This window comes from Parambassis ranga, chromosome 13 (assembly GCF_900634625.1).
Source record: "Parambassis ranga chromosome 13, fParRan2.1, whole genome shotgun sequence".
Taxonomy (NCBI): domain Eukaryota; kingdom Metazoa; phylum Chordata; class Actinopteri; family Ambassidae; genus Parambassis; species Parambassis ranga.
The window spans coordinates 21592371-21877553 of record NC_041033.1 but is presented as its reverse complement, the minus strand read 5'-3'; the positions used below and the strand labels follow the sequence as shown (position 1 = coordinate 21877553).

Below are 285183 nucleotides of genomic sequence, written 5' to 3'. Positions count from 1 at the left end.
TTGTCTCACGTGGTCTGGTCGTTGGTGAACTCCAGCTCTCCCCGGGCGTCCTCGTAGTCCTCTCCGGCCTTGGCGGTGCCGGACTCGGTGTGGTACGGCAGGATGACCGTGCCGCGGGCGCCTGAGTTTCGCACCACCGTCACCTCCATGGTTCCCACGCTCTCGCTCACCCTCACCAAGCGTTCGCTGAACGTGAAGATGCCAGCGTGGTCGTCATCCAGGATGGTCACCGTGGCAACCAGGGGCTCCACCAAACGACACTTGGGGGTGGCGCCCACTTCGTCGCTCTCGAACATCCCCTCGGCGTCGCCGACACGTAGGTTCAGCAGACGCACAAAGAAGTGCTCATCTTCCTCAAATATGTCGTCATCGATGATACCGACCTGGAGACAGAAAGAGAGTCTTTAGACGCGAGGGCAACTTCTGAAGATGGTTCTCCAGAAAGATGACCACACAGTGGAGGCCACAGTGACCATGACCTTTGACCTTTAGCCACTAAATTCTGATCAGATTATCCATAAGTCCAGGTGAACATCAGATCATCACCAGGCTGAAGCGACTCAGACCTGATTCTTTCAGGTCCAGATGGACACAAATCTGATCATCATGCACGTGCAGAGTGTCGTCATTATTGATGTGTGACGTAAAAGAAACACAGCCGTGTCAATAACTGCCTCAAAGACCAGCAGCAGACCGACGGTCTGGGTTCTTGTTTTATACACAAACGGCTCCAGAGTCGACAACTTTCACTTCATTCTGCTGAGAAACCTTTTAATGTTTTAACAGTGTGACACGTGAAAACACCAGAGAGGAAGTGAGTGGGAGAGGTGGTGAGGGGGTCAGTGCTGGATTCAGTGTCACTCCTCTGTGATTATTCATTATTCAAATGGTGCCATGGTTTATTATGTAGGATCCTTTTAGAAGCTCTGGAGGTGGAATATTTATTCACTGAATGTCTTCTCTGCCATAAGACGCTCTGCAGGAGGAGAAAAGATGCCATTATCAAGCAGGCTGCTGTTTCACTGTATACGTGCTGAATTTAAAGGGAATCAGAATGCAGCCCGGGTCTGGCTGAGCTGGATTCAGAGTGCCCCCCCCCCTCAGCACCAACAGAAGCTTCAGTTACCGAAGTCTGCAGTGTCAGATCGTTATCGTGGCAACTGAGAGAGGAGAACGCTCCTAAATCAGATCAGATGAGGATTTTTAATTCAATAAACCAGACCGCACGCTGTCATGTGATCAGATTATAAACAACACATTCTGGGTGCGTCATAAAGAGGCGAAGGTGGGCGACGAGGGGAAGACGATTCCTCCCTGCTGAAATAAACGACAGGTTTTAAAAGTCAAAGATGTTATAAATACATTTACTGACACTTTTTAGAGTTTTTAAAATGTCTTGTTGAGCAGCAGTGTTCATCTAAAAAGGCGAAGAGCTGTACAAAGATGGAAATAAATGAATATTTATCCTCTGTCGCTCTGCTGGAAAAAGAGCAATGATCCACTACACCCCAGTCTGTAAGGCCCCGTTCACACTGGAGAAAGTCATTCCAGCTAGAGAAGGATTGAGCCCAGACAGCCTTTAAGCTGGATACGTTCAGACCTATTTTCAAATCTGGCTAGCATACAGTTGTGTCCGCACTCAATCCGGCTTCATCCAGCGTGTTTGCTGTTCTCCAAACCACAAGGTGGCGCCTCGTAATATGGCTAATAATGTGGCTAGCTGGATTCGCTAGCCACATTTGCGTTCACACCTGAGCCACATTTGAGCCAATCCTGCTAGATCCACCTCTCGAGGGTGGATCTAGCCGGCTTGAAATCAAACTGGATTCAGCCGGATTGGAGGTGTTCACACTCGGAAAAAAACACATCTGGATTTATCTGGATGCGGCCAAATCCTGCTTAAGCCACATTTTTTTCCCCAGTGTGAACGGGGCCATATAGTCTGAAGGCTTTTGGAGCCTTTTTGTTTGTTTTATCGCAGCACTGCTGAAGGAAAAACCACCGAGGCCATGTATATGTAAAATAACTGTGAGCAGGAACTCTCCCGTCACTCTTTATTACCGGAGCAGTGTTTTTATAATTGACTGTCTCGTCGGCGTCACTGATGGAGCTCGTCTGCCTGCTTAGGATGCAGCGCTGATCTTCATTCAATCAGCCGAGTTAATTGAACTTTCATGCACTCATTTTCAAACAAAGCGCTCATCACACTTCATGCTGAGCACTCTTATGTCCTGTTACATAAAAACACTTCATAAAAAGCATCGAGAGATGACATGAGACAATCTGATAACGACTCTGGTCTCTTTTATTCGTCTCTTTCTGTGTGATGTCACCGCGCTGTGACGGCCACGCTGTGATCGATGAAATCTGACATTGACCTTTGTAATATTCTCAGCATCTCTCCGTCCATTCGCTGGCAGCAGATAGACCCATTTATCCTGCCTGTGATTGTAATGTGCACGCTCCTTTCATGCCTCTCCGCTCATCCAGCTCCCGCTCTGCTTTTGATCTTTCAGCAGGCTTTGGATCTGAGCAGAGATCACCACCCTCTCACCTCCCACATGCCTTAAATTCACACTGCATAGAGCGCTTTAAAAAATAAAATAAATACTCTTTCATGGTATGAAATCTTTACTATGTGGTTAAAGTTCAGAGAACTGAAGAACTTCCATCCATCCATCTACAAACCCCGGGGCCAGCTGAGCAGAGACAGAGACCCACACTGGAGACTTCTTCCCTTCCCGAGGCGTTCCCAGACCAGCCGACAGACACCACATCCTGGGTCTCCTCCAGGGTCTCCTCTCAGTGGGACATGCCCAAAAACACCTCCCCAGGGAAGAGTCCAGGGGGCATTGACCACAGTGACCGGAACAGTGACCACATTACTGCAGAAGCTGCATCAAGCCGCCGACCAATCTCCTGTTCAATCCATCCATCACACATGAACGAGACCCTAACACACACAAACTCCTCCACCTGGGGCAGGAGATCTCCTCCAACCCGGAGAGAAGAAGCCATCTTTTTCCAGTGGAGACCCACGGCCTCAGACTTGGAGGTGCTGATTCTCAGCCCCAGTGCACACTGAAGGCCCCGGGTCAATGACGCCAACAGGACATCATCATCTGCAAAGAGCAGAGCCAATGACTCATTTATTCATTAAAAAGAATCCAGATATCCTGTGTGGTCCATGTTAGTTGGTCAGAGCCGTTCCTTTCTTCTTGATCTCTTTCTTTGAGATGTGCCTGCTGATCTTCGGGGAACACCGCTGTGAGCTCTAACAGGAGCTGCTCTTGATTTAATGAACTCCTCCTCTGCAGCGATGGGAGCTCCTGGTCATTTTTTTTCCACACAGTCAAAGGAAGAACTGCCGGGATCCGAAGGTTTTCAATAAACTCCTGTTATAAAGCAAACTTCATCCATTCGTAACAAGTTTTCTCCTCACAGTCGCAGCCACAGGGGGGCCACAGAGCTACGCAAACGCCTGCTATTTAAGCACAGACAACTTATAAACAGCCTTCATTCCATCATTGTATGAAACTATAAACTGTAAACACACACAGTCATTACCAGGAGGAGTTTCTGAGCCTGTCCTCTTTCCTGTCCTCTCCTTGAATCTGAACATGTGCTGCTCCTCAGCCTCGCTCTGCCTCCCCTGCTGGGACTCTCTTTATGTATCTCATCATCGCTCTCCCGCCTCACTTTGATCTCCTCTGATATGCTTCTACACACTGTGCAGGTTGTGGAGCAGCCTGCAGTGTGTTTGTGCACCTCCGTGAAGGGAAGCTCCCGCAGCAGATACACTGATGACAAAGCTGGAGTTTACGGTGTGTAAATCTTTGAGCTTTCAGACTCGTCTGTTTCATAATGCATTCTGTCATTGAGCAGTTATACAGATTTCCTGCAGGAGCCATTAAAGTTTCATCCCCCCAAAAAAAATCTGATTTAATTTTTTAAAAGCCTGTTCCTTCCTGTCAAAGCTGACGTTATGAGGCAGTAAGTGGAGCTGCCATCTTTGTTTTTTCCACATACTGAAGCCAGTAAAGTCATAAAGGATGTTTTTTAATGTCTTATTATTTTCTGGTAATGACAATATCTTTATTAATATTCATCTACCATATAAAACAAAGCATTGTTATAATTAGAAACAGTCCTTCTGTCTCCTAATGAGGGCTGGTTTTTGGTACCACATTGTTGTCTATTTGTGTAGCTCTACAGAGCCCTCCACTACAACACAACAACTCTGCACCAGGCTCAGAGTACAGGGTAACAGAGTCTATTGTTTCTGCACGCCAACATCCACAAATTCCATGAAATGATAACAAGTTAGAAGTGCCACTTCCTCTTTTCCACTTACAGCTGGGGCATAAAAACAGGGTTAAAGTGTTTTTGTCTGTATTTTAGAAAATTGTTTCTGCAAAAGTAGAAAAAAAGAAAAATACACAAAACATGGCTGCTAACCGGACAGGTCCATCCCAGAGAGCAAAACTGGTGTGGCCCAAATCTGGCTCACTTCACCGCTCATATCTAGCCCGGTTGTGGCATGACGGCGCTCGAGTGATCCACATCTGAGCAGGCCAGACCGTAGACACATCTCCACCAAAAATGAACCAAATAAACCACAACTGGCCGAAAGCTGGGCCACGGACTCACCCTGAGTGATACCCAGCAGATTCTTGGTCCACTGTGCCACCTTCTTACCAAATGTGGCCCACATATGTGACGTTTGGACCACAGTCCTTGTTTATCACGTAGTCCACATACAGAGTTCACATGAACACACAGAACCCCTCCTTTCTCCTCTGACCTCTCACCTTGATCTCTCTGCGAGTCTCTCCGGGTTTGAACACCAGCGTTCCTTCACTGTAGTCGTAATCTGACCCCGCGTTGGCTGAACCGTCCTCCGTCCTGTAGTCCACATAGAAGGTGTTCTCTCCCAGACCCCCTGAGCAGCAGGAGAACACCACACATGTCTCACTGTTTAGAGATGATATCTGATAACATAAAAACCTGTTTCCCCACCTCGACAGACCACAGCCAGGGTCAGAACGCCGCAGTTCTCCATGCACTGACTGTGGGCGCTCTCAAAGGAGATGTGGCTGCAGATCGCCAGGTCGTCTTCTTCTTCTGGTGCCTCCTCATCAGTGACGACTGCACGGCGTGCGTGGTCGGCTGCGTGCTTCTTCAGGACGTTACCAGCTCCGATCATCATACGAGTGGCCTGGAAGGACCAACGTCAGAAACACTGCAGTCACACATTTAACTTCTCATAATGGATCATCTGGAGTCGGATTCTGGGACGCCCTTGGACTACTTTCTGTCTCTTTGTAGGTCTAAACAACCTTGCTGTGTTCACCTCGGGGACGGTTTATGAATTACGTGTGTGTGTACCTGTATGCGGTAGAAGGCTCTGCTCTTCTGTTGGTGCAGCAGGGCGTAGTAGTTGGCCAGCTCCACCAGCTGGTCCAGCTCTTTGTCGGGATATTTCTGCTTCAGTTCCTTCAGGATACGAATCACCTGGTGCAGAGAGGAGAGGACACAAACAGCACAAATTATAAAGTCATCAACAACAGAAGACTTTTTTTTTTTTTTACAATAAAATGAATGATAGGTCCTCAAAGAACCCCATAGAGCTTCACATGTGTGTTAGTTAGCTGATCATGTCAGTTCATGGTGGATAAATGTAAGTCAACGAGCCGTCGGTGAGAGGAAGTGAAGCCCACAGACTGCTCCAAACCCAGCTTCTGCCTACACACTCTCCCCCGAACAGCACAAAGCAGAGGTGGAGTGCACTCCACACACTTCTGATGGCATCAACGAAGAGTGAACTCAGAGAAAACTCAGAGAAAAGTCAGTCTGTCACGTTAGTATGAGCAGAATGGACGTTTCCCTCTGAGGTCTTGGCTGCTGATTTCACCTAAACCGAGGCCTCTCTGAGCATAATGTGGACTATCATACAACGTGAGTCCTGCTGAAAAGAAGGTGAAAAGAAGCATCATGTGCAAAATTTCCATCCTTTTCGTTCACTCTCAGTATGTTAACGTTTTCCTCGTCTCTGACCCTCATTATCATACTTCCAGCTTTGTCCATGAAACCGTCCACATTTCTCTGTCTTGTCTCTTTTCTCCTCCTCATTGTTACGGCTCCTTATAACAGCTCCTTCTCCTGAACAGTTAGAGCTCCTCCTGTGCAGCAGCCCTTACCATGACACTGTCTCTGTGGATAACATGTTCATAAAAATCTATTTTATAACATAACACACAGTGTGTAAAATCTCTTTATTTGTGTTTTTTGGAGTCTGGAGTTGTGAATGTTTAGTGAAATCTGTTGAGTTTGATGTTTGGCACCAGCAGCTGGCTCTGATGTTTTCTGAGGTGAATGACTCATCCTGCACTTGGGGGCGTGCACTGTTTACGTCAGATGAAACACCAGCAGTGAACACCGTATTTCCACATGATAAAATAAAGCTGACTTTAACTCTCACCTCTTTGCGGCTCTCGTCCAGCTCCTTGCTGCTCTCCATGTTGACCATAGTGCTGTTAGAGTTGGGCAGGTTGGCCACGGCTGCGGCTCCCGCTGCTGCACCGACATTATTGGTGGCGGCGTCCTGAGTGCCGCCAACGCAGTTTTCAGCAGGGACCACGGTGCCCCTGTGCGGTGGGAACTTGCCATCTGTGATCATCTCCATCCCGCCTTTGTTAGGTGTCAAGTCCCCCTCGGTCTCCACGACGATGCCGTGGCGCTTGTCGGCACGGTAACGCTTGCCCATGTACTTGTAGAAAAGCAGGCGGCGGTCGGCGATCCAAGCCAGGATGACACACACGGGGAAGTACAGCAGGGTGACCAAGGCCTCCCACACCTGACACACACAAACACACACATCAGAAACACAAACAGTGACCGGTGAACAGTCCCACACCTTTAACCCTCACCTCCACCACGCCCGGCGTCATGACAGACAGGATGAGGTAGAGCCAGATGTAGGCGAAGATGCTCCAGAATGCGGTGATGAAGAACACCCTGAGGTGTTTGATCTTGCGTGTCTCGCCGTTGGGAATCGTCCACACGCAGATCCCGATGATCACAAACATGTTGAAGGCGGCGCTGCCCACGATGGTTCCTGGGCCCAGCTCACCCGCTTCAAATCCATGACCACACACCTGCAGAGAGCGTGTGTGAGAAGCCAAGTGATCACTGAACTCTCAACAATAATGTGTGTGTGTGTGTGTGTACCTCTATGACAGACAGCAGAATCTCTGGAGCGCTGGAGCCCAGAGCCATGAGCGTCAGATTGGACACGGTTTCGTTCCAGATTCGAACCGTGGCCACTGATGTCTCCCCGTTCGGCATGGTGATGGTGACCTCCTTCTCCTGTTGGGCCACACACACACAGACATAATGGCAGTAATGTTCCTGAGACCATTTAACAACCGAAAGCTCTTTAATCCAACAGAGCTGATACACTTTACCAGAGTCAAAGGGGGGACGTTAAACAGATATAATGTGGCCTCAAATGTGTTGTTTAGGGGTCAGGACCTGTCACCACGGTAACATAAGCCACAATCTTTAAGTAAACTCATACAGTGAAAATATAGGAAACAAAGCAGACAGAGCCTCCTTCACTGCTCCTTTCAGTAGCATTTACTGTGTTTGAAATGCAGGAACCTTCTCTGTTGGCTCTAGATAAACGTACACCATCTATTCAAACCTTTGTTTCATTAATTAATTTTAATGAATTACTGTCAGACCTCTGAGCCTTTGATGAGGAGAAAGAAGCAGCATCTATAAACAGCTTAACTTCCACATTAACACACTTTTAATATCACATTAGACAAGAATGTGTCGAGAATAAGTGTCTTCATCAAGGACGCTGTAATGAAGAGGTGGTCTGAGACTCACTACTGTGTGTGTTCTCTATGAATATGAGAGAACACAGGAAGTGGAATAAGGAACACACACACACACATGCAGGCCACAGCCACAGTGATGGATTGTGGGATATACAGACGTGTATTTACACTGACCTTGAACAGGATGGCTGAACAGCCTCTTTCCTCCATTAACCCTTTCATCTTTGCTTCCTCTGCCTTCTGCTGCCCTGTCTATTATTATGCTGTCCTTCCCTGTGTGTGTGTGTGTGAGGTGAAGAGAGGCTCCACTAACAATAATTCACCTGGACTAAATATAAAAATATAAACCAGCTGCCACTGGGATAACTCTGCAGAGCTGCACAGGGCAGTCTCACAGCATCACATACTAACAGTAATATAAACATTGCAGTGTTTCAGCACCTTCGAACAATCAGACCTCAGACTGCTCAACTGTTTTTTGGGGGATTTCTTTCCTCCGGTCACATGTTCTGTGAGCGCCTGCTCCTCCACGAGTAGAGAGAACTCAAACATGACTTTGTGCACAGAACTCCTAAATCCTTCTGCTGAATGTTGTGTTACCACCTGTCCACAAGGAATGATGTGCTATCATGTAAGATAAATGAATAAAAAATAAAATGGCATCATGCTGAAGTTCATTATGTTGTCCCCTATGTGTCTGACCTTCATGTCTCCTCGTCCTCCTCTGTCTCACTGAACTCATTCAAACCTCAGAGGACTCCTCCTCCTCCTCCTCCTCCTCTTCCTCTCTTTATCTGTGATTGTATAACCTCAGCACCTGAACCACGTCCCAGCGGGTATAACACATACTCAGAGCTGCAAAAACATCACACTGACCCAGGCAAATAGAACAGCTCTATTTCTGTCTGTGTCATTTACTTCACAGGACAAGTGGATGTCATCCCATCAATGAAAATCTGGATTTGATTACCAGACCTGATTATTAACCTTCAGTGAATCGCGCTGAGGTCTATTGTTGGCTGTTTGTTCAGCAGTAAGATGTGAATCATCCTTGTACAAAAGGAGCGTCAGCTGAGCCAGAACTTTGAGTTAAACTTTGAGTCGTGTTGAAGGTCACATAAAGACATCGGAGCAAGACATGGTGGATCCTTTCTAATGACCAAAAATACACATGTTTGCAACAGGTTATTACAGAACTCTCCTGTTTAGACTGTGCCCCCTCAGCTTAGAACATGAAGAACCTCTGGGAGGAAGAGGAGGACTGCTCCTCGCTGTCCTTTTCTCCTTGTATCCTCGTCTAATCGTGGTATTTTATTTTGAAAATCAAGCAGATTCTCTCTGCTGTTTTAGTGTCTGACTTCCTGCCTACTTGATCCGTGTGCTGCAGATTGTCGTGGCAACCGAGCACCAAGACAGACCTGTGTGTAGCTTGCGTGGAGGAGAGTAAACGATGGCCTCTGTGATGCTTCTGAAATGTGCCGCAATGCGTCTGATTGAACCACACGTATTGACTAAATTGGCAGCGATCGACAGCAGGTGTCGAGGCTGCAAAGCATTGCAAACACGCCTGGTGGAACTCTTCATGGAGGTCAGACACCTGGACAGACATTAACGCTCCAGAGGGTTTGATACATGGAACTATACAGGGAAATGTTGGGAAAGGACCTGAGCTTTTAAAGAATAATGAATTGCCAGCAAGCTGATGAGGACATTTATATTCTATCAACAGACAGCTTGACTGCTCAGAACAGGAAGTAAAGGGATACCTGTGAGGTGATGACCTCTATGGACGCCATGAAGCGGTCTGCGATGATGGACACTCCCAGGAACATGTACATGAGTGACACAAAGTAGATCACAGCTCTGGCCACCTGGTATCCGACCCCGGGATGGTCGGGCTTCCAGACGGGCAGCAGGATGCCGGGCCTGCACTGCGTCACCTCGTCACACTTATCTTTACCGCCGGGCAGGGAGCTGTTACTGTAAGACACGGAGGGCTGGAAGGAGGAGGAGGAGGGGAACATGGAGGGAAAGGCCGTTTGTGGGACGGGGTCGACGTCAGGCTCGCCGCGCTCAGACTCTGGCTGGCATGGAGGCAGTGGGTGGAGGAAGAAGAGGAAGAGGAGGAGGAAGGCGGCGGGGGAGGTAAAGAGAGACATGGCGGTGTTTGGATCCCACAGGACGCAGGACGAGGCAGAGGATGGTGGGGTCAGGCTGAGGAAGAGGGAGGCGCTGGAAAGAGCAGAGGGTGGTGCGACTAGGTCACCTACAAGAGAGAGAGAGAGAGAGAGTTAGACATCTGAACAGGAGGTGACACAGAGCAGAGCAGCTTCCCTCTTCAGTGTTTGTGTTTTAGGAAATCCGATGTCAGAAAGTCAGGACAAACAAAAAAGACATAACACAGACTCATCAAGAGTCCACCTGAGCAGGAAGTGTTCTACACAACTGGACCGTGTCCTGATGCAGTTTGACACCTTTTTAATAACACTCTGAGGCATGAGAGAGAGAAACCTTTAAAGCCCCATACGCCCATTTTCCAATGAAATAAAAACAATAAGTCAGACAGGCAGAGCTCTGCAGGAATCAGGTAAAGTACAGTCGTTTCTGTGCCCCCTTCAGGTTCGAGTGTGAGAAAACATTTTGGCTTCTGTCTAATCTAAGCAGTGAGTCAGTTTCCCTGGTTTTGTTTTATTCGTTGTGCCTCACTGACGTTTTGTTGAGTACTTTTTGTTGTCTGCATTTGGTCCATCAACCTTCTTTTGATGTACAAATACAACAAGCAGCTGTCTGTGCCAGAGCGAGTGCTGCTGATGCAGAAACAGGACTGTACAACCCACCAGAAGTCCAGTGAACTAGAAGAATTTACACACACAAGGACGTCCATCTACTGTTTAAATCCATTTCTTTGGGCTCCATTGATGAGATGATGCAGCTCCAACAAGGTAAACTCAGAAAACTCAGACAAAGAAGAAACAGGTGAAACGTGTGAGTCAGAGCAGATGACGTGATCATGGACCCTGGTGAGCTTTATTCACGGTGTGAGTCACAGAGGAGACAGAAAAGGAATAAAGAACGTTAAAAGGAATTTAGTGCATTTGGATAAAATAAGAAGAACGGAGAAAAAAACCAACATGCACAAAGACAGCAGAGCGGCGGTGACATTTAAAGGAAGCAGAGAAGAAGAAGAGAGCAAAGGAGGAACTGGCAGAAAAGGTAGAAAGAAGCAGCGGCCGCCATGACGTCCTCCAGACATCACAAGGTTCATGTTTGTTTGTTTGACTCATGCAAACGTGAATATTCTCCAAATGTCACTCAGTCAGAACACACACACACACAGACACACACACAGACACACACACACACAGATCAAGGCTGAAAGGTGTGAGGTAAGCTCCTATTTTGTGTGTGTGTGTGTGTGTGTGAGCATGTCTGCCAACTGGTGAGATTTAAACCTCAGTGTGAAACCAAAGGATGGACAGATGGACAGAACAGAGTTACAGTATGTGCATCAGCCCTTCATCTTCCTCCTCTTCCTCCTCCTCTTCCTCCTGAGGAGGAGAGCACCTGCTCACACCGTCTGTTTTCAAATGTTACACACTGCGGCTAATCTCACTTTATCATCCACTTCATCCAGAAGAAACATCACTTTTATGTTTTTCAGATGATTCCTCTGCTGCCGGGATCCCGAAGAACGAAACCAGCAGCTGTAACGAAGCGGCGACGTCCCGACGCCAAATCCAATTTACATAATAAACTGATGGCAGCCTTTCCGAGTGTCACTTTGATAAACCTGGCCGCTGTTTTGACATGACAAACATCACTGTGTTGATTTCCTGTGCGGCTTGTGTGGTGTTTGTGTTTGCTCTCCCTCCTGTGTATCCGCTGTGGCCTGAACCCAGAACAACTCACACACACTGCCAACACACACACAACAGGAGTCAAAGCATGTTGGGTAACACTGTCAAAGGTCTGTTTGTCCTCAAAAAGAGAAAAAAGGAAACATCAGATGAGATGATCCCAGCTCATATTCAAACAAAGTCAAACACAGACGGATGCTGACCGGCTCTGATGGCACGATAAACACACACACACACACACACACACACTGTTCACATGCTGCAGAGGGCACGGCACATGGAGCTGTGCCCTGCTTAGACCTCCAGGTCAATAAGCAGGCTGATCAGGAAGAGGGAACCGTTCCTCGCCGCCTCCTGTAGATTTCACAGCAAGCGACGCGTGTTGAGTCTGAAATTCAGCCCGACTTCAGAAGAGTTGTGCATCTTAAACTCTCACAGCCTTGCTGCACAGCTGTGAGGTTTATAACAACTATCTTCAACACACCAAGTCATGACCTCGTGGCTTTAACTCATTCATATTTTGTTCTGATGACCTGGCTGTGGGGGTGGGAGTGAAGACTTTGTCCCCCCTCTGTGATGATTCTGTTCTTCATATCCTCCACCTTAAAGGTGGAACTTCTAACCACCGCCTCAAACCTCTTTGTTCAGTCAGTGATGTTTGAACAGGCAGACAGCTCCTGGAACGTCGCTCCACTGGGAGATAACAATCTCTCCACTTACTCTGAGTCTGAGTCTGACCTCAGGGTCTCTCCCCAGCTGTCTGTGCCTGATAACAGCCCATCGGAGGCTCAGAAAATGTCAGAAGCCATTGTGTTGTGTTGTTGTTAGGTTTGCTTTGTGACTGAAAGAAAACACATTCTCTCATCACACTCGCCACATATGGACGCTCGGTCAGGGGTTTTTTTTTTTTAACAAACAAACACATGAAGTTATCATGTAAATCCTCATTAAGTGACAACAATGAATCAATGAATGGAACATTTACCACCTACATTAACACCTTTACAACTGAAAACAGACCAGCACATGGTGTCCACTTACTTTTGGTCACATAGTGTATACACTCATGCAGTCAGTCATGTAAGAATCAAAGTGAAGGTCGATTATCTGTGTACTTGACACAGAAATCGACGTTTTCTGGTCGAACTCCACCTGAGGAAGAGGAGCTTCTCTAACCCACGACTCACGTTACAGACGACGGGGCTAAAAATCAGCTTACTGCTGTGATGACCCCGGGCTGTTTGACACTACCTGACTATCTGTTAAAGCAGGAAACATTTCCTTTTTTTTGGTGGGAGAAGAGCAGAAGGTCTGAGTGATTATGTGGAGTGTGTGAGCTCACACAACTTCACTCTGTTACTGCAGAGGGGTTCGCTGCAGTCTGCTTGGTTTGGTTTCTTGGTCAGATATTCTCCATCTCTCGCTGCCATTTTTGGTTCCCGTGGTGACGAGCGCTGATCCATAGAACACATTGCCACACACCGTATAATACTACAGGAGGACGGGCTGTAAAAATACAAACTAAAGTGGTTATTAATGTAATCGCTGCGTCAGAGAAGACGTCTGATGATTCAAAAGAAGACTTTATATGTCCACAAAACTGTGGAGAAAGGAGCTGTATGCGGGAACAGAGGGTGTGCGGTGATTTAAAGGCAGAGCTGTGCTAGTTAAAAAGGAGGTGGATAAAAAGGAGTGATGGGAGGCGCAGATGAGGAGCGGCAGCGAGATGGATTAGACATAAAAAGGCCATGAGGTGAGAAAAGGAGGAGTCCATAAAGAAGTAAGGAATGAGAGCAGGGATTCATCATTTACTTTGTAAAATGTAAACATTAACCCGTCTGTCGCCGACTATAACTTCTGCTTTGACAGTCAAACCACTTCGATGCTGCAGTGAAACTCTGATGCGAAACGATCAAAGTGGAGGAAGGAGGATGACAAGTTGGAGGGCTAATGAAAAAGTAATGATGATGAGGACAAGGGGAGAGGACGTAGGCCGGGATCCTACACCCCGTACAGGGTCGTCATTAAGAGTGTGCAGCCTGAGTTGCCATGGCGACCAGGAGAGCGAGAGAGATTTGGTGAGCAATCGATCACCAGGGGTGTGTTAAGGTGAGAGAGGCCTCATTCATCACCAGCAGAGAGAGAGGCCAGGGCGGCCCGAGACCACGGGCACACACACACACACCTTCTGCTGCTTGAAACTCTCTAAAGGGCAGTTCAACCTCAAAAACTGAACAGCAACATTTATTTCCCGAAGCACTCGGTGAGCTCTGTCAGCAGTTTGCACGGCGTGCAGCAGTCACAGGATGGCACGCTGGTTCTGATTGGACAACGCAAAACAGCTGATCCTACATGAAAACAACAAACAACAAACAACCCTCTAAACATGGCTGCAGGTTGTGTTTTATCAGTGTACACACACACACACACACTCTGTGTGTATCTGGTCCCTCGTCTCCCATCGTGCAGGTTACAGCAAGTGCCTTCATTAGCCTCTGACTGAATCCTCCTCTCATCAAAGGCCCATTTAAACCATCGTTCACAGTGATTGCTGATGCTGACAGGTCCGTGCTGTTTAACTCCAGGAAAACATGTTTGTTTTTAGCTTATTCCTGTAATATGTAGTGTGGCCCTGAGTGTGTGTGCGTGCAGCCGGGCTGAATGTATTACAGGGGCAGAACGTCGCAGTGTGTCAGAGGAGCTTCCACACACACCGTATGGACTTGATCAATTTTACCAAGTAAACACAGCAGCAGCTGCTCAGATCAGATGCAGTGAATCACAGAGTGAATCACAGCTGAACCTGATGATGCACTCATGCACTGTGGTGCATTAGACTCAGAAAAAAAAACACCAGTAACACCAAACAACCTGCAGAATGCTCTGCACATCTACACACATGAAGCTGTGACACCATGGATGGTTTTCTTATTATATAACATCTGCCTGGAGTTCTACAGTGGCTCAGTATACACAGGATGGATCCTAGAATCCAGGCTGGGTCAACGGAGGTCAAGACAGGTCAAACCACCTGCACACTTATGCTTTTTGAAGCAATGGTGGAGAGGAGGACACTAAACAAACCCTGGAGTACACCTAATGCAGCTTCAGTGAGTAAATAAAACATATTTACATGCCACATGTTAAGCAAAATGTTTCCCTACAATCCAGGTGCAGGTCGGTAAGACAGACCAGCAACAAACAGCAGAATGCAAGCGTATAGTGAAGGATTACAAGCAGGAATTTAGACCCACAGAAACTCAGCAGTTTCTCAAACTCAATGTTTGCTGGTTCCAAAGTGAGTTTAAGGCAGGGATAAACCTGTTTACAGCCGGGTGCAAAAACAATTCGAGGCTCTACAGACTAGATTAACCAAAATATTGAGAAAACCAAGCAGTGTGCTCTACAAAGAGACAATTGTATGTTCTCTTGTTTGACTGAATATAGCAACAAACTAATGATCACAGGCCGCAAAAAAAACAATAAAAATATCTGCACTTCTGTGAGACTGACGTGTTTTCTCTCTGCACTGGTTCCTTTTGAAGCTAGTGTGTAGCTGCTCTGACACAGACTCAGTAATTATCCTTTAGAATCGACGGAGGGATCCGGCTGCTGCGTCCGTCATCAGAACACTTCACGCTGGTTTAACCGTTTTCTGCTGCAGGGAGACGACTGCGGCTCCGAGTGCACCAAGTGTCAGGCCTCCTGTTCCACGTTGTTAATAATGTCTTCATGGTGCATTCAGGAACTGTGCCGAGTGTAGGTCATTGCCATTTTACAGCAGTCAGGCATGAAACACAAGCAGCAGCACCTATAAACAAAGTATTGATCACATCTGTCCAGTCAGTTTTCACCTGAGCTGAAGCTCAGATACTCTGTGGTGACTCCTCTCACACTGATTCACACACCTTTGAAGTTTCAGAGCCGCTCGGTCACGGTCCTCCCTCCTCCCTCCCTCTCTCAGCATAGCTTCACTCTCCGCTGAGCAAATCACACGCTAAATGACAAATCAATGTCTAATATCAATAAGTCATTTGTGTTGAAACCAACGGGGCAGGCTGAGGATATTATTACAGGTTTCACACAACATCAAGCGCTCAGACTGCAGGAGAATATTTACCTCCACCACATGAGGAGGCTCCACTGAGGAGCCGGAGAGGAGGTGAGACCGTTTAAGACAACAGAAATGTTTCAGTCAAAGGTTTGAACACACCTTCTTTAAATTATTTTCTATGTTTCAGATTAGCACTGGAGACATATTATATACAGATATATCATATTTTTCTCTTGTTTTAAATGTGAAGAATCTCCTAGACCTAGCAGCCTCGGAGCTGTTTGATGATGATTACACCGGTCATCAGCCCTGAGTTTGGTCTACAGGCTGCAGTCACCCTGTACAACCTAAAAGAGGCTAAACCCAGGCCAGTCACACACCGTCGTCCTCCGGCAGGCTGGTTCTCCCTGTGCCTGTTATCTCCAGTGGAACTCACACCACTGCACTCACACACCTCAGAACGTTCTGCTCTGGTCGCACTTTGGCACCTTCATGTGAACCCTCTGTGATCTGAGAACAAAGTACACACAACTACAGCATGAAAGGCTTCCTCCAGATTTTACTTTTTTGAATTCCTTCTGATTTATCATGCATCGATAAGCATTTACTTACTTAAATCACTAACATATTATAATATAAGTGAAGTGTATTACAGTCTTTGTGATACTGTAGGATCCTTTACTGGCTGAAATACTGCCGCTCGTTCACACAGTGAAATCACAGCAGTGCGCCTCCTGAGGATGTTAAATGAATGGTGGAATCCCTTGTTTTAAAATTCTTGGAAGGAGACGCTGCTCTGTTGGTTTAATTCTACAAGGACTGCACTGCAGTGTGTGTGTGTGTGTGTGTGTGTCAGTACTTAATTAACCTTCATGAATCGGAGGAAGCTGTGGTTCTGTAAACTGTGCTGGTTTCTACACAAAGACAAAAGTTCAGGTGACATTCAAACATGCCGGCGGCGTCTCATCACGCTCTTCTGATACCAGAGGGGTTAATTATCTGTGTGTGTGTGTGTGTGTGTGTCACCGCCCACATGAGGGCAGGTCAGAGATAAGGCTGGCTCTCTGTGGCCGTCAGGGATTTGGTGGATGCTGCAGTGGAGGTTTGAATGAGGTCCAGCTGGACATGCTAACAAGCTGCTCAGATTATTGATCCTATTGAACTTGAGCCCATTCCCCGTTCATTCATTCATTGGATGCTGCTGTGGACCAGTCTTTCCCTCATTTTGTTGACATCCTCAACAGATTTCCAGTGTTTGGTGTAGCAGGTCCTCCTCCCTGGTGATGTCGTGAGGGACGGTGATGATCACACTTGAAGTGCTTCTTTTCTTTTGAGGAACTTGTCTCCTTAAAGGTCGGGTGGGAGATTTCATTCTGATGCACTTTTTGTTAAATTAGTGTAACTTCTCTTTACAATCCGATAGCAACCGATTAGTTCGGCAGTTTCACATTAAAACAAAGAATATGAATCATCTGTGGAAGCTATAAAACACTAAAAACATCAGCCAATCCTCCGGGTGGACCCTGTGCAGAGTATTGGCTGGTTGTCACTCTCTTCCTGCTCTGCGCGCACCAGAGAGGTACGTGCATGATGGCCGAAGTCACAGACCGCAGCTCGTCTTCAGGTGATGCGCGTCCATGTGATTGGGAGGCGTGGCTTCGGGGTGAGCTCCGAGAGAAAGGGGCGTGTGTTTACTTTCCAAATCTCTCTCTCACTGAGTTTTCAGAACCTCCTACTCTACCTTTAAATGTTGTGTTTGAGCTTTAAATCATCCGCTGCAGCACGTTTGTTTCCGTGTTACTCTCAGCACATTGTCTGAACTTGTGTCAGTGCTGAGTGAAGAACAGATGCTGTTGAGGCTCTGCAGGGTTAAAGCAGGGCTACAAGCCGAAAGCTGCGAAGCCTTTGGCAAAGCCTAAAAGAGCAGTGTGTGAGTGACAGCTGCTGCGGAGAGGGTCCTTACAGTCAGCAGTCTGACACACTCGTCTTTTTATCTGCAGACTGTATTAGCTGTGGCAGTTATCCACTCAGGAGGACGAGGAGGAGGAGGAGAGAGGCTTCTCTGTCCCTGCTGCTTTTCCACGTCTATTTCTGTCGCCTCTCTCACTCTGAAGGTGAAGTTTGTGCGACTCGAACACAACTCAAAATTGTCCTTTAGAGGGCCGGAGAAAGAAGAGCTCGAACCTCAAACTCAGACAGATTAAACAGCTATTTAATTAGAAGTAGAAGCTTACTCCTTGTGTGGAGCATCTTTCAGTGAGAAGGACTACTTCGATCCCTTCAATCTGCCAAAACATCAGGTGGTTTAGATTAAAAGGCTGCAGATCAGGGGCAGGACAGCACTCTGACTGATGAGGTTAAGACGACTTCATGCTGTGGTTTCTGTGGGAACATAAAGGTTCTGTTTGCCACAGACTTTTTCCAATCTCCATCATTTGTCTGAGAGCCAGGCTGACTCTCAAGGTGGCAAACTTGTCCAATTCTGTCCCACCTGTGGAGGTCAGCGTTTGAACTTAGTCTCTCTGTGATTAGTGGAAAATCTGCTTAACCAGGATGGAATCAAAGCAGCCTGAAAACCATTGATGCTTCCAGGTCTTGGAAGGGGCTGGTAGAAAAACATCTGGTCGTAGCTTGACCCCCTCTATTGGTTGTGTTGGGGGTCTCACGGTGATCACAGTGTCTGGTGGAGCAGCTTGATCTTTCAGTGATTAAACTCCAACAGCTGAAGAGGCGGCGTTGTGTCCGACTGCTTCAGAGTTGTTGGAGTTTACCTTCGGTTGTAATGGAAGCAGCATCCATTCCCTCTGGTTTCGCCTGCCGCATCCTCCTCCTGCCCCACTTTCTCATCTCGTTACAGATGAGCGGGGATGTAAAGAGTGATGGCCGTCAGCAGACTCCTCCGTAACATCAGCCTGAGCCAGCTGGCCGCGGCTTGGTGGAAGCCTTTCACTGCCGTAAATTCTGATGACACTAATTTTTAGGAAGTGATTATAAAGTCTTTCTCAAGGGGACATCCACAGTGATGGCTAATGATTCAGCCTTTGTGTATGGAAGGCAACACCCAGCGTGAGTGTGTGTGTGAGAGAGAGAGAGAGAGACGTTCACACCATCTGCTGTTGACTTGACAGGAGGGAAGCATCAGAGGAGGCTCTCTGATGCTTCCAGTACAGCAGACACCCTCCCATTCTTCTCTATTAGCTGCTGGATTAAAGGTTCAGTCGACCTAGATTTCAAGCAGCATCTTCCAGGGTTGTATAAATACAGAATTCATGGAGCTAACATGATGCTGACACCACAGAAGCTGGGCCCATAGTTATATACTGTCAGTGGTGTGATTGTGAAGGAAGTGATTCTACAGTTTGAAATCCGAGTTTGGAGCAGGAATCAGTGAGTCCGTGTAGTGAGGGGGAAAAGGAGAGTGTGTGTCTGTCACACACCTCTAATCACACTGAACCTGTTTAACGACGACACAGACATATAAAGAGGAGGATGTTTTTGTGGATATAGAACATCGAGCCTTTTCTGTGGTGACATGAGCTTATTAAAGTGGGTCATTAACCCTTTAAAGAACAACCAGCAGCATTTCTGTTACTGCTCTGTTTTATTCACTTAACGCTGTAAAGACATCGCTTTGTGTCTGCTGGGGCTCAGTGAGCAGCCAGTATTTAACTTTAGGGCTTACTGATGATAGCTGTGTCTCACTGACGGTGTTGTGCATCTCGGTTTGTGAGAATTGTGTCCAAAATTACTGACATTCATCTTTGTATTTTGAGATCCAGACGATGACACAATGGATTCTACTTAGAAACAACCCAAGTGTGAATGCCAATGGGTAGAATCAATACATTAGTAATGTCAAAGTATAATTATCATAACATCTATGTTTCATATAACAAAGATTTTGTTGCATCTTTCACCTAAAGAATCCATGAAGTTAGAATAACTGAATTTTTCCAGATATACCTTTTTGTTCAGTGTGTGTGTGTGTGTGTGTGTGTGTGTTTGGGTATGGGTGTGGTATCCTTTTTGGAAGTGATGTCACCGATAACTGGCAAAAATACAAAGAAAAGCATCTGTGGGACCAGCAGGACCCCGAAACACACACACGCACACATAAATCAAGACACACAGGTCTAAGCATCACCTCTTCAGTTCTTTTCACTGTTCCGTTTACATGAGATATGTGACGGCAGATATTTCATAAAATAAAAACGTGTTTGTATATAAATCAAAGCAGAATGAAATACAAAATGTCAGCTGCACACACCTTCACATTATAGGCCCCATTCATTATGAGTCAGTTATTAATACACACACACACAGTCTGTCCCATCGATCATGTTAGCTCCATGAATTGTGTATTTATCCACACTGTTCCTGGAAGAGCAGCGTGAGCACAACCAGGCAGCCAGTTAGTGTGATTAATGACCTGATTTTAGGAGGCTGTTACATGTGTACACACACACACACACACACACACACACACACACATTAAATGTATTTCTTTATCTGCTGCTATCTTTCACCCTGCGTGTGTGTCTTATCTGTGATGAGGCTGCAGTGCTACATCTCCCTTAAAACACTCAGCTGATTGTGTGTGTGTGTGTGTGTGTGTGTGTCTGTCTAATTCCCCCCAACCTTTAAAACTCTCTTTCTCTCATGAAAATTTAGTGAGTTCAAGACAAACATTGTTTAGAAACAACAAGTTGCTGCTTAGCAACATTCAGCAAACACACACACACACACACACACTCAGTGCATTAGCCAGAGAAGCTTTCATGATTTCAGTGTTAATGAGGAGAGCGTGCGCTGCAGCACTCACTGAAACACGAACTTTTATTTCAGTCATCCAGCAGAAAGCCTTAAACTTCCATTAAGCGACCAATAAACAAAAACCAACCACGCTGTCCTGCGTTTCATCCAGTCAGTGAGGAAGTGGAGAGAACAGCCACTCCTGAACACGGAGAGCTGTTTCCACCGCTGTGAATTATTTATTAAAGCAAAGACGGAGAGCCGGGAAAAACCAGAGCAGCATCTTTGTAAAAGCTGACGAAACTATATTAACTGATTAATCTGCAGCATAAACTGTCTATGGATGAGCCATTCTGAGTCCCTGTGGGAGGCCCGTCGCCATGTTGGCGACTCAATGAGCCCATGTGGGTGAGTAGTCATGGAAGCAGGAAGCTGGTGATGTGAGATCATACAAAATTTGAATTAAAATGAGTGAGTTATATAAAAATTGTTCTACATGCAGATCATTTTATCAACAGAGGCCAAAACTGTTTACCATGTTTATTTCTACTGTAAAGTTAACATGGAGGTCTGTGAGGATCGATTCTGTTTTGGAGCCCCCTGCAGGCCACAGTGGGAACTGCAGTTTTTGGTACTGGATGGAAGCACTTTGTAATTGATTGGATCATCATCTATCACTACTCCAACCAATCAGATTAAAGAGGAAACACAACAAGACACACACACATAACTGTCATACTTCTTGCTGATTGGTTGGAGCAGCGTGAGGTCACTGCTTGGAGCCGGGATGACAGGTTCGCTGTAGAGCTCTAGTTTGATTGGATTTGTTACGTCTTTTCTCTCAGTGTCAGGCGTTTGCTGACACCTGCATCATCATCATTCATCTTTGTCTCTCATCCTGCTAACTGACACACTGTGTGAGGTATTCGTTTAACAGTGTCATTTATTGTTAATTATGCTGCACTCAAAGGAGGAGGAGGAGCATTTTGGGGAAACCGCTCAGGGCTGTTATCGAATTTTACTAAATGAGGCAGTTTGTTTCGAGCTGAACAGCTTCCATGTGTGTTTTTTTTTTAATTCTGTAAATTGGATTGTAATTTAAACCATGTTTTTCTGTTTAGGCTTCAATAAAAGTCACTGAAGCATGAAGGTTTGTGTTTAATTTACATTTTTAATGAACTCAAACACACCTTCAGACTCTCATTCAAAATATAATCAAACCTCTCCTCACACAGCAGCTGATTACATGCTGATAACAGCTCTGTAGTTTTTCCTCATTATTAACTTTGATATCAGGAACAGCTGACTACACCACAGTGCTTCCATCTGTTTTATTTATTCTATTTTATTTTATTAAAACAGTTTATTTGCCTTTCCTCAGACATCCCGACTGTTTTTGTGCCATTATTATAATTTCGGACACTGTTATTATGGAAGTCTGTGAGAATTGACTCACTTTTGGAGCCAGCCCTCAGGTGGTCACTCGAGGAACTGCACTGCCTCATTTTTCAGGCTACATTCAAACAGCCTCTAGAGGGCACTAGCCTCATATTTAAACAACTAATAAAATTTGACCACTGTCACTGTTGGGTGAGCGGGTCAAAATACTACAATACCCATGAGCCTCGGGTGTGCCAGCAGAAAAATCGTTCCCTCTGCTCACCATTAATGTTTTTGTAAGGGAGCCAGATGTCATAAAAAATTCATTTAGTTTCTGAATGTGAGTGGGGAGTTCACTTCTGTCTGTTTAAGAGAAGCAGACTGCAGCAGCTGTTTGTGCCGATGAGTGGATTTGATGTTTCACACTGATGGGAGCGTAGAAAAATGTTCTCTGTGGAAGCCAATGAATGCGACTCTTTGGGGGCTTCCTGTTGCCATAAATCCAGACTGCACAGTGAAGCACAAAAAAAAAGGCAGTCGATAACACACACACACACTCTCTCTCTCTCTCATTAGGATGAATTGAGGCTAAATCAGGGAGCAAATTGGTCTCTCAACAATCATTTTCTTTATGCCTGCCGAGCCTCGTTCTTTTCAAGGAGACAATCAGCGAGAGCCAGCAGTGCAGAGCAGCGCAGGGAGGCAAAGGGAACACTGTTCAAATCCATCGACCCGAAAAGACAAGACTTCAAAATCAGTGGCCCCAAAACTGTGACGGCATGAGTGTGTGACCTGAAACCACAGCGAAGAAACGTCCGACTGAGAGCAGCTGAGCGACGCTGCAGCTCCGTGTTTTATTGATGCTTCACGTTTCTCAGTGTGGCAGCAAAATATGATGATTATATCTATTAACAGATGGATTTCTTATTCAGATCTTTGGTCCACGTCTGTGTCTCTGCTGTGCTCGGTTTAGAAGCCGAAGGACAGTTTGAGTCCCATGTGACACCGACCACACGGTTCCTGCTGTTAAATTTTCATTCACTGTTTCAGATCACACTGCATTGGTGTATGAAGGCACATTTTTGGATTAAAGATTACATTTTGGGTCCTGGTTACCATGGTTACAACACCCACCCTTTCTACGTGGACGTGATTTGCTGCATAAACAAGGATTAACTAAAGTCATGGCATCGATCTCCACCACACAAGGACGTCCAGTGACGTCTACAGAACACATTTCTGAATGAAAAATAAAAATGAAGCCAAAGTACTAAAATCTGTGAGTCAGATCCACCAGATGTATTCTGGCAGCGTTTCAATGCAGGATAAGAGGTGCTGCACTCACTTTCAGAAAATTCACAACTTGGGTTGCTTCATGTGAATCTGTAGTGTCTGGCACGACTTCAAAACAAGCAAAGAACTTCAGCCAACAACAGGTTAGAAATGGACGTGATGGATTAAAGATGCAGGCAGAGTCATAAACTGTGCTGTTTACTGTTAATATTTTTAAACACTGAGCAAGAGCTCGTCCAATTAGACGCAGCCAGGAAGAGTGTGTGCTGCTGAAATCAATCGTTCTCTCTTCAGTGTGTGTTTCTGTGTAGATCACTGCACGTGTGGAACCACAGAAGAAGAAAGGCCTGATGATGAACTGCACCCACTGCTTTTCAGATCCCTCCTCTCTGACTGCGCCATGCATGCATGTCAGCAGGTCTGATTCATGAATGGAAGCTTATGGTGCGGCTTCTTTTACCGTATAAAGAGTGGCTCTGAATAAGAGCATCGGCTGAATGACTGCAATTTAAAGGCCGATGTGAAATCTGTGTATTAACTGAGGTTAAACTTGGCGTGAAAGGAGCATGTCACGAGGAGGAGGAGAAGACTGCAGCAGGGCCCGCTCTGCATCCTGAGTGTTTTCCTTTGTACTCTGGTCTAAAGACAGCTTGAGTCTTGAGGCTGCAGCCAGACAGCTCCTCATTCAGGGACTTACAGCTGAGTGTGTGTTTGTGGGTCTGTTTGTGTATCTGTGGGGCAGAAGCTGACTCCCTCCAACACGTTCTCCTCTGTTTTTAGCTTCTTTTCTTTCTCTTATTTGTGCATTCCATCTAAATCAGGGAGCAGGTTTTATAAGTGGATTCCTGACATGACATCCTGTCAGAGAGCTCACTGGAGGCAGGCAGGCGGTACAAGCCTCCTCCAGCTCAGCTGAGCTGAGTTCTGCTTATAATCCCGCTCTGAACGGTCACTGTACAGAGAGTCTGCTGCAGCCGGGTAACAATGGAGACCTGTGAGCCACAGTGGATACAAACACAAGGCGACTTTTTCTCTGTTACTGTCCCAGATTAGGTTCTACTGTGTGGATTGGACTCTCACAATGAGAGAGGAGGAGGAGGAGGAGATGAAGCTTTGTTGGCATGAGTGGAGCTACTCCCCTGCAGAGGGAACATGACTGGGTGAAAATATTCTGCCTACAGTGGAAACACTAACACTAAAATGTCTTCATGAGACAGAACGATGCAACAATACAACCAGAGGATTTATACATCTCATCTTTTATCAGCCTGACCAGTCTCACTTTGTAAAAGTTCTCTCTGTAAACTGGGTCAGGAGTTCCTCCTCTCCTTCACAGCAAGTTTCACTATCATACCAATACTAACCAATAATCTGTGGGAGGGGTTTAATCTGATGACTTGGCTCCAATCCCCATAGACCTCCATGTTACAGCACAAATAAACTAAATAATAAAATGTTTACAGCCCGGTTCAAAACAGGATTCTGGTCTCTGTTGGTAAGTTTCCTTCTAGTGTCAGCTGTACAGGGCTGAATTTTATTAAGGTACGATACGATACGATACGATAAACTGATGAAGGATTTCATCTCTGCTTTTTGCAGATGATTTTGTCCTGTTGGCTTCATCGAGCCGGGACCTCCAGTGTGCACTGGGACGGTTTTCAGCTGAGTGTGAAGCGGCTGGGATGAGAATCAGCACCTCCAAGTCTGAGGCCATGGTTCTCGACCGGAAAAAGGTAGTTTGTCCTCTCTGGGTGCCCCAAGTGGAGGAGTTTGTGCATCTCAGGGTCTCGTTCACGAGTGAGGGAAAAATGGAGCGAGAGATTGACAGACGGATCGGTGCAGCTTCCGCAGTAATGCGGTCGCTGTACCGGTCTGTTGTGGTGAATAAGGAGCTGAGCCGGAAGGCGAAGCTCTCGATTTACCGGTCAATCTACGTTCCTACCCTCACCTATGGTCATGAGCTCTGGGTAGTGACCGAAAGAATGAGATCGCGAATACAGGCGGCCGAAATGAGTTTCCTTCGAAGGGTGGCTGGGCGCTCCCTTAGAGATAGGGTGAGAAGCTCAGTCACCCGAGAGGAGCTCGGAGTAGAGCCGCTGCTCCTCCACATCAAGAGGAGCCAGCTGAGGTGGCTCGGGCATCTGGTTCGGATGCCTCCTGGACGCCTCCCTGGGGAGGTGTTCCAGGCATGTCCCACTGGGAGGAGGCCCCAGGGAAGACCCAGGACGCGGTGGAGAGACTATGTCTCTCGGCTGGCCTGGGAACGCCTCGGGAGGAGCTGGAGGAAGTGTCTGGTGAGAGGGAAGCCTGGGTGTCCCTGCCAGACTACTGCCCCCGCGACCCGGCCCCGGATAAGCGGTGGAAGATGGATGGATATTATGACTTAAAATTACGCATAATTACAGGCGGGACCACTTTGAGTGACAATCACAAAAGCTTCGTCCATAGTTTCTGACTGTGAACGTTTGTCGCTCTGCCTTCATCACATTAATTAATTTAATAAATAAAATAGTATAAATTAAATAGTTAATTTCTCTGATTGGTTCTATGTCCACATGTGTCCAGAGGCAGATTATTCTGTAATCTGCTGTTTCTAGAAAAAAGGCAAACTTTTGTTCTTTGTATAAAACAGAAGAAGACTTGGGATGGCTGGCCAGGCGCACGCTGTGTGTAGTTTAATGGGGGAAAAGTGTGCTGCACATGTTCAGCCTTTAAAGTTGATAAAGTGCTCAGACGCGTCCTCTACAACACCTTCACTCTTCCTCATTTTAATCCAGGGGAGGCCTTCGAAACAACACGGCTGCTCTGCAGTCAGAGTCTGTTAATGCGTTCTGCAGCATCCCCGAAGAGACACTTTGCTTTGAGTATTAACACCTGTACAGGCACACACAGAGGCGCGGAGCGACATGAATAATTTAAAACAAAAGTTCCTCTGGATGGATTCTGTGTTTAATCCCATCTTAATCAGACCTGTGTTGACAGGCGGCAATAATGATGTTAGCAGAATTTAAACGTGCTGAGTTTGGAGTTAAAGTGTTTATTGTGAACACAGGCAGCATCGTTCTAACTACCGAGAACCTGAAGCAGATACAGCTGCTGAACCGACTCCGAGGAACAGTTTAACCCCGCGTACAGGGTCACCAGCCTGAACACTCCAGCACATTCCCCTCTGACATTCTTTCACAGCGCAGCAGGGTAAAAGTGAAGCAAAGCGCTGCATGAAAAAGATCCTCTCCTCTCCTGAGCCTCGTGCAGCTACAGGTACATCAGTCTCACCTAATACTCTTATCCCATTCGTCTCACTGTGAGCTGTGAGTTCAGCGTAATGGTCCCTGAACTCTTTTTTCTCCTACAAAACTCAAATGACACAAAGTAAAACTGATTCCAGGAAAAAAAAGCCAAGTCTCTGGAAAATCAACCAATTCCCTCAGCTCTGAACACCAACGATGGGTGGTGCATAAGGACACACATCTGCATCCATGTACATCCTGGTAAACTGCTGGTGGAACAGGTGACCAATCAGAGAGTAGACATAGAAGACGGACGAGAAGTGAGAGGAAGAGGAGCAGCCTCATCTTCACTTTGTCAATAGCTCTTTATCTCCTGAAAGGGGCCGACTGGTCACAGACCGACAAAGAGACGACCTTCAGGTCAGCAAGGGCGACTCACCTGCCCTAATGATATGATATCTGTGGAGGTGAGAAGGCGACTCTGGGTGAAGCGCCTGCTTCAAAACTGACACCACATAAAGGAGGAAGAACGAGACTGGAGTGTAAGAAAAGGATGGAGAGAAATTGCAGATATAACAGGAGTGTCATGGCTGAAGTGGAGGGAGGGTGTGTGTGTGTGTGTGTGTGTGTGTGTCTGACACAAAGTCAGAGCTTCATCAGCAATCTCAGGGTGAGAAGACCCAGAACACACACATTCACACACACGCACTCACAAGATGAACTCAAACATTAATTACCACTATATATACAACCATAAAGTGTGAAATTTACAGTTATTTTACCCTCACACACACACAGACAATAAATACATGACTACTGCAAAGACACACACATATATATGTACTACAATAATGACCTCCCAACAGCACCCATTCATCACTTGGCTGGGTTGCCGTGGGATACGACTAATGAGCCATTACAGTTGCAGTTACCCAGAATGCACTGCATTATCCCTTCAAGCCCTCAACACACCCTTGGTCACTGGTTTAGGAGAATGTACTTCTGTGTGTGTGAGCGCCTCGGGGCACTTGGCTTTTTCTGAATCAATCAGCAGCATCGTTATTGCAGTCTTTAGTAAATAAAGTCAGAAAACTTGGAAGGCTGAATGATAAAATCACAAACAGACATTTGTCTGTACGTGTGGAGTCGCTGAACATTTGTCTCCATCATTATGAGAAACGTACATTAACATGTAATTACCTCCTGCAGCACACTAATGATTACTAATGATTTAAACAGCTGACGACACAGTTCCCCCCTCTCTCTCACACACACACACACCTTCTTCACCTGTTTGTGTCTGATGAGTCTAAACAACAACAGGTATTTTTCCACTGCTGGATCTAACTGCAGGAACTCCAGGAAAGGAGGAGGTCTGATGCTAAGGAACTCCTATTAAAGTCCACTTCTCACAACAAAGTGCTACCTTCAGCTTCATATATGACTCTGACTGCATTTGTGTGTGACGCAGCCTGAATGAGACTCAGCATCTAGAAACCAGCAAAGAACAGCAGCAGAAGAAGAAGAAGAAGAGGTGATTTCATGTCACTTCGTAAACACAGTTGCTGACTAATTAAAGGAACAAACACACCACGAGTTCCTGCACCCCATGACGCACCTGCCCCGAACCAATCAGAGTCCTTTAGGTGAAGGTTGAAGTTGGTGAAGCTGCTCAGCACAGACAACACAAGGACCAACAACAGCACAAACACACACAAGTGTAGCCTGTTCCTGGTTGTTAAATATATCTCTGATCATGTGACTGCAATGCACAAAATAACTCTAACAGGAAGTTCTGTGACAGCTGAGCTCAGCACTATATGGGTTAGTGTAATGTTAGCTATTTGCCTCTAATTTGCAGTAGTGTGGATTCTTATTGCAGAAACAGGAGCCTGGGAATGCTTCCACACCCACAGTGACCTCTGTGGCTGGTCTGGTCCTGCATGCTGCAGACTTTTGACAGTGCACCTGTCTCTCCCCTCCATGACAATGTCTGGCCCAATTACTGTAATTCCCAACAGGAGGAGAGAGAGAGAGAGAGAGAAAAAAAAGTGGGACTCACCACCAGTCTCAGGTGCTCCTTCTTCAACTCCTGATCCACATAGAGCTGCTACTCACTGGCAGGCTGCAGACACACACAGGAGGAGAGAGCCTGTCACTTCTGATGCTGTTTTAACATTTTGCAGCAAACACAGAGGCAACAATGCCTGAAAGCATCTTCAAAACTCGGCAGCAGCCTCCCACAGGCTCGAAAACAAAAACAAAACCAAGCATGAATATGGAGCATCACGTCTCATCGCAGAGCGACGGAGCGGGACCCACAGATGGAGAGGAAAGTAAGAAGAATGTTTGTGAGGGAGAGATGTAGGTCAGTGATCAGGTCTCATTTATATGGATGACAGATAATTAGGTGCGCCATCATCCCCAGAGACGGGTCATGGTTAATGAGCACAAACATTAATACACACATGTTTCAGCATGTGTGTGGTATTTTCCCACCAGTGAGTCGCATGATAAGAGAAGGTAGAAGAGCTGATGAGAAGAAGCAGGTGGCACAGATGTTTCTGTGTGCTGGTGTTAGGAGACGACGGTCCAAAACTACAGCCACAGAAAAAAGGTCAATAAAAACTGACCGCTGCAGACAGCGACTCCGCCCGCCGGCCCTGCCCGGAACCAGACAGCCAGCTGGCAGAGGGTGATTTCAGCTGTGGGAGCCTCTTCCAAGGCCCCGTTCACACTGGAGAAAGTTAATCCAGCTAGAGTAGGATTGTATCTGGACAGACTTAGCTGGATACATTCAAACCTATTTTCAAATCTGGCTATCACAGGCGCGTCCGCACTCAATTTGGCTTAATCCGGCTTGTTTGCGGTCCTCCAAACCGCTAGGTGGCGCTTCATAATATACAGAGTCCATTCAGGCCGCGGTAGGACCTCGTGCGTTGTTTTTTGTCCTGTGTTGCTGTGTGATTTTTTTTCGGTTTAAAAAGCAGTTTATTCCTTTGTAGCTTTGTGGAAAATAAACTCAGGGCAAAGCTGTCGTAGTTCAAAGGTTGTTTACACACGGCTTTTGTATGCGACCCGGACACTGTCCCTGTGAACTGGAAGTATGGCGTCGCTAACCGGAAGTATCACATTGCTAGCCGGATTCGCTAGCTGCATTTGCGTTCAGACCTGAGCCACATTTGAGCCAATCCGGCTAGATCCACCATTGAGAGGTGGATTGAAATCAAGCTGGATATAGCCGGATTCGCGGTGTTCACACTCAGAAAAAAAGGATCAGGATAGATCCAGATACGGCCCGAATCCCACTCTAGCCGGATTGAAGGAAATCTAGTGTCTATGCCTAATTCTTCTGCACTGTCTATAAGGAAGCCCTAAAAGTCCAACAATAATCTATGAAGCGTTTAAAAAAACAAAAAAGTTTATAAGAAATAAATAGCATATTTTTAGAATTAACTGGAATTAACTAAATTTTGATTTTTGTTTCCATTATTATTTCCATTTATGAGAAAAAAAATGAATATATACAAGTATTTGAACATTTAGAAGAAGAAGAAATATGAAAAATGTACAAACACACGCTGTTTTTCACAGACAGAGCAGCTCCAACAGTGAAGTTAGAAATGGATGCAGCTGGTGTGGAGGCATTGAAATGTTCCCTGATGAGGTTTTCACCTGAATGCTACCACCTGGTAAATATGATGTGCTCATATATTTTCCAACTTAACACTTCATTAAGCGCTGATAATAAACGTGTCTGATTTGAGTTACAGAACTCATTCCCAGGCTGTGTTTGATGAATCCTGTTGTAAACATCAGATCATCTATCACACTGAGAGCCCTCCATCCCTCCTCACAAGGTCTCAACCTCTATTAGGAGGCAGGCGCCGCCTCGTCTTCACTTTGTCATTAGCTCTTTATCTGCCGAGAGGGACGAGCGGCCACGGGCCGACGGAGAGACGACCTTCGGGTCAGCAAGGTCGACTCATCTGCCTTAATGATATGATCTCTGTGGAGGTGAGAAGGCGACAATGTGTGAAGCGCCTGCTTGAAAATTGACACCTTGAGGAGCCCATAAATTCATCTGTGAACGTGTCATAGGAGGAGATGTAACCCTGACTGTGACTCCTCTCCTCCTCCTCATAAAGGTCTCAGCCAAAGGTTGACGCCAACAAGTCTGTAAAGGAGGCATTCATCAGGAGCAAAGACGCTAAAGTTCAGCGCTGCCAAAAATTCTACGAGCAGAGATCGCTCCTCCTGCACCACTCTGCATCAGATCATCTCTCCTGTTTTGTTCTCACTCTGCCTCCTCATCTCTGTCTTCCTCTGACAGTATTTCTAAAGGTTGAGTCAAACATCATGTTGATTTTATTAAGACCACCAGAACTCATCTTCTACATGAGCAGAAGCCCTGTGTGTGCTCAAACAGCCTCATATTATACATGTTTAAGGATCAAATAGACTCAACAGGTTAGTTTCCACAGCTCCTAGAAGGCTGTTCAATAACCTCTGTGCAGCACACATTTAAATGCACGATGTGAAGCAGAAGCCTGAGAAAAAGTTTCTGAGAAACTCAGAACGAGCAGCACATGAAGGAAAATGTTAAATATTAAGAATAGATGGGAGAAGGGAGGAATCGGTAATAAAACCTATCCACCAGCAGCTCACAGAGGAGGGAAGGAAGAAGTCACAATGAAGAAACTGTGTTTTATTAAAGAGTCGCAGATTTGTCCGCGGTTACCATGGTAACAGCTCCCGGGGCGTGGCTCCCGCTGATGTGCCTTAGCTCTGCTCTCAAATGACCCCTCTGGACTTTGGTAACGAGACTTTCTAGCAATGAACTAAAGCTGGATCCATACTCCGCGAGACAAAGACATTTTTCCCCCCTGCAGACGTTACGCCCACAAAATGACGTCATTTTTTGTCTCTGACCGCCCGCTGATCCGCACTCCTGTGCACAGGGTCCGGGCCGAACTTTGTCTTTCAAGGCTGTGCGGCAACCATGCTGTGATTGGTCGGAATTTATTGTGGGCGTGATGAAAGTGGAGAAGCGCAAGAGCCTCTCCAGGTATATAGGTAGGTGTATAAACAGCGCTGATTCAACAGATTTAGATAAGACCATACTGGTTTGCATGATGAGCAATAAAAGAAAGAAAGAAAGGCAAGTCAGGGTGATTTGTCACCAATAACTCCAGACAGCCATTCACACATACCAGATGGTGACTGTTATTACCATTCTATATACTCCTACATACCCGGGCATAACAGGCTCGTTAACAATGTCTGTATATCTTTGCTATTGTTACTTTTAATGTCGCATCTTCACAGCTCATCACCGGACAGTTTGAAGTATCGCAGGCACATTGGAACACAGTAGATGTGCAAATGTGGTCATAAAGGCACAAACACTGAATCTTTGCTATTGTTACTTTTAATGTCGCATTTTCACAACTCATCGCCGGACATCTCACGCTGTTGCAGGCACCCTCTCTGTATAATGCCCTCTTGCCATGGCACAAGTCCTTGTGTGGTGTGTTAAAAAACTCAGTAAAGTCTTTCCTTATAGTTTAGTGGGCGGGCCGTATGAGGAGTTCTGCACACACGCGTCTCGCGGAGTATGGTACCTCAGTGCGGAAAAGACATTTTTTTTGTATCTCTTACCACCCGTGGAGCGCGTTCTCCGCTCTTTGTCTCGCGGAGTATGGATCCAGCTTAACGGTGAGAGCTGATCTCCCTCCACCAGCCACCATTTACCTCCATCCACCCCTCAGCAAGGACTGTATACGACCCCCTCCTGACAGCTGTTCCCGGACTCATCTTGCTGTTATTAAACTCTTTAAACCGTTTCCTCTCTCTGCGGTCTGCTTCTGGCTGTTGGATCAGTGTTTAGTTCCTTGTTTTCCTCCTCTGTTCTGGAGGTGTGTGGCTCTCCCTGTGGCAGCACACCTGTTTCTGTGCTCCGTATCCACCCTGGACCCAGTTCCCATTTAAAGGCAGCTTGTACTTAACTGTGGTAACTGGTTCTCAGCCAGGTAGGTCTGCTTTTACTTCCTTTTGGCAGTGATATGATCTGATCTCCTTGGTCTCCCTCAGATTCTGTTTCCCATCTCATCCTGCACTCCAGCCTCTCACACTCTCTTGGACCATCGCCTTTGTGGACTGAGTCTGCTTTTGGGTCTTTACACTGGGTCCAGTTCAAAGTAAATCACAACACTGCCTGCTTCATACAGTATACACGTGCTTTCAGACTGACCATCAGAGGCCCAACCAGTGTCCACCACTACAATCCGACACCAACAAACATGTCTTACTGTTCCTACTTTTTTGAGTCTTAAATGCAGCGACTGTGTGCGAGTGAGTGGAATCAGGCAGGGCCCCTTAGAGAGGTCTTCTACGGTCATTTCAAACTGTACATTGAAAGTTTGTCAGCCCTCAGGGACCCATGACTGATGTGGAGCTCTAAGCACTTTGCTGCTTCGCCTGCTGGGAAGCAGCACCTGTGCTGACCACGCATTCATACAGTGCATCACCGGGGGCAGAGAACGTCCTGCAAAGGTCCCTGTCTGCTCTCTGAAGATGAAATATCTGCTGCATGCATCAGTGAATGGCTCAAACATCCTGGGCTGTCTGAACCTTTTTCAATTGTACGTTTATTTGTGAGTCATTTGTTAAAGCAGAAAAACTGTTTTTATCACCTACTTAAATTCCTGCCCACCACTGTGAGGTTTTTACTGCCTCCTGCTGAAAAGCAATACATAAAATGAAAAAAGTAATCAAATTAAATCCCCCGGGTGAAAGAGTAATACTCTTCTGCAGGGCGCCACATTAAAGGTCGGTCATTTCCTGATTAGAAATACATGCAGCCGCTGCAGTTCTGAGCAGAAGTGCAGTCCGGTCACTTCTCAGCACTTTGGCTGGCGTCCTGCTGCTTCTACATCTCTGGCCGGTGAACAAAGGGCACTGAGGCAGGCCAATCATGCATTGGCATCATCATCATCAATAAGTAAATCAGCTGATCAGTCACACACTGAGATGAGAAATTCACTAATCAAATGGAAAGGAAAAGGAAAATCAATGAGAAGTCGAGACTCTGTGACAGCGATTAATACTGCAGCAGTAATCGTTCTGCGATCAGCTCCGTCTCTAAAACCGACTGAGAGAACCTGGAAAACCTGCAGCGATCGATGTGTCCATGTTATTGAACATATAACACATCTGAAAGGCTGCTTTCATTTAAATGCAAATCCCTGCTGGCAACATGTAGATGGCTCTATAATGGCGTGGTGTAAACTGGAAGCGGGGTGTCCAGTGGTGGAAGTCTACAAAGACAGGGTCGTCTATACACACATGCATATATGTATGATCATAAAGTGTCACTCTGAAACCTCCACAGAGCTGTGGACTGTATTTATTAAGGAGATGTGAGGCTGCAGGGCGGAGCGCCGCATCCTTCAGAGGGATTTTTCTGACAACTCAATCGGCTCTTTATGAATCGGCTCACTCTGCTGCATTCACTGTGACCCCGCCTCGACCCATAGGTGGTAAATGTCAACAGCGCTGACATCAAGTGATGGAGAGAAGCTCGCAGAGTAAAGCCTGCAGAGTTTAATGGAAAAGCGCTTCAACACATCAGACAAAACTCCACTGAAACACAGGAACACAGGGAGTCGGTGCACAGCTGAGTGACAGCAGCTCATTCACAGAGCAGACACTTCGCTGCCGTCTGGTGGATCAATCTGGCAGATTCCTGCTCATCCCTGCAACAGTTAGCGAAGCTAAAAAGGCCAGATGGACATGAATTAAACAACAAAGTCTGACACAACTTGTTCCACTGAAAAGACTTTTTATGCAAATATCTCTGCAGAGTTAGGCTGGCTACACTCTACACAGGTTTTTGGACCAGTTTGCTACCAACAAATCTGGCTCAACACAAGCCATGATCTGTCCAAACGACCAAGTGTGTGGTGTCTGAACACTTGTTTAACTGCTCCCTGATCTTGCTCCCTGATCTTGAGCCCACCTGATCCTGAATCAAGCCTCCTCAGATGAAACACCCCCCGGTTCTCACACCGGGCAGCATCACCAAACAGATGTGTACTTATTTCACAGCAACCAGAACCAGATGGACAGCAGAAAAAGAGGAGCAGCTCATAGAACTATGGCAACAACACCAGAGCCAGGAGGAGGAGGAGGAGGCACGGGCAGCGCTAACTAATGCTAACAAATCATTAGCATCAACTATTACACGTGGCAACCTCCAGGGCTGAGTGATGCAGTGACAGGCACAGTGACACCTCAGCTTCACTCTTAGTTTAAGCAGACTCAGGCGCCGCCAACATGGCGACAGTCCCCAACATGGCGACAGCAGTAACCATGAGGAAACTGCTGAGGTTGAACCGAGGCGTCCACATCTTTTAGAAGAAACTCTGATTCTCCGTTACTGATGTGACAAAGTGCTTCTGATGGTTGTTTGTGGAAGAAAAACCGCCCTCCCCCTCCTGCTGCTGCCTCCAGGCTGTCGCCTTATTTTACGCTGTGAAGGGCCGTCTGTGAGGACATGATCAGATGTGACACAAACTTCAGTTTTCATTACATTTCTTGATTTTTTTTTTGCACACAGCAGTAAAACGCTTTGTTCAGAGTGCAAGTTGTGACCCAACGTGTCGTTTAAAATGATTCTGTGCTCAGACATATTTTAAATTTAACAGCCCGCTAAATGTGAATCTTGATCCTCCTGGTCCGCTCCACTCATACCTCACCTCTCTGCCTGTGTTTGGATTAAGTGTAAACAGACTTTAGCGCTGCCGACATGGCGGCGGTTGGAGCCTCGTACTCAGATTTGGTTCACACACATAAGCGTCTCCCCTCAACATCCACATGCAGCCCATCACATGACCACAGGAGGGCGCACGGCTAACAACTCAGTTGCTTTATATAATTTGAACAATGTGGAAAAGAGAAAAACTACATTGTGATAACTGTAGTCACCATCACACTCGCGCCTCCTCCCTGAACATCTCCTCCCTGAACATCTCCTCCTCGTCCTCCTTCCCTTCCTCCTCCAGGACTGACTGTAAACCTCCAGTTAGTCATGATGCCGAGAAGTGAGGAGCTGGAGGCTAACGCCACGCTACAATGAGTTCATTCCAAGCGGGATGACGGCGTAAACCACATCAGGGCCTCGTTCTTATTCTCTGCAGTAAACCGGGAACAGACTCATTTCTTCTATTTCAGATTACTGCATCCAAACTCTCTCCCATTCTCTCTCTCTCTCTCTGCTTCCTTCTAATTGTGCTCAGCTTCAATCAGCTCCTTTCATTTCCTCACCCTCTCCTAATTGTGTGGTGTTTATGTATGCATGGGAAATCCCCCCCGTGTCTCCACATCACTGTTATATGATGGAAGACAATCACCTTCTATTTCTCACTCCTCATCACACTGGTTGTGTTTTATTTGCATGGCCCTTGTCTCTCTCTCTCTCTCTCTCTCTCTCTCTCTCGCTGACCTCGTTCCTCCTCTCCCTCCGTTCGGCTCTGTGCTGACTCTTCGGCCTCTTGTCCCTTCCAATCTATTTTCCTGTCAATCTATCTGCAGTCACCGCATCCACCTCCTTATTTTCCAATCGGCCCCTCTTCACTGTTGACACTGATCTCATTTCACAGTGAATGTGTGTGTGTGTGTGTTGGATTCTGGCTCTACACTGGTCATTTCCTGCTACATAAAGGCCGAGACCCCCTGTTTATTTCCATCATGTTATTCATTAGTGCTTTTCTGATTAATCCTTTATTAATAAATAGTAAAACATCTTCAACATCTTCCAGCTGCTTCAACCTTCTGACTCTTCATCAACATTTTTAACCAGTAGTTTTAGATTTTTATATCGATTTCTTCTGCATTCATTTTAACGTCTAAATGAGGCTTACTGACCTCCGTCCTGACAATCAATCTTACATTTGTTCACTTTTAAGTCTTCATTAGTCTACATGTTAAACTGGCAGTTTTGTCGATGAGGTATTTTACTGTAAATATTTCCTTCTTGTTTCTGTGTTTATCAATACTTCCCCAGCAGCAATGAAGGAGGAAGAGGAGGACAGAGGAAGAACATAGACAAACCAGCTCATCGTTGATACGCATGTCCTTTTGTTGGAGGCGGGGCTCATCACCATGATGGTGATGGAAGGGAAACATATTTAAATGTAATGTTAGAGAGGGCTGATGATTGATTATTGGCTGATAGGTGTGTAGATCAATGTATGGATGGAAGTATTACACACTTGGACTGAGAGGAGGGAGTCAAGATTCCAAACATCCTGCACAGTAAGCGCCATGTTTTCTTCTGCACACACACACACACACACACACACCTTAATAATTTACACCTACTACTTCCTTTCTCAAACTAATCCGTCACCTCCTCTGTGGCCTGCATCTACATGCTGAGTGTGTGTGTGTGTGTGAGCAGCCTCTGTCTCTCACAGTGAGCCCACTGCAGGGTTCTGCATTCTGAGACTCTGGTGTTGTTTGATGAATGGACTAATCTCGTCGGTGCCACAGTATCGCAGCCCGCTCGTCTTCCTGCCTCCCACCAGCTTCGCTCGGCCTCCGGCCTTCACCTGCTCTCACCCTACATCCGCTCACTCAAACCCTTCAACGATTTTTTGGTATGCAAGACAGCATGTTGTACTTTCTCTTTGAAGATGCTTTACAGAGGAACTGCAGCACATTTCTCAGTCAGTTTTAGAACAAAGAAACATGAACCTGAACCTTTTAACAATGACATTCAAATGATGGGAGTGTCATGGCCACTTCTGTGCACCGAGCATTGACCATCTTCAGGGGATGTATGTGGGCTGAACTGTTAAAAAAAGTATTAGCTTCCGTCATTGTCCAAACATCAAGCAAGGGTCTGGAAAGAGCAGATCACACAAGCAGGAACCCTCAACTGGCCACTTGAGGGCTGCAAGGGTGAAAGAAGAAAGTTTAGATCTGAGAAAAGGTCTGGTCTCCAGCTGTTCCAGATGAGGACATGAAGAGAAAGCAAGCCGAGAGATCTTCTCATTGTTCATTTTCAGCAGCGCTGACCAATTTTCCTGCTTGACAGCGAAGCCAAGTAAATGAAAGCATGTTAACAGGATTACTCTGAACAAACAGTCTGCTCAGTGTTCCTCTCTTCACACTGTATAGGTGTAGGACAGACATTTGAAATGCAAACCGTCCTCTCAGCTGCACTGCTGCTTTCTATGAAGTGACTGACGGTGAAAACAGTTGTGGGACACACTGTGTGAAGACCTGTCAGTGCTGAAACAGTTAACCCCTCACGGTGAATGAGCAGCTCAGATGTCACATTGAAGATTTGACTGACACAACTCGGAGGCTGAAGGCGTAACGTCGGCTCCTCACAGAGTATCTGTCAGAGGGACAGTTTGACCTGCACAGCTCAAAGGACCGACCACACACACACACACACACACACACACACAGGTGTGTGTTCTCAACTCTGCAAGAACAACCTCAGAGACCACAGAAGCTGGGAGTGACATCACGGCTGACAGCGGGGCTCAGCTGAGCAGCATAATGTGATGCACTGATGTGAAGGTGAGAACACACAGCTCAGCATGTGTGCAGCCTGCAGGGAGCGCATCCTCCTGCTTCCTCCTGCCTCCTGGAGGAGGTGTTGTGACAGGAAGTGAGTGTGTTCTGTCCTTATTTATTGGTGAAAGTTTGATTTGTCAAACTGTGCTGATGGTTGATCTAACACACAGGAAGGAGTGTGGAGAGTGAGAGGTTAAGGCAGGTCAACAGATGCTCACTGTAAACTTAAACTACGTAAACTACCTCACTGCTCATGCTCTACCCCTTTGCCTGTATTTGCATTAACCAGGAGTTCAGGAGGACTGAGGTGTTACCAACACGCCGGATCCTCACACACAGACTCCCAACAGTTCTTCAAACACCTGTTAGTGTTCACCCATACTGACGTACCTGGGCATTGACTCACTTTTAGACCCTGCCCTCATGTGGCCACTAGAGAAACTGCACTTAATTACTGTACTGGCATCATTTTCCAGCCCTGGAAGTCTCTGTTTTTTGTTTGTTTGTTTGTATGTTGGGGGCTGTGTGAGCAGTGGATCCTCCTGGGGTCACCTCTAATGTTCTAAACTTGAAGTGTTTTAGCTGCTTGAAAGCAACTTTGTTGAGAATATAGTAACAACATGCAGAAAACAAGGAGAGATGTGATTTAACTCATCAATGTGTTTATATTCAGCCTGAGGAGATACAAGGAGATGAACGATGCTGAGGAGGAGGAGGAGGAGGAAGAGGAGGAGGAGAGATCAGGACCGGTATGGGACTGGGTTGATTGACAGATTGATGACATCAGCACTGTGAAGACGAGAGCTCCTCTTCACATTAACAGATGTGAGAAAACATGACAGGAGGAAGACGAGTGCTGAAGATTCATCCATCATCCATTCTTCATCCAAGAAAAACACCATGAGTGTCATATATACTAGCATTATTATCCTTTATAAAAGAACACAAAGGAGATAGAAACGTATGTTTTGATTGTTTGTGAGGCTTCGACAGAGGAAACAAACACCCGCAGATTATCTTCTGTAGAAAAAAGGAATCATGTAGAAATAAGGAACCTCAGAGTGGAGCAGAGCCGGATGAGTGCTGCACTACAAGCACTTTGGATTATAGAAAAACAAAAAGCTCTCTGAGTTCTGATCCTGTAATCTTCTCACTTCTCCACAGAAATGTGTGAAGTCAGCTGATTTATGCAAATGTAAACAGCGTCTTCGGGCTGGTGTTTAGGAGAGTGCAGTGGGTGGGCCTGTGTGGATCAGAGACGCTTATTAAAATGTGACTCTCTTGTCTGCGTTTGTCGCTTTGAGTGGTAACGGGGCTGCAGCAGCTCGTGCTGATGTCAGACCATGATGTCAGACCACGATAAGGTGACGCAGTGAATTGTTTTGTCTATTTGCATGAAGTATCAGAAAGTTCCGCGGCGCTGTGAGCTCCAGCATTCAGCTGCACGCCGGCTAATGAGTTAGCACAGAAAGGTCAGCAAAGCAATTATACAGTCTGTCAGCCAGAGAGACCACTTTCAACCTGGAACATGCTGGATATGTCAGAACAGGTTGTAACTCCAGACTGACCTAGAAGACTGGGATCAGGAGCTTTCAGAGGCACAGAGGACCAATAACACCTTCATGACATTCAGTGTGCAGTAACTATAGATTTTAAAACATCCTTGATGCTGTGTCGCCTCCAGTAACTTGGATTTAATGCTACTCGTATTATTTCATGCCAAAACAAAACACTGCTGACATACTGGCCGATCACCCAACACGTCATCCCATCATGGAACAATAAAGCAACAGATTTATACAGAAGGAACGCGGGGGCAGGCAGGATGGTGGTGGTCACATGATGCTCACACACCCCCAACATAGGGGCTACAACGGTGGCCTGAAATGACCCTCGACCACTACAAGTTACATGTTATTCATATATCCTGTTTGTTGATGCCAGGCTGAGAGGACCCGTTTGGATCAAGTAGCATCTTCTGGGGCTGAAAATGAAACTGCAGCTCCACATACGGCCTCTAGAGGCAGCTTCAGACGTGAGGTATTCTCCACGGACCTCCATGTGAAACCTTTACAGCAGCATTAAACACGTTGACAGCCTGTTAAAAGGAGTAATTAAACCGCACTGTGACATCCAGCCGCCGGAGCTGATGGTGCGCAAACCATGGTCACTGATGGCAGCTGACACATCAGCAAAACATAAGAGATGCTGTACCTCACTTCTTATATACTGTTTACACATCCTTACAGTGTCTGTTTGGATAATAATCATCTGTGGATGTGACACCTGTTAAAGGTGCTGACACACCCGGCTTCAGGCTCGGCCTGCAGCGGCAGTCAGCATCACGCCCTGAAGACGAGTGTCATTACTGACATTTAAAAGACGTACGAGCTGCAGCACGTTCCAACGCCCGCAGCACTAAATAATCAATGCTAATTGAAATCACCGTACATGCGACTTATGGGACAGCATGTAAAAAAAAACATGATTTATAACACGTGGCAGCGGCTGCGGGCTGAGTGGATGGAATCAATCCTTTTTGCACAACTCTGATGACAAGAGGTGATTTATAGGGTTTGTCAGGCCGCGGTGATTTAGTTCTTTTTGCTACAAACACCTTCATTGATTGTCTTCCATTGTAACCCATAACAACAGTTAATGTGCAGTGGAGAGGAAGGTCCAGGCCCCGGAACAATGGGTGTACTGCTTCCTTAATGTTATGTTTGAAGAATATAATGTTGCTGTGGCTGTTCTGGTCCAATCAGCTACAGATGTGCAGTATGTGTGATTTTACAGAGTTATTTACTGAGTTATTTAGCTCCTACTTAAATGGTTAATTGGTGCTGTAGTTTTTATAACGAGTGACCAGGACTGGGGAAGAGGAGGGATTCTGGACAGGTACGAGATCCACACAGAAACATGTCGGAGACTGAACTTTCACATTTTCATCTTTCTCACTTTAAAGAAACAGATCCAGATTTGTGAGTTAAAAACAAACTCTGCTTTTTCTGCAACACATCCTCACGAATAAACAACACACGATCCATGATCGCCTACGTCAGACCTGACACAGAGTCACAGTGAAGTCCCAACAAAACCACAATGACCACAAAAAGGCCTGTTTGACTTGAAACGATAAAAGATGGAGCTACTTTACACTTCATGTTCTTATCTATTCAGCTGTGAGTCTGTGCAATCAGTAAATAACACACACAGACATGAAAAATCAGCTTCAAGAATCCTTCGGGATAAATAAAGATAAAGTTTTATCTTATCTATCTTATCTTATCTTCTTAATCTGTAACCTCTGTGTAAAACCTCTGTTATACCTGTGTTACCTGTGTTATAAAGATTCACCATGGCTTCATGCTGTATGTAGGAGGAAGGAGAATGCATCATAAAACAGGCTCTAATCCTCACATGCTTGTTAATAAATAGCTGCGTGCGCTGTGAGGAACATGGATTATGATGCCATGGCTGAGTGGAAACCATTTACTCAACATTCAGCTGTAATCTGCAGACGTGACGCTCGGACGACCTCACAGGAAGGCAGCGTGGATGGAGTGGAAACGCAGCGATGGAGGGGTAAAAACAATTTGTTGTCAACATACTGGGCTGTATCCGTTTTATATAAAGACGCTGCATTAAGGTGGGATTAAGAAGCCGTGCTGGCTGCAGCGGTGCAGCAGAACAGGAGGTGTAATAACAAGTGGCGGTAAATCCCTCTGCGGCTCAGCTAGGCTGCTCATATCTCGATAATATCTGTCATCAGAAGAGACGTCTCTCTGCATCGTAAGCAGGGATGATTGTCAACAATGAGCCTGGGGCATGCTGGGAAATTTTAGAGAACAATCTGAATCAGGCCTTCATGGTTATAATCAGCATTTTCAGTGTATCCGCATGCTGTGCAGGGGAGTCTCTTCCTGTCACTTCACAGCAGGTCTGAAGGACCGGATGCATCTGAGTAAAACTGATCCGGACTCAGATCTGCAACAAGCTTCTCCTCCTTTTTATATTTTCACCACACAACTGAGAGGAGGTGCAGAACAACTGTACACAAAAGCAGACAAAGGGGTCCTCATACCAGTGAGGACACGGTGTGCACGGCCTATAATTCAAACAACAAATTTAAAACACATCCCAGCAGTCTGCTGACCAAGACGAAGCTCTGCTCAGTTAATGGAACAGCCCATTACATACTTTAAGCTGGATCCATACTCCGCGAGACAAAGAGCGGAGAACGCGCTCCACGGGTGGTAAGAGATACAAAAAAAATGTCTTTTCCGCACTGAGGTACCATACTCCGCGAGACGCGTGTGTGCAGAACTCCTCATACGGCCCGCCCACTAAACTATAAGGAAAGACTTTACTGAGTTTTTTAACACACCACAAGGACTTGTGCCATGGCAAGAGGGCATTATACAGAGAGGGTGCCTGCAACAGCGTGAGATGTCCGGCGATGAGTTGTGAAAATGCGACATTAAAAGTAACAATAGCAAAGATTCAGTGTTTGTGCCTTTATGACCACATTTGCACATCTACTGTGTTCCAATGTGCCTGCGATACTTCAAACTGTCCGGTGATGAGCTGTGAAGATGCGACATTAAAAGTAACAATAGCAAAGATATACAGACATTGTTAACGAGCCTGTTATGCCCGGGTATGTAGGAGTATATAGAATGGTAACAGTCACCATCTGGTATGTGTGAATGGCAGTCTGGAGTTATTGGTGACAAATCACCCTGACTTGCCTTTCTTTCTTTCTTTTATTGCTCATCATGCAAACCAGTATGGTCTTATCTAAATCTGATGAATCAGTGCTGTTTATACACCTACCTATATACCTGGAGAGGCTCTTGCGCTTCTCCACTTTCATCACGCCCACAATAAATTCCGACCAATCACAGCATGGTTGCCGCACAGCCTTGAAAGACAAAGTTCGGCCCGGACCCTGTGCACAGGAGTGCGGATCAGCGGGCGGTCAGAGACAAAAAATGACGTCATTTTGTGGGCGTAACGTCTGCAGGGGGGAAAAATGTCTTTGTCTCGCGGAGTATGGATCCAGCTTTACACATCATTACAGATCGTCCATCTGCAGAAGTCGCCGCAGTACAGAAGCTATATGTGGTAATATGATGGGACATTTTATCTTCCCCCTCCACTGGCCACATGTACACTGAGACCTGGAACAGGAGGAGACAGCAGAGGATCCTGCTCCGGTTCTTCTTTTAGTCTCTTTGCAGTTGTTTTGTGTTAATTGTGTTTATCCTGTTGTTGCTTTGTGTATCTTTGCGGTGGGTTTTGTTTCTGTTTGTGTATCTGAGGCTTCTCTGTGGCTGTGTTGCCTCTGTGGTTACTTTGTGCATCATTGTGGCTGTATTGTGTTTCCTGTGATTGTTTTGTGTCTCAGTGGTTGTTTGGTGTCGTTTTGTGACCACCAGAATAACACAAAGCTGTCCACTGAGATCCAGACACATCAATAATATTCTAATCAGTAGCATCAGAACCTCTGTTAAAACCTGGACTGAACTTAAACTTTCTGCCTCAGGATGTTCTGAACTTCCTGCTGCTCTCCTCCTTAACTCCTCCTCCTCCTCATCTTCCTCTCTTCATTAATCCAGACAGTGTGTGTTTGTGTTAAGAGTGTTTCCACTTTTCTTTCATTTCACCACTGAAATAACTGTATACAGGCTCTAGTTTTGACGTGGCTGAATCATCATATCCTAACCAGCGACCTGCCTGTGTGTGTGTGTGTGTGTGTGTGTGTGTGTGTGCAGAGAGGCTTTACATGCATCATGTGACGGTTGGAATGTGTGAGGCCATGTGAAGTGTAGCTGTTGTGATGTCAAGTTAAAGGATGTGCAGAGCGGCAGATTCCCAGAAGAACAACTGACGATGGTTCTCTCTGGTTTTAGACTCTGCAGCTCTGCATGAATGCACAGTGTACATTAATCTGTCACTCTCTGGGCATTACAGTAAGCAGCAGTGTGATAAAGCCTCCCTCACACACACACACACACACACTGGTTACTGAGCTCCTCTCTCTTTCATCCATCTCTTCGTTCTTCCATTGCTGCATCTCCGAGCAAAGTTCACTCAGTGTGTCTGTGTGTGACTGAGAGCCATCCATCTCCCACCCCCGGCCGCCCTCTATAATTACAAAGGGTCCTTCCTTCCATCCATGCCGGCTCATACCGCCCTCATTACTGTGTGTGTGCTCTCCAAATACCCAAACAGCAGCACCTCCGCTCCCCGGTAATCAGGCTCTACATCAGCTGTCACCTTTGTGAGCTGAGGCCGGGGGCGCTCACACGCTTTCTGTTGGTTAGCATGGTTAATAATGTACAAGCTCATTTAATGTCTAGTATGACGGTGTGTGTGTGTGTGTGTGTGTGTCCAATCCTTAATTTTCTGATTACAAGTTAATCCGATACATCAGATAACACTTAACACCCTCACACACACCACCGCTAGATGTGTGTGTCTGAGCTTTCAGTTTCATTGAATCAGTTTAAATTAAATTTCTTACAGATATTTTCATTAGTGAATAAACAGATTTATTCTTCAGCTAACTGATGAGCTGTTGGATTTGAGTCTTTGCACACTGTACAAACACCGGTCTGGTCTCTGGTCAAGAGAGAGCTGAGCCAAAAAACCAGTCTCTCAATTTACAGGTCGATCTATGTCCACACTCTCGGCTAAGGCCACGAGCTGTGAGTAGAGACTGAAAGAATGAGATCACGGATAGAAGCGGTTCTCAGGGTGAGGAGCTCGGCGAGGAGCTGCCGTCCCTAGTGAGGTGCTCTGGGCTCTGGGAGGTGACAAAGGACATCCGGGGAACACCTCAGTATGCCCCAGAGGAGCAGGAGGAGGTGGCCAGGAAGAGAGAGCGAGAGAGAGAGAGAGAGAGAGAGAGAGAGAGAGAGAGAGAGGTTGCGACCCGACCCCAGAGGGGTGGAAGACAATGGATGGTGGCAGCACCACCGGACACAGAACACATATGGACACACACACACAACCAATCAGAGAAACCAAACACCAGACAGCATGTTAGTGCTGCTGGCTGCTGACTGTTGCTATGGAAACCGTTCTTACACCTGAGGAGGATCAACAAAAACATTTTGCACTAAATTATTGATTTCTTTTGGTAGCAGCTGTTTAATAACAGTGACCAGTTATCAGACAACGACCTGCATCGCCCTGTCAGCATTAACCCAGGGACATCAGATCAATCAAACAAAAAAAATCACACACACACACACACACTGTGTGAGTTCAGAACAACATGGACAACATTGATTATTTCCTCACTGCCAGCAGCTCTCCTGAGGATTAACCACACCTCCTGTGACCAAGAAGACCTCAAGAGGGACATTGTTGCTGTTGAGTAAAGTCCCGAGTGTCTTTACCGTCTGGCTCCCATGTGTCTTCACTAGTGGCTCTACACATGTTTAATGTCAACTTGGGATTTTCTCCTCCTGGGAAGAAGCTCTCAACCTCTGTTGGTCTTTTTCAGCATTATCAAACATCCAGTGCTCACCAGTTTGGGAGGGGTTCATGTACCCTGTGTGTGTGTGTGTGTGTGTGTGTGTGTGTTCTTGGAGAGGTTATAAGGCTAAGTGGTGATAAAGATAAACATATCCTTCCATCTGTGCTCTTTCCTGACCTTATTAGGATGTGTTAGCTGAGTGGAAGCCACATACACACACACACACATTCATCAGAGGAAATATAAAGTGTGTGTGTGTGTGGGGGCGAGTGAGAGAGAGAGAGAGAGAGAGAGAGACTTCAAGTCCTCTTTAAGTTATCACCAATTATGTCCTCGTTATAGATCACTGTGTCTTCACACATACACACACACACAGACAGACACTGGTTTGAGAAAGCCAATTACAACGCACCACCCTCCACCCACACACACACACACACACACACACACTACTCTTCATCTTTCCCACCCTGGACTGCGATCCTTCCACCCACCACTGTATCCAGGCAGCCACACACATAACGTAACCTTTCTGGGACTCAAGACTCTTCACATCACAGACACTCAGCATGGCACAGCACAGCACACTTTTCACTCTGTAACCCAAAGCTATCGGTGTGCATCAGTCTGTTTAGTTAAAGTCAGAGGAAGGGGTCAGATTGTAGGTTAATAACATTATGGAAAAACAGAGTTGCAGGTTCAAATCGGGCAAAGTTCACCAATATGTGTGCCACAATCAGACAGATGGAAGCAAAGGGAAATGGGAAAGTCTCCAGTGTGAGCAGAGGCGTCAAGGGCAGCTGTGGTGAGGAACACAGCCCTAATGGGGCCACAGAGAACGTGACGAAAATATAAAAATTCAAGGACAAGACGATTAAATGTTGTCAGGATAAACTACATCTTAACTCTAAAATGTCATTAGAGTCATTTCACCTAGAGGGTGCTGTGAGATCAACCATCACGAAGCAAAGAGGACAGAACTAAATCAATCCTCGTTGCCCGTATTTGGATGAATCAGGAGTTTAGGTGGAGTCAGACACTCTCAACGTGGTGAAGGTCGGAGCTCTATTCAATAAACCGCCAGATGTGTCTGTCAGGATCAATATTCTGATGAAGTCAAAGGGACGCCATGTGAGATACGTTGTCCATAAAGACATAAAGCACCATAAGACCATGAAGCACTGGCTCTTAAAGTGTCACCGCATATAAAAACATCGATAAAGTAAATAAAATGTTTAAGATATGTGACAGAAAACACTCATCAGACCAGACAAAGGCATTTTTTCAGTTTTATGGCGCCTCTGATTTGATTCTACCTTTATGAGTTGGATGAAATGGCGATCAGAGGAATTTAATTTTCCATGACTCACAAACACACACCTCTCTCACGCACACACACACACACACTCGGTGTGCGCAGATGTGGCTCAGTGTAATAAAGTGTAATACGATAGGAGTAATAATGTGTTAATGAAGAGGTGGATGGTTTTTAATCACCAGCTCATCCCACTCACATCATTACAGGTCAGTCATCCAATCCCAAACATGACAGCACACAATTACTGTCACCATTAAACATCAGAGATGGAGGAGGACAGAGGACAGAGGAGTCAGAGGTTCACCTGGCTCCATGAGCCGGATTCAGGAGAAGAAACACGAGAACAGGGAGGCAGCGAGAGGAAGAGGTGAAGAGAAGGACCAGCAAACTCAAAGAGTATATTCAAATGATGCGTCAAATAAAGAGAGTGAGGTACAGAGGACACAAACTGACTGCAAGTATGCAACTGCCTTGTGTAAAATTGAAATTAAAAAATGAAACACAAAAAGTTTTTGTAACAACAAAACAGAAAAAGAACCAGCCGGAGACAAACGCTGCAAACACGGAGGTTATACAGCAACAAGTCCCTGCTCTCCTGTTACATGAAGGCCAGAGGGACACACACACACACACACACCTGCTCATACATGCTCAGTCTGTCCATCAGAAAGACACCTTCATATCTCACTTCACCGTCTCTTATCTTATGCAAGTACATAAAATTATGTCAACAATTGTTCAAAATTCACTCAGACACACACACACACACACACACACACACACACACACACACACACACACACACACACACACACACACACACACACACACACACACACAGCAGGGAGGTGTTTAGTATTCAGAGAGACCAGAGAGCTGGCCTCAGACACAATGCAGCCTCTTCGTGACTCTCTCACTCTGACTGTGTGTGTGTGTGTGTGTGTCTCCATGAAACATTTGTTCATGCATAAACCAAGTGATCACAACAACCTTTGTGTACAGTGTGTGTGTGTGTGTGTGATGAACAAAGGAAGTTGACTTACCCAAACCAAACTAATGGGGTCTTCTGGGTTCAGCTGCCCTGAAACAGTAAAGGAAGTGTAATTACTGGATGCCCTGAATACAGTCAATTAAAGTGTAAATTACATTATAATTTTAATCATAAAAAAACATTAACAACTTTAAGAATCCACGCTTCAGCCTTGAAGACACATTTTCAGTGTTTTTCCTCCAGTGGAGATTAAACCCTACAAACATCAGCGTTGCATTGATTATTGACGCCGTTCCTCCTGACATCTTGGTAAATAAACTTTGAGGGCCTTGTCAGGTGAATAAAATGTTAAAGCAGAGCCTATCCAGTGTTAGACTGAGGGCGAATTTCAGTGTCTTGGCATGAAGCTCATTCCCGTCTGTCTCCTCTCTCACTGTGACGTGTCTGAGACGGGTGAATGAGTGCTGCTCTCCTGGCCGTGTAGATTGGAATATTGATCAGCGCAGACAAAAGAAACAGAAGAGGAAGTGTGCGTGAGAGAGATGAGAGGGAGGAAATACAACATTACAGGACTGCTGCAGTGTCGACGAAGGCCAGCTGTGGTGTCAGCAACATGTGAGCATCACATTTTCACCTGCTGCAGAGGACGTGTTGTTGAAGGACACTTCAGTTTTTTTAAACAAAGATTCTGGGTTGGCTTAAGGCTCTTTTGCAGCAACTTTACCAAGGAATTTTTTCATTTTTACTACAACAAGCCCCGCCCCAAACACCTGTAAACTGTAACTGTAAATCCACTGCAGTTCCTCCAGTGACCACTAGTGGCTCCAAAAGTGATTCAATCCACTAGACCTCTATGTTAAAATGGAAGCAGGAAATAAACATGTTTACAGGATGATACAAAAACTGTTTGTCTCTCACTTTGAGCCCCAGGTGGTGCTGATGTGGAGCTGCCTGACTACACCTCAGCTCCTCTCATGCTCCGCCTCTTTGCCTGTATTTGGATTAAATAGTTAGCTTCAAAACAGCTGCTAGTTTGTCCATATGTATTTACAGTTGAGGGACAAATCGCTAAAACTACACACACAGATACTCACTAATAGGCTGACACCGCTACTCCACCTGTCAGCTCGGAGAGCAGCAAACACTCGGAGCTGAAGCAGCAGCTGACAGATGGAAAAACATGAGGACAGACACGAGTGTTTCATCACACACTCTCGAGTCTGTAACAGATTTGATCAAAAAAAGTCATCCGTCATTACATTTGTGAGCTTAAAGTGCTGAGGTGAGAGGGTGGCTGTCATCACACGGAGCGACAGTCTGAGGTGGACAAAACACAGCAGAACACATTCTGATGCTGAGCGTCCCCGTCTCCAAAACACGCTGGACTCAGTGAGGACACCAGGACCAGAAATAACCCCTCTCATGCTGCTGGTGGCCTCCTGCAAGTGACGGCTGCATCTGAGTTTAAAAAATAAAACTCTCCACCCGGTTAATGTGGCGCACTGGAGGGAAACGTGGGTGCAGGAGTCACATATTCCATAATGGCGTCTAAAGTCCTCTGGTTTGTTGACAGTGAGCATAATGAACTGAAAGCATGTGGCTGTCGCTGCCGCTGGGTGTTTGTTCTCAGCCCATGTTCGTCTGACCGGAGTCATGCTCCTGGCTAACAGCTGTCATGTATCTCTGCATGTTTCCTCTGATTGTGTTAATTAGCTTTTTCTCTTCGTTATCGTTGCTCCCTGCAGAAGCTGCGGCACAATTAACAAGTTCACATTCTGTCCGGTCACATGGCGCGGCGGTGGGGAAGACCTAATTAGTCGTCATAAAACACACCGGAAGACATTTTTATTCTAACATTAAAGGAGGAGTGGAACAGTGAGTGCAGTATCTTAGTTCAATGAGAATGTGTAGGTGCTGCTGTGAATTAAAGGACCCACCAGCAGAGGGATGCTGATTGGTCACAGCTTGGATCGGGGTAATAAAGACTGGCTGGTTAACTGTCCCTAAAGAGACTCTGATGTGTTGATGTCCTGATGATGATGACAGAGTCGCATGTTTCAATGTGCAAACGGTCCAACAGCTAAACTGCTTAGCTTGCAGCTACAGTTAACCCTTTTTGAATGATGAGCACAGACTGCTGCCCCCTGCTGGTGCGGAGAGTTACTTCCTCTCCTGCAAGTGCAGAGCATACTGTATGTGCTCTGCTGGTTGTATTCACCAACAAAGATGGCCGTCATCTGCCAGTTTTGTGAGATGTCCTGATATTAAAAAAAAAAATCACCTGCCAGCCAATCCGATCGCAACACAATCCGAGAATCAAAACACAAACAAACACAATGAAACGTACACAGAGGGAACAAACTGTGTGGGCGACAAAACAGAAATGAGCAAAACTGAGGCACAGCAACTGATCATGTTGTGTTTGTGTGATTTTACTGTGTGTGTGTGTGTGTGTGTGTGTGACACCAACAAAAGAGGAGAACATGAAATTGAGGTCAAGAAGGGCGAACAAGAGAGAGAAAGAAGAGAGAGAGATCTGATCTGTTTTTATTTGTCATCCACATTCTGTCTGTCTTGTTATTATACTGCCAACACACACACACACACACTTTCTCCAGACCAATATTGTTTCAGTATTAGACAAGAGCAGCAGGTAGGAGCCTACATGACGACACAAAACACACACATCCCGTCACAGGGCAGATAAAATTGCTGGAGCTCAAGAGTAAACAAGACACTGTAGCCTTCCAGGCAATAACACACACACACACACACACACAGACACACACCCACACACACTAAAGAGCAAATTCAATAAAGTGAAACACGGCTCACACCTGCACTAAAATGCGATGTGGGTCCACAGGCCAGAGCAGGCTGCACATCTGACTCTATTGATTTTTCTCTGCCGCTTTCCAAACAAACAACAACAAACCTGTTCACTCAAAAGCCCAAAAATCTAAAATAACAGGATAATTAAAACTAAATAAGAGAGGAGAGAGCGTGAGTCTGAGGAGGGGGCTGCAGAGTCCACAAACAGCTGCCATGCTTAATCAGATACCACAGAAGAAAATGGAGAAATGAGCAGGATGAGCAGTGATGTCACAGAAATCTGACATCAGGCGGGAAACATGGGAAACATGATGTCACCTTTACACTGCGGGTCACATTCATTATGGTGTCTGTGTTATGAGGCAGCATAACACAGACAACACAGAGGCTGCAAACACACAGAGAATGGACCCAAATTCAAAATGACAAGTAATCCCTTTAGCAGCATGCGTCCATCAGTGGGAGGCGGAGAGGTGTGGAGCACGGCTCACAGGCCACAGCGGGCCGCTGCCAGGTGAGAGATCCTGAGATACGGGAGGGAGATGGATGGAGGAGGATTCTCACTGCTTCTCACACAGGCAGAGACGCAGTTCTGAAATTAATGTGCAGCCATTAAAAGGCTTTAAAGAAGGACACCCTGGTGACAAGCAGCAGCAGAGGAAGCTCCATCCTTTAAATCCACCTCTGCACACAAAGGCCCCGTTCACACTGGAGAAAGTCAATCCAGCTAGACTAGGATTGAATCCAGATCGCCTTTAAGCTTTATTTTCAAACACACGCATGTCTGCGTTCAATCCGGCTTAACCCAGCTTGTCTGTTGTCCTCCAAACCACTAGGTGGCGCCTCGTAATATACAGAGTCTCTTCAGGCTGCGCTAGGACTGCGTGTGCATGCATTGTACGTTTTTTTTGTCCCATGTCGCTCGTTCTTTTGTTTTCTTTCGGTTTCAAAAAGCAGTTTATTCCTTTTTAGCCCTGTTGAAAATAAACTCAAAGCTGTCATAGTTCGACGGTTGTTTACATACGGCACTGTCCCTGTGAACCAGAAGTATCATGTCACTAGCGGGATTCGCTAGCTGCATATGCGTTCAGACCTGGGCCACATTTGAGCCAATCCGGCTAGATCCACCTTCCAGAGGTGGATCAATCCGGATATATCTGGATTTGCGTTGTTCCGGATATATCCAGATACAAATCCCGCTCTAGCCGGATTGATTTCCCCAGTGTGAACGGGGTCTAAAGGTGAACTGATAACACAACATGCACCAGCGAAGAAGTGCAACATCCCACCTTCCACATTCACTCTGCACTACTTCAGCTTTTGATATGCAAAAAGTTCCGATCAATAGATCACAGTAGCTCTCAATCTGCTCTCACACGGACTCATCGTTAGTTTCAGGCAAACAGAGGAGCCTCAGCAGTGGCCTGAAGAAAGATTGATTAGAGGGAACGTCTAACGAAGAGGTTTGGTGACAAGCATCAAGTTAATGGTTCATAAAAAGCAGACAGCTTATAGGCTCCTATTTAGTCACACGAAACATCATCAACCTTAAAAATTGTCTTGGTGAATTTCAGTCACTGCCAGCCAGCACCACCCTGATCCATCACCTCCGTTTGAGTGTTCACAGTGATCAATCTATCTGTGCACATCCGGCCTCATTACTCAGAGTGTCGGGGTAAGGGCCAGACCTTAGCCCTCAGCGGACGGCACCTTTTAGCTCCTGAACCAGATGAGCTTAGTTAGCAGATTTATTAAAGGAGCACACAATGGCTGCATAATTCAGCTCCACAGATGATGGTTCTCATTCAGCGAGGCTCGTCCTCACAGACGGAGGGATTTATGATCTGCACTAAAAGCACGTCATTTCTCAAACAGAGCTGATGGGGAATCAGACCTGCTTCAGTATTCTTAGCCAATGCTGCTGTCGTCGTTTTTAACACCAGACCAGAGCAGTCAATTACCAGCTCACCGCAGGGAGCACACGGAGCAGAAAAACAGGCCGGCTTTTTATCCTTTCAGCGGTTAGAAGTCCATTTTCAAAACCTGCTGCACGTCCATTACAAGAGTTTCATTTCCAGCATCCACAGCCACAAACAGTGCACTTTACCAGAGGCCCACCTTCAGCCCTGTGAGCCCGACGAGGGCTCACAGGGCTGAGGGAAACTCATTACGGCAGGGAATTCTGACGGTTCTGCTGTCAGGAACTCCGACGACTGCCGCTCCAAAAACACTGGAGACAGAGAAGGAAGAAGGCGAAGAAGAGTCTACGCTTCAAAATATGTGCTGCTGACTGTAGGCTGTGAAAATCAATCATGTCATTTTTCTGCTTGGTTGGTGTGATTAATTTAACTTATTGATACACTGAATGTAAATAAATCAGAACGTGTGTGCATTCACTTCATTATGAGGCTGGAAAGTACATTAATCACACTGATAGCAGCACTTCATCACACAGCGAGGTACATTTAACACCTCACTCAGGAACATCTCGACCCTTAAAGTGAAGGTGCCTCCACAACTTGTCATGGACTCACTAATTATTCTCACATCAGGTGGAATAAAGGGGTTTGTTCAGGGGGGAGAAAAAAGTCACAGTATGCATTAACAAGCCACATGGTATGGGGCACAGACTGCTCCATCTGTCTGTCCGTCTCCACCTTAGTCCTGTGGGATTATATAAGGTTAACTACACACTGACATGATACAGAGCACATATTTACTCGTATGCATCCTGGCTCACAGGGAAGAAAGGGAGGTTTTCACACTCTTTCACACACAAACATCCTTACTTTTAGGGAGTTCGGGTGGATGTTCGTCATATCCCTTTGATGCGGTGAGGGCCGAAAAATAGGGAGGCATCGGACGCAAGATAAATCATCCAACATAGGAAGGATGCAGAGTGTTTCACAGAGATATGTTAAACCAATTATTATAATTTGTAGGTGGGAATAAAAGGGCAACATTTCCCAATATGGTAATACCAACGAAGGTCTTGAAAAACTGTTTATCTATTATGCAAATGTACCTCCACTTTTCAATAAAACGAGCCTGTGTCCAGGGAGGGGCAGAACACTTATGGACGGGAGTGAAGCAGACTGAAAGGCCTGTGTTCACTGAGTGTTCTCCCATTTGCAAAAGGCGAAACTATAAACCAAGTGTATTGTCTTTCACTCAATGTTCTGATTACAGAAGACGGAGTCTGACAATCCGGGGTGACCAGGGAAGGTCACAACAGTCCTGCTTCAGTACTGTGGACAGCGCCGTACACACACCCAACAATAACAACGATAACGCCCACATGCTTACACAGCAATCCTACACCACACACTGGCGATGTATGTATCAGAAATCATCACCACATAAATAATCATCCACAGACTGACCAAAAATAACCATAAAAGTGCGACCAGCAGCTTTTATTAAAAAATATTCTTGTCCTGCCTGTTTTACCTTCTGCAACGTCACTCTGACCTTATTCAAAACACAAAAACTTTATAAATAATAATCTTTAAGGTGACATCTGTGACATATGGGCAAAGAGGCGGAGCTGAGGTGTGTAAGCAGTCTCACGGCCACCTGTCTCTTTAAGCTTTCACTCTTTAAATAAAAGCACCACAGTGCAGCTGTGTCCACATTCTTCAGAAGCCTTTGATTCTTAGTGATAAACGAAATCCTTTAATTTTCTCCTGCTGCAGAACGAGCCGGATTATCCTCCCTGTGCTGTCGCTGCTAATTGTCACAAACAAGGAAACTAATGTAATAAGGCTTTAACTTTGTAACGTTAGCATAAAGCTGTGTGTGTCTAATGATGGAGAGCGTGCAGAAGCATGCAGGTCACGTATTGACATGATGAATTAACTTTGATTTTATGATGTTCAGGCTGAGGCGAGCAGTAAGGAGGGCCTGTTAGTAATATTAGCATTATAATTAGTAAAGGACGATTTAGCATGAATTTAATATAAATGCACAGAAAAAGCTGGTCTCTATGAAGATAATGTCATTGTGAATGTGGCCTAATAATAAGGATGATAATCCAATTACAAGATAAATCAGCCTGAAATAATGAGATGAGATCATCTGCCTGTTTAAAAAGGTCACAGCATCGATAGCTGATTTTTAATTTAAACCCCGTTTCCCATCATGCATCAGTATAAATAATCCCTATGAATCCATTCAGATCCAGCATCAGTCGAAGTGCAACCGATGTGACCTAAACACATTGTGGCCTCTGGGCTGATGATTTCACATGAAGACGCACGACACTAGGAGGAGGCTTAACCTCCAACAGAGAGGAAGGGATTGAGTGCAGATAGGTAGGCTCCAGTCTGGTATCACCATCACAAGTCATTTCACATGTTTTTTTATAACACATTTTTAGCCTTAGTGTGCGATATCTCACCACTTTAGTTTCCACTGTTACGCACTGAAAGCAACAAAGGTACGGTCTTCCTGAATGTGTGTGGAAAAAAAGACAATTTAACCCCTAAAACCCTGTTTACACATACACAGGTATTTTGAAAAGACTTCTCCCTTCGTTTGTGCCTTTGATTTACACATAAACTGAGTTTTGGCATCTTTCTCCGGCAAAAGTGGAGATTTTGGAAAACGCTGTATTCACGTTTCAATGTGAACTGACAAAAACGGAGAAAAACTGAGTTTGTGGCAGTCTGCCGTCAGTTGTTGCGACCTTTTTGTGTAGTTCGGCTGCCAGAACAGCTGTAGTCTAGTAATGGAAGCATTCCGGGTAGAGTTTGCATTTCTGTTGGTGTCAGCACTTTTTACATGTTTGCATTTTAAACACAGCTCCTCTTACTGTGTAGAGGAGCGGAGACATGTTGGGTCTCCAGGTTCAGCAACTTCTGACTCAAAGAGCCAGACTGCGTCAATGAGGCTTCTGATTGGCTTGCTTGGCTTTCTCCTTCTTCCTACACTGCCACCCACAGGCCTGGTGTAGTCATGACGGCTCTTGGGAGCGTGTTAATGTAAATGGAAACTTTTTTGAAAACGATGTGTGCACGATGTTATTTTGGAAAAAGGAGGGAAGGAAATATTTGTTTTTCAAAATACCCGGCTATGTGTAAATGGGGTTCTTAGTCTGAATTTCAATGCCTAACCTTAACCAGTAGTCTTCAATGACTAACACTAACTACAAGCAAAAACCTGAGTGAAAATAAAACAGTTAGCGATGTTGTTGAGGGGACACGAAACCCAGACCTTTGAGCAAAAACACACCACATTATTCAACCACCACCATGCCCTGTCTGCCTCCTTATGTGGACCTTTGTTGCTTCATCATTCTATCATCAAGTGCCAATATGTCACCAATGTATCGTCTGGCCCAGAAAAGGCCTGAAACAATACATGACAGGCAGATGGCTTCAAACGTGCAGCTACTGCACAGCGATCCACAGAGCATCGCCATGCAGGCCAGATCATCCGATGCCGACACACACACTGTACACCAGCCTGGCAGCCATTTTAGTGGCCACGTTCCTCCGTCCAGGCGTATTGCACTTCAGGGCTGATCAATATCTGATTAATATGGAAACCGCTGCAGTTTGCAGATGGACAGACCGCACTCCAACCAGGACCGGACTGTGGACAGCACCTACACTACCTGCCTGCCTGCCTTTGGATTAGATGTCGGCTTATCTGTGACCCCCCCCCTGCAGGCTGTCATCTGTCACCGGGCAGATTTTTAATAATGACTGGAGTAGGTGAAACAGTTCACTGACCGACCGCGGCCTGCTTTCTTTGAGGGAATCCATTATTTAGACCCTTCATGCCAAGGCAGATGGCAGCCACGAGATCAAAAGGCTGGAGCAGAGAAAAAGGAGTGAAAGGCTCGTCAGGCATCAGGAGGCCTGCAGAAAAAAAAATAATGCAGCAAAGTCAGAGAAAAGCTGACAGGCGAACGTGGCCGGATAAGTAATTGTAAAGATACGGTGATGGGCAGATCGACAGAGGGAGAGCCGGGAAGTGGTTAAAAGAACAAATAGCAGTAATAAATCTTTCAACGTGTAACTCCGACACCAGCAGAAGCAATCTGGGGAAATGGCGTGTAACATTACAAGACGGGCGAGGAGGAGAGCGAGAGAGAGAGGAAAAATGAAACGAAATGTAGACAGAAAAATAAGGACAGCAACACAATATAGATGAGAACAGACTGCAGAGAATGAGATTCATATCGAGAGGAGGCACCGGGGACGCTGCAGACAAAAGAAGCATCCACTGAAACAATAATGTAAACTGTAGCAGTCTCCATCATTTTTTAATACAACACGGATGTGTCTGCTCTGCTGCTGCTCTGATGCCGCCTGCTCATCACTACTGATGTAACATCACAGACCATTCAAAGCCACAGATCTCAGTTTTACCTCCATGACTTAAACTGAAGCATAAATGCTGTAACCCCGTCTTCCAGATCCAGCTGGACTCTGGTCAGGAGGGAGGAACCAGCTCCTGAACTGTCCTCCAGGCAGCTGACGGACCTCTTCTCTCCTTCATGTCATCAACTCTTCTTCCTCCTCACACAGTGCAGCTCGCGCTCGCCGCCGGGTTTCTCTCTCTAATGTAATTTTATGCAATATAAATAATATTTTGTGGTTTGATGAGATATGAACAACTGTTCCTGCATCGACCTGCTGCATCCTGCCTGCAGGAGGCGCTGAGACGGGCTCATTTTACAGACACATTACTCTTCTTCTTCTGTGGTACTGCATGTTCCTTGACTTTTTGTTGTGTTGATGTTTGTGTTTTGGTGGCATAGTGGTTCAAAGGCAGCAGTGTTTTTTTTTCCCAGGTGTTCTGGCGTCCTCGAAAACACCAAAGATGTGCATGTTAAGTTAACTGGAGGTTCTGAATTTGCATCAGATGTTTCCCCACCTCTCACTACTGACAGCTGTAATGGATGGATGGATGGATGGATGGTCGATGGATGGATGGATGGATGGATGGATGGATGGATGGATGGATGGATGGTGGATGGATGATGGATGGATGGTGGATGGATGATGGATGGATGGTGGATGGTGGATGGATGATGGATGGATGGATGGATGGATGGATGGTGGATGGATGGATGGATGGATGGTGGAGGGTGAATGGATGGATGGATGGATGGATGGATGGATGATGGATGGATGGATGATGGATGGATGATGGATGGATGGATGGATGGATGATGGATGGTGGATGGTGGATGGTGGATGGATGATGGATGGATGGATGGATGGATGGATGGATGATGGATGGATGGATGAATGGATGAATGGATGGATGAATGGATGAATGGATGAATTGATGGATGGATGTATGGATGGATGAATGGATGAATTGATGGATGGATGGATGGATGGATGATGGATGGATGGTGGATGGTGGATGGTGGATGGATGATGGATGGATGGATGGATGATGGATGGATGGATGAATGGATGGATGGATGGATGAATGGATGAATGGATGAATTGATGGATGGATGGATGGATGGATGGATGGATGAATGGATGAATTGATGGATGGATGGATGGATGGATGAATGGATGAATTGATGGATGGATGGATGGATGGATGGATATTTCATGGAAATAATACAGTGAAAAATCACACCCTAACCAGCCTAAAATCTGCAGTCTAGTCTCCAAAGACAGTGAGAGAAACCTTCACACTTCTCCACAGTTCATGGTGAGAAGGTGTTTTTTTACCAGTTGCACCATTAAACACATCAAACTGCCGGTCGCCCACGAAAAGAAGAAAAACACAATCAGCACATCTTTTACTGCTGGACACCTTCCACCATCTGTCCGGCTTCACTTTAATCCTCCACCTGAAACAAACCCTCAGTGTGTGTGTGTGTGTGTGTGTGTGTGTGTGTGCATGCGCTGTGACCTGTAAGTATGAGGGTGAGTGGTTCATGGAGGTAAAACATCCTGATGAACACGGCACCAGCTGAGAAACCACCTGGATTACAGAAACCTGACCTGACCCTTCACACACTCGCACCCACCCACACACAAACACAAACACACACTTACAGCAGAACACACTCCCACACATTTCTGTCAGGAAACACAGAGAAAGTCGTGCCTCAGCAGATTTTCTCATGCAGCCAAACTCCTTTCATCTAATCAGCATTTTTGCCTCAAACTGTTTCATATTAGACGGAATATTTCTGTATGTAACTAGAAGAATTTGAATATTTTAGGTTGATTAAAAAGAGAAGAATCAATATCGACAAACAGGAACAACACTTAGGAGCTCACCTGCTCCTCTTCAGAGACAGAACTAAATGATATGTTTCTTCTTCCGGGTTAATAAATGATAAGCACATGCTATTTTATTTGGCTGTATGAATAATAAGCTTGTATTTTTCTACACTGCACACACGTGCAGCAGAGGCCTGCAGGCTAACAGCTTCCATAGGAGGAAGCAGTCTGGAGGTCCCGTCGGGCCTATGGCATGTGTGCATTTGTGTGTGCAGCCGTTTGTGGAGCTGTGCAACATCTAATGCATATGTTCAATGGGACCTGAAAGTTATCATTCTAGCAATCAATTGCAGTTGTGCACTCATTAGAATTGCTCATGTGCCCCTGAGCAAGAAAACATAATGATAGAAGCAGAAACGGCTGCACAGGAAGCGTCCCGGGAGCTCGGATGAGAATGGAATAAAAAATCCTGGCTGGATGGTGATGGGAGTGGAAAATGGAAAAATAAAGATGCATGAGTGGACATGCACATGGTTCCAGGGGCCTCAGCTTTATACAAATGGCACTGATATGGATTTCAATCTGCGTGACATGTCAGCAGAAGGTGGTTAAATCTGAGCTTTAATATTTTATAACTCGATACAGTTGAGAATTCAGACTTTTCTTCAGCCTCTGAGAAGAAAAGGAGCTCGGGCTTCCTGTCAGAGGTGCAATAAGATAAAAGATGCTCAATACTTGAACATCAGTGATTCTTGGCAGTAATAAGGTGTTTTTGCTCTGCTGGACTTCATGGACCGATAATGGACCAGTGGTCTGCAAGAGGCATGAGGCAGAGGCTTGAAATGAAATGACAATAATCAAAAGATAAGAATCTCAGCTTTCCATTGATACGTCACATTTGTATGTGGTGCAGACAGCACGCAGATCCAGCTTCACCCAAAGAGGCAGGTTTTTCTTAAGAAGGAAAATAAAAGAGGCGGATGTGTTTTCATTGTGTGAATAAAGCAGGTCAGCTCTTAACACCTCCTCTGCACACACAACTCATATTTCCGTTTCTGCTAAGGACACCTATGGATGTATTTTCAGACCTACTATGTTCTATTACATCTAATTATGAGTCCAAGTGTCCTACTTTGGAGGAAAGTGGGGGGTGGGGTCTGGCTGAATGGCCAGAGGACCAGACCCAGGTCACCCAGGAGCACAGGGATCATCAGCCCCTAAGGTCCCCGCTCATCCATAAGCATAATTTCCATACGCTTCACTTTTAGGTTTCATTTTCATGCAGCTTTAAAATACTGACCTCATACGACGTTTTTCTGGAAAGGACCAACCTGTAAACTTCAGTAAAAAGCAGAAAAAGCAAAGTACAGTCTTCACACAGCCGTGTACTTTTGGGAATCACTGGCCATCGACCTGTTGTGTTGTTTATGTGTTGTTTTAAGACAAGTGTTCCCCTGGAGTCTGGATTTTCAGGGGTCAGCCTGCCAGACTGATGCATCGACGGGTCTGCAAATTCACTTAAGGCATACAGTGTGCGATTTTTTCAATCACGTCATTCAGCTGCTGCACAAACTGTACGAGTGAATCGCAGGGGTTAAAGGTCAGGATTCAGGTTCTCTCGCTATGTACTCACACAACCATACGGTTGCTGATCTGGATCGTCGACCCCATGTGTACTACACGATGCAGAGATTCAGCAGAAACTCGGGCCGACCCCCAAAATAGTCGCACAAATCGTCTCAAAACAGGCCACAAATCACAGTGTAAGCCGGCCTTTAGTGTGTGTCTTATCTTCTGCATCACTGATATACAAGCGGCGGCCGTGGGGATGGTCGCTTCCTCAGCCTGAGTGGCATCAGTGAAGCAGTTCTGCATATCGCCACTGCACCAGCACTGGAGAGGATGCCGCATGATGCAACACATGTTCCAGTGTGACGCAGGCTGAGCCCACAAACACAGTGTGGCCATCCTGTTGTGTTTACATCCAGTCGGACGTAAGAAGTGAGAAATAAAGAGCAGACGAAAAAAAACCGGAGCCGGCTGCAAGAAATAAACATTAAAATTCCACAGAGTGAGTGTGATACTGAGGCACTTGAACTTGTGATTGAAACCTTTAATTAGGCCAATCGGCCTACGCAGAGCAGCCCACGGTGGACTTCATCAAAGCAGCACAGAGCAATGACTCAGTGTAATAACACAGAGAAGCGTGTCTGTGAACAACGCCTGCTATAAAAAGGTATTTTTTCAAATGATGTCTGAGCACAGGCAGAAAAATTAGAGCCAGAGCCGAGCATGTAAAGAGACGCTCAGCCTTCCAGAGGAGGTCGTTTTCATTGATGCTGTGATCACTGACTGAACGAACACTACAGCTGTAGTAGGTCCCCTCATGTCACTGTTCAGTCCATGCACCATCACTACTCACTGCAACATAAAGACCCGCAGCTCGACGGAAACAGCACAATCATGGCTACAAGCAGAGAACTCTAACTTCACACGGCTGTAGGAAGCCGGAGGATCAGCCAAAAACTCACTGAAGATTCACAGGTCATCCATGATGCGTTCAAGAACCCTCAGAAAGCTGAAAGTCCAACAATCCTTTCCGTTTCTGGCAGAGTTGGAAAAAATGAGCACACATTCAACACATGAGACGCAGAGATGATAATTAGTGTTGTCTTAGTTAGCTACAAAACCACCACTGACACACACACACACACACACACACACCAGTGCTCCCTCTTCAGCAGCTCCCAAATTAAAACAATAAAAATCGAATAAACTCCCAGCCAAAAACCGAACGCCCCCTGCCAGACAGATGGCTGCTGCTCTGATGTTTTAGTCAGATTCAATTTTTAATCCCAGGCAGACACAAACTGCGTCCCTCGTCAGCGCGCCGCTTGATAATCACAGACAGAACAATTAACATGGGTCATTTATCGGGCCTTTACATTCTGTGCTGGTAAGTCTTTAATACTGCTGCCTGATGGCTGGGAGTGTGTGTGTGTGTGTGAGTGTGAGAGAGAGAGACTCAAGAGTGTAGAACCAAGTACACATATTTTTCATGCACACAGTTTGAATAGTTCTGTACTGTGTCCTTGAAACTAAAATACAATTTGTAAGGACTGTGTGTGTGTGTGTGAGTCATGTCGTGGGATCATGAATGCGATTACACACAACTTTAGAGGTAAAAAGCTCGAAGCCATTAAAAGATCAAGACTAAAACATGAGTGGAAGCTGTGTTTACTGCTGGATTATCATGCAGTAAGTCTCTGGAAAATGAACAAAACAACAGGTAACAGGTTTCCAGCTGCTCTCTCTCTCTCTCTCTCTCTCTCTCTCTCTCTCACACACACACACATGCCTTATGCAGTTCAATTAAAAGTGTACAGTAAAGTCATGTCAGACAGGAAAAAAGGGGACAGGGGATCCCAGCTATCACTGGCTCCCTTTAGCCAATCAGATCATGAAAGCAGAGACGCTGCTGAGGATCTTTGAAAGTTAGCAAGTAGCACTTAGCATGTTCTTTGATTTAAAGTTCATCAGAAGGCAATGATGACAGGTTACAGGTGAACATGGATCTGACTGGAGCTGAAATTGTCCAGTTGAGGCTTGAAAATGACCCAAAACTGCTGCAGACCAACACATATAGAACCCCCCCACCCACCCCCCTCGTACAGTACAAGCTCCCCGCTGACCCCCTCTCTCCACAGTCAAGGTCTTCCAGATGGCCCACGGCTGATAAAGGATAAATGTTACGGCAGAGCTGCATACGAGCCAACAGACTTGGCCGCAGTCAGCGCGAAAGAATAGGAATAAATGAAGTAATGAAATTACCAGCCGGGCCTTGGATGCATGGATGGATGGATAACCACTTCAGAATAAAGTGATAAGTGCAGAATAAGCAGAGCAGAGAAAGAATCACAGGCGCTGTGATGGGCCGGGCCACAGGTCTGATCCCTGCAGCAATCTTATCTCACTTCGCCACACTTGTGCTGGAAAAGTTAACGTTTGTCACCCTCCATCACCCCCGCTGACAGCTGCAGTCCAAGCTCTCTGACTAATGGCTCTTTTTTATCCACCGTGCGTCCCTTAATAAATAAACTGCCCGTATCTGGCCGAGGGGAAAATGAATCCAGCCATCATCCTCTCACTCAGCAAAAAAAAAAAGAGAGTCGACAGTTTCTTTTTTTTATTGAACTCAGAGCCAAAGGTTAAAAGGAGCGCAGACAGAAGAGTGAATGGATGAAGACAGAGTGGATGGATGTATGGACAGACTGACAGGCAGAGTGCGAGCGATAGATTAACCTGGATTAGACGAAAGAAGGGAGGACGAGGAGAGGCTTTCATTTCATTTCAATTAACAGCAGTTACACGGTAAATGCTGAAGGTTTAATTATCTGGATCTGTATGAGACATTAAAGCAGCGCTGCTCCCACTATAAAAACAAACAAATCACATAATGTAAGAAATGATAGCACATGTGAAGCACCGAAGGCAATTACAGAATTTAAATTGGATTACTGCACATGCGGAGCTTTCATTTTAAGACACAGCACAACACAACTATAAATAGTATAAACACTAAAATGTGACAGTGGTGTGTGCTGATGGAAAGACCTGCAGCGTGCGCAGACACAAAAGATGGGGCTAATTAAAAATAATGAGCTTCACGGGGCGACCTGCCAGCCACCTCAACCTCAGGTCTTTACCTAGTAAACAATCACTACATCACTTTTAAAGGAGGAAACATGTGCAAAACAATCTTACACCAGATGGTTCTGTATGCACTGTATCTGTATCTTGACTTTATCCAGAGCAAACGATACAAACTTCAACACCCAGAATGCACTGGGCTGCTGCAAAGAGCCGATCAGAGGCGTTAAATTGAGGATAAACTCTAATAACAGCAGCAAACAGGCAGAATATAAAGGTGGTCATGGGTTCTTAAATTAGCAGCAGAGGGTGCAGAGGGATCAGACATCAGTATGAGGAAGAGGAGCCGCTGTGCACGGTCAGCCGGCAAGCAGAGCGGTGCTGAGCCGCCTGGTACCGGGCAGGGACAGGGTACCGGGCAGGGACAGAGTCAGCAGTGTCCACACACCAACATTTGACAGGAAAGATTTGGTCCACACATGGACAGAGGAGAGCTGGAAACTAAATCTTTACATTAAAATGGTAAATTTACAACTTCAATTCGTACTTCGAGCAGTTGATTTACGTGTGATGGCAGATTTTCCTGCATGGAGGGAGGAGACACTGTTCACCTTCACTACACTCACATTCAAGTTTCCCTTTAAGCACATGCCTGAAAAAAGAGAGGGCAAAAAAGAGAGTTTGCTTCTCCTCAGACATGCAAATCAGAGGTATTGCTAATGTACTCATGAGGTTACAGAACACAGAAACACTGACCTGCTGCACACAGAGGGAGTAATGAGCCTGCAGGGGCCACTTACTCCAAAAACCAACATCACACACACACATAAAAACAACCAACCCACGACCGACCCACCAGAACCTCAACATCAGCACTGTTATTATCTCCAGCTAAGAAGCCTGCAGTCTCACCGGGAGAGTCCGACACACACAGGCACACACACATACACACACACAGCCACACACACACACAGACACACAGGCAGACACGCACACACAGGCACACACACACACAGGCACACACACAGCCTTTATTAAAGTAATGAGACTGAGGCAGAGGTTGTCCCCGCTCTGGTAAAGACCGAGATGATCCATCATTACAGTGAATGGGCTAATGACAGGATTAACACCAATGGATTTAACATCACTAAACTCTTGTTAGAGCAAAAGTGAAAGAGTAAACACGGCAAAGCTCTGAGTGCGGCGACAACACAACAATGTGATGAAAGGAGGGCTCAAGGATGCTGGGAAGTTATTCAGGGACGCAGCAAGGGGAAAAGATAAGACTGAAGTCCAAGATCCTCTCCTAAAACAAACAGGTTTAAACTATCCGGATTAACGCCTGCTTCACTGTGGAGAACAGAAAGCATCGCCCACACCAGTCACCACTCAGAAGGACTTACTTGTCTACAACTTTTACTGTCATAAAAAATGCAGAAGACGTGACGGATACAGGAGCACGGTGACGGGTCAGCAGAGGACATGAGAGGGAAGCATGTGGAGCCGGACGGAGTTTCTCTGCAGTGTGGAGGTGGACAGTTTGAACACTGTTCTCTGAAGCAGCCTCACAAACACACAAATCGACAATATGTTCGAGGCCCCGGCAAACAGTTTAATTACACACTGGATGAAGCAAAGCCTCCGTGTTTAATTACTTGTCACAGAAAAATAACAAAGCGAATCTATAAATGTACAACCTGCAGCTGTTTTTGACTGAACTGCTCACTTCAACGCAGATCTGAATCCAGCCCTTCATCACCAGGAGCCCAACACCGAAGCACACAAACCTCCATGAGATAAACCTGGTGACAGCAGTCACAGTCTTCTGTGGTCCAGTTAGAGAATCATCACCATGGTAACCATAAGAATGAGACCACCGCTCTTTGTTGATGCTGTGGGACATTCAGGATGAGTCATGATGTGAACAGGATCTGAAAAGGAAGACCGGGGCAGCATCATCTTCTACGGCAAAAACACTCCGCTGCCTTCGGTTTCATGTGACCCTTTCAGACCACGTGTCCTCGTGTGACACAGTGGGAGTGGGAACACTCTGATGAAGCTTATCCACCGCGCAGCCCTTCTCTTTGGCTTGTGGTGGGTGGAAATCCATCCACAGTTTTGTGTTAAGAAGGCAGAAGCAGAGAAGATGGCGACGGGGCGAACAACATATCTCCACACTGAACCTTTAGAATGAGTCGTGTGTTGCAGCCTGCTGCTGTAAAAGCATTTTATTAATTAAGGCTTGCGGCGCCTCTCTCCCTCCTGACCTCCTGCTTCTGTTGGACCTGTCAGTGCCACCAGCTTTTTATCCGAGCAGCTCCATTAACAGAACTACTGCACCACGGCTGACCCTGTATGAATGCGGTGCATATTAATGGGAGCATTGTGGCAGCTCAGTGCTTCATAGAAACACATTCATGCAGATCTGTAAAGAAGTTAATTAAGTGGAAAATTGGCTGATACGTTTCTGTCTTACATGGAACTGCATGTCTCACAACACATTGCAGAGCGTCTTTGGTTCACACACGCTAAGATAAAGCCTTCAAGTTTTTTACGAACTTTTCACACACAGAACTGAGGCCAGCTCCTCACGGGGAGCCTGTGTGACGGAGGACATTCACGTTCTGCGTCTCACGTCCCAGGTGAGTAAAAAATACATAAATAAAAGTTCGGCTGAGTCTCTGCTCCCCCCGGCTGTCAATCTGAGGCTGTGAGAGAAAACTGCAGGTTCTCTGGTGATTTCCTGCCTCTCGCCTCATGCATATCTTAGCAATGTTTCTTTCTCTTAACTAACCATATGATACACTCTTTGCGTGCACACACACCCAAATACACAAACACTCGACCTGCATGTCGCTCTGCAATAAACTGGCTTCTTTGTTTAATCTAGCTGTGTGTGTGTGTGTGTGTGTGTGTGTGTGTTGTGAGTTTAATCTAAGTTCCACTGCTGTCAAAGTTGGACTGCACATCTCCCGATGACTGAAGGAATCACTCCAAATATACCAAAAAATATATTTTCACCTCCCTCGAGCAAAAATAATGGGATCTCACGTCTACACAGCATCTATAAAAAGCAGCATATTATCTCAGTTGCTGGTGTCCACACTGTCTCTCTCACACACACACACACTCCATGAAGGAGGCAGAAAATGCAGTCGGTGTGTGGATAACCTTCCTGAACACTGTTGTAGGACTGACATCCTCTTATTGACTCTAACTAATGTAATTTTGCACTGTAAATAAAATGCTGCTCAAGCGTACTTTCTGTGCTTTCATGAACGTGTGTGTGTGTGTGTGTCACACATGCAGTGGTCTCTGGACTCACAGCCGCAGCAGGTGATGCTCTGATGGATTCACTGTGTGTGTTTTATCTGCCTCCCTGTATCGCCTCCCCTCACCAGGAGCCGACAGCCTCCTGCAGACTGGGGGTTTAAGACCGAGTAAAAAACAGAGGAACTTCCTGTTGCCTCATCCTGAAGCAGGTTCTTTGATTGGGTTTTGGGTTAAAATAAGTTCTGTAGCTAACACAAGACTTCCATGTGAAAGTCTTAGTGTAAACTATGGTGAAAGTTATTCTGCTGAACAAATCCTGTAAGTATGGTGGCCCAGAAGCACCAAATGCAAAACTCACAACATAAACGCAAGAAGCCACAACTCAAATGTAAAACAAACAACACAAAGCTAGCATCATGCTAGCATCATGTTAAGGAAACGGGTGTACTCCTCAGTCTTCCCCCCAGTCGTTGGGCTGCTATAATGCTAACTCTGTAGCAACATTAGCATTAGCAAATGTAGGCTAAGTATGGAAACAAAGTAAAGTGGAGTATATTGTGGAATCCTCCAGGTGCTCAAACAGCCACAACGACCGAACACCTGGTGTCAGGATTTGGAAAGTTAGCAGGGCGTGAGGACAGCCTGGCCCCCGTCTCACAGAGAAGGTCCCTGGGCTGAATCAATGTGTGCGTCTGGAAGCATCAGTCTGACTTTTTGCTCGAGTGTAAACATGTAAAGGCTTCATAATGAGCGGGTCTGCTGTGCAGCATTAGAGTGCACTCTGTGTGTGAGTGAGTCCCAGGTGCAGGCTGAGTTTAGCCCAGGACATCATAAATCCTTAAAGCACATTCGTCCTCTGCAAACAACTGAGAGCCTCACTTTGATCCATATAAAACATTTTAAATGCAGTGTGTGTTAGTGAGAGAGAGAGAGAGAGAGAGAGAGAGGCTGAGTGCCATTCAGTGTCAGGCTGCAGCGCTCTAAAACAAAGCCTTTAGAGTTGTGCGTGACCGACTGAAAGGAAGCGAGGGATGATGGCATGAACGCGTGACAGAGAAAACAAGTGAGAGAGAGATGGAGAGGGCCACAGGGAGCAGACAGAAATGAAAGAGAGAGCGGCCACGTAACGAGAGGGGGACACTGAGTCGACAAACCCACAAATACAAACACACACAGAACAAGTGGACCGTCAAGCACTCAGAGCTGCAGGGACTTCAAAAGATTGAAAATGGCGACAGAGCAGCAAAAATGGAGAAGAAGAAGTTTGTGAAAGAGGAAAGAGAAGCTGAGCTCAGACTGACAGAGGCCTCCACAGGCCAGCAGGCACAGCTGGGGTCCTGCTGCAGAGTCTGGGCATAGAGGAAAAAAATAAAGTCGATATTTGTGTGAACGCTTTCTGGCAGTTTGCAACATAAACACCACAATAGACCATTTAACTCTACACGATCTGACATATTCACAAACAGGGGTGGGTGCTAGTTAAAACGTAGATCCAACGTGCACACAGGAGGCAATTTATGATTTATCTAATACCCTTTCCTGCACAGTTTACACATCAAAATGTAACTGTGGGTGAAAGCAAAACAGCTCGTGGTGTCAGGGGACTCAAACCCTGGTCCCACCCACCTCCTCCTCACTCAGACTTCTGCAGCTTTCTTGTCCAGGTGATGTGCTATTCTGTAAACGTAACATAACGTCATATGTTGGGCAAAACATCCATATGTTCCGTCAGCAGAATCATCATCGCTACAGAACCAGAAAAAGAAACAGGAGAGACTCAGAAATGATCAAATCTGTCTCTTTCTCCTCCCTCGGTCCTCCTTCTGTCTCTTTGCTCTGCAGACCTGACTGAAGGTGTTGCTGCTGTGTCACATCTGCTGAACTCTCACACACACACACACAGTACCTGTAGACTGAACCCCCTGTATGTTTTACGGTCGGCTCAGTCACAGATGGACGACATCAGGGAGAACAACTGAAAGATTTCTTTAGTCAAACTGTGAGTGTTCATCATGATTTACAGTCCCTGACCCTGCGCCCCTCCTCACTGTGCTCAGTGTTCCTATAGTGACCTTTACATGGCAGCTGATGGACTGTTTCATTTACTGAACCTGCTGCTTTCACTTCAGGTGCTTCAAGGAAAAGAAAAGCTGCTGACCTTTAACATTATTGCAGAGTGATAGGCTTTGGTTATTGGAAAAAATGAAATGAGATTCAAACCATGTGTGTGACCCAAGTCCTGGCCCCACAAAAACCAAGCAGGTTCCAGTGTGAGGGGGGGGACTCTAGACCACTGAGTGAAGGCCCATTTACTTTATTAATCCCTGTAGGGGAATTAAGTATTATTTAACGTCATCTCGTAATGATGAAATATCAATAAAAAGAGCCATAAAGGTGTGTTGGATGAATATTATAGCCGCAGAAGAAATGAAACAATACTAGTCAGCTGTTAACAGGTAATGGCTCTTTACGTGTGTGTGTGTGTGTGTGTGTGTGTGCGCGCTCACACACCAGGTGACCCTGTGTTAATGGCTGTGAGATAGAGCTGTCTGTCTGCAGCTCCTCACCGCGGCCTCCAGGCAGCGAGGACACACACTTTAAAGTCTCCTCATGTAATTCAGCTGACAGGTCTCTTGTCATGCTGCACACTGTACACTGCTGTATGTTCCTGTGAAACCTTCTTATTCCTCTCCTCCACCCACCCCCACCTGCATCCAGAACATTCTCACTGCAGAGCCTAAATCACACTGTGGAGCCGTGTTCGTCTAATCGACGTCACGCAGTGCGTTTTTAGCTGAACTGAATGTAGGGTTGGGCAGGGTGCACCATATTTTGGCTCCTAGTTTTCTATTTCTGCTTCAGTGTGATCACATGAGCACATCCTGTTTGGTTTCTCACGTCCACCCAACAAATAACGAGCTACATAGCTCAGTCTTGTAGTTAGCTGCCAGCTAACTACACTTTCAAGTTGCCATAGTGACGTATGCCATAAAGCAGGTCGGGTCAGAGTTACACAGAGCACCAAGCAGGCAGTGGAGGAAAGACAATTCACACTGTTAAGAGCTGATATGCCATCAAAATTGATCATATTTGACTCACTAAGCAGCGTTGGTGATGATGTCACAGGTACCAGAACTTCCCACCCATTGGTTTAACATGGCTGCACAGGCTTAGTTTGGTTTTCTGGTATGTGGGCAGCTGGCGTCATTGCAGACAACCAGTGGTGGAGGAAGTACTGAAGCCTGGTACTTAAGTAAATACCCAGCAAAATATATACTCAAGTAAAAGTAGAGGTGCTACATCAGCAATCCTACTTAAGTAAAAGTCTTAAGTACTTTTAAAGGTACTTAAAGTATTAAAAGTAAAAGTACTCACGCACTGAATATATATGATTGATTTCCATTGCAAAGGATCTGAACAGGTTAAAATAACCAAAGAAATCATCTTAAATTTAAATGGACCATGTGTAGTTAATGTACATGTTCAGTCCAGAAGCAGCTGTGGACAGGTCTGTGTGTCATGAGGCAGGCTGTGGGCATCAAGTGAACAGAGAGGCTGCTGATAACAAACAGGCATTCAGCATGTTTACTGTGTCAGTGTTCCTGCTGTAGATTCATGTTATGATTCATGTTCATCAGACATTAATGGATGGACCTGTGTTAGCAGGCAGCAGCTAACTAGTTAGCTAACTGAGCCAGAGCACCGGCATCATGACTGAGGCTCATTATAGAAACACAGCTGGCAGCGTGACACCACCTCCATGCAGAGTCTGACCTCACATCAGTCCAGCACAGCTGTATGAACACAACTGTATTCATAAAAGTACTTGTAACTACAGACACTGTAAAAATTTGTAGTGCGTAAAAAGTACAGATAACAGCTGCAAAATGTAATGGAGTAAAAGTATAAAGTATGCACTATTATTTTTAATTAAGTACAGTAGAAATACATAAAAAATTACTTAAGTACAGTAACGAAGTACAAATACCTAGTTACATTCCACCACTGCAGACAACACTGGTGGGTGAGTGGACGTCCATTAACAAAGACTACAACAACGATTGTTTACAAAAAATTATCTTCTGTGAAAAAAAAATGAGGAAACATAAATAACTACAATAATCTTTTACAGTGCATTCACACATTGAACACTCACTCACCAACATGGAAACCTAGCTTCACACCTTCTTAACTAATCAATTTAATTGGCTGAGACATCTTCCGATTCATTTGTGACTCTAAACGGGCTGTCAGCTCTGCAGCTGGGAGGCGAGCAGATAAATCGAAGGACCCTTCAGTCAAAATCCACATTTTTATCCTGCACAGGTACAAATTAGCAGGACTGCAGGCTCTGGTGGTCAGTCTGTGACATTTTATAACTGACTGTAAAAATGTCACCTCAGACTTGTAATAAAAATACACACTGGAAATGTCACAGCGAATGAAACAGCAGCAGCAACAAGCGGTGTAGTTAGGTTTATTATTTACTTACGAGTCGACATCATAAGACTGTGACAGTGCTGCACAGTTCAAGGGTAAGGCTTAGTTCAACACAACCATCTCCCATTCAGCTCTGACCTGAGCACCAGCAGGGTCACTGACTGTACGTATACACGCGCACACATCCAGTCAGGAAAGGACGACAACCCCCAGCAGTGTTATCAGGGCGTGCGGCCAGATAACAGAGGCCAACCCTGAACACAATACTCCCAGCAGAACCCAACAATGGCTCCGCTGACACGCAGATGGAGAACCCCGCAGCGCCGGACTGTGTCGGTGTAAGAGGAAGTATTTGATGTGCCTGTGTGGGTGTCGTCTTTTTTTATTATTATTATTATTAACACTTTGTTTGAATGATGAAGCCACCAGGAAATCTGAGCCTGTTGTGTCTGATGTGTGTGTGGACTGAGCCTCAGTGCTGAATACCAGCAGCAGCAGTAGTAGTGGTAACAATGAGTGGCGCCCCCGACAGCCACAACCGCTGACCCCTGCTCTGACCCCCGCCGCCAGCCAAAAAAAAAAAAAAAAACACACACACACGCACAACTGTCTGCCAACACAGAGGAACCACGCGGCCAAAGTATGACACATCAGTCAGCCACATCATGGCTCACAGTACAAATGTGCTCATTTAGGACACTTCATTAATTATTGACAGCAGATAGAAAGAATCTGCTCGCTCACTCAGTTTATTGTGCTGCTCCCTCAGGTCACACTCACTGATTCATTTCCTGGAGAAGACAAGATGAAAATGAGCTAAACAAACCCTGTGGAGGGTTTTTCTGTAAACAAACTGTTTTGTTTACATTCACCTTTTTTCATTCTATCTCTGCACTGCATACAAACTGAGGCTTCACACTTGTAGATGAAGATTCTCAGTCATCCGGGTCATTTTCATTCGAAGGGTTGAAGCGAGGCAACTGGACTTGTCGAATCCTGCAGCACAGAGCACAAACTGTACCCACCAGCTCAGAGGGGAGGAAGAAAAATGAGCAACATCACATCAGGAAGGCTCTGCTAGCATGTGGCTATCACAACTGGGCACTCATCAAAGCCACAAAAAACAAGACCCTCAAACAACAGGAAGAAGGACAACAACCGGCGGAGAAAGAACATCCCTAACATGTCACAGAAGTTCTGCAGAATCTAACAACCATGACATCCTGGTCCATTACAAACCCATGACAACACTAAAAAACTGGTCCACCTGAAGGACAAAACCCCCAGGGAGAAACACAGGGACGTCATATATGCAGTCCAGTGCAGTGAGGAATGCTCTGATCTGTACATTGGAGAAACTGAACAACCACTCCACAGAAGAATGGCTCAGCACAGGAGAGCCACCTCCTCAGGACAAGACTCAGCTGTTCACCTCCACCTCAAAGACAAAGGACACTCTTTTGAGGACAACAATGTCCACATTTTAGACAGAGAGGAAAGGTGGTCTGAAAGAGGAGTCAAGGAAGCATCTATGTGAAGCTGGAAGAACCACAGACAATGAAGCTTCCATCCATCCCAGGAAGCTTCACTCCAAGAACAATGGGCTGTCCACCTGTCCCCCCACCACAGCCCCTTGTAGTCTCATAGTGGTTAGACACACGAGACACAGACCCACCCACTGAGGTCCACCACCACATATAAACCATGTTTCCCCACCAACAGGTAGAACTGATGAAGCTGCAGAGAAACATCTTCAAGAAAAATCCACAAGTCACCACAAGAAGCAGCAGCATCTGGGTCTTATTTAAATATACTGTATATGTTGTAATGCTAAAAAACAAACAGCTCACAGGGCAGCAGCGTATCACAGAGGAATCCCTCAGATTATGGCTGTACAGCAGCACTGCACACTGAGCCTTTCAGGTAGCTGTTAAATATTTCATCATAGCATCCACTGAGAGCGGCATTACAAAAACAAACTGAATGGACTGTGTCTCTGCACAGAACACACCGTCTGTACGTTTTAGAAATGCACAGGACTGTGCGTCCACTGTGAGTCCAGCAGGGCTGAGCCGGTAAAAGCGGAACCAAACACTTCCACCACAGAGCCGGGTCTTCTATACAAGCAGAGGTCAGAGGTCACGTCAGGATAAATGTTTACATCATAACGCACTAATCGCTGTGATGCACTGATGACCGTATGGCCACACACACACACACACACCACAGAGACAACATAATAATACAATAGATCAGTTCACAGTGCCCACACAGCTGGAACATCAGGATACACACTCCATCAGGGTGTTTAACACACAGCTCAGCTGCTGAATCATTAGCAAAAATAAACTCATTTTGCTTCATCTAAATTAAATAAACTTTAATATCAGAGAATATATGAATATACATTCTGTGGTTTTTCTTGTGTATGTAGAGAAAATAAGGAATATTTAATCAATATGAGAGTGAATCACGTAACACCTGGTCTGGCCGGGTGTTTGGCTGATTTTTGTTCCAGATTGTGCTCAGCATCAGAAAACCTTGTTAAAGCTCAATTTGCAGCATCCTGAAGGAGCCGATGTTCTGACTCCTCAAATAATTAAAACAACTGCAGCAGCTGCTGAGGGCAGAATGAGGGGAAACACCAGGGTTCAGCCAAACCACACACATACACAAAGAACATGCACACATTCATTACTGCTTTAAAGAGGTCATTGACGGGATTTGATGTGGTCACACTGCAGTGTGTGTGTGTGTGTGTGTGATGAGTCACAATGTGGAGGCGTGTGGAGTAGGGAGGACTTCAGAAAGCAATAAGCAACTTGTAATGATTTGATGAGACCGTGGCCAAAATCGACTTGAGTCTAATTACAATGACCTGAGCAAACACACGGAATACTGAGGAGCTGCTGCTGACAGGCAGATCCAACCATTTGTGATATTTTGCTGTTGCCAGATCTGCCTATCAGCAGTTTTCTGGATCAATCACAACTTCAGTGTTTGTAATTTGTAATATTTTGGACGAGCCGCTGGGATGTCAGATCAAAAACACTGAGATCTAAAAGGAAAGAGAGATCTTCAGTCTGTCTTGTTGAAGGTCTTTGCGTGTGTTTTCAGATTATGTTCGATGTTTAATCGCCGCTCTGAGCTCAAGTCCCAGGATGTAGATGTAACAGAGAGATCAAATAATCACACACACACCTCCTACATCAGGACGACGGCCAATATGGGGACAGTTGGCGGCACAGTTCCTGGCCTCAGACTGTATGTTGGCGGACCTGTGTGTGTGTGAGGCCAGCCTCAGCAGGTGCTGTGTCTTCCATGTGTAAAAACTGAGCGCAGCAATCTGTTGAACGCAGACAGTGTGTGTTCGTATGTGTTGATGAAAAACGCATGCACGTCATGCAGGCTGAAATAAATTCATGAGTCCACCTTCGAAACATGAGATCGATTCACCTGCGGGTTTAAACAGCTTGTTGTTCACTTTAAATTCAGCACGTCAGCGTTTCGGTGTGTACATGCATATGTATGTCTAAGAACTTCTGTCTTTGCCCTTCACAACCAGCTCACACACACACACGTATGTATCCGAATCGGCTTCAGCACTGTGTGCTTAATATTCAGCTCGATGCCGCACTTGAAGCAAGTTTTAATATTGAATAAGGCAGCATGAATATCTACATATTTCAAGCTTATGGTATATTGCAGCTTCAACGTCCCCACCAGGGAAACATGAGGTCGATATATTTCAGTCCTTGAACATATTCAGCAGGTTGGAGCGAGGCATCTGGACGTGTAGTTTTCTTGAAGATGTTTCCCTGCTCATCCAAGCAGCTTCATCAGTTCTGATGAAGATGATTTTAAGCCAGATGCCTCGCCTCAACCTTCTGAATGAAAATGACCTGGATGACTGAGAAGCTTCATCAACATGTGCTTGAAAAAGTTGGAGCAGGGACTCATCTGCATGCTAGCTGGAACTGGCAACTGTGGAAGGGCATGGAGGTCCTTGTATCAACATGTGGGTGAAAACAAAACAGCTCACAGTGTCAGGGGGACTTCTCCTCCTGACACAGGTTTATTGCAGCCATATTGGTCCCATAATTGGATGATGACAGCAATTATATGTCCTGTTGGCATAAATATAAATCAGGGGGATGTATTATTAACCAAAGGAGAATCAGTACATGTTGATACAACTGTACCGTGCTTTGGTATGAATGATGAAATGAGTCCTGCATTGGTCCACCTTTGTCAGCCTCACATGAAAGTGTCGTAACAGGTCGAGCAAAGATGGTGCACACACGAAAGTTGTTCCTACGCCGCTGGAGGGATGTGGTTGTATTTTAGCACTGAGGTTTCACTCACTCTTTCCTCCCACTTTTTCACACCTTGTACATTCACTTCCTGTTTAATCGAGTTTAGGCAACGTATGCAATGGTTGGGGGACGACTTAGTTTGGGTCTCAGTTACCATGGTTACAGCTGTTTTACCACATGATTCGCTGCCTGAAAAGGACTCTCGGTCAAAACGCTAACCTCTGCTTCACGTTCAGACCCCGACCACGCATCCATATGCGACATGATGGGAATGAGGACACCCTGGTTTGCACTGGACTTCAATGGATGTGCTTATTATGATTATGAGTAACAGTCATTCCTTTTCAGGATTCAAGTCCCAGATGGAGCAGTGTTTGTGCCTAAACCTCATCAAATAGTCCAAAATAACAACAACAACAGCTCCTTCATTACATCCTGGTCGGGTAACTTCATAATTTAATGATGATCTAAGATTTCTGGAACAGCTGCAGGATGAACATCAGGCTGTATGGTGCCATGTGACATCACTAACCGCTAATAACGCTCTTTCTCCTGATCCCTCAGGATGCAGAACCAATGCATGAGTGGACGCTTTCACTTCCTGTCAATCACACACAGAGGTGAAGTGAGGGGGGGGGGTTAAGAACAGAGTGGCTCGAGGGTTAATCAAGTGTGAAGGACAAAGGAGGAGGGGGAGGAGTAAAGAATGACTGGACAGATATTAAATCTGTCCATCACAGAGGGAGGAAGACGAGCGGGAGGACATTACGTAACGTGTTTGTCTCAAGATGATATTTACATCTTAGATGACAGACGGAGTGTGAAACACACTTCAGCCTTTTTGATGTAACAAAAATCTCCTTGAAAACTAAAACAGGAGGTGGAGCCATGGTTTTATATCTCTGCGTTTTTGTTTCACCATCTTTCAGAGTGTGCGAGGGAGGACCATTCACTGCAAAAACCCAAACAACCACAGACTGAGGAGTGAAGTGCTCTGATCGATCTGTAGAAAGGTGCTTCTAAAACAAGCGAATGTTGCAGGAAATCGCCTAAACTTTGTATTAAAGCAGACTCTGTTGTCGCCAATCCACTCAGCATGTGTGGAACTTTGCTTTTAAACACAACAGAAACACAAACATGCCTGTGCACTTGCAACGTATACATCTTCATCTGCATCATGATGCAGCCTGTCCTCCTCCTGTTTAACACAAAGTAATATCACCAAACCTCAGCACAAACCAAACAAAAGTGACAAAAGTCACCCGCCAATAAATTGGGTTGATGGCTGTCTGAGTCAACCTAAACTAAAATACTGGCAAAGAGGTGGAGAATGAGTGGAGCTGAGGTGATCCGGGTCATCCATCAGGCCAGTTGGAGGCCTACATTAGGCCAAACTTTAAACCTTTATACAACTAGGTGTTAAAACCTGCAGTGGCTGAACCCCAAGTGCGTCAATCCATATAGACCTCCATGTTAACGCAGAAAAAAACAAGCTGGACATGCTGAAACTGATGATGTCAGTTTAGCGTTTGATGACCGACTTATTTATATGCAACTTGTAACTGTAAAGTAACACTCCAATCAGTGATTCTCTGTATTGTCTCCATTAGTAAAGCATGTTATTAAGCTCCACTGATTGTCAGGGCGGCTCCGAAGAGTGGACCAAATATGCAGAGCGTGGTGTCAGGCAAAAACATAGATTCCTGGGTCTAGTTGGGACAAAGGGGGGAAATCAGTCCAGCAAAGATAAAAGTACAGATAGAGCTTGACCGGAGCTTTGTCGTAGTCAAAAAAGAGTTCAGTAATGAGTGGCTGTCCTGTCCAGGGAATTGGCTTAATCTCTAGTCTGTGTTCCAGGCAAGGTCCGTTAACAGAGAGCAGTCCTCCAGGTGACGGTGTCTACAGGGAACAGGCTAACTCGGCAGTCAGATTGAGATACAAAGTCCAAATTGCGGGCCACAGTACAGGTGGGGCAGAGGAATCAAAACCAAAAACAGACACGATCATACACGGGAATAAACTCGCTGGAACGCTTGGAAGGTACATCAAGATGATCCTGGCGCTGAGCTCCAGGAAGCCAGAGTCTCAAATACAGAAAGACAGCGAAGGGACCCAGGGAGCAGGAGGTGGGTGATCACAGACCACCAGGTAGGTGCCACACAATAAAACAGGAAGTCCAAAGTCCTTCACACACAAAAAAACAGGCTTGGTGTGTGTGGACCTGACACTGATTGCAGAAAAGCATCCAAATCTCCTGCAGTAATTTTGTTCCTAAACATCCCACAGTGCTCTTCGCCTGCCTCCTGCGCCCTCGTCTGAGAGCATGAGCATGTTTGTGTTGCTGTAAAGTGTGTGTGTACCATTTGTTTTGTCACTGCTGCTTATTAAAAGCTCAGAGGTCTGGCATCAGGGGTCCAGAGGGAGCGCTGGAGGGGAGAAACTGCTGCAGGGCACTTTTATGACCGCTCCTTCCATTTCTCCTGTTTCTTCTCTGCTCGTTTTTTTCCATCATCCAGCACTCATTCTGTCATTTTTATTCTGTAATCTCTTGTCCATCATCGGCGGTATTAATCATCACACACTCTCCTCTCGCTGCTTTCCACCTCTGCTCCTCATTGCTTTTCTCTCTGGCCTACACCTCTGTCCCATCAGCCAAATGACTTTTCTCCTCTTTTAAAAAACTCATTTGTCATCCTGTCTTCTCCTCAATCCACCCGCTCCCATCTTCACTTTTTTCTCCTCCTTCTGCTCCTCCTTTCTCTCCTCCCACTCTTTCTTTATACACCACATTTTTTTAATCTCAATTCATGATTTATTTTTACATACATCACCCCCTCCTTTCTTTTTCCCTCCTCATCCGTTACTCTGCTTCTTTTCCCCCCTCTGCTATGGTTTAATCTCTTCTCCGCACACTCGACTCCTCTGCCTGTTAGCCGTCATCTGTGGCTGTAATGAGAAGTGGTGGTGCAGTGTGGAGGACGGTGTAGTGCCCTTATGTGGGCAGGTGGAGGTTGAAGTGGTCCAGAGAGGAGCAGGGATTTGGTGTCTCTCTGTTTTTTAATGACAAACCTGAGATGAAAGGTGAACGCTCCAACTCAGTTTAATGGCCACAGATAGGACTCGAAGTGTCAACAGCAGGTAGGTAGAGTCTGTGAAAATTGATCTAAATGCACGATATGAACACACTGTAAGGTAAAGTTCACATTGACTTACAGTTCTAGGTTAGCAGACTAAGTGAAAGCCTCATACTGTGCACAGACAGGAATGAACAGTAACAATGTGCTGCATGAACTACAGAGTGAAAAAGGAGTAATGCGGCAAGTTGTTGTTTGCTAATCACCAACAAACTCAAAGAAGAAGAAGTAAACAAACACGGATGACTCTCAGCTAGCCTTCAGCCTTTGGCTATGGGGATCCACCTGAGCCATCCTTTCTTACCAGCATCTGGCTCAAAGTGCACCAGGCCCCCGAATCAGTGGGCACAATGATCTCAGTCTCGTGGCAAACATCCACACAATTCAACTAACAGAATGTCCACAGTGAAATAAAAACACTCAGGTTCTCTGCCAGTGTCAGGCCGGCTGAACCTGCATCTGTGTGCAGAATAAAAACCAGCCTTAGTCAAGCTGACACTATAATCCTCATTCATATTTATAAGACTCTGAAGATGTATGAGACAAAAAGGAAAACAGAGAGTGGATGAGCAAGGTTTAAGATGTGAGGGACAAGGTGGAGGAAAGGGTAAGTAATGGGGTTACATGGCAATTAATGGAATTAGAGAGGAAAATGGAAGGACGGCCAGAGGAAGTGAGGGCGACCGAGGTTAGAGGGGGGGGAAGGGGGGACGCCTGACCGTGGTGGAGAGACATCGGATGGATGCCAGAGGAAAGAGAGAGAGTCTAATACGAGTGTAAATGTTCCACAGTTATGCAACACACTGGAGCCCATAGAGAAACTCACTGAGACAAAGACTCACAGTGCAACGGCCCACAATGCATCAGTGGTGCCAAAGTCTGCAAGGATACTATAACACACAAACTGCAGAACACGTGTGTTGATCCTCTCTGTAACACACACACAGATTATCATTAGGATGCAGCCCTTTGTCTTCACCCGTCTGAAGAATCGGCTGAGACGATTGTGTAACCGTTACACCACTCACTTGTTTTTTTATAGCTCAAACAGAGTGAAGTCTTTGTAGTCGTGGCCACAGCCTCTCTTTGAACCAATCATTTGGTCACAGCTCAAAATCATCACATCTTTAAAACTATTTAAATGACCAGTGTGAGCACCCCCCTGTGGTCGTGAGGTTAAGTGCATGTCAGGGTGGGACTTATCACCACTGTAGGCAAGATAACCCTGAAGAAGCATGAAGGACATCGGCCTCATAACAACTGCAAAAAGGAATGTTCCTCAAAAATGCAGTTCCTCTAGTGGCCACTTGAGGGCTGGCTTCAAAAGGGAGTCAATCCCCACATCAGGAATAAACTGTTTACAGATCAGGACAGATCAGATCCCAACTACAGATCTACCCACTGACCGCGGCTCCGCTCTACTCCACCTTTCAGTCTAAACTGGAAGTTAGGTGGACTACCGAGACGGCAACAACCAGAGTGTCAGAAACAGAAACCTCTGGGCGCCATGATGGAAGCTTCATCTGTCTTTATTAACTGTCAATGGTTTTAACATGGTCCTCTTCTAATCCTAGTCGAAGGATTTGTTGCAGAACACATGAACAATCACATTCAAAACAACAGGATGGATGAAAAGTCCATCCAGTCATGGACAGACTTTGGAGGACTTTGGACATGGAAACACAAGGACATGACCTGAATCCTTTTTATGTCTCTGCACTGAAACAACCTCTAAAAGTTTTTTTTTTTTAACTCTTCTCCTCTTTAACGGACAGAGAACCAGCTGGAGATTGGGTATTGTTCTGGCAGCAAAGCTGTGTCTGCATGCTGTCAGTCCTGACATGTTCTTGCTGTTTATTGTCCCCGTTTCCTTCATGTCTCTGCTCTATGATCTCCAGCCTCCTCTTTTTGCCTGTTTTTCACTTTCAAAGCTGTCTCCTGGATCAAATTGGACATGTTGCTCCAAAGGCTGTCTGTCTGTGCACCTGTGTGTCCTGAAGGTAATCCTATTGTTTTGTTTTTTTTTTAACAGTGCACAGCTGTGGGTATGAAGATTGGAACGGATGAAGGATCGGCCTGTGTGGATGAAATGGAATCAGCACAAACAGGTGAGTGAGCAGATCTAAGGAAGCGTCGCCCTGCAGCACTCCCACATTCTCATTTTCACAGTCCGACCTCATCTCTCTGAATGTTGCCTGTCTGGGTGCATCAATCAATCTCTGAGCCTGTGTCCTGTTTATATGCTCCTGTGTCTTCCTTCCATTCAGACCTGCGCTCACACAGATCATTTGTGTAATTAAAAACTGTGAAAAGAGGCTGAAGGTACAGAAAAAGCCCCGTATGAATCCCAGGAGAGCAATCAGACAGAGAACAGAGGAGGACATGAGCGTCAGGAGGAAGACGGATAATTAGGTGCCGAGACTACAGTAGAAGAGCATGGTGATTACTGTGATATGAGGTATATATGATAAATGTTGTTTACCCCTCTGTGGTTTGATGCTCTTTGTGATCTTTATGAGTTGAACAGGTTTGATGCTGCTGCTTGTTAGCCTGCAGTAATAAATAAATACAAGTGCTAAAGGTAAACAAGGCAGTTTTTACAGTGAGTGTGTTTAGACATGAAAGAGTTAACTAGTGTTCTAATTGAACTGATCTTTTGTATTATAAAGTATAGGTTAGCTAACCAGCTTAGGTCCAACATGTCCTCACATAAGATGCCCCATTTAGCCTATAACACATCCCCTAGATACGACGGACATTTATGCCAACAGAACATGTGATCGTACTGAAGTCATCCAATCACAGGACTGATGGGGGGGTGGGTGAGTAAACGGAGAGATAGGGAGATAATGGAGCGGAGAAAGAGGAGAAGCAGAGAGATGAAGAGAGCAAGGAGAGGCGTTAAATAATAAACCATCAGCCAATAAAGACAGCGAAGCAAAGGGCGATGGATGTTGCAGAGGTTTTCAGAAGAACAACTGTCCTCCTTCCTCAGTGATAAACAACTCGTCAGATGATGAACTGTGATTTAGATGTTCCCAGAAGGATAAATCATGTGTCTGATACTACACAAGCAGGATCTGCATCTGTATCCTGCAACCGTATTCCTTCAAAGATGGATGGAAGGATGGAGGCAGGGGAGGAGAGAGAGGGAGAGAGGGAGAGAGGGAGGGGGAGCTATATGTCCTCAGAGGCAGAGAGATGATAGAGGAATGAAGGCTGGTGCAAGGAAAACATGGGAAGTCCCAGAAAAGCTAGAGAGAGAGGGGGGAGGGAGAGAAGAAGAGAGACTGAGACAGAGAGGAAAAGCCCAGGGAAGCCCCGCTGCAGCTCCTGTGAGCAGCAGGAGGAGGAGGAGGAGGATCTCCACTTCTCCCAGCAGGAGCCTCATCCAGGAAACAATCAGCCTCCAGCTGAAAACACTGTGAATCATATGAGTTTGCATAAAACAGGTCTGATTTTAGGAATAAATGTGAAATATTTGGACATTAAAGATCCATACATTTGGACAGACATTACCAACATTGATGTACAGGGTCTGCACCCCCCAAGTGATTAAAAAAAATCAGGAGTGGCTCGGTCAGTAAAAAAAAAAAAGGAGGAGAGGAGGTGGTCCTGGAGTAATAAATTACTGCCATTAAGGTGGAGGCACTACTACAACCAAGCCGAGCAGAGGAGCAGCAGCAGCCCTGCCCGGACAGAGCGCGACGCTGCGTCAAGGCGCACAGAAAAGGACAAAACAAGCCGGAACTACCGACACAACTTTCAAAATAAAGGCACAGAGGAGAAAGACATGAGAACTGAATGAGGCTCCACAGCTGATGGTCATTGGCCGGGATGAATTACAAGCAGCAGCACTAACAGCCTGTGAGGGACTGCAAACATGTAGGCCCATGCTAGTAAATCAACTCAGCAGCACGACTTATTTTGAAATCTCAACCGGAAGCTACTTGCTTCTTCCTGCTGCCTTGACACCCACTTTCAATCTAAGAGTCGCAGTGTCATCAGAGAATTCCTACTGTGCTACAAGCTGCCCCACCAATGACACAAAGAAAAGGCACCTGAACATATGGACACATCTGTACACAGTCTCGTTACTATGGAAACCAAATCCAGACAAACCCAGCGTCCCAAAAACGCCATTAACTTTTCATCTGTGATAAAACGGGCAGCTCAGGCACAGATGTCCGAGCTGGTGTCGTTGATCTTTGCGCTCACGCAGCCCCAGCGCGCACAGGCTCCGCTGGCTCCCTCCGGGGCCACGCAGGGCAGTCACGCTCATTAAATCTGGGAAGCAATTTGGATTAAAGCCTCAGCAAGGAGGCTTAATGTAGTCTGTGTGCATCTCACAAAAATCCCCGCAACGTCCTTAACATTTCACTCACGCTCCTAAAAACTTCATGGGAATATATAGGACACAGAGGCAGGGATGCCCAGACACGGAGAGGGGAGCGAAATCATTCCAAAGCAGCGGTTCTTCTGGCATGTTTATCACACAAATCAATCAATCAATCAATCAATCAATAAACATATTAGGTTTAAAGGCACAAACAACACTTCCACGAGCGTTTGGCGCCACACGGCAGCTCCACATGGTTCATACACGGCCAGAATCAGCAGCCGTGATGCCCGCATGGCCATGCAAGCGCACATGAGCAAGTGCGCACAACAAACACGCACACAACCCGCACACGTTACACACAAACAGAGCGGAACTGTGGAGGAAACGTCCCTTACCTTGTGTTCTCAGTGCCAGCCCGCACTCGAAGCGATGATCATAGTATCTGATGTCAGCAGGAAAGACGGGAAGAGAAAACTGTCCTCGCTGCTGCGCTCCGCCGCTCCGTCCCCGATGCTGCTCGACTCTCTCCCTCTCTCTCTCCCACTCTCTCTCTCTCCCTCTCTCACCCCGGCACTCTCGAACTACACGCGTACACACAAACAGGCACGCAGCGCGCAACCGGGCGGGGTGCCAAGGAGCGCGGATTGTCCTCGGGGGCGCGGATGGATGTGGAGAGAGGGGATGTGTGAGCCTGGGAGAAGAAGAGGATTAAATGAGAGATGAAGGACATAAATCAAAGAGAGAGGGGGGGTGTGTAGCCTACAAAAAGAACAGACATGAGTGAGGATGAATGGACTTAAAGAAGGAATTCATGGAGTTTAGAAATAAAGAAGGGAGAGATTCAAAAGGGGGTGAGGAAAGGAGCCGAGGAAGGTAGGAGGAGACCAAGAAAAAAGTAAAATAGGAAACATTAAACAGGAGAAAAAACAAGGGACACGTTAGAAAGTGATTAACCATGACTGTGACAGGATGGTCTCCAGGCAGCGTGGCTCACATCCTCCACGTCTTTCTCCTGTTTTCTAATATTAGACATTATAATACCTGACAGTCTAATAACCTAAATTTGAATATTAGCAGGCTCCACAGTCTGACATTTCCCCAGTTAACCTAATAACTGAAGGGGGGGGAGTAGAGTGGAGAGAGGAGGAAGAAGAGGAGGAGGAGGAGGTGGTGTTTGTCAAAGTATCGAACAGGGCCAATTACTTAGCGTGGTTTCAGGCTGTGCTCTGGCTGCTGCTGACCAAGCAGGCAGGAAATACAGTCAGTCAATCAGTCTGTGTCTGCATAGACACGCTGCATTATTTCTACCTATCAGAGTCCGACCAGGGGTCTATCAGTCTGAGGAGGCTCACTGTGCCTGTCCTCTCTCTAGCCTCTGCAGAGCCTCCATTCATATGATTTATTACAGATTACAGCCTCCTGTTATGTTTCCGAATGACATTTGCACAGATGTGTGTCTGCTGCTGCTTCTGAGGGTGTGTTTACGCTTGGTCAGATGAAGCTGAACTAGAGCTCTGTGCTCACAGAGATGTTGTCTTCATGTGGAGACAGAGAGGAGAGGCTAGAACCCAAAGAACAGGCTTCATACGGTCAGACATGGTGGTGGCAGTATGATGCCGTGAGGAGGACTCAGTCAGTCTGGAACTGTGGATCATGAAACAAGAAGACTGAACATCTGAAAGAAACCCTGAAGCAGTCTGCAGTCAGACTGGGTCTGGGTCCTGGTTTTCTCTTCAACATGTCAACAGATGAAGCAAACGTCTCTTCTAGTGAAGAACTACCTCCAGGAGAGCAAAGGGTTACTGACTGACGTGCACAGAGACCTGACTGAAACCTGACTGAAGACCAGGATCCATGCAGGAGACCAGCAGCTTTGGAGGAGCTTGAGAGAGTAACCAGAGAAAAATGGCTAACAGCATCAGGGGGGTCTTCAGTTTAACCGTGTGATTTTTAAGTTTTGAAATGTTAAAATGCTCTGTTGACCAGAACCTGAGAAATATTGGAAAAAGAAAGACATTCCCTCTCTCTCACACACACGGGTCATTCCTACTATCTGGTGCCCTTTGAGCTGGAAACTTTGTCTCAGAAATGTCAAGTTTTACTTCATTTAATTATTTCATGTGATGAAGGACATTTTAAACTCACAGCGGTCCAGCTCACAATTAAGCAGTTTATTATTTTTTACCAGTTCTTCCACACAAAACCTAGGAAAAAATGTCCACCCTGTTACGGGACGTTTTCATCCCGATTAATAATACTGATCCATTGCAAAGGTGTGTCATATTTACATTTTTTAAGTGCTAAAATGTCCCTTCACTTATCCTGCAAACTCATTTTTTACATAAGATTGATATACAAATATGATCCTAAAAACTATTTTATGGTGCAATGTTTCATTTAGAATAAAAAATGTATTTTTATGGAATTTGACTCCATCTGTAATTAATTTGATCTAGCGTTTTGTATTTCTTGCAAGTAACCAAAATAATTTGCATGGTAATATATTTATATCATACACACACACACACACAGTGGTTGGAGCAGGGTTTGCCTGCAGCACCGACTCCTCTGCTTCCATGCACATGAATGATGAGCTACATCACATGACTCCCAGCATGTGAACGCTGGGCAATCTGTGTTGGAGTATGTTGTGTGTGTGATGTAAAGTAGGCAGCGGGTGAAGCTTGCTCTATAAATAACATGTGTATCATTTAATAATGGAAAACACAGACTCACCTCATGTTGAACAGCCTCCACCGTCTCCACACACCACACCAACAGCAGACTGTCACAGCCTGTAAAGACACATTACAAATAACATTAACGACATTCAGGGTGGAAGACACTTAACTTTTATTACTATGCTCTTTATTTACTCCTGCTGTGAGGTTTAATGACTTTCTACTTGTTTAAATGTCTCACATTGACACTGATATTATGTTACTGATGAATCCAGCTGCTGTATACATCTGCATTTCTATACAGCAGCTGGAAATGAAAAGGATTAAAACATCCTGCGTTTTCAATTTAGAGCTGCATCTATTACATTTGAGGGAATCTGCATATTGGCTTCACCTGAGTCCCAGCTGGAGCGGAGGCAGACAGTGATCTGTGACAGCACCCACCCACCTGTCACCCACATATGCATAGCTAACAGAGATCAGTTGTTACTCTTCCAGGCTGTGAACATGTTTACTCCTGCTGTGAAGCACGAAGGTCTGTGGAGACGGGAAAAATGACGCCAGGGTACACATGAACCAAAAAAAAAAAACTGCAAATGGCCAATTGAGGCTGGAACCAAAAGCAAAGCCAGTCCGACACACTGTGAATAAATACGGCTGAGCCTTCTGTGAGGTCGAATGCTGGCTTCTGAGGAGCTGTCATGTTGGCAGCTTCTCTGTCCACCTAAACATCCGGTAAATCCAAGTACAGGAAGAGAGGCGGAGCATGAGGAAGGTCTAATAATAATACCACAGTCTTCATGTTATTAAAAAATATATATATACCTCCGGTCCAGTTGCCATATTTAGAGACTTAAACTTTTTTGTGCCAGGCTACAAACATGTTTATTTCTATGTTATATTAAATTTTATTGTTTTGTTTTTAAACATGGCTCATTTGTGGAGCCACCCCCAGAGGCTGCAGGAGGAACTGCAGTTTCTGAGGTTGGCTCCAGTCACAGGCAGCCACATCTTAGCTCTGCACTACAGTATTTATCAATGCTTGCGTCTCCACCAGCTCCAACACTATGTTGCAGATATGATATAAAAGCATAAGAAACTAGAAGTAGAAACTAAAGGTCAAACACCAAGGACAAGGACAGGTTTGTATCCGCTCTGGTTAAATTCACATGCTGCCTCATCATTACGCTGCCACATCACAGACGCCTTCTTTCTTAGTTTCTTTTTTCAGTTGACTGAAGCAGCAGGTGGTCTGAGCAGGGAGCCATTCATAAACAAACACACACAGCAGCAGCCTGGTGTATCCAGACTTCCAAACACACAATTAAACAACTGCACTGCACACCCGTCTCACACAGCGCTCTGCTACCAGCAGCGTGGTGCCAGAGACAGGTGTGTGCACACGGATCCCAAAATAACAATGGCTCAGACCTGACACACACAAACACAACACACACATGGAATCTGAAAGAGACACACAGCCCCTCAGAGCAGGTGAATGTGTGGATTTACCTGAAGTGAATCGGCATCCTGCTTGTGCTGAACTGTGTCCTCCGCCTGCACACAGCTGGAACAAACACTGAAGAATAGAAAAGAAGGAAAAAGACAACTGAGCAGGTCTAACTACAGAAGGTGAAGGTGAGGAGACACAGGTGTCACACTGAGGGCGGAGCAGACAATCAGCAGGACAGGAAGTAACACGGCCCGCAGCACACAGGGTAGGACAGCTGCCAAAATAAAACAGGAAGTATAAAAACAGGCTCCTGCCTGCACTAACCCTGCCATAAACCACAGAGGCTAAGATTCAATTTATCACTGAAACATTAGACGTGCTCTCAGACCATTAATGAGTGAGTACAGAGCAGTCAGTCCAGAGAGAGCCACCCCACTTCCTGTTCATGTCCCTGTGCTGAACCCGGCTGCAGGTCAGCTAGAAGGCGCTGTGAGACTGTTTCTGGACAGATGAACAAATAATCCAGCCCAGAACGTGTGTGTTTGAACCCCGGACCCTGTTTCTTATTTAACATTATAACACAACCTTATTCTTTACTTGGACTTTTGTGGCCGTTGGTCCTATGTTTGCATAACATCAGGGTAATACATCAATATGTACTGTTGCATAAATGTAACCATGTAGCTGGTGGCCAAATTTCTGCCCATAAAACACAGCATTCTTCGTCAAAGGCCTCAGATCCAGCAGCCAGAGTCCTCATATACTGCGACATGTTGGAAGCGTTAAATCAAGATAGAGGATGATTTAAAGTGGCGTGTGGTTCACCAGATGTCCCTGATAGATATAGAACGAGTAGAAACGCTTAAAAGGGAAATATAGCTATGGTGTTAACCCCTTGATGAAATTATTGTCACCTCATGAACTTTTTCGGGCTCCATATGATCCCATTTTCTTGACAGAGTAAGTTGAGACAGTGGGTTTGATTTCTGTGAGGAACGTCTTCACAGGATCCTTCTGACATCATGGATTCTTTGTGTGAGTCTTTATTGTTTTATGTTGTTGTCTCCCGTGTTTATCTGTTGTGCTGCAGCCTCATCGATTGTTTGGGATCTTGCTGAATTGATCTCCTCAGCTCCAGCAGCTTTAATCATGTGGAAGCACTTTGTGGAGGAGGAGGAGAGACTTTCACTGTGACCATTAAAATACTGCATGTTTACAGCAGCCTCTCTGTTTTCTCTGTTTTAGCTGATTTCTCAGTTGTTTTTGGTAGTTTTGCTTCTCTGTTAATGCATCCAGTGTCTGTTTATCACTGAGCTCTCTGGAAGTCCAGTAGCTGTTTCTGAGTTTTTTTGGTTTTTTTTGGCGTGTGCAGTCACAGAAACGTTGAAGCAGCAGATGTTCAGAGCGGCTTCATGTCAGCAGGAGGTTGTACTGACAGACTGCTGCTGGCAGGCCCACTGCCACAGTGTAACTACAGGCTTGTAAGAGGCATCCAGACGTCTTCGTCCTCAGCCACCACAAAGCTCTGCATGCTGCATTACATCGAAATTAAATCAGACATGAGATGCTGGGAGGCCATTTCCTATTCCTCCTCTGTCTGCCTTTCTGTAAAATCTGTGGATCTCTTTTTCTGCGAACATGCACACAGCACCATGGGAAAACAAATAAAAGTATAATAAGTGCCCTGCAGCGAGAGAAGATGGTCTCTGCCCAAAAACTGGACAGAGAGGACATTGATCCAAAAAGAGAGGGAAATCATTACCGACTCCTTCCGGAAATTATTTGATTGACCCTGAAGAAGTGATTAAGATCACCGCAGAGGGTTCGTCCTTCATCAGCAGTATGAAGACATGATGGTGAGGTGACCTCAGAGCAATCTACACAGAAGGCTATAAAATCGAATCCACTAGACTGCAGGGTCTGAAAGACAAACAGGAGAGGCTTAAATTATAGATCATTAGCACAAATGTGGGAGAGAAAATGGACAAAAGGAGGTCATCTTCAGTTTCAGATGTTTCAGATGGACGGCCATGAAAATAGATTATTTTCCCCACATCCTGCAATATAAAGGGCAAAGAAATTAGAACACAACACTTCAAGTTTAAAGGTTCGGACAGTCTTCTTGTTTCATGATTCTTCCACCCTGACAGGATCCACAGTTCCAGACTGGCTGAGTCCTCCTCACAGCATCATACTGAAGCCTGTTCTTTGGGTTCTAGCCTCTCCTTTCTGTCGCCACATGTAGACAACATCTCTGTGAGCACAGAGCTCTAGTTCAGCTTCATCTGACCAAAGGACTTTGGTCTGTGTGCTCTATCTCCAGGTGGTCTCTAGCAGACTCCAGTCTGTGTGCTCTGTCTCCAGGTGGTCTCTAGCAGACTCCAGTCTGTGTCTCTGTCTCCAGGTGGTCTCTAGCAGACTTCAGTCTGTGTGCTCTGTCTCCAGGTGGTCTCTAGCAGACTTCAGTCTGTGTCTCTGTCTCCAGGTGGTCTCTAGCAGACTCCAGTCTGTGTGCTCTGTCTCCAGGTGGTCTCTAGCAGACCTCAGTCTGTGTGCTCTGTCTCCAGGTGGTCTCTAGCAGACTTCAGTCTGGTTCGGAGGTGTCTTCTCTGCAGCCTGGCAGTCCATTCCTGTGCAGGACTCTAGTGACGGTCTTCTCTGACTCTTCAGGTCCAGACCTGGTTCAATCCTTCACTAGTGTCTCTGCAGCTGTTCTCGGCTCTTCAGACTCATCTCTTTTTCTTTCCAGAACCTTCCTTGTGTTTCTCTTCCTGTCTCTGACAGCCTGTTTCTGTTTGACTCTCTTTGAACTTCTTGGTTAAACCTCTCACAGCAGCTCTTCAGACTTGAATCTTTAATAAACTTGTAGATCCTCTCCTGCGTTGTAGACATTAACAAACCTGCTGTTATCAAGTCTAAACTTATTTCAAAATGTTACTTGTTATTCTGTGTGAGTCACTTTTAAGTGCGACTCCAAAGCTTAATGCATTTATTATATACTGAATATACATTTCTAGATTTTCTGCCTGATTTCTTCCTTTCACTGTGAAATTTAAGCCAATTTTCTCATCAATTTGCTCAACTTCAATTTAAGCAGGAGTGTGGAAACGCATGTGAAAAATGTTGGCACTGGCAATTTAAGGCAGGAAAATGGTTTATTGATTTCAAGCCTCAGTCTGTTTACGTTTCCAAAGAGCTTCTGTTGAGTCATCCGTTCAGGTTGAAACTGCAAATGCTTTGAGTTTAGTTTGGCTGCACATGGTGAGAGTTCTGTGACTGAGCCAGGGAATAAAGGGATAGATGATAGGAAGCAAGGTAGGAGAAAAAATATGAAAATGAAGATACAGGAGACGATGGAGGAAAAGTTGAGATGGGAAGGTCAGGTGAGACGGAGAAGAAAAAATAGGTGTCAGAGGAGAGAATAAAATGGACTGTTAGATGGGAAATAAAATGTGGATAAAATGGGGGGCAGCAGGTTCATCAATCAGCCTTTAAAGCTGCATCAGCACCTCTGTGTCACCATGAACACTGAGAGACATGATGAGCTGACACACCCTGAACAACAGACTACAACTTTCATATTGAGAGCAGTGTGTGTGTGTGTGTGTGTGTGTGTGTGTGTGCCTCCATGAATTCATATTGTCACATCATCTCATAAAAGCTCGTCTGCTGCACAGCAGCAGGCTAAAAATGGAAGGCGGAGACGTTTGTACGGAGACGGTCAAACATCAGATGGAAGATGCAGGAAGAGATGTTATCGGTAAACAAACAGTGAACTCATATATTCCAAACTCTGATACAGAGCTGCTGCGAGAAGTTTGGCAGGTACGGAACAAACCGCGTCACTGCAGAAACAAAGGACGTGCAGAGGGTGATACAGACAAACGCGTCTTCAAAATAAACTCCTGACTCCTGGCCTCTTTCCTCATGATGCCACGCTGCAGCTCGGTCCAGAGATGTGCCCTCTGTAGAGAGTTCCTGTTCCTGCAGCCATGTTGATGTATTTTTATAGGGGGTAGTTAGCATCTCAGGTGTTCCCTCCACAAACCAAGCCAATGGGATTTCTCCACTGTCTTTTGTATTATTGCAGAGAATCTCTAACAGTTTGTGATGCTTCCAGGATCCTTAGAGCCCGATCTTCACTATTAAACAGCACTTTGTGATCACCAGAAGTAAAAGGCTAATGCTACACTATAAACCAACCATAGCATGGTCACATGACTACAATGACATCACCACAAGGGCAAAGGGTCTGAAATCACACACTCACTCCCTGCTTCCATCTCTAATGCATTTCCAAGTTTTAACTCTCGTTCCTGCAGCAGTGGATTATAAAATGAATCAATCTGTCAGCAGAGTGCGATGAATCCGAGGCTGTACCTACATGTTGCATCGTTCAATGGGACACCGTCTCATGTCACAAGCAAGCAGTCTACAGGTGTGTCCTTCAAAGGACGCAGCGTAGAACAACAACAATCATCTGACTTGAAGATGCAAACAAAACTGTGCCGAACAGAGCCGACAAACCATTAACATGTTGTGCTGGGCAGGTGAAATGTGAAAGGTGACAGCCACGTAGGTGGCACACTGCAAAATGAGAGATGGGCCACTTTCTGTGCAGACCAGGAACCAATAAGTCATCAGTGTGACAGCCTGTTTAATTGTAAATATATTGCATTTGATTGATGGTTTCAGCTCGGTCTTCAGCTCTGGCTTTAAGTGTTCAGGTGTCCAGGGAAAACCTTTGTCTCGTCAACCTCAACACAGCAGCAGCAGCTAACAGAGGAGGGTCATCAGCTCAGCGTTTTTCCACGAGCTGCCTGTATTCCCATTAATAGGAGGAAGAGGAGCGGTGCATCGCTGTCTGCAGCAGCCAGCTTCTTAGCTTTGGGCCACACATGGACCAGGAAGAAACTTGATGATCCCCCTCAAAAAGCAGGAAGAAACAACCAAGCCAAGTGTTAACTTTCCACTGCTGTTACCAGAGTTTAACCTCACTGTAACAGCAACCAACCCAGTGCATTCTGGGAGCTGGAGTTTGGACTACCACAGCCCTTTTCTCTGCTCCTGAAACAGCGATTGCATCGACAGTCAGGATTTATGACCAAGTCTAATCAATGCACTTGGTGAATTCACTAATGAGAAGTGAATGAGATGGCTTTCAGGACCACAGCTGTGGGGTCGCTGCCCCACTTAAGTATTTTTGTGGCTTTATTGGAGCCTGAAGGTCAAACTTTAGTGAGACTTAAATGAGTAAATCAGTGATCTGATGGGTCAGAATGCATTTTTAAAAGTTCTCTGTTCTGTCACCTGCAGCACAGATGTGACATATTGATGCCCGCTGCCTGTCACAGCACAGCGGACTCAGTGTGCCGACCATGAGTGAGCTCAAGCTGCACTAAGATGACTATCAGAGCTCTTTAACTGCTGCTTATTAGAGGGTGAAATCATCACGACAGTGAGCTGATAAAGAAAGGAGAGATAAAACAGCTACATCAGCAGTTCGCATGTTGCTCCTGTTCTCATGATTCAGTGTCGTTCAGTCATTTCAGGCACTGTGTGATGATGTGCAGCGAACCTTGAGCGTGTCTGTGTTAATTAAACAGTTAAAAATAACGACAGTTGCTTCCATGTTTGCCTTCATTTTCCTCTTTGCGTTAATCTCAGTGAAGTCACACAGCCTCGGGATAAACACGATGTTTTCACCTCACACAAACATTTCGCTGCCCGGAGGGAATCTGTTTGCTCCATTTGCTGCTTTCTGTCTGTGAAAATGAACTCTGCTTGAGCAAAGGCAGTTTTTCTTTCAATATATAATTCACTACAGATCATAGATTAAATAACATTTAACATCACTGGGTCATTCAAAGTGAGGCAGGTTTGTAAAGACTTTGGGTTGGTTACACATGAAAGCAGCATTAAAGCCTGTATCTGATCTCCATCTCGAGGTTTGTTCGTTAGCTAAAGCTGCTTAGCTATCTTTCTAGTATGCTAACGGGCTGATTTGCAGACAGCTAGCACTTCAAGTGTTAAATCTAAGAGTGGATGATGCCAACTTCATGGAAGCGATCATCATTTAAGCTGATCTAAACAGACGATTTTTGCAGCACTCTATTCCTATTGGTCCATTTATATCACATGGTTTAAAGCACTACACCATGTTTCCATAAGAATAAATGCTCATTATCTAACACAGTGTTTGTGATGCTAAATATGGCTGCTAGCTCTGTAAATATCGAACGGAAAATTAAAATACAGAATACACTCACTCGCTGCATGGAGACAGTTGAGGTGTCCCGAGCATGTCCAGCTGGAAGGAGGCCCCCTGGGGTAGACCCAGGACATGGTGGAGGGATTATATTTGTCATCTGGCCTGAAAACGCCTTGGCATCCTCCGGAAGAGCTGGTGGAGGTGCCTAGTTAGAGGGAGGTCTGGGTTTCCCTTCTTAGGCCTCTGACCCTGGAAATGGATTGATAGATGGATGCATTAGTGACTGATCCGTCAACTCTGGAGGAAGGACGCTTGTAGCATTAGCACAGCATTCCTCTTTAGTTGACCTATAGCTGCAGAGCACATGATGCCATTTTGACATCTTGGTCCTGACTATGTAACAGATGGACGACGGGGTTCTGCCTCCACCTGTTGTATGAAAGTTTAGTTTTCGGTTGGGTGTGTGTCTTAACCAGTAACACGGAGGAAGCAGGAAGCAGGGAGCGATCCAGATGTTTGGGCCTCACAGCGTACAGTGTCATGTAGTCAGTCAATAGCCAAAGCCCCTTAATGCTGATTGACATAGATAATGTGAGGAGTGGACTTTGAAAAACAAATTAAGTTGATCAATATGCAATTACAGTTCAATTTCAGTTGAAAGCTGATTGGCTCCTACTCCTCTGGGATGGGACTAATTCGTGGTCCTAATGAGGATTCTCCCCATCACTGGGATGTCAGCACAGACTGCATTGCTGCATGGCTCCAAATATGAAATTGATTCTGTCTACCAGACACTTTAATGGCCTCAAAGTTTGGTTACATCATAACAAATCTGAGTTCATTAAGCAGAGCTCCTCCACGGCAGACGAAGGTACAAACGCTGCCTCTGGCTCCAGCCATCTGTGCTGAGGCCCCTGAGGAGTTCAACACCACGTCTGTCTGTGCCGCACTCTGAGTTTAGTTCAGACTGTCACATGGAGACTGGAGGACCAGCTTAATCACCGGGACAGGAAGTGGTACAGGTGCATTCCCCGTTATCAGTGTCCTGTTGGGAACGAAGGAGAGACCTCCTCCCTATGAAACCAGAACCATTACTCCCACACACCTCAGGGCCCTCCTGGCTCTCCATCCCTATATTAATAATTCCCCCATAACTGCTGTATACCAACCCTGCTGACTGATATTCCAACCACATTTATTTAAGCATTGAGAGGATCCACTGAACAAACTGAAGCAGGAAATCACAGGCTGAATGTGGAGATCTCAACATAAAAATACATTTCTTATTACTTTGTTTTGCTCCGCAGGCCTCAGATAAGTTAATGTAGTGTAGTGTCTGTTGCTAGGTGAATGAAGCTGCTGCTGCCCACATCCACCTCTGACTGCAGTTCTCTAAAATGCTAAAACAAAGATTCACTCCTTATTATACACATCTTCTGCCTGACACTAAGTTTTACAACAACACACCAGCATTCTACTAATGGATGAGGATTGGTCAGGTCAGTTCAAATTAGGTCTTCAGATTTATAATGTTCAAATTAGCATGTGTTAAATCACTGTGTATCTACTCATGGTGTGTGATCTAATATCTATATAACAGTATTTTTCCAGACCTTCCAAATATCATCTAAAACTGTTTCTGTGTCTATTCCAGTCTTCATGGAAGGTCCATTTTTGGGCTCCAGCTCCAAAGTCTCCAAAATCAAAAGACAGAAAAAGATATCAAACACACTCTCTGACAAACAGGAAGTGCAGACAGTGGGAGTTCCCCCCTCCTGGGCCTTCCATGATGGTTTTGTGGATAACTTGGGGGAAACGAGGCAGGAAGGCCAGAGTCCAGAGAGTCAAGTGGTGTTTTTTTTATTTTTTACTTTTTGAAAAACAGCTTGGACTCCTAACAACAACTTCAGTACGTCATCACTTCAATGAGAAATGAATATGTCACTTTTCAGTGTGAGTTATTTTGACCTTCACTAAAACGGGTCCACAGAAGTCAGGCTGCTAGAAGAATTATGCTGTTTGTCCACATGGCCTCTTGAACAAAAGAGGAGAAAGTGGCAGGTATGGATTTTACTGGGATGAATTATGGATTAATCTCTGCATGCAAATGTCTGGGGGTTCCACTCTGTGTGTGTGTGTGTGTGTGTTACTGCTCTGAAATCCTCGGCAGATTGATGCCTCTGCGTAACCCGAAGGCCGTTTATTTGTTGCTAGTCATGGGCTGAGTGGAGCACGACACACACACACACACACTCTTCACCTCCACCCACTGTAACATTTACAAACCCATACATTTACATGCAGCAGCTCATCTATAATTCATATCAGTACCATTTCATTTATACAATCCATATTGAGTGCGTGCCTGAGGGGCTTGCGGCTCTAACTCTGCTCGCTTTCGTCTGGTGATCAGTTTGTATTATTATAAAATCTATGGTTGTGAAATCTTTCAGCAGCTTGAAAGATCCATCAGTTCTGCTGTGGATTGTATTATTAGGGTGTGTCTCGGGAGTCGTGGTGTGTGTGTGTGTGTGACTGCAGAAGTTTCCCTTGCCTACTGGAGGTGCTGCTCTCTCATCAGTGCCAGAGCGCCATCTGCTGCTCAGACCACAGTCTTCTGTAACACAGTGGACAGACCAGGGTGTGGTCAGCAGACGGAGGAGGGAAATGTTTCATTTTTGGTTGGAATGTCCCTTTAAAGATTTTTTGCTGTTTTTATAGCTACTTCAGGAGCAAACAAATGCTTTGTCGCTGACCTTTGACCCCTCCAGGCTGACCTTAAAGCACAGAAAAGCAGACAGAACACACAGCACTGGTTCTCAGGGTGTGCTTGTAGGTTTTATGACTGACAGCAGCAGTGTTAAGACTCCTGATAGTCAACACACAGGTCACACCATCGCAATCAGCGCCTAATCACAATCCTGTCCAATCACATTTAGCCAGAGTGATGACCTCAGACAGCGTGGGGAAATAAGGTTTACTCGTCCTCCATTCTTCCCTGTTTATCTGTTGATTTGTTTATTAGAAGACCAAGATTAGGACAGCTGTTGCTGTGGCAACCAGCGCCCTTCCCAGCAAACCAAATAAACAACACCGAGACGAATCCATTCACATCCACTGATTGATATTGACAGACACGGTGTTGACACAGAGATTCATTAAACAAAAAAAGGGCCGAGGGCAACATTATTTTATTTAAATCACATTTACAAACATACAGAAATCACATGAGAAGCAACCAATGAGGTGATAGTAATTACTTAATATATTGTCGATATATAATACATGCATGTAGAAGGAAAATATGTACAAAGGAGAAGAAGAAGCTGCAGGTTTGAGGAGGAAACGACAGTGAGAATGAGGAAAAGTTAAACAGATCAGAGAAATATAATATATAATGTATTTTAGTATAAGAGCTTTAGTAAAATTAGCTTTGCTATAACAAAGAAGAAAGAATATTAATATTATTATATCAGATCTGATATATAATCCATAGTTACAGGAGAAAGGGGGAGGATCCTGGAGGTTAGACAGGGAGGAGGGGGAGGATTCATGTGACCATCAGGGTTGTATCTTAACTCTGCACCTGTGGGAATCTGAGAAGAAAAAGCTCCTGAAGAGCTCTGCTGCCGGCTGTAATGAGGGCACGGAGAACAGACGGCATTTCTGTTTTAATCAGTGTTGGTGTGAAAATGATGATATGGATGAATAAAGTGAAGATAAGAGAGGAAATGAGTCGGCCTTTGGTATCAGGTGATTCGTCTGGATTCTCTGTGACTCTGAAAGAAAAGACAGAATGAACATTATAAACACTCCACCCAGAAACAGGCTCATTCTGTGGGAGCTCAGCAGTCCGCTGGGTGCTGCCAGAGGTCAGAGTTATCTCTCCCAGGCACACGTTAGTTTAATGCTCCACCCGCCTCAATCTCTGAATTATCAGCTGCTCCTCATCCCACTGCTTCCCTTCTTCCTCTCTGTCTGCTGTATTCCTGCTCGACTAAAATGACTTTACGATGCCCCTTCACCGAGTCTTATCTTCCTTCCTTCTTTCCTCCTCTTCTTACCTGAACCTATTTTAACTTAATCAGAAAGCAACACTTACCTTCTACTGATTTTTCGAGCATGCTGAACATCTGCGCTTTACTTCTGTTTCTGCTCTTCTAGTTTCATGATCATGTCTCACCAAACCTCAGTTTGATGTCAGCAACATGCAGCAGTATTTCTCACTTCTTCAGATGTGCTACTCTGCTCCTCTCCATCACCACTTCATTTCTTTGAACGTTCAGGGTGTCTAGGTTTCCATCATCCATCCACTGACTCTGCATCCTCACTTCCAGCATCTCGTCCAAGGCTTGGTGATCAAATGATAAAGTTTTCTTCAATAAAAATATAAGTTATGAAAATGACCAACCCCTGTGTGCTTCCCCAGCGAGATGTTCAGAACATATTTATCTGGGAGGAGGCCCCACGGCAGACTCAGGACATGCTAGAGGACTTATATCTCTCAGCTGGCCTGGGAATGTCTTGGTATCCTCCCAGATGATGAGCTAGTGGAGGTGCCCATGAAGAGGGAGGTCTGGGTTTCCCGTGACCCAACCCCGAATATGCAGAAGAAAATGGATGGATGGATAGAAAATGTTCAACAGACGCCATTACTGAAGAAGACACCTCAACAGACACACAGCTAAACATGTGAGCAGAGCGAGCGGCACCATTTCACTCCACATGAGCATGAAGCGTGTCAAAGCTTGATAATTGAGCCTGTGGGCCCAAATGAGTGTCAATATAACATACAATGACCCACATTATGCTCCTGTTCTCTGCCATCCTTCACTCCTCCTCCGTGCACAGATTACACTGTATAATCAAGTGATTCATGTTAATGTAAGCGCTCTGTACAAACCAGATATTTAGTTTTTTATATGTCAACAGAAGTGGAAGAAATATTCATGTAGAAACAGACTCTTTGTCCAAACTGAGTTGAACCTCACACACTCGTAATAAAACTCAGACTCATGTTGATGCACACACACACACACACACACACACATCCGTGGAGCTGTCACGGCCGTCTGCGGCCGCCTGATTAGTGAGTCGGTGTCACGGCCGAGCTGTGACCGATAGCTCGCTGACAAGCAGACCTTTTTAAGCGTTGCCCACTTTTGTTTTGATTTCATGAAGGTACATAAACACTCAGACGTTGGTGGGTGTAATTTGTCTGGCAGCCGGCCCGAATTGCTCGGCTCTCCTGGGAAAAACAACCTGAAGAAAAAGACGCTTTTATCTCAAGCAGTGGACCAATGAGGACGCACATTAACAGCCATGCGTGTGCAGAGGCAGCTGTGCACACTTTTACACTATTAGATAATATCACTCCACCAAGTGTATAAAAAGTGATACACTATCAAAGATTAGAGTGCTTAAAAGACTCACTACAAGCAACACCGACATGCTGCTTACACATTTCTGTATCAACAGTGACGATCAGTCCTCCTGCATCCTGAGGACCGTCCCTTCAGGGACACTTTCTGTTCATTTACCAGCTAGCGTCCGGTGGACTACAAATCCTACTTGATATTTCACGCATGCTCTTCGTTGTCTGGACTTTCAGGGATACTGAAGACAGCAGGCCTGAGTAAAAAGAAGAGGAATCATTGTGCACTGCCAGCCAAACAGGAGAGCAGTGCAGTGTTAACTCTTTAACTGCATGTGGTGCCAATAATGCAGGACTGGATTAGACAAAGGACACAGCACATCCGAGGTACTGTGACGATATAACCGAGTGTCCTTGGCTGTTTCTAAAGTTAAAGAGTGGACTCACTAGTCAACAGATAAACCTTCAGTATTACATTAACTCTTTGGTGAGGACAGTAAATCAGGACAAATGATGGACGTCAGCAGACACTTCAACAACTTGGCCGGCTGTCACAAACTAAATGAGGCGTCTACAGCATGAGCAGGTTTGCACCGAGCACCAGCTGGAGGCGAAGCGGGGGGCTCGGTTCCCCTCCACACGCCAGCTGCTGCACCTGTTCTGATTCAGGTTAATTGGTTGATTGTCTCAGAGCAGGTGGCACCGTCACACCGTGAGCCCTGCTTTCTGCTTGACTACACTGCTGTTTGAGCTCTAATCTTATAAATCCCACATCTACTCTATCTCTGCAAAAGTGAGTGGAAAAAACACACACACACACACACACACACACACACCGGTCAGGTCTAACTCACCTCAGAGGTCCAGACAGACCCTCAGCTCCTCTAGAGTCAGCCCTCGGTCCCCATCCCCGTCACAGTACTGAGCAAACTTCTTGATGCACCGCCGCGGTTTCAGCCTCCGACGCAGGAACTGACGGAGTGGCCGAGCCTCGCGCTCACTGAGCACCCCGCTTGAGTCCATGTCCAGCTGACTGAAGTGCCATCGCAGTGCCACGTCTGAGCTGGACGTCTCTTCAACTTCTGGAACAGCAGATGGATCCAGGTCCAGAGGGGAAGAAGAGGAAGGAGTAGCAGAGGATGTAGTGTTTGTATATGAAGAGTTGGAAGCAGACGAGGTTGAGGCCCTGATGGAAAACAGAGAATCAATGAGTTGAGGGATGTAAATGACTCGGAAAATTGTGCAGAAAAATTACTTTCTAAATGCATCCACACCTTTGGAATAAAACTGATAAAAAGCATCAGGATCAGGAGGCAGCAGTGAGAATATCGTTTATACCACAAAGTGCGCCGAGCAGTTCAGACGCCTGCACTCAGATCTGACAAAGTGTTCCCGAAGGTTCACAGCTCAATCAAATGTAATGCTGCCAGGTCTCTTCACTATGTGTTCCTGCAGAACTCAATAAATATCCCATTTCACGAGGACACCGCAGCCTGCTGGAAAACAAATTCACTAGGTGGCTGCGAGGCTCTCCTTATTACTTACACAGCTTCAATTTACTGTGTCAGACCAAAGCACAAACAAACCTGGAACTCATTTACCTGCAAAGGTATCAGGGAGAAATATGGTGGATATGAAATTGTGTGTGTGATAGCTGTTGGAGAAAATGAAGGATGAGGCGCAGATGGATGAAAATGAAGAGAACACGCGAACAGGAAGGTATGAACGTGAAAACATGAGCCTAAAAAGATGTTTGCAAGAAAAAAAAACAGATGGCAGAGGAGAGGTAAGTACAGACAGACTCAAACATTGATTGGGAAACATGGAGAAACAGATGGACTTATTCTGTTCTTCCAGCAGGTTTTATCAGTTAATCAGGTGCTTGATTCACTCGAGTGTGAAAGTGGTTTTCATTTCTCAGCAATGCAACACACCAGAGGGAAATGTACGGATCCACTGAAGTCTAACATGTTTTACATTCAACATCTTATTAAATATCCTGCTCATATTGAAAAGCAGGTGAACTGATTTTATGTCATGTTACAAAAGCAAGCACACAAGTACACACAAAGTTTTGTCATTTGTCCTTTCCAAATGGTATCGCAGCCCCTTTGCATCCTTATTTTATAGTATGCTTGAGTGCCTGTATTTTGCTGCTTCAATAGCGACATTTCCCAGCTTGGGATACATACAGTATTTTATTTTATTTTATTTTATTTTATTTTATTTTATTTTATTTTATTTTATTTTTATTTTTATTTTTATTATTTTATTTTATTTTATTTTATTTTATTTTATTTTATTTTATTTTATTTTATTTTATTTTGTTTTATTTTATAAAGGTCACCTCAGTTGGAAAAGACACTATCACTATCTACCACAAGCTAACATCAAACACATCAAGTCTGTCATGTCATCAGTTCAGAAACAGCTCCCGGACTATGATCACCTACCTTTGATTGTTGCCATTATTGTTGCCATGTTGCCCTTGAGTTTGACACCTACAATGATCACTGAACTGACTGTGATGTAGACAGACTTACAGGTGTGGACTCAGGTTCCCAGCATGCTTTGCTTCCAGCTGCAGAGCTCTGACCAGATTTTTTAGGAACAGCTTCTTCTTCTTACGAGCTCCGGGACACCCTGAAAGAACAGGATACGATTTATAAATTAAAAAAAAAAGCAGGATGGGGAGTATTTGAACCAATAAACTGCTTCAAATATTTCTATTTTACAGAATATTTGAAAATATACTGATGAAAAACACTAATAAAAGATGTGAATGACCTTGTAGAGGTTTCCTCGGCCTGGTGTCTGTTGGTGCTTCCCTTGCCCCAGTGCAGTCTGGGATGCGATTCCTACCGAAAGTCAAATTTATCTTAATTTTCTCAAAAATGCAAACTTTACCTCTCTCGTCTGTTCGTGTAACACAACACTCACAACACAACACAACACAACACAACACTCTGGCGCCAAGCAGGAAAAAAAAGGATAAAAACAGTTTTGTTAGTCCTGTAACTGGTATGATGAAATACTTATGCAGTACAAATGCTGTGCAACAAAAAAAAATAAAAAATATTAGGCCGCAGGGAGTTTTTCTCGCACCACTGAACCAGAAACACTTCACAAGGAAACATTTTCCAGCTTCCTCTCAGGATTTTTAAGCAGCAAAAACATTGATAAAAAACCCCTGAGAACAAAACAGCCCAAACGCAATTTATCCTGATTTGTTCTGTCTTTGCTATAAGGGAAATCTACCTAGGGAACAGTGACAGTAATTGGTGTAAAATCAGATGATTAGGGTGAAATCTGTTCTGTGGCAACACAAACCAGTCAGATCTGATGAGCAGAGAGGGAGGCGGAGGATGCTGGGGGAGAGAAGACAAAACAAAACAAAACAAACTGGTGGATTACCGTGCAGATGTGCCTGGAAGCGGCCGGCCGCTGTCCTCTCTGACACACCAGCAGTAACCTGTAGCAGTGTGACACTGCACGGGGCTGTAGCGACTATCTGCGGTGCATTCTGGGATGAAACGTTTTTCCTGCCAAGGTGAAAGAATGCGAGACAGCAGCAACGCCTGCGCGCGCTCGTGCTCACACGTCTGAGGGTTATCTGTTAGCGCAAACACACAGTCTCTGTTACAGTATATCTGGAATTTTCATGAGAAACAGAAACGATTTAAAATATTTCAGACATACAAAAATGAAGCTATAATAACAGAATAACAACCACAGTGAAATGGACTCTTGTGAAAACAATTCTCAAGGTTCTGAGAAATCATTTTCTGGTCATATTACTGTATGTAAACTGTATAATCATAGTGAGGAATGTCTCACGCACTCTTACGGGCGGGTCGTCTGACTGAGTGGTTTCCTTTGGGCTCTGAGTTCATTAGGATGGTCACCCAGAACGGAGGAGCTGTCAGCCCTGATCAAGGAGAGAATAAAACTGTCAGATAAACAATAAATGTTAAATAATAAACAGATAAACAATCCTGTAACATAGCATGAATGAACTGTCTGTCTGTGATGTTTTACACCAAAAAAACACAAAGGCACAAGACAGACGAATCCCACTGATACTCAACCAAACCCTCTTCTTTACTGCAGACAACAACAAGGCAGATTGATTTTTTCATAAAAATCATCTGAGTGTGAAGAGCACACTGAGGCACCAGGAGCCCTGAAGCGTGTCGCTCCAGCAGAGCATGACTGCTGTGTAACACCCAGGACTGATTCGGTGTTAGCTTAAACCCTGCTGTAACTATTTGATTCAGCCACTGTGAGAGAGACTGAAACAAGCTGCGAACCTCCATCAATGCATCAACACCTTTTAAGCTGACACGGCAAACAGCGGGCTGCTGCACCCAAGCATCCTGCAGTTAACAGACTGACGGATGACACGACGCAAATATCTGTCTCTTCAGCCTCTAAATGCAACACTTAGTTTGACAGTGGGTGTCAAACACTGTTGTTTTTTTCCTGACAGCTCAAAACAAATGGAAAAAAATGGAGGCACAGAAAGGTGTGAGAGGAGGCTGATGTGAGAAAAATCTCAGACATCAAATACTTCAAGAACCATGTCTTCACCTCGCTAATGTTAGCATGAAACTCTGTGTCTGCTTGCCTGGCTAATCAAATTACACCTGGGCTTATCAGTACTGGTGATTTTAGCAAAGAACTACAAATCTGACCTTGTTCTTTTCTGTTGCAAATAAGGTAAGTAAAGAGGCCAACCCCTTTTGTAATCTTGGAGAATATCTATTTTTTCTAGCATATTTTTTTGTTTTGCCTCATGAATATTGACTTTATTATTTTGTTTCAACCATATATTAAAAAAAATGCAAGCCCATTCCCCACCAAACAGTAAGAAGTGATGCAGCTGCCTTGAGGAGCAGTGAAACGTCTTTAAGAAACTTTAAAGGTCCATCTGCCGAGCTCCTAAATGAAGCTCAGAGCAGTTTTCAGAGCAGCTACTCGTCTTAGTTTTCACCTTGAAAATATCAAGTTTTTTTGGTCCTCAGTGGAAAAGTTTGTTTTTATCACCTCCAGATTTTCTGGGGTCCGCTGTTGGTCCAGGCTCCCCTGCCTCATCTGGAACATAAGAGAGTGAATGTATCAAGACTGAAGCAGAAAAACCAAATATTCAAACCAGAATATGTGAAAAAATATTAAACTACTCTACTAATCCACAAAGATTATTGGTTATATGTGCCGCCTTTGGATTTTCTTAAAATGAAACAATATAAAGCCCAAATCTGAGAAAAACGGGCGGAAAATCTGACAGAGGAACACTTGTGGGCCTGTTGGCACTGTGAGGTGGTCTGTGAATGAAAGTCTCTGCAGATGTGTCTGGCAGAGAAACAACCAGCATGTTATGCCAGGAAAGGGCAGAAAATGAGCACAAATGAGAAACATACAGGGACACGCAGACACACAACTTCCCGTAAATGTAAAGCACAGGTATGTAACTGTAACTGTGCAGAATGCATTTTAATGACTGTGGAGCAGGAATGAGGACAAAAATCATTTCTTACCTGAATCTGTGTCAGTGTTCTGAGCCAGCTTGGCGATGTGATCTGAAACACACAGAAAACAATGGAAAATACACAAAATGTCATGCAGCAGAAAGTAAAACCACAGACTAACACACACTGGAATGTTGAATCTGAACAAAGTAAATCTGACCGGTGCAGTCGGGGATCAGGCGGATCACGGTGGTTCCACTGACAGGTATGCCGTCAGCTGTTGAGCACCAGCAGTATCCTGTCTGGTTGTGGCACTGCGTTGGCAGGTAGTGACCTTCAGGACTGCACTCTGGCACAAAGACAGCGGCTGCGGGGCTGACATGGCTGCTGCGGGCTCTGGCCTCCAGGCCCTGTGCCCGGGCCAGCTGGCACTTTGTCTGCATCAGATCTAAAGAGGAGAGTATCAACATGAGCTCCAACTGACCGGAAAACAAATGTGCTGACAACTGCACAAAAAGAGGAGGTCGGTGAACATATCACCAGAGCATCATGGGAAACTGTGTGTGATGTCATGTGTACCTGAGCAGTGAGCCCGTGGAGCGACGCGGAGCTGCGTGTTGATGCACTGAGCCCTCTGAAAGGCACACTGCGATTTATACAACCTGCCATTGCTGCCGCACACTGCTCTGTGGCGCCCCCTTTGGCAGTCCAGGACACAACCACGAGGCCACATGTTCTCTGCGATCAGGAAAGGCTGCAAAAACACACACACACACACTTAGTGTCACTGCTGTTCCAGCTTTTACAGAGCTAAACTGCTGAGCACGGCAGGCTGACAGCTGAGCACCTCTGCTCTAATAAAACTGCCTCTGCACTGCTGCTTGTAAAAGATAAACTTGGACATACTTTTAATGTCTCACCTGGAAAAGCTGGAGAAGAAAAAAAAATAGAAATCGGAAGCAAGAACACGACATATAAACGTTTCAGGATGGCAGAGAGTACGCAACTCCAATCCTGAAAACTAATGAGAGGATAAAACTCACTAAGGCCCCGTTCACACTGGGGGAAAAAATGTGGCTTAAGCAGGATTTGGCCGCATCCAGATCAATCCAGATGTGTTTTTTTCCGAGTGTGAACACCTCCAATCCGGCTGAATCCAGTTTGATTTCAATCCTGCTAGATCCACCCTCGAGAGGTGGATCTAGCAGGATTGGCTCAAATGTGGCTCAGGTGTGAACGCAAATGTGGCGAGCGAATCCAGCTAGCCACATTATTAGCCATATTACGAGGTGCCACCTAGTGGTTTGGAGAACAGCAAACACGCTGGATGAAGCCGGATTGAGTGCGGACACAACTGTGTGCTAGCCAGATTTGAAAATAGGTCTGAATGCATCCAGCTTAAAGGCTGTCTGGGCTCAATCCTTCTCTAGCTGGAATGACTTTCTCCAGTGTGAACGGGGCCTAACTGAGGGGAGGATGGCAACATTTTCCCTGCAGAGTGATGTCTCCATCGCTGCCTCTGCTGCCAGGAACTGTAAGGAGAGGAGGAGGAGGAGGAAGGAGGAGGAAGGAGGGCAGCTGGCTTTGTGCCTGACAGGAAATCTTTTACACAGGCAGAGTGACATTTTCTGACATCTGTTCAAGTTAAACAGGAGCTTCTGGACGGAGGTAAAAACGAGTCGCTGACAGCAAAACGTTTTGGAGTGAGTCTAATGAGCCAATTGAAACATGTTCATGTACTGTAGGCTGCTATTTCCTGTTTTTATGAGTGGACCACTTTAATAATCTTTAACAGTTCAGTAAATTACTTCCATAAAATGTTCTTTAACAGCCATAGCTGAGGAAGAATACACTTCAGAGGATTGTTACTGCCCCATTTCATTTGGTATCACACAAACTTTTGCAGGAGGAGAAAGAGAAGCGATCTAAATTACTCCCACATGCTCCTGACAACACACTCACAGGTCAGGGTCACACTTCCCTCCACAGATTCATCACGCTGCCACACAGACTCACAAAAAACACCCGACCTGGTGCACATTCAGCACAAACACACACACACACACACACATCTATATATAGCACGCCTTCTCACTCTTCATCAGTGCTTCTTTGTCTCACACACCCGCACAAACACACACTGTGAGACACATAAGTCAATTTGCCACGGTATGTCTGACACTGTTGACATAATTTAGTGTTGAATGAGACCTCTGTGCCTTAATGTGTAGGCATTAATTAATGTGTTGACTGCAGAGGCCGATGTGAATGAAACACAAACATGACCATCATTTGATGATTCAACATCCACAAATCTATTTCATACGTGTCACTTTATGTTCTAATTGTCTGTGCAGGAAAACAAATTCAATGTTTGTTGCAGTTTTAAATAACTTTATAGAATAATTTACCAACTAGTAAATGGTTAGTTGGATAATAGGTATGCAAAGAGCTTGAGGTAAGTCAACCATAAAAGTCTTATTTAAGTAAAACTGAATGTTTTGACTTTAAGTAAAAAAACAAGGACAGTAGAGACCATGGAAACCAGGGGAAAGTATGAAGAAGGTATGAGAGGGAGAAGTGGAAAGAACACATTTAAAGCAGGAATGTGGACCAGCAATGATGGAGGAAATGAGGAACAGGCTGATTGAAGATGACAGCAGCGGGAAAGAGGACAAAAAAATGGAAGAACAAAAGAAAGAGCTCGAGGAGAAAGAGAAAAACTTACGATAAGAAACGGAGAAGGAAGGAGAGAAAAACTGCAACTAAATAAAAACACGGAAATCAATTGCAGTGACTTTTAACCAACATTTAAACAGTGTCCGCTGCAGTTTGTTTACCCTGTGAGGCAGCCGAGTTAGCAGTTAGTGGGAATAGAGGAATGTAATTAAAAGGAAGGGAAAACATTTAGAGCAACAAATTACAAATAACTTAGGAAAGGTGTGCGGAGCTGATGATCTCAATGAAAAGGTAGGACTAGAGTGTGGTGGTACAGGGACGAGGACAGGAGTCCAGGTGCTGGGTAAACGCCACTTCCTGTCTGTGAGGTACAACTACACCAACTACAATGTCCTCAGTGTTAAAACAATTACCAGCAGTGTGTTTGGACCTATAAAACTGCAGCCACAAGTACGTAGGCGTATGTGTGTGTGTGAGAGAGAGAGAAAGAGAGCGGAGGGGAAGTGAGCGAGCAGCAGAGAGAGCGAGAACAAGTCACCACTGTCTTCTCATGCCTCGCACCTTCCAGATACCACCGACGGGCTGCTGTAGGAAAACAGAAAAACTCATCTCCCGAGCTTTGTGAAATGTGATGTTTGGCCTGGAAAAGGGCGCCGAAGCTGCTGAAAGGCCTGTTCACACCTGGCGGCGGGATTTAGTGTCTCAACAAACACACACACACACAAACTGCCTGTGCTGCTGTTCAGCAGATCATTGACACACACACACACACACACTGAGAGAGGCGACCATGTTTAACATCTCATGGGGTTTAGGTGTGTGCAAATATCACCCTCCCACACACACACACACACACACACACACTTCAGGCTTGATGACATGCTGTAACTACACACACATTTAGTCTGTTGATGAAGAAACGCTGTATTTTTTCTGCAGGTACACAGAGTGTGACTGTGCTGCTCAGTGTGGATGAAGCTTTAGGAGCTGCACTTCTCTATGATTTAACCCATTAACTGCAAATTACCTGCACTTTACATTAACCGCTGACCGTTTTCAAACCACACACTCAATTTCCAAAAGGACATCTAGCCATTAAAAGCATTATTTTAAGGTATACATGAGGAATTTTACAGAAAACTCTCTTATTTTTAGGCCTTTTTTTTGTCAGTGCCAACAGATTAAAGACAGAATGCTGGTATGATTCAGCACTACAGCTCCTGTCAGGCTTTAACAGCTGCCAGTGGCTCACTCTGGGAGCAGGGGGACGCTGTGATGTTCAGCTGAAAATAATCTATCAGCATAGAACAAAGGAACAAGACAACAGCAATGTTTCAGTGTTTCAGAGCAGGCAGGTGCTAGTGGGAAATAAACCTGGGCCATAGCTCTTCTTCATGCCTTTCATAACTTCCTCGGGTGTATTTTATACACTCACTGTAGCATCAAAGTTCATCATTCTTCTTGCCAGAGGAGCAAGCCATTCCACACATCGTGGGCTGAATGGAGAGGAAGACTATAAAGAAAACAACTCTTTAACTGCTACTGAGGTTGGAGTTAGTTAACTCGTGCCTGATTCAACTAAAAGCACATACTGAGCTACAGAAAATGAGATTTTTTTGTATGCAAAACAACCATAACTCTAAATGATATACTTAAGATTGGATGACATGTATATTAAAAAAACTCTGGTCATAAACAGTGTGACATTTATGTATTACTTGACATATTAGTGCTGTCTTGTGATTCCTCTGATACATATTCACGTTGATTGTACCATATTTTCTGATATATCATATTTTTACCTGCACTCAAGGTGTAGCTGTAATATTTGTATTTGTCTAGCACACTGTCATTTAGTTCATACATTATTCATATTACAGGATTACTACACACACACACACACCTGTCTGTTTCCCCCGAGTAGCAGGTTAAATATTTGCCTGGCAGTAATGTGTGTGTATTTGTGGTTTGGTCCTGTTGGCTGGTGTTACCCCCCTATCCTCTAGGGATCTCTCTCTCACACACACACAGGCACACACACACAGACACACACACACACAGGCACACACACAGGCGCACACACAGGCACATACACACAGGCGCACACACACACACACAGGCACACACACACAGGCACACACACACAGACACACACACACACAGGCACACACACACACACACAGGCACACACACACAGGCACACACACACAGACACACACACACACAGGCACACACACACACACACACACACACACAGGCGCACACACAGGCACACACACAGGCGCACACACAGGCACACACACAGGCACACACACAGGCACACACACAGGCACACACACACACACACACACACACACACACACACACACACACACACACACAGCCTCTAAATCTAATCTGAGAATTAATCTCTTTATGCTGAACACAAATATTATGTTTGACGGAGCCAGAATAAACAAAACAATACCACACTGCTCTGTTCAGTTTGACTAAACCAATAACAAGCCAAAGTCGATAAAACCTGGCAGTCTGTTAATGAACATGAACAGTAAGACAGCCTAATTACATAGATTACACACGCTTCATATTAACAAGCAACATGGATGATTTTGTTCTAGGCTGGAGAAAAGTGAGGGGGTATAATAGATCTGGGAAGTTTGCTCTCTGTCTCCTTCCTGCACATGTAGGTCACTTTATTTCCACACACACTTTGTTTGGGTCAGTGCAGGGCTTAATGGAGCACTTGTCTGTATGTTTGCCGCACTATAGGACAAAAAAGGAATAATCCTTATAAAACATAATCTGTTTTGTAACCTTGCATTTTTATTTGACATTTTTTTAACTGAATAAAGTTTTTAGGTGGGAGAGGAGCCCATAAATGTAGACTAACCAGGACAGTGAGGGCATTATACAACAAAAAAATTATTTTACAAACAAATACAAAATTTCCTCTGTGATCAATCACAATACATTTATAGAATAATCATGACTTAAATGCATTAATACATGTGATTGAAGGGCAGGTTAAATAAATACAAATGTGCTGATTAGGCAGAACAAACAGCAGCTTAAAATCTCACTGTGCTAATCTTAGACAGACTTCAGCTGCTTTTCTTCCTTTAAATAATCCATAATTCAAGATAATACGATTATGTTTACATTGCGGTTATTGTAATTTTCAACCATTTTCTCCTCATTACTTAGCCTGGCGCATTTTTGCTCTCAGACGTAGTGTAGCAGCACAGGTATGAATAAAATGAAAGTTTAAAGTTAAAGTTTAAAGTTAAAAGTTAAAGTTAAAGTTAAAGTTTACAGTGACGTAGCAGTGACTCACCGCCGCTCGCTCGGTCTGAACGGGCTCTGACAGCAGGAAGACGAGCAGCGCGCGGCAGGTGAAGGTGAGCGCGAGCATCGTACCTGCCACGGCGGCGCAGACGTGGAGCGGCCGCGCGCCGCTGGATCCTTCAGGTCGCGAGGTTTCAAACCGCTGCGGGGCGCGCGGGCCGGCCACGGCCAGCCTGGAGGAGGAGGAAGAGGAGGAGGAGGAAGGGTGTAAACAAAGACCGACACACGTCACCACAGCGGGGACATGATGTCTTCGGGTGACACCGAGGCGCTCATGATGGTCAGTCAGCGGTCGCGAGCTGCTCCGAGCCTAAAAGAGGGGTCTGCACGCGCGCCTCTCCACAGGGTACTGCCCATTTCCGCCCCGCGCGTGCAACCTGAGAGGTGGAAACAGCAGGTCTGCAGCAGGGACTGTTATTGATTGATGCATCGATCATTGATCCATCCATCAACACATACATTCATCCATCCATCATCCATCTCTCCATCCATTCATCCATCCACCCATTCATTCATCCATTCACAGTCTTTGTTGGAGCACGTGCTCCCCCTCTTACACTAAAGCTCCTTACTGATCTGTGAGTGAATAAACAGTTTAATCAATCCGATCTGAAGTCAAAGTTAAACTCGCAGCAGTGTCACATTTCTGTCATCTGACCTAAATCCTGAATTCACACTGTGACACACACACACACACACTGAACCTCTACCACCTGAACAACCTGCCTTAATTCACGGTCTATATAAGAAAGTCTCACCGCCTGCCTGGACACATGTTTAATAATCATCGTGTGTGTCGACTGAAAGTAAACTTCTGCCCTTCATCTCATCAACACCACAAGTTCCTCCTGATCGATTTGAATTTTAAATCTCATTTATCAGGCAACATTAAGTCACATGGGGCCACTGATAAATACATGTATACAACCACCAGTGCCACATCAAAGATGGCGTAAACCTAGAAAGTGGTGCTTTGCTTTAACATTAACTTACATGTGTGTGGACCTGGCTCCACAGAGTGATGTCATCACATCATTATGTGCAACATGTGTTCAAAACGTTTCCAAACACACTTTCAGTGGCTCAAACTAACATCATTACAAACAGGAGGACTGACTCTAATCCTCAGTAACCAGGGTAACTGATGATCATTATGGTGCCAGGTGCCTGATCACCTGATGATCACAGAATCACAGATGTGCCTCTTTGCTTCATACTGTCACGTCCTGGACTCTTTTTTTTTTAAGAAGGTTCAACAAACTGAGTTTAAACCTGAACTGAGAGATGGAAGTTTCTGTTATGACAAAAAAAAACAAGTCAATGAAGCCGTAAAGCCATAAATCACCATGGCAACGGATGCTGAGAAAGAGGTCTGCCTACTTGCAGTCAGTTTGAACATATACACAGCACCAACCACCAAGGTTGCACCAACATTTAAATATAAAAACACAATTAAATCAGTTAAGCCTTAAGAAATAATGTTGTTTGTTCTTCACAGCAAGAGTCGACATTAAAAAAAAGCAAATACCACATATGTATAAACAGGTGTGTGTGTTATTGATGATAATTATATTAAAAAAAAGAAAAACAAATGCTGCTTTTGTACATGTAGGAAAAAAAACAGTCACAGCCTCAAATCCTCCCAGCGGCAAATGTAACTTCCTGTTAACTCACTGACGGGATGAGGTCTCAGCTCTGTAAAGGACAGGAGACAGAGACCCACTTCTGACCAGGTTCTGTTGACAGATGACGTTACCGTGGTAACAGACAGAGTACTGGTTTAACTTACCTCCTAAAACTGGTTTTTATCTCCAGGTCTTATCCGAGTCTCTTCGAACTGATCATATCCTGATAGAAAACATATTGATTACACAGTTATCCTGCTTTTTGAGACCCGACAGTGACCTTTGACCATGGAGAGAGAGAGAGAGAGAGAGAGAGAGAGAGAGGACGGATGGATGGACAGAAAACCTTCACCCCACCGTGCCAGTGTCTCAGTGACAGGAGACAAAAAAAATAAAGACATCCAGACAAGCACGAGTATTTTGTAAGGAAACTTTTATGTGTGCTTTGTGAAACTCACTTTATCATTAGAGACAGAAGGCGTTGCAGTTTCCAGTACAGCAGATAAGGTTTGATATTAAAGAGTACAAAAAAAGGAAAATCACAATTCCAGAGTTCATTTCTCTCCAACCTTGCAGGGGGAAAAAAAACAAAAACAAAAAAAAACTAAACACAAGCTTTTGGTCCGAGGCTTTTCTTCTCACTCCCTTCCCCTCTGCCTCCCCCCCTCCTCTCCTGCTTAATTTGGACAGCTCAGAAAGGGCCCGATCGATGCCTGCGACTTTCCCCACAACTCAGATATTGAACACGTTATGATTGCATAGTTATTTTCTTTTTATACATAACAATTTCCTTTTTTTTATTTATTTATTTGCACATATTGGAATGTTTACATAAAAACTCCCCCTCCCCTTCCCCCCTCCCTCCTTCCTTTGCAATAATTTGGTTTTCCCTTCTCTTCAGAGACAAATGAGGACGAGTGAGATTAGAGAGAGAATAAAGAGAGAGAGAGGGGGGGGGGGGGGGCGGGACAGGCACGTTTATTTATTCATTCATTTATTTTATTACTTTCACCTGGGGGAGAACTCTACACCGCGGTTACTATAGCAACCCTACCAAACAAATAAATCCAGGAAGTACTTTCATTCAGCCAATCAAAAGCATCCATGATGTGAGTGTGAGTGTGAGTGTGTGTGTGTGTGTGTTTTCTGGTATATAAAACTTCTCCAGTCGTATAAATGAGCAGTTTCTGTATTTAAATAAGCACCTGATGCCCAACTGAAAAGAATAGTTTCACAGAAGCAGAGATTAGTGGATGATCATGGTGCCGCCTGTCATTTGAGTCGTACAGGAGGAGGCCCTGCAGGTTCACTACCGTCCACTTCATGAGCTGAAAAGATGAAGAGACGACCTCTGGAAGCTCAAACCTATCCGCCGGTGAAACTGCCCTCTCATTGGCTTTTTTTTGTTTTTTTTTTTGTTTTAATAAATGTCACTCTACTGAAAAGCCTGCGATTATTCTGCGCCTGTGTGTGTGTGTGTGTGTGTGTGTGTCATTTTTTTTTTTTTGTTTGCACTGAAAAAATAAGTATGTACAGCGCTGAGCCCCGCCCGCCCGCCTACCTGATCCAGAAAATAAACAAAACGAAATAAAGACAGGAGGAGGAAAAGAGCTGAGGTTAGACAGGTCACCTTATCCAGCAACAGGGGAATTATGGGTAAATATGTCATCTTATCTCTGGTTGGTCATCACCCCCCCCCCTCCCCTCTCTGACCCCACAGCATATATCTCTCTAGGATCTAATACACAAACCTTGCCAGTTGTCACATCAAACCCCACCCCTACCTAACAACCATGACCCCCCCCCCCCCTCATTCCTGGCAAGAAGAAAAAAATTATAATAAAATAAACAAAAATTAGCATAAGTATCAGATTAGCTTGTGCCCCCCCCCCCCTCCCATGGTCCCTGTCCCTTCCCCTGTTTTAACCCACAAAGGCAGAGAGGGTGAAGCTAAGGACCCAACACTACAGAGCAACTGTGGCCCTGCCCCACAGCTGCCCCTGGATATGCCTGTTCATTTAACAACAAATTGATTATTCTCGATCTGTTTGCAACACAAAACATTCGGAGGCCAAACCTAACTACAAAGTTCAATCAACAAGCTCAGTCTCAAATTTCCAACAATTTTCTAAACCGGCACACACAGGGGCACCTCACAGCCGCCACTCCTTCAAAACAAAGCTCACTTACTGGCCACACACAGAAGAACTCTCTCCCTCCCTCTTCCTCCTCTCCCTCCCTCCCTCATTTCCTTCCTTCATCCCTCCCTCATCTGTGCAGCCCTCCTCTTCCTCTTGCCTCCTCTACAGGTCGCTCTCTCCATACAGGGCGGTAGAGAAGGACATGTAGTCAAGGGCTCCGGGCACAGCGTCAGGTCCTGCGTAGGGTGCCATGCGGGCAATGCAGTACTCCGCCTGGTCTGGAGGAAGCTCCCTTCTCAGCTCGTCGGCCGTGATGTAGTTCTGATAGACGGAGAGAAAAATCAATGGTCACATGGTTTTATTGTCCAACGAGAAACAAGACAGTCTGCACACACACACACACACTCACTCACCTTATCAGCGGCCAGGATCTTGAAGGAGGCGATGACCTGGTCCGCGGTGTCCGTGTCGGTTGTTTCCGAGGACATGAAGTCGATGAAGGCTTGGAAGGTGACAGCACCGCTGTTGTTGGGGTCCACGATGCCCATAATGCGAGAAAACTCTGCGTCGCCCTGGCAACCGAGAGATGAGAAGGTTAACCGGGGGGAGAGAGAGACAGACAGACAGAGAGTGAGACACACGCAGACAGGACGTGATGTGAAAAACATCAGGGCCAGCAAATAGACCGAGCCGCATGTTCAGAGGAGGAACAGCAGGTCCTGATGTTTGATGCGTCACACGTGTGTACACACACACACACAGCACGGTAACTGGTTAATGTGAAACACAGACAGATGTGAGCATAGAGGACGAACACTGGAGATTATCCACTCATGAGACCACATGGAACAAGCAGCAGGATGATCAGAGAGCGACAGAGAGACGGCGAGAGGGAGCAGGTGTCTGCAGGTTCCAAGCCACCAAAACTCAAGAAATATATCAGTAATTATAGATAATCTGAAAAATTGTACATTCCAATGGTCCTTGAACGCATCATGTACAGCTCCTCGTGGATTATCTAACAGCTTAATTCTTTGTCTTAATTAGAAATTTCCATAAATAACTAGGAAGCCATGTTTGACTGACATGTGAGCAGCAGTCTGCAGCTTTCTACAGCTGATGTGAGTGAAAACCTGGTTTGTGGAGGCTGTAAAAATGTAAAAATACTTAAAAACCTAAAGCGTGTGGAGCTCCTTTTTTCCCCTCAACACACACACTTGTAGCCATGATTGTGCCGTTTCCATAGAGGTGTCGGAGACAAAACAAACCTCCTTAATTGTGTTAGACCTGCTGATATAAATTGAGTTTGGGTATTCTTGGACCTGCCGACATGCTGAGAGAGCATCATGCAAGCAGCAGTACCAGGCTGTTTCCTGTAGAAATGAGTAGAGCCCGGAAATCATCTGAGGCCATCTGTCCTGATCGCTTCTGCAGACCGCCACAGCACAGCAAAGAAGGCCGGGGGGGGGGGGGGTGGAGGAGGTGAGTCGGGAGAGATACGAGTGAAGAATGAGAGGATGAAAAGAGGGACAGAGATACAGAGAGAGCGAGCGAGAGAATGTCCGGGGGAGGTAAAAAAGATAAAAAAGCACAAACAGTTAACAGCAAAGTAAAACCCCACAGACAGAGAGACAGACGAGGAGGTGGTGGAGGTGGGGGGGTCGATCAGAGAGTGAGAGAAGGAGCCCAAAGTGGAGCTGAAGCAGCACAAAGCAACAGAGACCCCTTGTGGACAAACAGGGACGTAACATCTCTCTGTACTCCATGCTGACAGACTGAACCCTGCCTGACCCGGAGCTCGTCAGGAGGCTCGGAGCCGGAGAGCCGCAGGATCACCGCCCAGAACAGAACCGTTCGGTGACGGATAGTTACTGTGTTATTTTTGTTGAATGTTTTATGACATCCATCCATTCAGGTGTGTTGCTGCTAACGTAAGGATAACTTGTGGTTTCCCATCTGATGCTTAAGGCACAATTTACAGACATTCTCACACAAACACCACTTTATAATTTAAATATTAACTCTTTTCACTAAAACTAACAAAAATCCAATTATAAATCCAGATTAGAGCTAAACTGTGTCAAAAAGAGACTGCTGGCGCCCCTCAGTGGAAGCATATACAAAAGGTACCGTGTCCATCTTTGAAAGGTTGAACCCGTCGGTGATCTCCGCCCTGCTCTCCCACTCAGAGCCCTGACACACACCAGCTCGCAGCTCTCCCTCCACCCTGGAGCTCCTACCTGCTTGTCGTTCTCCACATCGTAGCCCAGACTGATCAAACAGGCCTTGAACTCCTCGGCCATGAGGGCCCCGCTGTGGTCCTGAGATCGGCCAAACACCCAATGACAGAGCGCCACATCATGAGGATGAACCAAACACACCAGGATGGAGGGTGATCCACATCATGCATGGAGAGGGTGAGGACATGGAGGCACACACAGACATTCATGGATGTCAACAACACAGAAAACATAGGAGCAGGCGGCCATGATGGATCCTGATGACCCAACACATGCATGTAAAATGTATCCAACACTAAGATGACTTCTAATAATAATGATGATTAATTAAATGCACAACTATGTTATATTACAGCTGGATCTGCATGCATAAAGTCTAAAACCAGATGTGCCATGAGCCCAGACACACCGACATGATTAAAACAAACAATGTCCACAGGGGTGAGATGGTGCTGCGAGGTGGTGGATGATGATGGTGTCCTCCTCGTCTTTACACAATCAGATTCAACAACGACCACAAAAGAAACAGACATTTGGTGACATATTGTGCCAATTAAAGAGAAGCCCTGAGAGTCACACAGCTCACCGAGTTACACACACACACACAGGTTCTGGCTGATCTCCTCAGCAGCAGACATTTCTCAATAAAATCAGGTCAATAAGTCTAGTCAACCCGCAGTGGCTGTGACACACTGATCAACCTGTGCTCCACTAACACCCAAACACAACCTCTGACATGTGCTCGCCTGTGTAAAGACATCAGGAAGGATACTCACGCGTCTGGCTCCTCTCTGACCCCCGTCTAAGGTCTGAACATTCATTCAGCCGTGTCACATTAATACAGGAAAAATACTGCGTCTTCAGCTTAAACTTAAACTATCAGTAAACAGTATGTGGGTTGAGAGCTAAATCAGATTTTCATTTTTCTGATGGTCCTTAAATGCATCATGTGTGGTGCAATATTCCATTACAAAAATAGATTAACAAAATCTAAACTGCGATATTTTCTCATCAAAATAAGCAAAACAATTTGTAAAAAACTCAAAATTCTACACTTTTCAGCCCAAACAGGAAACCATGACTGCCTCATATGTGACCAACTGTCCCATGACTACAATTCTGAGTGTTATAATGTATAAATAGCTCCCAGCTCAGACGCTGACGCTCCTGACAGATTGAACCGCTGTGGCTGTGAGAAGGCTGAGGTGTCGCGGCAGAGCTCGGGCCCCTGACCTTGTCAAAGTGGTTGAAGGAGGCACGGTACTCGCACAGCTGCTCCTGGCTGATGCCCTTGGCGTCACGTGTCAAGATCTGGTTCTCCACCTCGTTGATGGTTCTGGCGATGGTGGTGAGCAGCTGCTCCCAACCCACACGGAGGTGCTGCGTGATGAAGAGGAGGAGTTACAAATGTAAACATTTCACTTCCTCTTCCTCGCTTTCCGGCCTGAAAACATGACATAAGAGAGAGTCTGTGTTACCTCCATTGTGTAGGGAGTGTACTGGTTGTCGAAGATGAGGGCCTCCTGGATGTGCTGGTGGTATCCCTCCAGCTTGTTGATTTCAGGCATGTAGGACATGATGTTCTTCTGGTACTCCTTCAGGTTGGTCAGCTGATCCTCCAGAGTGCCGTTCATTTCAATGGATATCCTGCCGATTTCCTGCAACACACACACACACAGTTAGAGCTGCAGAAAGGTGCATGTAAGGCAGAAACCTGAGAACATTCACTAAACCCTGTCCAATGTCTGCCCGGTGGGATTTCATGGTTTGGTTCATGGCTTCAACACAACACTGAGCGCACGCTCCCACTGCATGGGCCGATCCGTTACCTCCATCTTGGCCTGTATGTAGGCGCCGACTGTGTTGGCCTGAGAGGCGAAGGTGGCTCTCAGAGAGTCGTTGGAGTTCTGCTTGTTAAGCTCCTCCTGCAGGGCGTTGTCACGCAGCGGGACCATGGCCATCGCCTGCACACACAGAGGAATTAGAAACACAGCTGTAACAGACTTACACACACAAAGGGTCCAAAGTGTTTGATGCAGTCTTTAAACTCTGAGCCAGAACTGCACCATATTTATGATTTTTAAAACCAACAGCACATTTAAGGTAAGACTGCAGCCCACCTTTTCCCATTTGTTGTCGATGCTCTCGGGTGTGATGGAGGTGTAGGGGTTCGCGCTGCTCAGCTTGATGCCGTTGTTCTGTGCGATCTTCTGCACCTCGGTCTGGATGGCCTGGATGGCCTCACGCTCCTTGTTGGCCTCTGCCAGGGTGGACTTGAACTGCTCGTGGGCTGTGATCAGACCCTGAAGGAAGGACAGTAAAAAAAAAAAATGTTGCTCTAACCAATCAATCAGTGCGATGGCAGGCGTGCTGTGTCCCAGCGCGTTTACCTGGATCTCCTCGATGTTGTGGACGATGAACATGTCCTGCAGGTCCTCCATGGCTCCTTCCATCCAGTTGTTGAACGGCGCTGCTCTCTTGGCGTACTCCAGGTAAAGCTCATCTATGGTCTCCAGCTGCTTCTCCGTCCTCTGAGGGTGAGAAAACAAGGAAGAGTTCATAAGAATGAGGTCGTATCGATGGATGATGAGAGTTTGTGCACTTCGGGTAGATCGCTATTAAATTAGATGCAGTGTATCGTATGTTGTGGCAGCTTTTAGAGTTCACAAAGCACAGTCTTACCTCCAATGAGTCTTTGCGGCTGTGGGTGAGAGCTCCCAGCACGTCCCACTGATCGCAGATCTTCTGACAGCGGGCGTTGACGCTGGCGGAGTCGTAGTAGTCCAGTTCACTGAAAAACAAGAAAACATTTCAAAATCTCTCAATCAATCAATATATTTATTATTAATTTCACCACATTCCCCGCCCCTCCTTACTTGAGTTCCTGTGCGATGGCGGCGATCTGTTCCACTCGGTCCTGATGGGCTGCCAGGTCGCTCTCAAAGGCCTCATGTTTCCGTAGCAACGCCTTGACTTCTGACAGGGTGGAGGTCTCGTAGTCTTTCTGGGTCAGCATGGCCTCCTTACCTGCACACACAGAGAAAAACTCATTAATTCACCTCGCCCCCATCACCCAAAAATAAATAAAAAAACACAAGAACGCTTGTGCACCGTCGGTCCAGGATTCATGGATGGCAGCCTTCTGGTGGAACTTCTCGGCGAGATGCTCCAGTCTCTCCAGACGTCTGATCTCGCTGAGGATCCACTCCTCGTAGCCTTTTTCTGCCCCTTCCAGAGTGTGCCAGGCGCCGTTGATGTCCTGATAACAAAACAGCAGAAATTAGTCACAAAGATCAGAAACAGGAAACAATCGGCCATATTGTGACACATGCGCTTTCAAATCCTCCAAACGGTTTGTATCATCTCTCACATTGAACCGCAAATGAAAAGTGTGCGTCCATATTTGTGTAGTTGGAATCTGTACTCACAGACATCATGCGTCCTTCTGATGGCATGAAGGCAGGTCTGTTGTTGAGTCTCAGTTTAGTCTGCAGGGTGTTGAAGCTGATCTCCAGCTGACATTTCTCTTGGACCTGAACACAACAACAGATCAGATCAGCAGAAGAAACAACAACATAAAAACAAGCACTGCACGCGTTTGGTGCTCTTGTGTGTTTGCGAGGACTTTTTCTGAACCTTGGGTGGTTTGTGCACACAGCGGTAGTCTCTGAAGTCCTCCTGTTTGGCCTGCATGTCATTCACCGTCTTCTCCTGGGTTCGGTTCTCCAGCCAGGGGATGGTCCGACGGATCCACTCCAGCAGCTGGAGGCAGAGAGAGGAGCAACAGGCAGAGTTAGAGCCATCATGGAGGCTGTGTCTGTACGGAGAGCAGGTGAAGTGCCTCGTACTTACGTCACTGGCCAGCTTCTCGTAGTCCTCCATCATCTGCTCGTTCTCCTGGTTGACGGCCAGAACTTTGCAGATACGATTGGCGGCTGTCTCAGCCTATCAGGAAACAGAGTGATGAGAGGGGCTCGCAGTGATTGGATAACACCACACACGGCTGCACACTACACTGAAAACACGTGCCTGCTGCTTATCATTAGTACCTCCTGCATTTGGCTATAGTCATTTCTTAAAACTTGTGCTAACACACTCCACACACAGGCAGTGAACAGGAATGTGTACACATGCTGCCGCTGCTGACGGTTAGTTCGGTGTGTGTTTTAAAACTCCATGCGTCTCCCTTCAAACACACGCACACATACGTCTCTGTAAAGGCTCGTGTAGCACCGACGTCCACGTCTGTATGGCTGCCTAGGATATTACACTACTGTACCACTGAAATACAAACACAGTACACAGACTATGACAGGCTGAATGACGCTCAGGTCTGCAGTACGACCACGTGTGCCAGAGAATGTGAACTTATGAGCACTAAACTTTAAAGATAAATAATAATAATGTTTAACATTTATACAACACATGATGATAAAAGAAACATTTGGAATTGAGAGGTGTTAATAGCTGAGGAGGAAAATCAGAGACATCAGAGTTTCCCACAACAATAAACCAACTGGTCTGGTTTCAGCACAGAGACGGTCCCTGATGAGGAGGGCTGAGGGATTTAATCCCAGACTGTTCAGATTAATGTTGGGGAAACAGAGCTCAGACTGAGACAGAGTCAGAAAGTGTTTGTTGTTGTTGGTGGCAGAGTTCCCATCATACTCCCATCAAAGTTTTTTCCCTGAGTCTGATGGGAACTCTGTGACGTGTTAACGTGAGTCTGAAGCGTGAGGAGCTCACCTTCTGTGCCCCAGAGAAGGCGTGATAGAAGCAGGACACATAGGTCATTATGGCCTTCTCATCCGGCCTCAGTGTGCCCACGATGTCTACGCATCACCCAGCAGAACCCAGCAGAGAGAGAGAGAGAGAGAGAGAGGGAGACAGAGAGAGAGAGTGAAGGCAAAAGCTACCCAAAGCTACACCATCCCTGCAGCATGAGGGGAGGCAGCGACTCCTGCTTTAAAGGGTCCACAGTTCCTCCTGTTAGCAGGAGGAGAGGAAGAGGAGGAGTCCACCGGGAGAGAGCGAGGACACACTGGAGCTCACAGCCGGGACACAAACACACACACTCACTGCCTGAAGCAGCGGGTTCAGCAGGTGAATGTGACGTCATGATGAATGTGTGAGGAAACTGCAGCTAAGGTTTCAAAAAAATAAGATGCAACTGCCACCATTATAACTTTCATATTAACGGATTTAAATATTGAGCACAAAGGTAAAACATTTGTTTAAATGCCAGGGAAAACTTAAGTGCTTTTTATTTATGATTAAACGTTCCTAGAAATCCTCCAACATGCTCGTCATCTTCAGCTCTGACTAACATTTAGACGTCAGATGTGACAATAACCAAAGGAAAGCTGCAGATATTTGATTTTTTTCTTAATTTATAGGAAACAAAAATGCTAAAATCTTTCTGTCCGCCATGTTTTTTCAGCCAGTAGATTACAATAAACCTCACGACAAACAGGATTATATATGATCTCTGATAATCCTGGTAAATCTGGGGTTTGTTTCAACACAAACTCACACTGTAGCGGCTGATTTAAAGATAATTTGCATGTGGAATAAGTTAACACACATGCACGCAGCTCTCCTGAGGCTGCAGAGGTCAGGTGGAGTACCTATCAGAGACAAGCATTAAAACAGCTACAGTTTCTAATCCAACAGATTACGTCAGCAGGCGACTTCACGTCTGCTTCATCCCTTTTGGTTGGAAATAAAATCCGGCATCTATCTCATTAAAACGTCTCCTAAAGAGGAACAAATGCCTCTTTGTGAATGTTAGGAAGTCACAACTTCTGCTGCCAAATCCTAACAGAAGCAACCCGCCTGCCGTCACCACGCCGTGAGTGTGTGTGTGTGTGTGTGTGTGTGTGTGTCCCAGTAAACCCAGCGTCCTCGCCGAAGTCTGAGCAGCGCTGTGGAGATAAGTGAGGCCATGCTGGACAGGAAGCAGCGGAGTGTTAGTAACAGGAGGTCAAAGGTCGCGGTGAGTGGTGGTACCTTCTGCGCTCCAGAGAATGCATGGTAGAAACTGGACACATAAGTCATAATGGCTTTCTCATCTGGACGAGCAGTGTTCACAATGTCTACAAAGGGGGACGGGAAGAGCGTGGTTATGAAGACACACACACAGGCACAAGACAGAGGACACACACACACACACACATAAACTCATGCAGACAGACAGTAAATATGACAGTGAAGGGCTCAAATATCTTCATGCAGTTACAGTCCAAACAGTCCATCAGAGGACAGACAGGGAGACAAAGTGACGGACGCTTCATTGATCCTGAGGACGGCCGACTGTAACAGCTCACAGAAACATCAGCAGACACGCTCACATGCACACTGACAGCACAGAGAGCCTCACAGGCAGGGCACATCTGGATTCAAACGCCAGCTCCGCCCCCTTCTGTCTGAACAGGAGACATTTAAACTGAGGACTGTGGGACGGGGGGGGGGACAACGAAACACTTGAAGACCTAATGCAAATAACATCAGAGGGTTATATAATGATTCTCCTGAGTGGAGGTGGAGGCAGACCTCATCAGCCACACAGATTGCTGCTTGGGTTCAGCCTGTAGAGGGCGCTCACCGCACACATTTCTGACACCACAGGTTTAATTAAAAGGGTCATTTAACAACACTAGTGAAAATACTGACGTTTAAATCTGCTGCAGTCATTTCTGGAGCTTATGCCGTGAAGGTAAAACAGCCAAGGGTTAATTTACCTTCTGCGTCCAACATCTTGGGGATGTCCAGGTGCTTCTCAGCCACCTCAAAGGCGTTGTTCAGGTTGGTTACAGGGTCGTCCTGAGAAGCAGATCACAGCGTCATGAGATCACAAATGTTTCCTTAGGGTTCATTATGTGCACGTGTGTGTTTAACCCCGTGTGTACCTTTCTGAGGCTGTCGTAGTCGATGAGATCGGGTCTGTGTCTGTGGATCAGAGCGTTGAAGGCGAGGCCGTCCTTCCAGCTGTGGGAGAGAACAGATGAGTTCAGCCGCCACACAGATTAGTTTATGACTTTTGATATTTTCTGATCTGTAGGTGTGTTAAGATCTCTATAAAAACAGCATTTTATTACATTTGCTCTTGTTATTGATCAGCACCGTTTACATGTTCTTTTCACATATTTCATTCTTATTCCACATTGTTCTGTACCGAGAAGGAAAACATGTATTTGTTGCTCCAGCAGGTGGCGCCCTTTCTACAAATGTGCAGTGGTAAAACTCTTTAACAGCACTAAACTACTGAATGCACCATGCCTGAGGCCAGTTATTGACGAATTTACTATGAAAAATGTATTAGAAATAAACTTTTTGCAAAAACTAAAATCTGTAAAAAACTAAAAATTCTGCTGACTGACTCACGTGTGATCCACAGTCACATGACAAAACATCAGCAAGTATTTGGTAAGGGATTGATATTTACATTTGGGTGGACTTTATACTGACAAACACTACGAGCCCACAATGATGCCCGATCAGCACCATCCAGCCTTTACAGTGTGTGTGTGTGTGTGTTACCTGATGTGGAAGTTCTGCACGTTGACATTCTTGTAGGGAGCGGTCTTCCTCTGGCACCACAGAAGAAGTCCCTCCTTGGCAGAAGTCTCTGCAGTAAGAGCACAGAAGAAGAAACATTGAAGTGATCACACAAAGTTAAACAACAAACTGTGAGGATGTTCTTGCGTTTGCTGCTGAGGTGTCAGTCACCAACAGGAGTGACTCAGTGTTGGTTGTAGCGGCCCACGCCCCTCGGAGTTAATTCAGCACAGACGGTTTTAATTAGCCAGCAGTCATTAAAGCTCCAGCTGAGTAATGATTCTGCAGTCGACATCCATCAACACACAACAGACGCAGCACTCAGACCGACATCAGACTCATGAGGATTAGCTGCAGTTTGGGGTTATTTATTCTTTAACCCACTAAAGAAAAAGATACGTTTCCGTCACCATGCAGCATCCTGCACATGTGTAGACCCTCTCCGCCCTCTGTGAGCTCTCATGTAGGCCAGACCTGCTTTCCTCTGGACCCCTTCCATCCCTTCTCACCCCCACTGTGGCGTTACTTCCACTCTACTTCCCACAATGCGTCTCAAGCTTGCACATCTGCGTGTGTGTGTGTGAGTGTGTGTAAACACCGAGGACTCCTGCAGGTCTTGAGCGGTTAATTAATTCTGAGAACCTAAATTAAGCTGTCACGGCGCCCTTCAAGCTGCTGCTGCTGCTGCTCTGGATGTTTTATTTTATGCAAATTATGATTATTACAGACTGGAGAGAACGCTGTTAAAAACACTTTTTGTATAATAAAAATGAGAAAAAAATACATTTCATCAACTTTATGTTTTTAGCCCTTATTCATTCTGGACTGTCTCGAGTGCGCCCCCTATGGAACAGGAAGTTATTCTCTACAGCCTCTCTTTAAGGCACATAAGGTCACTCCATCTTTTGATTTTTTTTTTTAAGGCACATGAACCAACAGGAAGTCGTACCTTCGACAGAGATGTCCTGGATGGCGAAGCGGAGGATGATGGTCCAGATCATTCCCAAGGTCATCTTGGCGTTTCCATCCACAATTTCTACACAGAACACACAAAAAAAAGTCATCAGTCATAGACGATAAACCTTCTTCTATCCAACCATGCTTCATTTCATGATGCCACTTTATACAGGAGGTAAACCTTTCAAAATAAAAGCACTGTATACTTATATATTTCAAATATCATTATCTCTGATATCGATCAGGTTAAAGATCACAGTGATGATGACATGTTAGTGAGCAGGCATGCAGTGTGGCTCAGATTCCTCTCATAGCTCCATCGGTCCTGTCATACTTTCACCGGCTCCAGCTTCCAGTTTATCAGTCACACTCTCGCTGACGGCTGTCACCTATGAATTTGTCCTACATGCTTTCACTGCACCAAACATTCCTGACGCTTCATTAGGCTTCAGCTTTGAGCTCCTCTCTCTCTCTCTCTCTCTCTTCTCTGCAAAGAGGAGGAGGTTCAGACTCTGGGATCAGACGGAGCTTTGTGAAGATTTAAATACTCTGAGTGTAGGACGTCTTCTTCTAACTGCCATTTTTCTCTCCGTCAGTTTCCACATGACCTTTAGTGGGCCGCTTTTACAGAAAGCCACAAAGAGTGTGTGCACGCATTGTGTGTGTGTGTGTGTGTGTGTGTGTGCAAGGCTGCCATATTTTGTGTTCAGTGGTCAGCAGTATCAGAGTGTCATGCTGCAGGAATGCCATGGCTGTTCTGATAGAGTAGGAGAAAGGTCACTGTCCTCTGACACACACACACACACACACACACACACACAAAAATGGGAGCTGCACATGCTAAAGATATTTTGTGTTGCTGTTTTTTTAATGCATTTTTTAATTTAGAAATTCAGATAATATAGATTTTCATGTGATGCCTTCAAGGACCACAGGAAAGTTTCCTGAGCGCTGTCATCTTTGCAGTGCGTTTCAAATGGTGTGTCTGGGTTTCAGAGGGAGCTGAGCCGTGTGACTGAACACACTGGTGTGTTTAGTGATGCATTCACATGCTGGTTGACAAGAAAGAATCTTCAAAGCTCGGCTTTTGTTTTGAGGTCAAACGTTTTTCTACAGGGATGAGTGAGTTTTCCACAGCGAGGTCTGAGGAACTTCAGAGGTGATTCTGGCTCTTAGAGTAGTGGTTTAATGTCTCACTAAGTACATGGTTGTGTTGGCCATAATGATTATCTATCAGAGTGTGTGTGTGTGTGTGTGTGCGCCCATGTGCTCACCCTCTGCTCCAATAGACACCAGTTTGACTCCCTTGCTGGCGATGAAGTCCAGGGCTTTGTTCACATTGTTGATCTTATGGACCCTCATCTTGCCTCGCTCAGGCTTGGGTAACCGTTCACCTGCAGAAAGAGACACACACAGACACACAGACACACACACAGAGACACACACAGACACACAGAAGAACAAACACAAAGTGAGGGAGTTAACTGCTGTGGTGTCACAAGCTGAACAAGTTTCCACATGCTCAGCACAACGACAGTCAGTCAGGGAGGTTACAGTTACAGCAGCGACGTTAGAGTCAGTGAAAACTGAAGTAAATGTGTGAATGTGGGGCACATGCAGGTCCAAATATCATTTATGGATTACAGCCGGCCAATGATTGGTGCAAACACACACAGCTCCTCTGCTGCGACCCACATCAAACACATTAAACTTCATAAAAATCAAACAAAGTGATTAATATATATCTAAAGATTTTTGTTATTTTAAAAAAATCTACAAAAAAAATACACATAATTTTGTGGGGGGGGGGGGGGTTTTCCTTCCAGCACATCAGACCGCAGCTGCTCCTGCTGTATTGAATCTTACCTGAAATGACCTCCAGCAGCAGCATGAGTTTGAGTCCATCCCTGAAGTCCTCCTCGATGTTTTCGATCTGTGTGCCGGCCTTCCGCAGGTGGGAGTTACACCAGGCCGTGAACGTCTGCAGGAGAACACAGAAACAGGACAAAGAGTGATCAATGAGAGGAGCAGGTCCTGATGTTTCCACAGCTCTGATGATAAGAAGAAAATAAAAGAAAATTCAATGATAGGACAGGAAGTAACAGGAGGACCATTGACCTCAAACAACCAAACTGTGGAGCAGGTAGTTCAATGGAGAGTAAAACTTTACATGAAGCAGCTGCACATTTCCACCTCAGCTCAGTAAATAAATCCACATCGTGGGGCTCAGACGTTTCAGCATCTGTACCGGTCAGGAAGTCCTGCCACTGAAGCTGAAAGGCTGACAAAGAGATCCACTTTACTATCTGAGAACCAGACTGCCATCAAACCGCGACACCATCCAGGATGCTGTAATTACGCATGAGAACGACGCACCAAATCACAAACACGGACATCTGGGAGAAGATGCCGCGCCAGCACAGATCTCACACATCAGCGGCGGCTGGATGTTTGTGTGTGCTGCTGGTTCGCCCAGAATTCTTCAGAAATGTGTTTTGAATCATTTTATTGTAAAGGAGCTCGCTGAGGCAGGCACAGGACTGCACAGCTTTGTCATGCCACTGTGTAGAATCATGGCTCATCAATTAATAAAGTGTCAGAAAAGTATTTTATTCTGAGGAATCTGCAGTGTAAACAGACTCAGAGCAGCCTGGTCAGTCCGTGTGGAAAATGAGCGGAGTGTGTATCGGAGTGATTCACCTCCTCTTTCTCCTCTGCTCTGCCTGTTCACTAACATTATGACAGGGCGCCGCTCGCCGCCCTGCCCCTCTCTCCCCCGCCGTCCCACTGTGGCCACCGGCACAAAGCGCCCATTGAGCCTGCTGGATAATAGCGGCCTTCAGCCCCCCGTGCACGCTCTCAGCCCTGCTCTGCCCCTCTCTCTGCGAGTGACCCTCCCCCAGATAGACCGACCGATACCACCAGCCACCCCGCCTCCACCTCCCCAAACACACACACATATATGGAAACAAACAGACCCACACACAAAGTTAGTGGGCAGGATGGAGGAGGGGAGGAAAGACAATGCCCCCCACAACACACACAATACAGCAGGAAGTGGCACTGCAATGACAGGAAGTTCCAGCTTAGTTTAGCACAGAGCTGAGTGACGACACATTCATCACTGCCACCACATCACACAGAGCGCCTCCAATTTGTCAGCAACAGCCGAGTTATTCATTCTGCAGCTTTACTGTCACACCACTCTCATTTGTCTGAAAATACCTCATGTGTAACGTGATCCCACATTTCCCATCATTCATTCAGGGTCACATTCGTTTTAAAAGCACATTTCATACGACAAGACTCAACGAGAAGGCAGCAAAACAACGAGAGACGGACACATGAAAGTAAAACAGAGTGTGACAAGAAGCAGGTACTCCACTCCATTTATATCTGAGAGTTAAAGATCAGCATCTCTGCTGGTCACAGAGTCACAGAGCAGATAAACATGAGCTCCACTAAAAGGATTTCTGCCTCCACATCCTTTAGATGTGCACTTTTTCTTGCCATCCTTTCATCCACTTCCTTCTGCTTATCTGGGGTTGAGATGGAGCCCAGACCTCCCTCTCCCTGTCCTCCTCCTCCTGCTGCTGCTGCTCATCCAGGAGGATACCAAGGCCAGCTAAGAGATAAAATCATCCCTCCACAGCATGTCCTGGGTCTGCCCCGGGGGGCCTCCCTCAGGTTGGACACCTCTACAAGAGCAGTGCACTGAATCAGGGCATAAACCAAGAAAATATGAGTTCACGGTGGATGAATGAGGGAAAAAATCATCATATGTGCACAAACAGCAACACGCCCAGACACGCAGGGAACTTTATGTTCTATGCAGCACATTATGCAGATGACTCCGTCAGAGGTCAGAGGTCAGGGCTGGGTGAGAGAAGCCTGAAAGAGTCTCTGAGGAAACAAATCTCTGCTAAAATCTGCTCCGTCAGCAAAGCTCCAGCTACCTCATGTCATTCAAATGTGCTGCTGCTGCTGCTGAGGCAGGAAGCCGCCACAGTAACTCACACATCCTCATCATCACGCCGTCACATCTCAGGTGCAACAACACCCCTGAAGTAAATCCTCATCCTGTATGAAGAGTTAATGCAGAGACTAATCCACTCGGAGAATTAAAAGTCATCCGTGTGCCGGTGCAGCCTGTTAAACCTGCTCGTGTGTTGGTGACAAGAGAGCGGATCAGATCAGAGGATTTATGACACAGATAACGAGCTGAGGCCCGCGTGGGTCTGGATCTGGAGTGTTAAGACGGTTTACATTTGGTGTCTGTTACATAACAGCCAAGAAGAACATCCTCTGTTATCAGCGCTGCGAGCATCAGCTCCAACCTTTTACATGTAATCATGCTGATGGGGTTTATAAAGCTGCTTGTTGGCAGTTTTTCACACCGAAGGCTCAAAATATTAGAAATACTCGCTTCTAATAGGATTAAACCACTTTACACATGACTGCTGCCCTGCCTGATGTGAGGCAGACGCAGCTGGGAGCCTGACGTCAAAGGACACCAGGAAGATGCTCGGGTGTCTGTACACACTTAGAGCCACCATTAAGGTTTTAGTAGCTCCTCTGCACCAGGGGTTTGGAAAGCACAAACAAACCGACTAATCGGATCAATAATAATAAGCAAACAAAACAAGCTTCAACAGCAGCTGGAGGGGTTTTTTTGTCATCTTTGTGAGCATAAAAACTACAGAAACCACACACAGAGCAGCCTTGCAGCGATGCTACACATTAAAACACAGCCATAGCTTCCAGTAGATACTTCCTGACAGGACACGGGCTGGTACCAGCACCACAGACACACTTCAGAGTCTGTATGTGATACGTTGTATGGATGCACTTTGCTTACTGTGGCCATTCGGAAACCATGCTCCGACTGAAAGATGTGCAGACCCTCTGTTCCTCAGTGTTTAGTGAAGTATTGAAGCATGAGGTCCTGCTTAATGAGACGTTTAGTTTCCGATATATGATCCAGTCATTTTGCTGAATATCAGCTGGGCTCATCCTTCGTACTCGTCACAGGAACACCTCGGAGAACCTGCTGCTTCTCTGCAGTCTTACGTTACAATAATCACAGATTAGTTCATGCAGAATCTGACTAAGTGTGGCGGCGCTGTCACCACCGCTGTGTGAGTGAGTCAGTGATGAACATTAAGTGCCTGGAGCACAAAGGGAGAGAAGTTCAGACCATTTATTTAATCAGATCTGAACGCTCACCTGCTGCCTCACCTGTCGGGTTAATATCAAACATCCTCTGGTTTGAATCAGTAGCTGCAGTGTTTGAGTTTGTAGGGAGGAGTTTGACATGCTGAGCGATAAAACTGGGTCAGAGTGATGAAGGTGTTTATTCTCCATTTATTCTCCACTCTGACGCTAATGAGATGCTTCCCAAAGGTGTGTGTGTGTGTTCAGAGTGTGTTGTTTGTGCCTGGGAGACGTTAAGTTGTCCTAAATTTCTGGCAGAAATACAACTTTACTGCAGCTCGAGTGTGAAAAAGAGAAGGCGCCTAAAGGGGTCTGCTGTTTGATCTGCACACACACACACACATATATATCTGTTGCGGAGTCATCAGTGCGACCTCAACAGCCTTTCATCTCTGATCTCTGACTGTGTCGATGGGGGTCAAAGGTCAAGGTTCAAATGCATATCACTCAAAGTGGAACAAGCAGTAACACACACACACACACAAACTCATGACTGATGCTCTCCACAACACCTTCCTCTGCTGTCTCTCTCACACACACACACACACTCACACCACTCCTTGCACAGGAATGTGATAAAAAGAAAAAACCACACACATGTAACTGCCTACACACACACACACACCTTCATCACATCTTCATGCAGCTCTGAACAGACATACACACCGATTACTCCCACACCCACTTCTCAATGCATGTGCAAATTTCTAACTACACACACACAGACACACACAGAGGTGGATGAGGGTGTGTCTTCTTCTTCTGATTGGAAACAATGAGCCAGGTTGGATACATCATCGTTGCACAACTGTCGCACATTCTCTGTATGACGTCAGCCGTGTGTGGGTGTGTATGGGTGTGTGTTTTCTCACACACACACACACACACACACACACACACACACACTCTGATGAGCTCATTACTAAAGCGACTGATGAGTCTGTGTTGATCTGACTCCACCGTCAGCCTTCATGGTTCTCTGAGCACATCTCTCACACACACACACACAACCCAACACACAGGCAGCACACACACATTTTCCCACACACTCCCTCGTCAAAACAGGCTTCCAGGCAGGCCGAGACACGCCGCGAGGTGAGCTCAGAGGACAGAAGTGGAAACAGAGGTGCTGGTGGCTGCCGCTGAGAGACACGTGCAATTAACGGTCTGATGGCGTCACTGCTGAAACACTTTCTGTGATTTCACAGTGATAATTTGCACCTTTTTGAGAGTGAGCTCGGGTTTAATGAGGCGGCGGCGCTCACGCTCCGCTCCGAGCTTCTGCTGCAGAGACTTCAAGGTGTACTTCAGGCCTGAAACATGGGCGTGGCACTGCAAGGCCACAACACGCTGTCGCACTAAAGAGGAGTTAAATGTGCAGCAGCTGGCAGGAGGGACGACCTCAAGGAAGTTGGACAGTGCCATATTATACTAGAGTGGACCGGCTGCACCAGACTCAGCCGGGCCAAAACCATGCTGGCCCTGTGACTGAAGCTCAGTAAGTCGTCTGGTCTGGCCTGACACAAGGACTCCTATTCTTAGACGCACGCCAATTAAAAAAGGGCTGTGGCGTGCGACAAGAGCGGCGCTGGTGTCGCTCGCTCTTCTGCATAAACACACACGGGGCAGCTTTGATGCTCCGTAGACAAATATTAAGAACAACATTTAGGAAGATTTAAAGCGGGAGTGCGGAGGATATAACGCCAGCTAGTGGTAAAGTGGGCGAAGTCAACCGTTTAAAGTCGGACCTTTAAACTCTATGGAAGTCTATGGTCACTTTATAGAGCCCCCACCTAGAGGCTGCACGAGGAACTGCAGGTTTTGACACTTTAGGAAGCTGCTGCTCGAGGGTTCAACATGGCGGGCTCCATCTTTAAAGATGAGAACAGTTCACTTCTTGTTCCACAGGGGGCGCTCACAAGACAGGGAAGTTCATGGAAGTAAACCAAAACAATTAAGCAACTATTTTCAAGTTTTCATTATAAACAATGGTACATGTTTACTACATTATTAGTGGTATAAACACAATTATTAAGCCTTTATTGCATTTTTAATTTTTAAAAAAATCTCCTTTAACTCCTCATTCCAAACATAGCGATGCAGACTCATTCATACAGCAGGACTGTAAGTGAAGGCTGCTACTGTGGAGCTGCTGCTGCATCACTCTACAGTCAGAGAACAGGAACAGGACTCAGGGGCCACAGTGGAAGGGCCCACAGTTTGAGAAGGAGGAACAACCAGCCTCCAGCTAAATGAGTGAACAGCTGTTTGGAGATCAATCGGCTTAAATCATTCACACACACACACACACACACCTGGCAGCTGCTCTGACTGTGAAAAGATGAATGATAAAGATTAAGAGGAATCCAGCATCAAAGCCAAGAACACAGAGAGGGGGAACGCCGGCCAAGACGCTCGCTGTCGGTCACCAGAGTGCTGCTAATCATGAGGAAAGACAGAAAGAAGCAGCGCCCGGCTGCAGAGGGTGTTCTGGTCTCATTATCCTCTCAAGTCTGGGCAGGTGATCATTAACATGTGTTCACAAACACACACACACACACACACACAAACAGAGGGAGGCTCCCTCCTGCTTCATGTGCTGACAGGTAGTCAGTAACACACACACAGACAGACACACACCTCCCAGAGGAAACCCACAAACATGTAATTGCTGTGTACTTCTTGGCTGGCCTAATGCCCCTCAGATATGCCATTATGTGAGTCAACAGCTTAACGCTGACTGTTTTCAACAAGCTCCATCCACAGAGTCCAGCCACACACACACTTTCTGGAGGAGCCTTAATATAGCAGCTAACAGAAACAAAGGAAAGGGAGGATTAAGGAGAGGAGGACAGGAGGGGAGGGGAGAGGAAATGGAGAGGAGATGATCAAGAGACAGAGGGGAGGAGGAGGAGGAGGAGGAGGAGGAGGAGGGGAGATAAACGAAATGTGGGAAAGAGGAAGAAAAGTTTGTTGAAATGAAACCAGCCCAAAGTTTCGAACATGGAAACAGGAAATGAATTTAAAAGGTAACTTTCTCAGAGGAAGAGGAATCACAGATGGGTCAGTGTGGGATAAGAGGAGGATGATGATGATGATGAAAGCTGAGGAGGAAGAGGAGGGGGGTGTTTATGAGATAAATGCTAAATGAAAGAGGGAACGATGCTTTCAAGGCCAGAGGAAAGAAAAATAAAAAAGTGCTGCTTCATGGGATAAAACGAGGAAAACTGAGGAGACAGCAGAGGACGAGTGGCTGTGGGCTGTGTGGGAGTGCACTGGGTAACCAGAGCCGGCCGCTTACATGGCTGTCGCATGTTTCAGTCCCCCACAGGGACTCTCTCATGAAGTCTGTGTGTGTGTGTGTGTGTGTGTGTGTGTGTGAGATGAGACAATACGCTTCCTTCACTCCAAAAGGCAGAAGAAGATGAAGTTATTATTTGTGCACTCCATTCAGTAGCTGTTCAGATGTCGTCCTGCAGAAGCAGATAAATCTCATCAATAACCAATGAGCACTTCCTCTGATTGGCTCCAGGTGAACCTATCAGAAGGAGGAATGACTGACAGGTCTGCGGCCCCAACACAGCACCCGTTATCCAGAAGGTTTGAAGGCTGCATCAAGATTCCATCACAGTGCTGAAGGCCACTAAACTGACCCTGTGATGAAGATGAAATCCATCTTCATCACATCGCTGCTGCTGCGGGTCACTTTATGGAAGACTTCCTTAAAAATGCTCAGAGGCTGCTGCCAAACTTTAAAATCATCTCATCTGTGAGTCTGATGATGAACGATGTCAAGATGTCCACGATGTAGCTGAGCGCCTGTTAGCTTAGCTTTAGCAGCACTTGTTGCTCCTTAAATACAAACTTCCCTGCTCTAAAGGCCGTAAAGACTTTTTAACCCACATCTGATGCAGATTAAGGGTTACACAGATCAGAGACAGGCTGAAGGTTTGACTTCCTGGTGGTTGAAGACATTTTCTCATCCTGCACTTTAAGCTCTTGTCATTTTAACAGCTATAACAATCTATGTCCTCGTCAATGAGCGCCGTCTGTGTGCTGCCTGGTGGCTTCCAGTGATTTGCTGCCGTTTTATGGGAGGAAACGTGAAAAGGTAAAGAGAAAGGGGAGAGGAAACACTGGAGGGAGGAGGAGGAGGAGGAGAAAGGGTAAAGTGTCAAGTGATGTGGTTATTTGTTCATTTATTTATGTCTCTTCCTGTCTTTGTTGCTCGGGGAGTCCGGCCGGGGGTCGGATTGCACCGCCGCTGACTGAGAGCTTTACAACCTATGTCAGGGTCAGCGAGGTCCTCTAACTAAAAGACAGGACGGTGACTGTTTTATATTTAGTGCCTATGCAAGGTGAAAAATAGTATTTGTGAACGCCTGCAGCATAGTAAAGACACACGATTATCAATACCTTCACATGTATCTGAGTCCATCAGTGCTGCAGCTCCACATAAACCTGCAGCCCTTTCACCCCCATTCACTCTGCCTTTAAAGCTTCCTGCGTCTCACGCTGGTGAATGACGGACTGCGAGTTGGAAGGTTGCTTGGCAACTGTCTGAGTTCAGGGGCTACACGCACACAGCGATGTTAAAGGACTGTGGAAGACTTCCTGTTTATCACAAGTTGATGAACATTTATGACACGATGTGTGGCCAAAGATGAATGGCTATTCACATACACACAGACAGGGTGAACTAAACATCATGTGTATCTGGAGGCGAGGATGGAAGCAGCTAATCTCTTCAAAAAAAACAGTCATCCAGAGGATTCTTAGCTGCACTGAAGCCGAGCTGAGCCATGGAGTGAACAGCTCACTCTTCCATCTGAGCCCAAAATAATATCGATCCACTTTAACAACCTTTTACCCACTGAGCGTGCATATTTCAACATTTTATGTGGTCCCACTGTGTGTCAATAAAAAGCTGCTGCTCCACTGCAAACCTCCCAGTCCAGCGTTACATAACTGTATGTTGACACTGTCCACCACCACAGCCCGTTTCCTAATCCACTGCATTAAAGGCTGCTGTCTGAAATCCTTCTTCTTCTTCTTCTTCTTCTTCTTAGTTTTGTCTTCACACACAAAGAAAACACCCACAGCTTTGAAAGAATAATCCTCCAAAGTATGTGTGATCACACCGACATTTCAGAGCACTTTAAAAGGTGTGTGACGGAGCCGGAGCGAGGGGGGGGAAAGGACAACATTCAATTAATATCAGGTTTCAAACCCGGATCATTCAGAAGGTCAGAGGCACTTCTTCAGTGACAGATCTGAGCAGGAGGAGGCGTGAAGGGGTTTAATGAAACTCCGGGGCTCCTCCTGGGATTAAAGAGGAGCAGCTCGGTCTTTGATCACGCCTGCAGAACACGGAGCTCCTCGTGGAGGCTGACCTCCGAGCACAAAGCCGGGGCTGTTTCAGAGCCGCCGAGATAAACAAAGATTTATTTGTAGCAGACGTCACACATCATTACTTTGCAGATGCAATTTGGATTATCTGATCATTTATCCATCGGTGCTGCAGACAAATCCAATTGATTTGTGCTGTTCTAACTGTCTGACAGACTCCACCCGCCTCGGCTGGCAGCACCGACCACAAACATCCCTCCTTAATGTGCATCATGTAGAGCCAGCAGACAAACAAATGCCAGGAATGCCTGCTATGCTCTTCCTCCCTCCAACTCCCTCTTCCTCACTGTGTCCTCCTCCTGTACACCATCACCACCATCAGAAGCAGCCATGTAGCATCACCCGCCTCATGAAACCTGTTGAGCAAGGATCTAAAGAGGCCGTGTGGCAACACTTCACCTAAAGACGTCGATGCTCAGAAACCGATTTCAAAATCACACCAAACACATCTGCTGTAATAAGAACACAATGGTTTCAGCTTGCTTGACAACATGACAACAACCTGTCATGTTGGTTCTCTAATGTGTGATGTTTGCTCTCTCTCTCCTTCATCCTCTCCGTCCTCTCTACCTCCTCGTCTACCCGGCCGGCTATCAGCAGGAAGGTTCTTCCTGACACTGAAGGGGGAAAACTAAACAAACTAAACCTGACTGCAAACCTCAAAGTTGAAGCTGCTGAGCATGAAACAGTCAGGGAGTCAGCTGCATTACTTGGCATCCTGATGTTTGTGTCTGTTTCTCTCATATCACACCATCATTTCTTTTTTTACTCCTCAGCCAATCAGCAGCCAACTAATCCACTTCCTGTCTTTAGAGGCACAGCACAGGAAACGGCGGGGGCGGAGGATGTCCATGTTAATTCTCCAGGAATGCAGTGAATGAATCCAACTGTACAACATGTAAAACATTAACCCCTGAGCAAGTGGTGGAAGCTGGTAAAAATCAGCTTTACGAGCCTTCTGTCCAATGACGGCGGCTGAAGGAGCACAGGAAGTGTGCGTAAAAGTCTGCGGCGCCGTGATGAGTCAAATGAGCACCGTGAGTGAAGACAGCCGGGTGAGGTCAGCGAGGGAGAAAGGTGACAAGGCTGCACCTCTGTGGGAACAGCACCATCAGGACTACAAGTAAAGACAGAACTCATCCTCTGAACAGCCGCAGAAACTCACTCCCACATTATTTATCCTTCAGATGATGCATTAAAGGACCACATGGAAATTTAAACTCTGATGGAGTCAGCAGTTTTTCCAGTGATGAGTGGTGCACCTTCATAATAAAAGTTGTATTTCAACAACCCATGAGTTGCTTTTAGGGGTCCGGAGCTTTAAACTCTGAACTCATTACTGATGTCTTGCACATTTTGCTGGAGAGCTGCAACATCTGGAGTCAAAACTGAGAGAGTTAACGTTCAAAAGACCGTTTAAATGTTCCAAGAATCCAAGAACAGTGACTGATTTAAGACATGAAACCCCTCCTCCTCCTCCTCTACCAGATAAAAAGAAGAAAAAAAACACACACACACACGTCAGACACAGAAAGGCGGAATAATTCTGAACAGGTGTCGCAATGTTTGACACCGTTTTACAATCAAGGGCATTGAACGCCACCCACGGGCTGCCTCTGAATGACTCAACCAGCCTGTCATTTCACAACCAGCCAGCAACTTATGAAAAGCCCGGACTGACACACACACACACACACACACACACACAGCTGCTTTATTAAATCATGAGCATGTTTTACAGCATCACACACACACAGGTGTGGGAAGCACTTTGTGGCTCAGGTAAGGATCCCATTCAGACGCCTGGAGACTGGATAATACCTAAAAACTGACCTACAGAACAACACATCAGGCTCTAAGCTGACACCTGAGCTCCTTCAGAATCATATCTAATGTAAATTGTTCTGCCCTCTCTGCTTCTCTGCAGATTAGTCAGCAGTATGAGCAGAGCAGAAGGTGACAGCAGCCACAAACAGCCGGCTGAGCTGTTTAGCAAATGTCTGCTCTGACCTTGACGAGGTCCCCCCCCCCCCTCGCTGTGACGGAGACGTGGCTCCGTTCAGTTTTTTTTTGTCTTTCCAGCTGCAGGAGCTGCAGGAGCTGCATGGAGCAGTACCCTGAGAGGTGCTCCTGACCTCACGTTATAAAACCAGAGCACTCTAATCACTGAATGAGCTGAGGTCATTATTATCATTACACACACTTTTCTGTGTGAGTCTGGCAGGCCCGTTAGTTGGCAGGGCGAAGCGTCAGCTGTTTGTGTCGGCCTTTTATTAAAACCTCTGGATGAATCTTTCCAGAGCTCCGCAGCCGTTCTGCGGCTCTGTTGTTGATCAGCTCAGGCAGGAGGAAACAGAATCGCTCATTCACAAACCGACTGAGGTGTTCTTTCAGCGTGTCAACACGTCCCTGTGAGGACACAACAAAGCACACAGGCGGCATGATGCATTAAAAACACTTCATGTCAGCGGCCTGCACCATCAGCGTGACCTCTGTGTCCATTAAGAGTCCATTTACCACATCTGTGCTCCACTATTAGTTACAAATCACATTAGTTGTGTACTCTTTGTGTGTCTTTATGTTATGATGCCGCCCAAACCTGGAAACAGCAGCAACAGGTGTGGAGCCAAGAAACTGAACCACACGGCGTCAAAACCATCGAGAGACCGACACATGAAGGTGTTTAAGAGCGTGTGTGCATGTTCCCATAATACTGGTGACAGATATCTGAATGACTACATGCCCTCTGTTATAGGAGGATGATGAAGAAGGACATAAACACCCAGGACGCCTCACTCAGAGCCACACTAACAGTTTATCACCTTCCAACATCCAACTATTATTATAAGTGATCCCTTCATGCCTGTTTATGTGCTGTTTACAGTCTAATGACAGGTTCTGCTTCACATCAACGGCTCAGCTCTCTGTAAACATGCAGCCAAAAACTCACTGAATATTTGTAAAATGACAGCCAGTCACAAACACGTTAAACATGGCTTTAAGGCTGTGGAGACACGTGCAGATTGTTCTTTTATTTTTTTTATTTTAGATGTGGATTAGATTAAAAATGAAAACTGTAAGCCTATATTTTGATGATTTATTCAAAGGCCAATAAAAGGATGATGCTTTCTGCCATGTTTTTTTTTAAATCACAAAAATGTTTTTGTGATTTAAGTGGAGTGTGACACAGGAGTCAGTCATAGCTTTTTAGATGCACTGAGGAAAGCAGAATTTTTTGTTTTTTTCAGAATCTTTTTAGTTCAAACTATTTATTATTAGCGCATTTTTTTGAAAACAACACAAGTACGGTAACAAGATCATTTACACACACGTAGATTCAAATACAGTTGGAAAAAATAAAAGATTATTTCTGCTTTTACAGTGTCTGGTTGTGATCACAATGGGGTACTATGGGTGATTTAAAGACATAATGGAACATTCAGTGGGTTAAAATGTGTCTCGCACTGTTTTAAAAAAAGATTTATTCTCACCACACTGCTCTCTGAGGCTATTTGCAGCAGTGGCTGATAAAAACCCCACCTGAAACCAAAAGAAGCTTTTTAGAGGAAGTCGTTGGTCAGAGAGGAGAAGTCATTATTATCATGCATGTGAGAGAGAGAAGTGAACCTCGTTTATCGGTGTGAAACAGTCGCTGCATAACCAAACCTTTTCTACCAAGAATAAATGAGCAAACGTTGCCACACTGGCCTCAGACTCGCAGCATTTCTCTGCCTTTGTGTGAGTAAACGGCGCTATAGATAGAACGAGTAAGTGCTAAACACAGCGGCAAGACCGAGTTACTCAGCGCCGGGTTATTTTAATCATTACAGGAGAAAAACTCGTCCACACACACACACACACACAGCAGAGATGTGTGGCAAAACGTGCTTAGCTGGCAGCGGCTCTTATTCATCTACATCTGTCAGCTACAATCACACACAGCTGACAGTCAGACGGCCGAGGTGGAGGCTGCTGCACCCACATTTTTACCAAAACAGGGAGGAGAAGGAAAAGAAGAGAGAACTGCAGCAATCCTGCAGGTGTGTGTGAATTCTCTGTGTGTGAATTCTCTGTGTGTGTGGTATGAGAGGCATGGCATTCCAGCAGCTTTAAATCCTTCATACTTTGCATTTTTGTCGCTCCAGAGAAACGATGACGATCGCAGACACACACACACACACACACACGCCTCAGAGGGCGACGTCAAAGGCAACAATATAAATATGTACTTTAACAACAAAAGTAAAGACAAAATATGTGAATCATGTGGCAGACGTTGAAGGAGGGAAACTGAAAAGGACACAGAGAGCTCAGTGTGTGTGTGAGAGAGTGAGAGAGAGAGAGAATGTGGACAAACAGGAGTTTCAGGCCGGCCCAGTTGCCCGGCAGCAGACAGCATTGTCACGGTAACAGGCTCTTCCTGCCCCTCCTCCTTTCCACCGGCCTTGCGTGCTTTTACCTTATAAGGCAACACATAACTGCCTGTCACAGCGACAGTAGTGATGTAAGAGGGCAGCAAGGTGCACCCCCCACTGACACACACACACACACACACACACACACACACTGGACATACAATGCATTAAACACACACACACAGACTGACACTGCAGATACTTTGAAGTCACCCGACTTCATCCATGTCCAAACTGTTTGTGTGTGCACAGAGTGCAGGAATGTGAAACACACACACACACACACACTGTGAAAAAGCAGACAGTGAAAGGTGGATGTGTGAGGCTGAAGGCAGTTTGAGGTGAAATGAGTGAAAGCTGCTGCTGACTCCATTCACACACGCAGCTAACAGAGTGTGTGTCCTTAAATGGCCTTGACTCTAACGCGGTGAACTTTTAATTGACAGGGTGTGAAGTTCCTTTTTTACAACAAAAAAAACTGCAGATTTCTGACTGAGCTTGATTCTCAGGAATTACCCGTGAGGTGCTGATTGGCTCAGAGTGCAGCGGTATTATCTGAGCAGACAGGAAGCACACACTTTGTACCAAGTGGATGCCAATTTTCTGAACTTCACACTCCGTGCAGATGCAGGCTGACATGTTGAACGGTGGCATGTCTACAGTCCAGCTCTAATATTTTACATGTGCTATTTTGAGGCAAAGTTGACATCAGTATATGCACGACGAGTGAAATGATGGATACCTTCCCTGCTCCACAGACGCCATGTTGACTAGCAGTTTAAAGACTCTGCCAAAAAACTCCAAACAGCAGGTTGGAGCTACTACATTTTACAAATTAAGGACATGTTTACATTCACAGATTATCCAGAGCGGCACATCTGGTGCTTTAGCTGAGGAGACATGTCAACAATCAGAGCTTGGAGTGGTGTGTGGAGGCTAAGAGTTTGCTCCGACTCTCTCCCTGGAGGCTGGAGTCTGGAGTCTGGAGTCTGGAGTCCGCCACCCTCCCCTGCTATGCTGCTGCCCTCTTGGCCAGGTCTCCCTTATAGAAAGAGCTCTTTGATCTCAATGGGACTGACCTGGGTAAATACCATGGCACCAAATCACACCTTCAATAACACATTTAACACGTACTATTGATAAAGGACATCAGGCATCCTGGTAAAGACTGGCTCTCCTCCATGTGTCCGTGGAAAACAAGGTGCATACGACCTGACCTGCATGCAGCTTCCCCCCCAATGCAAATGGATATTGTTGTTTATCAGCTTGAAGACATTTAGCATTTGAGGCTGGATGGATGACCAGAGACAAATTAGTCAAGTTAGTTAAAGAATGTGAAAGAACAAATATCACACTAAAGGTCTGCACACAGAATCAAACCCCTGAGCCACGGATGTTTAACACGTTACTACAGGGAGACGTTTGGGGATGGCTTTAACAACAACAGGAAATGATTTTTCCAACAAAAAAAAATAGAGAAAAAGAATTCCTGGGTAAACTGAAAATACTCTGCATGAGATAAAGCCTGATGTCCACATAAGGACGTTTCAGGGACTTCCTGATGCTGCGAGTCATTAGCAGAAGGAGGTGCCGCATGTTGTTTGTTCCTCGGAGTTTCCGCTTGTTGATGACCCGTACAACAAACACACACAGACACACACAGACACACACAGACACACACAGACACGTCTAGCCAACCACCCCCCCCCCTCACCCATCCCTGGTCCAGCAGCTCTGTCACACATTCCAGAGCTCACCCAGCCCTTTATGGCTTCATGATTCACAGCCCCTACGCCTGTCTGACACATCACACAGCGGAGAGGATGCCAAAGCAAATCGGCACGCAAATGGACATTAATCAGCCGCTGAGAGCGTCCCTGACAGACAGACCGGAAGGTTAAGAGTGGCGGTCAGGGATTACCAGGCGCACGTTCCTCTGTCCCCTCTCTCGGCTGACCTGCTGGTTGTTTTGATATTTTGTGTGATCAGTTGCAGGATTTATGTTTATCCTTCCTGCACAGACAAAAAACAAACGTAGAGCTGCTGATGAATCCACACACACTCCTCCCACACCGACCTAAAAGTTGATTTAATGCAGTGAGCCTCGTGCTCCAGATACGCTCCTGTGAACTGAGAGCTTTTAAAACACACACACGACCCCCCTTTGAGGCCCTCTGGGTGCGTGGCAGCTACCACTATGTGCAGGTCCGGTCTGCAGGAGGGGGAGGATCACAGATCTAGATCGATGTAATCCCTTCAAAATGACTTTATTATTGTATTAACCCCCTCTGCTGCTGCATATGGAGCAGTCCAGAGTGTGCAGACAGTCAATCAGTGACAGTCTGAGCCTCTCGAACACTTTCTGACCGTCTGTGAACAAACAATGGACGACTAGACTTAACCTGAGGGGAGAAAATCAACCAATCAGAAGGGGACGTTAACTAAACACAAGTGCAAGGGTCATAATGAGAGGCAGGTCAAAGCTCAGAAACGGTTAGTCAAACTTCCTCCTGCACGTTCACACATTCAGATGTGTCGACTCTTCCGCCACGTTTCTCTTCTAAGAACTGAGACACGTCAGCTTTCAGTGCGGTTTGACACCGCCGGGTCCTGCAGCTCTGTGATCGGGTTTTGTCAGCTCCAAGTTTCAGTGAGGAAATCCCTCGTACCCACTCTGGTCACGCAGGATGCCACAGCAGCCATATTAACACACGACTCTGCTTCAGGGCTGTTGCTAAGCAACGCAAGACTACAGCATCTTATTTTTAGTAGGATTAAAAAGCATCTCAGCACCTGGTGTCCGTAGTATGATCCAGTCAAATCCTTCCCTTCCACACACACCACCACCACCACCATCCTCCACACAATGTGAGACTTTTCTTTTCCAACAAAACACAACCTGCAGCACAGCATGAAGACAAAGATAACACATCAGTACCAGGGAGGTGCTAACAGAGCGTGTTAGCACTGAGTTTTGTTCTGTGGTGGCGAGCTGAGCAGGGAACTGCATCACCGAGCCGTCACGTCTCCACAGCAGCGGTGTCAAAACCCAGAACACTGAACACAGAGAAGATAAAACTGTGCTGCTACTGCGGGCTAACTCCACGTGCACGCTGCTGTGCACTCCCGACAGCTCTGTGAGTCAGAGCGAGGCCAACAGAGGAATCTTTGTTAACCGGGGGAACAGTAGCTAAATAATCCCCTGCAGGCCAGCTTTGATTGGATCAGACAGGATAGTAGGCTCGTGGCCGACGGCGGAGAGGGCAGAGGACTTCCCTGACCCACATTAAGAGCAGGAGCTGCATGACTTTCAGCTGAAATGTCACTGCAGACTCACACCAGCAGGGCAACAGAGATGTTGCACTTTTTTTTTCCCCAGTGTTGTAATAATTGAAAACACAGCAGTGCACTAATGTGACAGCTCAGACTAAACTGCAGGCTAATTATTCCCTGTCACTGGGTTTACAGTCGGGCTGATCTGCAGGCATTCCCCACTTTCTTTGCCAGCCATCTGCTCCATTAACACAGGAGTGACACACACACAGTGATCGGTCTGTCTCTCTGGCCTGACTGAGCACTCGCTTGACTGTTTGCGTGTGTGGTGACTTTATATTTGAGACGGGGAAGGAGAAGAAAACCACAGAAACCTCAGAGGCTTCCTTCCTCTTTTCTAACACCAGCACCATGTATTCCCAGGAGGGCTGCAGTCCTCCTTCCACTATGAGGTGAGGTTTAAAACCCATTTGCTCAAAGGTCTGAGGAAGCAGGTAAACCCTGAGACCACCAGCACCACCACCACCACCACCAGCAGCAGCAGCAGCGGTGGCATGTTTGGATCATCAGCTACTTAAACTGGCAGTGAACCTGTAGTAAGTGTTTATCAGCCATCTGTCTCGAGCTCTCTGCAGGCTGCAAATCCCCACAAAACAACACAATTTCTCTGCTGAACAATTTAGGGCTTATGTTGCCAAAAACACAATTTCAAGTCTGAAAATATGTGCGATTGTTCCAGTTTGAGCTCCAGCACCAGTTGTATGCCTTTCTACACGGCACCCCCCCCGTATGTGTCTCTGTAAACGCTTCAGGCTTCTAGTCTCAGAGGGACTACCAAAAAAAACACAGATTGCAATTATGAAGTTGCCTCAAGCTGTCCTGAGGATGCCTGACCAGAAATATATATACATATCCCACATTACAGGAAAAAAAAAATTCACACACACAAAAACAGTTTTGGTTTTTTAACACAAAACTGAGCTCTCAAAATAGCAGCGCACACTTTAAGTTATAGCCTCTTTTGTCTGAGCCTGTTGCCTTAACGACACTGGCAAAGACAGAGAGAGGAGAAATGCATGCAGAGAGAGAGAGAGAGGAAGAGGAGCTGCGTGGGATCATCATCACCGCTTCAAACGAGAGCAGAGGAACCTGAAGGCCGCGCACAATCAGTAAATATTTAATGCAGCTGAAACCAACACAGGCTCCACTGATACCCGGCAGAAAGGCTTCAGGTGAACAAACACACATTAACAGCAGAACTGGAGGGAGCGGGGAGTTTTATCTTTGACGTGACCTTTTTCAGACAAAAATGTAGTTATAAAAGCATTAAAGGGCCGAGTGCACATCTGTGGTGTGCACGCTGTGTATATATATATGTGTGTGTGTGTGTGTCCAAGGAGGCGTCTCCTCCTCACCTCTTCGCCCCGTGGCCCAGTTTCAGAGCTGCTGAATAATATAAGAGGAGGGAATCAGAGACAGTCGCCGAGGAAACGCACTCACATGAATCTTGTTCGGGAGTTTTAGCCACTGTGAGAGTTTTATCTTTGTTCATCTTCACAAGGCGACAAACGCTAACCAACACTCTGAAGCTTTTATTGTGAAGAGGCCTGGGATGCTGCACTTTACTGCCTCTAGGACAGTTTTATGGCAAAATAATCTCTCAGTACAACCCATAATAACATCAGTGCCACTAAGCACATGTCTTAAATCAAACACGCGGAGCAAACATTGTGTCTTCAGTTCCTTTAGTACAATCACAGGAAGTGATGAGAATGTACAGGCTAATCTACAGAGCTAACACTTCATCATCAATAATCATAGACATGGTGTCTGACAGCAGTAGAGTGTGTGTCTAGCTGCACAGAAGTGTGAGTTAAAACCAAGCAACCAAGATGGCGGCCACTGAGTGAGGAGCGTCAGTCACTTTCATGTCAAGCTAAACAACACAAACCCAGGTTTAAAGCTTCCACACACACACACACCTCTGCAGCTCTTTGCCACCTCAGCTGCTAATTTCTTTAATTCAGAAATAAACCATGATAAACCATGTACTGCTGGTCAGACAGAGGTCTGGTCTAGTCTGGAGCAGCAGTGACGGTGTTAAAGCCCTTATCCAGCTGAACATGCCCTCCAGATGTCTGCTGTGTGTGTCCCAGATGTAGCAGGGGTTTTACCATCCCAGCTCTCAGCCTTTGTTTCCACACTAGCCTGCGTGTTTGTTGGGCTCGCTCGCTCTTCCTTCCCTCACACATACACCCAGAGGGAGAATAACCTGTCTAGGTGTGGCCATATAATCAGATATCCTTCCAGCTTCATTCTATACAACAACAACATCAGCAGCAGGTCTTGTTCTTTTGAGGGTTTGACCTCCTTTGACCCGATTCTGGGTGCATTAACGTAAAACAAATCACTTGCTTCACTGGTTAACCCTTTTAACTCCACTGTTCGCTCATTGCGTCAGATCTGGATGTAATCTAGTCATCTGAGCTGGATATAATCTCTGGGTGGGGTGGTCAGCACCGCTCGGACAGATGTTGCTGTGCAGCTCGTCCTCCAGAGGACGACCAGATTGAGGACAACCTCGGAGTGTGAACACAACGGCTCCAAGTGCTACCTAATACACACAGGGTTAACAACAGAGTGCTGCAGTGACTTAACCGTGTCCTGCTTGTGCTACTTTATATGAAACCTTTCAAGGCAGTGTGTGCCAAACATTAACTCCTGCACCTCTATGGAAACACAGAGACGGATCAAAGAGACAGATCCTCGTAAACTGGAATCAGTCATATTGTGCCTCGTGCCTCTACACACCCACTTTACCTTTACTCTGCCAAGAGAGCCCGCTGAATGTTTGTCATGTAACTGCTGGTTTTACATTTTTAAATTGAGGCATGTCGAATTAAAAGGTTGTTATGATAATCCTAGTTTTGGGTATGTTCATAAAAATGCCCCTAATGGTGTCTAAACACACATCTGACACACGTCTGAGGAGGTTCTTCCAGCAACTTCAGCCTCATACCTGGTTCTTTTTGTCCAAATGAAGCCGCACCGACAGCATTTCTTTACAATAACACCAACAATACATCACAGAGCTCATGTTAACGCCTTAATAATGTCTTCCACAGCACGCTGAGAAGTGCTAACAGTGCGTCCACTTCACAGCTATCTTTAGCCTCCGATGTAAGAATCCTTCACAGCGGCTGTCTGAAATAGCAACAGGGAGAAAAGCATTCTGCTTCTTCTGATCACATTTTTATTGAATCTGAACTCTCCTGGCTCCCGCTCAGGTGCAGGATGACAGCGCAGCTCTGAAGTGGTGTTTCCAAAAATAAAGAGCCGTGCAGAACGCTATCTGCGCTCTGCAGCCATGGAGACAGGCGAGAGACGCAGGGCCGAGCACAGATGCTCAAAGACGGGTTCACGCTGACGCCGGCTGATACCGTTAACGGCGATACAGAAATAATCTGCATTGTTCTGAGCACTGAGGGAGGAACATGAAGTGTTTTCAATGTGTTCCTCTCTTTATTGTATGTTAAATGGACCATAACGCCACACACACACAAACAGGGAACTAGTGTTTGAGGCTGCTGGGAAACACTGACGGATGAAAAAAACAAGCATTTTTCAGCACGTTGTCTCCATGCAGAGCATCGCTTCACATCATCTACACTGAAACAGGCATGTTTTTCTACAAAAAAAGGGGGTGAAACCTCAACTAAACAGACCCCACCCTTTACACACACACACACAGGCATCTAAACACACACCACACCTAAGCACACATCCCTTTCTTCTGCTGCCTTCCTGCAAACAACACCCTCCTCCAACGTCTCACAAACATCAGGTCTGCATTAGAACGCACACGGAGGCGCGCGACACAATCAGTGCAGTCACAGGCGCTGAGACGTCAGCGCGCCATCCTGCACATGAAGCACTGCGAGCGACAGAAATGTCTGTCATCACTTGACGAGTGGAACGAGCTCACTTGGTGAACTGTGACTAAGAAACATCCAGCGTGCTCCAATCTGATGTCACAGACACTTGCAGGATGTTTGAGGGAGAAGAAGGGGGGCTCCGAGCCTCCAGCTAAAACCATCAGCATGCTCACTGGCGGCCAACCAAAAGGAAATTCTTGGTCTCTATTGTTGCCAATTTCAATTCATCAGTGGGAAATGCTATTTACTAATCCTCATAACTGCACAATGGCCAACAAGTGAGCTTGTGAGCGGCCACAATTAGTAAGAGAGCCCGGGTTTATGTCGGCCATAAAGTGCACGCAGGGACTTCCATGACAAAACACGACGCCTTCCTCACACACACACACACACACACAAAGGGAAACAGACCGTAAAGAAATCTCTTTGAAAGAGAACACATTAGGCTTCACACACACACACACACTGAGCGATGTCAATACCAGCTCTCTGCTGATTGGACAGTGTGAATTTGCAGCTCTGCACATAAAACAAAAAACTTTCAATCAATCACAAAGTGGTGGTGGGTCTGAGGACTTTTCTACAAACAAATATTTGGCGCCACATCGTGACCGGTTGAAGCCCCCCCCCATCAGACACCCTCTGCCCCTGAGGAGGGCCGTCCTTCTCATCTCCACCACGACCACATCTGCAATCCTGCAAACCCCCAACTCAACTTTTTTTCCTTTCCTCTCTCCCTGACGGGCAAAAAAACAGGCCACCCCGCCCCCCCTTCAGTCCAAAGCCCCCTCCCACTGGCCTAGCAGGCTATAATAGGCCACCAAAGGAATGTTTCCCCCTGCATGCTCTCTCACCGCCGCCAATGGCAGAACAGAGAGGAAGACAAAAGGGGGAAACAGAGCGGGGTTACATTCCTCCCTGCTCCGTCCTCCCACTGCCTGACTGCCTGCCTGACTGACTGCCTGACTGACTGACTGACTGCCGCCCTGTTTAGGTCCAAGCTGATTCTGGATCACGGTCAGCTGAGTGGAGGGCTTTCCCACAGCTGAGCTGGACTCAGCTGGCACACAGACAATCAGAGGTTAAAAACTGTCCCCCTCTGAAGGAGGGGACTGAAGATTTTTAGTTTAACTCAGATTAACAATCCGTTTCTTCTTGTGCACAGTAACATGGATTTGGAGCATTTTAATTGCAGCATGTAGACCTCAAAAGTTCTGATGATAATCCTGGCTTTATATTTGGTCCCTTTATGGCGTCACATGATGTGTCCACATGTGGATGCAGCTGTGTGTGGCTGAGCTCACTGATAGTAGTTAGATGTAATTGGAGGTGTGTGATTAGGATTACAGTGACCTATGATCCAGAAAACCGATTTCCATTCATGTCAATGGACAGATTAAGTCATGATAACTTCTATAATTCAGCTGATGAGGTTCCTCTATTATCCGCCACACCCGAGTCCGGTTCATCCTGCTAAGCTCTTTCACCTAATCGCATGCACACCAAGTATCTGCTGCTTTTATTCTCTACAAACGGAGCATTGTCTGCTGTCGTCTGCAGTCAACCTTCCTCAAACGCTGTTAGCTGGTGTTGAGGAACAGGAAGGCCTGCAGGCAGCACGTCGGGTGGCCCGTGAGGAGACCGCCGACCTCTGCTTCTGAACTTTTCCTGCCCGGCGTAGCAGAAAGCACGTGAAAGTGGGCGGCAAAGGAACAAAGTAGCAGCTGCCTGCCTCACCAGCGAGGGAGATGACACAGTTACAGGAAGTCCTATAAGACCACCCCCACCTGTCTTTCCATCATGCTAACTGTGAAGCTCACGTCCATGTGTCAATCATTTCTGTGTGTTTAGGATATGAAAATAGTGATAACCATCAGTCAGTGAAAACATCCGCTGTATGACATGATGATTCACACACACTCTAGAAGTAAAACACAATCTTATGCTCTTATTTGCATATTCACCCAAATCTCTAATTAACCTAATTTCTGAAAACACTGTGACGAACAGGAACGCTCCTGCGCCGCTCCGGGCCCTTCGGCTTCTGTACTTTACTGCTTTCCTTGTTGGCTCATCCACCCACTTCTCTGTACTTTCTCCCTGCCACATGACAGGAGGAACTATGCGCAGCCTAACTGTCGCTGAGGAGCTGGATCTGCATGTGCCAAGAGTTACAATAAAATCTGCCGGCGGCGCCGCCGTCACTGCGTCCACGGACATGTTTCAACGTGTGGCGGTGAGCAGCAACTTAATAACATGTTTGTCGGGCGAGGAGCTTCGCCTGTGACAAACTGCAATTAACTGGACTTGGCTGTGCTGGGCTAGGGCCAGATTCTCCGGGGTGTTGAGAAATCTACAAAAATGGACAGCTGGAAACAGACTGAAGGACAAAACTGAGCCAGAAGAATATCACGAGTCAAGAGACTCCCAAGAAAACAAGTTATTCCTGTACAGAGGAAAAGAAGGAAGCCTGCCAAATGTGTTTTGAAGCATTTATTCAGTCCACTGCTGTCTTTTCCCTCTTGTGTTACTCAACCCGGTCAATGTGCAGGAGTCAGCGTGACTGAAACTGGCTCCTGTTTTTGACCTTTTGGACTCAAACACCATAAAGACAAACCCATTCCCACACTCATTACATCCACTTCTCACTCCATATGCTGGCACTTTTGCGTAATAACTGGCACAATCAGCGTAGATACACCGCAGGAATGTGACCCCCCATCCCCCCACTCCCACACCCGTCCTGGGCTCTGACACAGGGACATGTCCCCGGCCTGCTCTGTTCCCCTCTGATGAGGTTTGTACAGGCCTCTCGCTCTCTGTTAATGATTGGGAGGTTTCTCTGGGAGAAACTTTGACCCGCGCAATCTTTACCACAAAGGCGGGGCGGGACCGGACCCACCAGGTGTGATGAGGATCAGCTGCAGGAATGCTGAGTGGCCGAATAAAAATGCACGAGTCACAATGCTCGGCATGCTGTCACACAACCGAAAAGTATGTCAGTCATCCGCCTGAATAAGACACAGAATCCTTCCACACTGTTGTCCCATTAGTCCGACACGCCCTAATGAGGGCAAAAATCTCGTGTGGGAGAGGTTTAGTGTCTCTGTATCATCATCACCATATATTTTGCGTTTAAAAAAAAACTTTTTAGCAGTCAAAGGTTAGCTATTAAACATCACACTGCAAGCCACACCAGGTCTAAAGGAAAAAATGAGGAAGTTCCAAAATGTACAGTTCCTCTAGCGTCCACTTGATGGCTGCAAAAGTGAGTCCATCCCTTAGAGACCTCCATGTTAAAAAGTCCAACAGTAACTCTTACAGGCGCTTTGCCCCGTATTTGGATTAACCAGGAGTTAGGTTGTGCCAAGATGGCGACACCACTAGTTAGGTGAGAGGAGCAGCGAGACCTCCAGGCCTCTGCTGTATTCTTTTATTGAGCACTAGGAATCCGATATTGATTGATAAACAAGCTAGCACAGGTAACGGACAATGAGGCCGATCTACTTATTCTATGTTTGCAGCGCCTCACAACAAACACACAAAGCAACATGTTTGTGTGTTTTTCCCAACAGCTGCGTGCGATATGTGCGAAGGAAATGATATCCGATCAATATCAGTTCATAATACCCGAAACCTCTGCATCTGTATCCTCAACATTCTTATGTGTTTGTAGATAACATGAATGACAGGCCAACAATGAAATCCCATTGGTCACACCCTCCAACAACACTTCCCGTCACGTCCACTATTGATAGATTCAACATGGCGGCTAGTGTGGAAACTTTAAATCACAGAACCAGCGCTGACAGCTGACATTTTTGCGACTGATGATGGATGCAGGTCATTTGAATAAAGCAGCAGAGATTTATGCAAACGCTCCCAGCATGCATTTCACGGCTGCCTGCATACACACACACTGTATCAGAGAGGAGAGGATGCAAATTAAAATCCTGATCAGCAGCCCTCACTGATGTGGTACCAGGCCCGAAGAATGCAGAACCAGATGCACATGTGGCGCTGAGGCGGCTTCATGTGAGGACTGTTTATTCTGCTGGATGTTATTGTGGCTGGCAGCAAGTGGGCGTTCAGTTCACAGAGCTACTGTTACAGCATCTGGAAATAACTCCACCTGACCCGTCCAATACAGCAGTCACGTGATGATGAAGGATCCTCATCAAATGTGTGGGGATCGATCACAGCAAGCACGACAGGAATTTAACCCCGAGTTTCACTGGAGGAGGAAGCTTCAGGTTTACTATGGTGACGAGTTATCTGCACATCGGCCTTCAGTATCGGTCAGACCTCAAGACATCGGCCTCCAAGCAGCCACACAAGTGGGACAAACCAGCCCCAGATACCGCCCTGAGACCCTCCAGAAACCCTCCAGAAACCTCCGCCTCATGTCGGAGCTGCACCATCACACTTTCTGCTCCACCGTGAGGGACAGAATTCAAAGAGAGCTGCGAACAGACTTTACATCCAGCGGGGGGAGCGGGCTGACATTGAGGAGCTCAGAGGAGGAGGTGGCTGGAATGAAGGGGAGCGGAGCCGAGGCCCATGTTCGGTCTCCACTCCCCATCCCCGTCCCTCCACTGCCATTTTCTTCCTGCCCGCCGCCTCCTCCACCTCCTCCACCTCCTCCACCTCCTCTCCTCTCCGTCCGGCTCCGCTCGGCCCAGCTGGGCCCTCGCTCTCTGAACCCTTACCTTCCTCTGCTGTTTCTCCCAGGCCGGGTCCAGCAGCAGGTCCCGGTCCCAGTCATTCTCCTGCTCCATGTAGGTCTGCACCCCGCCGGCCGACGGCTGGTTATTGGCAGCGTGATAATCTACCATGTCAGCAGAAGGAACCTGAGTGCGCCACAGAGAAACTGTCAAAGGAAAATGTTCAAAATAAAAAATAAAAACGGGGGAAAAGGCAAAGACGGTCCAAAAGAGAGAGGCGGGACGGGGAGGGATCCACGAGCCAGGGAAGAGTCCGTCTTCTGTCGCCGCTTCCAGCCGTGAGAGGCGTTTTTAGCGTGATGAATATCCGGTGTGCGCTGCTGCTGTGAGAAGAAAAGCTTTCCCTGTGAGCGGTGCGGCTGCTGGGAGGAACCGGCCGCTCCTACAGGCTGCGCCGACCCCGACAAGCGCCGCGCACCGGGCCGGCGCTTCCGGTGCGGCCTTTCACAATAAAACACCCGCTGCAGACACGAACTATCTTTTATCTACTTTACTTTATGTTGTTTTAACCATAAAGGTGGATTTTTTAAAACAAATGTAATAAATGTTAAACTTTAATATTCACAATAGGAAAAATATTCAAACATAAAAATGTTCCTACTCACAATAAAACTTCCATTGTTCATCCAGCTTAACTTCAAATTCCACACGCTTGTCTTTCAAAAAACACTTTTCATATTTCCCTTTTATTATTATTATTCCATAAAATTCCCCCCTTTTACCTCTTTGTAGCTAGGGTATTTTATTTTGAAGGCCTTACTGCCTGTTTCCGGGTAACATCTGCGTTAATCTGACACACCTGATGGACACATCATGAATATTCATGCTGCACTAAAACAATGAGGCTTTATACGTCTAAAATATCTAAATGATGAACGACAGAAAACTCAAAGACAACAAATAAAGCACTGTCTGTGTTCAGCTGAAGGAAAGAAAACTACACAGCCATGAATTATATACACTGACAGAGTCAGTTACAGGACAGGAAACACTCAGTCATGACCTTTCAAATTAAAACCACACAAGTCATTTTATTTTGAAGGAAGGCCCATGTTTTATGAGGTCCTTTCAAAGTGATGTAAAGTGGATTTAAGGTAAGTGTGGTTGGAGGTGAAGTCACACTCTGTGCTCCCTCTCCTCCTGATATACTGAAGCAGTCCTAACCAGCTGATTCACGTGTGAGCACGCAGAGGTCATGATCCCCTTAAGGAGCACTGACCCGATGACTGCCATCGTTAAAAAATGGAGCCACAGTATCATCTGTTACATCTTCCAGGCCGCCGGGCCTGCGGGAGCCACCTTCAGAAGTAGGTCACACTCAGACCGTCCTGGACGATCAGTGTCACTGCAGCATGGAGGCTGCAGCAGGACCAGCTCTGATGCCGTCATACAGCGCAGCTCTGTGATTGGTCACAGAGTTGTAATTAAAGCTAATTAAGGTCTCACATATGACAGGAACTGCACATACACTCATGTTTATTGAGATGCCACTGATCATAAAAGAGGAATACATTCTAAACTTTGTTCTCCTCTATTGTTTTTATGTCACCTGTGCGGTGGAAATGGGAACAGGTGAGACAATGTGGGCACTTTTTTGCTTCACTTTTTGCTGCAACACACAGTACTCACTTTTGTTCACTACATCAACAGCTAGAGGAGCACCTTACAGGGCTGTGTGGCGATTAAATACACCGCTAACGCACAAGCAGAAGCTGGAAGCCAATTACAAGCCATTACAAATCATCTTAAAAAGTTACTGTTTTTATCCATAACCTCATCATTTCCCTCTGCTGAATCTATGTGCACCTCTTCTCAGCCTTTCGTGGGACAAGGGAGGAAGTGGATCAATACTGAGGCAGCTGTTTTATCCCTGATCGGGAAGTAGAATCTCACCAACAATACATGGTCTCTCCTTTATTTAAATACATGTTTGACACTTTAGAGCAACAGTATATGATCAGAGGAGGACATTAAAGCCAACAAGCCTGCAGTTTGTAATAGGTTTAAAATATGGTTTTATTTACATGCAAATTAGGAACAATAGAAGCCCATTGAGAGGTGGCAGTGTGTGTGTGTGTGTGTGCTGATGTATAACCATTACATGATGTCCTGAATGTGTCTTTGATCCAACAGCAGAGCAGCAGGAAGCTGAACATCAGCCTCTGGTATGTGCTTGTCACCATAAAGAATGATGCTGGAAGTCGGATATTTACACATACCAGACATGAGCAGAGGACAGAGGGTCATTTCTGAGACCATCCCCTGTGGTGAGGCTCAGGATCTGTAACAGTATGTATGCAGGGTGGAGAGGCTGAGCGAGGGACATGAAGCCTCAGTCAGGGGTTGTGTGTTTGTGACGTCGGTTTGAGGAGGAAGAGGACGGATCGTTGAGTTTCTGAGGGACTCAGCACAAACAAATGATGCACAAACGGCCTTCAGTGTTTTATATTTACACTTCCTGTTCACTAAAAAAACACACCAAACCGCTGAAGAACAACTCTACACTGTTTCCATATGTATATATTGTTTATTCATACATCGTGGTGCGACAAAGTAAAGCAGAATTCAGACATTTAAATCCACTTTACACAACTTTTGCAATCACAGACTCCAACAATGGAGGATGATGAAATGAAAAATCACATTGACGCTTTGTTATTTAGTCAGACACATGAATTTTTTTTAAAAAATGTACTATTTAGTTACTTTTCCCATCAGACCAATCAATCGTCAGCTGTTTCTGTTGATGCTGCACATGTACGTCTACAAAAATATTTGGCAAAACATTAAAATGTTGACAAGAAAAAAGAAGAATGATGCAGGCTGGGCGCATCTGAGTCTGAGCGGACAGCGTCAGGTCAGTTGTACATGGTCATGTGGAGCCACTGGAACCAATCAGAAAGCAGAAAACACCAGTTATACACCTTAGACAAGCGCAACAGAACATCACCTCTGTGTGAGCCGTCTCAAACATCCTCCTTCATTTAAGAGCTTTACGATAGGTCACTCCTCCAGCAGGATATATTTAGTTATATTACATGAAGTCATTTATGGCTCATGGACTTTGAGGTCTGCTGTGGATGACTGTCCTGCTGAGGAGGTCAGTATCTTTTCAGTTTCACTTGACTGACTTTGGTTGATCTTTAGTGGAACCCATATTGTAAAGCAGAACACATCCATGTTCAACAGCAACAAGTTTTATTTTTAAAATCATCCTAACATCTGAAGATGATGGACAGAGGAAAGTGACCTTCCAAAGAAGGACCCTTCAGATGGAGCTTTGTTTGCTTCAGATATTGATCTGACTGATGAAGCAGGAGCAGTGCATCCTCTCTCCCTTCCTGCAGCTCCTCTGCAGTCATATGTGAGTTCATATCTTTCCTTTCTGTCCAGAGGATGTGAACTTTTATTTGAAAGCCTTCTAGGTCTTCATGATTTTCCAGAGCCTCCTTAACAGCAGCTTCTTCATAACATTCCGAACAATGACAGTAAACATCTGGACGTGTTTTTTTTGTATGTTTCACTTGGGATCTTAGAGTTTGTTACTAATGAGTTGAAACTCCCCTGAAGTTCTGACAATTTGCAAACAGGAGGCTGTTCTTACCTGTCTGTAGCTGATGGTTATGGTTCCCGCTCCCACCATGTCGTATGCATGAAATTTATCTGAAAAAGTGAATAAAATGAGTTTTTCCCTCAACCAACATGAAAACATCTCTCTGCTCCACTTTTCTCCTCCTCCTGTATCTCCTCCCATCTTTTTCTCATGTCTTTTCTGTCTCCTCATGCTACGGCTCTTTGCTGAGGCCACGTTGGTTTGAATTATTCTGGATGATTTGCAGTGTTCAGCTCTGCATTTCTAATCATTTCCCAGCGCGCTCTCTTACGGATCATGCTCTCCAGCTTCATCAGCAGGTACAGGAAGCCGGGGTAGCTGATGGTCATGTCGGGCTCAGTATACCTCAGTCCCACCAGCTGCATCACCAGATCATCCACCACGATGCCTGGAGCACACACAGAAGGACAGACAAGCTCAGGTGAGGAGACAGCTGTGACATCTTCTCCTGTCAGTTGTTGGAGGGCAAAGAGGAAGCGGTGGTGTTTTGGCTCCCCCTGCTGGGAGACCTGAGTACTAAAGCATGAACCTTTACTCATGTTTAATGAGCTGAACTGTACCTGCTGCCTTCAGAGCGGGGCTGACCTCCTGATACTCCAGGCGCTGAGTTTTGTTCTTGTCAAACACCAGGAAGATATCCTGAAGGGAGAGGGAAACATAAACATCATGTCCACTTTGCTGCCGTGATCCCTGTGACCCTGCACAGCAGGACAAAGCGGGTTCAGATAATGGATGGAGAGATGTGGTGTCGTTATTTCTGTTGATCATCTCACCGTCCACCTCTTGATCTTGTCCCACAGACTCTGAAAGTCGGCCCAGTTCAGCTGAGCGACGCCTTGGCTCTTTAAAGAACACTGAGGTCAAAGAAATCAAACAGGAAGTCCTCATGGGACACAGACAGCTCCTACAATCCACACAGCCTCGGGCGGTGAGGCGACAACCACTGTGCCCACTAGTCAGTCTTTTTCCAAACTTTGAAACCGTTAAAATGATTTTACTCAGCGGATTTGACCTGTGAACAACACCACAAGGAGCCTGGATAGCTCAGTCGGTAGAGCATCAGACTTTTAATCTGAGGGTCCAGGGTTCAAGTCCCTGTTCAGGCGAAGTTAAAGAGTTCTTGGAGATAAACTAAAGAGAGCCTCCAGCCTTCTTTCTTTTAAAGAAGCTGCCAAGTCAAGTCTATGCATACTCTATGCATAATCTCATTGTCATATACAAACGGAACATCTGCACATCCACTTAGAGCACATATGTCAAAGTACCTCCTCCCCAAAACATGGCTAAACAGAAGGTGAACAGGGGGTTTCAAGCTCGGTGGGAGGCAGAGTACATGTTCACTGAGGTAAACGGCAAACCTGTGTGTCTTCTGTGTGGAGAAAGTTTGGCTGCAATGAAAGAATACAATTTAAGAAGGCACCATGAAACACACAGACAAAGACAAGAATATGGACACCAATAGCCAATATATATAGCCAATATGTTTTTTTTGGCCCTCTGTGTATTTGACTTTGACATCCCTGACTTAGAGCATCGTGCTTTTACTTTGAAGGATACATCCATGAGGACCACCAAACTCTTGCAGTGCTCCAGAGCCAGGCTCTTCTCACTGCCGGCCAGCACTGAGAAGACAGAGAGTGGACATGAAGTTGTTTTATACAACCTTCCTGTGTGTGGCCTGCGTTTCTGATACAGGCTGTGTATGATGATGATGACAGGGAGGTGTCAGCTCAGCAGTCAGTGTCACGGTGTTACACTGATGAAGCACAGAAAGGATGCAGTGCTGCTATTGTGTCTGTTTTGTTTTTAGGAAAGGTCCACAACACCTGCTTTCCTGCCACAGCAACACTACTTCCTCTGAAGCACTGTGCTATCTGTCACCATCTCCTGCTCCACTGCAATTTATAAACCTACAAACTACAAACTTATTGCTCATTGTTCTGCTGTCCTGTAAATAAAGGTGCAACATCTTACAGTAAAACTCAAGCAGCGTATTAATCCACTCATGAAAGCGGACTGACTGACTGACCTCCTCCTTGAATGGCCTCCGTCAGAAGGCGGTGGAGATGCACTGGTTTGCAAGATCCCTTCCGGTGACAGAGAAGAAACAATTATGACACGAGACAGAAGGCCAGTGTTACACAAATCATGCAGCACCACGCTCAGACCACCACCACAGACAGGGTTGAAGTGAACCTTACTTTGCTGCAGTGCTTCATGAACAGATCTCTGATAGATTTCAGTGAAGGCAGAGCAGCCTGGTGAGGAAATGAAGGCTGCAGGAAGGAAACAGAGTCAGATTTTAAAATGTTTAAAATGTATGTTTGTGTCTTTCTCTTTTTTATTTGGGTTCTATTTGTTCGGCAGTCCACACCATTAAAGCTATCTTAAGTAAGGGTGTCATGTTAGTCCATCTACAGGTTTTAGTGGCGCTCAGAGGGCCTGTACCTGAACAACAATCCAGCCGAGTCCTGCATCAAAGGTGAATCAAGACAAACCTCTCAGAGCCTGGATAGCTCAGTCGGTAGAGCATCAGACTTTTAATCTGAGGGTCCAGGGTTCAAGTCCCTGTTCAGGCGGACTTTAAGTTTGCAGGTAGATCACATGATTATAGACTATAAATCATGCCTGGTGTCATCTTAGGAGAGCTGCTGTAATCAAACACATCTACAGTCGTTGCAGATCTTCCTGGACTCCAGTCCACTCAATGAATAGCATTCGTTTTGTTCTGACCACCTGTTAGTTTAATAATGGTTCTTCGAGAGAACACTCTTTATTTCAACATTCACACACTTTAAACAAAGAACGCAGCTCCCTAACTCACACCAATAACAACACAGAAAACAGTGCTCTTCCCACATGTTGTCAGTTAGGGCTGAACGATTTTAAGAATAAATTGAATTGTGATTTTTCTGGCAAATATTGTGATTTCGATTTCATCCACGATTTTTTTATATCGAATTTTTTTTTCGAATAACGAATTTTATATCACGATTCTTTAATGATAAAATCCCGATCACAACAGTCATTTAAACAGACTGAAGTGTGCCTCCTAAGGTTAAACAATAAATACAGTATTGAGACTTAAGCAACTCCTAAAGTTCAATGTAATTTAGAACAAATGATCAAACTTTCATGGGAATCATGTCTAAGGACAAACGGAGCTGCTGCTGTCAGCTCTGTCCACCGTTTACTAGAGTCCTCATATGGAGCCTCTTCATCAAATGCCTGCGTTATTGTTTTGGTGACGTCATTAGCTGTTGCCTCTGTCTGCATCTGATGCACACACGGCCTTCCCACTGCACGCACACACACACTCTCAAAATCGCGTTGTCTGAGATCGCAATTTTTTTTTTTTCTAAAACGACAGATCGTTCAGCCCTATGCCCAGTAGATAACACATAACTGAACACCACCTACCTCTGTGATGGCAGAGATGTCTTGTGGTGATGGTTTTTGAGCTGGACTGGAAAAGAGCATAAAATCACTTTACAATCCTCTCATTCTAAAAGTCGGACATTTGAATTAACAGGTAAACATCACTGTATAAACTGAAGTGTAGATACTGGCACTCTGACCTAATGCTGCTGTGTTAAAATGTTACTTCTTTTTTCTTTCCTCCGGAGGTAAATACTGTGTGGCATCGTAAGCATTAAAAGTGTTGAGGTGCTTGCTGGGTAATTTATAGGTTTTTCTGGCCTAGCTCTATTACATAAACAGCACTGTCAACAGGCGGCTCTGTGACTCACGTGGTGGCGTTGCCGTGCTCTGTCAGCACACGAAGAAGGAACGCTCCCTGCTGATTGGGCTCAGCGGTGGAGGGGATGATGACGTAACGACCTGGTGGGAGCGAGCCGCGAAGAACAACCTCACGGCGTGGGGAGTACTGCTGGCTGTAGAGGACGGGATGAAGCACACTGAGGTCCTTAGATGACAAGTATGTGTTCTTAGGATGAGCCTGGAATGAGAGAGTAGACACTTGTGACCAAACTTTAGCATTAGCACAGCGTGTCTGACTGACACAGCTACAGCTACAACCAAGCGGCAACCTTCGGGGCTCAAAGTTGAAGCCCATGCGGAAGTGTCAAAACTTGTAATTCACGCCGCAACTGCTGGGGGCTGGCTCCAAAAGCGAGTAATTTCCCATAGACTCCCATGTCCCTCTGGTCTCAGATGATAGGTTCTCTTTTAGTGTCAATTGTACGGGGGTGAATTTTTTTACAACTCACTCGTTTCAATTGTATTCGGACTTATAATTACGCATAATTATGGGCGTTGCCGCTTGAGTGACAGACAGTTGACGTATCACAGCGTGAGTTTCCTGCTTCCACGATCGCCCGCCCCCCCTTTGTCCATATTTGGAGTTTTGGCGGACGTGACGCTGCCAACATGGCGGCGGTCATCACGTCCCGTCAACTCATTGACAGTAAAAACTATGGACAGAGCCTCCGTGACGTCACCCGTTTGTTTCTGAAGAGCCGTTTTGAGTCTCAGTGGGAGGTTCCGGGACGTGATGACCGCCGCCATGTTGGCAGCGTCACGTTGGCAGCGTCACGTCAACTAAAACTCCGAATATGGACAAAGAGGGGGAGCACGAGCGGGGTTTAGGGGGGCGGGTGATCGTGGAAGCAGGAAACTCACGCTGTGATACGTCAACTGTCTGTCACTCAAGCGGCAACGCCCATAATTAGGCGTAATTTTAAGTCCGAATACAATTGAAACGAGTGAGTTGTAAAAAAATTCACCCCCCCTACAATTGACACTAGAAGAGAACCTATCATCTGAGACCACAGCGATTTTTTGTACCAGGCCGTAAACATGTTCTTTTCTGCTGTGAAATCGGCCATTTTAACATGGGAGTCTATGGGAAATTACTCGCTTTTGGAGCCAACCCCCAGCTGTTGCAGCGTGAATTACAAGTTTTGACACTTCCGCATGGGCTTCAACTTTGAGCCCCGAAGGTTGCCGCTTGCGTCAACTCCCACCGAGCCTCAAAATGGCTCTTCAGAAACAAACGGGTGACGTCACAGAAGCTCTGTCCATAGTTTTTACTATGGCTACAACAACTTTCTTCTCGATAAAGCTTCTTAAAAGTTTCCTCGCCTGAACAGGGACTTGAACCCTGGACCCTCAGATTAAAAGTCTGATGCTCTACCGACTGAGCTATCCAGGCTCTGAGTGTGGGTTGATGTGTGTATGTACCGGGTACACATGCAGGGCTATGGCCAGATTAATCCCTCTGCGTCTCTGGTGTTTCTGCATCAGAGCCAAAACAAAGGAGCAGGTCCTCTGAGAGCTGCCCGGATCACTGTCCACCTCTGACAGGACAAAGGAGAACTGAGGGTTCTGCCAGAACCAACCTAGACACACAGACACAGACTCTTAGTACCACAGTTTCATTCGTACCATTTGTAGAACACATCGTGTCATCTAACCCTAAGGATCATGGTTTGTTTAAAAGAACATTCATCTTTATCTTCTCAGTAGTAGTTTAAAGTCTCTGTTCCACAATAACTAGGTCAGTAAGTCTGAGAAGATTAGCTAGAATTATAATCAGACCACACCCACTTTGTCAGAAAACAGACACACAATTATATAAGACTGAACAAATCAGCTTGTTTCAGCTTGTTGTGAGCAGGCAACAAATCTTAAAGATCATCAGTTACAGCCCTTAACAGACAGGTAATAAAATGCATCAAACAATAATTTTGAGAACTGCATTGTATCCGTAATTCATCTCACCGCCGTGTGGAGAGCCTCCTGCTGAGATGGAGGGTACCCAGTTCCCATGATGCATAATGTAGCTCCATGGCAGCACGCTGGATCCTTGTTCGTTGACAATTTCAGTCAGATGGCACACCTCCATCACCTCGAAGTGCTGCCGGAAGTCTGACACCGACATCCTGATGGAGAGGGGATCAATCACGTTTTACAGATCATGACCACACACAGGTTAAAAGAGCACCTCGTGCAGGCTGTCACAGCAGCTGTGTATGTATGCATAATCACAGCAGGTACTCACCAGAACTCCCCGTCCTCCCGGCAGACCCTTTCCAGTCTTTTCTGCTCCTCCATGCTCACCGTGCTCCATTCTGGTCTGCACAGAGACACAAAGGCTTTTTTATTCTTGATATATTTGAATAAAACCACAGAATGACTCTTCCTGCTTTTATGTTTGTGTTTTGTATTTTTTTCTGTTCTTTTGAGCTGAGACTATCCCAGGACACAGAGATTCTCTTATGCTGCCTTTGCTTGTTCACAGTAAGCCGCAAAGCCGCAGTGATAATGCCCAGCGCTGCTGTTTAATGGAGTCTGTCCTGCACAACCCGAAGAGCAACTCCAGTGAGAGTGAGAAGCTCTGCTAGACTGATTGTTAAGTCAGTAGGATGTTTTCAGAGCAATTTATTTACTTAGAGTATTTCCTTAGCTTTACTTACAAGCTTTTCAGGTCAGTCTAGGATGTAGTTGTCTTATCATTTCACAGGAAAACACATGCACATTGCAGGCAGGCAGCAGGGGTACTGTGTACTGACCCCTTTAAGTCACTCCAGGGCCCCTCCCACTCTGTGTTGCCCCAGGGATTGAGGATTCGCACCAAATCTTCAGTGCCGCGAGTCGTCCTCACCTGGCAGCAGAAGACAAAAATCCACAGTAAGAACCAGGTGAGGACAGCGGTATGTATGTATACGTGTATGGTTAGGAACTGTTTTACCTTTTCCACCGCAGTCAGAGAGTAAGCATGTCTGAACATGATACCCAGCTCATTCCTCTGCTCAAGAGGACCCTGAAAAAACAGACAGGACAGAGAAAAAAGTGGCAAAACTACATGACTCAGCATACAAGTGTGCAGCTTAATTGCTTCTCAGCAAGCTAGGACACATAAACTGGATGTAAGGAGTCAGTTAATCTTCCTCTGATGCTAGTGTTAACCTGCTCACTCTACCTGGCAGTTGGCGCAGTTGATGAGTGCTCCTTTAGCCAGCAGGTGTCCGAGGAAGGCCGGCAAGTCTCTGGGCATCGAGGCGACATTCAACACCTCAGCTACTCCGCCTGTCATGTCAACCATGGCCTCATGAGGGAAGCCCATGTCCAGAGCGCGGTAGCCACCTTTTAACCTGGAAGACATGACGCAGGGAAAAGAACATCATCAGAGATGGAGAAATAACAGGAGAATATTCAACAGAAGTCTGTGGAACATTCAGTTTGTGTTTCATCTTCTAATGAAATACAAACTGAAGGAGAAGGAAAAGGAGACGTGCTGATAAATGTGATGGATAACCACTATAATGTCTGAGGACAGAACATCTGGTCTTTTGTAATTCTGTCTGTCAACATGTGCAGAGGACTCACTCACTTGGCGTAAGCCTTCTCCAGCAGTGAGCTCCAGAACTCTTGTTTTTCTGGGGATCTGAGGTAGATCAGATCGTTGTTCTGAGTGGGCAGGAAGTCATCTATCCTCACCTCCTCCCACTCACCGTACTGCCAGAACTACACAGTGAGAGAGATGATTTTGTCTGTGAGTTGTTTTATCAAAGGTAACATCTGCATGTCTGAGCTGTTCAGACAGCAGCTTGTTAAGCTACTTTAAAATGTACCCTGAAGGCGAAGCTGCCGTTGTATCCATCCTGGAAGCTCTGCTCCAGAGGAACAACCTTCCTGAGCAGAGGTCGATTCACAGCCAGAGACGCTATGGCCGAAAGTAACCAGCAGTCATCTGGAGAGGTGGAAGGAGAGTCCAGGTCAGGTCATCAGGAAGAGAGAAGACACAAAGTCTTGATTAACAGTTAATAAGCTTCATTAAACAGCCAAGTGAAATACTCAGTTCTGATCTGCAGATGCAACATTTGAAATGGTACATTTTTTCTACATTTTTAAAGTTTTTCCTTTATAAGAGGAGGTGATCTTCATGACTTTGGCACTGACTGTGTACAACAGTACATTTATTGTTGCACCTACACATCTGTCACAGAGAGTGTGGAGCTCTGTTGTGTTGGTGCAGCTAATCTGCAGCTGAAAATGCTGTTGCTTGGTGACAAGACCAACGAAAATCAAGACCAACGAAGTGGAACGGTTCACAGAACACATCAACGCAGTGGATAACAACATCAAGTTCACTCGCGAGGACACCAAGGACAACAATCTGGCCTTCTTGGACTGCACAGTACATATTGAGGAGGACAGGAGCCTCAATGTGGAAGTGTACAGGAAACCCACACACACGGACCAGTACCTGTTGTTTGATTCACACCACCCACTGGAACACAAACTGGGAGTCATCAGGACCTTGCAGCACAGAGCACAAACTGTACCAACCAGCTCAGAGGGGAAGAAGAAGGAGCAACACCACATCAGGAAGGCCCTGCAAACATGTGGCTACCCCAAGTGGGCACTCATCAAAGCCACAAAAACAAGACCCCCCAACAACAAGAAGAAGGACAACACCAGGCGGAGAAAGAACATCTCCATTCCATATGTGTCAGGAGTATCAGAGAAACTCCGCAGGATCTTCAACAACCATGACATCCCGGTCCATTTCAAACCGATGACAACACTGAGACAGAGACTGGTTCACCTGAAGGACAAGATTCCCAGGGAGAAACACAGCAATGTGATATATGCAGTCCAGTGCAGTGAGGAATGCTCTGATCTGTACATTGGAGAAACTAAACAACCACTCCACAGAAGAATGGCTCAGCACAGGAGAGCCGCCTCCTCAGGACAAGACTCAGCTGTTCACCTCCACCTCAAAGACAAAGGACACTCCTTTGAGGACAACAACGTTCACATTTTAGACAGAGAGGAAAGGTGGTATGAAAGAGGAGTCAAGGAAGCCATCTATGTTAAGCTGGAAAAACCTTCCCTTAACAGAGGTGGTGGCCTCAGACATCATCTTTCTACCACATACAATGCAGTGATTCCATCCATTCCCAGGAAGTTTACACATACTCACAGTAAGAACAAAGGGCTGTCAACCAGTCCCCCTCCGGCAGTTTCATAGTCGTTAGCCAGTCGTTAGACACACCTGGCCCAGTCAGCCAGAACATCACAGGTAAGTATGGAAACATTTAGTGCTATTGTTTTTTTAAGTTTTTTTTAAGTTTTACCCAGACCCACCCACACAGGTCTGTAACCACATATAAACCATGTTTCCCCACCAAACAGTTAGAACTGATGAAGCTGCTTGGATGAGCAGCGAAACGTCTTCAAGAAAACTCTACAAGTCCAGACGCCTTGCTTCAACCTTCTCTACGTATGATGACCTGGATGACTGAGAATCTTCATCAACAACTTGGTGACAAGAGGAAACAATGGTTGACGTGCCATAAACTGCGGACGTCTCCGTGTAGGAAGAATCATCCTCTCAGAGCCTGGATAGCTCAGTCGGTAGAGCATCAGACTTTTAATCTGAGGGTCCAGGGTTCAAGTCCCTGTTCAGGCGTTCAAAGTTTTAAGATGTGTCAATCAGAACAGACAGCTGTGAGCTCTGACTGTCTCTTCAGGCAGACGATGCTGTCGACACAGTAGTATAACTGCATGAGAAGTGTAATTTTCTGCAACTTACTTACTCAGATTGGTGTGTAGGTCTTATATCTAAAACACTGCGTTGTTGACTGAAGGAGCTGTGTACTCACTGAGTTTTCCCTGGCAGATGTCCAGCCGACTGGCTCCATTTACAATGAACTGAGGAGAGGGGCAGAGCTCCTGAACACAAAGAGGTTTGATGATTAGGAGGAGAAAGAAAAAATGTACATGTCTGAGCAGCACATTGCCAAAAGGAGATGCAGCGAATAGATTAAATGGCATGAAGTTGGCACACTTCTAAGGAACAACTCACCCATTCCTGTCTATGATACTCAGCCCTTTCTGAAGAAAGACAGTTCCTAGTTTGAACTCTGAAGGGGCACATCGTGTATGAAATGTCTGCTTATATATATATGTGAGCGCCACAGTTCAAGTTCAACAGGACTAGTGTGTATACAATGGACACAGGCTGGCTAGATAACAAGGAGTCACACAACAATGCTGCACAGCTTCAGGAGGGACGGGTGTGTGGTTTGTCTGTTGTAGTCTTTGTTTTGATCTTAGTCTGCGTTCACCTCCTCAATCACACAAGCAACTAACAAATAAATCATAGTCTCACACTAAAGACCACATCACCTCTGTTGTCTTCTCCTAAAATCCACATAATCCTCATCAGTCTGTAAACAGAGGCCTGATCCATTACAAGTGAAAACAGCAAACACCCTGTAAGGTGAACAGGTGAAGGTGTAACTAATGAAACACCGACCTGAACGTCCCCTCAGGGATCAATAAAGTATCTGTCTAAGAATAAAAGCAGACCCGCCCGGTGCTGTTGCTGCAGACCAGGAAGTTGTCCGTGTACTGTTTGTTCAACATGTTTGCTGACAGCGTTTCCCTCATCTAAGTTCATGTGATGGCATTCCCACAAACAACTGGTATGTTTACACACAGACCAGAGGTTTATTTGTTTCATCTCCACGTGAGTTCTGTGAAAGCAGTAATTACTGTCACTCCTACATGTATGGACAAATAACTGCCCAGAGGCCAAATACTAAATCAATGTTTCACTCCCCACCTGTCGGCTTACTTTGGTTTATCATGACATAAAAAGCCCCTAATGGTCTTTATAAGAACTCAGAGATGAGACAGAAGATATAGTCCTGCAGTAGCATGATTTTCAGCTGTTTATGTATATGTAATAGACATTTATCCATTTAAAGTGTCAGAAATAACAAGAAAAGGTTAAAGTACGTTAACAGATTCATTGACTTTAATCCACATGCATGTCATAAAAGTTACTTATGTGAGCTGAGCTGGAGGAAGCATGTTAAACAGCTGTAAACACAAGGTGCAGCATCACCCAGCGAGGTGTGCAAAGCCAGAATAAATCAAATACTGCATGATTACTTCAAATCTGTTCTGCAGCTGGACCAACAGGCAGCACGGTCAATGGACTCCCAGGCCTGTTATACATGCATTATGTTGCAGAGTGGTTTCACTTTGTCTTTACCTTCGGGCGTTTCCACTTAACCCCACTCTGCATCTCCAGCTCTCCCACGGGGAAGTGGTGGTCCACGAACAGCCCGTCCCGGCCCAGGGTGTTGACGTCCCCGCTCTCCGCTGGCATGTCCCCGGTCAAGAGGTCCGCCAACCAGCGGCGGGACTGAGATCCGAGCAGCTCGTCCGAGCAGACCGAGTCCACCTCATCTTCCAGCGGAGGAAGGGAGCATTCAGAGGAGACGCTCACGGACTTTTTCATGTTACAAAAACTAATGTGCGAGACACGGAGACAGTCTCTGCACTTCCGACCCGTCTGTCTGCTTTTAGCTCCGCAGAGAAGAAGAAGCCACGCCCGCAGCCGCCACACACACACCTGGACAGGTGTGGCAGTCCTGCGTGGGTTCACCTCAGGGTTCAGTAATAACCCGTGAATAAAAGAAAACCAGTTTTAATGTAGACATTTAACACCAAGCGTGTTTTATCTTATCCGTGTTAAGCTAACAGTCGTTGCGATAACAGCTTACAGAAGTTTTGTGAAGAAATTTTAGTGATAAACTTCTGAATGATTTAGTGTCATGGATTAAAAAAAATGTTTTTACTGTTGAATATAAAAAAGACTTAATTTATAAATTAATTTTGCTTCATGTTGCAGTTTTCGATGCAAACGTACCTTAGCCTGAAGAGCAGAACCTGCACAACATTTGAACACAGCTAGCTTAACTCGCCACCACCCAGAGCTAAAATGGCTTCTAAAGTTAGTTTTTTGAATTAAAACAACTACAACGAAAAACGGAGCCATGAACAAATAGAATATTTCTAAAGTTGTTAGCAGGAGGATGAAGGAAGCTAGGTTCTCCCAATTTCCGGTGTTTACTTGAAGCTAGGCTAATCGGCTAACTATTGCTAAACATCGGCATGTTCTCAGTTCGCCACGAAAGAAACGTATTATTTTTGCCCTTTTTAATAAATGACTGACGTTTATCATTGAATTTATTTTTTTTAACACCTTAGACACAACCCGTCAAAATAAATGCTATGAAATATAAACTGATTGAAGAAGATATCCTGTAAATTGTGCGGCAAGCTAGCTAGCTAATGTCTCTGATGTGTCCGATGTTTAAGCTAAGCTAAGCTAAGCTAAGCTAAATGGCGGCATCTCCTCAATTTACCCACAAAGGAGTCGGTTATTTCCCTCTCAGCTAAAACTGGACATTTCTGTGTTTGTTACTGTGCAAGGTAACCTGAAGAAATACACTTCTAAACATTAACAAATGGATTATTCATATAATCATCACAAGGATGCTATTAATCACTCTTTACTAGCTACAGAGCCAATTAAGCCTCTTTGACCTTTAACCTCTGCTTCCTATTAATAATCCATATCCTGTATTCACTCCAGAATCTGCTGTAAATGGGAAGAACAAAGACACAAACACGGGCAGTGAATGATAAATTATTTTTATTGAGAAAAAGAGTGATTATGAAAACAATGGCCTGGTTGAATCTGTCATGACTGTGTGTGTCTGTGTCTGTGTGTTTGTGTGTGAATCACTGGGATGTCGCCATGATGCTGGAAACACCTGAGAGCAGAAAGACAGGAAGAAGGAAAGAATAAAAACCGGATCTTTGACTTCACTTCCAGTCAACATAGAAACAAACGACACAGCTGAGACATCATTAAGTTTCTAGGTGTTGCCTTTGATGCTTCCTGCAGCATCCACCTAGTGCTCGTTTAATCTTGGAAATTGCATCTAGAGGTGAAGTTAACATTAGGCAAATTCAAAATGCATTTGAATAGCAAACCGCAGTCTAAGTCCAAATGCAAATGATGTCTGCTCATTAACTGGCACAACACATCCCAGGTGGGAAGACTAACAGGAAGGCATGCAAAGCCAGTCACTCACTCTCAAAGTCGATCTTCTCCACGATGTTCTTGGGCTTGATGCTCTCCTCCTGGTTGTAGATGAAGATCTGTCCTTCCTCATTCTCAGTCCAGCTGTACTTATTCATCCAGACCTTCACCTGCGTGTCTGCACACACACACACACACACACAGACAGGTTCAGTTAGTTTTGGCACAATGAGTCCTATTATCTGTCTTCTATTGCTCTGAAGTAGAGCTTTAAATCCCCCACGTCCAAAGGGGAAGCTGTCATCCAGGTTAGAAGCTTATGTTGTTGTTGGCTTGTTAGTTGTGTGAGTTCAGGAGCTGCATCCTTCATTTACAAAACTTTACATGTGTGTGAGAACACTGCTCCATTTAATAAAGCCATCTTTTCCCTGGTGGAGGGGGATCCACAGAAGAATCTCCTAAAGGAACATGACCTGTATGTCTTCTGCCACAGATGTGTCACACAGTGTTCTTACCCAGCGGGTCTCCCAGCATCTCAGCCAGTAACCGGCGCTCAATGGTCTGGTAGGTGATTCCCACGACGTGGCAGATGACTGAGGAGGAAATGAAATAAGATGTTTACACAGTCTGCACCTTCTTCTGCCCGGGTGTGGCTGGATCCTCTTATGTTCCACAGATTGCTGAATAAAACCACCAGCTCTTAGTTACTGTAAGGATCCGTGTCCAGCATGCTGACTCAGAGGACGATACTCACACTTCCGAACAGAGTCCTCAAAACCTGTAATGCCGTCGATGAGCTCTCTGTTCTCCTCCAGACTCGTCTGTCAGGAAGACCAGGAAGAGAGAAAAGTGGTGTGTAAGTTTGGAAAATCAGAGCATGGAGGAAGGTGATGGTGCAATAAGTCAGGACTGATGAGCAGGGATGTGAAGTGGAAAACTTTATCATAACTTTTCCAGTTTTCAGGACTATAAGACCACCTCCTCCTTCCTGAGTTCTAACCAAAGAATCCATGGCTGCTGCACATTCAGCAGGTGGTAGAGGGGTTGTCCACTAACACGAAGGTCGGTGGTAGAAAAGCGCTATATAAGTACCATTTATGTAATAACTCCATTGCACTTTAAGAGTATACATCTATTGAAAATGCAGCAGTACAAAATATGTAAATGTATAAACATGCTGTATTATTTGTGTAGAGCTGTATTATTATTCTGACTGTATGCTTATCTACTTCATACAAACACTCGTGTTCCAGAGAAGGATCCCTGCTGTTTAAAATGGGTGTGTGACAGTGTGTGTGACAGTGTGTACGTGTGTGTGACAGTGTGTGCGTGTGTGTGTGACAGTGTGTACATGCGTCATACCCAGAAGCTCTGGAAGTGGCACGTCTCCAGCAGGTTTCCCAGGTACAGAATCTGTCTGATGGGCCGCTCCTCTTGCTGCGACACTGTAGTCAAGGAAATGCACCCCGACCCCAAGACAGAACCCTCCTCCACCTTCACCCTTCAACCACCTCCACCGTCACCCTCCTCTACCTCCACCCTCCTCCACGTTTACCCTTCTCCAGCTCCACCCTCCTCTACCTCCTCCCTTCTCCACCTCCACCGTCACCCTCTCCTACCTCCACCCTCCTCCACCTCCACCTTCACCCCCCTCCACCGTCACCCTCCTCTACCTCCACCCTCAACCTCCTCCACCTTCACCCTTCTCCACCTCCACCTTTACCCTCCTCCACCGTCACCCTCCTCTACCTCCACCCTCAACCTCCTCCACCTTCACCCTTCTCCACCTCCACCTTTACCCTCCTCCACCGTCACCCTCCTCCACCACCTTCACCCTCTTCCACCTCCACCTTCAACCTTCTCCACCGTCACCCTCCTCTATCTCCACCCTGTTCAACACACTGGAAACTGGAGTGACTGTTCTGACACTGATAACCAGCTGCAACAGCACCAAAAGGATACGTGTGTCTGGTCGATCATGCACTTGCACAGAGTGAAGTCAGTGTGTGGCAGGTTGGTCAGAGCCTTCAGCAGAATCTGTGACGTCACGTTAGTCTGGAAGTATGCCGGGTTAAACTGGTACCTACAGAGGAACATTTTTAATGTGTTAAAAAAGCGCGCACAAATTCTGTGTCAGCAGACTTCAGGTGCCTGCTGGAATGTGACAGGTAGTTTGGTGTAACTTACAGTTTGAGGACAGCCAGGTTCGCCTCCAGGTCGTAGGCATTTTCTCTCGCTTGTGTCTCCACGTAGCGCTCCAAGGTGGCAAGGTTTTCTGGGTTGTACCTGTATGAAAAGTCAAGATCATTACTGGTTACTACTCTTCTGTAGCAACATATTTGTGAAAACCCATGTTATGACTACTTGATTAACACCACAATCACTGACATGGCGGACAGCAGGTGCACTCATGGAGTCATGAATCTTCTATAGGTAACATCTGTGAACATCTGTGTGTGTCTCACACACATTTTATTGTCTGTAATAACTAGTTAATGTCTGTTATACATCTTGTTTTTAAATACCTGAACGCATAGGCGTAGCTGCCATTAAATCAGAGGGGGACCCCCCACATTTTAAAATGGCCCATTTGGACCCCCCACATTTACTGAGTAGGAAACTCCACCTAATGCTGTATCGATTGCTCGCGAAAAAACCACAGCGCTGCAATACCGTTACTATAGTAACAGAGCTAACAAAGCCAGTGGCTTTCTTCAGGCGAGCGTAAAACACAGCAAAGAGAACCGTCGGTGCTGGTCGAAACTGGAGGAGGTAACATCAGTGTCATCCCACAAAGTCCAGCTCATGCTAAAGCCTTACTGTTTTGTCACATGGCCCCAGGAGACGTTAGGTTGATGTTAAATCAACTTAGAAAAGTTGGGAGGAAGCTGCTGTTTACTTTCAGTTACAGTAGACGGTTTTATTTGTCTGACGACATGTTGTTGCCTTTTCTGCTCCCTCCCCACACACAATGGACATGAGGAGATTCCCAACAAAGACACGGAGAGTTAGAGTTGTTTTCAGCATTAACCCATATTGTAATAAGGCCAGGTTAGCTCCTGTTAGCCTGCTAGCTTCAGCCTCGCCTAGGCAGTGCACATAGCCACCTGCTCCTATTCTTATCAGCAAGAATAAAATACATGTGATGGACCGTCAGGACACAGTGGGGCATTATATGAACAGGGAAACACTGATGTAGCAGATAAGGCAGTGCATCAAACACATCCACAGGGTTTGTTGTGAACTGAGCAGTTTAATAAGCAAGTAAAAATAAAGACATGCATTCTCTCTGCTCCATATTTGAGGTTGGTACTGAGAGTGAGTCAGAGGCAGGGCCATCATGTAGGGCCAGTGGAGGAAGTTCTATTGCTGAGGTGAGTGATGACGGGAAAACTCTATCAGGTGGACATGAGGGAGATGTGCCAGTGTTTTGTCTCTGTAAATGAGAGAAGGCCTCAGATATGGAGGCTTTGTATCATCTGTTAGTGTAGTAGCAACAGTGTGGTTGACAAAAATGTTGTTTCACTTGGAATTAGATTCTGTTTGTCACCGTGTTTTAAAATCAATGAGTTTTTGTCGACTCTGTCTCTGAAATAGTCATTAAGTGTTTACTTCTGTAGCTAAAATAGCCTAACAACCTGTTAAAATCCGCAGGAAATCGCAACTACTTCATATTATTATATTATATTTCATAATATACTGATGTACTTTTTGTGTCCCCCCCCCCACATTTTTAATGCTTCCTACGCCACTGCCTGAACGTCTCATGAACACATGGGTCTCAGTTGTTAAAAAATAATAACATTAAACATGACGGTACTGAAGAGCAGATCTAGCTAAACTGCTGTGAAAATCTGACATGATGGCATCTCCGTGTTTTTGTTAGTGTCCTTTGACAAACTGATACTAATTACACACTTTTGACTGTAAAAAAAAACACGAATAATGACGCAGAAATACTTTCTGGATGGGCTTACCGCCTCTAGCAAAACGTTAGCTTGATGTATTAGCATCTACAGGCTAAGCTATGGTTAGCTTGGTTACAGTCCGTCACACGGATCGTTCGTACCTATCGATTCCCCGCAGGAGTTTCCCCACGTTCGTCCTCATCTGCTCGAAAGACAAAGCCATTTGGTCCAAACGTTACCGAAAGATTTTAGGTAAAAACCAATTTAATTCCGCACGTGGGCCACAAAGTAGAACAGGCACCGTGGCGGAAGGAGAAAAGGGGGCGGACCGGAAGGAGCGACGCACCGGGCGCGGCGGACAAGGAAACAAGAAGGACCGACAGCATAAACGGTCCGAGCCCAACAAACAGAGATTAAACCCGGTGAATCAGTTTGGTTTGATCTTAATTAGCTTCAGTCTAATTATAAGTATCGTGGTTATTTCATAAATGTTACTTCAGCTCATTTCACAGTGAAATGTTTTAACTTCTATCACAGCTGCACAGACGCTACCTTTACTGTTTATGCTATTTAATATGCTGCAGTTCCACAGTGTGTCCGCCGGAGGGCGATAAGTAATCATATGCTTAATAAACCTGGAGCATCACCAGCAGTCGGTATGTTATTATATCTGGAGATGAGCCAGATTATGTTCTTCCAGTCATATGATCTCTATAATAATAGAATGCATTAGAGTTTTGGGTTGCTGGTTTGCATCATTATAAAGATTTTGCAGGTTTACATCAGATAAAAAACTGAATTCTGCAGACTTGTTTTTTCTAGTATGTTATTTTCAGATTTACAGACGTGCATTTCCTGTTTTGAGACTGTTTAGTAATGCTGAACGTATGAAAAAGTACCTTACTCTGTGGCTTTTATCACCCCTGAAATAACACCCCTGTCACATTTTATTTTAATTTAAGGTGTCTGACATTTGGCTGCAGTCACATCATGACACAAAGCGTCTCCTTTCGCCCTGATAGAAGGTCAGAAGTCAGGCCTGCTGCACAGAAACCTGCTGCAGTGTGTGAAGCTGCAGGTGAGTCAGTCTCAGCCTGATGTTCCCCCTCTGAAAGACTTCCTGCCTTCGAACTGCAGATCCTCTGAGGTTACCTCAGCTGCTTTGCTTTGAGTTGTGGAGGTGAAGCCGACACAGGTTTCAGAGGAGCTCCTGTGTTTATCAATAACTTCATCTTTATCAATAGCCCCAGCGGTCCTGCTGTCAGGGCTCAGCTGAGGATGAGGCAGTTTGTGGTTTATTGGCCTGTGTTGAGTGTCTGTCACATGTGGGTGTTTGTAACCCAGCCGGCAGAGCTGGTGGAGGAAGAGGATAAATGCCAAGTGATGAAGATGATATCTGATGGCAGCATTTAACCCTTTAATGAGAGACACATTTTGTGTCAGTTGATCTTACTGATGTGTTTTTAGAGTGTGGACTAAAGCTGAGGTCACTGTGCAACTTATTCCAACTGAAGGAGCCTCTCAGCCATTCTATCAATAAAGTGTGACCGCTCAGAGGTGGAGAGATGGTTGTTAGCTCGCAGTGCTAGCATGCAGCTGTTTCCTGCCAGCGTGAGGAAACCTCAGAGAGGCCACGGCTCCATCAGCCGGGCCTCTGTGTTTGTATCTGTTATATTTTGTCCATAAAAAAACGTCCCGTCTCCATGACGCCCAGGCGCTTCAGCTGAGTGAGAGCTGTTCAGTTCTCTTATGGTCCTCAGAAGATGAACACTGATCAGTCTGTGTGGTTTAGTGCCATCATCAGGCCAGGTTAACCGACCAAAGTCTCCACATGTAGATTGCAAAGCAGCAAATAACTTTAGTTTCAGGGACAATGCTGACATTAAATAATGCCACAAATAACAATGTGTGTGTGTGTGTGTAAACGCATCATTCACCCGTCAGTGCTCCTGTCAGCAAACTTAATCAACCAGGGATAAAAGCCGATTTCGACTTGTTAACAGGATGTAAGCGGTGCCCCTTATTCAAACAGCGCACGAACAGGAAGCTGACAGGGAGCTCCGAGCACGAGTGACTCTTCTGCAGAGCTGCAACACGCACACACACACACACACACACACACACACACACACACACACAGTTCAGTGGTCGTGAAGCTGAGACTGAAACCTACACTGAAAACCCCAAACAGCACAACTGCCATTAATCAGCTACACACATGCAATGCAGACGTTCCCAAAGTCAGCACGCACACACACAGACACACACACAAACACACAGACACAGGAAACAGAATTGGATTATGAAAATGAGCTGAGAAAAAAGAGAGCAGAGGAAGGTGTGAGATAGAAGGAGGGAGTGACAGAGGTAGGGAGGATCGATAGCAGGCTGAGAAACAGAAACAGGAAGGTGTGTGTGTGTGTGTGTGTGTGTGTGTGTGTGTGAGTGACAGCAGCTGAGCAGCGAGTCAGACACCGAGTGTGTTTCCTCAGCGCCTCACTTCTTCTGAGAGTTTACTGGTCTTAGATGTAGATGCCTCTGAGCGTGTGTGTGTGAGTGTGTGAGTGTGTGAGTGTGTGAGAGAGTGACATGCCTGAGGAGGATCATTAAGTGACACCAAAGACGAGAATGGATTTCCATCAGAGGGTGGCTCTGGACATCTCCACCAAGAACCCTCAGGATGACTTTGAGATCCTGCTGAGAGTCGGAGGAGGAACCTACGGAGAGGTTTACAAGGTCAGAGTCCTGCTCACGGCTGCTGCTGGCCTTGAAAGGAGACGAGAGCGTGAAGGAAGTGTGTGCTGACACGTCTCATGTCTGCCTGCTTTACGTGTGTGTGTGTGTGTGTGTGTGTCCTCTCATACTTTATTTCCTTAAAGGCTAATGTTGGTGCTCAGCTGGAATTCTCTGTGAGAGGTTTGGAGGTAAATACAGAAGAGAGGTGTGATTGAGTTTAGTTTCGTAGGCTGACAGTTTAAGTGCAGCTCGAACCCTGCTGGAGGAAGTGGTTTTACAAGAAGTGAAAGTATTCTTGTTTTTTTTTTTAGAATTTTACTCCAACAGAGAAGAAGTCATTCTAGATTCCTTCAAAACGTCTCGCAGATCCTCTTTTCCAGAGCTGATTATAAAAAACGTTGTAAACAAGACATTCTGCATGTGCTGTCACACACACACACACACACACACACACTGTTTCTGTGGCTGCAGCACACTTTAATTGAATGACTCCAGATGTTATGTCACATATTGACATGTTTAGTTTTTGTCTATTTCTGATCAATGCTGATGTTGAAGTTGTCAAAAAGATCATTGTTATTTTTATTGATAAGCCTTTGATTTTACATTAGGAGCAAAGAACGGGACAGAACCGGTCCCCTCTACACACGCTGCTGTTTAACCAGCAGCTCTTTTATTGGCTGTGAGTAAACACACTTCCTCTTCCAGGCTTTATCTCAGATTTGTGAATAAGAGTCAGTTTTTCTTCTCTTATTTCTGCCTGTTGAAGGGCAGTTTTTCTTGCCACTGATTGGCTTGCTCAGGGTCAGGCTCTGGGTCGGGGTCAGGCTCTGGGTCGGGGTCAGGCTCTGGGTCGGGGTCAGGCTCTGGTCGGGCTCTGGGTCTCTATGAAGCGCTCACAGATGATTCTGATTGTGCTACAAATAAAACTGAATTGAGTATTTTGGTGTTTACTGATGCGCCTGATGGTTCGCGGTGAGGCTAGTGACAGAGGTGCTGGCAGTATCGCGGGGTCTGACTGGGTGGATGCCAAGCCGTTCCAACAAGATGGCCGCCTGTGACATCAGAGACTGTGTTTGAAATCTCCTGTTTCTCTGGAACCTCTGAGTTGGTCTGAAGTTTGCGTTGCGTTGGACTCTGGCACTTTCCTCAAAACGTGCGTCACACCTGAGCTATAGAAAGACAACATACGTTCACCCAGCAGTGTGATAAGCGTCGAGTGTTTCCCTCCTTTGAGCTGGCGTTTTATTGATCATGACTCTGGTCCATTCATGATTGGCTCATGAGGCTTTAGACCTCTTAGAACTTCTCATTTTACACAATAAACCGTTGATTGGAGGCCTTCAGTAAACAGCAGCATGTTCCTCATGCCCACACTCACTGTGGCGTTTTCTGTGAGGTCGGGTACGAGCTGGAGGGGTCGTCAGTCCAATAAAAAATGTGCTTATTTTAATGTTTTTATCATATCACAAGATCATCCAGAAGACAGTCTGCGGCCTGTATGTTTGTACGTTGGTCCTTCACACTCCGCCGCCTCTCTGTCGTCCCTCATGTGGTTCGTGCAGGACTTTTCCTTTGGATGGAGCCTCTGGCTGTTTTTAGGGAACCTCGCTGTGTCAGAGTGAGTCTGTAAACGTTTATTGTAACTGATGCAAAGCAGGTTATCTGCCGGCTGAGCACACTTCCTCTAAACAGGTCAGTTGACCTTGTTCTGTTTTAAAAAGATTTGCATGGTTACTCTTCCTACACACATGGACACACACTCGTACCCACACACAGATATGATCGCACACACACACACACACAGCAGCACTGCTGTTTTTAGCTACGTTCCGTTACACACAGTGAATAACGGACGCTGAAGCAGCATCAGCAGTGTGCACGGGGGATTTGTGTGTGTGTGTGTGTGTGTGTAGTATTTTTATCTGCAGTCCACCATCTTAACCTACAACCTTTGTTTTTTTTGGCCCTAACTATGATTATAATATAAGATGGCGCTGATGGCTGTGAAGCTCCGCCGCCGGCGCCGCTCCTTCCTCCTCCTGACGTGGACTTTCTTTACTTTGTCCTATATACGTCAGGGAAAACATGAAAAAAGCGTCCAGTTTTGTGTCATTGTGCGTTGTGATATTTATACGACTGTCACACAGGAGTGTGTGTTGGACGGTCAGGGATGTGTTGAGTGACCTGAATGAGTCAGACCTGTGTAGTACGATCGCCCATGTGCGCTTTACGTAAATCACATCCATATATTTTTTATATTTTCTCTCATGATGTTTATTTATACACGTGACTTGCATTGTGTGTGTCTGTGTGTGTGAGGAGGAAGGTTTCTGAAGTCTTGCTGTCGGAGCTCATCAAAATGGCCCCATGTTATAGACAAGGAAGAAACAGACTCACCTGAGCCAGCGTACGATGAAAAGTTCCCCGTGAGGCTGGCTGGCATGCACCCCTTCAACATTTCTGCCTGCTGAGACACACTCCCTTTATGTGTCTGTCCACAGCTGGGGTGGAATTAGCAGCTCGTCCTACCTGTTGGACAACACGCAGTAAAACGTCTAAATATTCCTGTGGAACTGAAGAGACGGTTAAAGCTCAGCGTGTGTCGGTGCAAAACACACACAGACACACACAGACACACACACAGACACAGACACACACACACAGACACACAGACACACACGCAGACACACACACACAGACACACACCTGATTTAACCTGCTGTTGAATGAGGAAACACCGGGGAAACTCAAACCTAAGAGAAGCAGTATAAACATTTACAGTTAAAAAATGACCATTAAAACCTAAAATATAACGTTTAAACCTATATCTATGAATAAACTTTCTTTGATAAAGTAAATGATCATGAGCTGCTGCCATCCTGTCCTGTGGTCGGCCTCTCGCTCTCGAGCTTGTCACTTGTGTGTTTTGTGTGGTAGAGATCTTGTGTTGACCACTGATCTTATTTGAATATTCATCACGTTGTTCCCAGTCAGCATCCTGCTGGCTTCAGCTTGATTTAGCATGTTAGCATGCTAGCATGGGAGGTCAAAGGTGCAGCTGATGTGAATGAATGGGTTAAATTATTGTTTGCCTACCAGTTTTTCTCCCAAAATCATTCTTCCGTTTGATAGACGAACAATTTTCACATTTTCTGTGGGGAAATAAAATACCCAGACTACGTAGAGCATTTCTAGAGAGACAAAGGAAGGAGGGTGGCCTAGCACTTCCGAACCTAATGAGTTATTATTGGGCAGCAAATTTGCAAAAAATTGTGTATTGGTTCCAAACTCCTGAAGCAGACTGGTGTAGTGCAGAAGCGAGAACCTGTACACAATCATCTCTGGCGGCACTAATTACCTCTAAACTTCCCCTCTCCCCCTCATGTTTTTCTTCCAGCCCAGTGGTGAGCTCTACACTGAGGATCTGGGTGCAATTCAGGCAAACATTTAAGTTAACAGACTTGTCCATATATAGACCAATCTGTAATAATCACCTTTTCCCCCCTGCACAACTAGATGTCTCCTTTAGACAGTGGACATATAAAGGTCTAATTACATGTAAAGACTTTTTTGTAGACAATGTCTTCCCTACCTTCATTGACTTTTCCAGCATGTTTTCAATTTCTAAATCTAGCTTCTTCAGGTACCTTCAGATTCGTGATTTTCTTCAAACTCATATTTCATCATTCCCTCAACTACCTGAACACTCACTTTTGGTTGATATACTCAAGACCCCTCATACCCCTAGAGGCCAGATTTCTATTATATATAAGTTAATTATGTCGTCCAAAGAATCACTAATGGATACTATTAAAGCAAAGTGGGAAGAGGAACTCGGTACCGATATCTCTGAAGCTGTCTGGAATAAGGCCCTGAGTTGGGTGAATGGAACTTCCTCCTGTGCACGCTTAAATTTAATTCAGTTTAAAATCATTCATCGTATACACTATCGTAAGGTGAGACTGGCCAAAACAACGCTAACAACGCTACCTTCCCAGTAATTAGGTGGTACAAAGTGTAGTAGTTAGTAATAGTCTTGGTCGCAATAAATGAGCCTTTAGTTTTTTTTGTTTTTTTTTTCTCACCCTGGCGGGAATGTTTGGGGGTGGGTGGGGTGGGTGTTAAAATGTAAAAGATGGTTATACTGTACTTTCCTGTTGTATTGTACGAGGATATCTTAAAATAATAAAAAATACTTGAGAAAAAAAAAATATTGTTTGTGCTCTGTTAGATTGTGTTGCCTGTGCACGTGACCTCAGGCGCCATTGAACGCCCCTTTTAGTTTCAGACGCACGCTGCTGTCAGGCTCCTTTATCCTCCAAGCATCGGACCACTGAAGGCTTTCAGAATAACCTTCATGATGTTTGTCAGATTTCTGTCAGCTGAGTAAAGTTTGGGGAACAGCGTAAAGGTTATTTGACTGTTTTTAGATATTATCAGCTGATCTTTGGGTCCTGTGTGTGTGTGTGGGCTCTCCCACATGTGAATCAGAAGCAGCAAGCCTATTTGTGCACATACCTCCTTGTGACATTGGCATAAATGTCATTAGTATAAAGCTGAGTGCGTGATGTGATCTGGGGGCGGGTTTTCATGTGAACCGGTCCCTTCCTGTGTGTGTTTCCAGTCATGCTAGCCTTTCTTGAAATAAACATGGTGCCTCAGACTGCTGCCTTTGCATCTACACCTGTTGTCACAGAGTCTTCATGAAGCTGCTCAGTGGAGCGGGTTTGATTTGCTCTGGTTTGGGTCCTGATTGTGGCTGAGCCGGCTGCACATCTTCATCGTGTCAGGATCTTCCTCCTCTTGCAGTGACAGAGTGCTTCTCTCCTTATCTGATGTGGCTTGTGCTACCAAGCTGCACTCCGGCTTGCTATCTAACGTGGTGCAACTTAGGTTTCGAGCTTGTAGGACTGCACCTGGTGTGTGTGTGTGTGTGTGTGTGTGAGCAAATTCAGGTGCAAAATGAAGAAGTGAGATAAATGAGCAGCGGACAGAAAACCAGAATCTGCTGCAGAGCGACTTAACTGTGTCAGGTTTCTGCTGAAACAGTGTGTGGTTTTGTGTGTGCTTGTGTGAGCTTTTTAAAAATTAAATATAGTTTGTGAGGTGCATATTTGTCTTTAACAAATATTGTTGAGATATATGTGAGATGTTGAGAACATCAGAGGACGCTGCCAGACCTCCAGGTGGTCTGGAGGTCAGGAGGTCAGGTCCAGGTGGTCTGGAGGTCAGGAGGGCAGGACAGGTGGTCTGGAGGTCAGGAGGTCAGGTCCAGGTGGTCTGGAGGTCAGGACAGGTGAGTGTTAACCACACAAACTGGGAAGATGTTTACTTTTTTTAGCTTTAGTCAGACATCTTTTGATGTTTGTTACCTTTCCCATCAGGTGTGGAGAATCAATGTGAAACAATCAATAGTTTTGTTGAAGGGTGATGAGGTCAGGCATCGAGTGGCCTTAAAGGGACAGGACAGGAAGTCGACAAAAGTTATCACCTAATGCTGCAACAAAGAGCCAGTCAAACAGTCAAACACTCCAGTGGAGTGCAGCAATAACATTTACACCTCTACACCTAAAAACAGCCCTCTGCATGGTGTCTATGTACTTTTGGTGAATGTGGTGTAGGTCCATTGTGTAGGCTACAAACGAGGCTGTGTGAAGCTGATGTGTCCATTTACAGTGTGTATAAAACTATAACTGAAGAAAGCTGTGAGTGTTTGTCTGAGGAGCTGTGTTTCCAGGAAGGTTTGCTCATGCTGATCATTAGATGACATGAACTAACATTTCACATGAAGTGTTTCCTGTAAGGCTGGAGGATGAAGAGCTGCTTCACTGACATGACGACACACACAGCCGGTACAGTACAGCAGAACGCCGCTCTGACAGTGGAAACTCTGCGAGTGTGTGTTAGTGTGTCAGTCACAGAGGTCACTGAGGGGAAAGATGCCCTGCAAGCATTCAGCAAACAAACAAACACACCAGACACACACACAGAGAGAGAGGGGCGGGGGATCTTCCACAGCAACGTTTCCAGTGTGTGTGTGTGTGTGTGTGTGTGTGTTTAGTGGGGTGTTTCCTGTCCCTGACCTCTGACATCACACAGCTTCATGACGTTTAACACATTTATAATCTGCCTCATCGGAGACAAGATGAAACGTTCACTATGTGACCAAAAGTAAATGGACGGTCTGTTTTAGTTGTAGAGGTGTAAGTCTTAACGCTCCACATTGATTATCCATCATCAATCAATCAGTGTATTCTGACCTTTTATGGACAAACCAGTGAAAGTGTTCCTGTTTCCAGACGTCCAGACTTCCATTCATTGACTCTTTGTTGCAGTTTTAGAACAGATAATGATTTGTTTTAAAGAAAGGATCTTCAGCTCAGCTCAGCGTTCAGTGGAAGAACAAACCTGTCCTGACCACATCATGCGTCATCAGACGTCACAAATACTTCAGAGAACCAGAATATGGTGGCTAGGTGTCCACATAGTTAGATGTTTTTGTGGAAGTGATTTTGGTCATCTTGTTTGTGACCACAACAACCCAACTTTCCAATAACAGACTCTCAGCTCAGACCACTGTCGAGCAGCGGCAGCCTCCATCACAGCCTTCATTTTCCGACAGGTTGACGGTTGAGCTCTGACAGCGGAGGAGGCCGCTGCTCCTCTGAAAGTTGGTTTCTTTCCCTCGTTTAATTAGGACTTCCTGCTCTGCAAATGTCAGACCGGTGGTGTTCAGTGACGGGCACCATTTTGTTTTTTTTTGGGCATGTTGATTGATCTTCACATCCGATGTCTTGTATAAACGTTTATGTCGTGCCACGCTTTCAAAAGTCAGCGGAGTTTCCGTCTCAGTGTGCTACCTGTGTGAGTGTCTGCTATTTACAGGGTGCCTCAGTGTGAGTGGGCATTTCCTCTAAGTGCAGTGGGAGAGCCACCCACAGGACAGACTGTGTGAAGTCATGTACGCTCCAGGCGAGTGAGTGCAGAGCTTTAATGGACAGACGTCCTGGCGCGGTTTGATATGGATCATTTCAAAGAGAGAGAACGTATGCGGACCCTGTGTGTGTCTGTTGGCCTCCATGTTTGTGGTTCTCTGTAACAGTCCATGAAGTCAGCTGAGGTCAGGTGTCGGGCGGCCTCCAGGTCAGGACAGGCCCGTTGTTTTGGGTGTAAGCGTCCACAGTCAGACCGCCCGGCTGAAGTGACTCAGAGTGGGGTTTTTTCCAGGCCGAGTCCTGTCAGGACCTGAATCAGATCTACACATGGTGTGTAGTCGTGCACGTGCAGGAGTTTGTTTGTTATGAGTGTTGTTTGTTTCTCTGCTCGTCATGTCAGAGCTTTAGTCGTGCTGGCTCTCAGCGTGCGTCACTTCAAACAAGAATAAACATAAAAACGAGTCAGTAAACAGAAATGTCTCCTGGTGTCACACCTTGAAAGGCCACTGCGTGCGTGTGTGTGTAGCTGTGTGTGTGTGTGTGTGCAGTGAATGTCACAGAGCTGTGCGGTGGGCTGCTTCTTGCACTTCACTGATCTGGACAGCAAACATGCAAATGAAGCTCTGCTGCTGGTGCAAAAAAAACAAAAACTAAAAAAACACCACATTTAGTTGCAGCATAAAACAAATAATGTGTGTGTGTGTGTGTGTGTGTGTGTGTGTGTGTGTGTGTCTTTTTTTTAGGCACGTAACAAGCAGAATGGCGAGCTGGCAGCCCTCAAAGTCATCAAAATGGAACCAGGTAAGACACACAGACCTTTAAACTTCTGATCATTTCCCCACACTCTCCCTGTGTTCGTTAATCACTGTGAGACTCATCAGCTCATTATTAAAGCTGCAGCGCAGCAGAACTGGAACTGCTGATTCAGCAAAGCAGCGCTGCAGCCAGCTGACCTCATTATGGAGGCGACGCGGAGACGTTGTGCTAATCCAGCCTAAACTCTGCTGCTGCATAATTTAAACTAAACTAAACTAAACTGTAGGTTCCAGCACAGACGGGACATGTATGGAAGGTGATTAGTGCCGCTGTAGACACACAGGGCTGTGGCTTTATCTCAAAACTCTGAGAAAAAAGTGATTTAAAAAGGATTCAGAGGATAAATCATGACACAGCAGCTACAAGCAACATGCATGATGTGTTCTTCTATTCCTGCCAGTTTGGCCATCAGTGCTGATGTCTGTAGCTTAAACAGAGAATTTAACATAAAGCTGACTTCTGTTTTTCTCCATGTGTTTGTTCATGGTGGGTTCACACACTTCCACAGGTCGTCAGTTTATTTGTGGTGTGTCTGTCATGAGGTGTAAAAATGGAGCCTAAGGTCATTTTCAGTATCCTGGATTTGTATGTTTCACATTTTTAAGCATTTTCTTGAGTCTTTTCTTCAGAAATCATTGAGCATGCTGGATTTTATGTCCTCTGGAGGACGATGTGGAGGCGTTCTGAACTCAAAAACAAGCATGAAGGTTGTCTGGGTGCAGTAGAAGGCTGTACATCCCATAAATGTCTGCCGGTACATTTTTAGTGGCTGTTTAACAAGACTTAAGGCATCAAAACTGCTCGGTTAGGTTTGGAGGGGAAAAAACACATTCACACAGCCTACAGCTACAGCTAGCTGCCGTTAGCTGCCGTTTTGAGACCAACAGTGACAGTGAGGGATGGGTTGATATTTGATATGAACTCTGCTCCAGACTCTCACTCAGGTGGCTGGGGTTCACGATCTGTCACTTTCATTTTGAGTCACTGATTGGTTAAGAAGCCATTTTACACACATGACCACAGGTCCATGACCACAGCTGATAGTATCCAAAACCACTTCATTCAAGCCTAATTAAAAACTTCGTCTCTGTATGTGAAGCCTTCTTCTTCTGTTGATCAGAGTTCCACTGATCAATCACTGATCAATCACTATAAATGAATCCGCTGTTTAAAGGCCAGTGATGCTTCATTAAAGCAAAAAACAACAGAGTCTAATGGGAAAGCTGCTCTCGGGCTCCCCCTGTGATCTGTGAGGGGTGTAACATGCACTCATTCCCACACTAACCACAACAACAACAGCTTTGTAACTTAAATAACTTGTCTTGAGGAGTGGACGACTTCACTAACACAACATTGAATAAGCCTGTGATGGAGCAGCCCCGTCACTGACCGCAGAGGGACGAACACACACACACACACACACACACACACACACACACACACACACACACACACTTATCTGACGCTGCTTATCAGACTGTCCACATCCACAGGCTGCTGGGCATGTTTACCTGTGTACAAGCTACATAGCTCCATCTTACAGTTAGCTACCAGCTAACTCCACCTTTGAGTGTCCATAGTAACATAATGCCTGACGTACACTGTAAAGCAGCTCCTGCCTGAAACAGACCTGAGCTGATGTGCCATCAAAAGATTTTGTAAGCTTTCATTTAAGGGAAAAAACTCTCAAAGTAAAGATAATTATACAATCAGATGAGAATAAGTATGAACATAGTGAGATTATCAGCTAATCTCGGCACCAAGCCAGTGTGTGTGAGTGTGCAGCAGGAAGTAGAGCTGCAGGAAGCTCTGAACAGGCATGACTGTCTGTAACTGTACAGCACACAAGCACCGCAGTATGACTGAAGGGGAAACCCTGACACAACATGAAAGACGCTGCGTCCCTGAAACCTCCAGAAGAGTCACTAAACTCAGTTTTATTACTCACAGGTACTTTTCTGTTACACACTGAGGCTGGAGGCTGCAGCCAATCAGATCCCAGGAAGCCTCGATCACAGTCAAACCAATCACTCCCCTGCAGGAGAGATTGATCAATGTCCCGCTGATGTGTTATCATATGTAACGTGATGATGTTTCCACAGAGGATGACTTCTCCATCATCCAGCAGGAAATCGCCATCGTGAAGAGCTGCAAACATCCCAACATAGTGGCGTATTATGGCAGCTACATACGGTGAGATGTCTGCTCCTTCTCCGGCTTATTGATCGCTGATTCAGAGCAGTGAACTCAGAGGCGTCCTCTTCTGTCCGCAGAGCAAACAAGCTGTGGATCTGTATGGAGTTCTGTGGCGGAGGCTCCCTGCAGGACGTCTACCACGGTCAGTCTCTGCCTGCATCATGCACAGAATGTGCCCGTAGAGCTCTACAAGACTCATGCATGGATGTACAAAACAACACACACACACACGTTCTCACATGTAAACAACTGATAAGGTGTCAGCAAAACAAAAAAAGGCTCACTTATTATTTTCAGTCACTCTTTGGTTTGCTATGCCTTAGTTACCATGGCAACAACTTCCATTACATACCATCAACTCATCACAGGACCACAGAAGGCTGTGTTAGCCCTCAGTCGACTCAAAACCCCAGTGGAATCCACCGCCTGTCCTTGATTGGCTGCCTCAAAGTCAGTGATGTATCATGCTGACCATAATGGACTGTCAAAATAAAAAGAGGGATAAGCGCGAGCCAAAACAATGTGGCCTTAAATCAGGCAGCCCGACTGTATGTAAACGACTTCATTAAAATAAATAAAACATAAACATCTTCCTGGAGGGGAGCAGAACTTTAGGGAAGAAATACAAAATGTTTTCTGTTTTTTTATGACCTGTCAAGACCTCACAAAAAGATCATAGTACTGATGATAAATTATAGGTGGAAGTGATTTAATGACACCAGGACGACGGCTCTGTTACTGCTGGCTGCTTTATTTGCCTGTTTACAGCTCTGTGTGCTCAGTTTAAGATGCAAATGCTGCTTCTGATAAACAGCAGGTAACATCTGCTTTGTGTCCTGCAGTGACCGGGCCTCTGTCTGAGCCACAGATCGCCTACATCTGCAGAGAAATGCTGCAGGTACCCACACACTGGCTTCCAACGTCGGTTTATATCCACGCATTTTTTTATTTTTAGGCTTTTATTTTGGTAGGAACATCAGCTGAAAGTTATACTGTGTGTGTGTGTGTGTGTGTGTAACCAGGGCCTGGACTACCTGCATGCACAGAAGAAGATCCACAGAGATATTAAGGTGAGCCTGTCAAACAGCAGGACCTTCATTTATTTACTTTTACCACATGAAAAGCTGTGCAGCTGTAAAAAAAAAAAACTCAAACTAAAAGTGTGAGCATGCTGTAACTATAAATCTGGCAGATTTTTTTAATCCTTCCTGTGTGGGCTCACTTAAAGATCACTGAGTGGGTGAATAAGATCTTTCTCTCTGTGTCTGTTTTCTCGCCTTCTTGTCCTTCCAGGGTGCCAACATCCTTCTCAACGACCAGGGCGAGGTCAAGCTGGGTAGGTGGCTGTTTGCACTGTCTGCTCTGCACCGCGCCGCCACCGCTCACATGAGTCACCCGCCACAAAAAAAGCGACAACACAAACAACAACATCCCGCCCTGCTCCACTGCTGCTCAGAAAAACATCTTAACTTTGCACAAACCAGTTTGTTCATGTGCAGCAGGAGGAAATGAAGCACTGCCAAAGATAAGACAGGTGTCACTGAGCCTCTGTTTTACTTTGTTTCCTCTTGTTTTGTTTCTGCTCCAGCCGACTTTGGGATCTCGGCTCAGATAACGGCTACTTTGGCTCGGAGGATGTCCTTCATCGGGACGCCGTATTGGTAAAAAAACACCCAGCTTTGCTTGAAGGCTGCAGGTAGCTGCATGCTAATCTAAGCTATCACAAGCTAAAAAAAAACAAACAGACCACATCGGGACTTCCTCTTCTCTTCCCTGAACATGTTCACAGGCATCTATAATAGTCTGCCAGTCAATTATATTATTTTTATTACAATTAGCTCAGTGTGAAAAAAAAGTTGTAGTGAGACCCTGCAGTAAATATTTGTTGCTGTTCTCCTCCTGTCCTCAGGATGGCGCCAGAGGTGGCTGCAGTGGAGATTAAAGGTGGCTACAATGAACTGTGTGACATCTGGTCTGTGGGCATCACAGCCATAGAGCTCGCCGAGCTGCAGCCACCGATGTTTGACGTCCACCCGCTGCGGTAAGCACACACACACATGTTCACACACACACAGCAAGCTTTAAGTCTAAAGAAGTGACTTTTTTTTCTCCACATGATACTTTAAATATAACTATTTGTAATTTGTATTTAAAGGTAGAGTAGGAGAGTTTAAGACTCAGTGAGAGTCAGCCAGATTTGGAAAGTAAACACACGCCCCTTTCTCTCGGAGCTCACCCCGAAGCCACGCCTCCCAATCACATGGACGCACATTAACCTGAAGACGAGCTGCGGTCTGTGACAATACTCCATGCAGGGTCCACCCGGAGGATTGGCTGATGTTTTTAGTGTTTTATAGCTTCCACAGATGATTCATATTCTTCGTTTTAATGAGAAACTGCCGAACTAATCGGTTGCTATCGGATTGTAAAGAGAAGTTACACTAATTTAACAAAAAGTGCATCAGAAGGAAATCTCCTACCTTTACCTTTAACTGTCTATGGAGTAATCAATAACGCCTGGTCACACCACACTCCCTAAAAACTTTGTATTATAGAGCCAGGTCGGCATAAACGTGGACTCAGCTGATGCTACATGCTAACTGTTGGAGTATTTAACCTGTGTGACTGTATTTCAGACATCTGACTAAAATAAACTCCTTATGAGGAAACAGGAAGTGCTAACATGCTAACACAGGTTTTAGAGCTCACTCTCACAGAGCTGCATTGACTGTCAGCACGTAGACACAGACATGGACACATTTCCTCGCCTCATGTTTCCTCTCTGTGCAGGTTCACACACACACAGTCCAACCCGGGCTCACTGTCATTCACAGAAAATAGTTTCCACCACACACACACACACTGTTCTCACAGGTCAAAGGAAGCCGTGTGTGTGTTGATGCTGACTGACTGTATTTGTCCTCCAGAGTTTTGTTCCTCATGTCAAAGAGTGGATATCAGCCTCCCAAACTAAAGGACAAGTCCAAATGGTAAATGACACCGATCGGCTGCTGTCTGTGTTTTATATTTCTGAGCAGCTGCTTTCACACCGTGTGTGTGTTCCTTTCCTCACTCTCCTCTGCCGTCTGTAGGTCGTCCACATTTTATAACTTTGTGAAGGCCATGCTGGTGAGGAACCCCAAGAAGAGACCCAGTGCCGCCAAGATGCTCTCAGTGGGTATACCACACACACTGAATAGGTGTTTGGTAAATTAATGTTTTCTGTGAGGATCATCTCGACCCTCGTTATCTGCTCTAAAACTGCGACAGTGAGTGAATGAATAGATTTTTGGAAGAGAAACACTGGTTTGTCCATGAAATGTCCGAACACATTAAACTGACATTAAACACACCGTTACAACTAAAAACAGAGCAGCTGCAGCTGCACATGGTGTCCACTTACTTTTGGTGTATTTCAGTGCTCTCAGCTTGTTTCTGCTGCCCCCTAGTGGCCCCAATCATCAGATATAACATATTATTGTAGTCTTTACCTTTGTAATTTGTTTTTTTTATTAATTTGATGTAGTTTTATAATAAAGTATCACAAACTGCTGGATTATTGTGCCACAGCTCCATTTCTACTGTGACTCCATGAGCTGATCGGTCGTCAGGTCTGATGTTTGTTTTCCCGTCTTTTGTCCTTCGCAGCACATGTTCTTGACGCAGCAGAGTCTGAGCCAGGAGCTGACCCTGGACCTGCTGGAGAAGTTCCGACACCCGGAGAAACTCAAGACCTGCCCACCGACAGAGGACGAGGAGCAGGAGGTGGGAGTCTTTATGTTCACACTTCATCCGTTTACGTTCATCTAATGTGGAGCTCTGAATGTGTTCATCTGCTCTTGATTTCAGGAGTCACTTCCTGGATCTTTAAAGAGGATCCAGTCCATCAACAAACACAACCGAGCAGAGAGGACCAGCTCTGACATCAGCTGTGAGAAGAACACACACACAAACACACACATAATCATCCTAATGTTCCTCCCTCTAATGAATCATTCTGAGAGAGTCACACATGTAACTGAAGCTCTTTGTGCTGCTGCTCAGTGGAACAGATCTACACTCAGAGGCCGGTGAAGACCAAGTCTCCAAATGTAACGGTGAGTTTATGACACAGATTTGTAGCTACATCAATATGCATTCACATAAAATGGCTCCTCTACACTCCTCGCGGACTTCCTGCTGTCTCAGACATCACCTGCTGTTTGTTCGTTTTTTTACAGTTAAGGCCGTCGACAGGATCGTCCGGCAGCAGCAGCAGCAAGAGTCCGATGAGGTAACTGATCACAGGTGGATGCAGAGCTGCACGGAGGTCTGATTGAAATGTCTTAAAGCTGTGCTTCCTCTTCCTCTGGCAGGGACCAGGACACGGACTCAGACGAGGACGACGACTACGATGACGTTGATGTGTAAGAACACAAAAGAAAATACATTCATGTCAAACAGTCTGCAAATAACTGTCCGAAGCTGATCATTGTGGGTCGTCTGTGTTCTGTCTGTCCCCCTCAGCCCGACGATACAGGCCAGCGGGTAAGCTGAACACACACAGACACACATCTGTACCACAGAACCACAGCACACTCAGCACCCTCTCTGCCAACAGGCAGGTCATAATGCCGGATGATGAAACGCCGCCACCGCTTCCTCCGAAGGTGATCATCATCATCATCATCATCATCAGCAGGACAGCTTCATCACTCACACGCAGGAGACGCTCACAGACACCTTCTTTGTTTTCTGTGTGTTCAGCCCAAAATGCGCACCAGCTCCGAGGAAAGCATGGCGAGCGAAGACGATCGGACCAGGAAGCCCTCCTCTCTGTACACGCCCTCCACCCTCATCAGGACCTCCAGTGGGACGCACGTCAGGCCTACGCCCCACCCACGAGCCTCACGACACTCAGGTGAGCGCGCACACTTCCTCACGTGATGTCACTCTTCAGGAAGCTGTATGAATACAGGCAGGAAATGTGTGTGTGTTTCCTCTGGATGCAGCTCAGATGTGTTCTAAATGTGTCTAAATGTGTGTGTGTGATGCAGATCCTGCATCTTTACTGGTCCAGTTTAATGAAAACCCGGCAGACCTCCTTCCTCCTGAACTCCCCCCTAAAGGTCCCCGCAGATGGCAGCACCAAACAAAGGTCAGGAGAGGAGGAGGAGGAGGAGCACATCTTATTACCAACCTCAGAGCAAATTATTTATAAATGATGGAATCCAGCTGAAGACTGTGGAGAAAGCGACAGCTGTCGTCATCACAGTTTGCTTTTTGTTCTCAGGATCCTGCGGAGTGTGCGAGCCCCATCATGAAGAGACCTCCTGTGAGTTCAGCTCTGCTGCTGCTGCTGCTGAGTGTGTCTGATGTTGTCGCACTGATGCACGTGTGTGCGCTCAGTCTCACCCTGGAGAAACAGAATGTGCTCACATATAATAAGCTGAGGCCTCTCTGCAACAGTGGAGCTGTGTTATAAGGATTATTTTTAAATGATTTCACTTCTTTTGGCTGAAAGAATAACAAGCATACATATTAAAATACACACAATTACAGGTAGATCCTGTCTGTGACAGTGTGGCACACGTTCCTCCTCTAATCGTCACTCACAGCGGCGCTCTGAGTGTTTCTGATGCCCTCGCTCTGTCCTCAGCTTGTATTCACGTCACTTATACCCCGTTCACACTGGGGGAAAAAATGTGGCTTAAGCAGGATTCGGCCGCATCCAGATCAATCCAGATGTGTTTTTTTCTGAGTGTGAACACCTTGAATCCGGCTGTATCCAGTTTGATTTCAATCCGGCTAGATCCACCTCTCGTGGGTGGATCTAGCCGGATTGAAATCAAACTGGATACTTGGCTCAAATGTGGCTCAGGTCTGAACGCAAATGTGGCGAGCGAATCCGGTTAGCGACATGCTACTTCCGGTTCACGGGGCGCGACACGGGACAAAAAAACGCATGACGCATGCGCACACAGGGTCCTACCGCGGCGTGAACGGACTCTGTATATTACGAGGCGCCACCTAGTGGTTTAGAGGACAGCAAACATGCTGGATGAAGCCGGATTGAGTGCGGACACAAGTGTGTGCTAGCCAGATATGAAAATAGGTCTGAACGCATCCAGCTTAAAGGCTGTCTGGGCTCAATCCTACTCTAGCTGGAATGACTTTCTCCAGTGTGAACGGGGCCTCAGAGAGGACGGCATGAATACTTTGACTCTCTGTGCAGGTCTACTTTAAGAAGATCTTCCACGGCTGTCCTCTTAAAATAAACTGTTCCACCACCTGGGAGAACCCCACATCCAAAGGTGGGTGTCACAGCTGGCACGTTCTCAAACATCCTCTCACACATCTGTCTCACCTGCTGCTGTCTCCTCTCCCTCCAGACCAGCACCTGATCCTGGGAGCAGAGGAGGGCATCTACACCCTGAACCTGAACGGCTCGGAGGCCACCATGGAGCTGGTGGGACCCCGCGCTTTACTTTTTATTGTTGTGTGATGGAAATCATCACTGATGTCTTCTCTTTCTGCTCCAGCTGTATCCTGGGAAGTGTACCTGGGTCTACACCATCAACAACGTCCTCATGTCTGTGTCAGGTGAGGTAGATCCTGGTTTTCGTTGTAACATGCTCTCAGGCCTTTATGAAGAATGAGCTTACATCACTTTTTTTTTTCCACTTTTTCCGGCAGGTAAATCGTCGCAGCTTCACTCCCACATGCTGAAGGAGTTGTACGAGCAGGCTCGGAAAGACCAGAGGATGGTTCCCCTGCCAACCCACAGGCTGTTGCCGAGGTAACGCTGTCCTCCCATACTTTTATTATTTAGTCGGTCATGACTGGAAAAATAAAACTTAAACTCTAACTGCCTGATTTGTGTGTAGAAAATGTGCCGTGACGTGTAAAATACCGGACACCAAAGGCTGCAAGACCTGCTCTGCCGGTGAGAACAAAAAAAAATAAATCACAAACTGTTCGGATGTGGGTTAGTTTGAGGATTTCTGACCCACTCGGACGTGCTGTTACGGTCTCTTACAGCGGAGAACACGCTGCGAGGTTGTGTCTTCCTGTGCTGTGCTCTGGAGTCCAGTGTGGTGCTGCTGCAGTGGTACGAGCCCATGCACAAGTTCATGCTTATAAAGGTACGTGCGTCTACACCAGCTGCCACCCTCTGGCAGGCTGCTCCGTGATGACACCTCGCATCAGACTGACCTCTCCTCTCGTGTCACGTCTGCAGCATTTCGACTTCCCCCTGCCCAGCCCGCTGCGGGTGTTTCAGATGGTGGTGACGCCGCACCAGGAGTATCCTCTGGTGTGTATCGGTGTGTCTCGGGGCTCCACCCTCATCGTGCCCGTCATCATAGAATACATCAACCTGAACTCCAACACATCCTGGTTCACCAACACCGGCCTCGGTACGCTCAGGACCAACCCAGACTGTACAGTGTTCCTGTTTCATTTTTGGAGTTATTGATGGATATGATGTGTGTGTGTGTGTGTGTTTACTTACAGAGAAACCGTGTCCAGAAGTAGCTCAGGTGCAGCAGATGGACGCCAGCTCGCTTCTCGTTCTCATGGAAAGTACGTTTTTAACACATTAACAGTTATTATCATGCAGTCCAGTACATTTTTACATGGGTGTCTATGGGAAAAGACCCTATTTTGAGCCAGCCCTAGTGGCCATCAGAGGAACTGCAGTTTTCTCCCTCCACCCTGGTGGTTGCTGCCCTCATTTGCTGTGAATTGTGGGAAACATAAGACATATTTTATTGATCTAAAAATGTTGAATAAGTTATAAATTCCTTGAATAGCTCTCTAACTGTACGCTGCTTCAGAGTTGTGTTTCACCTCCACATCACTCTCCCACAGAGTCAGTGTACGTAGTTGGCCTGGAGGGGGAGCTGAAGAGCAGCAGACCACATGAGACCACCTTCTCTCACGACATGGATTCGATAGGTGAGAACAAATCATCAGTTGTTCACGTAGGCATTCGGAGCTCAGTGCTGACTGTGTGTGTGTGTGTGCAGTGTACTTCGATGACACCCTGCTGACAGTGTGGCGCCACGGCTGGCAGAGGAGAGGGAGGAGTTTCACAGACGTGCTGGAGGAAACCAGCGACCACAGAAAGATCTACAAGCTGGTGCAGTCAGACAGGTACTCTGATCCTGCAGGCTGCAGAGAGGCGGTCTGACCTGCTGTCACTGTAAAGTCTGTACACTGTGCCGCATGTTAGACTCTGTTATCTGGGTTTGGGTCAGGATGTGGTGCAGTACATACACACCATTATAGAAACCAGGATCCGGTGTTTACATGGCACCACTTTCTGGTCTGAACAGCCTCTGTATTCATGCTGCACAGCATGCAGGGGGTCTGCGCCACCATGACGCAGATCACGTTTGAGTTGCGACATAGACTGTACATAAAGACAGATCATACGTCAAAACGTCTCATCTGCCCCCTGGTGGCTGACTGCAGTATAAACCCAGCCTGTGTTAAATGTAACATTTTCATTTGGTTTAATCTTTAACCTTTGACGTCTGAAATTCTCGCTGCAGGATGGTCGTATTGGAGACGCGTCAGACCGACGACCAATCAGGAATGTCCAACCTGCACATCCTGGAAATTGCTGAGAACTACGTCCTGCTGCCCTGACTCTGCTGACCCAGAGCATCATGGGAGAAAAACAAAAAAAAACAAACTCACACGGACACACAGATGTCAGCGCTCGTGTGTCACGATGTTCGACGGGACAGTATTTTATTTTCTAACAGGAGGAAAAGTGTCAGAGGGGACGTGAAATCCATCCCCTGAGGACGTCCTGGTTTTTGTGAGATCCAGATCAATCTAAGAAATGAGGAGTGTCGCTCACAGCAGACTGACATTAATGTGTGTTTAAAGGACTGGAGCATGAAGCGCTGTGTGTTCTGTGACCTGAGTTTTGTTCTTGCCGTTACACTGTAATAAAGATAATTAACACAAGACAAGGCTGAGTTATTGATTATGGATTTAGACAAATCGGTCATCATGTGTGTGTGTGTGTGTTGGAAAGGGATTTATATTTTTGATACAGACACACAGTCGATCATATTTGCATCTAATTTTGCAGGTTTTAAATCGTGCATGACAAATCCTGAGTTCTCTTTTTAATATTGAGCTCTGCTGGCACTAATCTATGAAAACTCTCTGCTGGATTTTAAACTTCAACACCAGGTGTGTTTGAGTGACGTGTTGAAGTGTGGTGGGCGGGGCTAACAGAAGACACTTGTCTCTGTAGTGGTGTGTACTGAAGGTGGTCCTCTGCTGGTGGTTAAATCCAGCTGACCCGGCCCCGGATGTCCTCCGCTTAGAGGGGGTGCGCAGTGCCAGGCTGGGCCAGCAGCAGCCGCAGCAGCCGTCGACGCACCATCACACGTACTTTACGCACAGTGGATGAAGGGAGGCAGAGACCCGGTCGAGGATGATGCTCACACCGGCTCAGAGGGGCTGTCTCTCTGGGTTTATTTACCAGCCAGCAGCAGCAGCAGCAGCAGCGGCCCGGATGTAAAATGCGCCGGAGCAGCCCGGGTGTGTTGGTCGGCCTAGCTGAGCTCGGCTGCTCCTCTTCGCCTCTCACATTTCTGTTCTAGGACTTTTTTTTTTATTGCAGCGCGATTATTTCCAGGTCAGAATCTCCGTTTCCTGTGCGGCTTGTTTGGACTAAAAATGGCCGGAGATGGCGGCGCTCTGAAGGATATCAATGAGATTAAATCCCAGTTCCGGACCAGAGAGGGATTCTACAAGCTGCTCACCCTCTCGGACTCGCAGCAGCGGGGCGGGCTGCCGCGGGGCACATCTGCCGGAGCCACGCTGGGCCCCGGTGCAGGACCCGGTCCGATACCCGGCGGAGGGGTCGGGCTGCTGCAGGGGCCCGGTGCTGCTGCCGCCGCCGCCGCCGCTGCAGCCGCCGCCGCCGCCGCCGCCTCTTCCTCTTCTAATGCCGCAGCCAACTCCTCTCCGGCGGGCTTCCTGCCGCCAGTCCGGGTCTCCATGGTCAAGCTGCAGCCCGAAGACCCGGGCGAGGAGTCGGAGCGGGTCTGCTTCAACATCGGCAGGGAGCTGTATTTCTACACGTACACCAACATCAAGAAGGTGAGCCTCTCTCCGCCTGGATGGCAGACTGGATGGCGTTAGCTTAGCATGCTAACCTGCTAATGTGATGCTGCTGGCTCGCATTTCGTCATGTTTGTTGTTTTATTTGTGTATTTGTTTTTAAACAGCACAGGGCTTTCTGTGGTTATGCAACGCAGAGCGGGGAGGCCGGCGCTGTGAGTGGTGCATCATGCAGGCGGATGCAGGCTGTCAGTGGACTGGGAGCGGGCTCTGACAGGTCTCCATTCAGCGCATCTGTGTGAATGAAGCCTCCTCGGGCTCTGCATGACTCTTTGTTAGCCTTCAGCCTCTGTCAGAGTCTCTGTGGCAGCACAGAGATGCTGGGAGGTGAATTATTAATCAGCTGATGGGTTATAAAGTCAGGATGTTGTTTATTTTAAACCTTTATGAGCTCTCTGCAGACTGCTGCCTCCATGTCTGAACAGGTGTTATTATCATTTTAATATTAAAAGTAAGTCAGTGTTTTGGGTTTTTTTTTTTAGCATGGCTTACTGAGCTGCTAGCTGCACCCCTTGGTTTCTATTGAGGATGCTAATAACTAACCATTTACTGCAGGACAGATGTGGTGACTGAGAGACAAGTGTCCTCCACAACAAACACATGTGTCCTTCTGACGGACACATGAAGGTGAGACCTGCAGCAGGATGACTGATTCCAGGATCTCTTTTGTAGAAAGTTTGTCTTCTTCCTGCTGCCACAAATCATTAAAATTCATCCTCACACACTTTTAAAAATGATCAATAATAAAGAAGCATCCGTGAACATGATTCTCCTCTTAAGGATGCTCAAAAAGAAATAAAAAAGCATCGCTGCTGCCTATTAAGGCTGCAAGTAATGATCCATTATCAGTTACTCTGCTGATTGTTTTATTGATCAGGTGATTAGTTGTCTGGTCCAAAGTACGGTGGCCCGGACGGCTCAACATGCAAACAATCCAAACAGTCACCAGGGAGGGTAACAAGTGATGCTGTTTAATGCTTGGCAGCAGTAGCAGTGGTGTTAAAGCGAAAACGAGCAGGGTTTAGCCTTCATTAGCCTTTAGCTAATTATTATTAGCATGTCTCATTGGGTCCGTCACCTTTTGAAAGTCCCTGGAAACATTTTCTGAGGCGGTGTTCCAGAGTATTTTAATTATTGTAGACCACATGAGTGGGACACACTATGACATCACAGCATGGCACCTTGACCTTCGACCTTCTTACTGTTATAATTTAAATATCATGAATGTGAAATGAGGTCTGCTGTCATGATAATGTCCTCTCACATGTGGTTACCTGACAGCTCAGTCATGTGACGGCTCTTCCTCTGTGCAGAGGATTGTGGGTACTTTGGTGATGTTTGTTTTTGTATTTTTTTTGCAAAATTTGAGTAACTTCTGTCACTTTAATGGTCACTTTTCTCGGCTACCTAGCACCTATAGATAAAGCAAGCAGTGACAGAGGCATGAGAATGTGACAGAAGTATCTACACGTCTTTCATTTGTCTGTGTCTCATGCCTGCAACAGCAGCAGCTGCAGAATACTCTTTATTTAAAGGACGGGTTCACATGTTTACACGCTTACACCGAGCCATCATGACTGCAGCTGGACTGTCCCTGCTGTCAGCGTGTCTGCTGTGAGGAAGGTCAGTTCAAACGGCTTCAGCTTGCCGTGCTCCTGGTTGTGTAGATCCCTTCGTAATGTGCGTCCATTATGAGTGTAGGTGGAGAAAATTGGCAGCCGTCGCTCTGTGAGTTTCTCTGGCAGCGTCTGTGAGGTTGGAGGGGATTCTGATGATAATTCTGTCCTTTGAATGTATGTTTTGATGCACGTTCTGTTGTTGGCAGTGAGGACAACGGATCGGTCCCTCAGAGATCAGGTGTGACCTTTCAGTGTGAGGCCGTCGCTCCTGCAGCCGCGGTGCTGTCAGGTTGTTGTTGTTGAGGCATCAGCTGCCTCCTGTGTGATGGATTTCTCTCTGTGTGCCTGCAGACTGCAGAAACATTTGCTGCTTGAAACCCTGATGTTCACCATCGATTGTTTTGAACAAAGATCAAACTCCACTCTGCAAACTTCTCCTGTTCTCCGCCTGATGGTTGCGTTGTTGCAGCAGATGGTTGGAGCCGTGCGGTATTTTCGCGTCCTCCTCTGTGTGTCCCTGAACCTTGGCTGATGTTTGGCTCTGTGTGCTCTGCAGGCTGTGGACCTGAGCAAGCCCATAGACAAGAGAATCTACAAGGGGACTCAGCCAACGTGTCACGACTTCAACCAGTACTCGGCCACCGCAGAGAGCGTCGCCCTCATCGTGGGTTTCTCAGCCGGACAGGTCCAGTACCTCGACCCCATCAAGAAGGAGACCAGTAAACTCTTCAATGAGGAGGTACAGTTCCAGCTTTTCTCTGTGTGTTCGTGTTTAGGGTCATTTGTCATTCTTTTGGATGCTGCCTTTACTCTCAGTGCTCCAACATGCTTTGTTGTTGAGCCTTCCGTTGTAATGAACTGAACTGACTCTTCTTAATGGGATTCCCTTTAATGGGATTCACAGTAAAATGGAGAAGATGCCTGCTGAGATTTGCCTCTGTGAATCTCCCGCCCCCCTTTTCTTCTTCTTCTTCTTCTCTCTCTCTAGTCTCGTGTTTTTTTACTTTCTAACGGTGCATTAATGCAACACTTGCTGAAAATTGTCATGTAAGCGGCTGTTTTACACACACGAAGTAAAAATGTTTGGAGTGTGTTTGTAATGTTTCCTCCTCCCTCTCTCCACCTGCCCTCCTTCCTGTTTTCCAGAGGTTGATAGACAAATCCAAGGTGACGTGTCTGAAATGGCTTCCTAAGTCAGAGAACCTGTTCCTGGCCTCCCACGCCAGCGGCCACCTCTACCTCTACAATGTGGACCACCCATGTGGCACCACGGCCCCGCAGTACTCTCTGCTGCGGCAGGGCGAAGGCTTCGCCGTTTACGCCTGCAAAACCAAGACGCCGCGCAACCCTTTGCTGCGGTGGGCCGTGGGCGAGGGGGGCCTAAACGAATTTGCTTTCTCTCCAGACGGCGTGCATGTGGCATGCGTGGGCCAGGACGGCTGCCTGCGCGTCTTCCACTTTGACTCCATGGAGCTGCAGGGCGTGATGAAGAGCTACTTCGGCGGGCTGCTGTGCGTGTCGTGGAGTCCTGACGGGAAATATCTCGCGACAGGCGGAGAGGATGATCTGGTTACCGTGTGGTCTTTTGCAGAAAGCCGCGTGGTGGCAAGGGGGCATGGTCACAAGTCTTGGGTCAACGTGGTGGCCTTTGACCCCTTCACGACTTCCCTGGAAGATGAGGAGCCGATGGAGCTCAGTGGCAGCGAGGAGGACCTCCACCAGGGGGCACCAAATAACTCCATGCACTTTGGCCGCGTTCGAACAAGCAGCACGTTATCGCGTCTTTCTCGGCACAGCTCGAAAGGTGGCGGTTCAACTTCGGTCACGTACCGGTTTGGCTCGGTGGGGCAGGACACTCAGTTCTGCCTGTGGGACCTGACGGATGACGTGTTGTACCCACGCCTGCCGCTGTCCCGCGCCTTTACTAACACTTTTGGGCCCTCATTGTCCAACTCTGGCAGCGGGGGGGTCAACAGCACCTCAGTTGGGGGAGGCACCGGAGGGGTTGAAGGACACCATCACCCACCTAACACTAACACTGGCACCCCCAACCCACCGACGCTCCCCTTACCGCTGCCTCGCTCCTTGTCGCGCTCCAACTCACTGCCCCACCCCGCCGTGGCAAATGCCTCCAAGGGCCAGGGGGCGTCAGAGGGCAGTGGTGGAGGTGGCGGTGGAGGGGGGAGCAGCGGCGGAGGAAACAGCACCCCTTTCAGCATCGGCCGATTTGCCACGCTGTCACTGCAGGAGCGCAAGTCGGACAAGTCCGGAGGCAGCGGCGGGGTGGAGAAGGAGCACAAGCGGTACCACAGCCTGGGAAACATCAGTAAAAGCAACGACAAGATCAACGTGGCGCCAAGGAGCAACCGACTGGATGCCGCCAAGGTGCTGGGCACTACGCTGTGCCCGCGCATGCACGAGGTGCCGCTGCTGGAGCCGCTGGTCTGCAAGAAGATCGCACACGAGAGGCTGACGGTCCTGGTCTTCATGGACGACTGCATCATCACGGCCTGCCAGGAGGGCCTCATCTGCACCTGGGCACGGCCGGGGAAGGCGGTATGTCTGAAATTGTCTCCTCCCGCCTTCACTTCTCTCTTGTATTGAGGTCATTGCACTTTTCTCCAGTGTGTTTATTTCAGGACGTTCATCATGAAGAGTAATTAGCCTACTTGCTGCTTTAATTCGGCTGTTTTCTCAGTGAAATTATGAAGCAGAGTTTCAGTGATGTTACGATAGACCTGGTGTTTATCTCAGAATGCAGACTGTTCGGTGATGATCTTCCTCCATGCGGCCGTCCGCTGTGTGTAACTCTGCTCTGTGTTTTGTCTCGTCTCCAGAACTTGACAGCACAGAACGGGAACTCTCCGAGCGGCACCGTGGTATAGCTGGAGGAGAAGCTTTGCACTCATCCCTCCCTCCTCCGTCTCCTCCCTTATTCGTCGCTGTCTGACACCCTCCCCTCCCGTCGACTCTCACAAATTTGGGGCCAACAACCAGAGACTCTCCCCTCCTTGTACCACTGCAGTATTAAACCCTCAGTGTGACTCTCTGTACTCACCAGAAGCCAAAGGTGGGAAACTCTTCCTGAATCCTGACAAGGCTGGTTGTCTTGGGAACAAATACAAACGCCAGATTACAGAAAACCAGTTTTTATTCTAATGTTGAGAAGCTGACCAAAAGTATGTGGACACCCCTAACCCTCTACAGTGATTAATTAATATGCCTCACAGTAAACTTCTGACAGCAGCATGGAGCAGGAGCTTTCTCCCAGTTCACCATTCATATCTGATGAAGCGGCCGCCATGTTGGCAGCGCCTGAGCCCACTTCAACTCCCATTGAATCCAATAACAGGCAAATAGAAGTGCAGCAGAAAGCTTAAAGATCTAAGTCTGCATCCTCCTGTCTGAATGAGTTATATATAAAACAGGAGAGACTAAAACAGTTTTCGTATCAAGCTGTTAACATGTTTATTTCTGCTGTCAAATTTTAACATGGAGGTCCATGGAAAGAATGTCCCCTCGGGGATAAATAAAGGAATTCTGATTCTATGGACTTTTAGAGCAGGTCCCTAGGGGCTGCAGGGGGAGTTGAGTTCCTTGATGACATTTTGCTGTTCTTCCAAGCAGCCTCGTCAGTTCCTGAACGTCTTCCTGGAACTCCAGTCCTGCTTCAAGCTTCTGAACCAATCTGATTGGCTGTTTGTGGAGGGAACACATGAGAAGCTCACTTGTGCTTTGGCCTAGAAATATACACTCTTGGTGTCCGCATACTTTTGGCCACATCATTCAGTGCTACTGCTACAAATCTGTACTATGATGCGACCTCTTGTTTTGTGGAGCGAGAATAAGTTGCAGTGAGAAAATCTGGTGGTTCTCAGGAGGAGTTTCCTCGTCCCGCCGCTGTGGGGACGACGTGTGTTCCCTGTGCTTCAGCCCTCCATGTTCCGCTGCAGAAAGAATCTACAGCACGTCTCTTCTTCCTTTCTGTCTGTAACCCAACGAGGAGCGAACGGCAGCCCCCCCCCCTCATGCAAAAGACACTGCGAAAGCCACGGCCATTGTATTTAAGTTATTTATTTTATCACAGGACTGTGTAGTAATTTATACTGTAAATAATGAAAATACTCTATAAATACAAAAAGGACAAAGAAATAACGACCCGGCAGCAACGACGTGAGGACGAAGCAGGAAAGATGAAGTATATTAATATATGAAAATCCCTCTATTGTACATACACAGTTATAAATTGAATGTCTGCTGTTTTAGGGAACTTGAAGATGTCAACGTGTTTTTATTTGGTGTGATAGAGTTCGCCCTCACAGCGGTCTGACGCCGCCGAGCCGAGCAGACACACACACACACAGAGCATCCTGCTGAACAACACGAGCACGGACACACATACACACACACTGTTGCACGTTCCGATCGTAAACTGGCTCACACACACACACACACACACATGATCCCCTGACGGTGTAGCATCATATATACTGTGTCTTGGACTCCATTCCTGTTGCACCTGATTGCCTCTTGCAAGAATTTGCACATACAATAAATCCACAGTCCATCCTGAGCTGCCACATTCAGGCTGTCGTTTTGTTCGATGCAGAAAAACAAAAACACAAAAACAAAAATCCAAAAGCAAACAGCAAATATCTGGATATGAAGGTAAAATACATTCTCTCCTTGTTGAGGAGTGGAGCTGAGGTGGCCGGGCAGTTGCAGAAGCAGCAGTTACACCCTTAACTATGCATTTTAACATAGTCAGAAATACCAAGATGTATTGATTTTCACACCACTCTGAACCCAATCAAGCAAATTAAACACTAGACTCTCATTTATTTGTTAAGGAAAATGATCCAGTATTAAAAATATTGTGTAAAAAATTTGTGAACCTTTGCTTTCAGCATCATCGTCGGCCTCCTTGTGCAGCAATTATGACAACTAATGTGTCTGTTTGCTGCTATTCAGTCATCCAGAAAGCTTTGGAATAAAGCAAAGTGTGGTTAACCTGTCGTTGATATGGAGGTCTGTGGGGATGGTCTCCCCCAGAGGCCAAAGGGGGAACTGCAGTTTCTCAGACCTGGATTTGGTCTTTAGTGTGGAGGATCCGGCCGTTGCCATCTTGGCTGAGTCCACCTGACGCTTGGTCAAGCCAAATATGGAAAAGGAGGCGGAGCAGCTACCTGTCAATCAACAGCGGACTGGTGAGTTTCTATACAGATGTCAACAAACAAAGTTTTTTTATTTAGACTGTAAAGTTGGGCATTTTAATGTGGAGCTCTGTAGGGAGCAACTCACTTTTGAGGCCAGCCTCAAGTGGCCACTTGTAGAACTGCAGTCTGCAGCTTCTCAGACTAAACAGGACATCAAGGAATAACAAAAGTGATACTAAATACACTAATCAGGTGTATTCAGCCTCACAGCTCATGGTGGGGTAACACTGAATTATTACATACTTCATGTCTGTGTCCTCATCGTTCAGCCTGTTCTTTAGCTCACCCTGAAGCCACGCCTCCCAATCACATGGACGCACATTAACCTGAAGACGAGCTGCGGTCTGTGACTTCGGCCATCATGCACGTACCTCTCTGGTGTACGTGCATGAGAGTGCACGTACACCAGAGAGGTAGAGAGAGGAAGAGAGTGACAACCAGCCAATACTCCGCGCAGGGTCCACCCGGAGGATTGGCTGATGTTTTTAGTGTTTTATAGCTTCCACAGATGATTTTTCGTTTTAATGCGAAACTGCAGAACTAATCGGTTGCTATCGGATTGTAAAGAGAAGTTACACTAATTTAACACAAAGTGCATCAGAATGAAATCTCCTACCCGACCTTTAAGAAGCCGGCCGTGATTGGTGGATCTGAGCGGTCTCAGTTTTACACTCGGTCCAGGTTTGTCATGACATCACGGTTACTTCCTGTTTGTGCTGTGTTGTCAGTTCTGTCTGCCCTGCTGTGAACAGGAAACAAGTTTTATTTTTCAGGGTCACATCCAAGCTCTGTGTGTGTGTGTGTTTGTGTGTGTGTTATTGTGTGTTTGTGTGTGTGTTATTGCGTTACCTGTCTGCCAATATAATCCTATATATAGTCCCCTGCAGGGCTGTGGGAAGGTTGTGCCCTTGGCGCTGCAGACAAACACCTTCTTTGCTCTGCGTCCCTGAGCCCATCGTTGCCGTGTGTGTGTGTGTGTGTGTGTGTACTCTCATCTGTGTTGTCATGGCAACAGCATGTCCGCTCAGTGTATCCTCCTGAATGAGCGCCGGAGTAAAATCCCGGCTGTAAGTATGAATTAATGCCAAATCACGACGTCTGTCTCCTCAGATGTTGGAACGAGAGAGAATTCAGCATGAAGCTAAAAGATGGACTGAGACAGATCACAGCAGCATAATCCTCCAAAACTATGATAATAATATCTTCTATTTCTTATTATTGTTTCTATTATTTTATGTTTATCTCCCTCACATGTGTCCTCTGAGGATCAGCTCTATTTTCTCTGCTCACCAGTGATTTTTACCAGATTGATTTATTTAAGACAGACTCAGCTCTGGCAGAGGGGGCCCTGGATTTTCCTAACAATGCACTCCAGCCTATCAGAGAGGTCACTGTGAGAGTTCTGCAGGTATTTAGACCCTAACCCTGGGACCAGCTTTGTATTGTTTTTGTTTATTTTTTGGTTGCAAGAGAAAATTAGTGTTAAAATGTTTGAGAAGAACTTTTCAAACAGATTTATAATAAAACTAGAAAAGCATTTCCTGAAGAAAATGATTGATGTTTGATTGCTGCAGCTGAAGCATTGCTTTGAACGCTGATGTGAAGGATTGCTCACGTGTGTACATGTTTCCCCCTGAAAGCAGAACCAGGGGAGAGCAGCTGTGAACATTCTAGTGTTTTATAAAACTGTCACATTTTTACAGTGGAGCGTCCAGCATTCAGTTCAACACCAAGTCGTCCGGATGAGACTGCAGCAGACTGTGAGATATATCATACCCTGATCGCAGGGACTTCGCTCTATAATGATATATTTATGTACACAGTACTTACAGCTCCAACCCAAACGTTCTTGTAAACCGTGTATTTATTGTAACCTCGTTAACTGTCTGGTACAAAAATGCTGCACATTTGATCAATAAAAGTGATTCTTTGATTTGAAGTGTTAAGTTTTCATGAATGTGTTTGCAGTGTGTTAATCTGATGTAAACAGTTCAAGGCTCAGGTTCAGTGTTCTCAAATGAATTGAGTAGTAACAGTGAAGCGTGGAGATGTCGTAGCTATAATGTCAAATTCACTGCTATGTGGCGCCACCTGCTGGACTCTAGTGGTGGCTTGTTTTGTTTGTTTTTTTTTCTCCTCAGGTGTTCTGCTGTGTTACTCCACGCCACTGCTTAGATCAGATGCTTAGATAATTTAAAAATTAAAATATACAAATATTTATATAGCTCCTTGACTCCTCTTTCGGACCATCTGTCCTCTCTGTCCTCTCTGTCTAGGATGTGGACATTGTTGTCCTCGAAGGAGTGTCCTTTGTCTCTGAGGTGGAGGTGAACAGCTGAGTCTTATCCTGAGGAGGTGGCTCTCCTGCCATTGAGCCACTGAGCCATTCTTCTGTGGAGTGGTTGTTGTTTCTCCAATGTACAGATCAGAGCACTCCTCACTGCACTGGACTGCATATATCACGTTGCTGTGTTTGTCCCTGGGGGTTTTGTTCTTCAGGTGGAACAGTTTCTGGTTCACTTCACTGCCAAACATGTCCTAACATGTCAGCAAGTGTTGCATGGAGTGTTGCATCTCCTAGCATCTGATGTGTTGGCCGCGAATGTAACAATACTTATTGTTAAGAACCGGCTCTTTGAAGAGCTGAAATTTCCATCGTTAGTAGTCAGGATGCCCCTCCTCCTCCTCCTCCTCCTCCTCCTCTCAGGGCGATGCAGAATGTGTTTATTATAACCTCAATCTGTTAATACAAGCAGTCATCTGGATGTTTGTGAGCTCGTGGGTACATATTCATCCTGCACCACACCAAATGAGATACTTTGTGGTGAGTTTCATCTGTTTTTACACATTGCATATCAAACATTTGGAATTTATCTCTGCATAAAATCCGAACACCAAAGGTGTGTACCTGAAGGTTAAACAGCTGCAGTGACGACAGAAATGTAAACAATGAAATATTTTGTATCACACATGTCTGCTGCATCTTCTAAACCTAACAAGGGCTGACATGGAGCTGAATGACTGGTGGGAATTGAAGGGGATTGGTCAAATTTGCAGAAACGTTCTGGTGATTAGTTAAAATATGAAGGCCGTGCAGAATTCATGGGGAGCGAAGTCTGGCCTGTGTGGTCCAATACAACAGACAAGCTACTGTTGCTATGTATGTGCTGCTATATATGCTACAGTTGCTAATTTAAAGTGTGCAATATTGAACAGATCTAAGATAACACTGTGCAACAGGTTGAACATTAACACATTTAGGTGGCCACTGTGGGCAATATGTAATCCTTAAGCAAACGCCAGTCAGGTATAAAGGCACAAATTCATGTAACAGGACTTCCTCCTTCTTGGGATCAGCACAGTGTCTTTGCTGTAACCTCAAACTGTTAACACAGTCAGTCATCTGCATGTTTGTGACCTTGTGGGTACATATGCAACCAGCATTAGGCAAGGCAAGGTTTATTTATGCAGCACCATTCATACACAAGGCAATTCAGAGTGCTTTACATAGAATGAAATCACAGAATAAAAACATTTTAAAACATTCAATTAAGAAGGAAATTCAAATCGTAAAAAGAATAAAAAATAAAAAACATCAAATAAAATCAGGACGATTAAATGAGAAGAGTGCAGTTAGAGAATTTAAGAGAACGCTGTTCCATTTCCTCTTAAACACAACGATTTAAGAGATAAGATCTCATTTTTACAGTGCTGTCATTTGAGTATTCCTGTATGTTGCAGTCAGTGCACAGGCTGAACGTGAGATCTTATCTCTTAAATCGTTGTGTTTAAGAGGAAGTGTCACCTGCTGGTTATTTCATCTGGATCAGGGAGACACAGCAGAGCTGGAACAGCAGCACCACGATGAGTCCGAAGCAGCCGCCTGTGTTCAGGAGGTTCAAACGCCTGCTGCTCATCACTGCTGTCCTCTCCGTCCTCTCTGTCGCCCTGCTGAAGGGTCCAAGGTGTCCAGGTCTCACTGATGATCCTGCACTGACAGACTTAATAATAACAATACTAGTCATCATATCTTGTGTTGTCAGTGGTGGAGGAAGTACTGATGTTTAGTACTTAAGTGAAAGTACAATTACCCAGCAAAATATATACTCAAGTAAAAGTAGATGTGCTACATCAATGATCCTACTTAACCAAAGTCTTAAGTACTTACTTTTAATTTCCAAGAGTTTAAATCGAGGCAACTGAACTCAAGGATTGTTTTTTTCTTGGGATACATAAAAAATACATGAAAAATGACTTAAGTACAGTAACAAAGTACAAATACTTAGTTACTTTCCACCACTGTGGACAGTCTTCAGAGAGTACATATTTCTATGATGTGTTTTGATTGTGTTGTACAGGTTTTTTATGTTTCCTCAAGATAATATTTTCATATGTGTGTTCCACATTATTTAAATAAAAAGGTTGCTTATATAATCATCACTGTACATGTCTTTGTGATTGGGGCGGCATTTCTATAGAATCTAGTAGCCCGTAGGGCCCCAGTGTTACCTTCTTGCCTAGGGCCCCTATAGTGTCAAGCAAATGTGAAATGGAAACGTTTTTTTATTTCAACAGTGCACATTAGTGTCTTTTCAAAATAAGAATGTAAACAATAAAAGCTTGGAGTAGAATTCTGAAGAACAATAAAAAGCAGAACATTTAAAAAATTCTTTTTTTTATCTGTCTATCCCACATAGCAGACTTGGTCTGGCCCGCTTCTAGCCCACACAATGCTCGTACACCCGGCCCAGGTCTGGTTTGCCAGTGGTGTACCAGGCACAGCCGTCTGGGAGGAGGCATGAGGTCGAACCAGGACTCACTGGATAGGGTGAAGGCCGTGGATAGGAGGAGGATCCTGGAGGAGGAGCTGGAGACAGTTAAAGGAGACAAGCAGGCCTAGAAGTCTCTGCCTCCTCTGATGGATCAAAGCAGGATGGAGGGTATTACAAATTAGGCTTTTAAATGTACAAATATTTATATAGCACATACTTATAGAATTATAAACACAGATTAACCATAAAATGGACCAAAGTACATTTCACTGCAGAGAGATTACCACACAGTGTGGAGGAGAAAGCATGCCTCAGTCAGTCAGCAGGTACAGTCCTCTACTTCTCCCTCTGACCTGGTTTACCAGGGGCCTGTATGCTGACATTACTGTAATAGTGATGTGATCAGAGGCCAAGGTGGAGGAGGGGAAGCGAGTCAGTTCCTATGAACCGGCTCTTTAAATAGAGCCAAAATTTCCATCAGTAGTACATCAGTCAGGATGCCCCTCCTTCTCCTCCCTCCTCTCAGGGCGATGCAGAATGTGTTTATTATAACCTCAATCTGTTAATACAAGCAGTTTAAATTTAAAAATTAAAATGTACAAATATTTATATAGCTGCATACTGCATACTTATAGAATTCTAAACACAGATTAACCATAAAATGGACCAAAGTACATTTCACTGCAGAGAGATTACCACACAGTGTGGAGGAGACAGCAGCTTAGTGTGCATGTTAAAGGAAGTCAGAGCTGAGATAAAGGAGCATACATACAGCACATCAAACTCTTGAGTGTGCAAATATACAACAAATCTAAAAGGTAATACAGTGCAACAGGTTCAGCGTTCAATGGTGTGGGCATTATGTCATCCTTACACAAACATCAGCCAGATATGAAGCCACACATTCATTTAACAGGACTTCCTCCTCCTCAGGACACAGAATGTGTTCATTGTAACTTTAAACTCTTAAAACAAGCAGTCATCTGATCAGAGTCTCATCAAACAATAGCTCCAAATGTCTCCATACTTACCTGTGTCTGGTGTCTAACGACTCTGAGACTACAGGGGGCTGTGGTGGGGCGGGGACAGGTGGACAGTCCTTTGTCCTTGGAGTGAAGCTTCCTGGAATGGATGGAAGCTTCATTGTCTGTGGTAGAAAGATGATGTCTGAGGCCACCACCTCTGTTAAGGGAAGGTTCTTCCAGCTTCACATAGATGCTTCCTTGACTCCTCTTTCAGACCACCTGTCCTCTCTGTCTAGGATGTGGACATTGTTGTCCTCAAAGGAGTTTTGTCCTTTGGGTGGACCAGTTTCTGGTTCAAACATGTCCTAACATTTCGACCTGTTGCATTAAGTGTTTACTGCCAACACGTGAGCCGAAATTTCCATCCCATGTCAGGATGCCCCTCCTCCTTTTCAGGGTGATGCAGAATGTGTTAATTATAAACTCAACTGTTAATACAAGCAGTCATCTGGACGTCTGCGACCTCGTGGGTACATATACACACTCTGTCATCAGACAGCTCCAAGAAAAGTAAGTTTCATATTTTTGTGAATTCAGCAGTTTTATAAGCAAATAAAGATAAAGACATGCATCTTTTTGTAAGTTAGTATTTTTAGTGTTTCAGTATTATCTGCATTAAGCAGTTTGGTTCATTGTTCTATGGGATTTGCCAGTTTTTTGTCTCTGTAAATGAGAGAAGGCCTCAGATATGGAGGCTGTTAGTGTAGTAGCACCAGTATGTTTGACAAAACTGTTGTTTCACTTGGAATTAGTTTCTGTTTGTCACCGAGTGTTTGTTGAATCTGTCTCTGAAATAGTCATTAAGTGTTTACTTCTGTAGGTAAAATAGTTTAACAACCTGTTAAAATCCACAGGAAATGGCAACTACTTCATATTATTATATTATATTTCATAATATACTGATGTACTTTTTTTCACCACCCACCCACAGAAGGTGTCCCCCCCTCTGTGGGACTAATAAAGGATTATAAATTAAAAAAAAAAAAAAAAGATGAGTCAGAAGCAGCCGCCTGTGCTCAAAAGGTTCAAACTCATGCTCATCACTGCTGTCCTCTCCGTCCTCTCTGTCACGCTGCTGATCTGGACCTACAGGTGGGTGGAATCACTCCTCTGATTTTGTTCGACTCTTTCTGACCGGATACTCCTGGTCGATCATCAATTTATGTTATAATGAACATGGATACTAGTCTGACTTTCCAGCATACACCTGCTTCATATTAGATGTAAATTACACCCAGCAGTGAAACATACAAGCCCAAACCTTCTCATCTCTTCAAACTGCAGTTTAAAATGACTCGTGATCTCAGCTCTACCTTTCTTCTGTCTGCAGGGACTACTGGACCTTCCAGCCCAGGACCTTCTACTACCAAAGAACCACTGTGCCACAACACTCAGTGCACACTACATATATTGTGGGTCCTGAGGGTAAGTGACTGAACACTGCTCACTACTAAAGCTTCTTGGAAATGTAACATGAAACCTTGTTGCTTCCTGATCTGCTGGAAAACTTTACTCTCATGTCAAACCTGTTTGAAAGATCGGTTCAAGTTTCAGGGCACAACGCTGAAAATATTAAATCCCTTTATGCAAATTGGAGATCATCATCATTGATGTTGAGATCATCAACATTTACATAAAGTTGGACTTTTCACTACCATGTGACTCAGGGAGACCAAGCCTAAGATGAATTGAAAGACAATACAAGACGATTAACCCCTGGTCTCATGCAGTTCTTCAGGGACGAGAACCAGAAGCATCTGTGGTCACGGTGAATGGGACGAAGACGCTGCTGTTTTCAGCGTATCTGGAGCACCGCACAGACAGAAAGGAGGTCAGTACACTGAGCAGGTTCAGAGCAGGTTCAGCATCCACGAGCATCTGGTTAGAACCCTGTGTTCCTCTGCAGGTCCGTGTTATTGCTGTGGTGCTGCGGAGCGAGGCGGTGGCGTATCGCTGCCTCTTCTGCTGTCAGGAGCAGCTGCACATCTCTGACGGCGTCTGCAACATGAACACCGATCACTTTGATTTCGCCTACGGGACGGCCGACATCATGTGCCCCGTCCCATCAGGCTGTGAGGCGCCATCTCGCATCACCGTGACCTCTGCTGCAGGCAGCTCTGACGGTACTGAAGCTCCACAGGCCACATTTTCAGAACCACAGGATGAGCACAAAGTCCTGTTTGAATAATAAAAGGTTGAATATTTTAGGAGAACAATAACTCACTGCTGAACTCTTGGGTAACTGATTAACTGAAGTGAATTAATGCTGCAAATCAAACACACCTTCATGTGACCTCTTGGTGAAGTGGACAGAGAGTTCCTGGAGGTGAAGAACCAGAATGTGAAGAGTGACGCCTTTCCATACAGCTTCACCGTCTGCCTCTCCACCATGTTCGACTTCACCAACGTGCTGCAGGTACCATCTCATCAATAACAAACTTTACTGTGTGTGTGAACTGCTTACATGTGCCTTTGTCTCATAGTTTGTGCAGAGTTTGGAGATGATGCAGTTACTGGGGGTGGACAGAGTGGTGGTCTATAAAACGAGCTGCAGCCCTGAGACGCAGCGCATCCTGGACTACTACACACACAAAGGTGGAGTACGGTGTGTTTGTGCCTGTTTTATCCATCCATGCATGCACCTCTGTCTCAGTGCCACTGTGTGACCACAGCTGCCAAACACAATGTTTTCTTATTCTGAGAGTGTTTGGAGGAGGTATGCTAAGGATGATCTGAAATGACAGCTGACAACAGACAGAGGAAAGGTTTTAAATTTGCCCCTACGACGTGATTGGCTACGTGAGCAGCGAGGCTCTTGGTGAAGGAGGTGGAGGAGACAGAGGGACGTGGACAGAGAAAGTAACGACATGAAGACAACAGAGAGGTGTCAGGACGCTGTCTGCAGCCAGCCACCAGGGGGCGATCCAGATGTTTTGGCCTGATTTTTGGGGAGCTAACATTAGCTTTCTAGCTACCTAATGATGAACCATATGAGTTTGGTGGATAATTCATTCATTAATTCTGATTCGTCCATATTCCCAGGCTGATCCAGCTGCTGCATTGCTTATCTTCGCATTTAAAAGCTAATGTTAACACCAATATCCTGCTTAGCTTTCTTGCTAGCCAGTTGCTATAAAGTGGTTTGATAGCTGTCGAGCTTGAGGTTGAACCCACACTCCTGCTCCTCCCTCTCAGGCCTTGTGGAGGTGATTCCTTGGAGTCTGTCCAGATATCTGAACGTCTCTCGCAGCTTTGTGCCTTCACTCGGTCCAGGTGACCTCCATTACTTTGGTCAGATTGCGGCTCTCAATGACTGTCTGTACAGGTACATGTACCGGTCCAGATACGTGGCGCTGCACGACATGGACGAGCTCATCCTGCCTCAGTCAGTCAGCAGGTACAGTCTTCTTCCTGGATGAGTATTCACAGTAAAGTGACTCCTTCACTGCGGTAAATGTGGATGCTTTTCTCTCACCAGCTGGTCGGAGCTGCTGCCACAGCTGGAGCAGAAGTACGGTGTTGACCGGTGCTACATGTTTGAGAATAACGTCTTCCCTAACACCATCAAACTGCCTCCTCCAAACTCCCCAACACTGCCCCTGCTGGCCAGCTGGCTGAATGTGTCTGGGGTGGACATCCTGTCCCACCTGTACCAGGAACCCATCATTCCAGAGACTCACTACAGCAACTTCAAGATCATCGTCAACCCGCGAGCTGTGTTCACCGCCACCGTCCACGGAGTGCTTCATTCACAACATGGCTGCTCCTGGGTTGACAGGAACATGGCGCGGATGTATCACACAAGGTATGGGGTGGACAGCGGAGTCTCCTGATCACAGGAAGTGTATGCTTACTCCTATGTGTTAACAGTGTGCAGCGCTAATGCTAGGATTGTATGTCAGGACGGCCTGTGATGCACTGAGCCTGACACACATTTGTGGAAAGTTGTTCCAACTAAATTATTAGCACCCGTGGAGTCTAATAATTTTGTCTCCAACTGTTTTTTTTCTGTCTGTGCAGAGGTCCAAGGCAGCCTCACCTAAAGCCGGATCAGCTGATTTATGATGGCAGACTGCTGGACTACAGTGCACGCCTCATACCTGCTGTCAGTGCTGTGCTGAAGGAGAATGGACTTCTAGAGGAGGACAGCACACACTAAGGTGTGTGTGTGTGTGTGTGCGTTAGTTTGGTCTGACAATTATTTTGCGTCAAAAGTCAAAACTTTTGATTTGTCGTCCGGATGAGACTGCAGCAGACTGTGAGATATATCATACCCTGATCGCAGGGACTTCGCTCTATAATGATATATTTATGTACACAGTACTTACAGCTCCAACCCAAACGTTCTTGTAAACCGTGTGTTTATTGTAACCTTGTTAACTGTCTGGTACAACTGCCAAAACAAATTCCTTGAAATGCTGCACATTTGATCAATAAAAGTGATTCTTTGATTCTTAAGTGTTAAGTTTTCATGAATGTATTTGCAGTGTGTTAATCTGATGTAAACAGTTCAAGGCTCAGGTTCAGTGTTCTCAAATGAATTGAGTAGTAACAGTGAAGCCTGCAGTTGTCGTAGCTATAATGTCAAATTCACTGCTATGTGGCGCCACCTGCTGGACTCTAGTGGTGGCTTGTTTTGTTTGTTTTTTTTATTCTCCTCAGGTGTTCTGCTGTGTTACTCCACGCCACTGCTTAGATCCATTCCTTGGAAGTGTCCACTGAGAACAGTCAGCCAGTCCCAGCACCACAGCGCCCCCTGCTGTCCCATAGTCGTTAGGCGCAGCTGAGCTTCAACAGAGGTCAGGCGAGTACTGACACGAACAAACAATGTGAAATGGAAACGGTTTTTATTTCAACAGTGCACATTAGTGTCTTTTCAAAATAAGAATGTAAACAATGAAAGCTTGGAGTTTCAAAATAGAATTCTGAAGAGCAATAAAAACAGAACATTTAAAAAAATTCTTTTTTTTATCTGTCTATCCCACATAGCAGACTTGGTCTGGCCCGCTTCTAGCCCACACAATGCTCGTACACCCGGCCCAGGTCTGGTTTGCCAGTGGTTGGCTGACTCTTCCCAACTCCAGTTTTCCCAACCAGAACAATCCTGAGGTCTGGTTCCTCTGGTTCTGTTGGAGAGTTTAATGACACATTACTCATCTTCAACATGATTTTCAGATAAATGGACTTATCACCAGTTCTTATTTATTTCATTTTAATGGCAGTAATTGTGCATACTAATGTTATGATAATATCGTGCAGTTCTGCCTCTTACTGCTACAGTTTAGTTTGCACATTCAGACTAGATAGAGGAAGTCAATGGTTACATCATGATTTATAAGTTGTGTACATGTAATGTAAACATGTAAATATCCATATATTCTTATATCCACATTAATTCAATTCAGTGCAGTTCAGTTTTATTCATATAGTGCATTTTACAATCAGAAATTGTCTCAAAGCGCTTCACAGAAACCCAGAGCCTGAACCCCCTAAGAGCACTGTGGCAAGGAAAAACTCCCTTTAAGAGGAAGAAACCTTGAGCAGGACCCGTCTCTGAAGGAGGAACCTTCCTGCTGCCAGTCGGCCGGGTAGAGGAGGAGAAGAAGAGGGAGACAGGACAGAGAGGATGAAGGAGAGAGAGAGAGAGGAGCAAACATGCAGCAAGATGAAACAGTGATTATATTATAATGGATATCTGTATATATCGTAATAGTAATTTGATAGTGATCAAAGCAAACATTATTTAGATAAGAAAGGTTGGTTGACTAAATCGAGGTATAAAGGTGCTTGCACAGCATGTTAAGGCTTGAATCAGTGCACTGATTTGATCATATCAACATAATCGAGGTGCAGGTGTTTAAACAGTCCTTCTGGAGTAGGAATGTGTGCTAACGGTGCTTTTATCCTCTTAGAACATAGATTATTGACATTGATATAGAACTTCATTAAGCATAGTCTGTTGTTTTATTATATCTTCTTTATATATTTTCTTATTTTATTTCACCTCCACAGTGATCAACACTGTGGAATTATGATCAATGTGGTTAACAATGTGACTGAACACAACTACACAAGTATCAGCAAACCCCAAAACCTTTGTTAAACAAAGCCGTTCTTTTTATTCTTCCTCAAATGCCCAGAAAATATTTCATTTTAATCTTTTACTTTCTTTAATGCTCAGGAGCTGGTGGGAGAGCAGCCCTCCCCGCTCTGTTTCACAGATAGAGGCGTCAGCTAACAGTCGGCTCTAAGCGGAGAGGAGGAAATATGACTATAGATATATATACATGCACAAACCTTTCAGCACAAATAACAGTCACACCTGACAAAATGCAGTCAGTCAGTCAACTGGGGTCTCACACACCTTTTATACTTCTACATACAAAATTTGTACTTGTGTGTACGTGACTAGTCCGCTGGCATCCACCTCCCCTCAGTGCCAGATGCGGCTCATTTAAGACACACTGTTTCATGTGTATGTTCTTTCCTGTGTGACCTTGGAGAACTGATTAGCTACTTCAGCCTCTCCCTATGACGTCTGTGACCAATAGGGTCTGCTCTCTGTCTTCTCACCTCCACAGCCACTGCTGTTTGCTCGGTCTCGGGGGCCTGACCTGCCGTCACCCCAAACACATACATTTCACGATCTGAGCCGGGAGCTCTCTGCGGAACCCAATTAAACACAAGGCCTATCACTGTATCATATATATATCTTCCATGCACACAGGACTCTGGCAGCCTTCAAAACATCACAAAAGTCCAGTTCTCAACAAGTGACTAGCATCACTACCTGTCTCACAGACAGAATTTAGATTCAGCTGCAGCTCCTGAGGCCTCAGACACACACACAGGCGGACACGGACACACAATGTTTAATCTTTAACTGCAGCTGTCCATATGCACATTGTCATGGTTTCAGCCAGGTCTTTTATTTTGTAGTTTATTTTCTGTTTGTATTAGTTCTAGTTTTACTAGTCACTTCCTGTTTTATTTTGAAACTCGATCTTCCCCTTGTGTTTTAGTTCTGTTTACTTCCCCTTCCTCATGTGTGCTCCCTTCCCCCACCTGTGATTACCTGCTCCGCCCTAATGTGCTTCACCTGTGTCCAATTGTCTTCCCGCCCTCCTGTGTATAAACCCTGTGTGTTTCCTGCCCCTTGTTGCCAGTTCGTTTTGTGAGTCTTCCATGTGACACAGCCGTCCAAGTAGCCTTTCTGCTCTTGTGATTTTTCCCTACGTGTTCTTGAGTAAGCTTTGGATTCTTGTGTTTTTTTTCCCTACGTGTTTTCGAGTAAGTTTTGGATTCTCTTGTGTGTGACTTGTTTTTTGGATTTGACTACTGCTTTTTTGCCTTTGCCTTTTGGTTACCTCTGCCACGTTGACTGATCACCCATGTACCGAACCCTGGCTTATATTAAAGGAACCGAGTTTGTTTTCACCTCCGGCTAAGTCTGCATTTGTGTCCGCCATCTCACTACCCTCCTGACACACATGGATTAAGACTGACCTCTGCTCTTTAGGTTCTAGTTCTGGGATAGGTTTCAGGTTTTTACAACTCTCACTTATTCGCACATCCTGGAGCACCCTAAAACAAACCATTTTTAACCCTCACAGAGCTAACCTGAGCTAACACAGAGCTAACTTGGATAATTACTTCTGAACATTACTTCTGACCTCTCCCCTTTGAGGGTCCTGGATGCGAGTGAACCGCAGGTCACTGATGCTCCAGCTGGTGTTGACGCTGTAGACCTGCAGCTGGGAGGGCTCGAAGGAGGCGTTAAAGGCCTTGGCGCTGATCCTGATGATGATGGAGTTGATGGACAGAGACATCCCTTCTACCACCTTCTCAGCAAGGCCATATTCACTGTAAATGAGACAGGTGGGAGGACGTTTGAGGTCAACAAGGTGACAAGACCCTGTTATTAGAGAGCACACCTTTGTCCAGAGGCTGTTGCTATGGGAGACGGGCCGTTAGGTGGACGAGGCTCATCGCAGGTACTCATCTCCATCAGCACTTTATCCAGAGTCTGAAACAGCAGGAAAGTCAGAAGCTTAGATTTCCTGCTGTCAGTCCTAGATAAATAGTTTGACTAATGAAAACAGGATCTGTAATCTGTGAGCTAAGAAGGTTGAACAATATTTACAGAGGGATCTTTTCTGATAGGATGACCTGCTTGGACCATTTGTGAGGAATCGTTTAATTGCCTGGGGACTTCGACCACCGTGGCAGTCTGTCAACTTGACACCTGTGCCCTGCTCTCTGAGGTGGCAGCCATGAAGGAGAAGCTGTCAGCTCTATCTGTGCGTGTCTGTGTGGGTACGTGTGTGTGTCTCTGTGTGTCTGCAGCACGTTTGCGCCAACGTGTCTGTGCAGCGGCCCAATGACACACACACACACACACACAGACACACACACACGCAGACACACACACACAGACACACACACAGAGACACACTCACACAGACACATGCAGACACACACACGCAGACACACGCAGACACACACACACAGAGACACACAGACACACACACACACACACAGACACACACAGACACACACACAGACACACACACAGACACACACACAGACACACACACACAGACACACACAGACACAGACACACGCACACACACACACAGACACACACACACAGACACACACACACAGACACACACACACACACACACAGACACACACAGACAGACACACACACACACACACACACACACACACACACACACACACACACACACACACAGACACACACACACACACACACACACACACAGACACACAGACAGACACACACACACACACACACAGACGTGCGTGCATTGGGCCGCTGTGTGCAGACAGCAGCCTGTGTGTGGCCATGCAGAGAGAGACAGAGAAGACAAATAGCTGAGGTTCTGATTCTGTTGGACATATTTAGTTTGTTCAATAAAAGTAATACAAGTAATAAGTAATGACTATAAATATGTAGAATATAAATATTTATCAGTGTGAATGCTTGTCTGTCTCTGTGTTGCCCTGCGATGGACTGGTGACCCATCCAGGGTCTACCCCGCCTCTCACCCAAAGCTAGCTGGCTAAAGTTAGTGTTCAATAAATGTTGGTGTTAAGTTTAAGTGTTGTGCACCCACATATTATTAGTGCGACATTTTAGCATGTAACAACACAATGTACCTCCAAGTCAGTCACACTTCTATGAAATCAGCCTGTCCAGTAATAATAAAATAATAAATCATGGTTTTTAATGAGGAGCCCTTTCATTATGGGAGTGCATGTGGCTCCCTTCTGTGGCCTTGGCTGATGAGTGATAAAGAGCGGAATGTGCAAGGAACAGAATATACAGACTCTAACAGATACAATGTACTTACATAGCCCCAATTTTAAGGTGCTTGCATGAGTCTGTCAGATTCAGTATTTCCTTGTTTGAAGTAAGGTCAGCAGCAAAGGAGAAGTTTTTCTCTAACATTTTTCAATTTTTCGAAAAAATGAGTGTTTGAGATGAAGCATCTGGTCCTCCTGCTGCTGCTGCTCGGTTCCAGCAGCCTCTGCAGTGGGAACCACACCTGCCTGGGGACTTCGACCACCGTGGCAGTCTGTCAACTTGACACCTGTGCCCTGCTCTCTGGGGTGGCAGCCATGAAGGAGAAGCTGTCAGCCACATCACAGACACAAAGCACGGTTCAGCAAAGCCTCAGCACCATGATGGAGAAGATGGCCACCGTGGAGGCGAACCTACAGTCCTACAAAAGCCAGGTGGAGGAGCTGTCAAAGAAAAGCCAGGCTCTGGAGATGCAGCTGAACGCACTCGCAGGCAAAAGTGCACCGAAGATCACCTTCGCTGTTGCTTTAGGGGCAACTCTGGGTCCGATTTCAAAGGACACCACAGTGAAATACCGAAGAATCTTCTCCAACATCAACAACAACTACAACTCTTCCACCGGCGTCTTCACTGCCCCCATCCGGGGGGTGTACTACTTCACCTTCACCTGGGCTACCTGGGACACGAAAGGCAAGCACGCCCACGACAGCGCGACTAACGGGGTGGTCCTGCAGCTGGAGCCCGGAGACACCATGTTTGCGAGGCTGTTTGCAAACAGGGTGATCTATGATGATGACAACAACCACAACACCTTCAGTGGATTTCTGCTCTTCACCTTGTAAAAAAACTGTGCATGAAAATTGTAGCAGTGGGACTTACCAAAGAGATTGAGTGAGTCTTCAGCTTCGTCCATGGTATCTGTGAGTGAAAACAGACCAAGACAAATCATTCAGCTTGACAAATCACTATCAAATTAAATGTCAGTGGTTCCAGTAGGGGGCCTTTACATGTCTGTCACTGTGATCTATTAAAGCAGAAATATTTACTCACAGACCATGTCTCTGCTCTCATCCTTTCTGCCTGATGTTTGATCACATTTGCATTGCTGTGGCAAGAAGGTTTGCTGTGTCTGTCAGCACAGTGTCCAGAGCATGGAGGAGACACCAGGAGACAGGCCGGTACTCCAGGAGACGTGGAGGGGGCCGCAGGAGGGCAACAACCCAGCAGCAGGACCGCTACCTCCTCCTTTGTGCAAGGAGGACCCTGCAACATGACCTGCAGCAGGCCACTCACAACTGTTTGGCAATAGTTGACTATAAGTGGAGGATGACTAATTAGTTATTTACAAAGAAATACCTGAGCATTAACACTATATAAAATAAACATATATAACAGGCTTCCCTGCTGCGGTTTAGAGGTCAGTAACTCTAACAGTAAGTTGTGACAGCAGCACTTAGCTTAGCTGTGAACCAGACAAAACAAGCTAAAGTATCATTCTCTGAATATGTTTTAAATGTAGCATGCTAACCAGCTAGCCTTGACCATTGTTTAATATCACTAGATGTTGTGAACCGTGTGCTGTACAGTCTGCTCTCAGTAATAAATAAGATAGTATAATATAATAATAATCAAGCACTCGGGGGTTGAACTTACTGAGCTCAGCTCAGGCTACAGTGTGCCAGAATGGAGGCAGTAGAGCGCCATCTAGTGAACATTTTAAATCATTACAACTGGTTTAAAATTATATGACAGTATTTTCTCTGTAATCTTTGGACAGGTCTATTGATCAAGGTAATAAAATGAGTGGACCGACCTCCTCTGACCGCTCTGCCCCTTGTTGATATATTGAAATCAGTTCTTTTGGGATTAATCATCGTTCTTCTTCATTCTTAGACTCTCTGACTAACCACACATCACTTCCTGTGGTATGGAGGCAAGCCAAGACTGAGAACAGGTTTTCTCAATAGGTCCTTAGAGCAAACTGCCAAGTAAGGCTCTGACAGCTCCAACAACAAGTGAACTGGCTCCATTTGTTATCACTGTGCATAGCTTCATTCACCTTTATTATGACCACCATGGCCCTATGCTAGGTCCTTTGTTGACAGGGAGTCTTATAGAAAAGAGAATCAATGCATGCCACTGTGAAACTGAAACGCCAATCATCACATGAGTGTCAACATGCTGTAAAGCAGCAGCTTGTGACTAGTGATGGCTACAAAAAAAGAAAAGTCGTTCTTCACAAGTGTGAAAGTACATTATTCCTCAATAATCAACCAAAAAGGCCTAAAAAGAGAGAGGAGGGGGTCCACTCGCCTCACAGGAGACTCTCATCTAAATCCTGATGTGCTCTAAAGCTGCATTAATGAGTCAGGTAATGGTTAAACAATGGAATATATTCTACTATAGGATGATTGCTGGAGAATCAGAGCGATTCCGAGCTGTGTATGCCTCTGTGTGTCAGCCTGTCACCATGGTAACAGCCATGAACCTCAAAAACCACTCCAACTTTGAGAGACTGGTGTGCAGAAACGATTCGGAATTAGAAAATTCTGAACAGAGCAGCATCTAATGAGCGTTTTAAGACTAAAATGGAGTCTGTAGCTTGAAATTTGTAGGAGGAGATACATTTGGAAGATGACCCTCGTTGAAGAGCTCTCTCATAGACTCCCATGTTAAAAATGACGCATAAATTGCTTAATATTTAAAAAATTATAATTTTTTTGAAAAAAACTTGAAGTTGACCCAGAATGTCCTCAGTGAGATGAACATTTTGAGAGTTGAATGGCTGAAATTGGTGAATGTATGCTGAAGATACACTGCACCAAAAAACATATGGAAGAATAAAAAAGAAGAAGAGAGATCTTTGTGTCTAATGATCAGAGGCTCTGCTTTGTGCCCGCAGCCTTCAGACTCACACAGAAAAACACACATCAGCCCAGATGTTTTATTTCACCGTGCACTTTATTCACGCCTGGTTCAGATTCAGGATCATTTGGTCCTGAAAACATCATTTAGAGCTTCAAGGCTCTTATTTTCTCATCATGCCTCTGATGACCGCCAGGGGACGGCACAGCTGCGCCACTGCTGTCTCTCTACAGACGAAAACAACACGTCTGTGTACGTGACGTAAGGAGTGGCTGCGTCAATCCGTTTGTGACGGAAGATTCAACAGAGGCGGTCAGCCACACCGGAAACTGGAAAATTTACAAAATAAAAGATGACCTATTTTTCTTGATCGTAGATGATTTTTCCACACAGATGACTTAAATATTTTTTCAATAAATTCCTTGATTCCTTTTAGCATATTTGGCTTGATATGAAACACATTTAAGTACTTTATGAAAAAACATATATAGAAAAGTAAAATGTGGGATTCTGGGTGCAAAAAAGTTCTAATTTGCCTTTTTACACATCTGAGTTTTTGAACCTCAAAAAGGAATTTAATAATAATTTATGATTTTATTACTTTGCAGCTTGTTAAACAAAACAAAATATTCAAAAGCAGCCGCGCTTATTTAAATAACTTTAAATATACAAGCAGAAAAACAGAAAAAACAACTCATAAAACTACAAAGAAAGTCTTAATAATATTACTAATTAATAATTTATCATTGAAGACTCCTGTGAGCAGAGAAATGTGTCTCGAACCGGAACAGCTGTACTTTTATTTTGAAGGGGGAGCGGAAGCAGCGCATGTCTGCGGCCACGCTTTGATGCAGCCGCCACGGGCTCGGTATTTACACGGACCCGTCGAGCTGAGGGAAAACGTTAAACGCGGATCGGAGCTGCGCGTCAGCCTGAAGCGACATGGACAAGAAAGACGGGAGCGCGGCGGTCAAACGGTGAGCCCCGTGGTTATCTGTGTGTGTGCTTAAACGTGGGGTTTATCGTGCGTGTGTGTGTTCACTGCAACTTTCCGCCGCGGCTCTCCGTGGGCCATCATTATTCAGACTGTGGAAAACAACAGCGGCGGTTCCACGCAGGCCGCCTCATCCCCCAGCTTTTATTTTGAAATGTCCCTTTCTCCTGCAGACGCACTGTTTACTGCTCTGCAGCGGAGTAAACACGGTGCGGGCCGCTTTCTGTGATTGTCATTGTTTAGCTGTGACTTGTGTTGTTGTTGTTGTTGTTGGGGCCTTTGTTCATGTGCTGCTTGGCTTCGTGGATTCAGACTGACCCACATTGGTTCCCGGGCTGGAGGGGGGGGGAGACATGCTGCTTCTAAGATGGCTGAAAGTAACAAAGACACACAGACATTTATTGACCATATAAGTCAGGACACGGCGTGTGTTGGTGTGTTGGATCCACTCTGTGAGGGATTTGGTCCTAAATCTTTTAGTAGGAAGAGCCAAAAAGGTGGATCTGGATTCAGGACTGCAGGCTGAGAGTAACCAGTTTTTAAAAAAATGAAAAATATTTGTCTTCAAAGTGAGATTGAGAGATTAGATTCTTTTAAAACTGATGCTCCAAGTGCCTCTTTTGTGCGTCTGTCACTTATTTTTGTATTTATTAACTTTTCCCTGGAGTGCAGGGCCACAAATGGCCCCAAACAGGCGGCCATTTGTGGCCCTGCACACACACACACCTACCTCAGCCTCAGGCCGAGGTAGGTGTGTGTGTGTGTGTGTCACTCAGCTGGATGAGCAGTGTGTGTTTTGGCCTTGGAGCCATTTTGAGTGCAGAGCTGTAAATATCAGGATACACACAGTGTGTGAGAATGCAGAATGCGACCCGAGGTGACCTCCACCCACCCCCGCCCTCTACCCCCCCGGACTGGTTTTATAACTCTAAACGGATGCTCAAGCTGGTTTCCATATTGAAAGACAACCATCATGACATCATTAGGATGCGATCTAAAGGATGACGGGCCCTCGAAGGTCACACCTAGAGTTACTTGTGTGAATACTTCCTGTTTATCTGCACTGCTTTGTTGCTTAGCAACCTGCAGCTGATGTTAAAATCGCAAAGTTTACTCCATTCTTGGATTGTGTATTGTAAAAAAAAAAAAAAAAGTTTTACTGTGGACGTCTGTGAGGGTTGACCTACATTTTGGTGCCCCAAGTGGCCACTAGAGGACCTGCAGTTTTCAGCATTAGTCTCAGCTGCTGCTTTGTGTTTTTGGGGCTGATACAGATTTATAGGAATGAAAACATGACACACAAGGTGCTGTCAGCTTCTCTTAAGATGACCTAGATTTGCACAGACATCAAAGACAGCCTAAAAAAGTTAAAAAACAATATCAACATATCAACATTCAGTGTTTACGACACAGACAGTTGGTGTTATCAGGCACTTCCTGCTCTGCAGACACAGAGCGTCCTCATGTCCCCTCTGACAGAGCAGAGAGAGGGGAGCTGTGCAGGACTCAGGTTCCAGACGGGCGACTTGTTTGTAATGGTGAAAAACAAACTTTTTGGAGTATTTTAGATTTTCAAATTAAAAGCCCTAAATAAGAAAACATGTCCATGTTGTCCTAAAAGTTGTGTCGGCAGTTAAACTAAAGGCCAGAGGGTGTGTGTGCGTGTGCGTGCTAAGACATGTCGCCAAAACAAAAAAAGAAGTTGTTTTGTCGAACAGGGCTGAGCTTCATTTGTTATTCAGACTTAGCAGGGATATCAGATGTCTGTCTGTGTGTCTGTTTGTGTGTGTCTCTGTGTGTGTGCGTGCAGCAGGGTCTTTGTTTGGCACTTCCTCATATTTTCTCGCGTGCTCCACACATCAACAGTTCCGTGTCTCTGATTTGACTTCGTCCGCCGCTCGTTCGCAGCGGAGGGAGAACATTGTGTTCTGAGGCCGACCTGCTGGTTACACTTTAACTCAGCCTTCACACACGTCTACTATACAGACTCTGTTTAAAGTTTGTGTGAGAAGGAGGTGTGTCTGACTGCACAGTAACCACACACACACACAGTCAGATTGAGCAATACTTACAGCTCTGCTCTCTGACCGAGGACACTGTGTTCTCTCAGGCTTCTGCTGTTGTGGGACTGTCAGTTGTATTATTAGCAGCAGCATTACTGTCTGTGTGTGTTATGACCGTGACCGTTGTAGTAATGTTGAGATAAACAGTCTGTTGTCTTGTTGCTGTTATCTATGTGCAGATTCTTGAACCCTTCCTGCTTCCATCTGAACTCCAGCCTGTTTTTTTTCTCTCACACATGTAGAGTCAGTGTGTAATCTGAATAATTTGTGTATAATCTGTATAATTTGTGTGTAATCTGTGTGTGTGATCAGCAGCTGCAGTGTAGGGACAGTTTTGTTTGTTTGTGCTTGGACTGCATTCCTCAGCAAAGTGGATGACGCAGGTTTGTGTTTAGGTTTTACTTACTCTGTGCCTCCATGCCAGCATACATCCAGGCATGTAACAGAGCCTCAGTCTCAGGCTGTCTCTTCTGCCTACGTGTCTCCTCTGTGTGTCCTCACATGTAAAACATCTGGCTGTGTGGGAATGCTGATATCCTGAGGGGATGTTTTTTTTCTGTCCTCAGCACACATGCAAAAAAAAATGCAAATGATAACAAGCTTATTTAAAAAATGTTTTTCCATCACAGCTGTACAAAGTGACATTCAGCTAAATGCTGCAGGAAAATAAAGGAGACCTGTTATCTGACGTCACACATTCAGAGAGAGAGAGAGAGAGAGAGATTAAATGTTCTCTGCTCTCACATTAGTTGAGGGGACTTGGAATTACTAACTGACAAACAGTCTGTGTGTTCTTTTGTGTGCAAGTCGTCTCGTGGACGAGCGTGCTCCAATATTTCCTCTCATCTGTGAAGGAACTCTGTGGAAACTTGTGCCGCCTCCTTGGAGATTTGCAGAGTTGCGTGCGGCTGCAGCTCTGAAAGACACGCAGCGATGTTCGTTAATCCACCTTTAGAGGGTGTGTCTGAGCCGCCGCGGGGCTGTCACGTACAGCCGCCTGAATACGAGGACACACCCCGAGGAAACTTATATGAAACATATAGAATTTATTCAGGAATTAAGAATTCAAGAAGACAAACACATTATTTTCTTATAATAAAGTTGTAAAATGACTAAAAAACATCAACAAAACAAACAAAAAGACAACTTCACAATGGATTTTGTGTAAAAAGGAAAATAAGATGTTTAATTTCCGCCTCATGTCTTTGAAGCTGCAGGTCAGGTGGTGTTTAATAATCTTATTGGTGGTTATTAGTTTGTCGCTGCAGCACTTTAATGTGTGTGTGGTTCATGTCAGGTCTGTGTGTGTTTATGAAAGAAATGAAACTGCTTTCGTCCTGTCAGCATGTTTTCCGATCCAGGCCAAAGGCTCAGGTCGGACAGAGGGAGGGATGGAGGGACGGGTGAGGGGTGAGGGAGGGAGGGAAGGTCTGGACGGCGTCCCAGCTGCTGAGATGAATAACATTCTGTTCCCGTCAGCTCGGGACTTTTCTCCTCTGTTTGTTATCAGGCTTGTTCCCACATTAGAGAAATATTCAGGAACGTGTGCAGAGCTGCGGTCGTGATGAGGAACGTCCTCACATCACAGAGCGTCACACAGATTGTTGCTGCTGTGACATAAATGTATTCATTGTGTTACATGTTTGAAGGTGTGTGTCCCCTGCATGCATGCAGTGACTGGAAGTGTGTCATATGACCTGTATTTTTTTCTTCTGGGCTCCTCGCTGGCGTTTTATTTGCTGTTCTTTTGTCCCACTGGACTTGAACTCCTCGTCTCCACCCCTCCTCCCCATGTTCCCACATTCCTGCTCTGCTGTAAACATCTTTTCTTTGCCTCCATCGCCCTCCTCCACTCTCACACCGCCATTTTTTTCTGATATTCTGCCTCCTCCTTTCATACTGCTGCTGACCTGATGATTCATCTTCCTCCTCTTCCTCCTCCTCCTCCTCCTTCAGGAACAGTTCGGAGCAGAGGAAGCTGCGTTCTCGCGATGCGGCCAGATGTAGGCGGAGCCAGGAGACTGAGGTGTTTTATGAGCTCGCCCACACCCTGCCACTCCCTCGCAGAGTCTCCGCCCACTTGGACAAAGCCGCCATCATGAGAGTGACTCTCAGCTACCTGCGGATGCACAGTCTCCTGCATCCTGGTAAGAACTGAGCCGCCATGTTGTTTTAGTTCACGGGCTTCTTGTCGGGTCCAGTTTAGTCTGAAGTATTATGTGTGTGTCAGTGTGTGTGTTATTCTGCTGGTGTAAGTGGGACCACGTTGTCGCCTTAGATGTGTGAGCAGACTTATGATTTATTTCTTTGAACAGGTGGAGATGAAGCAGAAGAACCCAAAGAGGAGAACGAGGAAGAGGAGGAGGAGAAGGATGAAGATCCCATGGATGCTTTCTATCCTCAGGCGCTGGCTGGCTTCATCATGGTGGTGACCGAGGAGGGAGACATGATCTTCCTGACAGAAAATGTCAACAAACACATCGGCATCACGCAGGTACAGCCGGGCCAGAGGCTGGTGACATCACGGCCTTATTTAGATTATTATCGATTAAGATTATTCTTTTTTTTTTGTTATTTTGGGCATTATTTAGAATTAGTAGTGGGTGGGCTGCAGGTTTTGTCTGTTATTTGTTGGCCTGACGGAGGATTAAATTACCGTATTTTCCAGACTATAAGTTGCACTTTTTTCCTCCTTTGGCTGAGTATGCGACTTATGCTCAGGTGCGACTTACCTATGAAAAAATATACAGTTAGCCTTGTGTCCCGACGTCCCATTACAGATATAATGGCAGCTGTTCTGTCCCTCTCCTGACGGTTCGCTTCCACCTCGTCCACACTTTGCATTCCGTGCACAGGTGACGCGCACGTTCCTATAGTCCGGAAAATACGGTAACCTGCCTCAAATGATTTCTGAATGGACATGGAGTTTTATTTTGCCTGGGTAAACCAGACACCCACGGTGCACAAGTGATTATTTGATTTCAGTTAAATTAAGTTATATATATCGGAGCTGTTACTGTAATAGGCTGCGTGTCAGATTCTGTGTAACCTGAGCAGGTCGCTCCGTCAGGCTATTCTGAGCTCTGTTTATCTCAGCTGTGTTACACTGAGTGAAATGTACTGTAAGGCCCGACAGCCCCGCCGTGCTCTGTGCACAGAATGGCTGAATAATGCTTTTTTTAATGTCTATGTCTGTATCTATGTGATTAAAAGTAAATGGACACCATGTGCAGTCTACCAGATCTGCAGCTGGTGACTGTTTGCATTATTATTTGATCGTGCATGATCATTAAGTCGATATATTCCGACTTTTTTTGAGCTCGGGTCTTCTTGTGTGTTGCCGTCTACAGCTGGAGCTGCTGGGGCAGAGTGTTTATGACTTTGTTCATCCGTGCGATGAGGAGGAGCTCAGAGATCTGCTGACTCCACGTCCAGGTCAGACACGCTCTTTATCAGCTCAAATCCGGTGTTAAATATGTCCAAACAGGACAGGAAACACACTGTGAGACAGATTTTTATCACACGTTAGAGCAAGATTAGCAGCATTTTATTATTAAAAGCTTTGTCACGTCGTTTTCAGGACTGAGTAAGAAATCTCAGGCAGAACAGCCGAGCGAGAGGAGCTTCTTCCTGAGGATGAAGAGCACGCTGACCAGCAGAGGGCGCACTGTCAACATCAAGTCTGCTTCCTGGAAGGTTTGTGAGGACGGGACTCATGAGCGCCCTCTAGCTGAACTGCGGCCAGTGAAGTTAATAAATTGGATCTTCTCGTCTCCAGGTCCTCCACTGCACAGGTCACATGCGCCCCTTTGGCGGCGCCTCCACATCACCTCCTGCAGCCAGAGTGATGACTCTGCTGTGCGAGCCCGTTCCCCACCCGTCCAGCGTGGAGTTCCCTCTGGACACCTCCACCTTCCTCACCCGGCACAGCATGGACCTGCGCTTCACGCACTGCGAGGGCCGGTAAGACACGGTCGGCCGTCTCACTGAGAACAGAGCGACACTTCTCCAACATCTGTCTGACATCTGTCCGTTTCCAGGGTGACAGAGTTGGTTGGATACAAACCGGAGGATTTGATTGGACGCTCAGCCTTCGAGTTTCATCACGCGCTCGACTCGGATCATGTCAACAAGAGCCTGCACACACGTGAGTTTGTACAAAAAAGAAACGCGCACATGAAATTTCTGCCTGTTCAAAACTTTATTTATAAAGTGTGGCTTCTCTGCAGTGCTGTCCAAAGGTCAGGTGAGCACCAGCCACTACCGCTTCCTGGCGAACTGCGGCGGCTTCGTGTGGGCGGAGACTCAAGCAACCGTCCTCTACAGCAGCAAGACGTCACAGCCTGAAGCTGTCGTCTGCCTCAACTTCATACTCAGGTACTTTAACAGGTGCCTGTGCACATTTCTGTTTTTATCGTACATCTTCCTCACCTCCTCCTCCTCCTCCTCCTCCTCCTGCAGTGCCGTGGAGCAACCAGACATCATTTTCTCCGTCGAGCAGACTCGCTGTGGCCGCCTGGTTAAAGCTGAACTCCCATCAGAGGCGGCCGCACCCGTGGATTGTGGGTCTTCTGACGGCAGTGACTCTGAAGCTGACAGCGAGCGCCTCGCCGTTTCCTCTGAGGCCAAAGAGTCGAGTCCCGACGGCTCCGCTGAGCTCTTCATGAAGCTGAAGGAGAAGCCGGAGGAGCTTCTGCAGCTGGCGCCTGAAGCCGGAGACGCCATCGTACCGCTGATGGGAGGTGAGACAGAAAGACCAGAGCAGTCTGATCAGTAATAAGTCATAAAACCAGTCTTAGTTCATCAGGGATGCCCTTTGTGCTGCTTTGAGCCTCCGTACCATAACATCTGGACACATAAACAACCAAACACATCCAGTAAATGGACTTCTTATTGTGCAAATTAATCTTGCACAATCATCTTTTATCAGAGTTAATAAATAATGACTGATATCTGGAGCTCTCTTCGCCCTTTTCCCCCAAACAAACATGTTTTTGTTTACTTTCTGTCAGGTTTAGTCGAGCTGTCGTTTGCCAGTCCATCCAGTCCAAACTCTGTGCCAGAGGATCCTCAGGATCTGTGCAGTCCTCAGCTGAGGCAGCTCCTGTCCCCCATCTTCAACCCCATCACTCCACCTTCATCCTCATCATCACCATCACCAACAGAAGTGTCCTCACCTGAGCCAGAGCCGGTAACTACACACCTGACATGCTCCCTTTAGAAACCCGTGAAGTGTTTCTGATGTCTTTGTTCTTCTGTGCGTCAGACCGAGAGCTTCGTGATGAACACCAGCGAGGTGGAGAAGTTCTTCGCCGTTTGTCCAGAAGACGATCTGAAGAAAGGAGACGCTCTGTTGGTAAGAGCAGAAAACACACCTGGAGTTTACGCTCCAAACAAATGAATCCGATCCTCTGTGGAGACATTCAGTCCTGCGTGTTTTCCTTGTCTCGTCTCAGATGGAGGACATGGATCTGGACATGCTGGCCCCTTACATCTCTATGGACGACGACTTCCAGCTGACCTTCCTCAGCAGTCTGCCCGAGGAGGCTGACAAACCTTCGCCTGATCCATCCGCCCTGCCGCCTGCGATGATCATGAGCAGGAAACGGTGAGACAAACATGGCGGCCTCCACCAGTAACATGTGTTATTACTAACTTTTCATATATAGTCGTAAGTAGTACTAAATGCAGATCTTCATTAGTTAGTGGGGCAGAGATGGCAAAAGGTTGTCTTGCAGGTGGCGCCAGAGAGCAGGCTGGTTTACTGCGACCCTGTCCACTTCCTGTTATGCACTGCAGTTCACCAAGCAGGCGCTTTTGAGCTAAAAATAATTATTTACACCGGCTTCTGGACAAAAAAGCTCACATTTTATTTTATTCTGGGCTGATAGAGTATTGATTATATATCAGAGCTGACAGAGTGGCTGCTGGGGGTGATCATATCTCTCCTACATGTCAAAAACATGATGGGAACTTTCACTGTTCTTGTTGTCATTTTACATTTTTTCTCAATAGCGCCCTCTGCTGTATAAAAGCTCAGTTCCTCTGCAGGTTAAATAAAGACATACTGAGCTGCCCTGTGTGTTTCATGAGCGTTCTGTGCAAGCGGCAACCTTCGGGGCTCAAAGTGGAAGCCCATGCGGAAGTGTCAAAACTTGTAATTCACGCTGCAACAGCTGGGGGTTGGCTCCAAAAGCGAGTCATTTCCCATAGACTCCCATGTTAAAATGGCCGACTTCACAGCAGAAAAGAACATGTTTACGGCCTGGTACAAAAAATCGCTGTGGTCTCAGATGATAGGTTCTCTTCTAGTGTCAGTTGTACGGGGGGTGAATTTTTTTACAACTCACTCGTTTCAATTGTATTCGGACTTAAAATTACGCCTAATTATGGGCGTTGCCGCTTGAGTGACAGACAGTTGACGTATCACAGCGTGAGTTTCCTGCTTCCACGATCGCCCGCCCCCCTAAACCCCGCTCGTGCCCCCCCCCTTTGTCCATATTCGGAGTTTTAGTTGACGTGACGCTGCCAACATGGCGGCGGTCATCACGTCCCGGAACCTCCCACTGAGACTCAAAACCGCTCTTCAGAAACAAACGGGTGACATCACGGAGGCTCTGTCCATAGTTTTTACTGTCAATGGTTCTGTGTCATCTTCAGGACTCACAACCTGGATGAAGAGCTGTCGTCCCAGCTGATGGTTCAAGACAAGAGACAGAAACAGGATCCTTCCTCCATTGAAGAGGAACTTCTTCTGAGCCACAGATTACTGGTGAGTGAAGGAAAGAGCGGAAGGAAGGACTTTACAGACTGGTGTGTTAGCTTCTCTTCCTCTGACCTGTCTGTGTGTTCAGGGCTGTCTGGAGGAATCTGACCAATCAGATCTGGTCCTGGGACCGACCCCGACGGGGCGCAGTCAGCTGCTGACAGACAGAGACCCTGTTTTAGGAGGCATGCAGGGACTGTGTGACACCGCGGGTAAGTCACACACACAGAGGGTTATGTCACACGCTGTTCAGTTTTTGGCGGCTCCCTCTAGTGGCCATATTGAGAACTAACAGCAGCAGCTGTTTGACAGCCTGACAGAATCATTAGTCCACGTTCTGACTGGACTCTCTCTCTCTCTCTTCCTCTCAGCTCTGATGAGGGACATATTCATGCCTCGCCCACCTGACCTGTCGCCGCCTCTCTCACCTTTGACCTGAGGGGACTTTCTGCCAACCAAGCCGACGCCGCATCTGTCGAACCTGAGCGCACACACAACAAAAAAAAGAAAAAGAGAAAACGCCACGACTACGTACGCACACGACTTTAGACCCCACACACGCTGCAGAGTCGGAGCCGACCTCGTCGCTTGTTGTAGCTGAACCAGGACACTCTGTTTCCTCACCCCTCCCTGCCTCCCTGCCTCCCTCCCTGCCTCCCTCCCTCTCACTGTGACTTAGGAGCTGCTGCTCAGACTCTTGTGGAAACAGCAGGTGGTGCTAATTTTCTTTCATGCAATCAGCTAACTCTCCTCAAAAGTGTTAAGCAGTGAGACAAATGTATTTCTCTGTGCAGCTAAATTGATCTCTCTCAAACTTCCTGTTTCTGTCCTTTAAACTCACGCAGCATTAAGTATGAAGAGTCTGTGTCGAAAAGGAACTCACTGCCAAAAACCCTGCGATATCAGTGGCATCCTGCATTTCAGTGGCATATTTCTACATCTTTTTATAAACATGAGATTTTTTTTAAATGATGCTTTTACTTTTATTACTGTGTTCTATTCACATCCAGAGTCACAGATGTTTGTGTGTTTGTTTGTTTGTTTTCCTCTTCCTGAGCTGCCAGGCGGGAGCGGGGTTCTTCTTGTTCAACACTCCCTTATAAGCTAATGAGAGGTGATCACAGATCAGTGTTTTCACCTCAGTCCTGTCCAATACGATCATTTAAAAGGTTCTAAAAATGAAACTGAACCACAGACTCACCTGGAGCGTGATGACGTCGGCGACGTGTCATCGTCTGCAGGGTGTTTTTAAACTTTGCATGGTGATTGCTGTGCAGTGATTGATTACTGATACAAGTCCCATTTTAATGAATTTCATGTTCCATAGGGGGCGCTCTTGAGACAGTCCAGAATGAAAGGGGCCCCAAATTAGAAAGAATTAAAACGATAGATGTAGTTTTAGATTTAGAATGCTTTTAAAAAATAATCGATACTTCTTTTGTCTAAAGCACATCGTGTGTAGATGCATTCAGACTGTCTCGTTGGCGCCCTCTAGGTGAACTGCAGCCAGAATTGGAGCTAAAAATTGTGATGGTTAAACTATAGAAAGGGTGGCGTCTAATTTCTGATCTATTTTACGTATTGATTACCTGAAGCCATGTATCCTGAGTATCGTCTGTGCTGGTTAGAAATGTGATTAAACACTATAGTGCTTTATTTTCTGTTTTCCTGTAATGAATGTTACCTCGTTAATGAGCTGAAAGTAGCTTCATATTCTTCAGTTAGTGTTTGATGAAATGTTCTTATATTAATGTGGATTTTTTTGTTTTTTTTTTGTTAATCCTCAGACTAGCAGCTCTGTTTGTGAAAGGTGCCGTTTCATGTAGTTGCAGAGCTCTCTGTGCCTTTTATCGTCCACTGAAAACCACGAGAGGAAGATGTGTCTTTCAGATCGGTTATAAAAAAAGAGGATTAATTACGTCATGTTTTATTTTTACCGTTTAATCATGTATGCATTCTTAAAGATAAATAAAGCTGTGGAAGCAGACGCTGCCGTGAGGATGAAGCTCTTCTTTCTGTGTCGGTGTGCATGGAGGCTTTAATGGTTCAATCAGAAAAAAGAAAAGTGCTGAAAGTCTCACTGATGTTCGTGGTCCAGCTTAATGCATTTTTGAGTAAAGGCATCAAATGCATGTGATGAAACTGGATCTCATGAGGACGACAACCGGAAAGACGGACCCAGAGACAAGACGAGGAGGAGAGTGGATGTTAGAGCTGATCCAGACCTTAGAGCAGATGGTGTCCACATTGTGAAGCACGGAGGTGGAGGTATAATGGTGCAGTGGTGCATTGCTGGTGAGGTTTATCCAGATTTCCGGGCTCATTCTGCAGCACCTTCACAGCTTTGAGTGTTTGTTTCTCAACAGTGACACAATGACCACAAACACAAGAAGTGAGAGCGATGGAGCACTGCGTCACATGACCTGACCTCCACCTGACCTGACCCTCCACCTGAGAACTCCAGGTGACGACCTCATGGAGCTAAGTGTCCAAAGACAGAGGTGATTACACATTCTGAAATGTCATCTATATTTAAATTCATATTCTTAACAAAAATGTGATTAAAGGGACAGTCCACTTTAAATATGGCTGCTGTCTCTGCGGCCTGCACCTTTATGTGTGTGGGTTCTTTCAGAGTGAGGACAGCAGGTGGCGCTCGGACTCTGCTCTGAGCAGGCGGGCACTTCTTTAAATGCTCCTGTACAGTTCCTCTGTGAACACTTCCTGCGTGGAGTCATTTAAAGATGAATGCACAGCCTGATTGTTCTGAGTCATTTCCTGAAGAGTTGTGTGTTGGGTGAGTCGGGCGCTGAGGGGCGAGCAGCTCCTGGGTGTGTTTGTGGTCGAGAAGTAAAAAGCAGAAGGGACGCTCCTGTTTACAGTAAGCAGTCATATGAATGGATGGATCAGTGTGTGTGTGTGGGTGGAGTTAATTGCTTCATCTAAACTCTGCTTTGAAGTTCTTGTTTGTCCCTGGGTGGAGAAACTGTGTGTTTTTTTATCAGGGCGTCACATGCTGGAAGCTTCCTCTGAACACTGAGTGACCTCCAGAGACCTGAACTACAAGTGTTACTAGAAATAATGAAACACGGCTGTGAGGATTTCCCATTTCAGCCTGTCCTCCACACAGTGTGTGTGTGTGTGTGTGTGTGTGTGTTACATCAGAGTCAGTCTGTGCAAACCTGGAGAATCAGCAGTTACACACACACAGAGTTTTCTGATTTCTGCTCATTTGTTCTTTTTCACTTCCTGCCTCCAGTGTTGACACAAACATGAACACTATACATGAATCTTTAATCACCAGCCAGCAGATCGTTACAGTTTTCTAACCTGCTGGAAACAACAAGCCTCTCTCGGGCTTGTTCCTCTGACTCTGGTGATTCTTGAGTTATTTTAAAGAACTTACTTGACTCGGGAGTCGAGGTGAGAGCTCACACTCTGTCTTTGTTTTTGTGGCCTAAACATAATTAATGAAGTGGTTTTCATCCAGTCGATTATTTGATCAATGCAGGGTCTATATTCACCTGGCGTGAGTGAGATGTATGGTGGGATACAGCCCTGTGTAACGGCCTTTTGATACAGTTATTGATTGAAACAGGGAGCCGATGATCAGCTGCAGGGTGATGATGGTCACCAGGAAGAGTCGACTGCAGTCACACAGGACCCACATGTAGGTGGACTAGAGGCGGAGAGGGTCCTCCAATAACTGCAATAACTGTTTCCTTATATAGTCGATAAATAAAAATTTTAAAACCCAACAAAATGTAAAATTCAGGTGCAGAGACGTTTTGTTTGGACCCAGACAAGACCAGCGTATCAATACTTCAACATTTATTCATCATAGAACTCTGTGCAATAATACAAATCATCATTCTGTAAATATTACAATCCATAGAATAGTTTAAAGGTCACAAAATAAAACATGAAATACATTCAAGGTCCGTGAAAGGCGTCAGGAGAGGAACCCAGCAGGTGAAGCGAGGACACAAACACAATCCGTTCCCCAAATCAATAATCAATACATTCATGTTAATCATCAGTTTCAGGTTACAGCAGAGGGAAGTGGCCAAGGATTGTTTATTTATTTATTTATTTATTTTATTTTTGGAGGTATAAATAAAATGTTTCCCTGGATAAAAGTAAAAGTCTGAATTTAATCGACTAAATTAAAAAAAAAGAAAAAAAAAGCTGATTCAAATCAATTATTAAATATTATTAAATATTTTTACGTCACTCAAACACTGAATGAACGCGCTGAGAAACACGTTCTCTAAAAGTCTGCTGTACACAAACGTTCACAGGCGGCACTGCTCACGCTCAGGAACAGAAACGCCGTGCAAAAAGACACAAATGGTATGTAGAGTCAGTTGCCATGGAAACACACAGGTTTCTGTATCAGCGCGCCGCTGACTTCACAAACGAAGCCTCGACTGGCCCCGTCACTGACGGGAGGGATAGACGACGTCTCCAGAACGACACTGAAAACACACACAGGCACACACACACACACAGGCACACACACACACACAGGCACGTTTCCATCACTGCTGTCCTCAGTGATTCATACATACCATCAACCTCTCATCCATAAATGTGCTCATCAGTCACCTCTTTGCGTGACCTGACGATTGGCCAATCAGAGCTTATCGTCTAAAATAGCATGTGATAGGTCCTGATGCTGGTGAGCTGCAGCCAACCAGAAAAAAAGTGCCGGCAGTACAGGCGTCTGCTGTCAGTCCCTGCTTCTCACCTAAACAAATGCACAACGTGTGCAGTTTCAGTCACATGTCCACCCCTCAGCCTGTCAATCAAGTGTCCTTGTCGGATGAAAGAGCGTCACGCAGCTGCCGCACGTCCCCGTCGCCCATCCTGTCTCTAGGATATGACGACTGAACCTCTTCGTATGGCGGTGGCGGGTTGTCGGGGCTCTGGCCGGACAGCAGGGGGTGCTGGCTGCCATCCATTTGGTTGTTTGGGGATGAAAGGTGACAGCCGGGGGCCTCCTGAGCCAACAGGAGCTGAGTGGGTCCCGGTGCCGAGCAGGCGGGGATGCGCTGACCCCAGCTGCCGTACACCGCCTCCTCGTAGGAGGGGAGGGACACAGGAAGTCCGTCCACCATCAGGTCCAGCTGGTCGGAGGAGCGGCGGCTGCAGAGAGAGAGTTGATTTAATAAAATATAAACCTCAGTCTTCTTTGCTCCTGAATATAAACTCTCACTTCCTCTTACCTTTGTGATTGACAGGGGTAGAGGCGGGACTTGACGACCAGGCATGCGGTGGTGGTGAGCAGGAAGATGGACACACCCACCGCCATCGTGGCCATGCTGGGCATGGAGTCGTTCATGTGGTCGTTAGACTTCACGTTGGGACTGTCTGAGGAGGAGAACAACAAAGTGTTAATAATAAAGTACAGAACGCCTGCAGGTTGCTGATGTTCATGTCACGTGACTGCCGGTCACAGGTGAGTGGGTCATGGCTTCCTTGAGTTTTTGTTAGTGTTTTTGAACTTTTCCAGATATGAAACGTAGATTTGTTCAGACGTGGTGTCACTCTGAGGGCATCGAGCTGTGGGAACGTGACTCCTCTGAAACTTTTTAATCAAACACAGGATCAGCTCGGAGGTTTGTGTCGCAGCCGCTGCTCAGGGTTTGTTGGTGCCGTGACGCTGCAGCAGCAGCTTTCCATGACAACGTTGGCACAGAGGAAGCGTCTGATGGGTTTTAATGGTGGCTTCACCAGCTTCCTCTTTCTGCACTCTGACTTCCTGTCGCTGCGGCTTTGACTGAATGAAGACGCACGCAGTCGGAACTGGTCTGGGGAAAGTAACGCTTCTGCTTCCCCTGCAGACCTGAGCTGTAAGTAGGTCAGAAGATGAATGTGATAAAGCTCTGATGACGACTCTCGTGCAGGTCTACAGATAGCAAACATGCTAACACGCTTTCAGTGAATGAGTGATCAGCCTTTAGGGGGTCACACATGCGTCACTGGTGGATTATAAACTGATGTCATCGCTGAGGAACGCCGCCATGTTGCTGGGAAACATCAACATCTGCTCCGCATTAACCAAAGGAATCTAACAGACTGAACCCTCTGCACCCGACACACTGAGGCATTTCGTGTTGTGGTCAATGCAACTAGACCTGCTGATCGATTGATTGTCCATGAACTATTGATCAGATGATCTCCCAGTCTGCTGGGGAAGAACATCTGATCACAGCTGGACAGAAAGGCCAACACACACAGACACACACACACACACACACACACACACGGAGGCTGGGTGTCCACATACTTTTGGCCGTCATGTGGCGTATTTTGAGGTGTTTTTGGTTTCAGTGTAACACAACACGTCTCACACTTGTCCGGGCAGTTTTCCCTCACAGCCGCTCTGAGTTTGTGGAGCAGTCTGTCAGTGTGTGGAGCTGAGAAACGTATTTGATGGAAATAAGCTGCCAGTGTTCTGTTAAACCCGTTACAGTGAAGGTTCTTACCTCTGACAGGGATGCACACGGGTATGGGAGGCTGCCACCGGCCGTGCCGACACCTGGACACGGGGATCTTGTTGCTGATGTGGTACCCGGGCTCACAGAAGAAACGGATGGAAGTCCTTTGAGGGAAACCACGGCACGGGGACGGGTCACAGCGGAAGCCTCCATGCTCCGGCACCAGAGGGTGCGTGCAGTTACCCAGTCTGCCTGCAGAAAACAACACAAAGAGGTTTTTATCATTATTGTTTTTGGCATTTCAGAGCTTCAGAACTGTCCACGTTTCCTGCCGTGGTGATAACCGATAGATCCTAAAGTGCTGCTGCACAGCTGTCCCCCTGATGGTCCTCTGGGAAGAGACACAGAAACAAGCTGCAGTTCCTGTTGTGGCTCAGTCCTCTGTAAGTGTGAAACCAGCGGGGTCAGCAGGGTGGTGTTGTTACCGCAAACAAATGCTAAGAGAAAAGGGCTCCACAGTGGGTCAGGAGGATCTGAATGAAAGCTGCAAGCTTCCACAGCGGGCAGGGTCACCCGAGCTGACACCAGCTTCCTCTGTTTCTACAACTTCCACCTCCAACCTAAAATAAAATCACTGGAGTGAAGCGAAACAAGTCTGAGGCCTTCACAGGTTTTTACTCATCATAAACAAGTTGGAGACCTTCAAAATAAAACTCAAAGGTCGTTCAGAGTTTCACAATCAGTCACAACCAAAACTGTGTTTAAACATTCATACATCTCTCATTTGAAGCATCATTCTGAGAGTCTGTGGTGAGTCTCTGACAATAAAACACCTGCAGGAGGAGCGAGTGGTGGAGAGGTCAGAGGTCGTACCTGCAGCGAGCAGCGGCGAGCAGGCCAGGAGGAGGAGGTGGAGTCCACAGACCACACTGCTGCGTCCACACGGCCATGGAGAGAGGACTGACGCAGACATCAAACCTTCCTGAGGACACAACACAAACAAACACACACACAGGGGTCAGAAGGGAACACAAACACAGCCGAGGTCGTCTTCAGAGGGCAGAACCGGCCTGAAGTCACACCGCCATCACAGCTGTGGCTGAACAGGGGGTTTTATCATCAGTGGAGCAGCAGCTGTGCTGTTCGTCCACACCTGGCAGCTGCTGAGTGCTCTGTGGGCCACAGATCAAACCCTCAGGCTGCAGGTTCTGACGCTGACGGGCTTTTTAGCTGCTGTTGTTTTCTGACTGTCCCACAGAGAGAGAAACAGCTAGTATCACATGTTTTTGTGAGTAAACAACACAAAAAACACAAACAGCAAAAAAAAGACTAGATTAGATTTGTCGATATCTTTAAGAATGAAGAATGATTAAACAACTTCAGTCACACTTTGTAACCCAGACACCCTCACACACGTTGGTCTTTGTGGTTTTCATCAGATGGTTTTACCAGAACTTTTCATTCTTGCCAAACCTGACGACACAAGATGCTAACGACGCTAACACACAACCTCATCCCAAAATGTAGAAATGTGAAGATGTTTACAGCCACAACAACAGACACAAACAGGTCATGTGATCACAAATAATCACTTGACAGTATAATAATTCCTGTCTAGCGTCATCTTCCTGTCCAAACTTTCACAATAAAAGTCAGATAATTAGGGCAGCCTGACTTCAACCATTCAGTTGATCCATAGTGAAACTGTCACCTCGCTGTGAGCGGCGGCCATAGTGACCAACACAACACCTGAGAGTGCAGAGACAAACTGAAAGAGAAACCACAACAAAGCCAGCTCCTTCTCCGAATGACTGCTCGTCTCAGCGGTGCCACAGTGCCAGCCTAAATGCTGCTGCGGGTGAAAATGTGTGTGTGTGTAGGTGTGCTTTGCTGCTTTTATTGTGTGTTTCTCATGCAGAGATGCCAGTCATTTCAGGAGCAGTGGGGGGCCCCCTCCCCCTCACCCCAGCATGGCAGTCATGCACAGATGGGCACAGACACACACACAATTACAGAGGTTTAACACACACACACACACACACAGAGCTCCATCGTCTGTGACCACAGTGTGTGGGAGGTCTGCGTCTTAGTCAGCACGGCCCTCTGTGATATTACTTCTGCTGTCATGTTCCGAGTTAGACGCCAGGAATGTTGTGAGTTTTGTTGTGTGACACCTGTTCAATCAGGCCTGACAAAGTTGTGTTAAAAGATGCGACACGTCAACGCAACCGGAGTAATAAGTCGACTGTGGATAAATGTGAGGACTCAACATGGCAGACAGGCGACCTCAGGGACTAGAGAGGAGCGAAGCTTTGAAGTAGCGTTTTCCTGTTCTTGGAATGATTCCACACAGGAAGTGATGTGTTCTCATGTTTCCAGACACAACAGTGATTTGTTGGTGCAAACAGAGGAACCACCCAGAGGAAAATCCCAGGAGCAGGAAGCACCCGCATGTCCTGATCAGTGAGGAAGAGGAGGAGGAGGAGGAGGAGGAGGAGGAGTCACTGCGTAGCTGTGCGTCTGAACTACTGACCAGTGTGTAACCTGCAGGCCGCAACTTATCTGCTACACACACACACACAATTACCTCAACTTCAACCACAGATTAAAAAAAAAAAAAAAAAAAAAATGCAGCCATGACACCTGCACCATCATCATCATCATCATCCCTATCACCATCACCCTGAGCCGCTCTTTTAGTTTTGTCAGTAAAGGTTTTAAGATTGTCAGAAAAAGAGGAAATAAGCTCATAGATTTTACACACACACACACACACACACACACACACACACACAGAATTGAGGAAGCAACAAACCTTTAACACACCCCTCTGTACACAATGCGCACACACACACACAGTAGAAAAGCTGATGCTGCATTACTGAACAGGGATGCACAGCAATGGAGGGGCTTCTGTCCAGATGCAAACACGGTAAACAAGAGTCAGCTGGAAGTTTATACTCATTTTCCACCGCACTCATGTTTCATCTGAGAGGTCAAAGAACTGAGCTAATTTATGTTTTTATTCCTCAATAACTCATTCCAAAATTCATTACTGCATCTTTAAACTGATCATTTAGTTTGAATATGAGCTGCTTTTGCTTAAAAATTAGATAAATGATCAATAAAAACGGATCCTGCTCATAATTCTGAGCAGGAAGTGAGAGCCTGACTCCTTCATCATGAAGCTCCTCAGACTGCTGCTGGGGACGGGCTGCATATAGAAACAGAGTTTATTATGTAAAAAGCTGCTTTTGTTCCTCAGCAGCATCAGCATGTCAGGAGAAGCTTCATGATGCGTTCACGGTCCCACATTTGAATCATTTAAAGGCGCAGACTTTCCCTTTGCAATCTGGTCTAACAGGTGAGCTGTGGGTGGACGCTGAAGGTCGCAAACCAAAGCGCAGCACACCTGCCTGGATCAGGTGACAGTCAGACACCATGCTCTGTTTGAATGGACAGAAAATGTCTCACCTGAGAGCTGAAGACGAGGCGGCAGCAGCAGCGGGAGCTCCTGGACTAACGCGGCGGCGCAGCAGCGGAGGGATCCGGGGTGTGTGTGTGTGTGTTTATCGGAGGCTGGATCGGAGCTCCGCGGTCAGCTGACGATCGCTGCTCCTGCTCGGCAACAAGTGGAACCTTTTCGGTTTTTTCTTCCCACTGACTCATCGATCAGCTGTGCCCGACAGCGACACCTAGGCCTCCTATTGGCTGCTGGCGCTGCCTAACACCGCCCACCTGCGCGGCGCCGTCACGTTCTGGAAACACCCCCCCCCCCCCCTTTTCATGCCACACAAACATACACCTAACTACTTCCGCACACACACACACTCTCTCTCTCTCTCACACACACACACACACACACACACACACACACACTCTCTCTCTCTCACACACACACTCTCTCTCTCTCTCTCACACACACACACACACACACACACACTCTCTCTCTCTCACACACACACTCTCTCTCTCTCTCACACACACACACAGGTATTTAGGAAATGAAAACTGTTGACAGTTTAAAAATATCAAAAAAGAAACATAAATTAAGAGCTTAAAAATAAAAAAATAAAACCTCCACAAACTCTTTTAGAGGAAATGAAACCGACTGTAGTTAACGAGAAAAACATCAAATAACATGTTTAACATGTCAGTGAAGCAGGATTAAGATCAATCATTTGCTTATTTCCAGAGCGCCATCTTGTCCTGGCGGTGACCTCACTGGGGTGGTTGGTGTAAAAGTAGCTAGCATAAGCTAACCAGCAGTGACAGCTGTGACAATAGCTACCGAGCTAAAAGTGATCAAATGAAGCCTCCTGTGTGTGTGCAGACTGTGTGGTGATGATGATGATGATGATGATGATGATGAGGTCTGGACCGCCTGATGACAGTAAAGTAGCAGCACTTTAACACAGAGTTCAGATGAGCAGGTGTCTGTTAGAAAAAATCATCCGACAACCAACCAGCATGACGATCAGCTGGATTAGCTTTGTGATGTCAGGTTGCCATGGAGACCACAACATCTCACGATCCATCCTTCCATCCTGCTGGCCGTCCAGCATGCCAGCAGCGGGTTTAGATGCTGCCATGTTTTCACAGAGACGAGGCGTCTTCAGTGACGTCTCCACTGTGGTGAATCGGGGTCTGCCTGTTGTAGACATGTTTAGCCACCATGAGGCGCCATCATCAGTACGTGGAAGAACCGGAGCTCCAGGCTGCTCCTGTGTTTACCGTCCGCCTGCCCCTGCTCACGCTGGAGTGCATGTTGCGGTGTGAGTGTTGTATAGGACACAGTATAGGTGCTGACACCATCCCTGCTCTGGTTCCTGCTAACTTTTCAACCAATCAGGATTCAGCCTGTGAAGCATCATCAGTGTTGGGAGGTTGGAGGACTGAATGTGATCTATGGACACATTCCCATCCATTCTTCACTCTCGTGCACGTATAGATCTACACCATCACAGAACCAGGAAGCAGCCTTTCAGCTCTCAGTGGTGGCTGTTTACATTAACTCTTTAATGCACCGGTCTGACCAGCAGTTTACATGTCTATAAACAGTAAATACACGTCTGCTCCAATTTAATGTGTGCATCTACAGCAAACACAAATAAACACCCATTTACCCCGGACGCCCTCACTTCTTCTTTACACACACACACTGACCACAAACACAGCTGCCCTGTGGTGTGTGTGTGTGTGTGTGTGTGTGAAAGCCGTCATTGTTGAGAGGGTCCCCACCCTTCAGACTGGCTGTTTACGGTAAAAGCTCGGCCGTGGAGCTGTGCAGCCTGCAGAGCTCCTTCAACTTGTCGGAAGTGCTAAAAATACACTCATGCTGACTCTGCCGGCTGCTGTAAATACAGCACACACACACACAGAGACAGAGAATTTCCTCAGAGTTTCCACTGCTCATCAGGAGACACGAGAGCGTAATCAGATTCAGAATTAGTCAGAGTGACTGATCATTTTCAATTTAGGCCTCACTGTAACATCTGTTAGGGATGTGATACTGAAATCATTGCATGAAGTTAATCATATATTACTCTAATGAAACCTTGGCTGATAAATGGCAGTGCTAATTTTGAGGTCCTTTTCCTCCCTGGTGGAGCACTGGATCCACTCCACAGGACATATCTCTGCTCTGTGTGACGGTGTATAATTATAATTGCTGAGTTTGTACACAGTTTCTCTGCTTCTTGTCCTCACGCTCTGAGTCAGTGCAACATGATGCATCCAGCTTGATATTACACCATTAAGCTGCTACACAGTAAATTCTCCATAATGCTGTGAGAACATCAAGATTAAACATGCAACATCTCAGACTGACCACACACAGACACAGAGAAAACAGACTCAGTGGATCTTTTACAAAAAAAAATGTATTTGCAAAAAAAAAAAAAAGTAAAATTTGCAAAGTGAAGTCTATGTTTTTACAATACCAGTGAAATTTACATAAAAACATGATGGTGCAGGTACAGCTGCTTGTATGTCAACACTGCAACAGTCAGCGTTTAAACAAGAGGTGAGTCAATGTGAATCATAACAGTCCTTCAGAGGAGGAATCACATGTTTCGTTACAGTTGGCTGTTTGGTCATGGGTCCTGGTGACCACTAGAGGGAGGGGTTTTTTTTCCAAGAAGCAAGACTAAGCAGGGTGATCCCTAAAGAAAAAAAAAAGCCACTCAGCAAGGCACCGCTGTGGTGTAAGGCCGTCCTGCTTCCTGGAAAATCCCTGCGGACTCCATAATGAGACGAGCGCCAACATTTCTGCTAATCTCTGAGTGGCCCCAGCAGTTAGAAACCATGAGGAATGTTAGTGTGTGAGATGAGAAGAGTAAAGCGTCATGGAAGTCTCTTTTCACCATCACCATCAACAGTCGTAGTGTCAGTATAATCCATCAAGTAGTGATTGTAAATGTTAAGGCATGAACACACACACACACACACAGTAGTAGATCTGGCCTATGAACAGATAAGAGTTTCACATTGATAAAGAGAGGATGTTTGAACCTATAGCAGAACAACATCTACACTGTAAGACTACAGCGAATTATGAGCATTAGGGCTGATAATCCAAGGGTTTATTTACCCCCCAAAAAATCTGGAGAATTGATTTGAACTCTACAAATGTTCCTGTACGACGGGAAACATAATTAAATTACCAGCATTTATCTGGAGGGAAGTTCATGTTATTTAGTGTGATGACTGAATGGATTTAGGCAGATTGTCACCCTGACTACAGAACAGATGAAGATTAATGTGGATTACCATTACCTCCACTCAGCCTGCAGCAGTTAAAACAAACCCAACACACATCTGTAGGAAGTGGAAATTCTCTCTTTTAACTCTGAAATCTGGAGAAGATACGAAACGTGACTAAATGTGGCAGGAAGTTCTTTAATTGAGGTAAAGGTGCAGCCTAATGGAGCCTTTCGGCATCGTCACACTAACCACAAAAACAAACACTCCTCTCGGGTACTGCTGCTTTTACCAAGAAGTCTTCCGTGCCCTGTGCTACATATGATCAGGCAGGAAAGCGGTGACTTTAGGTCACATGGTTCTCCTGCCCAGAATCAAACCTATGTTCTTCTTACTACTCTGTGCTGCCATGGTTAATGTACAAGGCCGTGGATTGGTTGGCATGAGCGGAACCAACAAAGTGATTGTATCGGCTGCTACCTACAGAAAAATACAAGACAGTGTACAGAAAGTGTGCTACATCACCTACGGTCCTGACAGCAAGCTGGCATTCATATAAAGGCTTAAGGATCATCAGGCTGGTGGGACGCGTGTGTGCTCTGCTCTGATGAGAGGTGGCTCTGCACAGGAAGACACACACGGAGTGGAAACAAGAGACATGCGTCTGCCGCCGTGTTTGGGTGCATCTCTGAGTCTCTCTGCCTTCAGAGGGATAAACGATGCCGGAAAACCTACATTTTATCTTCAGTGGAAATGAGTGTTGGATGGTTAGAGGGTAACGGCATGATGTCAGCCGTTAGAGACGCCGGCGAGGATCATCAGGGCAGACGACAGCGGGAGCAAAATAACCAGACCTGGGCCAAACCGACACACACTGAATGAAGCCTATGGATGAGGCTTGATTGTTGTTTTATAAGTCGCTGTTTGATGTGAACTTTACTGAATCGGGATGATGTTAAATGAGGGTTTGTCTGAGGGGAAATGATCTTTAACCCTTTGAACTCCAAGCTGTTTCTGAGTGCTGGCCACATGTCAGTGTGGGTTCACTGCAGCTTAAAGTCCAAAACCATCTGTGGAACTTAAACATGTCAGACAGTGATTACTGATTTAAAATATATCTTAAATGCTCTGATGTTTTGTCATGTGACTGCTGGTCACATGTGATTCAATCATGGCTTCCAGGTTGAGTGAGAGTTTTTTTTTTTTAAATTTTGAAATGAAATTTAAGGCTTTATCAGCTTCTCAGCTACATTTCAGGTCAATCTATGGTTCTTCCTGTTTACTGTGGAGATCAGAGGGGTTGGATTTAATAGGAGACTTTGTGATGGAGGCCCTACGACGGTCTGACCCAGGTCTGGTTTCAGTTTGTAATCATGTGTGTTGTTAGCTGCTCTTATCTACTAGTGATCTTCATCAAAGTGTTTCCAGCCTTGTAAACACGTTTGGCCTATTTTCACAGAACCTACACACTCAGAGAAAAAAAACAAAACAATAATCACACATCATCACATATATGCACACACACAGTGTAGTATGGACATGTGGAGGAGTGTTATGAATTTCCTGTATTGTCTTATAAAAAGGCTGGATCTGCTGTTTGCTCCTCACACCACGTGGTGGAATCCAAACCTGTCTGCTAGATCCATGAACTACGCAATTAAACATTAATCTGACAGGCAGCGCAGCAGAACAACACACCGGGCCCGCCTTCATGCCGGCAGCCACGGTGTGTTTTCTGGAGGAAGAGTTAAGAGGAAGCTGACACAGACTTAAACCGATTACACAACAAGCAGCTCGTTTTCTCTATCAAAGGAACTGTATGTGGACAAAACTACTCCTCTAAAAACTCCTAAGTAAAAACCAAGCTGGGTTTAGAACCGTCCAGTTTAAGGGGCTACGGGTGCACTGTGGTTCAGGAAGTCCTACACAGAAAACAAAACGTCTAGTGTTCATTATCTGCTGAAATCACGGTGCAGTGCAGCTTCTATCTCTCATCAACAGTGCTTTAAAAACCATCATCTCAGTCTAAAATCAACCAGAAACAAATTATAATAAAACAATCACAAATAGAGATAGTAAAACATCAAACTGATATATCTGATATATCTCTCTATGTTCATTGTACTTACACAGGAAAATAAGGAGGAAATAGGAGAAAACTCATCTGTCCCCACGACTCCAGTGTTTACCTTTTCACTTAGTGTACGTTTGCTTGTTTATGACAGGAACCTACTTTTATTTATGGCTACAAAATTAAGTCGGTCTGAGTCAGAACATTTCCTCTCTCAGTAGTAAGTTCTGGGTGTGATGAGGATAAATGTCTACGTTTGGCTTCTGTCATCTCTGCAGTGAAACAAAACAAAACAAAAAAATCAGCTTCCAGATTGTCCAATGACGTCGCAGCTCGCTCCGCCCTCGACTCCTTCAAAGCATCCGACTGGTGTGCAAAACCTTCACACGTTAAATCCAGGTACAGTCCAAAGGGAACAGTGATGAAAGAGCCACAGTTCTCAACGTTTCCAGGTCTTCAGATAAAAAGTGAACATGAAATCAGCTAAAATCACTCCACAGGCAAAACGTGGCTCCTCTGCAACTTCATGACTCACACACACACACACACACACACACACAGGCCATGAAACACTGTCATTAACAGTGCTGGCAGCATATCATTACACACACACTCACCACCTTATTGCCTCTTTTTAGGGAACACACTCCCCACAGTTCAGTGACTCGCAGTGAATAAAGAGAATACTCCTGCACACGGCTCTCAGCACTTCACTGAGAGTTTGGCTCGCTGCACAGGCCTCTCCTCCGTGACCTTTGACCTCTGTGGAGGAGTATTCTGTTCCACCTCAATCTGCACACCCTTTCCTCCGGAGTCCAGAGGTCTAAGTGTCACATGTCGTCTCATCTCATCCTGTTCTGCCGCATCAGGGGGACAATGCAGGACGGCGGGCCCGCCTTGGTCAGGAAGGGGTGTTTGAGAAGCTCGCTGGCTGTGGCCCTCTGAGCCGGGTCACGCACAAGCATCCTGTCCAGGAAGCCTTTGAGCAGAGGGGACACCTGAACAGAAAGGAGCACACAGAGGTATCATCAGGTCTTAAAGTAAAGCTTCCATCAGTCCGACGTCACAATAAGAAAACAGGAACTAGACTCAGCTCAGCACACTGATTTAATCATCCTCCTTCAGCTGTAAAAATTAAACTGAAACTAGTAGAATCACACCCTCACACAACCTGCCGTGTCAGCACTTTTTTTTGTCTCTGTACCTTGTGCAGGTTCTTCAGTTTTGGAGGCAGGTTGTCTCGGATCATCTTCATGGCTTTGAGCGGCGGTTCGTTGAAGTACGGCGGCTCCCCATCCACCATTTCTATGACCATGACACCCAGAGACCAGATATCCACCTGCACACGGTGATGTTGGACAGTCAACAAGAGGACAAGAGGACAAGGGGAGTGGGGATAAAAGGGAAAACAAAAAGAGTGTGCTACCTCTGGTCCATAAGGCAGTCTGGAGATGAGCTCTGGTGCCATCCAGTATGGCGTCCCAACCAAAGACTTCCTTCTCTGCACTTCTTTAGACACCTGAGCACAGAAGCCGAAGTCTGACAGCTTCACCTGAGGGGCAGAAACAGAAGGAACAGTCTTTAAACGTCTGTCTTTGTGAAGATGAAAGAAAACATAAACTCCTCATAAACGCCTGAGTTTTATGTTTATTGCTTGTAAAAACAGTGCATGTAAAATAAAAGTCACATCTGGGTATCTGATACAGTTGAGCAGTGCAGTCCATGGGAACTCTCTGTTGTCCACACCTCTTTCTGAGAAAATGTGTGCATGGTTGCATATCTAGTTAGAAAACCAGCCTTTATTGCTGGCCACAAGGGTGACTGCCTCACAAAGGGAAATGAAACAGACCTGCCATGAGAAACTGCGCTCACACACACACACAAACACTCCCCTGACCTGCACGGCTGACATCACCTTCTACCCCTGACCTTCACACGAACCAGAACCAAAACCCTCCAGTGTCTGAACCTATTTTTAAAGGGATGAAACAGTCACTCAGATGCATGTGCAGGTGCCTACAGACACACCAAACACAGCCGCCCCACTTACGAGAAACACTTCAGGCTTGGTTGAGTCTGCTTCCCCTGCCAGGCCAAACCACAAGCAGCAGCAGCTCAAACCAAACCCGGCCCTGAAACGCCAGCGCTGCCAGCACGCAGCTCTGTGTAAAGGTGTGACCGCTTTCCTCCACCAGAACAATGCCCGTTTATGGTGCTATCAGAGTATATTGTCTTCTAATAACCGTTATATAATCTGAATCTGACAGGCTGCCAAAAACGCTCTGAGTCCGTTCTAACTTCTAGAAACACATGAAATAGCACCTGCGGGTGCTTTTTCTGCCTCACAGGGCTCAGTGGTGCAGACACACTGTGGGGGTTCGCTTGGCCGTGCAAACAGCCGGAGACCGAGCCAATGGGTGAAACCACAGCTCATAAAGTCTTCAAACCACCGACGCTCATCAGCTGTCATCAAGGCCGCTGTGGTTTACACACTAGCCTATCTTCAGAGAGATGTGTGACTTGCACATTGTGCATGTTGTCATGACTATGCAGACTAAAAACAGAAAAACCTCGCCTCAGAAAAACCTCACATCTGTGAATTCGGCACAAACCGACTAACACACAGCTGCAGAACTGTGCTACTGCTGTGGTCACTCCTCTCACGTTGACCGACACTTGATGGTCCGTGTCTGCTTGTTGTAACATACTAGAAGCAGTTTTCACTTGGTCTTTCTGTTAACACCATGTTGGTTTCATTTTCTGCAGAAAGCAGGAACCTGCCTGTCACCAGGCAGGAAGTCCTTTGGCATCAACCTCAGCACTGCAACAGCGGTTAACAGAGACGCAGTCGGTTCCTTATTCCAGCTATTCTTGTGTAAGTGGGTCAAATTTGTGCATTCGGCAGACAAAACTTTGAACATGAGACGTGAGCCCAGTCATGTCTGTCAAATGTATGCGGACACTTCTTACAGCAGACATGTTGCCCGCTGAGATTTAATAAGGGTCCCTGCCAGTTTACAATTACACGTTCATTTTATTACATGTACAAGGATGGCCAAGTCATCCGGGCCATTCATAAAACTGTCACAAAAGGCTCCATCATGTTACTGAGCTGATAAAAAAAAAAGCCGCCTCAGCCAGTGTTGTGGTTTGACATAAAAAAAGCAGATGTGTGCTGCTACAGTCATTTCTGTGGAACTGCATACTGAGACACAATCTATTCTCCGTTGCAAACATTGTTTTGTGCATTTAATAAAAAAATAAAATCATTTATTTATACGCACTGATGGGCTTTTTATAAACTGCTTCTGTTTCTGCAGGTGGTGTATAATGGTACATACCCGCCCATCATGAGTGAGAAGGATGGAGTCACTCTTTATATCTCTGTGGATAACACCCTGTGTGTGAAGGACCGACAACGCCTTCAGGACAGACAGACACACTGTGGCAATCTGCTCCTCATTCATCCTGTAGAGTCAGAGAGACGCCAGACAGACGGTTCACACAAAAAGACACAAGTTTGTTCTACGTTTCACAAACATTCATTTAATCATTGTTAGGCAGAACGGTGGCACACGCCATGGCTGCACATTTCTAAAATGCAGGAAACACTGCCCTCTTATGGAGAAAATAGAAATTTAACGAGGGAGTGACTCACATGGAATGAAAACATATGCTACACAAATGAATCTGAACTGGCTCTTGTACGGTTTTTGTCGCTCACCTGGTGTGTGTCACGATGTCAGTGAGAGCTCCCCCCTCCAGAAACTCCATGACGACCCAGAGCTCGTCTCCAACCAGGTAACTGTTGTACATCTCCACCACGTTCTCATGGTGATAGTCCCGCATGATCACTACCTGCAGTTACCACGGAAACAAATGCACACTGAGGGAGGTCGGGCTATAATTACATCACTGCGGTTTCACTGCAGCCTTGCTCATAATGTCTTAAATGTGCGTTGATACTCAGCAACTAATGTAAGTGTGAGGAGGCAGCTGTGTGCTGCTGACATAAAGCAGAACATCTCATTTATTCTGGGAGATGCTTTGACTCGTGACATGTCTGCGGGAGGTGTTTTGTGAACGTTACAGTATTTTTCTGGCCGTCTAGTCAGACAAATACACCTAGTATATGCTCAGCAGACACTTTTTAGGTGCAGTCTGTTGTCAGTGGTGTGTACGTGTGCGTGCGATTGTACCTCGTTGAAGAGAAGTTCTCTTCGTTGTTGTTTCCTCAGGTCCATTTTCTTCACAGCGACCAGTTTTCCTGTCGTCTTCACAGTGGCGATACACACAATCCCTGTAGACCCCTCGCCTATCTTAATGTAGTGGTCCAAGTAGGTCCGTGGATCACCGGGATCAACCACCATCTGTAGTGCTGCTCTGAACTGCTCATGGGAAACCCTCTGAGGCTCCCTCTGTGGGGAGCGGCCCTGTGGTGGACCACCTGAAGCTGGCGGCCCGGAGGGGACAGGGGGCCGTGGTGCTGGAACGCTGGGGTGAGGGGTGTGTGGGTGCTGTGAAACTTCAGGGGTCAGGCTGGGGTGGGAAGTGTGATGAGAGTGCTGGTGATTAGCAGGGGGCTTGGAGCCGGAGGAACCGCGGGAGGAGCCGCTAGAGGGGCCGTTCTGAGGGGAGGACTCATGATGCCGAACCGCCTGAAAGACAGTGACAGAAGCAATATGACTAAATCTGGTCGGGAGAACAAAGAGCAGGGTGGTAAGAGCTATCATCCATCAGCCCGGGGCCTCCACCCTCGGGGTTGCCGTCTTTTTATCCTTACCTGTCCTGTGGGACTGCGCCCCCCCTCGCTGTCTGTCCTTGGGTAGGTGTTAAATGGCCGTGTGGTCTGTTGGGCAGTCTTCATCACCCCCTCAGTTATTGGCAGATTTGGGGTGCGGATGTTAGGTCCCGAGAGAGGCCTCTTGTCCCTCGGAGACTGAGGGCTGCCATCCCGCGTCACGTAGCTGGACTTCGGCCTGTGGTCACCCTGCTGGTCCCTGCGAACCACCTGCTCCTGTAGGAATGAATGGTTTGGATGAGCAACTGATTACTAGAAACATTTACAAGTTAGTTGAGGTTTATTTTCTGCCTGTACCGGGTCACGGTCCCGGTGCTCTCGGTCTCTGTGAGGAGGTGGAGGAGGAGGACCAGAGCCTGGCCTGTCCCTGGAGGTCCTGCTCGGCTCTTGGCCCCGGGGCTGCTGCTGAGGGCGACCCTGGATTCCTTCCTCTCTCTGAGAGGGACGGACCGCACGCTGACTCTGTCGGGACTCACCTCCACCGTGGTGGTCTTGTCTGGAGCGGTCTCTGAGAATCAGATCAACGCAAAGAATATTAAAGATGAGTGAATCAACAAGTTATAAATTATCACACCGCCTGAAGGTCCAGTTCAAACTCTGTACCTGTCCTGTCGGTCTGGGTGTGAGTAGTGCCTGAGGTGAGGATCTCCATTCTCCTGCCCTCCTCCTCCTGAGGAGCTCGAGTCCCTGCGAGGCTGGATGGGAGGGCTGCCTCGTCGCAGGGAGTTGGATCGAGTCACAGACATGGTGTCAAACTCATCCAGCAGCCATGTTAGAGACCCATCCACTCCCAGCTTGCTGCCACGCACAATGGTCTGAAGGGTTTGGAAAGAAAAGTGAGTTTTTTGCAGCTTATGAAATTTCAGTTCACTCACTTACACTTACACATCAGAACGAGTTAACCCACCTTCCGTGGTTCTACTGTAGTGATGACCGTCACATCGATAAAGGGTTTGGGCCTTTTGGCTGTATCTTCGATGAGTGACTGCCATTGCCGCGGCAACCCAACAAACTTCTGCTCCTGCTCGTCAAAGTCTGTGTGCACGCGATGCTCGAAATTGGACGGAGCAGAGATCTGGATACGAGACTTCTTCTTTTTAGAGAACATGATGGTGGCAGAGGCAGCTGCAGCCGAGCATCAGACCTGCACGGAGGAGGGAGGAGGAAAGAGGTGGAGGGTTAATGCATGTTCGCGCAGGTCGGCTTGTGACTAGGCAGCAACAGCAGAACACACTTAATTACATTTTAAAATGATAAACCTGTTCCACCTGGTCCCATCATTCTGCCATAATTCTCAATAACCCACAGACACCTTAATAAACATACAGCACATACAGCAACAGCACACCCCATGATTAAAGGTATTTGTGTTGTGCTGCATTGATCAAATCAGCAAACTAATCATCATACATACACATCCTTATGATGATAAAAGGTCCCCACCTTTGTGGTACTAGCCCAGCTATTCAATCTGATAGCAGTAAAATGGAGCATCTCCACTGAGCTCACACAGGTTCAGCTCGCTCTGATGCAAACTCTATTTTTGACATAGCTTTATTTAAAAATAACTGGGAGAACTTTTCCCAGGCCTGTTATCTACAAATAATGCCTGGTGACATTTTCATTCGAGGACAACCTGACAGGGATCCAAAGCGTGGTGGTGCTGCAGGTCCCAACGGACCAAACAACACTGATACTGTTTCTGCTGGTCTACACAGTAAATGAATAACCTAAAAAGTATCCTCAGACTGAAACATGTCCTCCCCAGTAGGAGGAAACACTGTAAAAAAACAAAGGATTATCATTTTCAGAATTACTATTTTACCACTTAAACAAATACAGAAACAAAAGCATCATCGTGTCCATACCTTAAAGTCACTGCTAAATTAAAACCTGCAGATGCAGGAAAAACACGTCTCCCAGTCAACCTTTCTGCTTTCTCAGTTAGTATCACAAGAGACACTCCCAGTAGTGAAACAGAGGCCTGTGTGCTGGAAGCAGATCCTGGCGAGGCAGCTGACAGGAGGGCGAGGCCTCTTCAACACACTGACTTTTTGTACAACATATTTTATTCTCTCCTACGAAGTAAAAAAAAAAAGAAGAAAGTTCAAAATAAGGGAACAACAAAGACGCAGGGGGGTGGGGATGGCTGGAGGAGCCGACTGCGAGGGTGATGGTGCGGGTCATGAGTTACGGGGCGTGAGTCACTCTGCCTACAGACTGCGGTGTTAATAAAGTCTTACACAGCAGGAGTGTTTGAAGTTGAACAGGACCCGCCCAGGAACACAGCGAGAAAAGGGAGGTTCACAGTCAACACAACACAGCACTGACACACAACTGCAACACAAGCAAATCAGGACAAGCTGCAGTGAAAGACATACAGTGACAAACACCATTTTATTGGCTTATAAATGCATTTAAAATGCATGCCACCCAAATCAAACTGGCGAAGAAGGACAACAAAAACAGGAGTCTGTGATGTCACAATATTTTAATGAACCCACAGAGAACATTGCATCAGTGAAAATGTCTTCGTAATGTCTATGAACTGGCCAGATGTTGCAATCAATCGTCCTCAAATAAATCATATTGATATCAAGGTTGGAAACAGCTTTACGCCATAAAGTCACTCATGCTGCAGTAAAGTCAGATCCACAACAAGATGCTGTCTCTTTTCCTCCCCATTAGTAAAACTGGTGATAAACGCCTCGGCTATAATGAGTCTGATGACAGCAGAGAGAAGAGAGAATAAATCACTGCAGAGGTCCATCAGCAGTCTTCAGCTGAGACACCAATACAGTCAATCACTGCATCTGAACTGTGGAACACAGATGCTGTATAACCTCCTCTAGCCTTAAGGAAGGATGGAAAAAAAGTAAAGACTAAAGCGAAAGCTGGACAAAACATCTGCATCTTTAAAATCAGAAGAATGTCAGCATTAAGTATGACACTAGGCATCTTATTTTTAGTGGTCTGGCTGTGAGTCGAAGCACGCTGTAGTGTTTTCCCTGCATCTGGAGCTGTGAGCCAAACATCTGGTGGTGAAAAACATGCTTTAACCGCTGCTGTCAGGAGCCAAGAAATGATAAGATTTGAATGCAACAAAGGCCAAACAGCAAACAGACTGCAGAGCTCTGACCTCAGAGGCCCCGTCTGCTGTGAGAGAGACTGGGTGCTTTACTGATCTGTGAGACTAACAGAACTGTGCAGGTGCAAGATTAAAGCATGCCTGTGTCATGCCTGACGATTCTATGCACAATAAATGCATATGAAGAGCTGGGAAATACAGTAACAACGAAGAGGAGTCAGTGATCACCATCACTCATAGCAGTCAAGCTCCACCTGAGGCTCAGCAGGCCACTTGACCCTCTTTACGGCTATCACCATAAAACAGCAAAACAAGTGTCAGACCAACAGGTGCCGGCTCTTCCTGATCACTTGATTTATCTTCACGGCTCAAAGGGATTAAACAAACCTTAGATTCTACTAAAATATTTAAAGATCTGTGTCAATTAAAGGCCAGACAGAAAGCTCACAATGCTCCCACGGACCTCAAAGGTATGAATCATGTTCTGAAATGGGACAAGGCTTCATACAGAGGGCGGTCAACAGGAGGCTGCACCACCACAGTGCTGCCCACTCAAACACTCTTAATGCTCACACACACACTGTAAACCACCAGATGCTAAAAGGACCTCCCCTCTCATAAACACAACATTCACTGTAGTTACAGCCACCCTGTGTTCATGTCCCCCACAGCCACCATGCCTCCCATCATTCCCCTCAGTCTCTGCTCCCCTTTTCCCACCCTCCTCCCTCCAGCCTCTCTCTCCTCGCACTGTTCCATGTATGCCTGGCTGAACAGTGAGAAAGCCTGTCTGGTCAGTGGGTCCAAGCCAGGCTGATGAGCTGTGGATGAAGCTTCTGTCCTCTGGCCTGATTCAAGTATTGAACATGGGTGGTCTACGCTCTGAAGCACACAATCAGTCAGTGTAATGATAGGGGCTCGCCACAGAGGGCTCCTTCTGAACCGGATCCAAGCACATACTGGAGAAGAACTTGTTAGACAATGTGGTTTTTAGTATGGACTATTTTCCTCTCCCTCACTCTTACACCGCCAGTCAGTTAAATGACCTTAATACACTGGTGTAAGTGATAACAAGCAGCACCGTCAAGAGGTTAAATGCCCGAAGCAGACAGACATAGGTTTAATCCATAGTATTGATCCTTAGGGGGATTCTAACCTAGAAACACACATTTGTGGTGTTATCAATGAAAATACAGACAAACATACCAATGCTAGAAATCATGTAAAAAAAGAAGACGTTTGTTCGATATATATGTTGTAAAACAGACGACATGTATCCACCACTAAACTTTAGCCTTGTTTGAGCAGTGTGGGACGCACCGTGGGCGCTGGCATTATCTGGTTATCCTCCGTAAAGTCTGCTGTGTTCCACACATGTTGACGTGGACATCCACGCAGAACATCAAGTTCACCTTCACTGCAGACAAACGCGGCTTTAGCTGCTATTTTAGCATGATGCAAAGTTGCACACATGTAACCTTAGCTTATCAGTAAATCTCAAATCTGACAATATCTGCTCCAACCAGAGCATAAAAGTTAAAAGTTTGAAGTTAAGTACTGTAATGCCTGTTTCATTACATCCACCTTATCAATAGGAGAAACACCTCCTGAGCAGGATGAAAACTCTTCATACACAATTAACTGTTAGCATCAGGGGGCTAATAACTTTCCAGCTGTAGTGAAAGTGCAGAAATGCTCTTGTTTACACTGATAACCCTAAAGTCCTGCAGCTGACACATTCCCAAAATGAAATAGTTCCTCTGTGGTGGCTGGTAACCTGCCAAAGCAGCCGGTGGAGTACACAGAGTTACCGGCCTCACTGAAAAACAAACAACAACAACAAACCCAGTGTCAGGCAGCGGCTCTCACGCACATGTTCTCCACTCATTTGAAAAGCAGACATCCCCTCTCAGGTTAGCAGTGTTGTTACATTAGCTCGCTGCTGAATTAGGGGCTGATAATTAATAGCCTGTTCTCTCACAAGTGCAAACACACAGGACAGCAGCTCTCTGCCAGCATCTCCCAGGTATAAAGTGCTGTGCAAACATTCTGAACACAGCCTGACCTTGGAGCGACGGACCGCTCTACAGGCCATCAGCGAACAGGACACTGAGCGGGTAGAGAGTCCATACTTCATCATCATCCAAAACAATGATGAAGGTGTGTGTCCAGCCACTTCTGTCTGCTCTACAGTGTTAGTAACATGACATAAATGAAAACACAATGACACCATTCCTCCCGTCCATGTCCATGTGCCACTAACACTTGTGCACAGAGAGGGACAGATGACAGACAGCAGAGTCCAGCAGCTGTCCTGACAGTCACAGTTTGAATGAGCAGGGAGGGTGAGGAGGGTGAGGAGGGTGAGGACAGACCCTCACTGCCTCCCCCCTCCACACAAGCAAACAATAAAGTTATTATGACTCACTTAATCCACACTGTGAGACTCCAACAACAGAGGTTTGTTGTTGTGGCACCGATTAACTTTCGCTCGGCTCCAGCAGCGCGCTCCGAACTTTCCTTTAACACGCGAGCATGAAAACACAGAACAACGGCGACACGGACGTGAATAAAACTCGCAGTGAGCTGCGGGGAATACTCACGCTGAGCCCCACAGAAGGTCCTCCTTCAGCCAGCGGCAGCACACCGTCCACCTGATCTCATGTCGGAAAACACAGACAAAGTTGTTTCCGCGGAGGAATTCAACTCCGTTCAACCGTCGGAAGCGTCGTTCCGTCCGCATAAAAACAACAAACGGACACGGAAGATCCGCGATCGTTAGCTTAAAGCCGCAAACCCGATAAATGTTGAGGCTTTAGGACTGTAAAGTGTGTCGCATTCCTCTGGTTTCAGCACAGCGCGGCCCAGTATCATGACGTCACTGAGAGAGAGAGAGAGAGAGAGACATTCACAGCCCTGTCACAGAGGTTACACATGTACAACAGTGAAGTCCTCACACACACACACACACACACACACAGGTGTATTGTTACCTGCACTGTCACGTGATGTAGCTGCATTTCCTGGTGCCAGGCTGCCTTCAGGGCTGTTTTCATGCAGTACTTGTTTTCTCACATAATGAATTCAAAGCCCGACAGGAAGCAAAATGAGCATCACCTCGACTCCAAGCTCGACTACAAGTCTGATCAGAGAGGTGGGTCTGATTACATGAGGCAGCAGGACACCACACACCGCTTCTTATACAACAAAAGTGCAAAAATGTAATGTTTCCTGGAGCATATTGCTGCATATTTTATGTTATGGGCTGCTTTATAACAACAAATCGAGAATCTGATCACTTCAGTTAGTGATTAAGCTCAATTAGAAGAGTCCACATCATCTTTAATGTATTTGTTCTTGTCGGTCAGCTGACCAGATGACTCAGGCACTGACACTATGGCTCAAATGAGTGCTACTCACAGCAGTCTGATGAGGGCAGGCTGCTGGGAAATACCGTGTCTGTCTGCTAATATAAACAGAGTCATCGCCACACTGAGGACACACAGATAGTGAACCGAGGCCGAAGCAAAACACTTTGTCATAACTGCAACAACAACCACTGGCTGCTGGCTTGCATGGAGTTTTGACTGTGTCCCAGTCCCACTGAGCTAGGAGTGAAGCCAACGTGATTTAACTGCACAGATAGCAGCTTAGTTTCATAAACTTTATTTAAAAAAAAAACATTTTGGTAACAGATACATAAATTAATCTGCTACTTTCGACAGAGTTCCACTATCGGACAGACTACAAAGCATCAGCCTCAATAAGGAAAAGGCCTGTTGACATTCCTTTGAGAGTAAAAATACAGCAGGAGCTGGTCCACTCCACATATCAGAGCCAGAAACACACAAACCTGCCAATCCCAAGGCTGAGTTCAAACAAAGCATGCAGTGTTACAGCCAATGAGGGCTGACTTCCAGAGGCAGGTTGTGGAATGTGGAAAGGTCAATGATAAAGGGAGCGCTGCATAGAGCATACACGGGCTGGTTTACATAAAGTTCAACAGATATGCGCTCAGTGAACTTGAGCTGGTGCGGCTAAGACCTTCAAACCTTTGCTTGCTGTAAAGAAGCTTTTCTGACAGGCTTGTTGGAATCCATGACATCATTTCAAGTTCAAGGAAGGATGGGAAATTATAGGTCACTTCACTTCAAAGAAAAGACAAGTCGACAGCCATCACAAAGCACAAACTGACGATCGTTTAGACCATCATTAGTGTCACTCATCATGATCGCAATACATTTTAAAGGGCGCAGTGCTGTGATCATAGTTTACATACAGCATAATAAAAGGTTTTAAGCATTTTCCCCCTGGGATTAATAAAGTATTTCTGATTCTGATTCACCTGAAGCCCTAAAATACTAATACCTTTGTTTGGACCCGTTTTTACCAGCTGACTAAGGCCTGCAGCGATTTTTCAGCATTTGTGCGTGACACCCTACACAACATAAACACTGCTGACTCTGATGGCTCTTTTTTCCCCTTTGGATTATTTGGACAATTTCTCACATTGGTGCAAGATTGGAAACAAAACTGACACCACAAATATTAGACAACAACATGTCCTGTGCCGCTGCCCACCCCTCATGTCATGCACTGCCTCTGGATCATGCTGAGACAGGTACAGTCATGTTTAATCTCAATGTGGTTGTGATCTTGGTTGTAACACACACACTATGCAAATACTTGAAATACTTGACACATAATTATACAAATATACTGTCCTCAGATGCTCTCATCGTAACCTGGCAGTGTAGTGAGAACACATGGTGTGATCGCACCATGTTAGTGTCACACTAAACATCAGCATACTGTAAAAACATGTGATTCGGAGCAGTGACAGCCATCAGCTGTAGCACCGTCATTACATAATGACAGAGCGTCGTTGAAAACAGAGACAATGAGGTGATGTTGTGCTGAAGAAGTCAAACATCACGTCAGTGTCCGCTCTCATCTCAGTCATCTTCTGATCCAGGAATGTACGGTGTACATGACAAGAAATGAAGTAATCAGATCAGTCAGATGCAGATGAATGCTGTGAAAATAATATTCTACCTGTGTAAATTAAATGACAAAAAGTAGCTTCCTCAAAAATCTAATCTATAAATATATGTATTGGATGGACACAGTACGTAGTAGCACAAATTTAACATCAGAGGATCATGAGAAATGATCTTTTACAGGCTGCTTATGTCACGCAGACGATTCCAGCTATGGGTCCGTAAACCGTCAACAAACCAGCAGTCTTTCCTCTTGTTTCCCACCCCACGGTGACACACTGCAACATCAATGCAGCTGAGGCACAAAACGGCCACCATCCAGAAGTCTCTGCATTGTGTCTGTGTGGCCTCCACATGAGCAGGCCCCAGCCTGATTTATCAGCCTAAATCAATTCAGCATTCTGTGCATATCTAAAGTAGTGTAAGGTCATTGTGTTGGACTATAGCCAGTTATGTCAAGTATTTACATGCTTCCAGAAACAGACACAGGAGGGGAGAGTCTGTTGCTGTACTAAACCATCTTTTTCTGACGATGCTGAACTGAATATCCACACAGTGATTAAGACTTCAGGTCAAACAACACCACATGAACAGAAATGTGTTGCTTGTTGGAATCCTAAAGCTGCTTTTGAGTTGCACATAATGCTGGCTTGGCTAGAGGTTGAAAATGTGTTCCAGAAATAAGCCTGTTATTGTTATGAATATTTTTTTATTCAAACGATGTTCTTGCCTCTGTTCCTGAACACCTAGAGGGTTCTGTTGATGTTGGCTGCTGCAATCATTCCAGAGAGGATTTTTTTTCGTCTTCTTAGGCAATAAGCCCAGCCCTTTCTCCCGGTTACACTGAGGAATCATAACACACAGTCTGATATGACCCTCAGTCTGTTATTTCTTTTTATCCCCTCTTCCCCCCCCCCCACCTCCAGCTTATTTAATCCTGCTCAGCCCGGTCCTCCAGACACTTTCAAGTTTTTGTGAGGGGTTCCATTCCATGCTGAACATTTTAATAATGAACTGTCGCCACGCTTAATTAATTTCTCTTGTTTGGGTGACAGAAAATGTAGCAATGCTGGTTTGGTTTGTTAAGATATCTTGCTCAAATTATGGGAACATAAGAAACATAGTGAAGTTTTTATACTTTCATCTTCCCACTCTTTCCTATAATCCTCTACTCCACCCTTCCCTTTTTCATCTTTTTGTAGGAAAGCTGACCCCCAGACAAAGATGAGACTTTTAATGTTTACATGGAGGAAAACGGTGGTTAAATGCAACTGTACATTTAGATAAAAAGCTCACCGTGCCAGTACCTGCCACAGTGAGCGTGGATGTGACAGCTGTCTGGACTTAAGATGCCTGAGCAGCAGTTGTGTTTGCTGCCTTTACTGTGTGAGAACCCATCAGGTCAGCATGCATCTAAGTAATAACAACAATGCTCTGCCCCCTGCTGGACACATCTGTCAACAGTCACATAGTGACTACAAATGAAAAAACACCCTCCTCCAAACCTGGGTTTCTATGATGGGCTAAAAACAGATGACATTTGTTTTGGTTGACCTGACAGGTGTTTTGTTATTTGGCTGTTGGCACTCACTTCCTGAAAAACAACAAATAAAAGGGGCACAGATCAAACATATAAAAACTAATTATGTTTTCCTTCACATCTATGAAAGAAAATGTCCTTGTAAAACACACATAATTATTCTGTTACCGAGTCAAACCCCAGTAGCAACTTGTGTCATTTCAACCAGAGATTGTTGCTGAAAATGATCTGAGCTCTGTCCTCGCTCCTCATTAAAGTAAAAATGCCAACAAACAAATGACAGGAAATGAAGGGGAGTCGGATGTAAGAGAGCTTTGACAATGGATTCCACCTGCAGACACTGTGGGTTATTGCTGTCTGAGCCTTAGCTCATAATCCAAGCAAAATCACCTAAAATAGCTAAACTAACCTGACCATTGTATTTCTTAATCCTCTCAGGTCACTTCCTGACTCAACGACAAGCAGAAGGCAATGTTTAGCTGCAGCTAAAATGTTTATGCTGAGCTTATATTCCCTGGAGGAGCCCTCAGCCTCCTGCTAGAACACGGGGCAAAAAAAATTCATGTGCAGGTTTATGCATGCTGTGTTTACCTGTTTATCACTCAACACTCTTCATCGACTTACAGAAGCCGCAGAAAGCTGTTCTTATGACCATGAAAAGCCTGCATTATGTTCATCAAATATCTGGTCTGAATACATACGCTGCAGTGTGTAACCTGCCAGCCTGTTTTTCTTGTTTGAGGACCTCTTTGTGTTACACCACTAAGCAGACAGGCGAGCAGGAGAGGATGCTACAGGAGACCAGAGTCCAAAAGTGACCTCAACGATACCAACGAACCAAACAATAACGCAGATATGTTGTACTAGTGAAACTTTCTTAACTTCTCACCCATTTCTCCAGCCATGATGCAGCTCTGTTATAGTGTGTGTGTGTGTGAGAGAAGAATGACCCCTGCATACACGCTCTGGCATCCCAGGAATGTGCGGTGTGCCCAGCACCAATCGCACAACCTTGATGACAGCAAACCTCTTTTCTTTCTGTTCAGTGCAGACATAGGAAGGCCTCAGGCATCAACATGCACCCAGCACACAGAGGGAGAAAAACACATGAGGGGACAGAGGAAATGAAACAAATCACGTGATCAGACAGACAATATCCTCTGTCCTCTTCCAGGCAACTCAGACAGAAAATCCCATCCCCAGCCTCACAGGTGAAAACGGAAGTTAAACACTGTCGTGATTTAAACTTAAACCAGCAGACACACAACAATGAAAGCACACTGACAGGATGAATACAAACCAGAAAAGCTCAACTCCTGAAATGACCATCGGCTCAGAGGAGGGTTTTAGTAAACAAACGCAGCCACATAACGTAAAATTAGCTCGTCTCAGTCCACAAAGCTGCGGATTTAGACCACTGAACAACTTTCATCAAAAGATCAGCACACTCCACATTAATCGTGTCTTTCAAACTACAAACTTTACTCCATAAAGTGGCAGATTCTTCACATAACACACACAGAAACAGACACCAGGCGTGATGAGGTTGTTCTGATGTCCTCAAACTCAAGTCTCTTCAGACCTGAAAGCGGCTAACGTTAGCCGCCGTTAGCCACTCAGCGGGGAGCAGAGTGGCGCCACAAGCTAACACACAACACGCTTTAAATACAGTTACACCAGCTCCGATGGTCTTTACTCACCCACAAAGTCACGGGAAAAGTTTTTCTACAGCCTCCGCGGTGCGGCGATCAACTTTCCCGCGATTAGAAAAGCAGCAGCGGGCCAACTTTGGGCGAACTGTGTGACATTAGCCGAAGTCTCACTTTCCAGACGCCATGTTGAACAGGGGGGGGGGGGTAACGATACATCCGGGAAACTGCAGCCAAGCACCATGGAAACCGAGACAGCGCTGGGTGTTTTCTTTATTATTTGAATACACTAAAAACACTGAAACAAATATATTTATACTATATAAATATATATATATATATTTATATAGTATAAATATATATATATATATATATTTATATATATAAATATATATGTATTTATATATATATATATATATATATATATATATATATATATATATATATATATATATATAAATACATATATATTTATATATATATATATATATATATATATATATATATTATATATATATATATATATATATATATATATATATATATATATATATTATATATATATATATATATATATTATATATATAATATATATTATATATATTATATATATATTTATATATATAAATATATATGTATTATATATATATATATATATATATATATATATATATATATAAATTATATATATAAATATATATATATATATATATATATATATATATATATATATATATATTATATATATATATAATTTATATAAAAATATATAAATTAAAAAGAAAAAGACAAAAGATAATGAATACAATAAAATTATTTTAAGAGAGATCCACTAGTGTCCTTGTAGCTCGCCTTGATTTTCATCAGCTTGAGTTCATTTATGTTTTGAACAAAGACAAATGAAGACTGCTGATATTTTTGCTTATGAAGGAGATTTCTTTTTGAATGCAAAACAAAACTTTTACATGTCTTTTTGTCATATTTTCATCCTGAAAAATATGATATGAGTGTTAGAGTGGCCAAAGAGGTCATATTTAAACGAATAACAAATATGTATAACATGTAAATAAATTACTTTTAAAGGTAATTTATATAGGCAACATTTCTATTGAGCGTATGTAAGCGCCCTCACATGGAGCCGTTTATCTACTAAAACATGAAAACTCTGTGTAAAAGATTAAATGTGTGAAAGTAAAAGTGTTTTTAAGACTTTTGGACGATTAGTCAGAAAAACGCTGGGCAGCGCCCGTGGTTCGATCCCGCGACCGGGACAGAGATCAGTTAAACTTGCAGTGAAGTTACGTGAAGAAGTAACCACTGAGCTGTACCAGCGCCGGGAGCACCTGTGAAAATCCGCCCTTATAAAGACTCACATGTGATCTACATGAGTGTGTTTTTTTAATACTGTCTGTGTCAGTAAGACATGCACAACAATATTAACACAACAGAAGTAATCGTCACCGATCATTTTATTAAAAAAACACCATTTCACTGTACGTTCTGTGGGTTGAAAAGCCTCATAAAGGCGCCACCTGGTGGTTGGAGGTGTCCAGAGTCACTCACACTCCCTACATACAAGGAGTTCGATGTTTTTCACATTGTTCTTTTTTCTGCCTCCTCCAGTTCTCTCTGTTCTCCTTCTTTTAACCTTTATCACTTTATCACTGTGCTTCACTTAAGATTAAGAAACCTTAAGATTAGGAAACCTTAAGATTAAGAAACCTTTCTTAGTCCCACAATGGGGAAATTGCTTCATCAGTCATCAGTAATGTTGGTCTGTTCAGAAACCTTTGTAAGGAGCTCACTGCAGTTTCACGTGTTCCTCTTTCTCTTGAATAAGAGGCTGAACTGTCTGCAGGATTTCTTTTGTAGCCTCCTCCTGCTCATGTTTCCGCTCATCTTCCAAGGAGGACTCCTCCTCTGCAGGACTCTCAGATCTTTGGACAGACTGGTTGGCCTGGCCAAGGTCACTTCACAGAGCGCAAACTTCACCTGCCAACACCTCCTCCTGTTTCAGAGTGGCCTTAATAGTGTGGACTTTGTCATTTGGACCTGGGCCTGGTCCCTTCAGGTTCCTCCAGCCCTCTCCTCTTTCACAGTGGCCTCTTCTCTGTGGAGTTGGGCGTTTTAGCAGTGGCCTGGTCCCTCTGAACTTCAAGTTCTTTGGCCTTTTTGTGGTGAAAGTCCAGACACTGTTGAAGGCTGACGGTGTGGTCCTTCTGCCTAACCCGTTTCTCCAGGTCCTCCTGTGATGGTCTCCTCTTTCCTGCTCCCAGTTTTGCTCCTTGTGGACAAACACCTTCACAGAGGGCAGCTGTGATGTTACTTCTCCAAACAATGTTTGTCGTTTGACTCTTCTGGAACCTTTACTTGATGTTATTCGACCAGCGTGGTTTATGTATTACCTGGTGAGTAAGCTAACATTAGCTAACATTAGCTAAATTAGCTAAGTCGGCGAAGTTTTGTCAACAGGCTACCGAGAGCGACAAAGTGAGTTACGAACAATTTTAAGTGCTTGTTTTGTGTTTTTTATTTTATTTTTCATGGTTGTTAGCATTGTGGTGGATTGTAGGGAAAGTTAGGTAACATCAGAAATGGGAGACGTTAGGGCATTCAAATTTGTGATCAATATATTTTAACAACTAGCATAACTGTCAAAACGGCTGAGTCATTTGTGTGCAAGAAATGTCATTTCTGGAAAGTCCATGGAGAAAAGTATGATACAGAACCACATTGGGTTATTTATTTATTTATTTCATACCAAATTGAAGAAAGAGTTTTGAGGACTGGTAGTGTTGGGTCATAGGAAGAAGTGTAATGTGGAATAGTAAGGTCCACTACAGAACTATTGTTCTCAGCAAACCTTTGAGTACAAATGTGTACTAAAAGGCTTATTGTTTGTTTGTCTACTTTGTTCTTTGTCTGCTACAGGTTGGTTCCTGGATGCTGACTGTGGAGAGAGGATGTCTGCTACAGTCTGCAATGTGCAGAACCAGGACCAGGCGGCTAGTCCATTCAGAAGTTTGTACAGCATCAGTTCATCCAATCTGTGAATTCTACTTGACTTCTTTCTAAATAATATTCACATGTGTGTTTTTATGTTGACGTTTGCTTCAACTACAAATGATTTATAATGCGAGAATATTCAGAATCTTGAAACTTCACAAGAGGTTCATATCCAGAGTGAATATTTAAATGTAAATGTGATAGAATATCAGATAAGTACAGACCTTTCCTGTTGACACATTAATTAGTAACATATGCTGCTTTATAACTGAACAAAAAAAGACACTAATTATGTAAATAATGTGTTTGTAATTCCTGACCAAGGTGTGCAGTGAAGATCCAGAGTCTCTGAAAGCAAATCACTAAGAAGAATCCCACATTAGTCTCTGCCGAGTTCACTTTGTACAACACTGACCTCTTGTGGCCAAACACACACAGACACACACACAAACACATTTACATGTTGCAGTAGCCTGATATTGATGTTTGATGTGACTTCAAACAGCAGCAACATGTATAAAAACTCCCCTAAAACTGCCCGATTACTCCTTTTAATCCTGCAGTGGTAAATCTCGTCACTTTACAAATTCAGATTACTGCGCTCTGCATGTGCTTAAATGGCTGTCTGTCTGCTCTGAGCTTATTTCGTCTTCGGGTCTACAGAGGTGTTCAGCTGAGCATGCTCACTGTATAGTCTGTTGCATTCATCGTTTTTTTTCACTATAGACTTATCTGTTTTTACTCTTTAATGCCCGATGATCACCTTCAACGTTCCTTTCGCTGCTTTCTCTGAATGTTTTTGGGTTGTATATAAAAAGTCATGTGGATATAAACTGCCTGTTTAAATAGGCTCATTGGTGGAGGAGTCCTACTTCACCCTCTTTTGACTATAAATATCGCAGGCTATATGATGGATGGGGAGCAGACTAATCGACTCTGTTCCACGGCTCAGCAGTTAGGCGAGCAGCCTTGCTGGTTCCCATCCTCCTGTGAAGTAATGGAAGCCCTGACTGGAGCACACAGAGCAGAGCTTCATCATCAATCCTCAGGCTAATTTCTTTAACGGGGGTCAAGTGTACGGAACGAAGGTGGCAAAGACTGAGGGAGAGACAGCTCACTAAGAAATACCTCACAAAATCTGGGCTTGTGAAAATATCTAACTTTACAGCAGAAGTAGACATGTTGACAGACTGTTCCTTTAAATGGGGGGTTAATCTTTATATAGTTATATAAAACCCTTAGTTGTGCAACAGATGCTAAGAATGACGTCACCGATAGGCCTCTGTTCTTGGGTATGTGTGGTAGGTTTTGACACTGTTGATAACATCTGACCAAGTTAATCCAAATACTAAACTCTTTGGTCACAGGGATGTTGTAAAGGGGAAATCTTTGGAAAGGGGTATAACCCAAAGAACATGGTTTCTACAGTCGAACCTTTGGTTCATTTTGCTGGAGATGTGGCTAGGGTCTGGCCTGCTTGTGGCTCAGATGTAGAGTGCCATCATTCCACGCCATAAATAGGCCAGATAAGAGTGCTGAAGTGAGCCGGATTTGGGCCACACCAATTTTGTTATCTGGGGTGTGTCTGGAACTGGGAATTTTGTCGGGGTTGAAGAAATCATAAAAAAGAAAACTAGCAATATCTTGAAGGAAAACCTACAGCAGTCAGAAATGAGGTCTTGGTCATTGTTTACTCTCCTCCAACAGAGGAGAACTGTGCAGTTTATATTATCAGAGCTAATAAAACATGGAAAAACAGCTGAAGTACCAGTCGTTGTCTGACTGCAGAACCAAATGTAATCAATAAGATTATTAGAATGAGTAGTCATTGTTGTCGGGTGTAGCTGTGCCAGGCAAATTAAATCTTCTCACTTGTCTGCAGCTGTCAGGTCGGGTTAACGCGTCGTTGGTGACTGTACCTCAGCTGATGTTTCCTCACACTTCACTGAGCTGCAGCTCATCCGCCTGAAACCGGCACCTGAAACTTGCTGCAGCCTGGAGGCCTGAAATAAACACAGTCTGCTGTTTTTACACTTACTGATGCAGCCCAGCCGTGGTCATGAGATCACTTGGTGACACATTAGTGAGTGGTTGTGGAGAGTCCGGTCTCTCGGCACCTTCTTCCTTGTTGAGATTGTTTTGACGAAACTTTCATAATTAAACTGGTGATTAATTCTTTATATACTTTGAACTATCCTGAGTAAATCAGGTCAGTTGGCAGTGTTTGCAGTGAAAAGCCTCCATCAGCAACATTATGCTGGGTCCTTTGAAGAAGCTGCTTTTAAGGATCCAACTGAGAATAAATTGAACAAACTCCCAATTACCTCAGCCACATTTATTTTAGAAACATTTTGAAGTGCGTGCGTCATGTTCTAAGTTACAGTGGATTAAAAAAGGTTAGTAAATAAAACATGATGAGCATATGCAGTTTATTTTCCTGCTTGCTTTGAAAACAGAAAAAAGACACGTGGACTCACGGAGGTTCAAGCAGCTTGTGTCGGTCCAGAGATGCAGCACTGTGTGTGTGTGTGTGTGTGTGCATGTGTGTGTGCATGTGTGTGTGCATGTGTGTGTGTGGTTGCTGCTGCAGCCTGGACTGGAATCAGCTCTGCTGAGTCATGCAATGCTTGTCTTCAGGTCGCAGCTGCTGCAGGCTGTAAGGAAGGATGGTCTGCTGACAATTGCTAATTGAATTATTGATCGAAGGAGGCCCTGTGAGTCCCTCTGAGTTCGTGCTGAGCTGTTACAAATAATACATACAGTAAACAGTGTAATGGAGGGTGACGAGAGAGACGTGACGCACACACATCTCTGTTTGTAGACCTCATGTTCTCCTTTATCATGATACAGAGTAGGTGCTGAAAGACTATTGATTATCATCTTCACACTGGTTGTTACAGCTGAAGAAAGATTTATCTGACGTCTTGTGAACATGTGACCAAACAGCAGGTGTGGCCTCATGGGGTTAAAGTTCTGGGTGCTTCATCTTTCCTAACATCTACAGCAAAGTTGCCTCAGACACATTAAAATGACACCACACTATATTGCAGCTGAGCACTTTGTTGCACTGAGTACGTTTTCATTTGCTGTGACCATAAACTGTAAGTCTGCAGCAACCTCTGCTGAGAAATGAAGCCGACGCAGATGCAGTTCCTCCAGTGTCCACCTGAGGCTCCAAATGTGAGTCTATCCTTTGTGACATCCACGTGTAAAATGTTTAACTTTGATTGTATTAAGACTAAAAACCTGGAGTCATGAGATCACATCTCGCTCTGCAGCTCCCTGCTCACCTCCAGGCTCCTCTTCTTTGCCTGTATTTGGATTAAGCAGGTGACACATGGTGACAGTCAGAATCTCCCATAGACGAAACCTGTGGTGGTTGTCACAGAAGATTTGTCTGTGTTGCACTTAATTAAAAGTGTAATATAATAAAACTTCAACCTCATAAACAAGAAGCAGAAACCATCGCACCAGGCTGTAATCATGTTCATCTCTGTTGTGGCCATAAAGCAGATGTATATTTTGGAATTTCGATCCTGCAGTGACTCAAGTTTGATCTGATAAGGAGTTACTTTACTTTACTGCATTTATCTGGTGTTGGTTTTCAGAGGACGAACCTGCATGTGCTGTGCAGTTTCAGTCTTTTCCTGCAGCTGCACTGCAGCAGGACCTAAACGTCCCCACAGGCACCAGGTTCAGAGGCGTCACTTTGCTGCTGAACTGTTGAATAATGTTATTGATTTTTCGAGCAGTACTTGGAGAGTTTACTTCTCTGACAGAGAAAAAAAATAAAAAAAGGCTGCACATTAAACAGGACACGCTGACTGAGTCATCTCCTCATTTCTGTACTTGTGCTTCTTCCACAGACGCTCCCCGTGATGAGATAAACATGAGAAAGGTCAGTAGATTTCAGGATGAGCCTCTTACCGTTTGTTTAATGAATGCAGGGAGCTGTGGCCTTAAATGTTCCTGTTGGGTGCAGGACGGCGCCACACGGCTGCCTGGTTTACCTCAACACACTGACAGCAATGACGACAACAGCCACACTGGATAAATGCATAGTTTATCATATCATAACAATAAATTCTCTCTACAGTGTAAATCAAACAGTCGAGTAGATCTGGGGACTGTAGCCTAAATTATGAACGGGAAGTGAAGAAGAGGTACAGACGTGACACTGCGTTGAATATTTATGCCCATTCTGTGAGGCGATGCAAGACAAAACTGCTACTGAGAGTATACGGAGTGATCACCTCGCATTTCATACAGCTACGAGCTAATGGAGATCACAATTTAGGCTACTTCTGCTACAGTACGATATCGCTTTAAGTTCCTCTAGATACCTGAATAAAAACAGCGTCCTGCTGTGAAAACACAAAAAGTCCTTCAGTCCTCTGTAGGCATATTTTGGAAAAGAAGTCCCTGTTAGTGCAGAGCAGCGGAGTGACGATCTGGAGGGTCGGAGGATGAGAACAGAAACATCTTTGGGGTTCAGGGCTGAATTTTTCAAGGAGTTGCAAGAGGTCCTTTAGTTCCTGGGGTTCTTCTTCCTCTGGAAAATCAAAGGATTCAGGAGGGATTTGGGGGTTCTGTGTGGAGTCCTCCGTGTATTAAGCGGTTAACTTACATTAAATTAAATATTTTTTAAAGTGCCTAAACCAGTTATGGCATGGCTGGATTACTGAGCGGGCCATCTGGGCACAGCTATTAATGATTCCACACATCTACACTCTTCAGGTTTTGTGTGAAAAGTGTAGAAAGGTGACCCTGGCCTCTAGTTGCATTGTGGGTAACGTAGGCATCAGGGTGTGGTGAGGAAGAAAGAAATGGTGGTTCTGGAGGATTACACACATCAGAACTGGTTCTTGTTAATATCAATGATCATTTGTTTGGCTTAAAAAGTCTCAGAACATGTGGCACATATTTAAGTCTGCTGATATGACATCATGGAGGGTGAGAAGGAAACAATATCTGGAGCGACAGTAAGATTTCATCCTAACACAGAACCAGCAGTTAAACCTCAGAATAATCTGGAGTTTACCTGCACTGGAGTGTAGGCCCGTTTTTCACATCTGTGCCCAGAGGCCCACTGCCACACAGTCTGCCATGACTTACAGTGTGTGTGTGTACTTTCTGAACAGGGTCCCAGCTCTGAATTAAGTGTGAAAGGTTATAAACAGTTCAAACTCCCCTCAGGACGCTGTTTAGGTAAAGCTGACAAAAAAAGACTCCCTCCCTCCCCACCTGTATCCTGCATGCGGATCACCTCAGCCAGCATCCCAAACTCTGCACGCAGTCCCGGGTCTGTGTGTGTCCTCTCCCATCCATCCTCCTCCGCAGCCTCCTGTCAGGTGTGCGCAGTCACCTGTGAAATGTGTCCGTGCGTGCCGTAGTCATCCCAGGGTACGGGCGCACTCGGTGGGGGTGGTGTTGGGTGCTAAGGTGCTGGTGGCGTTACGGAGTTCCGGAGTCCAGAAGAACACGTAATAAATCACCAGGATGAATGCGGCCACGGACACGCAGAGGAAATACGCGATCGCCATCGCCACTTTCACCCAAATCTTACTTGACATGTTGGCGTGTTTGGCCCGCAGCTCGCCGGGATAGCTCGGCCTCCGGTTCATGTCCCCGTTCAGCTTCTCCGCGGTCAGGGTGCCGTGTCTGCTGGCCGCCTTCATCTTGGTATTCGCGCTGAAATCTTATTCGCGGATGTCTCCTCTGCAGACTGTCGAGTGTTCATTGGAGTCCGGACACAGCGCAGTGTGTTGTCCCGCTCTCCTCTCCTCCGCTCCCGGTGCAGGCTGCAGGTTTAAGCGCAGGGCAGCTGCTGGTGTCTCGCTCCTCTCCGGTGCCGTGTCCGCGGGATGCTGGAGCTGTCTGACCCCTCCGAGTCCTCCGCGCGCACCGGGCAAACTGAAATCAAGGAGGCTTGTCCCTGGCATGAGCTGGACGGGACCGCTGTGAAGCTGGCCTGTGTTAAAGGAGCGTTTCCACTGAGACTTTTCAAAATAAAACTCAAGTCAGGATAAGTTACATCCAGGCCCAACTAGAACTTTTTGAACAAGAGGTCTGCCTGAGTGGAATTATAGAAATGTAAAGTGTTTTATGAAGCCAAAGGAAGCACTTTTAAAAACTTCTTTCACATGAAGAGGTCCATTAAACATCAACAGAAGCACCTTAGCAGCAGGATCAGTTGAAGAAGTGTTGATGTCCGTGGTCTCTAAACCTGTCTAAAAGGAGGATGAAAGAGAAGCCTGTGTGCATAATTCTAACACCTGATGAGGCCTGACTCCTGGGTCTCCAGGCTGAAGGTCTGACTCCTGGGTCTCCAGGCTGAAGGTCTGCCATGAACGTGGCTCCTCCGTCCTTTCTACCGTTGGCTCTGATGCAACTTTAAATGACCTGCAAGGCACAAAGAAGCCCTCAATGTCTGCATCTATGTGATGTGAACTGCTACAGAGCCACAGTACAGAGCCAGTGATTTGAGCCAGGTGTGATGTCCATAAGCTAGTTATCTATAACTGTGTCCTGGAGACAGTTATGGATTATGTATCAATTGGTTCTGAACATGTTCATAGGTTTTGTGACTCTTATTCTGAAGGAGCAGTCTCCACATTTCCTCGTTCCTCTGTCTGACTCGACTCAGCCTCGGACGAGGAGGAGCTCAAAGTACGCAACACCCATCGATTGGGTCATAGTTTGAGAGAGAACCGTCCCGCAGCAGAAGAGGAGAGGGATGCGGGCGCAGAGCGCAAATCATCGCCGCCTCTGGTCCTCTCCTGCAGCCTGCAGAATCTGCACAGCAGCTGCTTCACGGAGCCCATAAAAAACTGCAAAACCATAAAAACGCTTCCCCACACAGATGAGTCACAGCCCATAAAAAAATGAAGGGGAAGGGGGGGGGGTCTTTGAGCCTCATTACGTTCTGTTAACAGCAGACGAAGCTCCACGGGCCATTCTTCTTCCTGTCCTGCAGCTGCCAAGGTCACAACACAGGCGCTGAGCGTGGCTGCAGCGGAGGATGGATGGAGCCTCTTAACATGGAGCCTCTTCAACCTGAACATGTTCTGGGAAAGATGCAGCAGACTGCAGAGAAATACATTTATTGGCTAAATGAGAAAAGCAGAGCAGCAGAGGAGCTTTAACATTTCATTCAGGAAAATCTGTACAAGCATTTCTCTGACATTTGTTTCATCAGCGGCTGGGACAACATTAAAAAGCTACACATTTGGATTCATGCTTGTCCTGAACGCCTCCTGAAAGGCATGGATGCACACTGAAACTTTAAATACAGTCAGTCACCAAGGTTAAAGGTAAACATCTCCAGAGGAAACAGGAAAAAGTGGACAAACTGACCCCGACAGGGGCCTTGATGAGGCCATCAGACTCCTCCCTCCACAGTTTCAGCCTTCATCCAAGTCAAGGACGATCAGCTGGAGCCGACAAAGTCTTTGATTAAAATGTCCATCGAGTGGTTTAGGGGGACAGAAAGATATTGTAATCGTCCGTATTTGTTCAGTTCAGCTAAATTTTTGAGACCTTAAAAACAACAGTCATAATTTACTGCATTTGCATTAAGGTCACGTGGATGTGACCATTTTATTTATCATGATTCTCACACCTACAATCTTCATCATTACACAATCTAAACCAGGAGGTTCACAGGCTACATGTCGCACAAACACCCGACACATGTGGAATGTTCATTTCCATTTAAAAAAACTGTACATATTGCAGTTTCTTTTAGCCTAGACACATCACTTTTATTCCTCAGATACAGGAAACACACACACTCAAAGAAAACAAAACATTAAAGCAAACCCACCCCCCGACCCTGTGTCTTCAAACGCCACAGGTGCACCGCGGCTACAATGGACACATTCAAAGGCTGAAAAATGAAGCACAACCTCAAAAATTAACTGAAGCTCATCATCTGCTGAGGTATGAGAGGGTTTCCATAAAAAAAAAAACGTGTTAAAAAGAGTGAGGGAGGCATCATATCCCCAAACTGCTGCTATGAATATAGAAATTTAACATAAAACTAATATTTTTCCATGATTGAGAGGCAGAATCCACATTATCCACAACCAAGCAAATGTTGCAACTTTACACAAAAAAGGTGGAGGAGTTCCTTGGGGAGGTTCCTGGGATTGAAGCTACAAAAACAGAGAGTTAAAAACATCACCTGGTGTAGTGTGAGCATGCCTGATGTCTGCTCTGGGCCCCAGGCTGCATCAGCTGCTAACAGCTGAACAAAACCAGGAGCATTCTGGGGAAAGTAGTATTCGCTGAGTTTAAAGAGGAGCTGAATTGTGTGTGTTGTGTAGAAGTGACGTTTTTGTCCTTCGGTTTGTGTCTTAAATCTTTTGAAGCTTTTCTTTTGACTGAGGGGAAACATGGCGGATCCGAAGGCTTGAAAACAGCTCTAAAAAGAGGCCGGTCTGTGGAGGTGATGCACAGTCCCTCCTCCTCCTCCTCCTGAAGTGTTTTTTTTTTCCTTTTTAAATCATTACATATGTGATGGTTTCTCCACTGATGAGTGCTGTGATGCTTTTCATCCGTCTCCTCCATCTCTGTTCCAGCAGCTTCAACCTGTTGATACAAACACAGGGAGGAAGTGGTGGAGGTGCAGGTGGGAAACACACGTGTGTGTGTGTCATTGTGCTAAATGTTTTTATCCAAAGCACATCACGGTACCATAAGCGTCTTTCTGCCACTGTGGCAGCATTACTGCCGCAGCGCTGCACATTCAGCTTCTCTGCTGCTGCTGAATGGGAAGAATTATCACATGTACGGCCCCCAGATAATCAATACTGAATCATGCAGCTGCACACACACATCCTCATCTTTAAGAATCCGAAAATAACACACACACACCGTCTGTGAATCAATGTATTTACAAAGTTCAATAAGACACCAAGCATCCTGTCAGAATGAAAACAAGTCTGAGATTTATCTGCACTCAATTTAAAATAAGAACAGATTTTACTAATTTGAGTCAGACAAAACAAAACATCACCTTTTGGGCTTTGGAGTATTCGTGCAGCGTCTTAATCCTCCAGTTATACTGTGACTTTTTACCTTTGGACAGAGCAGGCTCGCCATTTCCACCTCCTTTCATTCCATATTTCTGAACAAGATTAATCAATAAAACTGTCACTACGACAGATTATTTTTTAATGCCATATAACAACTTGTTTCGTGTCACTAAACAGATCGCTTGTAAATCACCGGAGCAGCCTTAGTGCGTTTTAACAGTGAGTTTTGCGATACTTGTCTCAGATCCTCCACCGTGGAGCCGCAGAAACATCACAAGATTTAATTCAATCAGCCTTCAAACGGCCTCCCTTCTATCTGCCCTCTCATCTGTCCAGCAGCCTGTGGCTCATTTCCTCTGAAAAAGCCTTTTAAAAGCTTAATTGTGCCTCTAATTTCCCTGGTTTCCTGATCTCCACCCCGACACCAGCACACACATCACCGTCACACAACATGTGCACAAACCCACATGAGCTCATCAGACTTGTGCTGTTTATCACAAATGAGTCATCAGAAGTGTAAAAAGCAATCAGTGCAGAAGAACAAAAGGAGGCAACAGCAAGCTTTTCTGAAGATCTGCCGATTAAAATGTTTTGTATCTGATGAATAACGGATTAAAACAAATCACAATAAGGGCTCTGTGTGTAATGTTTCTATTATCAGTTACTGATTTCCTCTCTTAAATGGTAGAAAAAGACCTCCAATATTATTCAGTTTAAACAAAGGCATCAAATCAGGAGACCGTTTTGATTGAAAGAGTCCAAATGATCAAAACCCAACAAGTGTCTACACCTTTAAAATCCCAATTATAGGACAACAATCACAGAAGTCAGTCACATCTGAAAACTCGGCTGAGACCAACCTTCTTATCTGTGGTTTTCACACAGTAACATTAAAAACATCCATTAGTCCAAAAGCTAACAGCGCTGTCACGAGCTAAGTGGTTGTAGGATGACGGCTAATGACTGGACTTCCTCCAATCTGCGGTTTATTCACTTAGCTCACTTTTAAACCACAGAAACAAAGGGGACAACCGGCTCCCGTGTGAGGAGAGGAAGCATTGATTTATCCTCCCGATGGCGGCTCTCATGCTGAAAAAGCTCGTACTAATGACTCATGCTACCGTGAAGTGCTTTGGATCAGAGTGCTCACACAATATCATGTGGTATTAATAATGGAAGTGCTTCTTGTCGCTGAATCTAACGCTGCATCAACCTTTTAATGAGTAAAGACAGAAAGAAGAGCAACTTAAAAATAAAGTCATGTTTAAACACAAAAGAAGGAGAAACGTCTGAAACACTTCAAAACAACATGAAGCCGTGCAGACACATCAGCTCAGGCTGGAAGGTTATGGAGCAGAGCGACAGATGGATTCATGGCAACAAGGAAGCATCAGAACTCATGGTTTAGCAGGCTTTTGTCTCCACTGATGCCATTAGAAGATTTAGTCAGGTTATTTTACTTTAATATTAAAGGTAGGGTAGGAGATTTTGAAAACTCAGTGAGAGTCAGCCAGATTTCAAAAGTAAACACACGCCCCTTTCTCTCGGAGCTCACCCCGAAGCCACGCCTCCCAATCACATGGACATGCATTACCTGAAGACGAGCTGCGGTCTGTGACTTCGGCCATCATGCACGTACCTCTCTGGTGCACGCAGAGCAGGAAGAGAGTGACAACCAGCCAATACTCTGATGTTTTTAGCGTTTTATAGCTTCCACAGATGATTCATATTCTTCGTTTTAAAGCGAAACTGCCGAACTAATCGGTTGCTATCGGATTGTAAAGAGAAGTTACACTAATTTAACAAAAAGTGCATCAGAGTGAAATCTCCTACCCGACCTTTAAGCTGTTTTTTAACATATTGGAGGCAAAGAGGAGGACCTGAGCTGGGTGGGCAGTCACACAAAGTGGAAACTCAGCTGGCCTTATAGTTGGCACGCATGTGATGTCACAGGATGAAGAGGTCACTGTGGTCACTATGGTTACACCCACTGAGTGGCAGCGTTGCGTTGAAAACTCATCTAAAAATATGAAGAGCTTCTTTGTCTGACTGACTGAACAGAGTCAACAACAAATCTGAGATCTGGTTTTACAGACTGCTGAAATCTAAAGAGAGAAGAATCAAATGGAAACAGTCTGAGTGAGGTGTGGAAGTGACGTCTGTGAATAACCTCTGTTATTGGTAAGGATTATGTGGGCGTGGAAACGTACCGACGGACATCTTTCATTTAATTACAAATACAGACGAGCTTCCTGAAAGTTTGTTAGGACGCCTTGGTGCCATGAATGTACAGCAAACAGGAAACACATGTGGATTCCTGTCTCTTATCTCAAACACACATCAACACCAAAACACCGAAGGTGAGAGAAAGAGACAATTGGTAATGTAAACAGCATGCCGAGCAGGTTTTTCATTACAGCCATAAAAACAAAAGCCTTCAGACATATGTCGGAGGAAGATGGAACAGGAGGAGGAGGAGGAGGAGGAGGAGCAGGGGACAGGGAGCAGTCCATTACAGGAGGTGGAGTTAAAAGATTCAGTCCATCAAAAGAGGAGCAGCAAGGCAGCCAGGAGGAGTTATAAACAGGAAGTGGGGTCCTAATTGGTTGCAGGAGGCAGTGGTGTCATATCCAAGAGCAGCCATGTGAGTGTATAAATAAATCTTTGGGGTTTTTTCATGCCACCCAAAAGCTCCCATCATGATTTATTTAAACGAGGAAAAGGAACACAACATACACAAGAGCAAGCCACACCAAGGGAAGGAGGCGAGGGCATCAAACCAGAATGTTTAAAAAAAAAAAACGAGTGAGGAGTGGGAGGATGTTAGACGTGCACCAGGGAATTCTTACAGTACGCCACTGTCTCAAAGTCAGTGATAAGGACCGCACCTGAGGACGTCTGCTCTGAGGACGGCTCCGTTTCTTCTGTCTGAGCTGCATCGGTCCCAGCAGGCGCCGTGACATCATCTTTCTCTGCTGCAGGTTCAGAGGAGCTCTGATCGGCCTCCAGGACGGCAGGAGAGGGAGGGGCGTCAGCTGTTAGAGAGAAAAACAAAGATGGCCGTTGCATAGGTAACATATTTTTCCACAAGATTCACACGAGGGAGGACTGCTGAGGTGCTTTGCTTATTTTTTTAAATCACCTTGTAAAGGAGAAGCGGGAGCCTCCTGGTCCATCGCCACAGCAGCCTCACTGCCCTCAGAGGGGGCTGCGTCAGAACAAGAAGAGAGGCCGGGATCAGACGCCTCAGAGAGGCCGGGATCAGACGCCTCAGAGAAGGCGGGGTCAGACGGTGGCACGGCAGGGACCGACTCCGGTTCTGGTGCTATCAGAGCTTCTTCTGAAGGAGAGGAAACGTCTGAGGAGGGAGGAACTGACAGGAGAAAAGGCAGGGAGGAGGGGTGAGTAAGAAAAGAGAGAAGATGAGAGGAGGAGAGGAAAGCTACACTTCAAACAGTTCCTCAAAGTTGAGGAGAAGCTTTAGAAGAGAGATGAAAGTTTCACTCAGTGGTGGAGCTATTACCCTCTTACCTGTCTGCTCCTCTTTCTGTGGCTCTGCAGCTTGGCTCTCGTCCTCCTGCTCCTTCTTCTGATGGGGGCTGGATTCAGTGCTGAGGGGTTTCAGTGGGCTCTCTCCCATGCTGCTCCGGGGTGACAGCATCTCCATCTCCTCCCCCCAGTCTGTGACGGGCTGGTGGCCATCCAGCGGGGAGAAGGGGCTGACAGGTTTGCCCCCCTCAGGTGACTCCTTAGCAGCAGCCGGGGAGGGGATGTGGACTTTGGGCCTGGGAGTCCGCTGTTCTTTGGGACTTCCTCCTGATGTTGTTCGAGACTTGGAAGCTGTAGGTGAGCTGTTTTTGTTCTTGGTTCGTTTCTCCTTTCCCGTGTCTTTCTTCTCATCGTGTTCGGACTCGCTCCCTTCCTCCGCTGCTCCCTCTCCATCCTCTCCATCACTGGCATCCTCCCATTCGTCCTCGTCCTCCTCTCCATCTTCGTTCTTTACCTCCACCTAAGGACAGATAAAACACAGAGACCAACTGAAAGGAACTGCTTGATTTTAAAGCAGCTGTACCACATTGTTGTTGACTTCATAGCTTGATGCTGGACTTTTAGCATAAGGCCAGGGCTTAAATAGGAAGGACAGCCGCCAGCGCAGGGCTGCCTGGCTTTGATCCTGCAATAGAAGGATGCTTAGTGCCACCAGAAACGAGCTGTTGAGGTAAACCTTGTGTTTCAGCTTCATCTCTGTGATGGAGCTGCAGACATCCTCTTACTACTACAGGTGCACTTCAAGCTGCCAGCGCCTCCACATTACTGTTGGTATTAACTCAGGTTCGTCTACCTTTGCTGCTGGGAGAGGTCCGGGCTTCTCCTCGTCCTTGTCCTCTTTCTCTTTCTCTTTCTCCTCCTTCTCCTTCTCCTTCTTCTTAGGCCTCTCCTCTCTCTTGGTCTTGTCCTTCTTCTCCTTCTCCTCCTCTTCTTCTTTCTCTCCCTCCCAGCGGTTGTCGTGCATGCTGTGAAACACAGCAACAGATGTTCAGCACACATCAGACTCAAACAGTACAAAACAAAATTATATGTTAAATGGATCTTAAATGTTTGGCAGCTCCTGATTCACCTGTAACTCTGTTTCTGTCCGCGGCCCTTCCCTCGGCTCCGGTCTCCTCTGGGCCCCTGGCTCCTGCCCTGAGACAGGAAGTCACCAAATGTCGGTGCTTTAGGAGGCCGCTTACTGTCGTCTGGAAGAGAGAATGACAACGAGTTTGAATAATGTTCAATCTGTAAGAAGGATGACTCAGAGAGGACAGAGACAGAGGAGAAAAAGAGGTGATTGACTGGTGTATAGCCTGCAAGAACGATGTACAAATGTTCACAAACAACAACAGGGACGTCCAAAAAATGGACCATAGAGACGAAGAACACATCAAAGGAGGGAACACACAGCAGGAATCTGCAGACTGACCACTTCGTCTCTGGAGAGCTAGGTTATTTTCAAGGTGTCAAGTGAGCACTGATTATTTTAAAATGAACAATTAATACAGAACACAGCCCCCTGCTGGTAGGAAGAGTAACTTCTCTGCGGCAGACAGACGCCTTTCATCTCTGTGCATTCTTTTATTAAGAGAAAAGACCTCAAATAACTGTATTAGTCACATTTTGTTCATCACTCCTGCCATCTGTTTTCCTCCTTTCTGCAGCTGCAGCCTCAGAGTCAGTGTCTTATGTAACATCACAGTCGTCACATGTGTGCGTCCTGCAGTGTCAAACTGCTGCAGTGTCAATCTGAGCTCCAGGACAAAATCAGAAGTCTGTTTTGACAGACGGCTCCGACTGAGAGTGAGGAAGAGAGTCTGGGAGTGTTCGTGTGTAGAAATGGAGAAGAGTTAGGAAAGAAACATCCATGATATATTATATAATTATACGGTAACGCTACGTTTTTATTTGAGCACTAATTGGTTATGAAGAGAACACCCACGGGATCATGCCTTTGTTTTCTGCACGGAGGATGGGAGAGAAAAGAGCAGGACGTTAAGGAGCGATATGAGAGGGAAGAAATCAGAGCAGAGGATGGGAGGAACGAGGAGGTCAGAGACTGAAAGCTGAAGAGATGAAGAGAGGGAGGAGGAGGAGGAGGAGGAAGAGGAAGGCTCAACAGGGGAGAGAAGAGGAGAGGGGGTGATAAAACAAGGTCAGAAAGACACAAAAGAAATGAAGGGATCAGAAAAGACAGAGAGGATGAAGATGACGAGATTGAACAGAGCAGCCTGAGGCGATGAAGAGGACACTCAAGTCATTCCAGAAATTAGAAACAGTGAAAAGTGTAGCACACACACACACAGACACACACACTCACACACAGCCAAAGGCAGTGCAGGCTTTAATGTGGGCCAGCTGTAACACCACAACCTGTAATATACACTCCACTTATAAAAGAACTTAGAAAAGAACCCAGGACTGAGCAGGAGTCCAAAATAATTCTGTTTAACCCAAACTGAACATGTGACCTGGCTGTCCAATGAGAAGGAAGGAAACACCAGGAACTGTTTACAAACACTGTCTGACATCCGGAGGTTGTTGGCCGTGCAGTCAGAAGCTTCTTAAAAAAAACCTCACAGCTGCTGCTCACCCAGGCAAACCCCTCAGGACCAGGGTCAAAGGTCAGACGCGTCAACACCACGATGGACTAAAGGACAAACTACAGTGAAATAACACTGCAACATGAACGGGAGGTGAAGGTGAGTCTGGGTTTGGGTGCAGCTGCTGTGCCTCACACACACACACACACAGAACACACAGGGTCATCTCATTCCCATGCTGTGGTCTAACCTGAGGCCCTGCCCCGAGGCTCTGTGCGAGAGTTACGCCCCCACGCTGCAGAGAGGACACACACACAGACTCTTAAAATAAAGTTCTACATCTGGATAGAAAAGATACAGACATGATGAGAGAACTGCGACTTCACCTCAAACTATCAACTTTTGAAAATACTGGGAGATGTTAAAGGGCAAAAAATGACACCACAATCTGTCAGGTTAAGACTCCAAAGGCTTTTTGTGCTTACAGAAGCTCGTCTGTAGGTAAAACGCACAAAAATGATTAGTAATTCAAATATTCTAAGAAGGTGGAACAAGCCTTCAAATCTTTTTGGGGAGATTTTTAACCGAGGATAATACATTTTCTCTCTGAACCGCGTGTTGCACATAAATCTGTGTTCCACTCGCAGTAATAACTGTAGAACCGTTAGCTTACATAAAAACAAGTCCAGACTTGAATCCCTCAGTCTGCTGCTGTGTCCCTTGTGTGTCCTGGGATTGTCACGGTCCCACAGTAAATTATTTATCATCTGTATGACCGACCGAAAATAAAGCTCTGCTGCCGAGGCTGACTTCAACGACTATTACCACTGAAGGACGGGATTAACACTAATGAAGTTAATCTTATCCCCTAATCCTTCTGGTTAAAGCCTAACGGTGCATAAAAATAAGAAAATACTGTTCTTCTAATTCTAATTTTTAACTGTCACAATAAAATATGAAGGTTTACTTTTTATCCAACAAAACGAATTCTTTGCTGCAGCTCAGCAAAATGTTTTAAAATGTTGAACTTGAATCTTTTGATGGGTCAGTTAATATATTATTTATGTAATTATTCTAAATTCATCAATAATATGACATAAATATAAAATTTGAGAAAATGGTCAGTAATTAACTTTTTTCAGGCTCTTCTGCAGCTTAACGTTGAGGCTCATTTGGACTCGAGGGAAATATGACAATCATTTACATAACGAGCTTAATTAACTGGAGAAGGGAGCTGGTGTTGTCCTGCAATGTGTGTTTACAGTGTGTGTGTGTGTGAGGACATGATGGAGTGACATCATGTCTGACGAGTAGAAACTTATCATGAGGGTCAACCGCTCTGCTAGTCCTGCCAGCTGCTGTGTAACCACAGCAACAGCACGTCGGCAGTGTGTGTGTGTCGGCAGTGTGTGTGTGTCTACACTCACCTCTCCTGCTGCCCGGCTCAGATGTGATGCCCTCAGAGGCCACATATGGCTCCTCCTTGAACCTGTGAAACAAGCCGCTGGGTTAGACACACACACACACACACACACACATACAGCAAACATTACTGCATCTTCCTCACACTGCTCTGTCATCTTCATCCCAACTGACAGCTGCTCATCCTCACCTCCACCCTGTCTGGAGCCAGGATGTACGACAAACCTGATTAAACTCCAACACAGACCCCTCATGTACTCCTGTTATGTTCTGATCATGTTTCACGTGATTCAATCAAACAGGAAGCACCCAAACCTCCCATGTTTCATTTTAGACAGTTTAAAAAGTTGTTGCATGTTCCCCCCTCCCTCCTCACATGTTCTCCGTCTTCTGTGCGTCCCACTCTCGTCTCCACTGGCCCGTGGCGTTGCGGTGACGTGCTAATCTCTCCTCATCGATCTGCTCACGCTCCTTCTTCCAGCGCAGGTACTCGGCTCTCTCCCGCCCGGTCATCGACATGGTCATGTCCACGGAGCCCTTCGGACCAGGCCTTCGGCTCTACAGAGACAACAGGAAGTGATATAGTGCTTGGTCGTGAAGACAGAAACAAATACGTAAGTATTAGTAGTTTATTAGCCGTCACTCACGGTCCACTCCCTCTCCAGTTCGGCTCCAGTTTTCACGTTGTCAAAGTCCAGCCCTCCCCAGTTCCGTACGTGCCTCCTGCTGCCCTCCTTGCGGTCCGTGTCAGGCGCTGGGCCTGAACGTCTCGGGTCATCCAGGAAGTTACGGTTCGGCTTGTCTCCATCAGACTAATGAGGAAAAACAGTCACCTTCAACCAGTCAATCAAAAGCCACGACTGCATGTCAACACTAATGCAGTGTAAACATGGTGCCTCCCATACCCGCTGTCCTCTCTCATACTCTGCTATTCTCTCCATTTCTTCATTCATCTTCTCAATGTTCTGTCGCCTCTTCTCCTCCCATTCCTGTCAAAATAACAGTCAGTCATTCATGACATAATCAATAATAATTAACTGATTGGTCAACACTGCATCAGTGCATTGATTCCACTCCACTAGAATCTTGAAGTTGCATAAATGTGCAGCAGTCCCGTGCTGAAGAAGTTGTGTGAAAATAATTTCATTTACAGATTCACACAAAAACCTGCTTTAATTTTTCACCTGGAATGCACTTCCAGTCAGTAACCAGGTAACAGGCAGGGAGCTCAGGTCTTAAATAAAAATGGATTCTATAATCAGCAGCAGAGGATTAGAGAGTGCGATTCCTCCTGGAGAACACAGACCTCTCTGCTGTGGATTCAGTCGACCGGGCTTCTAATCAGCTTTCTACAGTTTTGCATGATAATAGACAGAAGAGTACCATCATGGAGAGGCTGCATGAAAAAGAGAGGACCAGCTCCCTGAAGAAAGCACTCTGGTGTTTAAAGTCTTAAAACTGAAGCAGATCTACGGTAATAAGAGACCAGCTGTTCACACAAACGAGGAATCTGGTTTGTCTGAGCTACAGAACCACATCAGACATGCTCACCTTGGATTTCCTGTCTATGCCGCCTGGTGTTCCTTCTCCTCCTCCTCCTACTCCTACTCCTACTCCACTACCTCCTCCCCCACCACCACCTCCTCCTCCGCCTCCTACTCCACTTCCTCCACCTCCTCCTCCTCCTCTTCCTCCTCTCCTTCCTCCTCTGCGTCCAGGGCCTCCTGGCTCTCCAGGTTCTCCATCTTTGGGTGTCCTGGGCTCTCGGTCTCTCCTCTCCTGGCGGCCCCCACCTCCACTTCCTCCTCCTCCTCCTCCTCCTCCTCCTCCTCCTCTGCCTCCACCCCGACCAACTCGTCCGGACCCCGTCCTCCTTGGGGGACTGTGGCCATCACTGGGTCCTCTCTGGCCATCACTCTCCTCGGATGTCTTCCAGCTGCGTGGCGTTCCAGGTTTCCAGTCGTTCACGACTCTTTTCTCCTGCAGGGAACACACAGTGTGAACATTTATTTTACAGTGGCCACATCGTACACTTTTCTAAGAACTCAAGTAGAAATTTGCATTTTAGGCTCCTTTGAATTTAAGCAGTCAATTGCTGCCATATAAAGAGTAATCTGGGCTATTGATTATGCAAAAGTACAATGTGATGAACTCAGAGAGGCTGTGAGGTGATGAAGAGGAGATGGGAGACAGAGAGAGACAGAAAAAGGCTTCAATTGTTCACAGATGAACAATTTAATGCAATTAACTTCTTCAGCATCTTTTACAATCTCTCAATGCTTAACAGGAACTTAGAGCCTGACTTTCAAACAGGCAGCAAGTGATAACAGCAAGGAAAACTGCAGAGCCAGGACCGCATGGAGAAACCGTCCTGCTCATGGCTGAAGAGGGCAAAGGGAGGCAGATAGATCCTGTCAGCCTGCTCTTCTCCTTTGCATGGACTAGTGTTTCAGCACTACTCTCAGAAAAGTTGCTCCTAAACATGGTGAAAGGCCCAGAGTCAAAAACAACTCAGTCAGTCCCTAAGGCGTGCAGCTAGCAGCTTATTACAGCTTTTATGTCTTTACATGCCTGAAGTTTGACTGACTGATGTGTGCTGTCATCATAACACACAATCACTCTGAGCGGTATCCACTGAGGCAGGCACACATGCAAAGTCCTCCATGTCTGTCTTGTGACTCTTTGCAGGTTGAATAGAGTCACTCACCACAGAAATGTACAGATAGACAGATTTCATGGTTCATGATTGACAGACCAACAAACAAATCAGCAGTGCAAACTCTTCCTGCATCTGAATGAAGAAATGCTGTCAGTCTGGGCTGTCTGCTCCTGGATTTGAGACTGCAGCAACATGACGGCTCTCTTATGTCTCTAGAAAGTAGCGCTGAAATGTTAGACCCGAGTGTCACCGGGTATAGTTGGATCGGATGCTGCTCCTTTGAATAAAGTTGCAGAGAACAAACTTTATGCCTCTGCAGCAGACACGGGCACAATTACCTCTGGTCTGTTGTAGTTTAACAGGCAGACATGTTTGTCAAATCAAACCTTTACACTGATGAAAACTGTGTCACACTGTTCATACAAGTGATATGCACTGTGGAAACAGTGTCTTACCCCTGTGGGTTTAGAGAGGTCCACTGTGACAGTGAAGTTCTCCTTCTCTGTCCTCCGCCTGTCTGCCTCCGGCTCATGGGGGCGGGGCTTGCGAGGCGTCGTCACAGCAATGCCTTCCTGCTCGGCCTTCTTCTTGTCTTCTTCTATTTCCTGTTGAGAATGAGACAGAGGAGATGAGTCCCAAACAGGACGGCTCCGGCGTAACGTTCTCACTGTGTGACGTGAATATCTTCATACCTGATACCTCTTGACCAAAGCTTCATTCTTCTTCCTCAGAGCTTCGATTCGTTTGTCCAGCTCTGCATCCTTCTCCTCCTTTGTCTTGAGATCCACGGCTGAAGACTGGAACAGCGAGAGGAGGAAGAGAATACGCAGACATGAGCTTTCTTTGCTACATGTTGTCTCCGTCTAATCACTGGTCTCCAGGATCTGATTCCTCACTCACCATCTCTGCCTCTGGCTTGTCTTCACACACCGGCGGCTCAGTGTTTGTTCCTCCTGTAAAGAGGACGATGCTGCACTGTAGATCAGCTGAAAACTAAACCACCCACAAAACTATGTACGGTAAGACAAAAGACACAATGACATAATTAAAGTGACCTGCCCGATGATCCGAGTTCAGGTTTTTCATGGTCACACTTGTCAAACTCCTCATTTTTATAGATCACTGTACAGTCTGACACTATCAGGCCTCACAAGGTACACATAAAAGGTCATTCTGTGACACTATTTACATATTTAAACTCTGCTCTATGCATTAGATTGCAATGCAAACTATTAATATAACTCCATAAAACAAATTAAACAATCATGACTGCAGTCCCACTTGTGCGTGTGGAGCACAACAACACACATAAATAAATCCTTCATGCGTTTCCAAAGCTTCTTGTAAGCGTCTTAGAACAGCACACATGTGTTACCTGAGACCACAGCAACAACACTGACACACAACACACGACACACACACACTGCACACGGGCTGTAAACAAATACTGAACCCACTCTGCGCTCCTATAAACTGTTAGATTGTTCAGATGGTTTTACTGTGGTCTGCTGGACAGTAATGTAAGCACACCGAGCCATATCTGAGCCCGTACAAAGCGCCGAACCGCCACGATGGAAGCGAACAGCGGCCGACACGGAACGACACGCGGATAAACAGCGGCGCGAACGTTTCCACGCGTGTACGTCACACTTTATAAGCATTACCTTGATCAAAGGGAGTTATAACGAATGTAGTAAGCAGAACTCCTTGCTCTTTGCCAATTCCTGCTCCTCAGTGTGTCCTCATTGTTCGACTTCCTGTTAGCCGTAGCTAACTTCCTGCCAAAAAATGATCCCTTCAGAGGATTTTAAAGAGACAGTGCGCTTAAACTGTTAACGTGTTGTCACCACATCAACTATATGATATATACACAAAATATTCTTTAACAACGTTTTACGGTTTGGTAAAAAAAAAAAAAATTCGCTATATATTATGACAGAAAACAAAAGTTATTTGACTTTTACACTAAGTGTAAGTGCTAAGTGCCGCCACTAGAGAGCGGCAGCGGCTAGCGGAGCAACTTGACCCGATGCCCCAGCGGTAAATAGGGCAGAAGAAGCTGCCGCCCAAACTCTTAAAGGGACACACACACACACACACACACACACACACACACACACACACAC

General features: G+C 45.7%; 13 protein-coding genes and 4 non-coding genes across 28 annotated transcripts in view; 7 read left to right on the top strand and 10 right to left on the bottom strand.

The window, feature by feature from the left end:
• The window catches only part of slc8a2b (solute carrier family 8 member 2b), a 94761-nt gene extending 11237 nt beyond the window's left edge, over positions 1-83524 (bottom strand). Inside the window, exons 1-11 of one of the 2 annotated variants that reach the window (XM_028418933.1) lie at positions 83393-83524; positions 47856-47893; positions 28476-28538; positions 9614-10113; positions 7231-7368; positions 6930-7157; positions 6482-6856; positions 5389-5514; positions 5020-5218; positions 4812-4942; positions 10-383 (exon numbers count right to left, since the gene is read on the bottom strand). In XM_028418933.1, coding sequence (XP_028274734.1) covers positions 10-383; positions 4812-4942; positions 5020-5218; positions 5389-5514; positions 6482-6856; positions 6930-7157; positions 7231-7368; positions 9614-10006 — 1964 coding nt within the window. In that variant the 5' untranslated portion in view covers positions 10007-10113; positions 28476-28538; positions 47856-47893; positions 83393-83524. Of the gene's footprint in view, positions 1-9; positions 384-4811; positions 4943-5019; positions 5219-5388; positions 5515-6481; positions 6857-6929; positions 7158-7230; positions 7369-9613; positions 10114-11460; positions 11485-28475; positions 28539-47855; positions 47894-83392 lie in introns of those variants that run through there. The other variant, XM_028418934.1, reaches the window with a different exon arrangement.
• Positions 83525-96856: 13332 nt separating this feature from the next.
• Positions 96857-110275, bottom strand: LOC114445171 (SPARC-related modular calcium-binding protein 1-like). Its single transcript, XM_028420130.1, has 12 exons — positions 110198-110275; positions 105105-105113; positions 104764-104938; positions 104405-104632; positions 104254-104295; positions 103763-103810; positions 102558-102644; positions 102131-102329; positions 101504-101574; positions 101260-101359; positions 99571-99902; positions 96857-97121 (listed from the first exon to the last, which is right to left on the bottom strand). The coding sequence occupies exons 1-11, from the start codon at positions 110273-110275 to the stop codon at positions 99572-99574; spliced, it is 1368 nt and encodes a 455-aa protein (XP_028275931.1). The 3' UTR covers positions 96857-97121; position 99571.
• A 2928-nt stretch (positions 110276-113203) lies between these two features.
• Positions 113204-152045, bottom strand: actn4 (actinin, alpha 4). 2 transcript variants are annotated; one of them, XM_028418722.1, is made up of 22 exons: positions 151684-152045; positions 126595-126709; positions 126003-126122; positions 124721-124807; positions 123754-123841; positions 123123-123201; positions 122955-123036; positions 120961-121046; positions 120067-120159; positions 119851-119976; positions 119643-119747; positions 119326-119473; positions 119091-119241; positions 118897-119005; positions 118605-118745; positions 118335-118517; positions 118044-118178; positions 117693-117872; positions 117448-117594; positions 116215-116295; positions 114388-114546; positions 113204-114295 (listed from the first exon to the last, which is right to left on the bottom strand). In XM_028418722.1, exons 1-22 carry the CDS (start codon positions 151807-151809, stop codon positions 114137-114139), a joined length of 2700 nt encoding a protein of 899 aa, XP_028274523.1. In that variant the 5' UTR covers positions 151810-152045; the 3' UTR covers positions 113204-114136. The 2 variants fall into 2 exon arrangements, with proteins under 2 accessions (XP_028274523.1, XP_028274522.1); XM_028418721.1 differs by lacking the exon at positions 120961-121046 and adding an exon at positions 122224-122309 and having other exon boundaries at positions 151684-152044.
• A 2160-nt stretch (positions 152046-154205) lies between these two features.
• On the bottom strand, positions 154206-166667 carry LOC114444309 (calpain-9). The gene is made up of 20 exons (XM_028418769.1): positions 166344-166667; positions 164944-165013; positions 162907-163025; positions 162666-162799; positions 162255-162426; positions 162024-162095; positions 161845-161936; positions 161334-161408; positions 161054-161214; positions 160514-160671; positions 159061-159269; positions 158732-158777; positions 157513-157587; positions 157341-157398; positions 156869-156933; positions 156085-156153; positions 155872-155950; positions 155583-155699; positions 155303-155361; positions 154206-154583 (listed from the first exon to the last, which is right to left on the bottom strand). Exons 1-20 carry the CDS (start codon positions 166590-166592, stop codon positions 154557-154559), a joined length of 2106 nt encoding a protein of 701 aa, XP_028274570.1. The 5' UTR covers positions 166593-166667; the 3' UTR covers positions 154206-154556.
• On the top strand, positions 156345-156417 carry trnak-uuu (transfer RNA lysine (anticodon UUU)). Its single transcript has one exon. It is a non-coding gene; the product is annotated as a tRNA-Lys (tRNA).
• On the top strand, positions 157818-157890 carry trnak-uuu (transfer RNA lysine (anticodon UUU)). The gene has a single exon. It is a non-coding gene; the product is annotated as a tRNA-Lys (tRNA).
• trnak-uuu (transfer RNA lysine (anticodon UUU)) lies at positions 160412-160484 on the bottom strand. The gene has a single exon. It is a non-coding gene; the product is annotated as a tRNA-Lys (tRNA).
• On the top strand, positions 164678-164750 carry trnak-uuu (transfer RNA lysine (anticodon UUU)). Its single transcript has one exon. It is a non-coding gene; the product is annotated as a tRNA-Lys (tRNA).
• Positions 166668-167775: 1108 nt separating the features above from the next.
• eif3k (eukaryotic translation initiation factor 3, subunit K) lies at positions 167776-172441 on the bottom strand. Of its 2 annotated transcripts, none has more exons than XM_028418770.1 (8): positions 172255-172441; positions 170373-170471; positions 170148-170268; positions 169548-169625; positions 168940-169006; positions 168701-168778; positions 168238-168363; positions 167776-167913 (listed from the first exon to the last, which is right to left on the bottom strand). In XM_028418770.1, exons 1-8 carry the CDS (start codon positions 172314-172316, stop codon positions 167882-167884), a joined length of 663 nt encoding a protein of 220 aa, XP_028274571.1. In that variant the 5' UTR covers positions 172317-172441; the 3' UTR covers positions 167776-167881. The 2 variants fall into 2 exon arrangements, with proteins under 2 accessions (XP_028274571.1, XP_028274572.1); XM_028418771.1 differs by having other exon boundaries at positions 169548-169622.
• A 2063-nt stretch (positions 172442-174504) lies between these two features.
• map4k1 (mitogen-activated protein kinase kinase kinase kinase 1) lies at positions 174505-193740 on the top strand. Its single transcript, XM_028418768.1, has 32 exons — positions 174505-174829; positions 182511-182568; positions 184686-184776; positions 184857-184921; positions 185622-185677; positions 185802-185849; positions 186073-186115; positions 186368-186440; positions 186689-186820; positions 187707-187769; positions 187872-187953; positions 188428-188544; positions 188629-188710; positions 188824-188876; positions 189000-189052; positions 189135-189185; positions 189286-189306; positions 189380-189428; positions 189526-189679; positions 189816-189916; positions 190052-190093; positions 190994-191072; positions 191151-191227; positions 191301-191361; positions 191455-191557; positions 191646-191704; positions 191800-191903; positions 191999-192176; positions 192274-192342; positions 192631-192717; positions 192789-192915; positions 193317-193740. The coding sequence occupies exons 1-32, from the start codon at positions 174722-174724 to the stop codon at positions 193411-193413; spliced, it is 2583 nt and encodes an 860-aa protein (XP_028274569.1). The 5' UTR covers positions 174505-174721; the 3' UTR covers positions 193414-193740.
• A 359-nt stretch (positions 193741-194099) lies between these two features.
• On the top strand, positions 194100-201329 carry LOC114445480 (WD repeat-containing protein 20). Its single transcript, XM_028420566.1, has 4 exons — positions 194100-194889; positions 197086-197268; positions 197676-199085; positions 199367-201329. Exons 1-4 carry the CDS (start codon positions 194464-194466, stop codon positions 199412-199414), a joined length of 2067 nt encoding a protein of 688 aa, XP_028276367.1. The 5' UTR covers positions 194100-194463; the 3' UTR covers positions 199415-201329.
• Positions 201330-204449: 3120 nt separating this feature from the next.
• On the top strand, positions 204450-211879 carry LOC114445033 (uncharacterized). Of its 2 annotated transcripts, none has more exons than XM_028419977.1 (12): positions 204450-204569; positions 206443-206685; positions 207939-208052; positions 208474-208634; positions 208873-208967; positions 209273-209373; positions 209449-209665; positions 209849-209958; positions 210026-210137; positions 210738-210939; positions 211021-211347; positions 211563-211879. In XM_028419977.1, exons 4-12 carry the CDS (start codon positions 208534-208536, stop codon positions 211699-211701), a joined length of 1404 nt encoding a protein of 467 aa, XP_028275778.1. In that variant the 5' UTR covers positions 204450-204569; positions 206443-206685; positions 207939-208052; positions 208474-208533; the 3' UTR covers positions 211702-211879. The 2 variants fall into 2 exon arrangements, with proteins under 2 accessions (XP_028275778.1, XP_028275779.1); XM_028419978.1 differs by having other exon boundaries at positions 204488-204569; positions 206446-206685.
• A 673-nt stretch (positions 211880-212552) lies between these two features.
• LOC114445170 (UHRF1-binding protein 1-like) lies at positions 212553-215580 on the bottom strand. Its single transcript, XM_028420129.1, has 3 exons — positions 215477-215580; positions 215209-215405; positions 212553-212668 (listed from the first exon to the last, which is right to left on the bottom strand). The coding sequence occupies exons 1-3, from the start codon at positions 215548-215550 to the stop codon at positions 212553-212555; spliced, it is 387 nt and encodes a 128-aa protein (XP_028275930.1). The 5' UTR covers positions 215551-215580.
• A 4978-nt stretch (positions 215581-220558) lies between these two features.
• On the top strand, positions 220559-231217 carry hif1al (hypoxia inducible factor 1 subunit alpha, like). The gene is made up of 15 exons (XM_028420582.1): positions 220559-220715; positions 224752-224942; positions 225111-225289; positions 226146-226230; positions 226376-226491; positions 226574-226758; positions 226836-226942; positions 227025-227172; positions 227257-227537; positions 227808-227986; positions 228062-228151; positions 228252-228403; positions 229456-229567; positions 229650-229773; positions 229933-231217. Exons 1-15 carry the CDS (start codon positions 220681-220683, stop codon positions 229998-230000), a joined length of 2052 nt encoding a protein of 683 aa, XP_028276383.1. The 5' UTR covers positions 220559-220680; the 3' UTR covers positions 230001-231217.
• Positions 231218-233377: 2160 nt separating this feature from the next.
• Positions 233378-239649, bottom strand: LOC114445533 (sushi domain-containing protein 6). The gene is made up of 5 exons (XM_028420645.1): positions 239479-239649; positions 236878-236986; positions 236053-236256; positions 234790-234934; positions 233378-234709 (listed from the first exon to the last, which is right to left on the bottom strand). Exons 2-5 carry the CDS (start codon positions 236975-236977, stop codon positions 234370-234372), a joined length of 789 nt encoding a protein of 262 aa, XP_028276446.1. The 5' UTR covers positions 236978-236986; positions 239479-239649; the 3' UTR covers positions 233378-234369.
• A 4201-nt stretch (positions 239650-243850) lies between these two features.
• On the bottom strand, positions 243851-261044 carry pak4 (p21 protein (Cdc42/Rac)-activated kinase 4). 4 transcript variants are annotated; one of them, XM_028419068.1, is made up of 12 exons: positions 255270-255547; positions 251447-251656; positions 250486-250722; positions 250182-250393; positions 249876-250086; positions 249561-249794; positions 248977-249435; positions 248502-248635; positions 248119-248245; positions 246204-246329; positions 245982-246116; positions 243851-245775 (listed from the first exon to the last, which is right to left on the bottom strand). In XM_028419068.1, the coding sequence occupies exons 3-12, from the start codon at positions 250684-250686 to the stop codon at positions 245620-245622; spliced, it is 1995 nt and encodes a 664-aa protein (XP_028274869.1). In that variant the 5' UTR covers positions 250687-250722; positions 251447-251656; positions 255270-255547; the 3' UTR covers positions 243851-245619. The 4 variants fall into 4 exon arrangements, with proteins under 4 accessions (XP_028274869.1, XP_028274867.1, XP_028274868.1 ...); XM_028419066.1 differs by lacking the exons at positions 251447-251656; positions 255270-255547 and adding an exon at positions 260907-261044; XM_028419067.1 differs by lacking the exon at positions 251447-251656.
• A 9959-nt stretch (positions 261045-271003) lies between these two features.
• Positions 271004-284847, bottom strand: ccdc9 (coiled-coil domain containing 9). Of its 5 annotated transcripts, XR_003671553.1 has the most exons (16): positions 284722-284847; positions 283958-284010; positions 283750-283854; positions 283513-283662; positions 281950-282378; positions 281304-281387; positions 281046-281210; positions 280775-280956; positions 280404-280465; positions 277518-277638; positions 277242-277413; positions 276431-276908; positions 276042-276272; positions 275788-275934; positions 274050-274112; positions 271004-272453 (listed from the first exon to the last, which is right to left on the bottom strand). XR_003671553.1 is itself a non-coding variant. In XM_028418935.1 (15 exons), exons 2-15 carry the CDS (start codon positions 283958-283960, stop codon positions 272449-272451), a joined length of 2334 nt encoding a protein of 777 aa, XP_028274736.1. In that variant the 5' UTR covers positions 283961-284010; positions 284722-284847; the 3' UTR covers positions 272361-272448. The 5 variants fall into 5 exon arrangements, 4 of the variants coding, with proteins under 4 accessions (XP_028274736.1, XP_028274739.1, XP_028274738.1 ...); XM_028418935.1 differs by lacking the exon at positions 274050-274112 and having other exon boundaries at positions 272361-272453; XM_028418938.1 differs by lacking the exon at positions 274050-274112 and having other exon boundaries at positions 272361-272453; positions 276042-276239.
• Between the last annotated feature and the right edge of the window lie 336 nt (positions 284848-285183).

What these genes read in the sequence shown, in the direction of transcription:
- hif1al (XM_028420582.1), top strand. Translation starts at nt 220,681, where the DNA reads ATGGACAAGAAAGACGGGAGCGCGGCGGTCAAACG. An exon ending in GCACAGTCTCCTGCATCCTG is followed by an intron (nt 224,943 to 225,110) that starts GTAAGAACTGAG and finishes TTCTTTGAACAG; the next exon opens with GTGGAGATGAAGCAGAAGAA. An exon ending in GGGACTGTGTGACACCGCGG is followed by an intron (nt 229,774 to 229,932) that starts GTAAGTCACACA and finishes TCTTCCTCTCAG; the next exon opens with CTCTGATGAGGGACATATTC.
- LOC114445033 (XM_028419977.1), top strand. Translation starts at nt 208,534, where the DNA reads ATGAGTCAGAAGCAGCCGCCTGTGCTCAAAAGGTTCAAACTCATGCTC. An exon ending in CTGCTGATCTGGACCTACAG is followed by an intron (nt 208,635 to 208,872) that starts GTGGGTGGAATC and finishes TTCTGTCTGCAG; the next exon opens with GGACTACTGGACCTTCCAGC. An exon ending in CTGCCTCAGTCAGTCAGCAG is followed by an intron (nt 210,940 to 211,020) that starts GTACAGTCTTCT and finishes TTCTCTCACCAG; the next exon opens with CTGGTCGGAGCTGCTGCCAC.
- actn4 (XM_028418722.1), bottom strand. Translation starts at nt 151,809, where the DNA reads ATGGTAGATTATCACGCTGCCAATAACCAGCCGTCGGCCGGCGGGGTG. An exon ending in ACGAGAAGCTGGCCAGTGAC is followed by an intron (nt 119,977 to 120,066) that starts GTAAGTACGAGG and finishes CTCTGCCTCCAG; the next exon opens with CTGCTGGAGTGGATCCGTCG. An exon ending in TCGACAACAAATGGGAAAAG is followed by an intron (nt 118,179 to 118,334) that starts GTGGGCTGCAGT and finishes CTGTGTGTGCAG; the next exon opens with GCGATGGCCATGGTCCCGCT.
- map4k1 (XM_028418768.1), top strand. Translation starts at nt 174,722, where the DNA reads ATGGATTTCCATCAGAGGGTGGCTCTGGACATCTCCACCAAGAACCCT. An exon ending in GACTACGATGACGTTGATGT is followed by an intron (nt 189,186 to 189,285) that starts GTAAGAACACAA and finishes TGTCCCCCTCAG; the next exon opens with CCCGACGATACAGGCCAGCG. An exon ending in ACCCACAGGCTGTTGCCGAG is followed by an intron (nt 191,558 to 191,645) that starts GTAACGCTGTCC and finishes ATTTGTGTGTAG; the next exon opens with AAAATGTGCCGTGACGTGTA.
- eif3k (XM_028418770.1), bottom strand. Translation starts at nt 172,316, where the DNA reads ATGGCTTTGTCTTTCGAGCAGATGAGGACGAACGTGGGGAAACTCCTG. An exon ending in GCATGATCGACCAGACACAC is followed by an intron (nt 169,626 to 170,147) that starts GTATCCTTTTGG and finishes ACTACAGTGTCG; the next exon opens with CAGCAAGAGGAGCGGCCCAT. An exon ending in GGAGAAGATCGACTTTGAGA is followed by an intron (nt 167,914 to 168,237) that starts GTGAGTGACTGG and finishes TTCTGCTCTCAG; the next exon opens with GTGTTTCCAGCATCATGGCG.
- LOC114445170 (XM_028420129.1), bottom strand. Translation starts at nt 215,550, where the DNA reads ATGGAGATGAGTACCTGCGATGAGCCTCGTCCACCTAACGGCCCGTCT. An exon ending in GCAACAGCCTCTGGACAAAG is followed by an intron (nt 215,406 to 215,476) that starts GTGTGCTCTCTA and finishes TCTCATTTACAG; the next exon opens with TGAATATGGCCTTGCTGAGA. An exon ending in TCAAAGGGGAGAGGTCAGAA is followed by an intron (nt 212,669 to 215,208) that starts GTAATGTTCAGA and finishes ACTCTCCAACAG; the next exon opens with AACCAGAGGAACCAGACCTC.
- pak4 (XM_028419066.1), bottom strand. Translation starts at nt 250,686, where the DNA reads ATGTTCTCTAAAAAGAAGAAGTCTCGTATCCAGATCTCTGCTCCGTCC. An exon ending in CACCCAGACCGACAGGACAG is followed by an intron (nt 250,087 to 250,181) that starts GTACAGAGTTTG and finishes TCTGATTCTCAG; the next exon opens with AGACCGCTCCAGACAAGACC. An exon ending in AGCACCGGGACCGTGACCCG is followed by an intron (nt 249,795 to 249,875) that starts GTACAGGCAGAA and finishes TCATTCCTACAG; the next exon opens with GAGCAGGTGGTTCGCAGGGA.
- LOC114445533 (XM_028420645.1), bottom strand. Translation starts at nt 236,977, where the DNA reads ATGTCTGCGTCAGTCCTCTCTCCATGGCCGTGTGGACGCAGCAGTGTG. An exon ending in CTCGCCGCTGCTCGCTGCAG is followed by an intron (nt 236,257 to 236,877) that starts GTACGACCTCTG and finishes TGTTTTCTGCAG; the next exon opens with GCAGACTGGGTAACTGCACG. An exon ending in TACCCCTGTCAATCACAAAG is followed by an intron (nt 234,710 to 234,789) that starts GTAAGAGGAAGT and finishes CTCTCTCTGCAG; the next exon opens with CCGCCGCTCCTCCGACCAGC.
- LOC114444309 (XM_028418769.1), bottom strand. Translation starts at nt 166,592, where the DNA reads ATGAAAAAGTCCGTGAGCGTCTCCTCTGAATGCTCCCTTCCTCCGCTG. An exon ending in CTGGAGAAGGCTTACGCCAA is followed by an intron (nt 162,427 to 162,665) that starts GTGAGTGAGTCC and finishes CATGTCTTCCAG; the next exon opens with GTTAAAAGGTGGCTACCGCG. An exon ending in TCAACTGCGCCAACTGCCAG is followed by an intron (nt 162,096 to 162,254) that starts GTAGAGTGAGCA and finishes CTGTTTTTTCAG; the next exon opens with GGTCCTCTTGAGCAGAGGAA.
- ccdc9 (XM_028418935.1), bottom strand. An exon ending in AGTATGAGAGAGGACAGCGG is followed by an intron (nt 281,211 to 281,303) that starts GTATGGGAGGCA and finishes TTTCCTCATTAG; the next exon opens with TCTGATGGAGACAAGCCGAA. An exon ending in AACTGGAGAGGGAGTGGACC is followed by an intron (nt 280,957 to 281,045) that starts GTGAGTGACGGC and finishes TTGTCTCTGTAG; the next exon opens with AGCCGAAGGCCTGGTCCGAA.
- LOC114445480 (XM_028420566.1), top strand. Translation starts at nt 194,464, where the DNA reads ATGGCCGGAGATGGCGGCGCTCTGAAGGATATCAATGAGATTAAATCC. An exon ending in CGTACACCAACATCAAGAAG is followed by an intron (nt 194,890 to 197,085) that starts GTGAGCCTCTCT and finishes TGTGCTCTGCAG; the next exon opens with GCTGTGGACCTGAGCAAGCC. An exon ending in GTAAACTCTTCAATGAGGAG is followed by an intron (nt 197,269 to 197,675) that starts GTACAGTTCCAG and finishes CCTGTTTTCCAG; the next exon opens with AGGTTGATAGACAAATCCAA.
- LOC114445171 (XM_028420130.1), bottom strand. Translation starts at nt 110,275, where the DNA reads ATGCTCGCGCTCACCTTCACCTGCCGCGCGCTGCTCGTCTTCCTGCTG. An exon ending in CCTGATCCCCGACTGCACCG is followed by an intron (nt 104,296 to 104,404) that starts GTCAGATTTACT and finishes TGTGTGTTTCAG; the next exon opens with ATCACATCGCCAAGCTGGCT. An exon ending in CAGACGACCCGCCCGTAAGA is followed by an intron (nt 102,330 to 102,557) that starts GTGCGTGAGACA and finishes TTGCGCTAACAG; the next exon opens with ATAACCCTCAGACGTGTGAG.